The following is a 253040-nucleotide window of genomic DNA, read 5'->3' on the forward strand; positions in this document are numbered from 1 at the left end:
TGAATAAAATAGACCATATTCATAACTAATTATCTCCTTCCATTTCTCTTAGTCTGTTTGCGAAACTCCAAGACTACTACTACAAAAAGACACTGCTTTCATGCTTAATTCCACCAACACTGTTCTGTCGATTGTAGCCTTTTATATATGAAATATTGCATATTTACTGTAGGTCAAGCAGCACAGCCAAGTTCACAACAAGGTGTAATATTTAAGTGTAATATTTATTATAAACAATATATGGCTATAACATCACAATGAACAAACTTGTTTTACCATAGATTTGATATACTCAAAACATTTCATACACTGTCAGATTTTAACATTGATATTTTAAGACATAATCCATGATTTGTACAATCAATAGTGCAAAATCTGTTTTTAGCATTAGTTAAATGGAGGGAAAGAGTGACAAATCACTTCTTAATACAGTTTGGTTGTGTTAAGTCAATGTACAATTGGAGAAAATGTATGTTATTTAAAATGTATTCAATACATATTAAAGGTATTTTCAGTTGATTGTATGTTTGCTTGTTTAGTACCTATAGGAGCTATAAAATTCACATGTGAATCCAGAAACATGAATTATTTATAATGAAGTACAGTGCGTACTTTTCAGGTACAGCATAAACCTGTGGGATAAGTTCAATGCACAGAGCATAACAACCTATCACATGTAAACTTTAGCTAAAACCAAACATGTTATGATTAAATCTCTTCAGTAAACCTTCATTCCTAATTCCACACAAATATTGATTAATGGTTATTATAGAATTAGATCTATCTCTTTACATGGAGACTATGGACATATTCTCAGATCATTTACTCAGTAGTTATAATCATTATCGAGTTATAATATGGCAGACATTAAAAGTGCATACTGTTGATAGATGTAATCTCATTTACAGTTCATTCGTAAGGTATTCAGACCCCTTCCCCTTTTTGCCATTTTGTTACATTACAGCCTTATTCTAAAATTGAATGAATACATTTTTTTCTTCAATCTACACACAATACCCCATAATGACAAGGCGAAAACAGGTTTTTAGAAATGTGCATCCTGTTTCCATTGATCATCCTTTCTGATGTTTCTACAACTTGATTTGAGTCCACCTGTGATATATTCAACTGATTGGACATGATTTGGAAAGGCACACACCAGTCTATTTAAAAGGTCCCACAGTTAACAGTGCATGACAGAGCAAAAACCAAGCCATGAGGTTGAAGGAATTGTCCGTAGAGCTCCGAGACAGGATTGTGTCGAGAAACATCTGGGAAAGGGTACCAAAAAATGTCTGCAGCATTGAAGGTCCCCAAGAATACAACGGCCTCACACATTCTTAAATGGAAGAAGTTTGGAACCACCGAGACTCTTCTGGCCAAACTGAGCAATCGGGGGAGAAGGGCCTTGGTCAGGGAGGTGACCAAGAACCCAATGGTCACTCTAACAGAGCTCCAGAGTCCCTCTTCGGAGATGGTTATCCTTCTGGAAGTTTCTACCATCTTCGCAGGAATCCACCAATCAGGCCTTAATGGTAGAGTGGCCAGACGGAAGCCACTCCTCAGTAAAAAGCACATGACAGCCCACTTGGGGTTTACCAAAAGGCACCTAAAGGACTCTCAGACAATGAGAAACAAGATTCTCAGGTCTGATGAAACCAAGACTAAACTCTTCAGCCTGACTCCCAAGCATCACATCTGGAGGAAACCTGGCACCATCCCTACGGTGAAGCATGGTGGTGGCAGCATCATGCTGTGGGGATGTTTTTCAGCGGCAGGGACTGGGAGACTGGTCAGGATCAAGGGAAAGATGAGCAGAGAAAAGTACAGAGAGATCACTGATGAAAACCTGCTCCAGAGTGCTCAGGTCCTCAGACTGGGGAAAAGATTCACCTTCCAACAGGACAACGACCCTAAGAACACAGCCAAGACAACGCAACAGTGGTTTTGGGACAAGTTTCTGAATGTTCTTGAGTGGCTCAGCCAGAGTCCGGACTTGAACCCAATCAAACATCTCTGGAGAGACCTGAAAATATCTGTGCAGTGATGCTCCCCATCCAACCTGACAGAGCTTGAAAGGATCTGCAGAGAAGAATGGGAGAAACTCCCCAAATACAGGTGTGCCAAGCTTTTATTTAGTGTCATACCCAAGAAGTCAAAGCTGTAATCGCTGCCAAAGGTGCTTCAAGAAAGTACTGAATAAAGGGTTTGAATACTTATGTAAATGTGATATTTCAGTTTTTGATTTTTGTATACATTTGCCCCAAAAAATCTAAAAACCTGCTCTCTCATTATGGGGTATTGTGTGTAGATTGATGAGGGGGAAAAAACAATTTAATCCATTTTAGAATAAGGCTGTAACGTAACAAAATGTGAAAAAATTCAAGGTTTCTGAATACTTTCCGAATGCACTGTATAACACCAATATTGATATCCTCAGATTCTAACCTCAAAACACTTCCCTTTAGCGTTTGTTTACAATCAAGTTTTGTACAAATGAAACTGCGTTCATGGAATAGTTATGACAAACTTTAACCGATGTGTTGTCATTCTTCATGACACTGCAGATTTATATTTAAATCTAATTGATATAATATTAACATATACTTTAAATAAAATGTATACTTTTTGATCATGCGGGGCATATAAAGAACCGTGATGGGTTCTCTTCCTTGAATACTTCTGAAGATTACAATGTGAATGTCAGACTGACATTCTCAGCACAGGTGAAAAATCATACAGCAAACTGATATTGAACTGTACCATTTTGCAGTCAGATGATAGAAATGTCCAATTCTGTAGAGGGCAAAGTGATTTAATTTCAGTGCTTTCCCACACATATTGACTGCAGTTACCTAACCTGATGATTATCATGTTCACAGGACAACTTTTTGAGGAACAATGGTTCCACAGGAAAACAGACAATGTATTACACTGATCATCTTCCCCTGGAAATTGTCTTTGGAGCAGTGTTGATGCACCGGTAGCTGTTGCCCATTTGTAAACAGATGACGGATTCATCTAACTTGGGCATGGACGGTTGAGGGAAGAGCATGGGCTAAATCCCGCCCGGGATCATATACACATGTCAGTAATGTATGCCCTCCATGTACTCCTGGGGGCATAGTTTAGAGGTGTGCCACAGAGTGTCAGTCAGCCATTGATGGTAGAGGAGAGTGGTAGTCTAGTGGTATACATCACCTTCCCTCTATGGTTTCCTGTTGAAGTATGCTGATGCTCTGTTTTAACCTCTTAGTAAACATGTGGCTGGCTCTTCCACAGTAGGTGTGTTTGGTCTCCTGAAGATTTGCCTCCAGGGGGAGGAGTAGGGACTGGACTAGGTTGTCCCCAAATGTGTACTGTGGAGGAAAAAAAACATATATATGATTACATGTCAGTGCAGGAGTTTGGTCTAGTGGTAGCACCTCTGCGGTCAACTCTGGACGACCACAAATTGCCCCAAAAGATCAGGCTTTCGACCCTTGCTTCTGTTACTCTCATCGCGGTATCTCCACCTCATCTCTCCCTCCGCTCTTAGGACACTGGGATTAAGAAACTGTGCAGCATTATGGAAAACTATGGACAAAGCACTCAAGAGTTGGCGGTTGTTTGGTTTTGTCATGTAAATGCCACAACCCAACACAAATGTCCAAGACTCTCAGTCACTACAGACCCAATCTCTTCAGCCATATCCATGAATAAAGAATAAAGCTTTTTTTACATTCCGTGGGTGAGCCGCACTTTTACAGCAGGCACAGTAAAGAGGAAATTACCTTTTTACGAGGGCTCATTGGAACCCAGTTTGGCTAAGCATTAGGTCACTCAAAGGATGCACACACACTTGCTTTATCATCTATCATAGACAACAGCAGGCCATAAAGCAGCATTAACTGTCTCCTATTGATTTTTATGTGGATGCTGTTGGTTGGTGATGGTGGTCTTCTTGGTGTGTGTGTGTTGTGTTCATTGTCCACAACATCCCATCATTGTGTCTCAACATAGCATCATCAGCACTAACCTTTTTACAACTCTTCTGTGGGCTTGGCTCATATCAGTAATGGTGAGCCCGGGTTTATTGCCAAGTAGCCTCAGTGCAAGCTGGGATAGGTCGTCTAGGGAGAGACACTGACTGAGTTCTTTGTGAGCTGAGAATGAGAGTGTTCTCCAGAAATGCCTGCTACAGTATGGGCTTCAGGCCTGCTGTCCTCAAAGGACTGGGAGGGGAGGGAATGGGGGGAGCAGGGAGAGGGGAAACTGAAAGAGGTGTAAAGGAAGAGAAGAGAATGAAAGACAGAGCAGCAGCAAAGGAAGAACTGGTAAGAGCTTCTTCCAAATGCTCAACAGACGCAACACAAGCTGTTGAAAGGCTGGTTAAATACTAAACACAGCTTCACTGTAAGAAAACGGAGAAATAATTCTCAACCTAAAGAGCACTATTGGCTTAAGTTTTAACACACAGCATGTTTCACTATCGAACCATTTCCTTCTCAGTTGTTTGTGAGTGGACTCTGGGTTAGAATACACCTGGGTATCCCTGCTGTAGGAGTGTGTGTATGCTCTTTTGTGTGTGTATGATTATAATAATACATGAACACAATTAGAAATCACATGGAGCTGATTTGCTGGTGTTTTTAACATTCTTTTATGTCATTTTGTTTTTGCTCAGAAAACTTTGGGGCTAAATAATAAATAAATAAATATATATATAAAATAAAAATAAAAATCACCCATGGGCCGCCAGTTAGGGAACCCTGCTCTAAAGATTCCAGTAATAGGAGTGATCGGTGGGTGGATGCAGGTCTGGGCAGTAGGTAGGTAGGGATTAGCCTGGCTTTGGGAGACCTGAGGCAGAATTACAGAGAAGTTAACGGGACTATCAATTTAGCATTTTCATCTGGATGGATGGAAGTCCACCAAATAAAAAGCAATAGCCTGGAGTGCCCTGATGATGGAATTGAGCAAATGTTAGAGGATGGGTTGTTTTATTAAAAGGTCCAATGCAGCAGTTTTTAATCTCAATATGAAATCATTTTTGGGTAACAATTAAAGTACCTTGCTGGGATTCTTATTTTTGACCATTTTAATCAAAACAAACAAAAATAGCTTATTAGAAGCGATACCTCAAGTTAGAATTTTGCTAGGACTGTCTGGGAGTGGTTTGAGTGTGGAGGGGAAAACTGAAAACCAGCCAGGCCAAAACTCTATCGCACCAAATCAGGATGAAATTTCAGGCAGTCTTTTCAAACAGCTCTTACACAAAAAAGGCATTATTAACTTTCCCAATTTCACAGTAGTATTTCAACCTCAGTTTGGAAATGTATATAAGACATAGGAAAATCATGTTTGACTGCACTGGGCCTAGAAGACAGAAAGACAGGAGAGGAAATGTTAACTCCCACACTAAGGGTATTTGACAAACAGCCTGACTGATCTTAACTCTGTGCGTTAAAGGGAAGACATCCTCCTCCCTCATGTGGTACCCTTCCAGCAGGCTCATTCTGACATGACCCTCCAGCATGACAATGCCACCAGCCATACTGCTCATTCTGTGAGTGATTTCCTGCAAGACAGGAATGTCAGTGTTCTGCCATGGCCAGCAAAGAGCTCGGATCTCAATCCCATTGAGCACATCTGGGACCTGTTGGATCGGAGGGTGAGGGCTAGGGCCATTCCCACCAGGAATGCCCAGGAACTTGCAGGTGCCTTGGTGGAAGAGTAGGGTAACATCTCACAGCAAGAACTGGCAAATCTGGTGCAGTCCATGAGGAGGAGATGCACTGCAGTACTTAATGCAGCTGGTGGCCACACCAGATACTGACTGTTACTTTGATTTTGACCCCCCCCCCCCCTTTGTTCAGGGACACATTATTCCATTTCTGTTAGTCACATGTCTGTGGAACTTGTTCAGTTTGTGTCAGTCTCAGTTGTTGGATCTTATGTTCATACAAATATTTACACGTTAAGTTTGCTGAAAATAAATGCAGTTGACAGGGAGATTAAGTTTATTTTTTTGCTGAGTTCAGGTAAATGCATCAGGAAGCACATCCTCCCTCAGTTCTGATGTTCGTTACTTCAATATCCCCCCCGTCTGAATTCCCAGGCTACAGGCATAGTTGATGATGTGGTTACCTTCTGGATGGCTTCATAGACGGCCCGGAACGCTGGCTGCTTGTCGTCATGGTAAACGCCTCGGTTTCCGTGGAGAATGAAGACGCCCTCTTGTTCGGCTTCGAGACAGTTGCTGCCGTAGATACAGTGGTCTGGACGGTAGTTCCATTGGCACGGGAACACATACAGGCTCTCTGCACAAGGAAATACAGGAGGGAGAGAGTTAGCTGAGGATTTCTGTTACACCATTATGAGAGTTGTATACTTACAGAAAACAGTTATTCCTCTAGACAAAGAAAATAGTTTCAACAATAAAGCAATGTGTCTGTCTGGATCATGTTCACTTGAATTAAACTAAATAAAAAGATCAGAAACATGGAAGTACTATCTGAACCCGTCCAATAAGAAATGCACGTTTTTGTTTTGGTTGCACAACGGTTTTTGAGGTGGTGGGACCTAATGAAGGTGAGTTTCACCTGGGTTATGATGGAATATGATGTTGAGTAGGTCCTGGTCTCCCCAGGTGATGTTGAGTTTATATTTCTGGAGAAGTGGCATCAGCAGCTCCACCCATTTGAGGGGGACTGACGTCATGTCATTCTGTTACGACAAGTCATAGTAAAGAAAGAAACAAAAAATGTTAAATGACAGTGTGAACCACATTCATTCTTACATGGGTAATGTGACACAATATAAATGGAAAACTAAAACAGCCAAACTCCTGACATCAAACAATTAACAAATTGTTTCATCCTTTGTGTCTAAGGCATGGCGATATGTTTAATACAGTACACCAATATTTCTCTAACTTGGTCCTCAGGACCCCAAGTGGTGCACATTTTGGTTCTTGCCCTAACCCTACAGAGCTCATTCAAAGCTTGACGATTAGCTGATAAGGGTGCCGAAGACAGAGTTTGGGAAACCCTGCAGTACAAAGTTGGTGAGCTACGCAGAAGAATGGCAACAGTGACCTCCTCTGGTCAATACTGGGGGTGCAGAAGACTTACAGAAAATGCCTTAGCCAACGTTACAAATTGAAGAACACAACTATGATAAATGTACAAATGACAGTACCAGTCAAAAGTTTAGACACACCTACTCATTGAAGAGTTTATTTGTACTATTTTCTACGTTGTAGAATAGTAGTGAAGACATCAAAACTATGAAATAACACATATGGAATCAGGTAGTAACCCCCCCAAAAAAGTGTTAAACAAATGTTAGATTCTTCAAAGTAGCCACCCTCTGCCTTGACAGTTTTGCACACTCTTGGCATTCTCTCAACCAGCTTCACCTGGAATCAGTCTTGACGGAGTTCCCACATATGTTGAGCACTTGTAGGATGCTTTTCCTCTGCGGTCCAACTCATCCCAAACCATCTCATTTAGGTTGAGGTCGGGTGATTGTGGAGGCTAGGTCATCTGATGCAGCACTCCATCACTCTCCTCCTTGATCAAATAGCCCTTACACATCCTGGAGGTGTGTTGGGTCATTGTCCTGTTAAAAAACAAATGATAGTCCCACTAAGCGCAAACCAGATGGGATGGCTTATCGCTGCAGAATGCTGAGGTAGCCATGCTGGTTAAATGTGCCTTGAATTCTAAATAAAAGCACTGACAGTGTCACCAGCAAAGTACCCACACACCATCACACTTCCTTTTATGGTGGGAACCACACATGCGGAGATCATCCGTTCACCTACTCTGCGACACAGTGGTTAGAACCAAAAATCTCAAATCAGACCATCCACCGGTCTAATGTCTATTGCTCGTGTTTCTTGGCCCAAGCAAGTCTCTTCTTCTTCTTGGTGTCGTTTAGTAATGGTTTCTTTGCAGCAATTTAACCATGAAGGCCTGATTTGCACAGTCTCCTCTTAACAGTTGATGTTGAGATGTGTCACTTGAACTCTGAAGCATTTATTTTGTCTGCAATTTCTGAGGCTGGTAACTCTAATGAACTTATCCTCTGCAGCAGAGGTAACTCTGGATCTTCCTTTCCTGTGGCTGTCCTCATGAGAGCCAGTTTCATCATAGCGCTTGATGGTTTTTGCGACAGCACTTTTTATTTTGCGATCTGAAATTTTCCAGATTGACTGACCTTCATGTCTTAAAGTAATGATGGATTGTCGTTTCTCTGCTTATTTGAGCTGTTCTTGCCATAATATGGACTTGGTCTTTTACCAAATAAGGCTATCTTCTGTATACCACCCCTACCTTGTCACAACACAAATGATTGGCTCAAACGCATTAAGAAGGAAAGAAATTCCAAAGATTAACTTTGAACAAGGCACACCTGTTAATTGAAATGCATTCCAGGTGACTACCTCATGAAGCTGGTTGAGACAATGCCAAGAGTGTGCAAAGCTGTCATCAAGGCAAAGGGTGGCTACTTTGAAGAATATGATTTGTTTAACACTTTGGTTACTACATGATTCCATGTGTTAATTTCATAGTTTTGATGTCGTCACTCTTATTCTACAACGTAGCAAAAAGTTAAAATAAAGAAATCCATTGAATGAGTAGGTGTGTCCAAACTTTTGGCTGCTACTGTACCTTCAACAGTTTGGGAATTTTCTAGACTCAAAATGCTTTTACAGAACATACCAACAAATATGCTGAGAAAGTTCAAGAGATCCTGACACCTCTTCTCAAGCATATACACCAACACACAAAGATGCTCATTCTCACTGACACAATCACCTTGAAGTATTTCTCCCTTATCCGGGTCATGTTCATGAGCATGACCCCAGAGTTGACCCCGGTCTTTCCATAGTAAGGGTGCCGTGCGAAGCGGTTGTACCAGGCGATGCGTGGCTCCTCATGCTCAGGGGCCATGGCTGCCAGATGGGTGGAGTTGAAGAATGAGAGCAGGGACCAGATCTCCTCTACAGGCTGAAGGAACAAGATATCGGTGTCCACGTACAGCAGAGAGTCTACATCTTTTAGGATCAACTGGAGAGGAGACAAAAAGGTTAGAATGGCCAAGAACATAGTCAAACATTACACACATTACTCTGACAGCACGCCATGTGCCAGATTCCCTGAACCAGATTTCAAATGGAGAATCTTCAATGAAAGTTGTTTAGGTCCAGGAATGGGCTTAATCTGGGTCCAATATCTCATAAACAAACGTGTATTGTTCTCAGCAAACTGAACAGTTTTATTTTATTTTTTATTATGGCCAGTCTCATCAAACCCTGAGGACTCACCGGTAGGAAAAGCCTTTGAGAAGCACAGGGTTTGAAGAGTTTCTTCCACTCCTTGGCGTTCTCACTGGGGAAGGTGATGGGGTACGTGGTGTAGTTAAACCTGGTCTGGAAGACACTGGGCCACAAGTCCAGCTGAAGGAAAATACACATGTAAATGTAAATGAACAGACACAAGTGAACAGGTTTGCTTTGACAGCGACAACCACACACTAGCACAGGTACAGATATCTAGTTCAACAGTTTCTTTCTTCTAGTTCCATCCTCTTAACTGCTAGGGCCATATCACTTAGTACCAATATTCAGCCTGCCACTAATTCCTGTTCTCCATACTTACAGACTCTCCAAAGCTGCCATGCAGATGGTCCTCTGCGAAAATGTGAAAGTGTAGCGGTTTGGCGCTGAAGAGGAGAGCAGACTTTAACATGGTGAGAGTCTCCTCTAATCTGGGACCACAGGCCACCACAGCCAGATGGATCCGCTCATCTCTAGTGGCCTCCTGGATGCTGGCGGAGGCTGGCTTCTCCCTGAGATAGTAAGAGATAAAAAAAGGGAGGAGGGCAGCATCTTAGGGCACGTTGGAAGAAGGGCACCACTTGCACAGTCCCCGTCATGGTTTTAATAGCATTGGATTGGGGTAAGTATTGGATGGTGGGTATTCCCAACATTGTTAAATTGACCCCAAGGCCATTGAATGCATTAAACTTTGGAGCTCTATGAAGTTTATCCAACTTGTTACTGGGCCCACCCATACTCTGGACCTGGGGGCTATCTATTGACATATCCTCTATAGTTGAGGTTGCTTTATCTGATCACCACTGTGTATTTTTTACTACCTTGCGGCACATAGCACAGGTTAATACTGAACGCATTATTAAGAAACACTCTTACCCCTGAAGTTGCTACAGATTTTGAGAGTGTATGAACAATACTCCATCACCTATTGTGCCTTCCTCTTGTGATGATTTAGTTGATAACTTTAATAGCAAATTAAAAGGGCTACCATTGATGCCATATATCCATTAAAGTTGAAAAGGACCTCATCCAAATGGAGAGCCCCTTGGATGAGTGAGGAAACTAATCAATTAAAAAGAGAAATTGCAGAAAGGCAGAGCGGAACTTGAGAAAATCCAAGTTGCAGGTCCTTTATGATATTTCAAGAGAGAAACTTAGCATATTTAACAAGGCAATTAGAAATGCCAGACAAGCTCTTTTTTCTAACTTGGATCACTATTAAATCAGAATAATTTGAGAGTGCTCCTCGACCATTGACGGCCTGATAGGTTTGCCGGGGTACAATTTATGTGGACTTCCCTCATCTAAATGTGATGAGTTTGCAGCATATTTCAGAGATAAGAACCAACATTAGGCTGGGTATCATTCAAGCAAGACCTGATGAGAAGTATGATGATATGTGCCCTAGCCTACCATGCAAAGCCACTATGGATTTATTTTCCCTGGTTGACACAGACATGCTCAGGAAAGTGATATCATAACTTAAGCCTTGTACCTGCCTTCCCGATCCTATCCCCACCACCTTCATCAAAACTGTTTTTAATTGTATATCTGAAGAAGCGCAAGCTATTGTTAAAAATCACTCAAAACTGCTATGGTGAAACCCCTTCTGAAGCAAAGTAATCTAGATTTTTTGGGGTCAACTTCCAACCTTCCATTCCTAAGCAAAATTTTGGAGAAATAATGCAAAATTCTGGAGAAATTGTTGTTCAAACAAAATATTTGTTTAAGTGGCAACATTTTATTTATTTATTTTTTTACATTTGTCCACACCACAGTACAGACAGCCTTAGTTAAGTTTCATTCAACATAGTTGACCATGATGTCCTTCTGGACAGACTGGAGAGGTGGGTTGGCCTCTACGGTCCAGTTCTAAATTAGTTTAGGATGCATTTAACCGGTCGAGAGTTTGTCAAACTTTGGTGAACATAACTTAGAGAAACTACATATTACATGTGGCGTTCCACAAGGTTCGATTTTGGGTCCATCTATCTATATCTATGTATATATAATCTAAATGTAAATGTATATCTATATATAAATAAAACCTCTTGGCAGCGTTATCAGAAAGCACAGCATTGATTTTCACTGCTACGCAGACGATACACAGCTTTACATTTCTGTGTCACCAGAGGATTTTAGCTCCACGGATAAATAAGACTGTATTGGGGATTTAAATACTTGGATGGCTCGCAACTTCCTTCAGCTAAATCAAGACAAGACCGAGGTACTTGTTGTTCGAGCCAAAGCAATGAGAGAGAATCTAGCTGCAAATTTTTATTCACAGGCCATAAAAAGATAAAACACCAGGCAAAACACCTAGGTGTTATTTTAGATTCTGAACAAAATTTTGAATCACACATCAGGAATGTGACCAAAATAGCTTTTTAACCGCCTGAGGAACTTTGCCAAGGTGCGGCCGTTTCTCTCTCAGGCTGATACAGAAACTCATCCATGCGTTTATTACAAACAGGCTTGACTACTGTAATGCTCTCCTGTCTGGCCTACCCAGGAAAGCCGTTGGTCAACTGAAAAACATACAGAATGCTGCAGCACGGGTACTGACCAAGACCAGACGGAGAGAACACATTACACCGGTTTTAAGGTCGCTGCATTGGCCGCCTGTGAGTTTTTGAATTAAGAGGGTCTTCTATTGGTTTTTAAATCAATCCACGATTGTGTACCCCAATACAGGTCAGACATGCTTTTAAGTTATGTACCCAGTGGGTGCCTCAGGTCCTCTGGCACCTGTCTTTTAACTATCCCAAAGCCTAGGACCAAGAGGCATGGAGGCAGCCTTTAGGAATTATGCACCCAGCCTCTGGAATAGCCTGCCAGAGAACCTGAGGGAGGCTGAAACATAATTAAAACGGATCTTAAAACACATTTTTAGCTTTAATTTTCCTGATTTTTTGTTCTCTTTTGTTTATCTTATGTTTGTTGTGTAGTAAATATTTCAGCTTTTATTTTTGTATTTTTATTCGTTTTTATCTGTAAAGCACATTGCGTTGCATTCCATGTCGAAAACGTGCTGTATAAATAAAGCTTGATTTGATTTTTTATGCTATCTTCCAAACTACTAAATGGTCACTGTTTGTCACCCCGTTGACCATAGGAGTTGGCATACTGAGACCAGAGCCCGGTTTCCCAAAAGCATCGTTCATCGTTAGAACCTTTGTAGGAGCATCGTTTAATCTCAACAACTCCGAAGCAATTATCAACAGACAAAAAAATGAATCACTAAAAACAGAGATTACCCAAGAATAAATATTCGATATTGTTAAAACATTTGCACGGAAATAAATACCAGGAATGGATGGCTTTCCCATAGAATTCCATCCAAGAGCAAGTTTCAGTTTAATACAGTATGCAAAAAAAAAAATATATATATATATATATATATATAGATCAATCAATAATGGCTGTTGATGCCGAAAAGCCTTGACCATCCTGAATGTCCTTTTCTACTAAAAACTTTGGAAGCTTTCAACTTTCCAGATGAAATAACACATTTTATAAAAAATATTGTATAAAATGTCCTAAAGCTAAAATGTACACAAACAATATCTGATTAAAATGCTTTACAAAGAGGCAGAAGACTGATGTCCCCTCACCCCCCTCCTGTTTGCACTGGCAATTCTACCGCATGCAGAAAGAATTAGACAGGACCCAAAACGTAACAGGTATCAGTATTGGTTAACATGAATATAAACTTAACTGTTCTGCAGATGATCTCCAGATATACCTGACCAGTATTGAAATCCCAATACCCCCCTTCCTAAAATTATTTTCAGAATACTGAAAAATCTCAGGATATAAAATGAATGTGGGAAAAAAACTAAATAATGGAAATAGGAAAAATAACTCAATCTACAGCAATCCTTTAAGTTGACCACAACAAATATTTAATACTTAGGATTATTAATATCTGACAAACAAATATATAAAGAATGCTTTTTTTGCAGAGTTTAGAATAAAGTTATGTTCCTTTTTCAGGACCCTGTCTTTCAAAGATAATTCGTAAAAGCCAAATAACTTCACATATCTTCATTGTAAAGGGTTTAAACACTGTTTCCCATGCTTGATCAATGAACAATAAACAATGAATGAACATGCACCTGTGGAAAGGTCGTTAAGACACTAACAGCTTACAGACGGTAGGCAATTAAGGTCATAGTTATGAAAACTTAGGACACTAAAGAGGCCTTTCTACTGACTTTGAAAAACATCAAAAGAAAGATGCTCAGGGTCCTTGCTCATCTGTGTGAACGTGCCTTAGGCACGCTGCAAGAAGGCATGAGGACTGCAGATGTGGCAGGGCAATAAATTGCAATGTCCATACTGCGAGACGCCTAAGACAGCGCTACAGGGAGACAGGACGGACAGCTGATCGACCTCACAGTGGCATACCACGTGTAACAACACCTGCATAGGATCGGTACATCCGAACATCACACCTGCGGGACAGGTACGGGATGGCAACAACAACTGCCCGAGTTACACCAGGGACGCACAATCCCTTCATCAGTTCTCAGACTGTCCGCAATAGGCTGAGACAGGCTGGACTGAGGGCTTGTAGGCCTGTTGTAAGGCAGGTCCTCACCAGACATCACCGGCAACAACGTCGCCTATGGGCACAAACCCACCGTCGCTGGACCAGACAGGACTGGCAAAAAGTGCTCATCACTGGCGAGTCGCGGTTTTGTCTCACCAGGGGTGATGGTCGGATTCGCGTTTATCGTTGAAGGAATGAGCGTTACACCGAGGCCTGTACACTGGAGAGGGATCGATTTGGAGGTGGAAGGTCCGTCATGGTCTGGAGCGGTGTGTCACAGCATCATCGGACTGAGCTTGTTGTCATTGCAGGCAATCTCAACGCTGTGCGTTACAGGAAAGACATCCTCCTCCCTCATGTGGTACCCTTCCTGCAGGCTCATCCTGACATGACCCTCCAGCATGACAATGCCACCAGCCATACTGCTCGTTCTATATGTGATTTTCTGCAAGACAGGAATGTCAGTGTTCTGCCATGGCCAGCGAAGAGCCCGGATGTCAATCCCATTGAGCACGTCTGGGACCTGTTGGATCAGAGGGAGAGGGCTAGGGCCATTCCCCCCAGAAATGTCCAGGAACTTGCAGGTGCCTTGGTGGAAGAGTGGGGTAACATCTCACAGCAAGAACTGGCAAATCTGGTGCAGTCCATGAGGAGGAGATGCACTGCAGTACTTAATGCCATACCAGATACTGACTGTTACTTTTGATTTTGACCCCCCCTTGTTCAGGGACACATTATTCAATTTCTGTTAGTCACCTGTCTGTGGAACTTGTTCAGATTATGTCTCAGTTGTTGAATCTTATGTTCATACAAATATTTACACATGTTAAGTTTGTTGAAAATAAACGCAGTTGACAGTGAGAGGAAGTTTATTTTTTTGCGGCATTTATTACTCAACAATATGAAAGCAGATCTAATTAAATTGAATAATCTTCCCATAAATCTTACAGGTAGAAGAATAAACCTCTTTAGAATACCAATTACCCCACCACAGACATTCCAAAAAAATGTTTTACAAAATAAAAAGTATAGCTGGTCATAACAGACAAATAAAAAACGCTGCACATATTCCGAAGTGGTTTCTACACTTGACACTTACAATGCAACTTCTGCTATCAGAATACGAAGATCATATTGAAAACACGGGTCTAGACGCACAAAAATCGCTTCGTGGACTGATTGTGTTTAGATTTGGATGACCAGATTTCTCCTGTCTGAACGCAAATCAGGCTACCTACCGAAAGCACATACAGTGGGTGACGTTGGGAATTATATTATTTTTTTCATCAATTTACACCCATAATGACTTTTGTTTTGTACACTTTGTACAAAATAATAAAACGCAGAACTACAGGATGTTTCTTAACATAACTCTTTATTAACTAGCTACAACTACATGTTAGCCTATCTCCAACCACGATCAACTAACTGCCCATGACCTAACCGTCTGGGTGGTCTTAACCAATCACCGCACAGTATGATACGGCGGTAAAATGCATCCAATTATAATTCAGTATGTATTCACATATGAATATTACAATGACAAAGCGAAAAAAACATAAATACCTTTATTTACATACGTTTTCAGACCCTTTGCTATGACGCTATGAGACTAGAAATGGAGCTCAGGTGCATCCTATTTCCATTGATCATCCTTGAGACGTTTCTACAACTTGTTTGGAGAACACCTGTGATAAATTGAATTAACTAACAAGCTAGAATGTTGGTTAGTAAAGGCCAAAGACAGCTATAAATCGTTTAAGAATTTCTCAAGCATTTAAATGGCTAGACAAATATGGCTAATGTAGCCAGGATAATGTTGCTAACGCAGCCATCTAGTCAGGATAATGTTGCTAACCATGAGCTAGCGATAGATAATAGGAATTTTCCGTTTAAAAACTTGCTCAAGATAGTTAACAGAATTGTCCATTTAAACAACTTTAGCCAATTTATGAATTACTACATGTTTCTAACATTAGACAGTTAATCCAGAGATTCTTACCTTTGCCTCGATTTGGCAGTCTCGTCCAGATCATCATAGCCCTGGTGAGTGACGTGAAGCTTGACACAGGCATTTGTAGTTCTGTATTATAGCCACATTAGCATTTCAATTTTCGGGGTAAATGCAGGCAAATATATTTATTTAAAAAAGTCACATTGTCAGAGAGATTTGCACGGTTTTCAAAACATCACGCCAGGGTAAAACGAAACACAGCCCTTATTTTAAGTGTTTCTAAAATCCACAATGGATCAAATAAATGGTGGACGTTTTTTTTTTATTAACCATTTCTGTGTTTGACCTCTAGGTTTCATGGGTATTATGACTCCTACTGTGGTAGACTACACTACAGGGCCAGGTTTCCCGATAGCAATGGAATTTACAATTGTTTTAATGATAAAACAATACAGCATCGTAATAACAACGGCTGAAAATGACACACCCGTTTCCCAAAATATAGACTAAATAGCTCCGTGTAGCCGTTAAATGACTTATGGCTTTACAATACAGTTTTCCCATCAAGGGAAGAAATGTTCTGTAGCCTATTATGCATTCATGTTTTTGTATTATTATGTTTGCCATGAACCCTATTTTATCCTGCTATTTTGTATGCAATGTTTGATTTAGTAAATTCTGTATTTCTTTAGTGTGCAAACTGAGCAAGAATGAATAAAGCCAAATCCAATCGCTCGTTCCCTCATTGCTATAGAAAATATCAATGTGACCTAAAAATAAAATGATGACAATGGTTTTCGCAATTGCTTAACAAATCACTGTAGTCTAACGGCAGGCAGGAATTGGGCTTCAAGTAGGCCTACAGATATTCTACAATTAAATATTAAAACGTCAAGTACCAAGTCAAGCAGCATTGGCATAGACCTAATATGGTAACCTTTAGGTTATTGGTTAGGCTACAGTGAAATCTGTGAGCTTTTAGATAGTTGTAGTCTATAGGCCTAATAGATATAAATATTGAAGCAGCTCAGATGTAGTCTAATCTCTTAATGCTAGAGTTTAGGGTCACTTGGAAATGTCATTGTTTTTAAAAGAAAAGCAAATTTTTTTGTCCATTAAAATAACAACAAATTGATCAGAAATACAGTGTAGACATAGTTAATGTTGTAAATGACTATTGTAGCTGGAAATGGCACATTTTTAATGGAATATCTACATAGGCGTACAGAGGCCCATTATCAGCAACCATCACTCCTGTTTTTCAATGGCACGTTGTGTTAGCTAATCCAAGTTTATCATTTTAGAAGGCTAATTGATCATTAGAAAACCCTTTCGCAAATATGTTTGAACAGGTGAAAACTGTTGTTCTGATTAAAGAAGCAATAAAACTGACCTTGTATAGACCATTTGAGTATCTGGGAGCATCAACATTTGTGGGTTCGATTACAGGCTCAAAGTGGCCAGAAACAAAGAACTTCTTCTGAACTCCGTCTATTCTTGTTCTGTGAAATGAAGGCTATTCCATGCGACAAACTGCCAAGAAAATGAAGATCTCGTACAACGCTATGTACTACTCCCTTCACAGAACAGTGCAAACTGGCTCTAACCAGAATAGAAAGAGGAGTGGGGTGCACAACTGAGCAAGAGGACAAGTACATTAGAGTGTCTAGTCTGAGAAACAGACGCCTCACAAGTCCTCAACTGGCAGATACGTGAAATAGTACCCACAAAAGACCAGTCTCAACATCAACAGTGCAGAGGCGACTCCGGGATGCTGGCCATCTTGGTAGAGTTCCTCTGTCCAGTGTCTGTGTTCTTTTGCCCATTTCAATATTTTTTTTTGGTCAGTCTGAGATATGGATTTTTCTTTGCAACTCTGCCTAGAAGGCTAGCATCCCGGAGTCGCCTCTTCACTGTTGACGTTGAGACTGGTGTTTTGCGGGTACTATTTAATGAAGCTGCCAGTTGAGGACTTGTGAGGCGTCTGTTTCTCAAACTCGACACTAATGTACTTGTCCTCTTGCTCAGTTGTGCACCGGGGCCTCCCACTCCTCTTTTCTAACGATGCCTTAGCCTTAAGATGCTTTTGGGAAACCGGGTCCAGGTTTCAGTGGGGTGTATTCATGGATGCCAAGGGAAGCCAGGCTTCCCCAAAACATTTACCAAGCAAAAAAGAATAAAACATAATTCATCTTTCAAATGTGTTTCATAACTTTCCTTTAATTCGCAAGAGGCTGAATGTATCTCACCGGAGAAAGCATCAGAGCAAGCGAAACAGTGCCCCTCTGCCTCTGTTTGTGTAGCCCATCTATCTGATGCTGTCTGGTCAAAAAGAGTAGGACATTGTTGCAGCATGTAGGTTTGAATGCAAGGGAAGCCAGCGAACATTTGGCCTCCCTTGATACATTTTTTTAAAAGTATAAAATTATAGTCAATCAGCGTTGAGCTAAACTGTGTGTGCTCAACTGTGAATGGTGTCGAGGGAAGTCAGTTTGGATTTGGCTTCACACCAATCCCATCTAGAGCAAAATGTTATTTACAGAAAAAACTAGAACTGTTGCATCTCGTTGTGTTGTTGTTGTCCTCCGGTGGCTAGCTAGCTAAAATAGGCCCTTTCCTAAACTAGCTGGCTCATTGTTGCCCATGAAAGGAAGTTAGGCTACCTGGATAAAATGCTTGCTCGCTAGCCTATGACAACAAAAACTAAAAGCGTACTGTATGATGAAGTCATATACCGTTTAGTCAACATGAAAGAGGAAGGCATTGGCGTTTCTCATGATTCCCACGAACAACTGCAGCCATTCATGATTTTTGAATTTTTGTAGCCCATCCCTGCTCTACAAGTAGGGCGAGTCAAAATGTTTTTCTACTTGCACAAACACACACAAATCAGAACCATAGACAGCCAAATCATATTTAGCTTACATTGATTGGACTACATTATTTTTGGTACCGGTTTTGTTATGAAACAACATTTATTCTGCCACTGTCTTCTTATTGTCTCGGCCTTAGGCCTATATATCACGGTTGCAAGTAATGTGAACTAAGAGGTTATAGAGCAAACACCACAACTAGGTTGTAACATGGCTTATTTTCCTGGCTTGGCTTCCCCAGTGATTTTACCCACGCACAGCTACTGCCAGATTTTAAAAAAAATAGTAAAGTGGCCACTGTCTGCTTTTCAAGGGGTTGCCCCAGCCAAGCATACATAGGTCCCAATAATCAGTTCATTCCACAAACATCAGGAGGCAGTTTACAATTGGGATTCCAGTTAAGACACTGACAATGCCTTACACAAGACAGAACAACAAGTTGAATGCCTTTTGGTTCCATGGTGATTGAATCCTGATGGGGTAGATTAGAGAGCTACTTTATTATCTAGCCAACTGCTTGAGTTTCTCTAATAATTGTATTAATAGATACCTAACTAGTTAAGTACCCATCTTCTTGAACTAAGCAGGACATCTCTTGATAGGTAACGTTAGCTCACATGGGGGGGAAAAAACAACAAATTGCAATGTGGATAATTGTGAATTAGCAGGTTAATGAATTTCTAGCAGGGAATGATGATCAACATCTTCCCCATGGCATTATGACTTTGGTAACATGGGGGGTTAGTTAACCCACTAGCTCATTGATCTGTGGTTGTACATCGTCATCCTTACGGTACGGGGCAATGTTTTATCTGTAAAGTCAACAGATTAGCTGGTTAGCCAACGTTAGCTAGTAATCCTGCTAGCGAAGAGTTGTGGCTAGTATTTTACAAGTGTGGCTACCTTTAGCGTGTTAGCTAGTGACTTGGCTGACTTCTGTAGCCAACTAACTACCTAGTTAGTTAATCAATTGTTATTTTACCTGGTCCTGTCATGTTCTTGATGGTCAAAAAGGCTTGGCACTCCTCCACCTTTCCTGACTATGTGCCCAGTGTCTTGGGCCCCAAATTGGGTTTGCCTGCCACTGGATTGTTTTGTTCTTCTGTCGGTCCATCCGTCTTCGTATTGCGACTCAAAAGACGAGGCTACCGGTAGTTGATTAAAAACATACAGCACCGAAAAGACAGCAAAGACCATGCACAGTAGAAGTGCATGAAGATAACATCGCATTTTGCGAGAAAAAAAAATGCACTTAACCGCACTACCGTAACATTCTTTCAGATATGGATTTACATTGACTAACTAGCGTTGTGTTTACGTCAACTTTGAGCTCCACCTTCTGTCAAGAAACCAAAGCACAGGGGTGTATTCATTACGTCTCGCAAAGGGAATCGTTTACAGTTTAAGAACCAAACGGAAGCAAACGGGACAAAACGGAGGGACTTACCTGCATTTGTCCAATAGAAACTGTCGTCTTCGTTGTAACGTTTTCTGTTTGGAGTAAACCGTTTCTATTGCAAACGTTTTGCTACAGAATAAGCGTGATGAATACACCCCTAATTACTGTTCCAGATATTATTTCATTTACATTTACGTCATTTAGCAGACGCTCTTATCCAGATCGACTTACAAATTGGTGCATTCACCTTATGATATCCATTTCATACACTACACGGTCAAAAGTATGTGGACACCGTCTCATAGAACATCTCATTCCAAAATCATGGGCATGAATATGGAGTTGGTCCCCCCTTTGCTCCTATAACAGCCTTCACTTTTTTTGGAAGGCTTTCCACTAGATGTTGGAAGATTGCTGTCGGGATGTTCAGCCACAAGAGCATTAGTGAGGTCGGGCATTGATGTTGGGCGATTTGGCCCGACACGCAGTCGGCGTTCCAATTCATCCCAAAGTTGTTGCCACGAAGTTGGAAGCACAGAATCGTCTAGAATGTCATTGTATGCTGTAGCATTTAAGATTTCCCTTCACTGGACCTAAGGAGCCTAGCCCGAACTATGAAAAACAGCCCCAGACCATAATTCCTCCTCCACCAATCTTTATTCTCCTGGCATCCGCCAAACCTAGATTTGTCCATCGTACTGCCAGTTGGCGAAGCATGATTCATCACTCCAGAAAACGTGTTTCTACTGCTCCAGAGTCCAATGGCGGTGAGCTTTACACAACTCCACCCGACACTTGGCATTGAGCATGGTGATCTTAGGCTTGTGTGTGGCTGCTCGGACATGGAAACCCATTTCTTGAAGCTCCTGACATACAGTTCTTGTGCTGACTTTGCTTCCTGGGGCAGTTTGGACTCAGTAGTGAGTGTTGAAACCCAAGGACAGTCAATTTGTACACACTTCAGCACTCAGTGGGCCCGTTCTGTGAGCTTGTGTGGCACACCTCCTTGTGGTGAGCAGTTGTTGCTCCTAGACATTTCCACTTCACAATAGCAGCACTTACAGTTGACCAGGGCAGACATTTAAAAGTCACTGAGCTCTTCAGTACGGGCCATTCTACTGCCAATGTTTGTCTATGGAGATTGCATGGCTGTGTGCTCGACTTTATACACCCGTCAGCAACGGGTGTGGCTGAAATAGCCGAGTCCACTCATTTGAAGGGGTGTCCAAATACACTAAAAAAAAAAGTATGGCCAAAAGTATGTGTATCTGGGTGTCTGGAAAGCACCCATTGGCTTGCAGGACAAGTTGAACTATGATCAATTAGCTTCCTACTAGATACTAGCTAGCTAAATACCTTAGTAATTAGATATGAAGGAAAGAGATTAGGAAATATTAGCCTTACAAACATCTGCAATACAATACCGCCTCATGTATACCAGTGTACACGTTTCTAACATACATGAACTAAAATGTGTATATATATATATATATATATATATATATATATATATATATATATATCTGCTCAAAAAAATAAAGGGAACACTTAAACAACACAATGTATCTCCAAGTCAATCACACTTCTGTGAAATCAAACTGTCCACTTAGGAAGCAACACCGATTGACAATACATTTCACATGCTGTTGTGAAAATGGGATAGACAACAGGTGGAAATTATAGGCAATTAGCAAGACACCCCCAATAAAGGAGTGGTTCTGCAGGTGGAGACCACAGACCACTTCTCAGTTCCTATGCTTCCTGGCTGATGTTTTGGTCACTTTTGAATGCTGGCGGTGCCTTCACTCTAGTGATAGCATGAGATGGAGTCTACAACCCACACAAGTGGCTCAGGTAGTGCAGCTCATCCAGGATGGCACATCAATGCGAGCTGTGGCAAGAAGGTTTGCTGTGTCTGTCAGCGTAGTGTCCAGAGCATGGAGGCGCTACCAGGAGACAGGCCAGTACATCAGGAGACGTGGAGGAGGCCGTAGGAGGGCAACAACCCAGCAGCAGGACCGCTACCTCCGCCTTTGTGCAAGGAGGAGCACTGCCAGAGCCCTGCAAAATGACCTCCAGCAGGCCACAAATGTGCATGTGTTTGCTCAAACGGTCAGAAACAGACTCCATGAGGGTGGTATGAGGGCCCGGCGTCCACAGGTGGGCCCTCGTGCAGGACGTTTGGCATTTGCCAGAGAACACCAAGATTGGCAAATTCGCCACTGGCGCCCTGTGCTCTTCACAGATGAAAGCAGGTTCACGCTGAGCACATGTGACAGACGTGACAGAGTCTGGAGACGCCGTGGAGAACGTTCTGCTGCCTGCAACATCCTCCAGCATGACCGGTTTGGCAGTGGGTCAGTCATGGTGTGGGGTGGCATTTCTTTGGGGGGCCGCACAGCCCTCCATGTGCTCGCCAGAGGTAGCCTGACTGCCATTAGGTACCGAGATGAGATCCTCAGACCCCTTGTGAGACCATATGCTGGTGCGGTTGGCCCTGGGTTCCTCCTAATGCAAGACAATGCTAGACCTCATGTGGCTGGAGTGTGTCAGCAGTTCCTGCAAGAGGAAGGCATTGATGCTATGGACTGGCCCGCCCGTTCCCCAGACCTGAATCCAATTGAGCACATCTGTGACATCATGTCTCGCTCCATCCACCAACGCCACGTTGCACCACAGACTGTGCAGGAGTTGGCGGATGCTTTAGTCCAGGTCTGGGAGGAGATCCCTCAGGAGACCATCCGCCACCTCATCAGGAGCATGCCCAGGCGTTGTAGGGAGGTCAATCAGGCACGTGGAGGCCACACACACACTACTGAGCCTCATTTTGACTTGTTTTAAGGACATTACATCAAAGTTGGATCAGCCTGTAGTGTGGTTTTCCACTTTAATTTTGAGTGTGACTCCAAATCCAGACCTCCATGGGTTGATAAATTGGATTTCCATTGATTATTTGTGTGATTTTGTTGTCAGCACATTCAAGTATGTAAAGAAAAAAGTATTTAATAAGATTATTCCATTCATTCAGATCTAGGATGTGTTATTTTAGTGTTCCCTTTATTTTTTTGAGCAGTATATATATATATATATATATATATACATATATTTTTTTTTTACATTATATTTTACCCCCTTTTTCGATCTTGTCTCATTGCTGCAATTCCAACAGGCTTGGGAGAGGCATACGTCCTCTGAAACATGACCCGCCAAACCGCTCTTCTTAATAACCTGGCCGCTTAACCCGGAAGCATCAATGTGTCAGAGAAAACACTGTTCACCTAACGACGGAGGTCAGCCTGCAGGCACCCAGCCCACCACAAGGAGTCGCTAGAGCGCAATGAGCCAAGTAAAGCCCCCCGGCCAAACCCTCCCCTAACCCAGACAGCGCTGGGCTAATTTTGCGCCACCCTATGGGACTCCCGGTCAAGGCCGGTTGTGACACAGCCTGGGATCAAACCCGGGTCTGTAGTGACGCCTCAAGCACGGTGACGCAGTGAATCAGACCGCTGCGCCACTCAGGAGGCCCAGAAAGACCTATTTCTAACAAAATTCCCAAACATGTCAAGTTATCCAGACTCTAGCAGATACAGTACTTGTAAATAGGTTATAAAAATGAATATCCCAAATACAGTCTCCTGTGTGAGGAGCTTGGGCTGCATTTAAATAGGCAGCCCAATTCAGATGTTTCTTCCACAAATATTTTTTACATCAGATCTTTTTCAGAGCTGATCTGATTGGTCAAAAGACCAATTCATGGGAAAAAAAATATCAGAAATTGGTTACCCATGTAAACGCAGCCATAAAAGTCTATGGTGAAGACCCATCTGCCATCCACTGAGCACAAATGGAGGAAACTCAAGTCTGACTGATGAACCTATCAGTTTAGTTTTATTTCATATTTTCAATATAAACCACTGTTGGATGACAGCATGCTTGACTCTACAAACTTGTGGAAGAGAAGCATACTTCATAACAATATTCTCAATTGTGAATCAAACATTAAATAGTAACGCAATAATTGAGATGCTCATTGATGTACATATGACAACATGGCTGGTTATAACCAGTAACATAAAGCAGTGATATGATTCAGTAACATGTGCAGTAAAATGTTGGCCAAACTGAAATGCTTTATAAAACAATGGGCCTGTTTCCCAGACACAGATTCAGCCTACTGTTGGACTAAGAAAAATGTTCAATGGAGATTCTCCATTCAAAGTGATTAGTCAAGGACTACTCTGTATCTGGGAAACTGGTCCAATATCTTCTCATTAATTAATGCACACCATATGCCAGCAGGTGCAATCTGCTGCTAACAAAATGAATCTTTGTCAATCTACAATCAAGAGATGGACCACTCGCTTCACATTTATTCTCTCATAATTAGGGTTGTTGCAAATTTTGGTAACTTTTCCAAAATTCCCAGGTTTTCCAGTTGGAGGAATCCTGAATTTCCTACTTATTCTCTGAGTCGGGGAATCATCCAGATGATTTCTGGAAAACCTATGGATTTTGGGTAAGTTACCAGAATTTTGCAACCCTACTCATAATGCATATTCGTATTCCTCTGTAGCTAAAGCACTCTTTTACTCTGCAATAGTCCACATCGGTAAGAGACAGAAACCAACCAACCACTAAGTGTGTGATGAGGGATGACACTGAGGTGTTGTAAGTAAATACCATCAGATCCCATGGCATCACTCAGCTAGCTGTGCATGCAAGGCAGGGTTCATTCAACACAGTCAAGACCCAGCTTCAGTTCAGTTCACTCAGGCCATGGTCATTTTCATTAGGGCACACCATAACAAAATGTTTTAAAACGTTGTGCAACAGAAAACAAACATGATCGTTTCTTATTTATTGGATAAGTCCAGGTATTACCTTCCAGTTTGTCAATTTTCTTCTGCTTGCTGCCTAATGAACACGACCCAGATATTGGCTGAAACCAATTCGTTGATGATACACAGCGTCCTCCCAGCACCAGCCTCATAATACATACGTTTTATTTTATTATTATACAATGTGTGCATGTTAATGTTGGGTTGGCGTGTGGGGTGATGGATATGGGGGAGACATAAGGGTGTATGTAGCGTTGGGTGTAATCTTGCATGCCAGACTTGTACGCAATATTCAGAGACACACTTGTCTGGTTCCACAAGACTATGTTAGGTGAGGAGGGAGGAAATGGTAGAGGGAGGGAGATTAGTGACTCTCGCTGTTAACTGAGGACCCCTCCCCCCGCGGCGAGGACGACCGGGACACCCCCCTTTCAGTGTTGTCAGAACTGGTGTTGCCACTCTGGCTGTGCTGGTCTGCCGAGGCGGCACTGGAAGGAGTGGAGGCGGGCTTGGTTTTCTCCTTAAAGTCTGTGATTATGACCGTCAGGTCACCCACCGTTACCTCTAGGTGTTGGGCACTGCTCCGGTCCACGTTTTTTAACCTGGGCCTGGGATGGGGACAGAGAAGTATGGGTGGATATATAGTAGGTATCATAAGTGTTCATCCCCTTGGATTTATTCACATTTTACTGTTTTACAAAGTGGGATTGGAATGTATTTAATTGTAGTTTGTCAAAGATTACACAAAATACTCTCAAAATATTAAAAGACATCTTCCTAATATTGAGTTGCGCGCACGCACCCCTACATGTAAAATCTAAGCTCGGAACAATACTAGTATTTCAATATTGTTTCCATGACAAAAATGAATGCATGAAGCAGACCAAACTTGGGTGGGTCCTTTAAAACCCTGCTGTAAGATACTGAGCTATAGCTTAGAAAATAAATAAATGTGACTCTGGATGACAACATAATGAGGTTTGTTTCCAACGTTAGGGCTGTTTTCTTAAAGAAGTTTGGCCTTAGTAAAATCGGTGCACAAATTACAAAATCAGATGTTAGACACACGCTATTGGTGTGTCTAACACGGAACCCAAACGGGCTGCGCGCGTGCGCCATCGTGCATACATTTATTTTGTCCCCCTACACCAAACGCAGGTTAAAATATCAAAACAAACTCTGAACCAATGACATTAATTTGGGGACAGGTCGAAAAGCATTAAACATGTATGGCAATTTAGCTAGTTACCTTGCACTTGCTTTTGCTAGCTAATTTGTCCTGGGATATAAACGTTGAGTTGCTATTTTACCTGACATGCACAAGGTCCCCTACTCCGACAATTAATCCACAAATAAAATGGCCAACCGAATCATTTCTAGTCATCTCTCCTCCTTCCAGGCTTTTTCATCTTTGAACTTATATGGTGATCGGCATCTACACTTTCATAGTATTACCACGACAACCGGCAAAACAGTTCGTCTTTCAATCACCCACGTGGGTATAACCAATGAGGAGATGGAAGAGGCAGGACTTTCAGCGTGATCTGCGTCAGAAATAAAAAGGAGTTCTATTTTAGCCCTTGGCATCGCAGACGCTCGTTGGCGCACGCGAGCAGTGTGGGTGGGTGCAATAATTGAATAACATGGATTTCTACATTTATTTTGCGACGCTCGCGCACACGACGTGTCCGGTCTGGTCAGCACGTGAGCCCCAAATCTAAGACATTTTCACATTCTTCATGCTCTGCCAAGTTGTTGGTGATCATAGCTAGACAGCAATTTTTAAGTCTTGACATTGATGTTATAGCAGATTTTAAGTCAAAACTGAGCAATCTCCTTCCTGTCCTGCAGCTCAGTTCGATTGTATCTTTGATTTGTCTGGGTGGTTTAATACATCATCCACGCTTAGATTCAGTGTCTGATTTGTTATTGTTACCCATCTACCAATCACTGCCCTTCTTTGAGGCTTTTGAATAGCTCCCTGGTCTTTGTAGTTTAATCTTTGCTTGAAATGCAATACTAGACTGAGGGACCTTACAGATGTACACTACCGTTCAAAAGTTTGGGGTCACTTAGAAATGTATTTTTTTAAAGAAAAGCACGTTTTTGATCCATTAAAATAACATCAAATTGGTCAGAAATACAGTGTAGACATTAGTCATTTACGTTAACATTGTAGCTGAAACTGCTGATTTTTTTATGGAATCTCTACATACGTGTACAAAGGCCCATTATCAGCAACCATCACTCTTGTGTTCCAATGGCATGTTGTTAGCCAATCCAAGGTTATCATTTTAAAAAGGCTAATTGATCATTAGAAAACCCTTTTGCAATTATGTTAGCACAGCTGAAAACTGTTGTTCTGATTAAAGAAGCAAAACTGGCCTTTTTTAGACTAGTTGAGTATCTGGGAGCGTCAACATTTGTGGGTTCGATTACAGGCTCAAAATGGCCAGAAACAAAGAACTTTCTTCTGAACTCATCAGTCTATTCTTGTTCTGAGAAATGAAGGCTATCCCATGCGAGAAATTGCCAAGAAACTAAGGATCTCGTACAGACGCCTCACAAGTCCTCAACTGGCAGCTTCATTAAATAGTACACGCAAAACACCAGTCTCAACGTCAACAGTGAAGAGGTGACTCTGGGATGCTGGCCTTCTAGGCAGAGTCCCTCTGTCTGATGTCTGTGTTCTTTTGCCCATCTTTTTTTATTGGCCAGTCTGAGATATGGCTTTTTCTTTGCAACTCTGCCTAGATCTCAGACTGGCCAATAAAAAGAAAAGATTAAGATGGGCAAAAGAACACAGACACTGGACAGAGGAACTCTGCCTAGGAGGCCAGCATCCCAGAGTCGCCTCTTCACTGTTGAGACTGGTGTTTTGCAGGGTACTATTTAATGAAGCTGCCAGTTGAGGACTTGTGAGGCGTCTGTTTCTCTAACTAGACACTAATGTACTTGTCCTCTTGCTCAGTTGTGCACTGGGGCCTCCCACTACTCTTTCTATTCCGGTTAGAGCCAGTTTGCGCTGTTCTGTGAAGGGAGTAGAACACAGCGTTGTATGAGATCTTCATTTTCTTGGCAATTTCTCGCATGGAATAGCCTTCATTTCTCAGAACAAGAATAGACTGATGAGTTTCAGAAGAAAGTACTTTGTTTCGGGCCATTTTGAGCCTTTAATCAAACCCACTGATGCTGCAGATACTCATCTAGTCTACAGAAGGACAGTTTTATTGCTTCTTTAATCAGAACAACAGTTTTCAGTTGTGCTAACAGAATTGCAAAAGGGTTTTCTAATGATCAATTAGCCTTTTAAAATGATGACCTTGGATTAGCTAACACAACGTGCCATTGGAACACAGAAGTGATGGCTGCGGATAATGGGCCACTGTACGCCTATGAAGATAATCCAAAAAAGAATCTGCCGTTTCCAGCTACAATAGTCATTTACAACATGAACAATGTCTACACTGTATTTCTGATCAATTTCCTGTTATTTTAAATGGACAAAAAAAAAGTTTTTTTTCTTTCAAAAACAAGGACATTTCCAAACTTTTGAACAGTAGTATATGTATCGGGATGTCATTTGTTTAATCCTGATCTAATTTAGGCTTGCCAAAACAAAGAGGGTGAATACTTAAGCAAAGTCTATATTTCTGTTATAAAAATAAAAATTTTGTGAATGTTCTTTTCACTTCAACATTAGTGTATCTTGTGTAGATCAATAAATAAATAAAAAATGTAATCCATTTCAATCACACTTTAACACAAAATGTGAAAAAATACAAAGGGGGTGAATACTGATACCCACTGTATATTGTCATTAATAGCACAGGATGAGAGTCAATAGTATGGCTAGTAGGATACTAGGAGGGGGTCACTTGGAACCTGTAAATGATTTTGATAGAATGTAATAATCATAATAAAATGAGATGATTCAGATGTTCTCCAACCTTCATAGTAACTAAGAATATGTTGTTCCAACAGTTCAATCCTTACCTCATCTTCTTGTGGCTGTTCTTTTTCTGTGTTGGTTCCTTTTCACTCTTCTCTTTCTCCGATTTCTCCTTCTTCTCTTTTTTGGGTTGTGTGGGTGAAGCAAACTGTGCAGTGACTTGCTGGGCAACCATTTGGGAGACAGGGCGAGGCTTCCTAGAAACAGATTAGTGATTATTAATATTAGATATTAGGCCATGAGCAGCAGGTACATACATATATGCACTGCATATTTATGCACACTGAAAATATACAGGGGTCCTGTGACTTGTTTTTCTAGATTTCTAGTGTATGATGAATTGTATGCATGTATGGGGGGGGGGGACTATCATAAGGAAGCACACTGCACATAGATAAATGCTGCATAGCGACAACATATTGAGGGTACAGGAATGCATACACCTGACATTTGTGCTCAGTGGGTTAAGTTCTGTGCACGGCTCCGGACATCTTCAGAAATGTTCATTTAGAAGGGTTCAAACTTGTTGTTTTATCCCTTTATTGATAAAAACAACACATTTGACACAATCTGTCAGACGAACTACACCATATAATCTGTCAAATAATGCCCCCATAATAGAAATGGCTCACTCAAAATAACCACTTGAATTTAGGCTACAATTACAATGATTTATGAATAATCTGCACGATAGGTTTACATCCAAAAGTCAAACTGTCTGGACATCATCACTAGTTACCACAGCCACAAAGTTATAAACCCCGCCTATTTCTGAAATGTATGTTCTAAAATGTGATTTTAAACCTAATCTCAACCACACTGCTAACCTTAAATAACGACCAAAAAGCAAATGTTTATTTTCATAAATTGTTACGATATAGACAATTTAGACTTGTGGCATCTAGTGGAAACCCTTCTTACCGTGTTGACGTTCCCTTTCTGACATCGCACATCATACACTTGAAAGCTTCGGCGGTGTTCCTGAAAGTACATACGCTACAGTCCCAGTAGGCATCATCAGAAGAGGGCTTGGGTTGCCGCTTCGGCCTTCAAACACAACAACAACAAAACACACACACACACACACACACACACACACACACACACACACACACACGATAAGGGGAGCGTCACTGTCAGCATAGCCATTTTAGGTAACAGTCATTGATGTGTATTTGTACAAAAACACAACAATACAAATGACACTTATTTGAGCCGTATGGTCAGATTTACGAGGTAAAACTCTTCTATTTGACACACGGTGGCCCCGGCATAAAAGAGCCAGTCAGCCGCCATGAAGCTACAATGTAGCTAGCGCTACGCATCCATTGGTCGCACCCTGTTTACAAGTGTTCATCACATTTTCTGGCAATTTTTCTAGATAAATATGTAATTTTACCTTGTGGGGCTCTTCTTGTCTCCCATCGTATGAAACCTTTATTTGTTTGAACTCAATATAGATTAATTTGACGGGGAAATTACCAACGCCGCTCTCTGCTGTCGTAGAACGCCAGTGGAAGGATGATGATCACGTGGCAACGCCTACCCAATCACTCTCTTTAGGCACTCAAAGTACCCCTCGCCGCTGCACACTAAACGTCCCGGTCCCGCCCATCACACGTTTTTATTGGTTGAGGTGCATTCGCATTACCCACGCTCGACACAACGTAACATTGTTGCAGCGTTCACGAAAACGGGGAAGTCAGAAATCTCTGATTTCCGAATTCAAATTGTTGAAGACATCTGGGAACTCGGGAAAAAACAGTTGCGACTGCGAAAATTCGTTTTAAATGGTCATCCAACTCGGAATTCCAACTCCGGACCTCGGGCCTCTTTTTCGAGCTCCAACCTGAAAATCACAGAAGTCATAATTTGACCTCGTATTTTTCAAAGTTCCCAGTTATCTTGAACGCGCCATGAGTTATGTACTTAGCTAAATATGCATTTCGAACGTATAATTACAATTCCATATATTTTTAAACACTTTTAAAAGTTTCATAAAATAAGAAAAAAAGTATCAGCTTGACAAAAAAAAAATGCTAGTTTGCCACACTAGCTAGCTAATTAACAGTCTAACATTACATTACAGGTTTACAGAATAACGTATAACAATACAAACTATTGTTTTCTAATCTATTTTGGGGTAAATCATTTTTGTTGACTGTAAAAACGTTTATGCATGCTTTTCACACGTTGAAAATGTTTGTTTACTCCGTTGCCATGGTCACCGGTGATCGTCGTCCTCCGTGTGGAGTTTGCGGTTTGCCTTCAAAATAAAAGTCCCCAATTGAAAGCGTCGCAAACCGACACATGGAGCGTATTCATGCCATATTTGGACTAGAAAATGTTAAACAAGTTTGGAATGTTGTTACATATTTTTTAATAATTAAATACAGTAATGAATTAGTTTGATAATGGGCAGTCTTCTGTCATTGGCTGTTTGGGAACTGACGGCAACATTGTATTGACACTTACAATGAGTCTGAACAAAATGTCGGGAGTTTATTCTTTTAATTTCTTCAAAACAGCAAAACTATTTACTGGGATTGCATAGGATACCATAAATAGCAAGAGACTAAACAAACAAGAAATGTGTGTGTCAGTGAGTGAGTGAGTGAGTGAGTGAGTATGTGAGTGAGTATGTGTGTGACATGACAGTGTTCCTGATGTGGCCTTACTTTAAAAAGCACATGCTGTCCTTTACTTGGTTTTGTGACAGCAACCCTCCAAATGACTCCTGAGTCTTGCGTCTTCTGTAGACACTTTTTAAATTGACTTACTCCTTCATTACGTACATTAAAATGATCAACAACAATATTTGTATTAACTACAACTAAAACATTGTACAACTAAAAGTACAACTAAAACATTCAGCATTCCATTAATCATTTACATTTACATTTTACATTTAAGTCATTTAGCAGACGCTCTTATCCAGAGCGACTTACAAATTGGTGCATTCACCTTATAATATCCAGTGGAACAACCACTTTACAAAAGTGCATCTAAATCTTTTAAGGGGGGGGGGTTAGAAGGATTACTTTATCCTATCCCAGGTATTCCTTAATCAGTTGGTGTGTGCAACTGTGTGTGTGTGTGTGGGGGGGGGATACGAACCCATAGGTGTGCGGATGAGGGTTTGCTTTTTGACGGTACCAAAGCTGTTTATAACTAACCCAAGACAGTTCATCGGTGTCGTTCGCAGTAGGAGCAAATAAAGCATACTGGGCAGAACAAGAGAGGAGGTGGGTAAAGCCAAGCACAAGCTAGCGAGGTCCTATTTGGGCTTTTTAGCATGTATTTGCAACTATAATTGAGAATTTCAATAAGCATTTCTCTATGGCTGGCCATGCTTTCCACCTGGCAACCCCTACCCCGGTCAACTGCCCGGCACCCTCCACAGCAACCCGCCCAAGCCCCCACCATTTCTCCTTCACCCAAATCCAGATAGCTGATGTTCTGAAAGAGCTGCAAATTCTGGACCCCTACAAATCACCCAGGCTAGGCAATCTGGACCCTCTCTTTCTAAAATGATTTGCCGAAATTGTTGCAACCCCTATTACTAGCCTGTTGAACCTCTCTTTCGTATCGTCTGAGAATCCCAAAGATTGGAAAGCTGCCGCGGTCATCCCCCTCTTCAAAGGGGGTGACACTCTAGACCCAAACTGCTACAGACCTAAATCTAGCCTACCCTGTCTTTCTAAGGTCTTGGAAAGCCAAGATAACAAACAGATTACCGACCATTTCGAATCCCACCGTACCTTCTCCGCTATGCAATCTGGTTTCAAAGCTGGTCATGGGTGCACCTCATCCACGCTCAAGGTCCTAAACGACATCATAACCTCCATCGATAAGAGACATTACTGTGCAGCCGTATTCATCGACCTGGCCAAGGCTTTCGACTCTGTCAATCACCACATTCTTATTGGCAGACTCGACAGCATTGGTTTCTCAAATGATTTCCTCGCCTGGTTTACCAACTACTGATAGAGTTCAATGTGTCAAATCGGAGGGCCTGTTGTCCGGACCTCTGGCAGTCTCTATGGGTGTGCCACAGGGTTCAATCCTCGGGCCGACTCTCTTCTCTGTATACATCAATGATGTCACTCTTGATATCATAAGGTGAATGCACCAATTTGTAAGTTGCTCTGGATAAGAGCGTCTGCTAAATGACTTAAATGTAAATTTCAAGCTTATGGGCATGTGGCAGCAGTGAGTAGGAGGAATCTCCTAGGTGTGAGAAGTGTGCAGAAGAGCATGAGACAAAGGAATGTGTAACATTGGGGAAAGTAGTGGTATGTGTTAATTATATGGATACCCATGGGGCTGGGGATCAGAAATGTTCAGGTTCAGGTTTCCAGGGTTAAAGTAGTGCAGAAGTTTTCATATGCTGAGGCAAAAAAGAATGTAGAGGAAGATGGGAGGGATCCTACCAGTACAGATGGATAAACAAACAAGTGCTTTTTTTAACCTTTATTTAACTAGGCAAGTCAGTTAAGAACAAATTCTTATGTACAATGACAGCCTACCAGGGAACATTGGGTTAACTGCCTTGTTCATGGGCGGAACGACAGATTTTTACCTTGTCAGCTCGGGGACTCGATCCAGCAACTTTTTAGTTACTGACCCAAGGCTCTAACCACTAGGCTACCTGCCACCCCAGTATATGTTTCAGTAAGATTGGATTTTTAGCTTTTATAGCAAAGGTTATCAACTGTACTGCAGGGACGGAACGTAAGTCTCTGAAAATTGAGGTGGCGGTGGCAGCTGCAGAGAGGTATTTGGTTGTGCGAGACTTGACATCGGACGGGTGTGTTAAGTGGCGGTATCCCGTCCTTTCAGGCTGTTGGCCCGAAATATGATGTTTATTTATTTATTATAATTTTATTTTTTGTGAGTATAAGTGTTAGATGGTAGGGTATTTGTTTATTTTATTATTATATATATATTTTTATTCAAGCAAGGTAGAAGAGAGTTATACGTTGGATACCAACCGCCGCCGAAGAAAAAAAGGTCGAAGAAGAAGATAGGCGGCGGTAAACTCCGCGTAACATACTGCACGTCTCCAATCAAACACTGACGAGGAAGAGGTTGAATTTTGCTCGTGGTGTTTGTTGTCAAATGTTGCACATGCAGAAAGGTTTGGAACTATATAAAAAAAACTCTACTACTTTATCGCAAAAAGTGCAAGACTACCTTTAATACTAATACACAGAGCACGTTCAACTGGTAAGTTGGTTTTCCTAGCAACAACAGCTTCAGTGTACGCTAGCTAGCATTGGCCAGCATCTCTTTGCAAGCTAGCTAGGCTAACTTCAGTAACTATCCAATTGTTTGTAAATTACTAGCGAGAGACCCTATCATTGCAATTGACTTGGGGTGTTCATATAGAAACATTATTAATCATCGGAGTCGGATTCATTAAACACTGTTGCGAAACGTTTCTTAAACGGAAGCAAACGTAATTAAACTGAGGGCCCTAGCTGCCTGAATTCTGTCGTTAGCAACTGTGTGGTGTAATTCAGGTAGGTTCTTCTGTTTAAGAGATGTAATGAATATGCCCCCGTTGATTTTGTTTACATGTGCAATTTTTCTTTCTGTGTCTTGTATCCTAGTTTTTGAATATCAACCACATTTGTGTCAATACACTCCATAGACAACTCGATAATTCCTAAATATTAATCAATATTTGCAGGTTTTACATTCTCCACGTCCCACACCACATTGAGGAGCCCTTCAGCAACTTGGAGTAAGTTAGCTACAGCTCTACCACACTACAGTAACTGAAAAATCAGTGTGCACAATATGAAGGGACAGTTGTACTGTAACCCTGATGCCTAGCTCAGATACTTTAATAGTTTGATGTGCAATCTCTGTTTGTCAGAGTATAAACGTTACTTAAGTCTCCCTAGTGCACACACTACACTGTGTACTGTCTAATGAGGCATTCATGTGCTTGTGGGAAACTGGGTATTCCAACATGATTGTGTTTAGTTGCTTTTGAAGTCGGACCAATACTTCAACCAATAGCATTTTAGCTAGCTTGATCTCAGCGCAACCTCAGTCTCCTATTTAACAGTTCACAGGCGAAACGTCAAGGATTTAGTTGCCGACCGTAGGATTGCAGCTTCTTGTCACACAAGTAGGGCTGTCGTGGTGACCGTTTTACCGTATTCATGATCAAACGAATGAGTGAATGAATGAATCTCCGAAAGTTTGTTTTTTTGAATAACCCATAAACATGGGAGGCCTACGGTAATAATGAGTGAGAGAGAGATACAAATCTAGTGAGAAGTTTGAACAAACTTGAAAGTTGAGCAAAGCATTAAAACAAATGATACATGCATTCAAATAAAAAATAATAATAATCATCCCCTCCTTGCCATTACAAACCAAACGACTAAAAGCCTAACCCTACTCACTGAAATATCTTAAAAGCATTAAGACAAATTAAAGTTATTTAGAGTATTTTCCAAATTATTCCTATAAGGTGTTTATTGTCCTAAAGTTGCAGCTTTTCTATGGGAATAATTATGAAAGTTGGATTCTGTGCTATACTCATTCACAGATTTATTTTGAATGACAAATACAGTTGAAGTCGGAAGTTTACATACACTTAGGTTGGAGTCATTAAAACTCGTTTTTAAACCACTCCACAAATGTCTTGTTAACAAACTATGATTTTGGCAAGTCGGTTAGGACATCTACTTTGTGCATGACACAAGTCATTTTTCCAACAATTGATTACAGACAAATTATTTCACTTATAATTCACTGTATCGCAATTCTAGTGGGTCAGAAGTTTACATGCACTAAGTTGACTGTGCCTTTAAACAGCTTGGAAAATTCCAGAAAATGATGTAATGGCTTTAGAAGCTTCTGATGGGCTAATTGACATAATTTGAGTCAATTGGAGGTGTACCTGTGGATGTATTTCAAGACCTACCTTAAAACTCAGTGCCTCTTTGCTTGACATCATGGGAAAATCAAAAGATATCAGCCAAGACCTCAGAAACAAATTTGTAGACCTCCACAAGTCTGGTTCATCCTTGGGAGCAATTTCCAAACGCCTGAAGGTACCACGTTCATCTGTACAAACAATAGTACGCAAGTACAAACACCATGGGACCACGCAGCTGTCATACCGCTCAGGAAGGAGACGCGTTCGGTCTAGAGATGAATGTACTTTGGTGCGAAAAGTGCAAATCAATCCCAGAACAGCAAAGGACCCTGTTTAAGATGCTGGAGGAAACGGGTACAAAAGTATCTATTTCCTCAGTAAAACGAGTCCTATATCGACATAACTTGAAAGGAAGAAGCCACTGCTCCAAAACCGCCATTAAAAAAGCCCTACTACGGTTTGCAACTGCACACGGGGACAAAGATTGTACTTTTTGGAGAAATGTCCTCTGGTCTGATGAAACAAAAATAGAACTGTTTGGCCATAACGACCATCATTATGTTTGGAGGAGAAAGGGGGAGGCTTTCAAGCCGAAGAACACCATCCCAACCGCGAAACACGGTGGTGGCAGCATCATAGTGTGTGGGTGCCTTGCTGCAGGAGGGACTGGTGCACTTAAAAAAAATAGATGGCATCATGAGGCAGGAAAAATGATGTGGATATAATGAAGCCACATCTCAAGACGTAAGTCAGGAAGTTAAAGCTTGGTCGCAAATGGGTCTTCCAAATGGACAACTACCCCAAGCATACTTCCAAAGTTGTGACAAAATGGCTTAAGGACAACAAAGTCAAGGTATTGGAGTGGTCATCACAAAGCACTGACCTCAATCCTATAGAACATATGTGGGCAGAACTGAAAAAGTGAGAGAGCAAGGAGGCCTACAAACCTGACTCAATTGCACCAGCTCTGCCAGGAGGAATGGGCCAAAATTCACCCAACTATTGTGGGAAGCTTGTGGAAGGCTACCTAAAACATTTCACACAAGTTAAAACAATTTAAAGGCAATGCTACCAAATACTAATTGAGTGTATAAACTTCTGACCCACTGGGAATGTGATGAAAGAAATAAAAGCTGAAATCAATCATTCTCTACTATTATTCTGACATTTCACATTCTTAAAATAAAGTGGTGATCCTAACCGACCTAAGACAGGGAATTTTTACTAGGATCGAAATGTCAGGAATTGTGAAAAACTGAGTTGAAATGTATTTGTCTAAGGTGTATGTAAACTTCCGACTTCAACTGTATGTTCAGCCACAAGAACTGAAATTGAGCAAACAATACCAAGATGGAATAATTTAATGAGGAGAAGAAAAAGAAAAAACTTAGGCTACAGCTGAGGAAAGCTTGTGAAAGAAATTATGCGTAGTTGGCTTAGGCCTATATCCATATTATTCTAGCAACATGCAACCTACCTACAACACCTATAGTAGCCTAGGCCTAACAAGGGAGGATGAGGCGAAAATGTGAATCAGTTTATAATGATCCAGTTCTGAGGACAGCAGAGTTGCTCTGCAGCCAATGATTTTACAACCCATCGCAAGAGCACAGCCAGTGAGGTGACATCTGCGTCACTCGCTCCATCTGCACCCAAACTTCCTGGATGTTCCCGTGGAGCCCAAATAACTGTTTTGACTAGCAGTCGCCGCCATACGAAGGAGGAATGACAAGTATTTTACTTTTACCTGCTCCGCAAACCGTTTGTTGTCCTCTTTTGGTCAAAAAGTTGAAATGTCAGTGGTGAAACGTCACAACTTGACAACTCTTGTAACAACATTTTCTTTGAGTTTCCCACTTGTAATTATGACTTGGAGGGTTGTTCAAGTGAAACTTCCCAGTTGGAGCTCCGAACTTCCGATTACTCCGACAGCATGTGAACGCCGCATTAGTGTACATACTTGTTTGAGACGTCAGCTACTTGTGGACAATTAACACATTTTAGTTTGCGTCCCTTTGTGTTAATTATTGTCAAGGCTGTGATTGTATGCTTGTCCCTTACTTGCAGTGGCGTACAGGCGAGACCGAAGCCGAATCAGAGAGGCCACTGATGAGCTTATTTCAGAGAGAGCGGTAAGTGACTGGTCATTCTAGCACAATCCACTCTTTGGGCAGACGGTGAAGATTATTTTCGCGTGTATATTATCATTACATGAGTGTTTATTAGGCCATCGACCATCCTTCATGGAGTACTTATTCGTTCATGCATGAAGTATGTTGTCTCGCTGCACTTGTGTTTTTGAAAGAAACTTATCCATGTGGTAATGCTTCTTGTTTAGGGAACATACCAGAGAGTTGTGAATGTTGTCGACAGGAGAACTGCTGTGACAAGACCGGAGCAAGAATATGACAGAGAATTTGAATATGAAACAAAGCGGTATGGTGGCATTCAAAGTTACCATGACGATGACCATAGAGGATACCCTAGCGACAACATTCACACAGGAAGTGATCGTGGACACCATGGTGACATTGTCGGGAGCATCCGAGGGAGGAACTCCCCAACTCCCCGACAGGTTGGTGAAGCTTTATAATGACCTTTGTCATATTGATCTCAGAAAACTAAGATTTAGTTTACTTTCTTTGCAGTTGGACTAATTTAAAACGGACCATTTAAGTGGTAGCCTAGCTGTTGAATGTATGTTGATTATCAGTAGATTGTCTTTTTCGGCAGTCTTGTATTATTCACACACATTTGAACACATGCTCTGTCTTTGTATGCAGGAGGACTACAGGGATCCGTACTACAGAGGATCCAGAGTTGGTTCTCAGATGGGCCGTCAAGGAGAGATGAGGTAAATCAGGCTTGACCACATCTATAAGATTGAGAGACGTTGAAGTTTATGATAATGACCTGTTTAAAATACTGTGGTGGTTCTATACTATGAACCACCAGATGGCAGCAGAGTTCTACTTTTCTGAAGCCACCATAATGATTAGGATCACTTTATTGGTCAATTGCACACAAAGTATATTCAGGTTTTGGATTGGTGCGGGGGGCTGCCACACTGTGCGCCCTGGGAGCTGCTGTTGTAGGGGGTTAAGTGTCTTGCTTAAGGGCACAACGGTAGGCAATGGCATCTAGGATTTGCTGGTTGTTGGCTCGCCTCTCTAACCACGTTTTTGAGCAGCATTTTTCAAATCATGTATGTGTCTTTGTGTAAAGCACAACTTGTAGCATTGATTAAACTCAAATTATTATTATTATTATTATTATTATTATTATTGCAGCTCGGTAGGCATTGAAAATGTTCAACAGGGTTGACCCAATACTTCCCACAGTTGTCAAGTTGGCTGGATGTCCTCTGGGTGGTGGACCGTTCTTGATACACATGGGAATCTGTTGAGCGTGAAAAACCCAGCAGCGTTGTATTTCTTGACACAAACCGGTGCACCTGGCACCTTATACCATACCCTGTTCAAAGCCACTTACATTTTTTGTCTTGCCCATTCACCCTCTGAATAGCACACATACACAATCCATGTCTCAAGACTTAAAAATCCTTCTTTAACTTGTCTCCTCCCCTTCATCTTCACTGGTTTGAAGTGGATTTAACAAGTGACACCAATAAGGGATCCTAGCTTTCACCTGGTCACTCTGTCATGGAAAGAGCACGTGTTATTAATGTTTTGTGTACTCAGTGTAAATCCCCACTCAAGATATTACATTTGAAATATATCGCACAGTCACAGATTTTGAAGAGGGTTTGATAACACACTGAAGCGAATTTGCCAACCTGTCTCTGAGGTATTGGGTGGGGACGACTGAGAGGAGGTTCTTGGCTCTCGTTTCATACCGTATTCCACTTATCAACCACCAGACTCCTTGCCTTGGGGAGCTTGTCAGCTCGACCCCCACGCAGAGCACAGCTAAAGCCAGTGGATCTGCTCTGCCCCTGTGCTGCCAAGACAGCCGTCTAGCAGTGACCCAATACAGAGTGCCAACAGTTCACAGGCCAAGACCCACCCCTCCACATTCACTCCTACCCAAGTGTCATACCAGACTCCAGACAGGGACAAAGGGCACCAGTGTCAACTCATTGAGCCAACAAGGCTAAACCCCCACAGGAAAACCATATGGGCCGCTAACCACTCCCTCTCCAGCCAGACAACCTCTACCGCACTCTCAGCTCTCCTCAGACTCGCTGTACATGCTCTCTATGCTGTCTTCTGTGGGAGAGCAAGCTAACTATGGTCTAGTTTCTCAACTCTTCCTTCATTATTGCAACCAGTCCAATTATTTTTAGGATCCGTAGTATGACACCTCACATATTTATCACCGACATTTGCAATTCTGTCTCCCACGTTGGTTCTGGTTGGTTCACCGTTGTCATTGCCTACAAGTCAAGGGAGCTGCAATGGAGCCTAAAAGAGAGACTCGTGGTGTGGTTCTGACAGGGCAGCAGGGGGGCATCTGGGTCCGTTTTTCCACCATTAGTGTGGTAAGTAGGTTAACTGGAGGCCTCACCCTTGCAGTGTAGCCCACAGGAAGCAGCGGTCAGGAACTCTTTGTTGGGTCTCTCTCCCCTGGCCGAAGGTGTTGAAGACTGAGGTGGCCAGACACCAGATGAACAGCAAGGCCTCTCCAGCACCACGCCCTTATCCCTTTCCCCTCAACACAAGACAGAGTCCTGGGCCTGGGGGCTGCTGTTCATGGGCCTTCACTAGACTCCCACACATACATTTTGAGGGGGTGTGCACACTGCAGGTGTGCCTTTGCAATAGAGGCAGGTGGGCGGTGGCGGGTGGATTGCTCAATCTGCTCCATTGTGGAGCTCTTGACCTCATGCGATGATAGCAGATAATGAGTGAAATGGGAATCCCATTAAGTGCACTCATATTATATTTGTGCACAGGGCTGATTGCAATGATATATTATTGATTACACTATTCAGGAAGATGAGAGGGAGGCATTGGCTGTAATAACCTTATGACTAAAACCAATTACCTAAATTGATATTGGGTTTCATGTTATTTGTTTTCAAAATGAGTTCATGTTTAATTTTTGTGTAACGCTTTCGATGTAATGGATTGGCTTTAACGGCATGACCTTGTAGAGGGAGGCTGAGTACCAAATGGCAACGTATTCCCTGTGTAGATGCTCTGGTCAAAAGTAGTGCACTATAGGGAATAGGGTGCCATTTAGGATGCTGACCTTGTAGAGAGAGACTCTCTCAGAACCTCTTGAATACTTTCTAGCTTCGTCAGGCCAGGGTCTCCTTTTCCCCCTCTAGGTTGCAGTTGTCTTTCTTCCTGGACCTGAAAGAGCTAGTGTTTAGTTTTCCTGTTATTGCAGGTGGGACTATGACACCCAGTTGCTCTGACTTTTTTTGGGTTAAGCTTGCTCTCAGAGCAGCGTGTTTTCTTCTTTGGTTTGTAAGGATATAACCTGCGTTTTAGAGAACCTGTTCCTATACTTGGAAGAACTGATTTGAAGATGCAGCTATAGATCTACTTAATCAACAATTACAACTAGGAATTTTCTTCAAAAGATTACATTTAATGTATAGTGACCACAGAATTCCTTTTTCATAGCTTTCTTATGGAAAGACGTGAGGTGAGTTTTTAATGAGGAATCAATCAAATGTATTTGTTAAGCCCTTTTTGCATCAGCAGAAGTGCTATACAGAAACCCAGCCTAAAACCCCAAACAGCAAGCAATGCAGATGTAGAAGCATTGCAGATGTAGGATCACTCACTGCAACGGTGGTAATTAACTTTATTTGGCAGGCTGAGCCTTGGCTACTTCAAACGTGCCTGGGGGGCGTAAATGCTGGAGGCCTTGTTAGGCCTGATCTTTGTTTGGGACATGGCCCTCGAAGTTCAAGCAGGGGTCATGAAAACCAGGTGCCGCTGTTTGGTTCATTTATACAGTTGCGGCCAAATATATTGACATCTTTGCACTTTTCTTAAAGGTAGCCTATTACCTATTTCTTAATTCCAGAAACGCATATAATAGTAACTTGGAGCACCCCAAGAAAACATTCCTAAATGACTTACTCTTAAATCAACAAAACGTATGACGTCCTAAACCTGTGTTTACCACAGACCTTATTTTCGCCGTTCATCTTAAACCCCTACAAAACCTCCCTTCTCTCATAGGCTTTGTCCACCGAACCATGGCAGAGTTACAAAAAAGACACCATAACTATTGCTCTCTGTGTCTTTGATGTGAATATTGTGGAAAAATCCTCACAGCCGTTTCCATACTAAAAAGTGAAGTGCCTTTTTTGGTGCGCACCTGCTTACCATGTACAGTAGGCTACAGGCAGTATGATCCTCCACCTTGTGAATCATAGAAATTACTATCTTTGTGGTTTTTATATGCGGGGAGCATAAATTGTACAATTGTAAATTAACAGACTTTTCCAAGTTAGAACCAAATAAGGTCCATTATCTGCTACCTGGACATTATATAATTCCCCATTTCTTGAAAAATAAGTTGACATTGAGAAACTTTTGTTCTCCACACCTTTTAGATTTTCAACATTGCAGAACCAAATGTATTTTAGTACATTTTTAAGTTTACAATTTATTATTTAGAAAATAAAGACAAACATCATGGGCAGAATTATTGGTGTCCCCAAGCTAGTATTTGGTTGCACAGGTTTTGGCCAAGATAACTACAGACAAACGGTTCTCGTACCCATCAATGTGCTTACTGCACCTTTTTATTGGCAATTTGGCCTACTTTTCAGCAGCAAACTGCTCTAATTCTTCAACGTTTGAGGAATGCTCTCCGCCAACTGCTGTTTTCAGCTCTCGCCATAGTGTTTGGATGTGATTCAGATTTGGAATCTTCGCTGGCCACTAGTTACTAACGTTATTTTATGCTCCGGGCATTTTTTTCCAATCCCACAAAAATCACAATAACAAGCCTTTGCAAAGCTTTCACTCTGTCACTCAAACTTATTCCAGCGTCTGCCTGCCAGCTGGAAATCTTTGCCAGTGGGTGTGTGTGTGTTTAGTCTACCTACTCCTCCCCTCTGAAGCATAGGTTAACTATAGCCTACTGACAACGTTACAAGTGTCATTCAGAAATTAGGGAGAGATGTTTTAATAAGAAGAATGAATTGACTTTTTCAGTGCTTGGTAGGGATACTATAGGTATCACGTTTCACATTGGATTTATTAACTACAAAAAGGTAAGATGTGTTTTTAATTATAGTGCTGCTCTGCACACACAAGCTTGTTAGCTTGCTCTGGTCTAACGTTAAACCAACTCGGAAGTTCAAAGACACAAAACAATTCCACCATAGAAGCCGTTCCTCCGTAGGTATGATTCTGTGGCCTAATTCAGATAATGCATGTCATGCAGTGCCTTCAGAAAGTATTCACACCCCTTTTTTCCACTTTTTTGTTGTGCTACGACCTGAATTTAAAATTGATTGTATTGAGATGTTTTGGTCAGTGGCCTACATACGATACCCCATATTATCAAAGTGGAATTATGTTTTTCGTAATTTACAAATTCATTAAAAATGAAAAGCTGAAATGTCTTGGGTGAATAAGTATTCAACCCCTTTGTTATGGCAAGCCTAAATAAGCAGGAGTAAAAATGTGCTTAACAAGTGCAGTAGTAGTGTTTTACATGATTGTTGAATGACTACCTCATCTCTGTAACCAAAACATACAATTATTTCTAAGGTTGAGCACTGAGTTCAGATTCAACCACAAAGACCAGGGAGGTTGTCCAATGCCTCGCAAAGAAGAGCACCTATTGGGTAAAAAAAAAAAGACATACAGTACAAGTCAAAAGTTTGGACACAAATACTCATTCAACAGTTTTTCTTTATTTGTACTATTTTCTACATTGTAGAATAATAGTGAAGACATTAATTCTGAAGTATCACATATGGAATAATGTTGTAACCAAAAAAAGTGTTAAACAAATCAAAATACATTTTAGATTCTTCAAAGTAGCCACCCTTTGCCTTGATGACAGCTTTGCAACACTCTTGGCAATCGCTCAACCAGCGTCATGAAGAATGCTTTTCCAATGGTCTTGAAGGATTTCTGACATGCTGAGCACTTGTTGGCTGCCTTTCCTTCACTTTGCGGTCCAACTCATCCCAAACCATCTCAGTCGGGTAGAGGTCGGGTGATTGTGGAGGCCAGGTCATCTGATGCAGCACTCCATCACTCTCCTTGGTCAAATAGCCATTAGCTGACCAGGTAGAAATCTGTCGTTCTGCCCCTGAGCAAGGCAGTTAAACCAATGTTCCCCGGACGCCGAAGACGTGGATGTTGATTATGGCAGCACCCCGCACCTCTCTGATTCAGAGGGGTTGGGTTAAATGCCAAATACACATTTCAGTTGAATGCATTGTTGTACAGCTGACTAGGTATCCCCCTCTCCATTATACAGCCTGGAGGTGTGTTTGGTCATTCTCCTGTTGAAAAACATGATAGTCCCACTAAGCGCAAACCAGATGGGATGGCGTATCGCTGAAGAATGCTGTGGTAGTCATGCTGGTTAAGTGTGCCTTGAATTCTAAATAAATCACAGACAGTGTCAACAGCAAAGCACGCACACACATCACACCACCTCCATGCTTCACGGTGGGAACCACACATGTGGAGATCATCCGTTTACCTACTCTGCGTCTCACAAAGACACAGTGGTTGGAACCAAAACGCCTGATTCATGCAGTCTCCTCTGAACAGTTGTTGAGATGAACCGTCAGAGTGCCATAAATACGGGAAGTGTGTACCACAAGGAGAAAGAAGAGACAATCTTGCACCGCAAACGGTTAACCATGACCTCTGTAGTTGGTCCCTGTATGGTGACAGAGTGTCTGCTGAACCAAGTGTGTACACTGGGAAAGAAGAAACACACACTTGCGCCGCAAACGGTCTGCCTCCATCTGGTCCCTGTACTGCTTCTGGGATCGTCCATAGTGCCTGTATGGTCATGGACAAAAAGACAGAGGAAGGATATATAGCCTTCCTCTGCGTTGAGAGGAAAGTGAACACCCTCAAACCTAATGACAAGGACACTGGTATTAAGATCGTCAAACCTATCGACCAGGACATGATCATTGAGTTCACCAAGGCCTCAGAGAAAGCGATGATAGGCTCCCCGTTGATAGCTGAGGACCTGGGATGTGCCATGGGAGCAACAGTGGCAGCAGAGCGCCACCTTTGGCTCGCTGATTGAGCTGCCAAACTAGGAGCGGTTGGGTCTTCTGGATGCCCCGGTCAGCCTTAAGGGACTGTTTGGAGAAGATCCACCCAGATCCTGATCAACAAGTTCTAGCCTGCAGAGGAAGAGGTCGAGGAGCTGGAGGAAGAGGTCATGGAGGAGCCCATAGCCTGGACGACCATGGTTCCCCGCAGGCATAGACGTTCTAGGCAGAAGAATACTACAGACCGCTCACTTACACACACACACACACACACGTGCGTGGTTTGGAATACGTTTTTGAAGGTGTTTGTCCCTGCAATTGAGTGCGGATGTTATTAGTTTTACAACTGCATAAGTCCTTTTTGTAGGGTAGTTTTATTAGGGATGGTTGAGTCTGACTCATTAGAGAGGGGCAATAAATCATCTAGGCTAGTCTTTGGATTAGAACTATTTGGTTATAAAGGTTGGACAGTATTTTATTCAGATATACGGTGTAGAGGTTGACCGATTAATCGGCATGGCCGGTTAATTAGTGCCGATTCAAGGTTTCATAACAATCGGTAATCGGCCTTTTTGGACGCCGATTACATTGCAATCCACAAGGAGACTGTGTGGCAGGCTGACCACCTGTTACGCGAGTGTAGCATCAAAAGGACCTTGTGGCTGCATGGAGCCACGATAAGTTGCTAGCTAGCATTAAACTTAGTTTTTTATAAGATATCAATCTTAATCACTTGTTAACCTAATAATTTCATCAACCATGTGTAGTTAACTAGCTTGTTCTGCGTTGCATATAATCAATGCGGTGCCTGTTAATTTATCATCGAATCACAGCCTACTTCAACTTCGCCAAACAGGTGATGATTTAACAAAACCGCATTTGCGGAAAAAGCACAATCGTTGCACAAATGTACCTAACCATGAACATCAATGCCTTTCTTAAAATCAATAAACAAGTATATTCTTTTAAACCTGCTTAATGTAGTTAAAAGAAATTCATGTTAGCAGGCAATATTAACTAGGGAAATTTGTCACTTCTCTTGCATTGAGTGCAAGCAGGGTCAGGGTATATGCAGCAGTTTGGGCTGCCTGGCTCGTTGCGAACTGTGTGAAGACCATTTCTTCCTAACAAAGACCGCAATTAATTTACCAGAATTTTACATAATTATGACCTTGAAGGTTGTGCAATGTAACAGCAATATTTAGACTTAGGGTTGCCACCCGTTCGATTAAAAAAATGAACGGTTCCATATTTCACTGAAAATAAACGTTTTGTTTTTGAAATGATAGTTTCCGGATTTGACCATATTAATGACCAAAGGCTCGTATTTCTGTGTGTTTATTATAATTAAGTATATGATTTGATATTTGACAGAGCAGTCTGACTGAGCGGTGGTAGGCAGCAGCAGGCTCGTAAGCATTCATTCAAACAGCACTTTACTGCGTTTGCCAGCAGCTCTTAGCAATGCTTGAAGCACAGCACTATTTATGACTTCAAACCTATCAACTCCCGAGAATAGGCTGGCAAGAACATCCAATAGTCATAGGTATATGAAATACAAATGGTATAGAGAGAAATAGTCCTATAATTCCTATAACTACAACCTAAAACTTAACTGGGAATATTGAAGACTCATGTTCAAAGGAACCACCAGCTTTCATATGTTCTCATGTTCTGAGCAAGGAACTTAAATGTTAGCTTTTTTACATGGCACATATTACACTTTTTCTTTTTTCTGCAACACTGTGTATTTGCATTACTTAAACCAAATTGAACATGTTTCATTATTTATTTGAGACTAAATTCATTTTATTGATGTGTTAAATTAAGTGTTCATTGTTCATTCAGTATTGTTGTAATTGTCATGATTACAAGTGTATGTATGTGTATATATATATATAAGTGCTGTACCTAAGTCTATGTAAACTTCCGACTTCAACTGTGTGTGTGTGTGTGTGTGTGTGTGTACAGTGCCTTCGGGAAATATTCAGTATTCAATTCCCTTGATTTATCCCACATTTTGTTATGTTGTTTGTTATGTTATGTTACTCTTCCTAGAGCTCGCCGCCCAGCCCAACTGAGTAATCGGGTACACACACACAGTTGAAGTCGGAAGTTTACATACACCTAGGTTGGAGTCATTAAAAATAGTTTTTCAACCACCAACAACTCCCCAAATTTCTTGTTAACAAACTATAGTTTTGGCAAGTCGGTTAGGACATCTACTTTGTGCATGACAAGTAATTGTTTACAGACAGATTATTTCACTTATAATTCACTGTATCACAATTCCAGTCGGTCGGAAGTGTACATACACTAAGTTGATTGTGCCTTAAACAGCTTAGAAAATTCCAGAAAATGATGTCATGGCTTTAGAAGCTTCTGATAGGCTAATTGACATCATTTGAGTCAATTGGAGGTGTACCTGTGGATGTATTTCAAGGCCTACCTTCAAACTCAGTGCCTCTTTGCTTGACATCATGGGAAAATCAAAAGAAATCAGCTAAAACCTCAGAAACAAAATGTGGACCTCAAGTCTGGTTCATCCTTGGGAGCAATTTCCAAACGCCTGAAGGTACCACGTTCATCTGTACAAACAATAGTACGCAAGTATAAACACCATGGGACCACGCAGCTGTCATACCGCTCAGGAAGGAGACGCGTTCTGTCTCCTAGAGATAACGTACTTTGGTGCGAAAAGTGAAAATCAATCCCAGAACAACAGCAAAGGACCTTGTGAAGATGCCACTCAGCAAGGAAGAAGCCACTGCACATGGGGACAAAGATTGTACTTTTTGGAGAAATGTCCTCTGGTCTGATGAAACAAAAATAGAACTGTTTGACCAAAATGACCATCGTTATGTTTGGAGGAAAAAGGGGGATGCTTGCAAGCCAAAGAACATCATCCCAATCGTGAAGCACGGGGGTGGCAGCATCATGTTGTGGGGGTGCTTTGCTGCAGGAGGGACTGGTGCTCTTCACAAAATAGATGGCATCATGAGGCAGGAAAATTATGTGGATATATTGAAGCAACATCTCAAGACATCATTCAGGAAGTTAAAGCTTGGTCGCAAATGGGTCTTCCAAATGGACAATGACCCCAAGCATACTTCCAAATTTAAGGACAACAAAGTCCAGGTATTGGAGTGGCCATCACAAAGCCTTGACCTCAATCCTATAGAACATTTGTGGACGGAACTGAAAAAGTGTGTGTGAGCAAGGAGGCCTACAAACCTGACTCAGTTACACCAGCTCTGTCAGGAGGAATGGGCCAAAATTGACCCAACTTATTGTGGAAGGCTACCTGAAACATTTGACCCAAGTTAAAACAATTTAAAAACAATGCTACCAAATACTAATTGAGTGTATGTAAACTTTTGACCCACTGGGAATGTGATGAAATAAATAATAGCTGAATTTTTACTTGCATTAAATGTCAGAAATTGTGAAAAACTGAGTTTAAATGTATTTGGCTAAGGTGTATGTAAACTTCCGATTTCAACTGTGTGTTTGTGTGTGTAAAATTGGCCGAATTTTTATTTTTTAATTTATTTATTTTAATTTATTTTTTATCGTTATCGGCTTTTTTTGGTCCTCCAATTATCGGTATCGGTGTTGAAAAATCATAATTGGTCGACCTCTAAGACAGTGCATTTGGAAAGTATTCAGAACCCTTGGCTTTTTCAAATTTTCGATCACAGCTGACATGAATGTCCTTGATTTAAAAAAAATATATACATACATTTGGCAAGATTAGCAAACTTAGGCATGACATGCCATCAACAAACGCTGACACGACACATCCAACTATATCTGACCAAATTATGAAAGACAATTGTAATTTTGAATTCTGTAAATTGAGTGTGGAAGAAGTGAAAAACGTATTATCTTTTAACAATGATAAGCCACCGGGGTCTGACAATTTGGATGAAAAATTACTGAGGATAATAGCGGACAATATATCCACTCCTGTTTGCCATATCTTCAATATAAGCCTACTAGAAAGTGTGTGCCCTCAGGCCCGGAGAGAAGCAAAAGTCATTCTGCTACCTAAGAATAGTAAAGCCCCCTTTACTGGCTGAAATAGCTGACCAATCAGCTATTTGTGTTTGACCAGATACAATGCTATTTTATAGTAAACAAATTGACAACAGACTTTCAGCACGCTTATAGGGAAGGACACTCAACAAGAACAGCACTTACACAAATGACTGATTGGCTGAGCCACACTGTTAGACTTCAGTGTGGCTTTTGACATTATTGATCATAGTCTGCTGCTGGAAAAACTTGTTATGGCTTTACACTCCCTGCTATAATGTGGATAAAGATTTACCCGTCTAACAGAACACAGGTTGTTCTTTATTTGAAGCATCTCCACCATAATCCAGGTAGAATCAGGAATTCCCCAGGGCAGCTGTCTAGACCCCATGAAAAAAGTAAATCTTTACTAACAACATGCCTTGGTGGCAAGGAATGAGTTAGTCCTAAATATTTCAAAAACTAAAACCATTGTATTTGGGACAAATCATTCAATAAACCCTAAACCTCAACTAAATATGTTAATAAATAATGTGGAAATTGAACAAGTTCAGGTGACTAAATTGCTTGGAGTAACCCTGGATTGTAAACTGTCATAACATATTGATACAACAGTGGGGAGAAGTCTGTCCATAATAATGCGCTGCTCTACCTTCTGAACTGCACTATCAACAAGGCAGGACCTACAGGCTCTAGTTTTGTCACACCTGTAATACTGTTCAGTCGTGTGGTTAGGTGCCACAAAGAGGAACTTAGGAAAATTGCAATTGGCTCAGAACAGGGCAGCACGGCTGGCCCTTGGATGTACACAGAGAGCTAATATTAATAATATCCATGTCAATCTCTCCTGGCCCAAAGTAGAGGAGAGATTGACTTCATCACTACTTGTATTTGTGAGAGGTATTGACATGTTGAAAGCACCGAGTTGTCTGTTTTAAACGACTAGCACACAGATTAGACACTCACTCATACCCCACAAGACATGCCACCAGAGGTCTCTTCACAGTCCCCAAGTTCAGAACAGATTTTTATAGGTGCACACTATTACATAGAACCATGACTACACGGAACTGTATTCCACTTCAGGTAACTGATGCAAGCAGTAGAATCAGATAAAAAAACGGATAAAAATACACCTTATGGAACAGCGGGGACTGTGAAGCAACACAAACATAGGCACAGACACATGCATACACACACATGATAACATACACACTATACACTCACGTACACATGGATTTTGTTGTAAATATGTGGTAGTGGAGTGTGGCCCAGAATCAAATCAAATTTCTTTATATAGCCCTTCGTACATCAGCTGATATCGCAAAGTGCTGTACAGAAACCCAGCCTAAAACCCCAAACAGCAAGCAATGCATGTGAAAGAAGCACGGTGGCTAGGAAAAACTCCCTAGGAAAAACTCCCTAGAAAGGCCAAAAACCTAGGAAGAAACCTAGAGAGGAACCAGGCTATGAGGGGTGGCCAGTCCTCTTCTGGCTGTGCAGGGTGGATATTATAACAGAACATGGTCAAGATGTTAAAATGTTCATAAATGACCAGCATGGTCAAATAATAATAATCATAGTAGTTGTCGAGGGTGCAACAAGCACCTCCGGTGAACAGGTCAGGGTTCCATAGCCGCAGGCAGAGCAGTTGAAACTGGAGCAGCAGCACGGCCAGGTGGACTGGGGACAGCAAGGAGTCATCATACCAGGTAGTCCTGAGGCATGGTCCTAGGGCTCAGGTCCTCCGAGAGAAAGACAGAAAGAGAGAATTAGAGAGAGCATATTTAAATTCACACAGGACACTGGATAAGACAAGAGAAATACTCCAGATGTAACAGACTGACCCTAGCCCCCCGACACATAAACTACTGCAGCATAAATACTGGAGGCTGAGACAGGAGGGATCAGAAGACACTGTGGCCCCATCCGATGATACCCCCGGACAGGGCCAAACAGGCAGGATATAACCCCACCCACTTTGCCAAAGCACAGCCCCCACACCACTAGAGGGATGTCTCCAACCACCAACTTAACGTCCTAAGACAAGGCAGAGTATAGCCCACAACGATCTCCGCCAAGGCACACACTTTGTGTGTTGTGAATTCTGTAATGAGTGTATTGTAATGTTTTTGAAATTGTATAACTACCTTCATTTTGCCGAACCCCAGGAAGAGTAGCTGAATGGGGAACCATAATAAATACAAATAACTTGTCATAATATGGTCATAACACTGTCATGATCAGTATATTTACAGCTGTTACATATGTATTTTTTTATGGCTGATGATGACACCTACATAAGTGTCAAAACCCACATTTATTCAAATGTATTTTTTCCCTGCCATTAAGTTTCCTTTTGTTTTGAAAGTTTGTTTCTTAAGTCCGTTGTTGTTGTAATGAATTCTTTTGTCATGTTTTTTCATCATATTTTAATTAACTTGTAGAAAATATACTTTATTACACTGTCATGAAGCATTATGACGATTCTTTCACTCTACTTGGACTAAGAAAATACACTTTATGACACTGTCAAGCATTATGACCATCCTATGTCACTTTATGTGGACTACGAAAATACGCTTTGACACTGTCATGAAGCAATATGACAGATTTCGTCAAATAAGCCAGATATGCCTATCACATACATGCCCTTATGTCAGTCATCAATCAAAAAGAGGGTGTCTTGTCCTGTACCTGAAATCTGCTCCTGCGTTCAACACTTATCAGCAACAGAGCATTGGATTGGGGGCATGTCTGACCTAACCCAATGCGCAATTACAATGATGATTTAATATATAAGACGGAGCTGCTCTTCCTCCCGGGGAAGGACTGCCCGTTCCATGATCTCGCCATCACGGTTGACAACTCCCTTGTGTCCTCCCCCAGAGTGCTAAGAACCTTGGCGTGATCCTGGACAACACCCTGTCATTCTCCACTAACATCAAGGCGGTGACCCGATCCTGTAGGTTCATGCTCTACAACATTCGCAGAGTACGACCCTGCCTCACACAGGAAGCGGCGCAGGTCCTAATCCAGGCACTTGTCATCTCCCGTCTGGATTACTGCAACTCGCTGTTGGCTGGGCTCCCTGCCTGTGCCATTAAACCCCTACAACTCATCCAGAACGCCGCAGCCCGTCTGGTGTTCAACCTTCCCAAGTTCTCTCACGTCACCCCGCTCCTCCACTTTCTCCACTGGCTTCCAGTTGAAGCTCGCATCCGCTACAAGACCATGGTGATTGCCTACGGAGCTGTGAAGGGAACGGCACCTCCATACCTTCAGGCTCTGATCAGGCCCTACACCCAAACAAGGGCACTGCGTTCATCCACCTCTGGCCTGCTGGCCCCCCTACCTCTGATGAAGCACAGTTCCCGCTCAGCCCAGTCAAAACTGTTCGCTGCTCTGGCACCCCAATGGTGGAACAAGCTCCCTCACGACGCCAGGACAGCGGAGTCAATCACCACCTTCCGGAGACACCTGAAACCCCACCTCTTTAAGGAATACCTAGGATAGGATAAAGTAATCCTTCTAACCCCCCCTTAAAAGATTTAGATGCACTATTGTAAAGTGGTTGTTCCACTGGATATCATAAGGTGAATGCACCAATTTGTAAGTCGCTCTGGATAAGAGCGTCTGCTAAATGACTTAAATGTAAAAATGTAAATGTAATATGGTCCATTTAAGAAAACGTTATTTAACAAACATACTGTTGACAAGTAGGCTATCGTGTAATGAAATGTTTTGCCTGGTGTGGTTTTGTGGGTTTTGACACTCTTATGTAGGTGTCTTAACCAGCCATAAAATAATGCAATCAATGTCACAACCGGTCTAAATGTGTTATCAAATTGTATTGGTTACATACATGTGTTTAGCAGATTATTGCGGATGTAGAAGTGGAATGACACGGCAACTTCAGTTGTATACCGTTTTTCAAGATAAAAGGCATTACTTATTTTCTTCCAAGTCCAGCAATGACAGGTTATGTCAGCTGTTGACATATTATGACATGGTTATGATGCAGGGTGTCAAGTAAAGTGTTACAAAAGTCTATTTTATTTTAGAAATTTTAGGAACAGCAGCAGAGTGGGCTCCCACCCCAGCAGCAGAGTTCAAGTGATAGCTCCTCTCTCGAGGACCGTGTCTCCAGCCTACCCCAACCTGAGGTAGGCCCTCATGTACTTTGGCCGAGGGTTGGCCCATTCTTTCTAGTGCACTTAGTTAATAGACCAAGTGCCAAGCACCAATGGACTGACCCGGTGACTTCAGTTGTTGTATACTGTTTTTCAAGATCCAAGGCACTACTTATTTTGTTCTAAGTCCAGCAACTTCATTTTTTCATATCAAGTGGTTTTCTTCTTTCACTCTACACTTAGAGGTAATTAGAATCCAGGCGCTCATCATGTGTAGAGCCGTGGCTTTAGTTCTGTCATTGAGTGGACCTGAATGAATGGGCCCTTGAATCCCCTTCTCTCGCTCTCTCTGTTTTCTCAGGGAGAACCCTGAGGGTATCAGGCGGAGGGTCCTGGGCCCCTACCCTGCAAGTCCTGCCGGGGGCACCTACACTAGATTACGGGACCGCTCTCCCATTAGAAGGGATACTCCACCAATAACAGGCTCCATTCTCATGCGCTCCGGGTCCAACACCAGCAGAAGGAGCTACTCCCCAGACAGGGACCAGAAGGGCATCCCCTACCATCAGAAGAGTAATTTTGCAACCCAAATGGCACCATATTCCCTATATAGTGCACTTATTTTGACCAGGTCACATAGGGAAGCATCCTAAGTTTCTTTTGGTTTCTCTACTGAGGCATTTAGTTCAGCTGTCAATGATTTAATAATATCACATTTAATCAATCACTTTAGAGTCTGGCTCTGTTCCAGTGTCCATTCTAGCATATCACTTGGAATGAAGCAATGTAAAGGACGTGCATCCACTAGTGTGGATACTGTAACCTTGGTGTTTGTATCTGCTGTCAGTGATTTTGGTGACCTTTTTCTTTCTCGCCCCTCTCCAGGGTATAAAGAAGAGCCTCACAGCCAGGGCAGAGAGCCTGGTAAGTCTACACTTCATATTCCTAAAAGAAAATTGGCACGTTTTGAAGTGATGCTAAAACTAATATGTAGAGGCCCGGCCACTCTGAGAGGAGCATCTGTTTTCAGTGGAGGTGTGTATTAAATGGAGGTGCTGGAACATTTTTAATTACACACACACACACGCAGGTTCTCTAAGGCTGGGAAAAGAATAGCCTTGTTTTGAGGTGATTTGGCTTTTGATTCAAGGTCTAACCTTTGCTTGGCTTGCGCACTGAGCTAGCAGATGTCTTCGAGATCAAACCAGCACTCACTCCCTGTCCCATTACCTTCCCCTTTGAGTGGAGCATGCATACCGTTATGTTGTAGCCTAACTTTCTTTATGAGCTTCAAAAGGATTCAGTCAGGTCTTGCCAGGTCTCCCTTGTCATAGAGGTCTTCTGACCTCAATGGACAGCCTGGGTATGTAAAAAGACACCTATTACCTTTTCTCTGTGTGGATTAACCGGGAATCTGCGTAGGTTAAGTTAGGCCTACCTTCAATTGAAGTGGGAAGATTGAGATTAAGAATATTGGGATAGTATGAGAATAAAGGAAAGTAACAGGGAGTGTCCTTAAATATCCCCATGTCTAATGCAGCCATTTCACACTTTGTTTTTTGACTGAAGAAGTCCTTTCTCATAATCACTGCAGAGGGGTTTTAAAAGCCCTTATTTTCCTCCATTATGCTACTGTGTAAAGAGAGCACAGAGGAAGCCTTCAGTTTAGTGTGAAGAACCCCCCCTCCACCCCTGTATTTGGGCTGCATATTCTATCCCCTTTTGAAGATGCAGTAAAACACGTAGAAAACAGTTGTCCCTCCACCCCTGTCTGGAACACTAATTTGGCTAGGCCAACACATCAAAGTGCACAGAAAGAAACCGTTTGGGAGGGACGATAAGGAATGCACACCACACAGTGTGAGGTGAGAATCCTGTACGATGTCTCTGAGTGAGTACAATGGCTTAGCGAAAGCCTGCTGCCTATAGGTTATGGTTCAGGTTTTTACTTCCCAAATAGTATTTTTCAAGTACCTCTTGAAGAAGACTATTCTACACTATATATACAAAAGTATGTGGACAAATTAGTGGATTCAGCTATTTCAGCCACACCCGTTGCTGACAGGTGTATAAAATCGAGCACACAGCCATGCAATCTCCAAAGACGGACATTGGCAGTGGAATGGCCTTTCTGAAGAGCTCAGTGACTGTCAATGTGGCACCGTCATAGGATGCCACCTTTCCAACAAGTCAGTTCGGCAAACTTATGCCCTGCTTGAGCTGCCCTGGTCAACTGTAAGTGCTGTTATTGTGAAGTGGAAACGTCTAGGAGCAACAACGGATCAGCCATGAAGTGGTAGGCCACACAAGCTCACAGAACAAGACCGCCAAGTGCTGAAGCATGTAAAAATCAACACTCACTACCAAGTTCCAAACTGCTTCTGGAAGCGACTTCAACACAAGACCCAGCATCACTAATGCTCTTGTGACTGAATGGAAGGAAGTCCTCGCAGCAGTGTTCCAACATCTAGTGGAAAGGGAAAGCCTTTCAAGAAGAGTGGAGGGTGTTATAGCAGCAAAGTGGGGACCAACTCCATATTAATGCCCTTGATTTTGGAATGAGATGTTTGAAGAGCAGATGTCCACAATCTTTTGGTGAAGTATAGTCTAGCTTTCGTGATTAGTAGTGGGGTGGATAAACTGAATATGTTTACGATATTATTTTGGTCAAATATTATATTGATACTTTGACTCAAGTATCGATTTGTAAAATAAAAAATGTTTGTGTATGCTGAACCTGTGCAACACCTCTAGTATCTAACATCCTATAGCTTGTTCTCCATCTTCTTATGAAATAGTGAGCCGACATGTTTTTAGCTCTTTTTTTTTTTTTTACTTCCATTACTGATTTTAAAACTAATTTTCTCTCACGTTCTCTTGTCTCTCTGCAGCAGACATACTATATAGTAAGCAATATATTTGGAACATCAAATCGCAATGAAATTGCAGTCTCGAATTGCAATACATATAGAATCGTGAGTATCATGATAATACCGTATTGTGACGTGCCTGGCAATTCCCGGCCCTAATGATTAGACTATACAATATATCCTAACTTTTCTTTGTTTTGGATTGATAACACACAAAAAACAATTAGCCAATTTAAGCTGGCAGAAATACCCTGCTCTAATACATTGACTGTTGATATGGATTAGTCTTCTTATCCGCAGTCTTGCAGGGTTCTGTTTCTGACTTTCATTCATTCATTACCCGTTAGTGAGGTTTGATGTTTAATCTGCTTAGATTCCTTTGCTGCTGTTTAACTAATGTCATTACGTTTCTCTTTGATGGAACACACACAATCTTCTGGATGCTCCTCTTCTGGATTTGCAATTCATGAGCATCTGTCACTAATCATTTAAGTTAAACAGCAGCCTAGTTTCTTCTCCACAGATTCAGTGTGTCTGGCGAGTGAGTGTCATTCCAAGTTACCAGGTTTTCCTCAAAATGCAAAGGCCTGGTCTGTCATAGACAGAGAGTTCTATGTCTGTGCTACTCTGTTCTTTTAACACGGCAAATATCAATTTTATTATAAATTCAGCCTACAAACATTTTTGCCTAAGTAAACATCTCTCATTCAAAGAATCATCTGTTAATAGTATCATAGGAAATCCAGCACTCAATCAATTTCAAATTTTGCTGCATTTTGAACCAACAAACAACTTTTTCATGGGTTACTTGGAATTGTTTTCATAAAACTTCCTGGAAGAAGTGTGTTTTTAATTTCACCTTGGCTCAGTCTCATCGCCATGGGAATAAAAACAAACATTTCCACCCAGCCATATTTGTTTTTTTATAGACATATTGGAGCCGGCGGAGCACAATATTTCAATTTAGTCACAGCTGAACTTGTCGACCGCTATTGTGCAAGCTATTCCAACAAGTTCGTAAAATTAACAGCGATTTGTCTGGGCTCTGCTTGTCGTCAGTCCCGTAGCAACTTGTCCTATCCATTGTTCACTGTACGAGTGCAATGAGTGATTGCACGGTGGATGACTATATAGAATAAGTGGTGGTAGTTCCCCAGTGTGTTTTTTAATACTGAGAGGATTTAAATGGAATTGTACTGCGCCTGGTGGCCCTGATTTTTATTTTGAGTGCCCTCCTTTTTCTTAAATGTTTCCTTTTTTGTTTTACAATGCTTCTTAGTTTACTGTGTATGCATGAGTTGTGAGGGTTTCTGTTTGACTGTTTTCTATATTTTTCGTCTCCTTTTTCTTTCTCCTTCTGTCCCCCTGTCTCTTTCTTCATTCCTCTTCTCCTTCACTCCACAGATAAGCCCAGGTTGCTAGGCCACACAAAGAGTGCCTCCCTAGACGGTTCTCCACACAGCGCTGTCTCAATCAAGGTACGACTGCGTAACTGTCAGACGTAGCTCACTGCTCCTGATTCGGCTCAGCCTCTCAGTTGATAGGATCATTCATTCATTAGGCCTATATTAAAACGATAGGCTACCTGTCATAGTAGTAGCATACCCTTTTACTAGTGTTATACTAGTCCTAAAAGGTAGAAGAATCTCTTAAGACCTGCACAACTGTTTTACGTCACTTGGTTGGATTATGGAATTCCATGAGACTCAATACATAGTTGAAGTCCGATTCGTTACTATACAGGCTATTTTTCTTTTGTGTCATCGTTTCAACATTGACCATCACATTTCACATGCCTTCCTATGGATACATAATTTATCAACACAATTCATTGCCCTGTCATGGTGTATGGAATCTGTTGCAAATCCCTGTTCATGTCATTCATTCTAGAACCCACATCGCAGAGGAACAGTTGATGTACCTTAAGTGGCCTGTCTCTTTTTGTGGTCTGATGAGGTCACGATAGATGAAGACTGCGTTCACCATGCATGACCCATTTCCTTGCCATGGATGAAAGCTTTCTGGATTCTGTAAACTAAAAGTAATGGGCGTTTCAAAAGTTGTTTGTTTTCAATGCTAACGCGGTCACAAAAGGCCTCCTCTTGTTCAAATTGACACTCGGAGATGTTATGTTTTGTGTCTCATTTCCCTTTTAACACTAAATGATGCAGTATGATGCGCTGACGTCGGTGGGCGTGGGCCTTCATCTTCAGCTGTCGACGGTCTTTGATCAAAGATGTTGAAGGAAAAACATTCTAGATCACTGTTGAGATGCTGCATGCATATTAAAGCGTTTTGATGTGCTGAAAAACAAAATGACAGCAACAACCTCGTTGACTCTAATCAGTGTTGCCCTCACATGCTTTGAATTTGAAACCTGAATCAGTTAAGCCATTTGAACTGCTGTGTCCTGCCTGGCACTCTAACCCATTAGCTTTAACCTTTACCCTCCCAGGAGGAACTTGACCCCACCCCAGCCCTGCTAGCGGAGCCGGAGAACACAGTGCCGGCCAAGGATGAGACCGACCAGACACAGAAGGCCAACTTCAAGACACGGCGCTCTCAAGCCATCGCAGCTAAAGCCCTGGAAATTGAGAAGGTAATAAGAGGTCCCACTATCCAACAACACTCAACTGCTAGCTAGTCATTCTCTGCTGGCTGTGTGGTAGAGTCCTGCATCGGGTTGGATACCAACGCTTCCCAGCGGTTGACCGGCAAAAAAATCACCTGGTTTGGAAGGATTTTTGTGTCATTGTGGACAAGGACAAAAAGCCGGTAGATGGATATACAGCCAGTAAAAAGTGCAAGCAGGTATTTGTTTACGATAGGTAAATTCAGTTTAATATTAGTTAATTGTTAGGTTAATTCAGGCTTTCGTTCATTTAGACCATATGCAGGCCATATGTCTAAAAACGGTACGCTGGTAAAGGTTTGACTAGCCTTTTTATCCAAATGTTGAATAGACATGTAGACAAATTAATTCATGCAGAAAGGGGAATAATAGCCTACTACTCTGGAATCATAAAAACAATTAATGAAATTTGTTATTTGGCGGGTCACTGATCGGCTCTCGGAACAATTCTATGCAGGTGGGTCAGGTTGCGTAGAAAAATCTGTCCTGATTTAGGGATGCTAACTGTTAATCGGTTAGCTGCTGAAAATACATTTGACCGGTCATCCTTATCAGTCTATAGGATCATTTGCATAATTTTGTGGAATTCAATTGGCACGTTTGTATTTTCGTTACAGGCCATGCATCTAATTTATCACACACACCACACACACACACACACACACACACACACAGCATACAGAGCCTAGTTTGAGGAGTGGAATAGCCTACCACCTGTCAGACAGTGTGAGAGTAGCTCCTCAAAGTCTGTTGGCTACTGGAGTGAAACCTGCTTTTGCATGCTCAGTCATTGCGCAACAAATAACAATTCTGAATGCAATCGCGTGTTAACTTTGGTGGCCACGATTTTAAAAGGAGCTATTTTTATTTCTCAATTTCAACTCGTAATTAAAGCGCGCCTCCCATTCGGGTGTGTAGGCTATAGCCTGCCTAGCATTGACTACCAGCGCGTCACCCACCACTTTGCAATGTGTGCTTGAGGCAGTAGAATTGTTTGAAACCTGAACGATTTACTTTACTTCAAATAATGAGGCATGTCTTACCTTGCTTCAAAGTAGCCTTGCGAAAAATCCATCTGTAGAAACATGGAGGCAATTATTTTATAAAGACTTCCTCATGCCATTTAACCAGCATTTCTCTCCTGTTCTATTGATTTTCATATCAACTTCATTTTGTTGTCCAGAAGCCAAAGCTACAATCCTAGTCATATTAGCAACCTATCATTGCAACAACCATTAGATTTCCCCTCTTTCTACATGTCTAACAGAGATTTTTATCTCTGTCACAACTGTTCGCATTAGGTTAAGAGCGGTGTTTTCCGCAAATTGCATTTTGGCAAATGTTTGAAAATGTTTTATTAGCTGCTTCATCACAGAGGTTGCATGTTCAACAATGGACTATAGCCTTTTGAACTGTTAGACGATAGGCTTGCTATTGTTGCATGTTCCCAGTAAGCTCTTAATGAAAAATGTCTGGTCCGTGTATGCATGCATAGTATCAGAGAGGAAGAGGCAAAGTGAGAGGTTTTTCTTTCGCTAAAATCTGTCCAAAATAAGCCCAATACGTTTCTATGGGCTTGTTTTGGGCCTAAGCTTGTCGCCTGCCTTCCCGCCTAGAGCCGACTTTCATTGTTAGCGCGGAAACATAAGCATCGCGTCATTATATACAGATCTCAAATAGTACTTTTCTGTTGGTCACGTCATTTTACTATTTTGAAAAAATGTAACCGTTTGTTGACCGGCAGCAAAATTTAGTCGGCAGCAAAATGTACAAATTTGCAGCCCAAGTCCTGATGTCGGATATAAGGTGGGGCTTGGAATTGATGTGGCCGGCGTGGGACGGGTGTGACTCCAAAGAACTGACCCGTGCAAGAATGCTATCTCTAGTCCGACTCCTAGGCCTGAACCTTTCCCTCCATCTGGATTAGTGGCTCTCTGAAGCCCTATTGCCTGCATATGGTGGCTTGGGAAATGTCATTTTGATTTGGGGGAGAGAGAGAGAGCACAGGGAGGGAGGATGAGTTGGCAGGAAGGACTTAAGCGTCTCAGGTTGTGATGCTCAGGTTGTGATGCTCTACACAGGGCCTGCTATTTGAGTCTGCCTGCCCTGCCCAGCCCTTCCCTACATACACACACATGCACACACACACACACACACACACACACACACACACACACACTGCACTACACTACCACTTATCTGTTCCCGTTAAACCAGGGCAGGAATTGCCCTGCAGGGTTCTGGCGGGCCACCCACAGTGTGGGTACTTCTTTTGGCATTACAAACATGCTTACGCACACATAGCACACATGCTTACCCTGCCATTTCCTAACCAGGTTACAGCAGCAGTTGTGTGGAGAGGCACTGGCTTGTAACATCTATATTGACCTTAGCCAAATGCAGTCTGATCCCCATCCCTGTACAGTGGAGGACCAAGCCAAACTCACCAGACCAAATGGAAACCAAGATGCATGGGGATGGAGCTGGGTTTGCATGGGGATGTGGCCGGGGTACAGGGCTGGGGATGGGAATAGAGATGTGGCTAACACTAGGGATGTGGTTGGGGCAGAAAGTCTGCAGCTGGGCATGGGGATAGTGTTTGGGATAGAGCTGGCGCTGGGTGGCTGGTGCTTTGACTGAGGATGGAGCTGGGCGCTGGCACGAGGTTCATACCTCCATTGAGGCTGATTTAGTTTGATGGCTCCTGTCCATAGCTGTTTATTCAACTCCACATGGCGGGACGAGACTGTCCTTTACCACCCTTGCGCCATGAGCACTCACTCCTGTATCTGATACTGATCTTCAGAGGAGGCTGTTTTTGAATGAGCACGTTTGCAGTAACGCTGAAGGATGAGGACTAGAAATATACACAACTCTCCATATGATTTGGATACTCAGTGGGGTCAGTCGTGTCGGGAGATGTTTATGTCTGGTTCATGTTCTAAAAATATCTCACTGTAGAGCTACCGTACCTACGTAATATGCGGCCGATTACGGGCTAGGAAAGCAAATGAGAATGCCAAGACATTTATTAATGCTATGTTCCAGTAACTTCCTCTTGAAAGGCTCCTGTGTTACATTAGAGGAATTACTCTTGAAAACGACAATCAAATTCAGCAGAAAACAAGCTAGCAGCAACCCTTGAACTTGTAAGCCTGTATCCCATCTTCTCCAATTTGGTTGATGGTACTACACTGTAAAGCATTAGCCTACATGTTTTCCTCCGATTTTTGGAGGATGGATGTACGACTATTTACATTTTGGTTAGAAACCTAGATTAAGTATCAGAGAAACTATTTAATGTAATGGGAGTATTGAGAAGTTGCTGGCAGTGAAGTTCAGTGTAAACTAAACTTATCCATTTTTTCCCTTTTAGTCCATCAGATGAAGTCTGCTTCCCAAATGGCACCTTATTCCCTTTACAGTGCCCTACTTTTGACCAGAGTAGTACACTATAAAGGGAATAGTGTGCCATTTGGAACGTAGACTAAGCGGTCCAGTCCGGTCTGCATCCAGTCCAGGCTGAGTGATTAAATGGCTGTTTTAATGATATCCTCTGTGTACCAGGCCCTCCAGTCATTACATCCACTCATTACTCCACTTCCCTTATTAACTCAGGACCCCTGCCTCTCTGCCTACATCAGGGCTCATTTGAGCAGAGCTCCAGTATAGAATCACAGCTTTGTATGTATAATCTCCTAAAGACGAAACCCCCAACTCTGTATCTGTTACGCTTACACGCAAGCGAACACACACACACCCACTGTACCCCTCTAATTCAGACCTCCATGTCCGCTCCAAACGCCCCCTCATCCCTTCTTCCCTTTTCTCAGCCATGGCTTCTTAACCCGTCCTGTGTGGCCCTACCTCTCTCCAGTATCAGGTCTGGAGATCAGTCCCTGGCTCCCTCCGTTGGGAGATGGGGAGGGAACCCAGGAAAAAAACACACACACACACAGAGCAGGTTCAGGTCAAGCCACCCTTCCTGTTTGGTTAAGTAACCAGGGACCGGTTCTGTCTGAGAGTTCACAGTACAGTTTGAGGAAACACTACTCCCTAAATACTCTCTATTGTTACAAATACAGCGTGACACTTCCTCACACATGCAGTGAAACGCTCACTCCAAGTGTGTGTGCGTCCTTAATAAGAAACAGTATTTTTGAAGCTCCAGTGATGTCGAGGGAAATTATTTCATTTTGAGGCCCTTTTTTCACCCATTCCCACTTCTTTCCTCAAAGCTTCAAAGCATGTAGAAGAAGTGAGTGTGTGTGCATCCTTAAGAAACAGTATTTTTGAAGCTCCAGTGATGTCGAGGGAAATTATTTTATTTTGAGGCCCTTTTTTCACCCATTCCCACTTCTTCCTCAAAACTTCAAAGCATGTAGAAGAAGTCTGTGTGTGCGTGCGTATATAGGAAGTACATTTGTAAAAATGTAATCAGTGTCAACACACTGTAGAAAAGTTTAGGGAAGGTTTTCTTTTGAAAGATGGCAAACATAACTCTAAGTGAATGGTGAGTAGGGCTGTTACGGTGACTGTATTACCGCCACACAAGCGGTCACGAGTCATGACCGCAGTCAAATTCCACGTGACCGTTTAGTCACGGTAACTAGGGTTCTCCAAGCTCTGATCCTGGTGATGGTCATTAGTAGCCTACCAAACCCGCTAACTGCCTGCTACTCAGCTCTCTATTGTCCCTTTAATCACTCTGACATCAATGCAAATGTGATGAAAAATCCAATCAAACACTTCATGAGAGTCCATGAATTCATGTTGCACAACATTTCTATATGCTATGCAATAGCGTAAGAAATGTTTTGATGCCCTTTATTAAAAAGAGGATCCCATCAGCTGTCTATAGGCTAGGCCTACTATATTTATTTCTCAACTTTCCTAATATTAAGCACTTTGCTTTGTTTTACAACAGGACTATAGCCTACCTGGCTGGCATGAAAATGCACTATGGAACGTGTCCTCCATTTGCTATTTAAGTGCATAGATGACATGTATTTTTTTCCCCCTGCCACCGTTCTGAGACAGGTGCTTGATAGTGGTCCATTCTAAATCAAAACAAATTTGATATATTATTTAGTGTATGTAAAGTCAAGATTAAATTAAGAATAGTTAGTCTGATGGGTGACATTAGCCTATCACTTGTGAATGTATTATCACTTGTGAATGATGCCCAGAGTGTGCAGTAAGGCAAGAAACAGTGCATGCATTTTTGTTGTGCTACTTTTTCAAATCATAGTTGCACATCACATGTAACCTAGCCCATAGGCCACTAAAGTGGTCAAATAACTTCTTAAAATTAAGTACATTAGTACGCTTTACGGTGTAGAGCCTAACTGACATACATAGGCGGTGTGTGAGCCAAGTTTAGAGAAGATCATTTTCACCATAAAAATGCACCTTTAATTATAAAGTATTACATGCATAATCACATTTGCGGTCACTTTTGAGAACGGTGTTTTACCGCTATTTGATTGCATTTTGGAACATTCACCCGTATAGCCTACAGCTGTATGCGCATTGCTGCGCTTATAATGTTAAGAAATAGCTTAATAGTTTATCAAACCTTTAAGATAAATGTTCTGATCTGTTGCGTCAGCCTCATTGATTTAAAAAAAAATGGCTGTATTAATTTGGTATCTATCGCATCCCATAACTGTCCCAGAGTATGTTTGGAATATTTATTTCTCGCACAGAATAGAATAGGTCAACTTTTTTACTATGGGGGATAGTAGATTGACATAGGCTAGTGCTTTTGCTGTTTGTTAGGCCTGCTCATGTTTGCTGACGAAAAGTAAATGTGGATAGGTCTTCTAACATCTTAAATATTCACCTCGGAATTTGATAAGAAGGACACGTGCAGTTGCGTCCCCGACGTGTCAGTCTTCACTTGTAGCCTACTTCGGTGCTGAGATGCCTGTGAGAACGACCCAATCAAGTGACTGCATTTGTGGCTAATAAGAATTGAGATATCTGAGAGAGCCATGTGAGTGAGAGGTGCGTCGGCACACGGCAATTAGCCTCTTACATCTAGACGTTTCGCTAGCGGAACACCTGTTCCAATATCCAATGATTGGCGTGTCACGAAATACAAATTCCTCAAATCCGAAAACTTCCATTTTTCAAACATCTATTTTACACCATTTTAAAGACAAGACTCTCCTTTATCTAACCACACTGTCCGATTTCAAAAAGGCTTTACAGCGAAAGCAAAACATTAGATTATGTCAGCAGAGTACCCAGACAGAAATAATCAGACACCCATTTTTCAAGCTAGCATATAATGTCACAAAAAACAAAACCACAGCTAAATGCAGCACTAACCTTTGATGATCTTCATCAGATGACACTCCTAGGACATTATGTTATACAATACATGCATGTTTTGTTCAATCAAGTTCATATTTATATCAAAAACCAGCTTTTTACATTAGCATGTGACGTTCAGAACTAGCATTCCCACCGAACACTTCCGGTGAATTTACTAAATTACTCACGATAAACGTTCACAAAAAACATAATTATTTTAAGAGTTATAGATACAGAACTCCTTATGCAATCGCGGTGTCCGATTTTAAAATAGCTTTTCGGTGAAAGCACATTTTGCAATATTCTGAGTAGATAGCTCGCCATCACGGGCTGGCTATTTTGACACCCACCAAGTTTGGTACTCACCAAACGCAGATTTACTATAAGAGAAATTGGATTACCTTTGCTGTTCTTCGTCAGAATGCACTCCCAGGACTTCTACTTCAATAACAAATGTTGGTTTGGTTCCAAATAATCCATAGTTATATCCAAATAGCGGCGTTTTGTTGTGCGTTCAAGACACTATCCGAAGGGTGACGCGCCCGGCGCGTTTCGTGACAAAACATTTCAAAATATTCCATTACCGTACTTCGAACCATGTCAAACGCTGTTTAAAATCAATTTTTATGCGATTTTTCTCGTAAAAAAGCGATAATATTCCGACCGGGAGTCGTTGTTTTCGTTCAAAGACTGGAAATGAAAACATGGAGTTGTCTCGTGCACGCGCGCACCAGTCTCATTGTTCTCAGATCGACCACTTACCAAATGCGCTACTGTTTTTCAGCCATGGCCTGCAAAGTCATCATTCAACGTTCTGGCGCCTTCTGAGAGCCTATGGGAGCGTTAGAAAATGTCACGTTACAGCAGAGATCCCCTGTTTTGGATAGAGATGATCAAGAAGGCCAAGAAATCGTCAGAGGGCGCTTCCTGTTTGGAATCTTCTCAGGTTTTGGCCTGCCAAATGAGTTCTGTTATACTCACAGACACCATTCAAACAGTTTTAGAAACTTTGGAGTGTTTTCTATCCAAAGCTAATAATTATATGCATATTCTAGTTTCTGGGCAGGAGTAATAATCAGATTAAATCGGGTACGTTTTTTATCCGGCCGTGAAAATACTGCCCCCTATCCATAACAAGTTAGCAGCCGGGAGAAGGGAATTATAATTATTATTTTCAGCCCTATATATTTATTTATATATATATATGTGTATTTATTTATTTATTTATTTATTGGTACATTACCGCCCCAAAAGGGGGATGCCGTCGTAAAATTTCAAGTCCCGATGAGACGAAGTGCTAGTCAAATTTTGAATGAGTGACTGATGATGTGTGTGCAGCCTGTACAAGAAATAAAGCAGAGCTCATGCCTTTCTTGTGACTTTTTTTCAAATCCTTATGAGTCGCATCATGCAGCCTTAGAATGTATTAAAATTCCAAACATATAGCCTAATGTTTGTATAACACCTAAAGTTGAATAAATAACTCTAAATTAAGCATACAGGAGGACCTGTTTCTTTGTTAAACACTCAACACAGAATAGCCGCATGTGCGCAGTCACTCGGAAATCGTTTGGAGATGATATCCTTTCTAATTCATTTAGCAATGTTAAATTGTATTCTTCATACTATAAAGGAGTGTCATTGCATTCTAAGCAAATATTGTCTAAATTAACTAGTGTAGCCATCAGCCATATGGCATAGCCAGATCAGGGCCTAACATAAGGACAACTCAAGTTATGGTATTCTGTTCTTCTGAAATGGACTACATTTTCTTCATGTCATATTTCTTTAGACCTGTCTTGAAGCAAGTGGGGACAGCAGACTGGGATAGGGAGAGATGGAATATGTCCGTAAACACTCCAGCCAGCTGGTCTACGCATGCTCTGAGGACGCAGCTAGGGATGCCGTCTGGGCCGGCAGCCTTGCGAGGGTTAACACGTTTAAATGTCTTACCCACGTTGGCCACGGAGAACGAGAGCCCACAGTCCTTGGGAGTGGGCCGCATCGGTGGCACTGTGTTATCCTTAAAGTGGGCAAAGACTGTGTTTAGCTTGTCCGGGAGCAAGACATTGGTGTTCCCGACGTGGCTGGTTTTCCCTTTTGTAATCTATAATTGTCTGTAGACACTGCCACATACGTCTCGTATCTGAGCCGTTGAATTGCGACTCCAGTTTGTCTCTGTACTGACATTTTGCCTGTTTTCCATACGGAGGGAATAACTACACTGTTTGTATTTGACCATGGTCCTAGTCACCTTGCCATGGTTAAATGCGGTGGTTCGCGCTTTGTTTTGTGTGACTGCTGCCATCTATCCACGGTTTCTGGTTTGGGTAGGTTTTAATAGTCACAGTGGGAACAACATCCGCTGTACTCTTCCTGATGAACTCAGTCACCGTATCAGTGTATACGTTGATGTTATTCTCGGAGGCTACCTGGAAATATTTTATTTTTTATTTTATTTTTACCTTTATTTATACAGGTTTTTCTCATTGAGAGAACATCTCTTTTCCAAGAGAGACCTGGTCCAATAGCAACATATCCCAGTCCCCGTGATCAAAACAATCTTGAAGCATGGATTCCGATTGGTCAGGCCAGTGTTGAATAGACCTTAGTATAGGTACTTCCTGTCTGAGATTCTACTTATAGAAAGGATGAGTAAAATGGTTCTACAGTCAATTTGTTGATAGAACTTTGGTAGCGTTTTCCTTAAATTTGCTTTGTTAAAATCCCTGAACAACAATAAAAGCTGTCTCCAGGATATGTGGTTTCCAGTTTGCACAATGTCCAGTGTGGTATTGGTTTGAGGGGGAATATAGATGGCTGTGACTATAACCAAAGATAATTCTCTTGGGAGGTAATAAAGTCAGGATTGGATTGTGAGGTATTCTAGGTCGGGTGAACAAAATTACTTGAGTTTCTGTACATTACCACAATCACACCATTTTTTTTTTAAATTATCAAAAAATCACCTTTATTTAACCAGGTAGGCCAGTTGAGAATATGTTCTCATTTACAACTGCAACCTGGCCAAGATAAAGCAAAGCAGTACAACAAAACAACAGTTACACATAAACAAATAACAATATGGGAATGAGGTAGTCGGGTGTGCTGTTTACAGAAAGGCTGTGTGCAGGTACAGTGATCGGTAAGCTGCTCTGACAGCTGATGCTTAAAGTTAGAGAGGGAGATAAAAGATTCCACCTTCAGTGATTTTTGCAATTCGTTCCAGTCATTGTCAGCAGAGAGCTGGAAGGAAAGGCGGCCAAAGTAGGTGTGGCTTTGGGGATGACAAGTGAAATATACCTGCTGGAGCGCATGCTACAGGTGGGTGTTGCTATAGTGACCAGTGAGCTGAGATAAGGCGGAGCTTTACTTAGCAAAGACTTATAGATGACCTGAAGCGACGAATATGTAGTGAGGGCCAGCCAATGAGAGCATACAGGTCGCAAGTGGTGGGTAGTATATGGGGCTTTGGTGACAAAACGGATGGCACTGTGATAGACTACAACACTCTACTCAGCAAACTGGATGGAGGCTATTTTGTAAATGACATCGCCGAAGTCAAGGATCCTTAGGATAGTCAGTTTTATAAGGGTATGTTTGGCAGCATGAGTGAAGGAGGCTTTGTTGCGAAATAGGAAGCCGATTCTACATTTCATTTTGGATTGGAGATGCTTAATGTGAGTCTGGAAGGAGAGTTTACAGTCTAACCAGACACCTAGGTATTTGTAGTTGTCCACATATTCTAAGTCAGAACCGTCCAGAGTAGTGATGCTAGTCGGGCGGGCGGGTGCGGGCAGCAATCTGTTGAAGAGCATGCATTTAGTTTTACTAGCATTTAAAAGCAGTTGGAGGCCACGGAAGGAGTGTTGTATGGCGTTGAAGCTTGTTTGGAAGTTTGTTAAGTGTCCAAAGAAGGGCCAGATGTATACAGAATGGTGCCGTCTGCATAAAGGTTGATCAGAGTCACTAGCAGCAAGAGCGACATCATTGATATATACAGAGAAAAGAGTCGGCCCGAGAATTGAACCCTGTGGCACCCCCATAGACTGCCAGAGGTCCGGACAACAGGCCCTCCGATTTGGCACACTGAACTCTATCTGAGAAGTAGTTGGTGAACCAGGCGAGGCAGTCATTTGAGAAGCCAAGGCTATTGAGTCTGCCGATAAGAATGCGGTGATTGACAGAGTCGCAAGCCTTGGCCAGGTTGATGAAGACAGCAGCACAGTACTGTCTTTTATCGATGGCAAGTTGCTGCAGGGGGTGCTGAGCTGTTGGCCGGGGTAGGGGTAGCCAGGTGGAAAGCATGGCCAGCCGTAGAAAAATGCTTATTGAAATGATCCATTATCGTAGATTTATTGGTGGTGACAGTGTTACCTAGCCTCAGTGCAGTGGGTAGCTGGGAGGAGGTGCTTCTATTCTCCATGGACCTTAGTGTCCCAAAACTTTTTGGAATTAGTGCTACAGGATGCAAATTTCTGTTAGGAAAGCTACAGTTAGCTTTTCAAACTGACTGAGTATATTGGTTCCTGACTTCCCTGAAAAGTTGCATATCGCGGGGGCGATTTGGTTGTACCTGGTAGGGTCCTTGATCATCTGTGTGAGATTGAGGGCATCTATCTTAGATTGCAGGACGGCTGGGGTGTTAACCTCTCTGGGGTATGTGGGACGCTAGCGTCCCACCTGCGGGACACACTCGCCAACAGCCAGTGAAATAGCAGGGCGCCAAATTCAAAACAACAAAAATTTCATAATTCAAATTTCTCAAACATACAACTATTATTTCCCATTTTAAAGATACACTTCTCGTTAATCCAACCACAGTGTCCGATTTCAAAAAGTCTTTACGGCGAAAGCATAACATTAGATTATGTTAGGACAGTGCCTGGACAAGATAAACCACACAGCCATTTTCCAAGCAAGTAGAGGGGTCACAAAAACCAGAAATACAGCTAAAATGAATCACTAACCTTTGATGATCTTCATCAGATGGCACTCATAGGACTTCATGTTACACAATACATGTATGTTTTGCTCGATAAAGTTAATATTTATATCCAAAAACCCCATTTTACATTGGCGTGTAATGTTCAGAAATGTTTTGCCTCCCAAAACTTCTGGTGAATGAGCACATCAATTTACAGAAATACTCATCATAAACGTTGATAAAATATACAACTGTTATTCAAAGAATTATAGATGCGCTTCTCCTTAATGCAACCGCTGTGTCAGATTTAAAAAAAAGCTTTATGGCGAAAGCAAACTTTGCAATAATCTGAGTACAGCACTCAGACATCAAAACAAGCCATACAGATACCCGCCATTTTGGAGTTAACAGAAGTCACAAATAACATTATAAATATTCACTTACCTTTGATCTTCATCGGAATGCACTCCCAGGAATCCCAGTTCCAGAATAAATGTTTGTTTTGTTCGATGAAGTTCATCTTTATGTCCAAATACCTCCATTTTGTTTGCGCGTTCAGTCGAGTAATCCAAATGCACTGTTCTCGCGCAGTAAGTTCAGACAAAGTCCAAAAAGTTATATTACAGTTCGTAGAAACGTGTCAAACGATGTATAGAATCAATCTTTAGGATGCTTTTATCATAACTATTCCAACCGGACGATTCCTTTGTCTTTAGAAATGAAAAGGAACACACCTAATTCTCAAGGGGGTGCGTGCGCGCGATTGAGCTCATGTCATTTTCTCAGTCATCTGACTCCATATGCTCTTATTCTCTCCCCATTCACAGTAGAAGCATGAAACAACGTTCTAAAGACTGTTGACATCTAGTGGAAGCCTTAGGAAGTGCAAAATGAACCCTAAGTCACTGTGTGTTAGATAGGCAATGACTTGAAAAGACTACAAGCATCAGATTTCCCACTTCCTGGTTGGATTTCTTTCTCAGGTTTTTGCCTGCCATATGAGTTCTGTTATACTCACAGACATCATTCAAACAGTTTTAGAAACTTCAGAGAGTTAAAATCCAAACTAATAATATGCATATCCTACCTTCTGGGCCTGAGTAGCAGGCAGTTGACTACAGGCACGCTTTTCATCCGGACGCCAAAATACTGCCCCCTACCCAAGAGAGGTTAAACAAAGAAAGCTTTCAATATTAGGAAGGTGTTCCTAATGCTTTGTACATTGCGCATATTCCATGTTTTGGTAAAACTCTTCCAAATGAAGTAGAAACGATTTATCCCGCTTTGACTTGTAGGCGAAAGTTGTTTAAAGAGGAACTTGACCCTGGGCTTACATGGCCACACAAGTGTATTCCTGGTCTCTCACTTCTGTGGTAATTGCCTGTCCAACACTGTCATTATGTGGCCCAGTGGCTACGGTTGACATGATGGGCTACAGACATTAAAGCATCGGTCTCTCAGGCCAACATATGCCACATTTTGTCCGTTTTTTGTTGGTACTTTGTGCGCAGGTTTTACTCGACAATCGTGTCGAATTTTCTCTCTAGAATTGAACCCGGTTATTTGTTCTAGAATCTTGTCTACATCAGCAAACACCTCTGCAGGTCATAGCAGTTCGACTCCAGTTCGAAGAGCAGTCTAGAGGGAGGAGAATGTGGGTTAGAGATGCGGGAATGAGCAGATAGCAGTGTCTGTGTTAACTACCTCAACATGCTGCAGCTAGTTGAGCTGAGCTGGGGGTATTTTCAGGGTGGAGGAGAGACTCAGACAGAGAGAGAATGATGATAGAGGGAGAGAGAAGACTGGAGACCTTGAGACGTTTGTAGTCATTGATTCTTTTTTCATTTAGTTAATTGGCAGGTAGAGCAGAGAAGAGAGACCCCCTCATTTAGTCTCTGGAGAGTATGGTGGAGTGTATATCATTTCACCTAACTGTCTTCATCTAGTTTGCCCCACTTTGCGCTCCCCTACCCTAAAGAATCCCTCTGGTGGTAGTTGTGCTTGGTGACAGTTCATGAACAGGAATCTTCAGTAGCATATGGCTCAAGATGTGCTTAAACCACAATGTAGGCCAAATGGTCAGTTAACGAGTAGCATGACTTCTGTGCTTTTGTAGTTACTCTATCTGGAATTTGCTTGTTGTTATGCGTTCTATTGTGTAGAACAATGTTATACAACAGAGGGTTTTTTCCCATGCATCTAGCTTGGTTTATTGTCATATACCGTAAATTCCGGACTATAAGCCGCAACTTTTTTCCCACGCTTTGAACCCCGCGGCTTAAACAATGACGCGGCTAATATATGGATTTTTCCCGCTTTCAATTTATTTTATTTTTTTTAACACATTCTGTGACGTGCTCAGTTTTTTGGCGGCATGAAGCTTTCATTAGACCAATGAAATTGCCGAACGGGTTAAGGTCAAACAACTTTTTTGTTTACTGTTTAGATTAAATCAAGCGCTCTCAAACTTCCCATCATTCTGATTACGGTAGTCATTTTGTCACCCTCATCATGGCAAAGACACGGAGAAATGCATATGATGCAACTTTCAAGTTGAAGGCGATTGATCTGGCTGTTGGAAAAGGAAATAGAGCTGCTGCACGGGAGCTTGGTCTTAATGAGTCGATGATAAGACGTTGGAAACAGCAGCGTGAGGAATTGACTCAGTGCAAAAAGACAACTGAAGCTTACTGCTAATTTGTTATTTTTTGTTACAAGCCGTGTTTCGTTAAAGCCTATTTATTTTTGTTACAAGCCGTGTTTCATTAAAGCCTGTGTAAAGTTCATTTGTTTCAATGTACCGGTAGGCACCTGCGGCTTATAGACATGTGCGGCTTATTTATGTTCAAAAGAAAAAATTCAGTGGGTGCGGCTTATATTCAGGTGCGCTTAATAGTCTGGAAATTACGGTACTTATTGTTTCAGGGTTCTATTATTCCCCTGACCTTTGAAAGTACTGTATGGCGTTGCTTGGCCCACCCAGCTGAAGTCTCTGTGTCAGAGTTTGGCCTTCTGAGAACCATGTGGTTGTTTGCTACTGACCATGGGGCAGTTCATGTTTCATCCAGGATGCAGTATGACAGGCTCTGTCCTGTGCTGAACCTGTGAGTTACAGCATCTTAAACATCACATCCTCCTCTTTATCTGTACCGCATTGTCAGTCTCGCCTCCCACACACACACACACACACACACTTTTTTGCTCCTAGCTGAAAGCGTCCTGCAACAAGGCCTGTTTTTATTTATTTTTTTGTATGGTCAAGTCCATCTGTCCTTAGACCACTCAACAACTCCTCTTTATGCCGCAAACGCACTAATATATTTAGTCTGCACAGTCAGAAGATAACAAATCTGCTTAAGCTGTTCTAAAGTAGAAAAAAAGACTACTGAAGCCCAGATTCCCAAAATGGCTACAGGGTCTTAACATGACACACTTTTACCTCTTAAGGAAGCTTCCTGGGACTTCTTGATTAGATCACTACTGTAAAGAAATGGGTCACAAGAATCTCTTGCTGTTTTGTGAAATTGATGTGGAGAATGGCACTGTCTGATGACAAAGTAATTGAAGTCTGTTATTCCTATAATGAAACAGCTTTTACCACTGGAAAAAAAAGTTTGCCACAGACTAAAAATAGTTGGAGACTATTGCAGCTCAAAGTATTTTGTAGTCACTATCTCCATAATGTTTAATGAAGCTAGCATACAGTTATTGTGATTATTTTAGAGGGACTAAATCGCCAAGACTTGAATTCAAAGCACATTACACACACGGTACAAAGCGTTTATTGGTGGTAAAAGGAACCGTAAAGCTCAACTTAGCACCAGCCAGCTCTAGTGAACTTTCATCAAGCGTTTTTGCTATGCTGTGAAGACTGGTGAGGACTGTGGAAACTTGGCAGGATTAGATTAGCTGAACCCTTGAGTGCCCTGTGCCCTCTTTGGAAGAGCACTCCATAGGGCACTTTCATAGTGCACTTCAGAGGAGATTTGTTAGAATCCATTGAACCCTACAGCTGAACCCTTGTCCCAGACTTCCCCCTGCTCCCTGTGCCCTCCCTTTAGTAAGGGCACTTTATAGGGCACTTCAGAGAAAGATTGGCAGTGTTCGTTCAACCCTGGAGCTGAACCCTTGTCCCAGGCTGCTCCCTTTCTAAGGGCACTTCATAAGGCACTTTGGTGTGAAAGCCAGGGCCAGACCTACTGAGTGCTGACCTCCAGGAAGGATCAAATAAGGGTATATACACACGCGCGCGCGTGCGCACACACACACACACACACACACACACACACACACACACACACACACACACACACACACACAGTGGGTCTGTTCACGTCAACCCCAGGTGTTAAAGACCTAGTGCCCAATGGGCGAGCACCTGGCTGGGACCCCAGCCCTGCTTTAAGAGGTTAACAGCCCTTTCTAGTGTGGTAGTAAAACCAGAGCTGCCTCCTGGACCTGAGGGCCTGTTTTGTTACCATGTGGTGTGAAAGAACTGAGCAGCTAACGCTAACAGACTGTTAATATAACACCTTCACTCCCTTCTGTTCCAATGGATGGTTGGACACACACAGGCTCGCTCGCACACCTGTTTTGTTGAATACACCTACTTGCCAGAAATGTGGGTTCATGAAGTTCACAGTGAAGTGTTGGAGCAAGGACTAAGTCTGAACCCATAACTGTGTTAGAGCTATTAAATACACTTTGAAGCAAAGGTGTCACTGCACAACTTCGTGTTCAATTCTATTTGTGTATGACGCTGGCTTCTCCTGCTTCGAATAGTGCATGTGTTGATTTGTTTTATTCATAGTTCAATGTGTTTATCATTTATTGTTGTCTGTCTTTGTACTTCTTATTGTCGATTCTGTGGTGGTGATCAATCAATTTCCTTTCTTGATATTAATGGAGTTATTTTACTAATACTATGTTTCAGAACAGTGTTCACTTCATGGTTTGAACACATTTCTAATGTAATGACTTGTTGCCGTGTGTGTATCTATAGCTATACAAGCAGGACTGCGAGACGTTTGGCACGGTTGTCAAGATGCTGGTGGTCAAGGAGCCCAGTCTGGAGAAGCTGCTCCAGAACCCTCTGAAGGACAACCTGATTGAGATCAGGGAGCTTTGCCTTGACGACCTCCGACACTTTATCATAGAGCTGGACCAGGTCATGAAGCCAGAACCGTCAGCATGAGGGGGAACCACAAAGCCCTTATTACGTGCAGGTACTGATGGACCAGAGGTGGAGTTTGTGTGGTGGCATAGAAGACTGTGAGGAGGCAACCTAGTGTGGCATCCTCTCCACACTGTGATTAAGAAGAAATTACATTCATATTATTATTTTTTGCCCTTTTTTTCTCCCCAATTTTGTGATATTCAATTGATAGTTAGTCTTGTCGCCATGGCTGCAACTCCCGTACGGACTTGGGAGAGGCAAAGGTCGAGAGCCATGCATCCTCTGAAACATGACCCTGCCAAGATATTCAAGTACATTTTCAAGAAAAAACACTAACAATTGTTCACTAAAATATTTTATTATTGGAAACATGCTTATTTGAGAATAAATATTTTCTAGAATTTGAGGTCACTTTAGGGAGTTAATATTTTAAAGAATGTTTTTTTCCCCCATGCTGTTTATATAGATTTCAGGTGTCGTTCCTTTAAACCTAATGTCCAGCTGTAATTTCTTCACTCCTTAGTTAGACACATTGCAGAACTCCAATTCTGACCAACTGTTAAACAACCAAATCACACAGATAAAAAAAAAAAAGTACATTATGTGTATGTATACACAGAAGGAATGGAAAGAATACGCTTTTTGGACTTCAGTCATCAACATTTATCAGTGTACCGTAATGAAGAGTTTTGTGGTTTCAATACCGTTTAGTTCTCTCCAGAAAACTTGTCCGAAAACAAATGTTTTGCATATCTTTTTTGGTGTTTACTGTCATACAGTCCCAGTCAAAAGTTTGGACACCTACTCATTCAAGGGTTTCTTTATTTTTACTACTTTCTACATTGTAGAATAATAGTGAAGACAAACTATGGAATCATGTAGTAACCAAGGAAGTGTTAAACAGATTCTTTAAAGTAGCCACCCTTTGCATTGACAGTTTTGCACACTCTTGGCATTCTCTCAACCAGCTTCACCTGGAATGCTTTTCCAACAGTCTTGAAGGAGTTCCCTCGGTCATTGTCATGTTGAAAAACAACTGGTACTGTATATGTTCTTTGTTACTTTTTCTATTAGGTAATAAAAGTTATTTAACAAACTTTCCGGAGTTTCTGTTCCTCTACACTATATTCATTCTTCATACACATACTCGTTCTGTACAAACTTTTGGGGGACATTGCTCTCCTTTTGGAATAAAAAAAAAACCTGACATGTTATAATATATTTTTTTATTACAATTATCATCAATCTTAGCCTTTATATTCCAGTTTTTACATTTATACAGATGACTGATCTGTTTACAATATAATATGACCCATAAATAAAATAGTCAACCCAACCAGGCCCTTTATAGTACATATGCTATCCCCACTTGTCAGGGCTGCAAATGCATACTGGTAAGCCTAAATACAAAAGAAGCACATACATGGAATTAGGTGATGTCATCATACTGTATTCTATAATTCCTTTGCTGGCAGAAACTATCATTTTTAAAACCCTGGTTAGCAAAATAGTAGATCCTTTAATAACTGGGGCCCCCGAGTGGTGCAGCGGTCCAAGGCACTGTATCTCAGTGCTAAAGGCGTCACTACAGACCTTGGTTCGATTCCAGGCTGTATCACAACCGGACGTGATTGGGAGTCCCATAGTGCGGTGCACAATTGGCCCAGCGTTTTTAGGGTCTGGTCAGGATAGGCTGTCATTGTAAATGAGAATTTGTTCTTAACTGACTTGCCTACTTTAAATAAAGGTTAAAAAAAAGAATATGCAATCTGTTTAGTCTTTCAATGCCATTCCACTACAAACATGTCTGTTTTTTGTAATCCATCTCGAGAAGACGTAGTACAACCAGTTGGCAAGAGAATTTGGCATTTGTAGCAAGCAGGCAGGCCATTTCCATATTCTGAACAGTGGCAACAAGAGATCTAGAGGGGGGTTGCAATGCAGACAGAGTATAATTTAAAAGGGTACTCCACAAAAAAGTTATGAAATTATACAGTTTTTCCCCTTGTGCCCCTTCTTTTTTTTGGACTTAGTCCGTGGGACTCCCCCGTAAGGTGGTGAGGGCAGGCCTGCCACGTGGCTAGGGCTGGGCAGGTTATCATAGTAGTGTCTGTGTGGCTGGGGGATGGGCTGCCCCAGGAAAAAGCCTTCCTCCTCAGACTCAGACTCTGAGGAGGAAGACGAGCAGGTGGAGCACCAGTCATCCTCGCCCCTGTCCCCACACAGCCCCAGGAACCTCTCCATGGCTGGGCCCTGCTGGAGCCTGTAATCTGAGGTGACTTGGTGGGGATGGGGGTGACCAGGTTGGCCCTGGCCATACCTCTGCTGGTTGGGCAGGAAGGTCTGCTGCTGGGGACCCTTGTGGCCGTGGCTCCTATGGCCTCTATGGTCCTCTCTGAAGTACATGCGGTTGGCCCTCTCCTTGGGCACCAGGTGGAGAGCGTTGTCGGAGCGGGACTTGCGGCTGCGGCGCCTCCTGTGGTGATGGTGGTGGTTGTGATGGCGGCCGGAGCTTGAGCCAAGAAGTTCCGGGTCCTGCTCTTCAAAGTGGTAGGCACGCCGCCGCGTCCGCTCGCTCATGGGGGGCTGGCGCACTGGCAGGTCACCATAGCGACCGTTGTCAATGACGTCTGGGGAGAACTTGACCTGTTGGGGTCGGGACTGGGAGCGAGTCCTCCTCAACTCCGGGACGTGAGGTGGCTTTGGGGGAGAGGGAAGAGGAGCCGCCTCTTCCTCTGGTACATTCTCCTCCACCTGCTCCAGCTCGGATGTAAGGCTCTTCAGGGAATTGGCACTGCGGTGTAACGTGGAGGAATTGAGAGTTCCCATGTTGCTTGTGTTCTCACAGTTCTCTGCCTCAAGCTCCTGGAAGTTTTGCAAGGAGTAGACCAGAGGGCGCTCTTTACTGTCTCCATTTACTGATGTCGCTGGAAGAAGAAGAAAAGGAGAGATAATGAGAATATATGTTTGTATAAGATGTCTACTCACCACAATGCTGTTTCAAATAGCAATCTGCCTTCACAGAACATTGAAAGGTAGTATGCTACACGGATCAAAAGCTGGTTAAGCCTAGTCCTGGACTAAAAGGCTATTCCAATGGAGATGTAACATGTCTTACCGGTGATGTTGGACAGTGCCAGTGAGTCCATCGAGTCCCTGACGCTCTGATCCGTCTGTTTCAGCCCATCTGTGATACACTCCAGAGAGTCATCATACCACTGTTTTTCCTCCCTCTGGAAGCCTTTATCCCCGATGCTACCAGCCCTGTGCTCCATCTCCAGCTCCTGGAGCTTTCTGCTGCTAGCAGGGCCTGGGTGGCTACCGTAGGCTGAATCCCCTAACCCATCCTGGGACTGAGCCCAGTACATATCTGCCTGGTACTTCTTACTGGCCAGGCTTTGGCTGCCTGACACTCCTCCTCCTCCTCCTCTCCCAGCCCTTGAGCCCTGAGGCTCACACTGTTTCATCTTGACCTCTGCCTCAGTCACCCACAGATCTGTTGGGGGTCTGGAGTCGACTGCCTCACCCTGCTGGAAGACACCTTGCTCCCCAAACTTGAGCAGCAGCTGTGTCATGTAGTCCTCGTGCTCGGCCCACTCCTCTTCCTCCCGATCTTCGGGGGCCTCAGTGCCCTCCCTCCCCTTCCAAAATTGCTCCTCGTTGGCTAAACCCAGGTGGGCCAGCTTGTTGGTGAGGGTGTCTGTGTTGCCGGAATCACCGGTGAACCCAGGGAACTTATAGTTGATGGAGGGCGAGAAGAGGAGCGACTGGCGGCACTGGTCAGCCGAGCGGCTGCTCTTGCCCATGCGGACGCTGCGGCGGGATTCGCGGGAGCGTGCAGACTGGAAGGCAGAGTCGGAGGAGTCAGAGGTGTGGACATCCTCTCCCAGACTGCAGGCCTTGGAGCAGTAAATACGGCCCTGCTTGGGCAGGAAGGGACAGCCCAGTAGAGAGCTCTTACACTGGGCACAGCAGAAACAACCCTCGGTGGCGTGCCAGTGGAGACCGTCATACGTCATCTGGGGATTGTCCACCCCTAGTGGAGAGAAATTTGTTTGTGTATTTTGTTAAACACTTTTGTGGTGCGATTCCCTGAATCATTGTCAAGTTCCTCCTAGGTATATGTCATATAACATGTTTATACTGGCTGAGAATAATGACATGTTACCTTATTTGGATCTTTTGCATTGGATGACTAACACTCTCTCACTGCCTAAAAAACATTGTCTAACACTTTACTATTTCAGTTTATTGTAGTTTCTGGCATTTCTTTTACAATGGCAGAAGCAGTGGTCTGTCTGCAGTGGTCAGGGCTTACCGATGTGTTCTCTGCAGGCCTCGCAGTACTCAGCGAAGAGCGAGCCGAAGCAGCCGCAGCAATATGGCCGCCCATCCTTCATGATATAACGCTGTCCCCCCAGCACCGTCTCACACTCGAAACAGGAGAAGTGCTTCATGTGCCAATGACGCCCCTCCGCCTCTGTGCACTCATCAGAAAAGATAACCTGAAGACAGACACATAAACAAATAGTTTGAGAAGTGCGTGGCTTGGTTTGGTCTAGCGGTTATTGCTGTTTCCTTCAGAGAACATATGCCAGTGTTGGTGTGAGTTCAATTCCGACCCAGCGTGGTTTTAGGAACAATGCTTGGTGTGTGCCACAATGGCTCTTCACACCCACACACAAACGTCTCACCTCGTCGCAGGCTGAGCATCGGGGTTTGAGCAGTTCAGCATGGTGTCGGCCACAGTGGATCTTTCCGTCCTGGTAGAAGTAGATGAGGTCCACCAGCAGTTCGCTACACATGGAGCACGCAAAGCATGCTGGGTGCCAGACCAACCCAGGACCCGCTCTGGAGGCAAACACCGCCATCTCTCCACCGTTGACGCTCTCCCCACACTGTAATGAAAACAACAACACGGACGGGAACAGAGTTTCACTCTCAAACTAGAGATTGTATACTGTAGTATTTTACTAAGCTCATAATATTTATACATTCATTTTAGTTTAGAATTAATCGGTATACAGTACCAGTCAAACGTTTGGACACACCTACTCATTCAAGGGTTTTTCTTAATTTGTACTATTTGTTACATTGTAGAATAATAGTGATGAAATAACACGTATGGACTCATGTAGTAACCAAAAAAGTGTTAAACAAATCAAAATATAGTTTGTATTTGAGATTCTTCAAAGTAGCCACCCTTTGTCTTGATGACAGCTTTCCACACTCTTGGCATTCTCTGAACCAGCTTTATGAGGTAGTCACCTGGAATGCATTTCAATTAACAGGTGTGCCTTTTTAAAAGTAAATTTGTGGAATTTCTTTCCTTCTTAATGCGTTTGAGCCAATCAGTTGTGTTATGACAAGGTAGGGGTGGTATTCAGAAGATAGCCCTATTTGGTAAAAGACCAAGTCCATATGACAAGAACAGTTTAAATAAGCAAAGAGAAACAACAGTCCATCATTACTTTAAGACATTCTGGAAAATGTCAAGAACTTTGAAAGTTTCTTTAAGTACAGTTGCAAAAACCATCAAGCCCTATGATGAAACTGGCTCTCATGAGGGCCGCCACAGGAAAGGAAGACCCAGAGTTACCTCTGCTGCAGAGGATAAGTTCATTAGAGTTACCAGCCTCAGAAATTGCAGCCCAAATAAATGCTTCACAGAGTTCAAGTAACAGACACATCTCAACATCAACTCTTCAGAGGAGACTGTGTGAATCAGGTCTTCATGGTCAAATTGCTGCAAAGAAACCACTAAAGGACAACAATAATAAGAAGAGACTTGTTTGGGCCAAGAAACACAAGCAATGGACATTAGACCGGTGGAAATCTGTCCTTTGGTCGGATCAGTCCAAATTTGAGATTTTTGGTTCCAACCGCTGTGTCTTTGTGAGATGCAGAGTAGGTGAACGGATGATCTCCGCATGTGTGGTTCCCACCATGAAGCATGGAGAAGGTGGTGTGATGGTGCTTTGCTGGTGTCACTGTCTGTGATTTATTTAGAATTCAAGGCACACTTAACCAGCATGGCTACCACAGCATTCTGCAGCGATACACCATCCCATCTGGTGTGGGCTTCGTGGGACTATCATTTGTTTTTCAACAGGACAATGACCCAACACACCTCCAGGATGTGTAAGGGCTATTTGACCAAGAAGAGTGATGGAGTGCTGCATCAGATGACCTGGTCTCCACAATCACCCAACCTCAACCCAATTGAGATGGTTTGGGTTAAGTCGGACCGCAGAGTGAAGGAAAAGCAGCCAACAAGTGCTCAGCATATGTGGGAACTCATTCAAGACTGTTGGAAAAGCATTCCAGGTGAAGCTGGTTGAGAGAATGCCAAGAGTGGGCAAAGCTGTCATCAAGGCAAAGGGTGGCTACTTCTGAACAATCTCAATAATATTAAATTTGTTTTACACTTTTTTTGTGACTACACAATTCCATATGTGTTACTTCCTAGTTTTGATGTCTTCACTATTATTGTTCAATGTAGAAAATAGTCAAAATAAAGAAAACCCCTTGAATGAGTAGGTGTGTCCAAACGTTTGACTGGTACTGTACATTTAATTAAAATGACCATTCAAGACCAGTAAAATGTGCATATTGTATTTTTAAATGTCAAAGTACTGACATTTTGAAAACATGAATTCCATTACTAGTTCAATGTGTGGTTGACTGCCACATGTCCTCATTTATGGCTAAATGGCCTGCTTATGTAACCTCCAGTCTGGAGTGTGTACCTGTGGCCTATCCTTTCTATCCTATCCTACAGCATTGCCTCTACCCTGGATGCTAACTAGGGTGCAGTGTTGGGGAGTAGTGAACTACATTTAGTTCAACTAGTCATTTCATTTATATTTTGCAGTAGCTTGGTGGTAGTGTTTTCAGTAGTCAATTCCTTTTTTTTGTTGCCATGTAGCAGTGTAGCTAACTACTGGAACTACAGACTACTTATTTTACAAAAAGGAAATATGGTTGAAGGCAAGAAATGTCTTTCTTTTCCAGCATCATATCTGCATAATTCTATTTTTTTTTGTGTTTAATAGGCTAAATTACACATTCTATTAACATTTAACTCTAGAGTGATCTGTTCTTGCAATTTGAAGTCTATGATATTTCTGATTTAGATATGATCATTTATCACAAAGTAGTTGTGGATGTACCTTTTCAAAGTAACTTTAAGTAAAATATATTTTTCTTAAGGCTTAGCTTTAGTGTAGCTTAACCAATTCCAGTGTGAAGAAATTGGTAGCTTGCTAAACTATACAGTATTTTCAGAGTAGCTTCACTAAGTCCCCATGCCCTACTGGGGAGAAAGGGGGGGTTGAGAGACGTGGCCAATTCCCTTCCATCTGTGTTGAGACCCCGTCAGTACAGAACATGGCATCTGGTGTTATTATGGGAATTATGACCGTGAGGCTAACTGTGGTCCACTCTGGTCCCACTGCGGTCAGGTTGTCAGGCTCTTGTTTGTTTGTCTCTGTATGCCATGTGGGGACACACAGGCCTTGCTTTTAACATACACACACTCTCTCTCTTTCTCGCTCTCACACACACAGTACTCACACATCGCATAAGCTAAAGCAGGCAGTGAGCAAGCATCAGCGCTGATGAGAAAACAGCCTTTATCTTGGAGTGGAGTGAGTGATGTTGACTGGAGGGAGAGCCACCAGAGAGCTGTGTTTTGACAAGAGGGCTCCCGAGTGGCACAGCGGTCTAAGGCACTGCATCTCAGTGCAAGAGGCATCACTACAGTCCCTGGTTCAAATCCAGGCTGTATCACATCCGGCTCTGATTGGGAGTCCCATAGGGTGGCGCACAATTGGCCCAGCGTCGGCCGGGGTAGGCCGTCATTGTAAATAAGAATTTGTTCTTCACTGACTTGCCTAGTTAAATAAAAGTTACATTTAAAGAAATTAAATAAAAATGATGGTCAACCCCAGGCTGCTCAGGACCCATTGTAAATTCACTAAATAAAACACTGAATGTGGTGCGAGCACAGCAGAGTGCAGTACAGTCTGCCAACCTTCTAACGACTCTCCAAACCACTGAGAGGCTTTTTAGATTGTAGACTGCATGGCTGAAAATCCAGCATATGTTTAGGGATCTCTGGCATGGCATGGTTAACATGGAGCTTCTTGTCTGTGTTTTAGCCTTATATTCACAATGGGATAAACAAAAAGGCGACATCTCTCTGTAGTCTGTTTCTCAATAGTATACATAAGTTACTTGAGTAATGCGGATCAGTGTGTCCTGTTAGGGACTGAGGTAAGGTGAGAGAGGCAGAGCGGGGACGTACATGTTCGCAGACGCTGTGTAGCAGGGCCCGGGGCAGCAGTTTGAGGGAGCCCCTCCCCAGCGCCTCCTTCTTCCTCTGGACACTGAACATGTGGAGCTCCTTCTTCTCCTCCTCACTGAGAGACTGGCAGTAGCGCACCTGGCGGGAGGGAGGGAGAGAGATAGAAGGAACAGTCAAACACAGGATAAGTGGACTTTTATTGTACAACACAAACAGAACAAAGAGTGACAACCAACATGAGGGAGTGGAGTCGACGTCAAACTAGGAGGAAATAGGTATTTTAGTGTTTTACTAAAACACACACAGATCAGTCCTTCAATCATCATAAGACGGAGAGCGAGTTGAGCTGCATAGCAGGGCATGTTCAACAAAGCCATCTCTTTCCCTCCTCTTGCCCTTCCACCTCCGTCATCCCCACTCCAAAACCTCCACCCTAAACCTAAGCCTGGCTTAGCTCTGACTGAGAACTATTTTATTTTTTAACACTCCCTTTTTGATGTCTCCCTCCTAAACCGCTAACAAGGGAAAGCAGACATTAACAGTTTACACAAACAAGGGTTGTGTTTAGAGTGAAATCACGAGAGGGCGAGCAACAAAGAGACACAGGGTAGGCAGCTCAGGCAGTGATGCCACTGTTAGTGGTGGTGGCATAAAGAAAGACTCTTTCTCTTTCAGCAGCGTCCCCCGTCCCACAGTTCTGTCCCCATAATGCCTCGCTGTCCCACAGTTCTGTCCCCATAAAGACCACAGCTATGACAGGGATCCTGCTAGTGGGGGCTCCCAGCAAACATCATCAAATCTTTATGTCAAAAGACGTATTGTGCCCACGCCATTTCAGTCTGTGACCCAGCGTGGGACCAAGGGACTAAAAACTCTGACGCTGGCAACGTGAATGTCTTGTCCTCCCACGCATGACCAGAATGGCGTGGAGCTATAGGTGACAGGGATGGAGTGAATTCCATTTCAACTCAGTCAACTGGAAGTCAAATAAAATGTTGTTGATGCTTGGAGAATTGGACTTGAAGTTTATTTCTAGTCTGAATTTAAATGGAATTGCCACCAACCGTGGTAGGTAGTAAGGTGGTCTTAAACAGAGGTTAACTAAAAGGCAGTGAAGGACAAGGGTCGGACACAGCTCTTCAAACAACATTGAGTCCAAAAAAGGGGATGGGAGGGATGGATTTGGGGGAAATGGGTGCTGTCCTTCTGTGAGACCTGCCCTGTTACGATGCCTTTAATGAGAGGTCTCACTGGGATGCATTTTATGACGCATACATAAACACACACAGAGTATAGACACACACAGTTTATGAACTACACACACCCATGCATGCACATACACACACAAACTCTTTGGGGTCTATCTCTTACCTCATTGTCATGTGGAGGCAGTTGATACAGGAGTTGTTTGATTCTGAACTTCTCTCCGGGACTGTTAACATAAGGGACCTTGTCCTCAGGCAGACAGGAGAAATACAGCTGGACCTGGACCATAGACATCAAAAGAGAGATGTTTAGAGACAGGAACAAATTCATTTTTCTTTTAGTATGTGTATTTGATCCAAGCGAGAATTGAACCTTGGCGTTGGTAGCGCCATGCTTCCACCTACCACACAAACAAATTAGCCCGGAGGGTTACCTATACTGTGAAGTAACATGAAAGTCAAATGTTCTTGGTTAAGAACATGAAAACAGTCCTGACCTTTTTCTAGTTCCCTGTTGAAAGAAGAGCACCTTCACAAATTTCTCTTAACCTATTTCACTGACCCAGATAGATATTATTCAGTACATTAGGAATAATAATATACCTACCCAGACTGTCCCTGGATAATGGGCTGCGTGCATGTATGTGCGTGCGTTTGTGTATCCCTACTCTAAAAGTTAGCACATCGCGGGCTCCTTTCTTGTGAGACAGACAGACTTGTCAAGCACCACCCCAAAGCCACTTAGAGACAGGATGTGTATATTTTTATTTACACACTCGGGCATGGAAAAGTCTGCTAGTGATTAGTAGAGATCTGGCAGATCAGATGCTGGAGAAGGCCTTTAGTCGTGGACCAGGCCCCCATTGCTCACCCCGTCCTGCTGGTTGCTGGCAACACCAGGCTCAGCTTGGAGCGGGCATCGCCACGGCTGCCTTTTACAGGCCTGTCACAAACAGAGTCCACTTGTGTTATGTGGCACTCTCCCAAGTACCGGGGAGGCCTCCTTCCCTTCCTTCTCTCATCTGTCTCTCTCACTCTCTCCCTCCCTTCCCTTACTCCCCTCACTCTATCCCCCTCTCCCTCCCTTTAAAAAGCACACGTGGAAGCAATGAAGGGTGATCGGGGGAGAGAAAGGGGAGAGAAGGGACCGAATCAACAGGGAGACCCTGCCTCTAAAGCCTCCCCTTTGTGTGTAAATGCATGGGTTAACTGTAATGCCTTTACAGCAGCTATTCTGTGGAACGGCCCTGTAGTGCACATTATGGGGTGATCACTACAGTGGAGAAACACACAGCCCTGGAAGAAGGGCGTCTTGTCAGTGTACTGTTCTGAAACCCCTGGCCTGGGGAGGTGGATATAGGGGGCAATAGAGCAGCAGGAAGCCCCCTCTAAACAGGAGACAAGAACATCCCACCTTTTTATCTGTTGTCTGTAATGACCCTTCCTCGTAAAGTAGCCTTCAGTGGTGGTCAACGGCCCCGAGGGGCAAAGTAGTAACCAGCCCAGTGGCCCCAAGGGTCAAAGTGCCACGGTGACAGTTAAACAGTTAAAGACAGGCAGCTTTGTCCTGCTTCAGGTTGACAAGCCCTCCCGCTGCACTGCCCACCACCCCAAAAACCTGAGGAGGCCTGGTAATTTACCTAATGGAGTTATGACAAGGAGAATAATGACAGAGAAAGCTACTGTGGTATTTTTCAGCTCCTTTCTAAACAAGCGAATCTGCTTCTGGGCCTTTTGTGCAGGTAGCCTAGTGGTTAGAGCGTTGGACTAGTAACCGAAAGGTTGCAAGATCGAATCCCCGAGCTGACAAGGTACAAATCTGTCGTTCTGCCCCTGAACAAGGCAGTTAACCCACTGTTCCCTGGTAGGCCGTCATTGAAAATAAGAATTTGTTCTTAACTGACTTGCCTAGTTAAATAAAGGTCAAATAAAATTTTAATAAAAAGTTGGTAAGAGCATGACATTAGAAACGGCAAGGTCGTGGGTTCAATTCCCACAAGTAATCATCACATACTGCCTTGTGTCATTTTGTGGAACAGGGGAACAGCGGTTGTATTGCATATGTGACATATTAGTGGCATATAGTGTTGAATTTAAGGGGCATGCATTAGAAATGGGGGTGCTGTGTAGATTTTGGCGCGTCTCACCTGTTCTGGTCTGAGGCCGGGCGGTACCCAGGCGTACTCCTCCAGGGCACATCCGGAGTCGTCGTCTGACGTGGAGCTCCTCTGGAAGCCATAGTTCAGTCGACTTTTGACCTTCTGCTCCATCACAGCCCGTGGGCCCCGAACCCCAACCTGGTAACCACACGCACTCTCCAGGTTCATCACACACCACGCCTTCTACTGCAGAGAGAAAGAAGGAGAGAGGAAGAGAGAGGGATGTGTTACTTCAGGGGCGAAAGTATAAGCTTTTCACACTACTGAGTCCAACCGAGCCGAGCCAAACCAAGCTGTACTGATATGGACTGGTGACCCATCCACTATAGTGACCCCCCCCCTATCGTTCCAGGAATCTCAGTCTCAGCAGTCACTGAGTCACTATACCACCACTTTCATGTGGGATGTATTCCCCGAAAGGCGCTGAGGGGATCTGGGTAACACTTAAGTTCTTCTGGTGACGATTTGCCTTTACGATTCCCAATCACAATGGTACTCTTTTTGCCATTGTGGCAGTGTTTCATCATGATGGATCCCCCTCATGTGGCTTGGGTCGAAAACCATTATAAAACTCCCCCAGTTTGCAAGTTCATTTTATGAGGTGATGTCTTGACTTGTTGTGAGACCTTTACAGACTGCTTGTATTACAGTACCTGAATTCTACATCGACTTCAACAATGGACTGCACATTCCACCTTCATACTGCAATTACTTTTCCTTTCAGCACAGACGTCAGAGCAAAACCAGGCCGAGCAGACTCACACTTTAAAATCTCACCTTATCACCTTATCTGTACAGCACATACTTCAGAGACAGATGAGTTATACACTGAGTGTAAAAAACATTAAGAACCCCTGCTCTTTCCGTGACATAGTCTGACCAGGTGAATCGATGTGAAAGCTATGATCCCTTATTGATGGCACTTGTTAAATCCACTTCAATCAGTGTAGATGAAGGGGAAGTGACCGGTTAAAGAATGATTTTAAAGCCTTGAGACAATTGAGACATGGATTGTGTATGTGTGCCACTCAGAGGGTGAACAGGCAAGACCACAGATATACAGTCATGGCCAAAAGTTTTGAGAATGACACAAATATTAATTTCCACAAGGTTTGCTGCTTCAGTGTCTTTAGATATTTTTTGTCAGATGTTACTATGTAATACTGAAGTATAATTACAAGCATTCTATAAGTGTCAAAGGCTTTTATTGACAATTACATGAAGTTGATGCAAAGAGTCAATATTTGCAGTGTTGACCCTTCTTTTTCAAGACCTCTGCAATCCGCCCTGGCATGCTGTCAATTAACTTCTGGGCCACATCCTGACTGATGGCAGCCCATTCTTGCATAATCAAAGCTTGGAGTTTGTCAGAATTTGTGGGGTTTTTGTTTGTCCACCCGCCTCTTGAGGATTGGCCACAAGTTCTCAATGGGATTAAGGTCTGGGGAGTTTCCTGGCCATGGACCCAAAATATTGATGTTTTGTTCCCCGAGCCACTTAGTTATCACTTTTGCCTTATGGCAAGGTGCTCCATCATGCTGGAAAAGGCATTGTTCGTCACCAAACTGTTCCTGGATGGTTGGGAAAAGTTGCTCTCGGAGGATGTGTTGGTACCATTCTTTATTCATGGCTGTGTTCTTAGGCAAAATTGTGAGTGAGCCCACTCCCCTGGCTGAGAAGCAACCCCACACATGAATGGTCTCAGGATGCTTTACTGTTGGCATGACACAGGACTGATGGTAGCGCTCACCTTGTCTTCTGCGAACAAGCTTTTTTTCCCGGATGCCCCAAACAATCCGAAAGGGGATTCATCAGAGAAAATGACTTTACCCCAGTCCTCAGCTGTCCAATCCCTGTACCTATTGTAGAATATCAGTCTGTCCCTGATGTTTTTCCTGGAGAGAAGTGGCTTCTTTGCTGCCCTTCTTGCACCAGGCCATCCTCCAAAAGTCTTCGCCTCACTGTGCGTGCAGATGCACTCACACCAGCCTGCTGCCATTCCTGAGCAAGCTCTGTCCTTTAAGTGCCTTTTGGCAAACTCCAAGCGGGCTGTCATGTGTCTTTTACTGAGGAGTGGCTTCTGTCTGGCCACTCTACCATAACGGCCTGATTTGTGGAGTGCTGGAAGATTCTCCCATCTCCACAGAGGAACTCTGGAGCAATGTCAAAGTGACCATCGGGTTCTTGGTCACCTCCCTGACCAAGGCCCTTCTCCCCTTATTGCTTAGTTTGGCCGGGCGGCTAGCTCTAGGAAGAGTCTTGGTGTTTCTAATCTTCTTCCATTTAAGCATGATGGAGGCCACTGTGTTCTTGGGGATCTTCAATGCTGCAGAAAGTTTTGGTACCCTACACCCGATCTGTGCCTCGACCAAATCCTGTCTCGGAGCTCTACGGACCATTCCTTCAAGCTCATGGCTTGGTTTTTGCTCTGACTTGCACTGTCATCTGTGGGACCCTATATAGACAGGTGTGTGCCTTTCCAAATCATGTCCAATCAATTGAATTTACCACAGGTGGGCTGCAATCAAGTTGTAGAAACATCTGGATGATGATCAATGGAAACAGGACGCACCTGAGCTCAATTTCGAGTCTCATTGCAAAGGGTCTGAATATTTATGTAAATAAGGTATTTCTTTTTTTTTATTAGCAAACATTTCTAAAAACTTGTTTTCGCATTGTCATTATGGGGTATTGTGTGAAGATTGATGATGGTCATTTTTTTTTTAAATTTAATCAGTTTTAGAATAATAACGTAACAAAATGTGGAAAAAGTCAAGGGGCCTGAATACTTTCGGAATGTACTGTAAGTGCCTTCCACCACCCAAAGGACAGGGAAGCATTGGAGTCAACATGGGCCAGCATCCCTGTGGAATGCTTTTGACACCTTGTAGAGTCCATACCATGACGAATTGAGGATGTTCTGAGGGCAAAAAAAAGGAAGGATGCAACTCAATATTAGGAAGGCGTTCTTAATGTTTTGTACACTCAGTGTAGCTCATTATGACGCTGTCTCTATATGATTGAGGGTAACATATATAAGGCTAAAGCAATGGTTGCATCCCAAATGGCACCCTACAGTATATAGTGTAGTACTTTTAACCAGAGCTCTATGTTTAAAAGTAGTGCACTATATGGGGAATATTCTCTACAGCTGAAGAATGGCGCTGGAGGGAATAGTGGCAGTTTTACGGGCTCCTGACCAATTGTTCTATTTTGTGTATTTTTTCATGCTGATCTCAACTTTTTTGTACGTAATGTTTCCGCCAACGTTTCCTATGACCGAAAGAGCTTCTGGAGTCTCGAGGTTCATCTTGTGGACCATGTTATTTACCAAAATACTTACCATTTTTATTTTTACCACCACAAACCGATGCTAAGACCGCACTCAACAAGCTGTATAGGGCCAAAAGCAAACAAGAAAATGCTCACCTAGAGGCAGTGCTCCTAGTGGCCAGTGACTTTAATGCAGGAAAACTAAAATCAGTTTTACCCAATTTCTATCAGCATGTCTCCTCCTTATTCCTGCTTACAAGCAATAACTCAAACAGGATGTACCAGTACCAAATGACTGAAGCGGTCAGATGAAGCAGATGCTAAGCTACAGGACTGTTTCGCTAGCACCGACTGGAATATGTTTCCGGGATTCATCCGATGGCATTAAGGCACATCAGTCACCGGCTTCATTAATAAGTGCATTGCATCCCCGCTTGGTATGGCAACTTCTTGGCATTCGACCGCAAGGCGTTACAGAGGGTAGTGCGTAAAGCCAAGTACATCACTGGGGCCGAGCTCACTGCCATCCAGGACCTCTATACCAGGCGGTGTCAGAGGAAGGCCCTAAAAACGCTTCATTCTGCTACCGCACGGCAAGCGGTACCGATGCACCACGTCTGGAACCAACAGGACCCTCAACAGCTTCAACCCCCAAGCCATAAGACTACTAAATAGTTTGTCCGGGTAGCTATTGGTTAACTATTTAACAATCTGCATTGACACTTTTTTGCACTAACTCTTTTAACTCATCACATACGCTGCTGCTACTGTCTATTATCTATCCTGTTGCCTAGTCACTTTATCCCTACCTATATGTAAATATCTACCTCGATTACCTCGTACCACTGCACAATGACTCTACTGGTAACCTGTGTATATGGCCAAGTTATCGTTCCTCATTGTGTATTTACTCCTTGTGTTATTGTTTTTCTATTATTTCTCAGTTTTTCCTCTCTGCATTGTTGGGAAGGGCCCGTAAGTAAGCATTTCACTGGTAGCCTCACCGGTTGTTTACAAAGCATGTGACAAATCAAATGTGATCTCTCTATATGAGGCTAATATATTGGATGTAAGATCTCAAGATAAAGGGTTCCTCACTGTAGCTCTGTATAAACAACAGTACCCTGGCCTTAGTATGCACAAATCCCTGTGGATCCCAGAGCCATATGGGGAATGTCCAAATTCCCCTGCTCTTTGCCCCTCTCTCTCCTTTTTCTTTCCTTCCCTCGCTTCTTCTTCTCCTCGGCTGTTTGTTTTTCAACCTGCCACAGCGAGAGAGGGAAGAGGGTGTCTGTCTGTCTCTCTGATCATCCTTTATTCTTTGGAATGGATATAGGGAAGAGACAGAGGGGACTCGGGGGAGGCCAGGGCGAGGAAGAGAGGGATGGATGGATGGAAAGATGGGGACGACAGAAGAGTGGACCCTGACACGGAGAGATAGAAATAGGGCAGATGGATCAAAGAATGACTCGCCGCAACGCTGACCCACCACACGCACGCAAGCGTGCACACGCATGCACAAACACACCCACACCCACCCACACAGCTGACCGGCCACACAGGAGAGCAGTGTGTGTCTAGGGAGATAAATTGAGAAGTGGAAAAGCAAGGGGACTACTCTGTCTTGTCACTGAAATCACTGAGCTGAGGCAGCTGAAGGTTTCAGGGCCTCCTCAGTTTTTTGCGTGTAGCCTACTGTTGTGTCTTTGACTACATTTCAAGAGAGCAATGACAAAACAGCTTTGACATACAAGACAGTTTTGCTCTGTAAGGATGGAAGGAAAACACATTCATTAGGCATACAACATTCAAGTAGCAGTAGTACAGTTCTACCAATACTACTACTGCTGCAGCGGCGGCGACTACAACTACTACATACTATACAAATGCTACTCTGAGCTGTACAAGTCATGCTGAAAGGCCTTGTATGACATACAGGCATGGAGTAAATTAATAGGCAGTTGTGGCCATTTCTCAAAGGAAGGGCCACAGCTCTACAGCTCTGACTGAGACTCCACAGCCCTCCCCAGCCAGTGGTCAGCACACCCCACTTGTACCCCTGCTTCCACCCCCCACAGCTAGGCAGGCACACAGGGTTGGGGAGGACTGTGGGGACACAGCTGAGAAAACCAGCCACACTTGACTGGTGCCTTTGAAGAAGTCAGGCGTGACAGTAGTGGGCCAGAATTCACTCTCTCAATTAAATTAAATTAAATTCAAGGGCTTTAATGGCAAGGGCTTTAATGGCAATGTTAACATATGTTTCATATGTTAACATTGCCAAAGCAAGTGAAGTAGATAATAAATAAAAGTGAAATAAACAAAAAGGAACCGTAAACATTACACTCACAGAAGTTCCAAAAGAATAAAGACATTTCAAATGTCATATTATGTCTATATACAGTCTCTCTCTCTCTCCCCGTTTTTCTATTTCTCTCTCTCTCTCTCTCTCTCTCTCCCCCCCGTTTTTCTATTTCTCTCTCTCTCCCTCTCTCTCTCTCTCTCTCTCCCCCCGTTTTTCTATTTCTCTCTCTCTCCCTCTCTCTCTCTCTCCGTTTTTCTATTTCTCTCTCTCCATTTTCTATTTCTCTCTGTCTCTCTCTCCGTTTTTCTATTTCTCTCTCTCTCTCCGTTTTTCTATCTCTCTCTCTGTTTTTCTATTTCTCTCCGTTTTTCTATTTCTCTCTCTCCTCGTTTTTCTATTTCTCTCTCTCTGTTTTTCTATTTCTCTCTCTGTCTCTCCGTTTTTCTATTTCTCTCTCTCTCCGTTTTTCTATTTCTCTCTCTCCGTTTTTCTATTTCTCTCTCTCTCCCTTTTTCTATTGCTCTCCCCGTTTTTCTATTTCTCTCTCTCTCCATTTTCTATTTCTCTCTGTCTCTCTATGTTTTCTATTTCTCTCTCTCGCTCCGTTTTTCTATTTCTCTCTCTCCATTTTTCTATTTCTCTCTCTCTCCATTTTTCTATTTCTCTCTCTCTCCATTTTTCTATTTCTCTCTCTCCCCATTTTTCTATTTCTCTCTCTCCCCATTTTTCTATTTCTCTCTCTCCCCGTTTTTCTATTTCTCTCTCTTTCTCTCCATTTTTCTATTTCTCTCTCTCCCCGTTTTTCTATTTCTCTCTCTCTCTCCGTTTTTCTATTTCTCTCTCTCTCTCTCTTCGTTTTTCTATTTCTCTCTCTCTCTCCATTTTTCTATTTCTCTCTCTCCCCGTTTTTCTATTTCTCTCTCTCCCCGTTTTTCTATTTCCCTCTCTCCCCGTTTTTCTATTTCTCTCTCCCCCCGTTTTTCTATTTCTCTCTCCCCGTTTTTCTATCTCTCTCTCTCCCCCCGTTTTTCTATTTCTCTCTCTCTCTCTCTCTCTCTCCGTTTTTCTATTTCTCTCTCTCTCCATTTTCTATTTCTCTCTGTCTCTCTCTATGTTTTCTATTTCTCTCTCTCGCTCCGTTTTTCTATTTCTCTCTCTCTCCATTTTTCTATTTCTCTCTCTCTCCATTTTTCTATTTCTCTCTCTCTCCATTTTTCTATTTCTCTCTCTCCCCATTTTTCTATTTCTCTCTCTCCCCATTTTTCTATTTCTCTCTCTCCCCGTTTTTCTATTTCTCTCTCTTTCTCTCCGTTTTTCTATTTCTCTCTCTCTCTCTCTTCGTTTTTCTATTTCTCTCTCTCTCTCCGTTTTTCTATTTCTCTCTCTCTCTCCATTTTTCTATTTCTCTCTCTCTCTCCATTTTTCTATTTCTCTCTCTCCCCGTTTTTCTATTTCTCTCTCTTTCTCTCCGTTTTTCTATTTCTCTCTCTCTCTCTCTTCGTTTTTCTATTTCTCTCTCTCTCTCCGTTTTTCTATTTCTCTCTCTCTCTCCATTTTTCTATTTCTCTCTCTCTCTCCATTTTTCTATTTCTCTCTCTCCCCGTTTTTCTATTTCTCTCTCTCCCCGTTTTTCTATTTCCCTCTCTCCCCGTTTTTCTATTTCTCTCTCCCCCCGTTTTTCTATTTCTCTCTCCCCGTTTTTCTATTTCTCTCTCTCTCTCTCTTTCTCCGTTTTTCTATTTCTTTCTCTATCTATCTCTCTCTCTGTTTTTCAATTCAATTCAATTCAATTTGCTTTATTGGCATGACGTAACAATATACATATTGCCAAAGCTTATTTTGGATATTTACAATATAAAAAATAAATAAAAAATGAGAATAAAAAATTGTCAACGGGACAACAGTAACAACAATAACCAAGGGTCAAAATAACCATACATTCAACAATAACAATAATCATACAGTAGAGGACATGTGCAGGTTTATTGGTCTGTCAGACACTGTCCCTCAACTTATGGCATGCAGCAATGTAGTGCGCTGCCAACACACAGCTCTCTGCGTCCTCCCCCAACAGGACGGGTAGCCTATCCTCATCAGAGAGGTCTTTGAAACCTTGAATAAGGGTTTCAAATTTGGGGAAATGACACTCTCTAATTGTTTTATATTTTTGACATTTTTGTCAGGAAATGCAGCTCCGTCTCAGGTTCTGCTGTGGTGCAGTGGTTGCACAGCCATTTCTCAACTGGGAGCCAGGTTTTCCTGTGTCTAGCCTTCTCAATGGCAAGGCTGTGCTCACTGAGCCTGTACTTTGTCAAGGTTTTTCTAAGGTTTTGATCAGTAACCATGGTCAAATATTTAGCCATAGTGTACTGTCGATTTAGGGCCAGATAGCACTGCATTTTGCTTTGTGTTTGTGCTTGTGTTTCCCAATAAGCAATGTAGTTTTGTTTTGACTGTGTTGTAATTTGGTTTATTCTGATTGATTGGATGTTCTGGTCCTGAGGCTTCAGTGTGTTAGTAGAACAGGTTTGTGAACTCAGCCCCAGGACCAGCTGGATGAGGGGACTCTTTTCTTTGCTCAGCTCTTGGCATTGCAGGGCTTGGTAATGATATGAGAGGGGGTCACTGTATTTTAGATGTTTCCAAAACTGAATTGCTCTTTTTTGAGTTTTTATTATTAGTGGATAATGGCCTAATTCTGCCCTGCATGCATTGTTTGTAGTTTTCCTCTGGACACGTAGGAGAATCTTACAGAACTCTGCATGTAGGGTTTCAATGGGGTGTTTGTCCCATTTGATGAAATCTTGTTTTGCAAGTGGACCCCACACCTCGCTGCCATAAAGTGCAATTGGTTCAATGACATATTCAATTAGTTTTAGCCAAATTTTAATAGGTATTTCAATTTGAATTTGCTTTTTAATGGCGTAGAATGCCCTGCGTGCTTTCTCTCTCAGTTCATTCACTGCCTCATTAAGGTGTCCAGTTGAGCTTATTTTTAAACCTAAGTAATTGTAGTGTGTACAGTACTCTATATATATTGTACCAATTGAGAACTTTGGTCTAATTCCCTGAGATCTGGATCTTCTCTGGAAAATCATTATTTTAGTCTTTTTGGGGTTTACTGCCAGGGCCCAGGTCTGGCAGTACTGCTCTAGCAGGTCCAGGCTCTGCTGTAGGCCAGGTGCTGTGGGTGACAGCAGGCATAGGTCATCTGCGAAGAGTAGGCATTTAACTTCTGAATTGTGGAGACTAACACCAGGGGCTGAGGATTTTTCTAGAATAGTGGCCAATTCGTTAATGTAAATATTGAAGAGTGCAGGGCTCAGATTGCAACCCTGACGAAGGCCCCGCCCCTGGTTAAAGAAATCTGTTCTTTTCTTACCAATTTTAATGCTGCACGTATTGCCAGTATACATTGATTTAATTATGTCATATGTTTTACCCCCTACACCACTTTCAATAACATTGTAGAACAGTCCTGTATGCCAAATAGAATCAAATGCTTTTTGGAAGTCGATAAAGCAAGCGTATATTTTGGTATTATCTTGGTGGACATGTTTATCTATCAGGGTGTGTAAGGTGTAAATATGATCAGTTGTGCGATGTTTTGGTATACATTTTTCTATTTCTCTCTCTCTCTCTCTCTGTTTTTCTATTTCTTTCTCTATCTCTCTCTGTTTTTCTATTTCTCTCTCTCTCTCTCCGTTTTTCTATTTCTCTCTCTCTCTCTCCATTTTTCTATTTCTCTCTCTCTCTCTCCATTTTTCTATTTCTCTCTCTCTCTCCATTTTTCTATTTCTCTCTCTCTCTCTCTCTCTCTCTCTCTCCGTTTTTCTATTTCTCTCTCTCTCTCTCAGAATGGCATATATGCATGGATGCCTGAGTGTGGTTCTCACTCACACACGCACACAAAGACAAATATGCAAGCAGCCAGGCAAGCGGTCACACACACCCCTCCACTGACAAGAGGCCAAACTGTTTAAGTGTCAGCTGTATGCCCTGCGTCCTGTTTCTCGTTTAGTTACGACTCTCTTTGAGATAGCAGCAGCAGAACACACACACACACACACACACACACACACACACACACACACACACACACACACACACACACACACACACACACACAGAGAGCAGCACAGTCCGCATGCCTAGTGCCTGGACCTCCTGAGGAATGAGTGATTAACTGCCCAGCACAGGGCAGGCAGGCAGACAGCCAGACAGGCAGCTACCAAACAGCTATTCATACCCACAGAACAGCACTCCACTTAAGGACAGCCTGCCTGCCTGAACACCCTTCCTCCCAATAACCCATATCTCACTCATGCCAACACCTGGCATGCCTGCCCTCCACAAGGCTGCTCACACACAACAAGACACACAGTGCATCCACTCAGACACGAGCATGATGGATTACGCCTGTAGAAGTGGATGCTTCAGCGTTGTACCATGATGCATGTCTGCATTGTGCTAGGAGGTGTCAAGTCAGGCAGATGGGGTTGGTACGATAGACACCTCCCACTTAAAACACCTTGCGGAGCAGCTTCAGCATTCAACAATAGAGCCTTTCATAGTGAATCAACTGTGGTAGGCATGTTCCATCAAGAGCCTGGTTATCTCTACTGTCTCTCTTTCTGTGTCTCTCTCTCTCTCTCTCTCTCCCCCCCCCCTTCTCTCCTGAAGATGATCTCTGTTATCTCTGCTGCATTCACAGTGGTTGGCGTCTTTCAAACCAAGATAACTTGTCTTCAGTCAGAGGTGCGAAATAAGACACTTCTCGTTCTATTCACATCTATTGACTTGCAAATGAGACTGAAATAACTTTAAAACATGTGGCCTTGTTTGAGGACCCAGAGTGTAGTGGGTTGGGGAGATAGAGGCTAACTATAGAGAAAGGTCAGCCAGAGCGTAGAGCAGAGTAGAGAGCGAACATGACTGTAGCAGCATGGGCTTTGCTTTATGGGGGGGGGGGGACGACATATGACTTTCATTAGAGAAAAAGAGAGGGAGAGAGAGATGTTTGCTTTCACATGTCAGAGACGAAGCCTCTCTTCACTGATCTCTCAGAGCAGGACCTCCCTCAGAAGAATGTCAAGTCTGAGATATAGCCAGATCCAGATAGGTGAAACATGAATACAGGATACTGAGACAATACCTCATGTGTTTAGCAACGCCATTCCTTGAACCACATCGGCATGTATGCTAATTCTCACCTCAGATGTCAGCCAACTTTGTTTCAAATCTACTGACTGACTGTATAAGCCATCGTACACACACCGAATTCTGACAAACTCTCAAACCTTTACAGGCAGAGTTAAAAAGATAGCTCCCACAAGGGACTTGTGGTTAGTTCCTGTGGCCCCCTCTCGCCCACCGCCCACCCAGTCCCTCCCGGCTGGGGGCTACAAGGTCTCTGTTTTGGCAAATCAGTCAGATATGCATCCGAGGCTCCCAAAGTAAAGCCATGTTATTAACAAGCATCTTTACAAAGGCTGTTAAACATTCAAGACTGCAGGGGTCTGGGTAGCATGGGAGGAGGGGGGATTGGCAGGTTAGAGGTAGACCATGCTGGGGTAACCAGTGACTATTGACTCCTATGGAAATGCTAAATGCGCTATGGATTACAATGAAGAGTAAACTTCAGTCATGGTATGAGGAAAATGACAGGGGCTGTGCTACTGCCATACAGCCAGCATAGAGAGGCGATACCACAAGTGTCCTGACATATGCTTCATGTTCACTGCAGATTTAATGAAAGTGACAGTCCCGCAAGATCATTTAAACCACGAGTCATGATTGGCAGCCACTCAGTTCAATGGCATCCCCTGTCTAAACTCATCGATTGAAAAGGTGTCCTCCAAATATAGATACTATTGTGTAGACATACACACAAAAATAATCTACTACATTAGACAAACCACCCTTTGTGAGAGGAAGAGGGGAGACAACCAGCTGCTGGTCTGAATTACTGTCATAATTCCTCAAAGAGACGCGTGACGGACAAGCCCACAACCCAACAAGCACACGGATCACACGCGACTCTGTCAGCGGGTCTGGGCTGTACATGTCTGATTCGGCGCGGGCTCACCCGCGGGCTCACCCGCAGACTTACCCGCAGACTTACCCGCAGACTCATTCTGGATAGGGTCTACATGTGCGTCACTGAATATGAACTGGAGAACCTGAGACTTTTGAACTGAATATATTGTTTTCTCTGCAAGTAGACCTAGGGTCCATCCTTAAATGACACCATATTCCCTATATAGTGCACTACTTTTGACCGGGGCCCATAAAAGTAGCGCACTAAAAGTAGTGCGCGCTGGTGTCATTAAGGATGGACCCTAGGTCTACTTGCAGAGAAAACAATATATTCAGTTCAAAAGTCTCAGGTTCTCCAGTTCATATTCAGACAAGTCTTTTTTCTCTCCGTCTGTCGAACAAGATGTTTCTCTAGTCACGATGTGCAGAACAGATGATCTCAAATCAAATGAACACGTGTACTCAGATTACGACTTGTCACCTGTTGGCACTTGATAAAACAGGCCCCTTGTACGATACCTGGCACTTAAATAAAGAAACACTAGCCTACATATAAACCATTTGGAAAAGGTACAAGTATTTCAGATTTGAAATAATCGGATCTTTGTGAATCAACTCCGCAATCTTTTCACATGAATTAAATAAAAACGTGTCATCCAATACATATATTATCCAACTATCCAATGTACGGAAAACATGAGCAGAAAGAACTGTCCAAATTATTTTACAAAGAGTAATCTGTAAAATACCAGGAGAATACGATTGACATCATCTTTAAAATAGGAGTTTCTCACAACCCTGTCTGTCCCATATCAAAGAGTTGCTGGCAGGCTACAGTTTGGCTGACCTCTGTGCCTCCCGCCATCGCAGGGGGGGGGGGGGGTGTTATTCCAAGATCAAATGGGTGTGAGAGAGGGAACTCCTAACCCTCAGAACTTCTAACCCTGCCTGCCATGGACTGAGAGAAGGACCACCTGCACGCGACAGCCTGCCTGGCCTGTACCCGGTTCTCAACACACATGCAGCTGTCACACGGCTAGCTCAACATCAACCACCCTACTGATCAAATTCATATAGCATTACAGGACCCAAAATCTCAGACTCAGTAAGCCTAAATTCTGATCACCAATGTCCATACTAGCACACCACTTAGAATGCATGCATATTCAATCATTTGTTCCCCTAAAAGGAAGGGACTGAGTACAAAAAATAAAATAAAAAATGTGACCATCTTACCAATAAAACAGTTAAAATCACAATTTAAATCCATTTTGCACCTAGAAGTCACCGCTAAGTGTGAGACATTAAAAAATGACAAAGTATCCCATTTTAAATGTCAAATGTATTTTTTATGCCATACCGGTACAACTAGGATACATGCCATTGAAAATCAGCTTTTTTTTTTATCCACTACTGTAAAGTTCCTTTGGCGGAGCCCTTAGTGGTCTTACCTCTGTGCAGAAAGCTCTCCTGAGCAGGCTCTTATCACTACTAAATCCTGTCCGTTATTCTCCACTGGCTCTGGGCTACATGGCTCTCGGCTCAGCCTCTCCTCTTTCAATCTCCCTCTACGGTAGCTCAAAGATCCAGGACAGCAACCTCTCCTCTTTCAGCTTCTGCTGGCTCAACCTCCCCTCCAGTCTCCCTCTACTGTAACTCACAATCCAAGACAGGAGCCTCCTCTCCTCTCTCCAGTTTCCCTCTACTGTAGCTCTACTAAATCCAGGACAGTAACAGGCTCACAGCAGCCTAGACCCCCCCTCCTTTGCCTTCTCTCCCTCTTCCAGAGCTGTCAGCACAGCCACATTCCATATCAAAGTAGGGAAAGACTGTAAAACCAGAGGTGTGTGTTCTCTGTCTGTAAACGGACTGTTTGAGGGTGTGTGTGGAGGGCTGTTCAACCAGATGATCATCCCACTACTCCCACACTCTCCCACCTCCGTAAATCCCCTCTTCCCACCCCTAACCCCTAACCCAGCCACTCAGAGGCAGGGCCAGGCTCAGGGTGTCTCCGCCCTTTGGTGACCCTCCTCTTACACTTCAAACACACATCAAATGAGAACCACCAGTGAGCCTTCCCCACAGGAATTCTTTCACCGACGAGTGCATCACATCACATCGCATCAGCGACAAATGCCACAGCTTGGGTTACCACCAGACTGATGGTGGTCAACCCCACAGCGACAATGGCTCTCACATGACATTCCTATATCTCCTTCCCTAATTAAAACGGTTGCAGGAACTGTGGGAAGTGTTCAGTGTTGTTTCCAGGTTTTGTTTATCTTCTTTTATTAGAACCTCACGTCTTGTATTTTCTGATGTGACACAGTGTGACCTATGCTTCTTTAAGGAGGGTAGTGTTGTAAGATGCATGCAGTCTCAGTCTGAGTGTGCCAAGAAAACATTTCCCATCACATGACCATTGACCACTTCTCCCTGTCCCCTACGACACTGAACGACTGCCTGCTGAAAGTCCTCCCTTACTTTCCTAGTCAACAATGACGTGAGCAAGACCCCATCACAGAGAAAGAATAATGCAACTCTGGATTCAATCCACAGGGGTGCTTTACATAAGAATAACAGAAGTAGTCTCTATGGTCTCAATACAAATGAACCACTTCCACAAGGAAGCTCTATTATCAGCTAGTCTCAGGGGGTAGGAGGTCAGACATTTTAGACAGAGAGAGGATAATAAACTTTTCTAAGTGTCACAAGCTTACAATTTCAGCTCCGAAATCTGTGTAGGGTTGAAAGGTTACATTGGCACCAGTTCACTGACAAACGTGCTGGAACCATTGTACCGAATGTATGATGTGTTGAGTGTTGTGTATTGCCTCTGTTCAGTGGCCTTTGACTAAGGAACAACTGACAGAAAGTCCCCCAGATATGAGCAAGCAGGACAGCGGGTCTGGAGTCAATTCCATTTTAATTCAGTCAATTCAGGAAGTAAAATGAAATTCCAAACTCCCTGAGTTTGGCTGAATTGAAATGAAATTGAACCCAACTTCACAGGACTGTTGACCTCTCCCTCTCTGTCTCCTTCCTGTCCTGAGGAAAGGAATGTGTAAAAGGTGAAGAAGTTCTTCCTGTTGTCTATTGCCTCAGGCTGAGGCTGAGGTTGTGGAGACTGTCACCCTGGGCTTCCTCTGTGGTGGCTGGAGGTCTGTCCATGTCTAAACAAAGTTCCTAGCTACATCTTTATGGGGGACACCGCAGGCCTAGCCACCTCAGAGTTAGGGAAATATCAGGCTTTATCCTAATATGGATGCTTGTTGATTTCACTGAAAAGAATAGTGTGTGTATGCTTTTGTTTGAGTGTGTGTACTGTGTGTGTGTGTGTGTGTGTGTGTCTGTGGACAAAGCCATTGTTGCAGCCAAGGCCGGGGTGCCCCACTGACACCACACAGCAGGTCCCAGCGCAGGCCACAACCCTTTGTACCGACCCAAATGACCTTCTGCCCCTGCCTCATTAGCAAGTCATAGAGGGAGGGACAACTCTGCATCCTGCCTGCAGGTTATTCAGGACAAGACAAGGTTGAGTTGGAAAAACATCAGTTACAGGAATTCTATAGAATAGTGATAAGAAACAGATAGAAATTGTTAAGTGGTTAACAGAAAGTCACTAAACGGGATGTAATATCTACAAACTATGGAAATCTGACTGTAGATTTCTACGTTGGCTATGTGGCGATATTGAAATTGTCAGACTTCCTTCTCATCTTGATTGGAAGAAAGTTGACTAACTGGTTCAAAGGGCCAATGCACATGGAAGAGTGTTGCAGTGGCACTCGTGGATTGCAAGTCACTTTAATGCGGCTCTGAAATTCTTATTTACAATGACGGCCTACCCCGGCCAAACCTGGACGACGCTGGGAAAATTGTGCGACGCCCTATGGGAATTCCAATCACGGCCAGTTGTGATACAGCCTGGAATCGAACCAGGGTCTGTAGTGACGCCTCTAGCAATGAGATGCAGTGCCTTAGACCGCTGTGCCACTCGCGAGCTCAATCTTTCATCAATTATACAACTCTTAAGTTTCATGACTGAATCTATCAATACATAATTTCAAGTCAATGTCAAAAGACGTAAACCATTTCGGCCATGTGTTTCATGTAAATGTTTCTTATTCCACTCTACCAGACACAGTACATAAAAAAAGAAAAACATTTTCTTCCATTCTGAAGCTGGCTGCGGAACAACTCTATTGTTAGAAAGGGGTCTCTGACAATTTCACAGTTCAAGGTTTGACCACAAGACAAGCCCAGCATCCCTCACTTGTGTATGTGTTCCACACACCCCTGACCTGTGACCCTTAGGGGTCATCCATAAATGTCTACCACCGGGGGCTTTACAGCTCCAGACACACACACACACACACACACACACACACACACACACACACACACACACACACACACCCTGACCAAGCTGCACCTCACACCTGGTCTCTGGTCTGTATCACCTTCTAATGCAGTTAAACGACACCCCACAAGCTCACCTCGCTGTCGTTGCCCTCCAGTTAGAGTCTAGCTATAGCATGCCTCGACAATGACAGGACAGAACTAACGTCAAGAGTCAGGAGGCAGGACCAACACCAAACAATAATAAAACAACACACAACATTCTTCAGTGGTCAGACTGGCCTCGCCCTTGAACACGGACTCGTAAAACCAAAAAGTCTGGGGTAGCAAGCACAATCCCACGGGGTTGTAAGATGCCCAGTCAAATATTTCACAACTGTGCAGTCGTATGAGTTCATGACCTACGTATCGCAATTCACGTCATCACACTAGTGGTCATGTGCGGCTCAGTTGGTAAAGTTGTGGGTTCAATTCCCGCAGGGATCACATACTAACAACGTGCACTGCTTTTCTTGCAGGCTTCTTTTGACAGAAACGTCTGCTAAGTGGCATATAGCCTATCGTATATCCTCAACTCTACCCCATCACAGAGGCTATAAAGCAGAAACAGTGTAGGGGCAACGAGAAGGTCATGACAATCTCGGCTATGGGACTCCTCTCCCCCGCAGTGCCCAGCACAGTGTAGTATACCCTGGCAGTTTAGGGTTAGGGTTAGTTTACAGTTTACTGTCGTCGTTCAGGGCCCATTGTTGAGAATAGCACCCAGTGATGTGTGAGTTACCTTATCATAAAAGCTAGAAGCCTGACTGTCTCATTCTGGAGGCTTTTAATGACCTGCCAATGCACCTAGGGTATCACCAGGAGAGGAGCCTGACACAAAGCCCCAGAGTCATAAAGATAAATGAACCCCATAAACCCCTATCACTCTACTGTAATAACAATCCATTTTACGCACTGAAAGAGGAGGGAGAAAAAGGTCAACTGGTAGTGGTGGTGGAGCTACAGTAGCAGAACAGTCATTGGTGGAACAGGCAGCGTTGATGTTCGACTTAGCTAGATGGGTGCTGACGAACCCAAGTCAGACAGACGGTGGTGGGATGGGGCTTAGAGGCTTGTTAGCCTTATAACCCTCAGATAACCCATTTTAACAGTTTTCACACAGCTGGGCAGGCACATCGCCGGTGCATTTGAATACAGAGCATTGAGAACAGTGAGAACACATCGCTGCCTGGCTATTTTAATGTCAAAATACATTGGTATTAAATGTCATGTTGGGATTGGGCATTTGGTTAAGTAATCGTTATAAATGTGTTATACACTTAACCTTTCTGAAAGGGATTATTGTGTGATTCATCCCTCCAGCAAGCGTCATTAATCATAATGAAAAATATTAGAAAATCATTTTTTATTTCTATTTTGCAATAGCTGCATCTGAACCTTTAAACCTTGACTGCGAATGGATTACGGTCCATAATGGTATTAAGTTATACAAGCAAAATAAGGTTTCTAGTATATGATGTCAGACAGTGTGAGGGAATATGTAACAAATGAATTTGCAAGTTTGTAAAGGAATGCAATGTACTATATTCTATTCCATTATATTTAGATGTAACTGGAGTACCAGGATATTGTTCCAATCATGGAACTCCTCCATGCATTGCATTGAATTGCATTGAATGGCATTGAATTGCATTGCAAAACAATGCCTACATAACACATCTCTGAGTGGCCTGTCAAAACATCTCGGGGCAATATACATAGTCAAGATGTGCCGCCACTTTATAACGCCAACACTCCTGTCTAACTGCATCACCAACACTGTTACAGTACAATCTAGGTCTACATCCCAAATGGCACACTATTCCCTATATAGTGCACAAATGTTTGGGCCCTGGTCAAAAACAGTGCACTAAATAGGGAATAGGGTGCCATTTGGGATGTATCCTATGATAGTCAGGGATAGGTCGGTCATCGTATTTCACCCTCAATTTGACACCCTCTCACCCAGTTGTAAAGTGGGGAGCTCATTGGATACAATGGGAAGTATAGAGCGACAGAGCTCCTCGGGGCTGTTAAAGGGAGGAACAACCTTTATTTGAGGACACTATCACTGAACAAAGGACCATGGCAGTCTACACACAGCAGAGACTAGGGCTGAAAGAAAATGTCTTATACTACACACAGCAGAGACTAAAGCTAAATGGGAAGTATACTACACACTTACTAGCATAAAAGCTGCTGCCATAGCAACAGAGCAAAAGGAAGAAGCCCGTCATGTGTGGTCCTGCTCTTGTTGACTTTAAAATGACAGTTCAACAGTTCGGTTAAGGTTAAGCTGAGATCTCTGGTGAGTTTGTGAGAACTCTGGTGAGTAAACATGTATACAGTATACGATATACGATGTATTCTTTTGAAGAAGGCTATTTCTTTCCTTATCTGAGAGACAACTTTTAGTTTTCCTGCTTCTGTTCCTGTTGGAGCAGCACTCAGTGGGTCAACATCCAGGTTCAGGATGTGACTCCTGCTCTCTGAGAATGACTAACCTCTGACCAGACTTCTACCTCAGCGTCAGAAGGACACACAACCCACAAAAAGACAAACAACTGCAACTAAACATATCACACATCTGGGACTTACTTTTCTTCCAGCTCTCCTCCGAGTTAAACACTTTATCCACTTGCATGGTGAGGGACACACACACACACACACACACACACACACACACACACACACACACACACACACACACACACACACACACACCACACACCAAGGAGGAGGGAAACCATTTCCTGTTCGTTTCTAGCCCAAAGCTAAACTGGCACATTTTCTGAACCGCCTGGTTGAACCCGCCAGGGTGTGAGCGCTCCGAGGCTAGTCGTTGTAACGAAGGAGGCCATAAAATAAAAAAATTATCCATTCCCTTCCTTCCCACACATGGAAGCGTTTTCCCGACAACCCACAAGGCCTTCAAAAGGCAAACTATGGCATTCAACAATACTCTGAGTGAAACAGTTAAACACTTCTTCTCTCAGCACAGTCAGGGATCCCATCAAACGCACAAATAAAATACAATAAAATTGCATTTGTCACATGCCGAATATAACAGGTGTAGTAGACCTTACAGTGAAATGTATTAAAATGTATTAAAAAAAAGTAAGTAAAAAAAAATTTGCTAAATAAACTAAAATAAAAATAGTAACACAATAAAATAACAATAACGAGGCTATATACAAGTACCGGTACCGAGTCAATGGGAAGGGGTACGGGTTAGTCGAGGGAATATCTACAGTACCAGTCAAAAGTTTGGACACACCTACTCATTCCAGGGTTTCTTTATTTTTACTATTTTCTACATTGTAGAATAATAGTGAAGACATCAAAACTATGAAATAACACATATGGAACATGTAGTAACCAAAAAAGTGTTAAACAAATCAAAATATATTTTATATTTGAAAATCTTCAAAGTAGCCACCCTTTGTCTTGATGACAGCTTTGCACACTCTTGGCATTATCTCGGCAGCTCTAGTCTTTAGCTCAGTGTGGATGTTTCCCGAAATCTATGGCTTCTGGTTGGGATATGTACGTACGGTGGGTACGATGTCGTCGAAGAAATTATTAATGAAACCGGTGACTGATGTGGTTTTACTCCTCAATGCCATGGAATGATTCCCGGAACATATTCCATTCTGTGCTAGCGAAACAGTCCTGTAGCTTAGCATCCACTTCATCTGACCACTTCCGTATAGAGCGCAGCACTGGTACTTCCTGTTTAAGTTTTGCTTGAAAGTAGTAATCAGGAGGATAGAGTTATGGTCAGATTTGCCAAATGGAGGGCGAGGTAGAGCGTTCTACATGTTTCTGTGTGTGGAGTAAAGGTAATCTAGATTTTTTTTTTTCTAGTTGCACATGTAACATGCTGGTAGAAGTGACGTAAAATGGATTTCAGTTTTCCTGCAGGATCGCCGCCTCTGGTTGAGCATTTTCTTGTTTTCTTATGGCCTTATACAGCTCATTGAGTGTAGTCAGCATCGATTTGTGGTGGTAAATAGACAGCTGCGAAGAATATAGATGAAAACTCTCTTGGTAAATAGTGTGGTCTACAGCTTATCATGAGGTACTTTACCTCAGGCGAGCAAAACCTTGAGGCTTCCTTAATATTAGAGATTGCACACCAGCTGTTCTTGACAATGAGACACACACCACCCCCGGAGGCTGCTGTACTGTCTTGCTGATGCACAGAAAACCCCGCTAACTGTATATTATCCATGTCCTTGTTCAGCCACGACTCTGTGAAACATAGGATATTACTGTTTTTTTATGTCCCATTGATTGGATAGTCTCGAACGGAGCTCATCCAGTTTATTTTCCAGTCATTACATGTTCGCCAGTAGAATGGAGGGTAAAGGCGGATTATCCACTCGTCAATGCAGTCTCACCAGGCATCCGGCTCTTTGACTTCTGTAACAGCATCTCCTCTTCATATGAATGTCAGGGATATGGGCCTGGTTTGGGAAGAGCAGTATGGCCTCCGCGCCCAACTCATTAAAGAAAAATCATTGTCCAGTTCGAGGTGAGTAATCGCTGTTCTGACGTCCAGAAGCTCCTTTCGGTTATATGAAACGATGGCGGACAAATTATGTTAAAAAAACAACAACAAAAAACACACAAAATAGCACAGTTGGTCAGGAGCCCATAAAATGGCGGCCATCCCCTCCGGTGCTATTTGGTTTTTTTTAACAGTATATTTATTGTCATTTTTTACAATTCAACAATCATCAGCAAAATATGACACAGATAATGCTCCGTTACACAGCATGCTACATGGGAGCACATTGTGCAAAACCCTTCCCTCCCCAACACATGCATACCCCTCTCCCTCCCCTCTACCGGTATTAACTTCAATGATTAATAACAAGAAAAAACGAGACAGAATGAACTTCACATCCAATGCTAGAAAATAAATCATTCAACTCAAAAACAAATAATAATAATAATACATTAATGAAGAAAATAATGAGGCAGCTAAGGTGACAACTCTAGAAACTGCTGAAAGTCCCCCCCAGACATCAGTAAATTCAAAGGGTTTATTACGTAAATTGTATGTTATTTTTTCAGATGGAATATAGGAATTTAGTTATTTTCGCCACATCTGCTTGCTTGGCGGAGTGTCACTCTTCCATATAATAGCTCCGGCGCCATTCTTAACACAATCATTAACATTCCTGGAGGAACACTGGCTCTGTTAGCTACAGTATTTTATAACAGGCTAATTTAACATGCTCCAGTACCACTGCACAGAGGGACCTCTGACACAGTCAGTAGGGATGCTTCATTCTCATTAAGGTGGTAGTAAAAAACAGAACAGAAAGAAGAAGAGAAAGGAAAAGAGGCTGAATTATACCCCTCCTTCCATAGCCCCCATGGCCTTCCTCCCCTGGCTCTGATGTTGACCTCTTCACCTCTAAATGTGGATGGCTAGCTAGCGGTCACAGGTAGCCTAGAGAGGGGGCTAGGGTTAAGCTTCAGGGGACATAGAAGTCCCAGACCCCATTATTAGACTTCTGTCCAGGGGCCAGGGGTGAAGTATGAGACGTCCATCGTCACCAGCCAGTTTGCGCCGGTTGAGTAGACAGCTATGTTTGACCATGGCCCTGGGCTGGGCTCGGGGGACCAGTGTCCAGGCCTGTCTATAGCTGGGGGTCGCAATGTGGACAACAGAAGAGGTCAGAGGCCGCCACAGAGGGGTAATTCATGAAACACACCAAGAATCTCACTGCCGATAGACTGCTGATGGGTACTTATCACAGGGGGAGGCCGTTCCTTCTCTTACTATAACAAAAGCGGTACCTGCTGTGTACCGACCCGGTAGCGATGAATCTACTGATTCTACTTGTAGAATCGCAATGCTCATTAGTGGCCAACAACTTGACTTTGAGCCAATCAGAGAGCACGAACCCCCACATGGGGGAGCAATTACGTACATTTTCTACGTATACATCCACAGTGTAAGCTCCTCCTCAGAGGAAGGGGAAGACCATCCTCAGTGAATTTCATCAAAATAAAAATAGTATAACATAAAAAAGTTATCTTTTTTATTCTACATTCGTGGCCAAAAGTTTTGAGAATGACACAAATATTAATTTCCACAAAGTTTGCTGCTTCAGTGTCTTTGCTGCTTCAGTGTTTTTGTCAGATGTTACTATGGAATACTGAAGTATAATTACAAGCATTTCATAAGTGTCAAAGGCTTTTGTTGACAATTACATGAAGTTGATCTAAAGAGTCAATATTTGCAGTGTTGACCCTTCTTTTTCAAGACTTCTGCAATCCGCCCTGGCATGCTGTCAATTAACTTCTGGGCCACATCCTGACTGATGGAAGCCCATTCTTGCATAATCAATGCTTGGAGTTTGTCAGAATTTGTGGGGTTTTGTTTGTCCACCTGCCTCTTGAGGATTGACCACAAGTTCTCAATGGGATTAAGGTCTGGGGAGTTTCCTGGACATGGACCCAAAATATCGATGTTTTGTTCCCCGAGCCACTTAGTTATCAATTCTGCCTTATGGCAAGGTGCTCCATCATGCTGGAAAAGGCATTGTTCGTCACCAAACTGTTCCTGGATGGTTGGGAGAAGTTGCTCTTGGAGGATGTGTTGGTACCATTCTTTATTAATGGCTGTGTTCTTAGGCAAAATTGTGAGTGAGCCCACTCCTTTGGCTGAGAAGCAACCCCACACATGAATGGTCTCAGGATGCTTTACAGTTGGCATGACACAGGACTGATGGTAGCGCTCACCTTGTCTTCTCTGGACAATCTTTTTTCCAGATGCCTCAAACAATCGGAAAGGGGATTCATCAGAGAAAATGACTTTACCCCAGTCCTCAGCAGTCCAATCCCTGTACCTTTTGCAGAATATCAGTCTGTCCCTGATGTTTTTCCTGGAGAGAAGTGGCTTCTTTGCTGACCTTTTTGACACCAGGCCATCCTCCAAAAGTCTTCGCCTCACTGTGCGTGCAGATGCACTCACACCTGCCTGCTGCCATTCCTGAGCAAGCTCTGTACTGGTGGTGCCCCGATCCCGCAGCTGAATCAACTTTAGGAGATGGTCCTGGCGCTTGCTGGACTTTCTTGGGCGCCCTGAAGCCTTCTTCACAACAATTGAACCGCTCTCCTTGAAGTTCTTGATGATCCGATAAATGGTTTATTTAGATGCAATCTTACTGGCAGCAATATCCTTGCCTGTGAAGCCCTTTTTGTGCAAAGCAATGATGATGGCACATGTTTCCTTGCAGGTAACCATGGTTGACAGAAGAATAATAATAATTCTAACCTCCTTTTGAACCTCCTTTTGAAGCTTCCAGTTTGTTATTCAAACTCAATCAGCATGACAGAGTGATCTCCAGCCTTGTCCTCGTCAACACTCACACCTGTGTTAACGAGAGAATCACTGACATGATGTCAGCTGGTCCTATTGTGGCAGGGCTGAAATGCAGTGGAAATGTTTTTTGGGGGATTCAGTTCATTTGCATGGCAAAGAGGGACTTTGCAATTAATTGCAATTCATCTGATCACTCTTCATAACATTCTGGAGTATATGCAAATTACCATCATACAAACTGAGGCAGCAGACTTTGTGAAAATTAATATTTGTGTCATTCTCAAAACATTTGGCCACGATTGTAAATATATTCACGTAACCAAATAACAGATTTAAAAAACACTATTTTGCAATGAAGGTCTACCATAGCCTCAGCAGCACTCTTTAGGGTAGCACCATGGTGTAGCCGGAGGACAGCTAGCTTCTGTCCTCCTCTGGGTACATTGACTTAGGAGGCTCATGGTTCTCACCAAACCCAGATTACTTCGTCAGACTGCCAGATGGTGAAGCGTGACTCGTCACTCCAGAGAACGCGTTTCCACTGCTCCAGAGTCCAATGGCGGCAACCTTTACACCACTCCAGCTGACGCTTGGCATTGTGAATGGTGATCTTAGGCTTGTGTGCGGCTGCTCGGCCATGTAAACCCAAGCTCCTGACGAACAGTTATTGTGCTGACGTTGCTTCTAGAGGCAGTTTGGAAATCGGTAGTGAGTGTTGCAACCAAGTACAGACGATACACGCTATGCGCTTCAGCACTCGGCGATCCAGTTCTGTGAGCTTGTGTGGCCTACCACTTTGCGGCTGAGCCATTGTTGCTCCTAGACGGTTCCATTTCACAATAACAACACTTAGTTAACCAGGGCAGCTCTAGCAGGGCAGAAATTTGACGAACTAACTTATTGGAAAGGTCACTGAGCTCTTCAGTAAGACCATTGTACTGTCAATGTTTGTCTGTGGAGATTGCATGGTTGTGTGCTCGACCTGTCAGCAACGGGTGTGGCTGAAATAGCCGAATCCATTCATTTGAAGGGCTGTCCACATACTTTTGTACTGTCGGCAGGCAAACGTTGGACAATCCTACCGGTGTGTCTGAGCTTTAAGAGAGATCCATTCAGAGAGCCATTCTGAAGTCTGCTGAGAGACCACAGAACCCTGAGTCAGAAGAACATTATGGACTGTTAAAATAAATATTATGCTGACTCAAAGTGTGTAGCTAGCTAGTTAGTGCACACAATATTTTGGTTCTGGGAGATTACAGAGGAACAGACATAGCCGACGGAGGCCAAGCTATAGCCATTATAGCGCCCTGGGCCCGGGAGGTTAAGCTGAACGCACAGCTTCAACAGTGTGCAGGCTAGGCTATGTGAGGAATGGAAAACAGGACACCAGCTCCTGTCTTATCACCTCACAGATTACGTATGTCATTTCCATGGCACAGGGCTTATTCTTAGAACCCAGAACACTATGCCTGCATCCCAAATGGCACCCTATTCCCCTTTAGAGTGAACTACGTAGGGAATAGGGTGCCATTTGGGACACCGGCTATGTGTTTTCTTCTGTCAGCGTCTCTGTGTTATTGTTAGAACTGTTACTTCTAAGGTCACTAATGACATCTAAACGTTTCAATCAACTTTAAGGAATGACACGGTCTACCATGTGGGAATGTGCTTTGTGGACTCATGCTGAAGAATTTCGCAACATTTTAATGGCAATTCGATTAAAAACAAATTGTTATTCATTTGCCTTCAAGAAATGTTATTATGTTGATTGCTTTGTTGAGTGATCTTTTGAGCTGACTGTACTGTGGTTGTGCTAGTGTGGTTGTGCAAACGAACGCGTGTGCATACACACACATACACACACACACACACACACCCCCCATGCATTACATCTACATCTGGGGCTGGTGCTGCTGCCACCACCCTAACAGTCAGAACAGGAAGACAGTGTGAGCGCACCAAACAAAGCCTCAGCTCTTTGAACTCCTCTCTCGCTCTTCTACACTCTAGGAGCTGCCATGGAGGTCGTAGCAGGGCAAACAAACCTCTCTTTGTCATCTGGCTGGGGCTATTGTGGCCCTGGGGTTTACTCTGCTAGGTATGTCATCCTCAGTTAGTCTAGCGTCAATATTGACCCACCTCTAGGTTAGCCTCCAGCCCACCTTCAACTGTGGCTTATAGTCACTTCCACCAGATGACAAAAGATAAGTCTATTCACAACATGGGGGTAAACACTAGCTAGCACACAAAGGAAAATACATGGGGAGCATGAAGTCTACTGCAATGAGATGATTCATGTCCTGCATAAATGATCAACTGGAAGGCAAGATGTTTGCTCCACAACAAGTGTTAGGGAGCCCTGAATGGGCTGCTATTGATAATTCAGAGAGAGAGAGAGAGAGAGAGATATCTTACACAGGCCTTCCGTTGTTCTATCTCACTGTCAACTAATTTGAAGGGGAAGGCAGGGAGGGGATGGACTATGCCATCGCTCTCTCCTGGATCAGCTGACACCCTCAACGGTGTCATAATCTTTGATTCAGGAGGAAATTACCCGTAACAGAAAGAAAGTGAGAGAGCAAACTACTTCATCTATGTGCAGTGAGAGAGAACTCACTTGCTTATGTCAGGAGGAGGATATGGGACCATGCAAGACATTGAGGAAGGAAGTAAGGGACAGTTTGCTGCCTTTGTAGCATTCCTTTTCTCCTCCCGTGCAGGGCCTGTGAGAACCTCTCCTCAGTCACTACTGTTCTATGTTTGTTTATCCACGCAACACGAATCAGTGAACCACACTTCTGGACTGTAATCTAATTCAGAGTTTCACATGGAGAATGGTGAATGAGGTCAAGTGGCTATATAAGCATGCGATGGCCTTCTGGCGCTGGAGGCTAGACACACACACTGGAGGCTATCGGCAGGCGTGTGCTGGAAGATCACACTACAGAATTATCTCTGGACCAGGAGATAGAGATGATCTCACATGAGTAGCAGTATAAGACATCGGAGGAATGCATGAGAAGTGGCCGCTTTAAATCTTGAAGAAGAAGTCTGCTCATTTTAGGGCTTTAATCTAATGATTCTTTTTCAGAACCATTTAGAATGGCTGAATATCATTCCATTCTATGCCTTGTCATTTTTGGCTAAATAATGACAATGTGACCAGACCACTATGTATGTTACCAGCCACTGAAGACACCTCATCAACACTTACTTTAGGCCTATAGGCAAAATGAACGTCTCACATAAGTTCTATTAACACCCAAATTCTAGATACATTTCTTGCATTGTCTACTAGGGCTCGCAACCTAGTAAATCCCAGAAAATACCTTCACTGCAGCATGTATAAACCCCCTCACCCAGTTGAATCCATTAAATACCTGACCTTTTCCATATCATCAATTCTCCCTGACATGACCTCTCCTGACTGACAACAGACCGGGGGCTGGACTACAGGCCGGCGGGTCTGGAATGAGAAACACAGGAAGAACCAGGGGAGGGGAAGAGTGTTTTGCATACTTCCAGCCAGGGGTCCGGCAGGGACAGAAGGCGCTAGATTACTTTCCTGTTGGGGTTCAGGTAAATAAGCTGTGTTCTTTAATGACTGTCTCAGGGTGATGTTTTCTTTTCTCCTCTCCTATCCTTGTGATGCTACTGTGATTACTAGTAGGAACCCCATAACCTCTGAAGCCCAGGCTTCTCACGTACCGAGACAAGATTTGGAAGGATGGCCACGTAAGACTTGGAACCCCATAGATGAGGAGAAGGGAAAAACAGGCCCTCCTATGGGGCTAGTACACTCTTAGAAAAAAAGGGTTCCAAAAAGGTTCTTCGGCTGTCCCCATAGGAGAACCCTTTTGGGTTCCATGTAGAACCCTGTGTAGAAAAAGCTCTACATTGAACCATAAATGGGTTACACCTAGAACCAAAAGGGTTCTTTGTAGGGTTCCCCTATGGGGACAGCCAAAGGACCATTTAATGTTCTCGATAGCACCGTTTTGTCTAAGTGTGTAGTGTGTGTCTGGATCAGGTTGGGCAGGACCAACTTTCCATCTAAGTTTATGCGCAAATGCCCCATTGCAATCAACACGTGATTTATGTTATCATCAACTTAAGTGTGCGCATATCAGGTTAACCTTTTCACATGTGAATACCAAATATCTCATACCGTTGCCCCAACGTGAGTTTTTTTCATGCGCGTGATGGCAGAATGTGCTCACTGTTCCAAAATGTGATTGTTACGCAACAGGACAGTTACCAGCCCTGCCCTTAAACCAAGCCAAGCTGCCTGCTAATTATCTATAGGCTGTGTTTTAACTTGTCAATTTCAAATGACTTTCGAACAAGTTTTATTTTCTAACAACAGTTTGAATTGAGGTGTGTTCCGCCTCCTCGTTAATTCACATAAGAAGCCCATTTCACTGTTGCTTACAATTTATGTTTGAGGCTTTACTGAGCAGGACAAACTTCTCTCTTCAACGAGGGCCCAAGCACTTCCCTAGTGTTTCCCCAGATCAAGTATGAAGACATTGCGCATGTCTAGTGAGAACAGAATAACGTTTTCCCCCAGCACCATTTTCATGGTTGTTTTTTCTTACAAATTGTGTGCGTTCCTATCAAAGTAAGCGACTTATTTTCTGTATATCGTGTTGTCGTTTCTGCTGTAGCACACCATATGTATGTATGGATCATAATGTATTTACTGTTTTATGTACATGTTTTTAAATGACAAATCATGCATTCCGATTCTTGAATAGATTTTAATGGACACATATGTGATGTGTGTAAAATACTTTTTTGAAGGGCCTCCCGACTAGCGCAGTGGTCATCACAGTGCTTGCTGTGGCAACTGGAGATCCTGGATCGAGTCCAGGTTCTGTCGCAGCTGGCCGCGACCCGGGAGACCCATGGGGTGGTGCACAATTGGCCCAGCGGCGTCCGGGATAGGGGAGGGTTTGGCCGGCAGGGATGTTGTCCCATCGCGCACTAGCGACTCTTGTTGTGGGCCGGGTTGTCACATAAGCTTCTGTCAGACCAAAGATGTTATAACAAGGGTTGGTTCACTCTAATGACTTATGGTGCTTTCAAGACAACTATGAACTTGGTAAAATGTATTTTATTTATTTTTATTTCACCTTTATTTAACCAGGTAGGCAAGTTGAGAACAAGTTCTCATTTACAACTGCAACCTGGCCAAGATAAAGCAAAGCAGTTCGACACATACAATAACACAGAGTTACACATGGAGTAAAACAAACATACAGTCAGTAATACAGTAGAAAAATACGTCTATATACAATGTGAGCAAATGAGGTGAGATAAGGGAGGTAGGTAAAGGCAAAAAAGGCCATGGTGGCAAAGTAAATACAGTATAGCAAGTAAAACACTGGAATGGTAGACTTGTAGTGGAAGAAAGTGCAAAGTAGAAATAATGGGGTGCAAAGGAGTTAAATAAATACAGTAGGGGAAGAGGTAGTTGTTTAGGCTAAATTATAGATGGGCTATGTACAGGTGCAGTGATCTGTGAGCTGCTCTGACAGCTGGTACTTAAAGCTAGTGAGGGAGATAAGTGTTTCCAGTTTCAGTAGTTCGTTCCAGTCATTGGCAGCAGAGAACTGGAAGGAGAGACGGCCAAAGGAGGAATTGGCTTTGGGGGTGACTAGAGAGATATACCTGCTGGAGCGTGTGCTACAGGTGGGTGCTGCTACGGTGACCAGTGAGCTGAGATAAGGGGGGACTTTACCTAGCAGGATCTTGTAGATGACCTGGAGCCAGTGGGTTTGGCGACGAGTATGAAGCGAGGGCCAGCCAACGAGAGCGTACAGGTCGCAGTGGTGGGTAGTATATGGGGCTTTGGTGACAAAACGGATGGCACTGTGATAGACTACATCCAGTTTATTGAGTAGGGTATCAAAAAAATCATGACATCAATGATCTTCAGGTAGGAAAGTCAGAGCTCTAGAAAGAGGCCAGAGTTCCCGTGTTGGAATCCGAGTTGGATGACCGTTTTTTCCAGTTGCCAGTTGTCTTGAACGCACTGAAGTCGGAAGTCTGAGATGTCCCAGTTCCCAGTTGTTTTGAAAGCGGCATCAGATTGTAACTTTGGTACCTCAGGGTTGCTAGCTCAGACCCCCCTTTCCAGGGGTTTTATTTTTATTTAGCATATAAACTTCTCTTGTGTTTGCCCTCCATTTATTGATAAATCCCCCATCATAGTAATATTTCCTGCATCATATCCCCCTACGATTCCTTCCCCCATTTCTACCCCCTATGGACTTGAAAAACGCCACAAATGAAGTGAACCCCCCCACAAACCCCCCTAAAATGTTTTCATCCCTGTTTAGCTTTCGCACTACGGTTAGGCTAGGCGGTAGGCTTGTATTTGGTGTGATGATCTGCGAGGTGAAAAAATGTATTTGCTTTGTTATTTGTTCAAAAACGGTAAACGACTTGTCAAGTCATGTGCTCCGGTTCTTGTATACCCTGTAACAAGTACATTGACGCTTTGTAATAAGCTGAAAAGTGGCAAAACTAAGTTCATATTTTCAGGCAATGAGCGCAGCCATCTTTGACTTTGTTTATTTGCGTTTTATAGTCAATCGCATTCTGGGACTAGGGAGTTTTCTCCAAGTCAAACATAAACAAACATGGTTGCCATCATGAAGAATTTAGCTGCTGTTAGCTTAGCTGACACGCATTTATTTTCTAAACAACATTACATTAGTCTCTTGTGCTCACCAGAGATGTGGTACATTGGAAACTAGTCTAGCTGTTAGGTCGCTAACCTATGTTTTGTTATTTAGACTGGTTTTTGGAATGAGTTTGGCTGTGGGTGTGTTCCGTGTGACGCTTGGATGATGTTCGCTTTTATCTTTTACAATAAAAAGGTCAAATTGAGGAATAAAGTTAAGACCTTTATTTTCCATCTGTATACAAAAAAAAATATAAAAATGCTGTTCAGACAACAATGGTGTTTAGATGTGTTTGTTGCGCCATACGTTCCGTTGCTACCGCTCCAATCACATATTTGAGATCGTACGCTGCAGGGGCCACTCAACAATGATCACAAATACATGATTGTATGCGTCAAAGGGTTTTAAGATTCCACCCTCAGAGCTGGGCATCTTGAGTATGTATGAGGAAATAATGAAATGTGTGTGTGTGAGCTGGAGTATGACTTTCATCATTGTGGTGGTCTGATGTTTATACCCACAATTACGCTGTGTGTGTGGTTCTAGCAGCAACAGATGATCTGGTAGGGCATTCAACTTTTGTGTGTTTGTTTGTGTGTGTGTGTGCATGTGTGGTTATAGCACCACAGATCTGGTATGGCATAAAACTCCAATGTGTGTGCCAAGTCTATCCCCCCCCCCCCACATCATCCTGCAACTCCTAATAAACAGAGTTGTGTCTGGAAGTGCTAAATCACTAACTACCTTTAATCACTTTACAAAAATGCTAAGCATGTTAATTCAATGTGGGGCACAGCTTAGGCAGGCAGATCTCACATGGCCTTAGCTTTAGCAGGTTGGGAGATGGAAGTTTGAGAAAGAAACGCAAGGAAAACATACATTTATGATAAAACTCCTATAGACGACCTTGTGCTAGTGTAACTGTTTCAGTTCAAAGGTAAAGTAGAACATCTTCAACACAAAGCTAACATGAGGCAAACCTGTGATTAAACTACTACAGAAGATCGGTGATAATAGTGCATCTTAATCGCCTCTCTTTGAACGAGCACACTCCAGCTGCACTGCCCTAAAAATGATAACTCAAGCAGCAAAGCACAGCAGTTTACATGAAGTGAGTTTGTGAGTGACCGTGTGTGTGTAGGGACCACCAGCGTTTAAACAAGTCACAATTCATTCAGCTCCCCGCCATCCTACCACAAACTGTTTATGGCCGAGGCCACCAACGGGCTCTGCAGTCACTCTGCAGTATTGACTTCCACCTCTCCCTCGTCTGGCCATGAAATACTAGGTTATTCCCCACAGCTCACAGCCTCTCTCTCTCAGGGCCGTAGCTACATATGAGGACACCGAGGTCCGGACCTCTGCATTTTTTTTCACATTTGACAAGGTTTTGCGCCGTTTTTTAAATGAATAATATTAAGACTAAAATAAATTCATTACGGGTCAACATCTAAATATTTCTGCTCTGTCTAGTACCTCCTTTCTCTTCCCTGTTGATGGTCCCTCTTTCCAAAATAAGAGATTACATTAACTGGAGAGAGAGAGAGAAGGGACAGGGAGAGAAAGAGGGAGGGGTTGTCCAGACTGTTTTCACACTCTTGCTTTGACCACCATGCAACAGAAAGAGAAAGAAAACCATTATGATTTGGCAACAGAATGATGCATTTTTTATCATTTAATAAATCCTAAGCCAAATTGTTATCAGTAAAAACACTATAACTAATTGGTAGGTCTCCCTTTACTTGTTACTTCTGTGAACTTGCATTATCCTTTCTCTTCATGAGGGAGAGACATTCGGAATATATCTTAAACATGTGTGTGTTTTTGGTAACAGAATGAAAAGACACTAGTCAATATTTATTCAACTTATAGACGGCAAATAATTTCTCCCAAGCTAAATGTAAATGTTGATATTAGCTGGCAAGAGTCTTTACTTCAACATTATTGTGTTTATGTATTTCTACCTTTTAAGACGTTTTCTGCTAGATGTTTTCGAAGACCAATTTTCCATATGTTTTACCAGAAATCAAAGCCATTGCGTATTACACATTTTCTGGATGGAAAATGGTTGAACAACTTACTATCTCAAAAATATTGACTCTCAGGCTTTCATTTGACACCAAATGTGATGAACCTATGAACTTCACATGTTAGTGCTCAAGGGGATTTTTACATGGAAATACCCTACTGCTTTTAGCCCATTCGACAGGCATGCAGAGAGCTGGCCTAGCCCACAGACACAGACACACACACTCTGTCTGGGGATAAAAGCCTGCCAGCCCAGTGCCAGAGTGTTTGGCTTGAGAGCGATTTACATGGACGTGAGGGTGATTCATTCAGTCCTGCACAAACACAGCTCTGTGTACATTTCACTGCTATGGGTATTAAATCAACAGAGGAAACGTATACACATACAGGCACCGGGGCTTACATTTCTGCACATTCACACACACACACACACACACACACACACACACACACACACACACACACACACACACACACACACACACACACACACACACACACACACACACACACACACACACGTGAGTAGCACACTCGCTCCCACACACACACACACACACACACACACATACACACCCACACACACACACACTTTTCTGTGGGTCTGTCACACACACACGTGTGCGCACACACACACACACGCCGACGTGTCTGACTTTATGTCTAAGATTGGATTCATGTCTGTGATCAGTCCTCAGTTCTCCACACCTCTAGCTGATGACACACTAATGCACTGGCACACCACAGCACTAATGTGATGGAACCGGTCACTTTCACAGGATGAAAGGTCTACTTGAGTTGAGTAGTCTGGTCCCAGATCTGTTTGTGCTGTATAGCCAACTCCTACTGGCATTGACAACGACATTAAGAATTGGTTATACTGTGCCAACAGATATGGGACCAGGCGATTAGTAAAGATCATAGGAGTTGGCTATATAGGCCAATAATGTACAAAAAGATCTGGGACCAGCCTAATTTACTGTAATTTGGGGTATTTGTATGAGAATAAGCAGGCAGGGTTATAAACTACACAATCCTGATCCTGTGAGGACTGAACAATACACTGCTGCAAATAAAAAACTAATGAAGAACTATCTATTCTACAAACTTATGATTTATTGAGCTGGCACTCAGTTGGCCATGGTGCAGCTACAATGTTTCCAAGACCATGTCCAAGAGAATTTATAACAAACCCAAACTTTTATTTTCCTTCTTGGATTATATTCCGATTCATATTAGATGGAAAAAATAAATACATTCATGGTATTCAGATAAATCTTCCAAAATGAGACATCCAAACATTACTAGACGTTTGGGGCTGGTCCAGAAACCCTTTCCTGTGCCTTTTCTCAGTTAATCTTTTCTCCATAAATAACGGCATATTCATAAGACAGGATTTGCACCCTCTGCAAACCATTGTAAGCAAGCCTGGTTTCTACAGATTTCATTTCTCCTCCTAGATGATCTAAACAGCGAAATGAACTCTGCTGTTCAGTCTAGGCCAAAAGAGATGTGCTTGTGAGGAAATGTATATAATAGTTCATATATAAGCAACTTTGAATATTATATCACAGGAAATCACAATGACATTCGTTGGTGTATGGTGTACAGTTGAAGTCGGAAGTTACATACATTTAGGTTGGAGTTAAAACTCGTTTTTCAACCACTCCACAAATTTCTTGTTAACAAACTATAGTTTTGGCAAGTCGGTTAGGATATCTACTTTGACACAAGTCATTTTTCCAACAATTGTTTACGGACAGATTATTTCACTTATAATTCACTGTATCACAATTCCAGTGGGTCAGAAGTTTACATACACTAAGTTGACTGTGCCTTTAAACAACTTGGAAAATTCCATAATGCCCATCGTTATGTTTGGAGGAAAAAGGTGGAGGCTTGCAAGCCGAAGAACTTCATCCCAACTGTGAAGCACGGGGGTGGCAGCATCATGTTGTGGGGGTGCTTTGCTGCAGGAGGGACTGGTGCACTTCACAAAATAGATGGCATCATGAGGGAGGAAAATGATGTGGATATATTACAGCAACATCTCAAGACAACAGTCAGGAAGTTAAAGCTTGGTCGCAAATGGGTCTTCCAAATGGACAGTGACCCCAAGCATACTTCCAAAGTTGTGGCAAAATGGCTTAAGGACAACAAAGTTAAGGTATTGGAGTGGCCATCACAAAGCCCTGACCTCAATCCTATAGAAAATCTGTGGGCAGAACTGAAAAAGCGTGTGCGAGCAAGGAGGCCTACAAACCTGACTCAGTTACACCAGCTCTGCCAGGAGGAATGGGCCAAAATTCACCCAACTTATTGTGGGAAACTTGTGGAAGGCTACCCGAAACGTTTGACCCAAGTTAAAACCATTTAAAGGCAATGCTACCAAATACTAATTGAGTGTATGTAAACGTCTGACCCACTGGGAATGTGATGAAAGAAATAAAAGCTGAAATAAATCATTCTCTCTACTATTATTCTGACATTTCACATTCTTAAAATAAATTGGTGATCCTAACTGACCTAAGACATATTTTTGTTCAGTGTAGTTATGTCATAGTTAAATGCCATTGATGAGCTGACCAAAAAGCTGCCAACCAAAGCAGTGAGTGGCTCTTCTGGCCACTAGGTGACACCCCTACCTTGATTTCTGCTCTGAGCCCCCCTTGCCCTATTTTACCCAAGCAACACACACACACACACACACACACACACACACACACACACACACACACACGTTTCTGCTCTCGGATTTACTAATAACTTTCACATGGACAGAGATCACCCTAACTCAACCCCAAATGGATTGTACCCCATCACTGACTAACCAATAACACCGTGAGACACCAATCTGAAGTGTGAGAACTGGTCCGTCTTTTCTCACCTCTCTGAGCCGACAGGGTTTAAACAGGGCTGTGCTGGGATCAGCAGATGCATCGAGAGAGCGAGAGACTACATAGCCATAATATGACATTTGAAATGCCTCTATTATTTTGAAACTTATGTGAATGTAATGTTTAGTGTTCATTTCTGATTGTTCATGTTGCTTTTGTTTTACCTATTTCACTTTTTTTTGGCAATGTAAACACACGTTTCCCATGCCGATAAAGCTATCAGTGTTTTTCTTTCCCCCATGCAGCCTACCAGCTGTGGTCACAATGACAGATTTCAAGCCAGTCTGCCTGGGTCCGTTCATGTCAGCGTGCTTGCCCACACGTGCGTGCGTGCGTCGTCCTGCTCTCCCTCGGACAGAAACTGAACCCAGGGAATACCACAGAGCCACACTAGGCTACATACACTGCAAGCCTCCGGAGAGAGCATGCATACAGGCTTAGTGGCTTGTGTTGATGTTGACTGTCCCCTGTTGGGAGCAAATATTATTTAAGGAAAGCTTTTGTAAATGAAATATAACATAAACTTCCATGTGTTTGGTGCCTTTTTTGGCACTCATAACATATTGTGATGAGTGTTCCCTCATTGAGAGAGTCTAGTTAACAGCATATCCATCCACCAAGAATGTCAAACACACGAAACGACAGAAAAGGACTGAAAAGTGACACTGTGAACAGAGAGTAAACACGTTCTCCCTTCACTAGTTGAGCAGAGCGCACGGCGGCTCGCTTCGAGTCGATGGAACTGCGCCGGGAGAGACTGACTGACAGACAGCGCAGCAGCAGCGGCCACAGTCACAGTGCCTGGCCGACCAGTTGTCACGAAAGTGACAGGCAACAGCTGAGTCCATACATCTGGAACCCAGGGGGCCTCCACACCTCGAAGTTCGACACACACACCCACTATATTTTAGACCACATTACCACAAGTACATACAGGAAGGGTTTGTTCCTAAGACCACCACTGAGAAGGAAAATATTTGTTATCTTATTTAGACGGTTAGGCTGTGTTAATTACCCATTAGGCTAGGCTATTTCATTTCTAGAAAGCATTCATAATGATTAACAGACCATGGGGATTCTGAAAACATTATGAATAACATATCTGATATGTAACATAGGATATAGAAAGCCCTCTCTCGGACCCTTGCTAAAAAAATGACGACAAGCTTTCATAGTCAACAGCAGTGCATTTAAAAATGATAGAGCATCTGATAGAAAATGCACTTCTCTAGATGAAAAATAGCCCAATGGTTCTTGTGAATAGTAGCCTAATAAAGTGAGGCTACTCGTGATAAAGAATTAAAGAAACACATTTCACCGGGGAGCTCAATTCAGCCTCTTAAAAGTTAAACGAAATTCCAATATAAAACAGTTGGTATTATGCCATCTATAGGCTATCACTTGATATTTGAAATACACTGATACAAGGACGCAACATAAATGGTACCCTTACCCCCAAAGAGTTCAGAACCAATATTCCTTGAATTGTAGAAACGATTCGCGTTACGTCGCATTGGCATAGGATGAAATGTCCAGAAAGCGCACCGCTGTCCCGTAGACTTGTCCCGAACCGAGCGGTTAGATTCGTCCAAATGTTGGCGACTGCATGTTGTAGGCAAAACGAGTGAAGGGTCTACTTTGTAAAGTTCACCTACGAATGTCACCGCATCTCCGGTTAAATTCACTAGCGCCCCGTTCGTAAGGATCTCAACTCACGACCAACACCGATGTGACATTAGCATCGCTCTCTGCCAATTGGCTTAAACAAGCAACCCCCACCAATCCTAGAGAGAGAGAGAGAGAGAGAGACGGATGAAATTCTTGGTAGTCTGGAAAACATTGAAGATTTAACCGCGAGTTTCACTCCTGTTTCCATTTACTGGGACTCTTCCAGAGTGTTTGTTATTGTATATCATAGACGGTTAGTCATTCGAAATGTAGGCTATTTATTTGATTAATTCGTTTATTTTATGAATTGGCCTGCGATTAAGTTCAAAATAATCTTCCACTCTCTCTCTTTCTCTCCCTCTCCCTCTATTATGAAACCTGCAGGACTGTTCTTTCTTGGTAAGTGAACTCACTCCCACTACTGCGTATCCTTTTCCAGCATTCTCCACCCCATTGACTAGCATCTGCAAAAGCACTGCATAAGTGCAATATGTTATAATTGATTGTTATCACTTAGCATACACCAAAACGACTGGAGCTAGGCTGACTCTAAAACAAACCCCCAAAAGGTCAAACGTTAGGTCAGTATTAAGGTCTTTGGGACCACATCGCTTTTCCAAAATGGGACATCAAAGCTAAACGCTAGATGTGTATTATACGTGTGACAAATGGATGATTCTGATTGGAGGACCTTTGACCCTAACATTGGAATAAGGAGCTCCGTCATTGTTTGACCCAGGTCATGACCCACTTGACCGTCACGTCTCGGCCCGTGTGAAAGCATCATAAGTGAGACCAGGTTCTGCAAGCCAAAACCTGTCAATCAATCTCGACCAGTGTGCACACAGTTTGCAGAGTTCAATGGCGGGATGGCGTGAGTGCATCGCTCTGACAGATTTCATCTGGACCAGACGGATGTGTAGCCAATTTCTCCATGGCGTTGCACTTCAATTAAATATATTTTCTCTGTGTGTTTCTTTTTCCCCATTTCTCTTCCTCAGAAAAACAAGATATATACTAAAGAGCTCCACCCAACCATGTTCAAAGTATTTTAGTGTGGACTGTGAGGTAAAAAACAAAACAGTGGAACAAGTACCACATAACTACTATTTCTACAGTATCTTGAAGTTAAGAAACTGTTGAGTTCGACCAGTGAATGTTGTAAATGAGTCACACAGATCCTCTTAATGTTCTGTGTTGGTTGGCCATGCATGCTGTCTCCAGAAAGGTCACTGAAGAAGATACCATATGATTTACTACTGCCCTAATGCTCTTCGACGGGTTCGATCACAATGTCAAACTCTACGACGGGTTCGATCACAATGTCAAACTCTGCGACGGGTTCGATCACAATGTCAAACTCTGCGACGGGTTCGATCACAATGTCAAACTCTACGACGGGTTTCGACCAGAATGTCAAACTCTACGACGGGTTCGATCACAATGTCAAACTCTGCGATGGGTTTTGACCAGAATGTCAAACTCTACGAACACTTATCTTGTCTGTCTCATAATGCTTATTTTTGGCTTATCTAATGTGATATTTATGTTGTAAAAAGGCTCTCGCGACGCAGCATCACTGGGCTGTCAACCATTAGGATGGCTTACATCGTTTGCAGTGTTTCACTGTGTTTGAATGTGGCGAGACTTCTTCACTGCTACATACAGGGTTTCACATAAACAAATTAAGCCTTGGACTAAAATGCTCCATTGGAATAGCTTCTACAGCCCAAATAATTTCAATGGGGCTACTTTGACAAGTTAAGAAATCACTCATATCCAAGCTAAGCAGTTCCAATATATACGGCTGGTTTTGAAATGACTTGATCAGTGAGTGAACAGCGCTATGGAGAGGCATAGTTTGATTTGAGGAAAAAACACTTCCCATTGCAGCTGTGTATTGTGTTTGTTGGGTTTTGTGACAGGACAGAAGTGAACGCTTTTATTGGGCTAAATCTTTAATCCTTTTAACAAGATTGAGAGCTTTGGGCAGCCCCTGCAGAGATTATTCTCCCGCTCTCTTTCCAGCAAACCTGGTCTAATTAGAAGGAAGATACCGTTTTCCTCAGGAACATTTCCTATTGGAGCTCTGAGCCTCAGACACAAGCCCTCAATAAGAACTTTGTGACTATGCTACTCTCTCCCTCTCTCTATGTCACTGGGCAGGCTTTGCCCTTCAAGCAAAGAGCTCTCCATCGCTCTCTCTCTTTCCATTATTCATTGAGAAAAAGTTTCCGGTGTGAGTCTAGCTACGACAATAGCTGAGCTTCATCATGCCTTAAAGTCAAGCCTGCAACAATGGATTCATTCTGGACCCAGATACAGTGGTGGTGGGAATGGAGCATTCACCAACACTGAATCTCCCCTCTGCATATTTTATAGATATGATGTACAACTATATTATATATTGCCTTAACAATAAACAGATGAGAACATCAAGCTGTTACTGTGCACTGAGATAGTGGTTGTTTTGACCTGGTTTAGAAGCTTCATTTGATTATTCTAATCTGACAGTTACGGTAGATAAGCACACTTGGTTATTAACTTGATTGTGGTTATGCCTCTGGTTGCCGGGTTAGGCAGGGTATTTGCTGTGGTGTTAGTATGGTCTTTAACAAGTGGCTTCTCTCCATTTGCTCTCCTTTTTATTTGTGGCTGTATGTTGACTCAGTCTCTGTACAGGAAGGGTGAGCACGGACCGGTGTTGCCCAGCTCATTTAATCAAGATGGTCTGCTTCAATAATTGTATTTTGTTGGCATCGTTTTGCTTCCACTCGCACGCCATTTTGTGAGATTGATACACAAAATTGTTAAATGCAGAATATATAGTATTCTATCATAGCTTATCTGATGAAATGTCTTGAAATAATTAGAAATGTAGCTAACCTTGAGCTGACATTATGACATTACGTTCTCTGAAGGGGTGTCTGATCCGAGACATTACAGTCAGTAAGTTGTGTTTTGTTCTGGTACAGTGCTCACTGAGAAAATGGAGAGAGAGAACAAGATATATACTGTACATGCAGATAGAGAGAGAGAGACTCCAAGTAAGAAAGAAAATACATTTGTATTACGATTCTCCATCCGAACATAATTGAGAGGCTTCTAGTTGCTGCGTGAGTTTACACAGGAAATCTCTAGTACAAACAAAGGCAGGAAGACAAACAAATGACCATGGCAGCCTGAGCCAAGCAGCTGGATGTCACCAGTCTCTCCAGTCCACCAGTCACCTGGCTTTTCTCCACAGCTCAAACACTGGTCTGACCAATTAGAACACACTGCCCCGAGCCAAAGCCCCAAAAGGCCTGCAGGGCTTTCAGCTTTCAGCCAGTTGACTGACTTGGTTTGTTGTCGGGCCGGAGTGCTTGTCACACAGAATGACAAATGGGATCGCATTACTGAAACAAACAAGGTTAATGCTGTGTTGGAGGAGATGCAATGGGGGAAAGGGCTTGATTGGTTTTCACTCAATTATCTCAAATAAAACCCATGAAAACAGCCGAGTAATAGATTCTTGTGTTTCTGGATGAAGTACAATAACAATAGGCAAATTTGGCCCCTTTTGATCCAACATGTAACATGATGCCAGGCAATTAATTGATATGTTACACTTTGGCCTTTGTGGTCTATAATTGGATTTTGGTTTCAGCTTGTTGAAGTAGCCATAGACTGCTACTGAAACACGACAGCTACAATATGCAGCATATTTGTGCCTGGATTGCTGCTAGTTGTGGTTCTCCCAATTCATACAGAGTAGGTCTGTCGGAGGAACTCTGGTTCTCCTCTCCTTTGCCAGTTTTGCAGGCTCAAAGGAGAACCTTTCAACAGTCACTCTAAATTAATGGGTTTTCCTGGAATCCTCACTCCTGTCTGCAATCAGTCTTCAACATGCTCCCCCCGAACAGACATTTATGCTGTGCTGCACCATTGAAAGTGAGTTAACATATTTTCAAATGGAATGAGTGCTCCCCTTTGATTTTTCAGTGTAACTTGGAGGGAGTATACATATTCAGTTACTATCCACTTCCCTGAAGGCCATATCGGATCATGGAGAGTCTTTGCCAGAGCAATGTAGTCAAATATATGACAGGATTATAAAAATAACGTTGAAGAAATATGTATGTGGTGCTGGAAAGGAATGGTTGGAGAGTTTGCCATTGACAGCACCGCACTTTCCCAATATGAAGAAAATACAGTATCTTCTTCTATTCTTTGCACATTGATATATTCCACAGTTCCCCATATTATCAGGCACTTTCACAGACAACAGTCAAACACACAGTGTTAAATGGTCTAAGGTGCTGCTCCAACCTCCAACATTAGCATATTTCCCCTTTGATCTTCATCCAGCTTTGGGGCTTTCAGCCTGGTAATATCTAGCGCTCTACGTGCTGTGGTAGACAACCTGGGACCAGGGGATCATGCCGTGCTAGTCCTCCCTCCTCCTCTCCTCCTTTCCGAACCTGGTGACACACAATGCTTCCCCTATCCCAGAAGACCCAGGCCAGGTCGGAAGGCCCCCCAGTCAGAATGGCCCCCAGCCAGGCGAAAGGAGCGGGGGGAGACTGGGATGTTGGGGATCTGGGGAAAGACAAATATGCTTTTTTTTACTCTCACATAGAAATGTGTAGTCAGCACTGTGTATGTCTACTGTATGTCTGCTACCACCAAACTCGACCAATACTTTTATCACAAAAAACTGTTGCGTTAAATAGCAAAATGTTCCTACTCTGGTCTAGGCACGTGCACTCTAGCCAACAGCTCGCAGATACAGTGCGGGTAGGCAAGTCTATATGATGACATTACTACGGATATGAGCGTGAATATTTGTATTATGTCGAACAACAGTTTAAGCGTCGATCATCATGTCACCAGAATAAGACCTTTGATTTTTATTTGAAAGGAGCATCAAGATCACGGTGCACTTTCACCACACTGTGAAAGTTCATCTTAACTCATTTAATCTGTAGCCTAGTAGCCTGCATGGTTTTCCCGAGTCATAGTGGGATGACCGCACACCATTTCATCATGTGACTCCAAGTTTACTTCAACATGAGGTTTATTATATCAGTATTTGCACATAAATGCATTTCCACCACCATTTCTCGCATAATTAAGAAAATAAAGAAAATAAAGAAAGTAAAGAAAATCAGGACAGAAGAAAAAGGATATCAAAGTGAAACAGTTCTCTAAAGACACAGGAGACAATAATACAAGAAACAACACTTCTGTAGCTTGTCAACTATGTGTCTGTCTATCCCTGTTCTCTCCTCTCTGCACAGGCCATACAAACGCTTCACACCGCGTGGCCGCTGCCACTCTAACCTGGTGGTCCCAGCGCGCACGACCCACGTGGAGTTCCAGGTCTCCGGCAGCCTCTGGAACTGCCGGTCTGCAGCCAACAAGGCTGAGTTCATCTCAGCCTATGCTACCCTCCAGTCCCTAGACTTCCTGGCGCTGACGGAAACATGGATTACCACAGATAACACTGCTACTCCTACTGCTCTCTCTTCGTCTGCCCACGTGTTCTCGCATACCCCTAGAGCATCGAGCCAGCGGGGTGGTGGCACTGGAATCCTCATCTCTCCCAAGTGGACATTCTCTCTTTCTCCCCTGACCCATCTGTCTATCTCCTCATTTGAATTCCATGCTGTCACAGTTACCAGCCCTTTCAAGCTTAACATCCTTATCATTTATCGCCCTCCAGGTTCCCTTGGAGAGTTCATCAATGAGCTTGACGCCTTGATAAGTTCCTTTCCTGAGGATGGCTCACCTCTCACAGTTCTGGGTGACTTTAACCTCCCCACGTCTACCTTTGACTCATTCCTCTCTGCCTCCTTCTTTCCACTCCTCTCCTCTTTTGACCTCACCCTCTCACCTTCCCCCCCTACTCACAAGGCAGGCAATACGCTTGACCTCATCTTTACTAGATGCTGTTCTTCCACTAATCTCATTGCAACTCCCCTCCAAATCTCCGACCACTACCTTGTATCCTTTTCCTTCTTGCTCTCATCCAACACTTCTCACTCTGCCCCTACTCGGATGGTATTTCGCCGTCCCAACCTTCGCTCTCTCTCTCCCGCTACTCTCTCCTCTTCCATCCTATCATCTCTTCCCTCTGCTCAAACCTTCTCCAACCTATCTCCTGATTCTGCCTCCTCAACCCTCCTCTCCTCCCTTTCTGCATCCTTTGATTTTCTCTGTCCCCTATCCTCCAGGCCGGCTCGGTCCTCCCCTCCTGCTCCGTGGCTCGACGACTCACTACGAGGTCACAGAACAAGGCTCCGGGCAGCCGAGCGGAAATGGAGGAAAACTCGCCTCCCCTGCGGACCTGGCATCCTTTCACTCACTCCTCTCTACATTCTCCTCTTCTGTCTCTGCTGCTAAAGCCACTTTCTACCACTCTAAATTCCAAGCATCTGCCTCTAACCCTAGGGAAGCTCTTTGCTACCTTCTCCTCCCTCCTGAATCCTCCTCCCCCTCCCCCCTCCTCCCTCTCTGCGGATGACTTCGTCAACCATTTTGAAAAGAAGGTTGACGATATCCGATCCTCGTTTGCTAAGTCAAACGACACCGCTGGTCCTGCTCACACTGCCCTACCCTGTGCTTTGACCTCTTTCTCCCCTCTCTCTCCAGATGAAATCTCGCGTCTTGTGCCGGCCGGCCGCCCAACAACCTGCCCACTTGACCCTATCCCCTCCTCTCTTCTCCAGACCATTTCCGGAGACCTTCTCCCCTACCTCACCTCGCTCATCAACTCATCCTTGACCGCTGGCTACGTCCCTTCCGTCTTCAAGAGAGCGAGAGTTGCACCCCTTCTGAAAAAAACCTACACTCGATCCCTCCGATGTCAACAACTACAGACCAGTATCCCTTCTTTCTTTTCTCTCCAAAACTCTTGAACGTGCCGTCCTTGGCCAGCTCTCCTGCTATCTCTCTCAGAATGACCTTCTTGATCCTAATCAGTCAGGTTTCAAGACTGGGCATTCAACTGAGACTGCTCTTCTCTGTGTCACGGAGGCTCTCCGCACTGCTAAAGCTAACTCTCTCTCCTCTGCTCTCATCCTTCTAGACCTATCTGCTGCCTTTGATACTGTGAACCATCACATCCTCCTCTCCACCCTCTCCGAGTTGGGCATCTCCGGCGCGGCCCACGCTTGGATTGCGTCCTACCTGACAGGTCGCTCCTACCAGGTGGCGTGGCGAGAATCTGTCTCCGCACTATGCGCTCTCACCACTGGTGTCCCCCAGGGCTCTGTTCTAGGCCCTCTCCTATTCTCGCTATACACCAAGTCACTTGGCTCTGTCATATCCTCACATGGTCTCTCCTATCATTGCTATGCAGACGACACACAATTAATCTTCTCCTTTCCCCCTTCTGATAACCAGGCGGCGAATCGCATCTCTGCATGTCTGTCAGACATATCAGTGTGGATGACGGATCACCAGCTCAAGCTGAACCTCGGCAAGACGGAGCTGCTCTTCCTCCCGGGGAAGGACTGCCCGTTCCATGATCTCGCCATCACGGTTGACAACTCCCTTGTGTCCTCCTCCCAGAGTGCTAAGAACCTTGGCGTGATCCTGGACAACACCCTGTCGTTCTCCACTAACATCAAGGCGGTGACCCGATCCTGTAGGTTCATGCTCTACAACATTCGCAGAGTACGACCCTGCCTCACACAGGAAGCGGCGCAGGTCCTAATCCAGGCACTTGTCATCTCCCGTCTGGATTACTGCAACTCGCTGTTGGCTGGGCTCCCTGCCTGTGCCATTAAACCCCTACAACTCATCCAGAACGCCGCAGCCCGTCTGGTGTTCAACCTTCCCAAGTTCTCTCACGTCACCCCGCTCCTCCGCTCTCTCCACTGGCTTCCAGTTGAAGCTCGCATCCGCTACAAGACCATGGTGATTGCCTACGGAGCTGTGAAGGGAACGGCACCTCCATACCTTCAGGCTCTGATCAGGCCCTACACCCAAACAAGGGCACTGCGTTCATCCACCACTGGCCTGCTGGCCCCCCTACCTCTGAGGAAGCACAGTTCCCGCTCAGCCCAGTCAAAACTGTTCGCTGCTCTGGCACCCCAATGGTGGAACAAGCTCCCTCACGACGCCAGGACAGCGGAGTCAATCACCACCTTCCGGAGACACCTGAAACCCCACCTCTTTAAGAAATACCTAGGATAGGATAAAGTAATCCTTCTAACCCCCCCCCTTAAAAGATTTAGATGCACTATTGTAAAGTGGTTGTTCCACTGGATATCATAAGGTGAATGCACCATTTTGTAAGTCGCTCTGGATAAGAGCGTCTGCTAAATGACTTAAATGTAATGTAAATGTAATAATTGATTTTACCAACACAAAAAGATCCCATCATGTGGAACAAACAAATTATCTGTCTGTATTTATACAATTGTTACAAACTATCTATCTAGTAATCATGTCCGAATACCTTCCGGGCACGCAGGGCACGTGCCCAGGGCCCTGACCTCCAGAACCAAACAATTATGTCCTGCAGTTAGACATTCCAACCTGTCTGTTGCAGTCATTGAGCTTATTAAAAAATATATATATTTTTTAAATTTAACTAGGCAAGTCAGTTAAGAACAAATTCTTATTTACAATGACGGCCTACACCGGCCAAACCCGGGTGACGCTGAGCCGATTGTGCCCTGCCCTATGGGACTCCCAATCACGGCCGGTTGTGATACAGCCTGGATTTGAACCAGGGTGTCTGTAGTGACGCCTCTAGCGCTGAGATGCAGTGCCTTAGAGTGATGTGCCACTCAGGAAAATATATAAATCATAAGGATGTGATACTGGTGATGTTAACACTTCTCCAATCGTTAAGATCTGATATTCGGCACAGCGCAAGACGAGAAGTAGGCCAATGTCATAGGCCTATCATCAACCAATCACATTTCTCAAATCCCTCCGGGCGAAATAAAATTCCAGCTAAACTTGGAGAGGACAGTCAGAATACTGCGTAGTCTTTGGCAAAGAATCTGTGTAAACTTGGACGCGCGAGGTTCGACTTCAAACAAGGAAGCGAAATAGAATCCATCGTTCTATATTGTGGTAGGCGGTTTTAGCAACAGCTGTGCTGTACTGTGGTTGACATGGATGATAGTTCTGATGGTATGGATGGGATGATGAAAGTCATGGACCTGGATGGTCTGTGGTGAAAAGGAAAAGGAAAAAGAATGGCCCTGCTATAAGCACTGTTGACAGCAGTGGCACTTCTTGTGTTGAGGACATGAAGAGGGTGAAGGCAGTGAAAAACAAAAGTAATGATGTGTCGGAGTGGAACGTTGTAATCCTGTTTGATGCGACCACGGGACCTCATCTACACCCTGTTTGATTAACCAATGCAGTTAAGAAAGAGAGAGGGGAAATCACACTAGCCCGGTTCATTGGTAATGGTAGACTGTTAATATTCTGTGCTGACCATGTTCAGCAAGGGCAGATTCTGAAAATGAAACCTCTCAATAGGATTTCCCTGGAGCTTCGGCTAGGCTGAGGGGGATCATTTCTGGGGTTCCACTATCTATGTCCATATATTATATAAAATAAAATGTAGAGGGGGGGGCATAGTGGTTGAAGCCAAAAGGCTGTTCAGTAAGAAATAGGGGCAGAGAAGTGTAAGCCTGTCAGTATTATTCATGTTTGAGAAGGTTGTACCTAAGAAAGTACAGATGGGCTCCCTGGCTTACACTGTTAGAGAGTTTGTCCCACCTCCATTAAGGTGTTTTAAATGCCAAAGAATGGGACACGTAGCAGCTATCTACAAAGAAAAAAATATGTGCCAAATGTGGAGAGGAACGTGATTACGGTGAATGTGGGAACAATGTCAACGTTAAATGTTGTAATTGTGGGAGAGGGGGGCACAGAGCAGCATTTGGTGGATGCCAGGTGCAGAAAACGGCTAGAGAGGCCCAAAGATATACAATCATTCATAATATCTCTAATGCAGAGGCTGCAAGGCAGATTGGTGGAACTATTAGGCAGAATGATGGAGACAATAGGGACAATCCTAGAATAAGTCAACCTACTGTAGGAAATGTTGCTTATGTTGGTCCAGACACAGATACGAGACCTGTTCACAAATCTTGCTCTCACAAATGTGTTGTTTCAAAAGACACTTTAATAGTTAATCAGACTGACTGTATAGCCTTCAATGGAAAGGTTATCAACCTGACTGCGTTTGTGGAAAGAAGAAATGCCAAGTTTATTTTTTAATTTCACCTTTATTTAACCAGGTAAGCTAGTTGAGAACAAGTTCTCATTTACAACTGCGACCTGGCCGAGATAAAGCAAAGCAGTGCGGCAGAAACAACAACGCAGAGTTAAACATGAAATAAATAAGCGTAGTCAATAACACAATAGAAAAAAAGAAAGTCTATATACATGTGTGCAAATGGCGTGAGGAGGTAAGGCAATAAATACACCATAGTAGCAAAGTAATTACAATTTAGCAGATTAACACTGGAGGGACAGATGAGCAGATGATGGTGTGTAAGCAGTGATACTGGTGTGCAAAAGAGCAGCAAAGTAAATAAAAACAATATGGGGGATGAGGTAGGTACGTTAGTTGACGATCATTGTGAAAGCAGCAACAGAGTTTTTAGGAGAAACAGATGCTACTGTCGCCATGATTGTTGATATGTTGACTCCTAATAATACTAATGATGGAATGCCTCAGTATGATGATAATTAGAGTTCTGCTTTTTTGTCATCCTTCAGTGGAACGCCAGAAGCCTTATAGCTAACGGTCAGGAGTTTATGAAATATGTGTTAGATTTAGAGATCAATTCTGATGTGATATGTGTTCAAGAAACATGGCTTAGACCACATCTTGATTGTATGATTCCTGGTTATTGTTCAATCAGATGTGATAGATCAACTGTGGCTCAGTTGGTAGAGCATGGTGTTTGCAACGCCAGGGTTGTGGGTTCGATTCCCACGGGGGACCAGTACGAAAAAATAAAAATAAAATAATTTAAAAAAATATATATAAAAATGTATGAAATGTATGCATTCACTACTGTAAGTCGCTCTGGATAAAAGCGTCTGCTAAAATGACAAAAAAAAAGTACAAAATAAACTGGACAGGGTGATGGTTGTGCTACGCTCATAACAGATGGTCTTGTATATTGTAAGAAGATCTAAATGCATATTACGTCTTTTTCATGTAGGCTACATGAATATCCTGCAAAGTCATCCTGTTGTCCCCCATTTTGGGTATTTTAAATGTAGTCCACTCCAATTAGCTAGTAGGAATGTTGTTAACAAAATGTTATACAATCTGAGACCACTACAGTTTAGATGTCACGGTTCTCGTCAGTAGAAATGGAGGACCAAGGCGCAGCGAGACTGTGAATACTCATACTTTAATAGACTCAAGTAAGGCATCCACAGGAAAACAATAACACGACAGCAACAGTTTGCAGGCTAACAAACGCAGTGCAAAACAACCACCCACAAACCCCAGTGACAAACAACTCCTACATATATGACTCCCAATCAGGAACAACGATTCCCAGCTGTTCCTGATCAGGAGTCACAAGACACACACAAGACTGCCACGTCCTGACCCCCAAACTACTACACCAGCTCCATCTGCTGGTCAGGACATGACAGTACCCCCCCCCTCAAGGTGCAGACCCCGGAATGCACCTAACCACAACAACAAAACCCCACCAACAAACAAAATCCCCAACAAAACCCATAAATAGTAACCCTAAACAATAAGGGAGGGGTGGCTGCCGTCAACGACGGCACTGTGCTACACCCTCCCTCCCCAACCCACCTATCCTGGAGGCGGCTCAGGCTCTGGCCGTTCCAGGCAGTCGGGCCACTCTGGCGGGGCGGTCCGGCAGCTCGGGGCACTCCGGCAGCTCGGGGCACTCCGGCAGCTCGGGGCACTCCGGCAGCTCGGGGCACTCCGGCAGCTCGGGGCACTCCGGCAGCTCCGGCAGCTCGGGGCAGTCTGGCCACTCCGGCAGCTCGGGGCAGTCTGGCCACTCCGGGGCAGTCTGGCCACTCCGGGGCAGTCTGGCCACTCCGGCAGTTCGGGGCAGTCTGGCCACTCCGGCAGTTCGGGGCAGTCTGGCCACTCCGGCAGTTCGGGGCAGTCAACAGCAAACATTCGCTCACACCAAAAAACTAAAAGAATTGATAACAAGCAGTCAAAACTTGTACAAAGTGACATCAAATTGCCTTCTCTTGCCCCACACAGTTCAGGGCAGTCTGGCCACTCCGGCAGTTCAGCGCAGTCTGACCTCTCTGGCGACTGTTGACTGGCGGGCAGCTCTGACGACTGTTGACTGGCGGGCAGCTCTGACGACTGTTGACTGGCGGGCAGCTCTGACGACTGTTGACTGGCGGGCAGCTCTGACGACTGTTGACTGGCGGGCAGCTCTGACGACTGTTGACTGGCGGGCAGCTCCTGTCCCGTCAAACAGCCCTTGTGCCCCCCCTAAAAGAATTATTGGGGGTGCCTCTCGGTCTCCCTTACCCGTCGTGTCTCCCAGTCCTCGCCAGCCTTCTTCCGCTGCTTGGTCCATAGTTGGTGGGTGGTTCTGTCACGGTTCTCGTCAGTAGAAATGGAGGACCAAGGCACAGCGAGACTGTGAATACTCATACTTTAATAGACTCAAGTAAGGCATCCACAGGAAACCAATAACACGACAGCAACAGTTTGCAGGCTAACAAACGCAGTGCAAAACAACCACCCACAAACCCCAGTGACAAACAACTCCTACATATATGACTCCCAATCAGGAACTACGATTCCCAGCTGTTCCTGATCAGGAGTCACAAGACACACACAAGACTGCCACGTCCTGACCCCCAAACTACTACACCAGCTCCATCTGCTGGTCAGGACGTGACATTAGATGTGCTGCCGCTGCTACAAGGCTTCTATGGAATGGGGTGCTCATCTGGTTAAAGTCAAAAATGGCTACAAAAAATGTGTTTCTATGTAATGTCACATGTAAACTTATGGAAGGCATTTCCCCAATAAAATGTATAAAATTCCACCCAAAGTCTACGATCCAGTTACGTTTTAGTCATTCCACAAGCACAGGGCTGTAATTCGATGTGTCCGTGGAATTCAGCGCTGGGTCACATTGCTTTCGAAATACCATCAACGGCTTTGTTACGTCGCAGAAATAGTTTAAACTTCCAATGAGGTCACCCACCGCCATGTACTGAAGCTTCTAGTTCAAAACACTTTATGTATCACACGTTACATTTTACAGACTCGTAAGGAGGGTTGAAAACACCAAATAACTGGATTTATGGTTCTGTGTTCACCTCGTTTGGCGTATCAGAACTTGCAGGACACATTTCCTACATTTCCCCTTACACACACTAACACACACCTGCACGCTCGTACATGTGCACAAACACACACACACACACACACACACACACACACGACTGTCTATTATGCATTTCTACATTGCCCCTCGTTCCACTTAAAGTGGCGGCAGTGTGGTTGTTGGAATTTGTATAGTGATGAAATGTGTTTTTCCATGCAGGGTCTTTTGCTCATTCTTGTAGATCAAGATCATCACCCCGGACATATGCCAGGAAGGTTCTGTCTGCACGTCTACAGGGCGGTGTGTGTTGTCATCACAAGGGATGGAAGGAGGGGGGAGAGGGGTAGGGAAAGGTAGTCAGGAGTTAACAGCCCCTCTGAGGAATCTGCCCCATTCCCAACATTCCAGACCAGGCGGCCTTCTAGTGGGCCTTCCAGATCTGAGCAGAGTGTTTTCCATGGAGGACCATGGTCACTCCCCAGCACAGCGGGGCTCCCCCATAGCTCAGCTCAGCAGCTTTGGAAAAAATGATTTGAAATCAATTAAATGCTTTGGAGCATTTGCTTTAGCCTGCCTGGGTCTTTAATGGGAGGGGTTTTGCAGTGTGCAACTTTTCGATTTGGTTCCATTGCAACAGGCAAGCACAGATAAAGTATTTAAAATAATTTAAAATTGTGTTTGAACACAGCTCTAACTGGGCCCCTGCCCCTGCTACCCCAGCTTCTCTCATTACTCAGAAAGCTATGGCATTAACAGATATTTATCAATCATCCGGTCCCTGTAGAGACTCGCCACTCAGCCACTCTCCTTTTGTTTTATTTCAGCAACCAAAGAGCCGAGGCCAAAGTAGGATTTACATAGGGCTAACACAGCAATGCACGCAGTATTAATTTGAGACCTGTGACGTTGCTACAATATGTAAAAGATGCCACTTAGCAAACATATTTATCCTCGGTATCTTACAGCACAGAGTGCATACATTTTGTTATCCCTGTATGTGTTCACTTCGGGGAACCCCTGACTTTGGCATTGCTCCATGCCTTTACATATGTTTCTGAGTGATAGTGATAGTGCGGTCCAATTGATTGAATGTGGTCATGGTACAGAGCAAAAGCATCATGTTGTGGTCGAGAACCACATTAATACTTATGCCCGTAGAGGAGAAAGTAAACAGGGAAAATATCAAAACAGCTTTCGAAGAGAAAGGGAGAGCGGAAGAGCGAGATGGACAGAGAGAGTGAGAGAGAGAGAGAGAGAGAGAGAGAAAAGAGAGTGAGAGGACCACGGAGAGAGTAGAATAGTTTGCCCTCAGAGGATCGTTCTGGCCCTGCCCTTCTGTTCCTGATGTGGGAGAGAGCGAGAAAGACAGGCAGGGAAAGAGAGAGCGGAAGACGGAGAGAAAATAAGAGACAGATTTAGAAAGAAAGAAGCGGAGTGAGATGGAAAGTGAAAGAGAGAGTTCGAGAGAGAGAGACAGAGACACAGAAGGAGAGAGCGAGAGTGAGAAAGAACAGAACAGTTCGTCCTCAGAGGATCACTCTGGCCCTGCCCTGCTCTAACTGTTTCTGATGCTGCAGCAGCTACGGCAGCCAGTGTGCTGAATGGAAAGTATGTCAGAGATATATAAAACTATGGGTGGAAGCTGGGAGGTGTGGGGTTTCACACAAGGTTGGGGACAGACAGGCAGTAATGTAATGAGGTTGGATGAGTCTCTGGAGAGGTCTGATACAGCAATACCACTCAGCTTTGATTAGACTGCAACGCCACATTAGTACCATACAATATCGTACAGGCCAGGGCCAGGCTAGCTAGGCCCTCCCAAGGTGAGCAGCACGCCTCTGGGAGTGTAGCTGCCGCCGGACTAATTCAGCTCACTCAACTGACCGCCCTGCCACGGCCTGTGGCACGAAGCAGAGTATAGAGCTGTGATTTATCTTTCCCCTTTTCTCTGAGTTGCTCATACAGTATGTGAGGCTGAACGCAGTGTTCTGGATGCCGTGTACGTACGTCTCCAACTGAGCGCTAATGACCAGATGTGTCAAATGGTACAGGGAGCAGAGTGAGTGAACCCTGGATAGAGGCAGGTGGCACACACTGGTGCTCTCCTCGCTCCCATGACACCTCTCTCTTTGGGAGTCTCCGTCTGCCTCTCTCTCTTTCTCTCTGGGGTCGGCTCTGTCTATCTCCTCTCTCTGTCTATCCCCCTCTCTCTCTGCCACATGCAGCCTGAATGGGGGGGGGGGGACTGTCGTCATCTAAATCGGTCTCTTTCTCACTCCTCACTTCCGTAGTCCATTGTGCCTCAACACTCAATGGACCTGGTGCCGCCTGGAAGTCTTCGCTTTTAAAAACGCTCATGCTTCTCTCTCATTTTGCATGGTTTGAATGAGTGACAGAGGGACAATACAAACATACGGGCGGTGTGTTTACTAAACTAAGAGAGCAGTTAATATTGCGATATCGCATACCACCTTTGTGCGATTGACCTTTTACTCTCATTAAAGGTTCTCCTTTGTAAATCTTCGCTACGAGAATCAGATACTGTTCCAGGTCTCCTCGGTGTCTTTGAGGATCTCTCTAATTCGCCACAGAGAAGACTGACTCTCCCCGGGGATCAAACCCACCCAAAACATTGCTTAAACCCAACCAGGAATTCAACCAACCAACACCTGCGCCAATTAAGGAATAACTGAAATCTAATACGCCAACTAACAAGCATATCCCTTAATCTGGGTTTTGTCTGGTGTATAACACTGTTACTCACTGATGACAGGGAGCCAGATGAGTGTGTGTATGTACCAGGTCCCTAGGAGCATGTTCTGTATTAAGTAAATACGGAACATGCAAATCGAGATTATAGAGGGACTTGTACAGCTCCGGCTGACTAGTCTCATTGTCCAGATCATACGCAGCATGGTATGCACACACATGCATGGATGCACACACACACAGTCACACACACACACACACACACACACACACATGCACGCACACATGGGCGTCACACACACACACACAGCAGGGTCACGGTGTAGCCCCATTACCCACCAGTCTCCTGTGACGTCTAGAGCCAAACATTATTATCATATTTATGAGTCATTCACAAAACCCTGGCACATGGAGTAAACCAGATGAATGTTTTGGAGGAAACAGACGTGGGTGTTCTGATGGAGGAAACGCTGATGGATAGTATCCACTGATGAAATGCATTGCTCAAAGTGGATTTTTAAATGGAATGCATACTTATAATACTTAAAGAGTTTGGGTCCTAAATGACACCCTATTCACCATACAGTGCACTACTTTTGACAAAAGGGAATACAGATGTAGAATCTTAATTTGAACCAGTTTTCTACAGCAGGAAAATAACCCTGCCCCAACAGGAAATGTTAATTATTATGTGGATTATAATTCATGGACCATTTTGTAGGGGGTGATACATTTTACAAACTTTAGAATCCTTTTTAAACTCAAATACACTACATGTTTGCATTTCCTGTTGTGCAGGAAAATTACAACAACAAAAGAGTGATTGAATTAAGATCCTACATCTGTAGGGTGCCATTTGGGACACAGCCTTGGAATGGATTTGTAAATGGAACACATACTATGATATACTTATTTATATCCTCTCTGTTCCTACTGGCTCATAAAGGCAGACACAAGACCTCTCCACTTCTGACGATCCAAAGCTTGTTTGGCAGTCTGGCTCTGGTTATGACATCGTGGCAGCCTGAAGCTGTGGGGTGGATGCCATACATCAAAAGTCAGTGTTGGATTCAATGTTATAAACTATTATTCACCAGTAACTATTAACAAAGAACCATCCTTGGTTGAGCCTTTCAGTTTGCCTCACAATGGTGTCAGAGAGCATTTTGAGATCAGTTATGAGGAGCTCTGAAACCCTGTAAGTGGAACAATACAGATGTAGGATCTTAATTTGAGCCAGTTTGCTACAACAAGAAAATAACCCCGCAGCAAAAGGAAATGTGTTATTATGTGGATTATAGTGAATGGACATTTTTGTAGGGGTTGATACATTTTTCGTCAGGGCAAATCAAGTCTTGCATTTTAAAGTGAACGTCTTTTTAAACCTCGAATCTACTGCAAGTTAGCGGTTCCTATTTCCTGTGCAGGAAAATTCTCAGCAACAAGAGAGTGATCAAATTAAGATCCTACGTCTGTAGGTGTTGCCGCTCATGTGGTGTAGCATAACGGCTGTGTATAGATTCCTGCCAACTGATTTGTTTCTCCTCCTGTCTTCTTTCTTTCTCTTCTCCAAGTGTCCATCCATCAAGCTAACAAAACACACCCTGTGCTCTCTCATACATTTCAGGACCGTGTGGAGTGATCCTCCTGAGCTCAGCAATAATGCACAGCCATGATGTGGATGTGGATGTGTTTGTGTTTGTGTGTGTGTGTCTGTGTGTGTGTGTGTGTGTGTGTGTGTGTGTGTGTGTGTGTGTGTGTGTGTGTGTGTGTGTATATTTGGGACTACGTTAACCTCTTGTGTGCCCCTCCAGGGACAAGCACTTGAGACTCTCAGCTGTGCATGACTTCTTTTACACATCCACACACAGATGCACGCGCACCACACACACCAAAAGCAATACAGCAATTGGGGGCTGTTACAACTGCGTTCGTCACCCGGGATACAGCCTGTCAACATCATAATGGGATGGGATTTACAACTATGCTTGGAAGAAAAAACCCACCAAGCAACAAAACCCCCAAAGGAGAAGACTTGTGTAAGCAAATCCTACTGTTCACATTCTCTGCTGCTCTGCTCTTTCATGCACACAGTTATTCTCTCAACATGTGCGCGCACACACACACACACACACACACACACACACACACACACACTATTTAAAACCTCGGCACAGAAATAGAGGTGGACAATAGGCCTAATGAGCCTTGTCACTGGAGATATAAATGTAGGGTGGACCAGCGGCCTGGAAAAGTAATTCAATGTCAAATCGTACGCATTGATCTGGGCTATGTTTGGACACGGTCGTTTTAGTTTAGTGTGTTCAGTTTCACAATAAGAGATTAAACCCTACAGAGAACCACAGATAAAGTCTTTGACTGATCCACTTCCCTGTTCAAACTGTTCCAGACAGAAGGTCTCCTCACAGGAGGGGGGCTAGATAGCACTTATTAGAGTTATTATTATTATTATTTTTTTAAATCAGGTCAAGAAATGTTCTACAGACTCTTTAACCTGCGTTGAATAGAGAGAGATATATAGTTTGTGCATCCCAAATGGAACCCTATTCCCTGTGTAGATCACAACTTTTGACAAACGTTTGAAAAAAGTAGTGCACTATAGAGGGAATAGGGTGCCATTTGGGTGATGGCTGGGCTTGTAGTTGTAGTGTGACCTACATAAAAGAATGAACCAATATACTACAGCCAGTGTTGAGACAAATTCTTATGACTATTACTCACTGTACATGCAATGGTAAACATGGTTAATAAACATTACATTACAGTACTGTATTTTGAAGTACTAGATGTTATACCGTTAGCAATATCTTAAGAACAGCAGTACTGCCTTCATGTGAAATGGTAAACATGGTTAAGATACTGTTCTGTGCATTGTGGTCATTTAGCAGACACTTTTCTAAAGCGACTTACAGAACTGTCAGCGTTAAAAGCGTCTCATATTTGGCTTACGTACATTGACTTGCATTACATTATAGTATGTAGTACAGTATATTCTATCACAACAATATATTTGCAACACAACAGTAATTCAGGTAAACAGTATGATATGAAACATGACCTTCGAACTTCAGTCTGAATTTTTATGAATAGAAGACAAAGCAGGCGTGTGTACCATTCTGTAGGCTGTCATGGAGCTGTGCAATACAATGCCAGGGCTTATGTCATTCTGAATGAGACTTGATATGAAAAGTAGAGCAAAGCAGTGATTAGACAGATCAGAAAAGACAGAGAAGACGTGAGTCACACTAACCGTGGACTGTGACTCCCGACTGCTCCTCTTCAGTCTCCTCTGACTCAAGGTTTAGCCAGCAGGGCTGTGGAGAAGTTGAGCTTTTCAGTGCCTAGTCTTCACACCAATTGGACAGTCTTCACATTTTGCTGCCTTAAAATTATATCTAAAAGGGATTACATTTTATTTGTTTCCTTCTGATCTACACAACCTGCTCCACATTTTCAAAGTGAAAGAAAGATAGAACGTTTTGAAAATGAATGCAAATAAAAAAATAAGCGCCATTATAGCTGTGAATCATTTTGAATAAGATTCTACCAACTTTGCACAACTTTTAGGGCAACATATCCATTGTTTTTGTCAAAATTGCTCAAGCTCTGTACATTTGGTTGGGAATCATTGATGGACAGCCATATTCAAACCTTGTCTCAGACTTTTAAGCAGATTCAAGTCAGGACTGAGACTGGACCACTCAGCAACACTCAACACGTCTTAGAAAGCCATTCTGGTGTGTCTTTGGCATTAACATTTGTACAGCTGAAAAATAAAACTCTATCCCAGGGTTAGATATTCAGAAGACTGAGGGAGATTTTCCTCTAACTTTTTCTCTGTGGTAGCAGAGAGAACAGTCTATGACTAGGGTGGCTGGGGTCTTTGACAATGTTTAGGGCCTTCCTCTGACACCGCCTGGTATAGAGGTCCTGGATGGCTGGAAGCTTGGCCCCAGTGATGCCCTGGCCGTTTGCACTACCCTCTGTAGTGCCTTGCGGTCGGAGGCCGAGCAGTTGCCATACCAGGCAGTGACGCAACCAGTCAGGATGCTCTCGATGGTGCAGCTGTAGAACCTTTTGAGGATCTGAGGACCCATGCCAAATCAAACCCCTACCTACATGTACATAATATCTCAATTAGCTCGACTAACCTGTACCCACGCACATTGACTCTGTACCGGTACCCCCTGTATATAGCGTCGCTATTGTTATTTTACTGTTGCTCTTTTCTTTTGTACTTTAGTTTATTTAGTCAATATTTTTTCTTCACTTTTTTCTTAACTGCATTGTTGGTAAAGGGCTTGTAAGTAAGCATTTCACGGTAAGGTCTACACCTGTAGTATTCGCCACATGTGACAAATACAATTTGATTTGATTTAACCCTAAACTCAACAATTTGGAATTAATGCCTAAACTTAAATGTTAGTTTAACTTTTACGGGGTTTGACTGACAGCTAAGATAGTGCACCGCATGGCGTAATTAAAATGTCAAGCAATGGAGTAATTCTGTGACAGCTAAGATGGTGTAATTAAATGACGCAATGACGTAATTCCGTTGCTGCATTTTATTTGGAGATTGGGTTTGGATTTCTGATCCTGGAGAAAGTTTCACGAGGCAGAGGTGTGTGTGTGTGTGTGTGTGTGTGCGTGTGAGTGAGTGAGTTAATTAATTAATTTAGTTTCGTGTCAAATTTCCAGTCGTCCCTTACGAGATTAATTGACACAAACAAACATTACAATGATTTACAGTGAACCCAGTCTGGCACAAAGAGAAGATTCAAGTGTGAGACAGGCCTACACATAGTCTATAAACAGTGCCTTCAGAATGTATTCACAGCCCTTGACTTTTTCCACATTGCGTTGTGTTACAGCCTGAATTTAAAATGGATTGTATCACTGGCCTAGACACAATAATGTCAAAGTGGAATTATATTTTTTGAAATGTTGCTAATAAATGATAAATGAAAAGCTGAAATGTCTTGAGTTAACCCTCCTGCTGCGTTACGGTCGAATTGGACCAATTTACATGTTCTCTCTGAAAAATGTAGTTCATTTAATCTGATTGTCATCAGGTTCCATGACTTTGTCCACACAGGGCATCTGAACACACAAAATACATTTTGAGGATTTTCATTACATTTAGTTTTATTTAACTTTTGTTCACCTGTGGTGTTCCCAGTCAAAAATGACCGGTCATTAGAAATGAATGGGTGATACTACTATTAGTGTATAAAAGTGAGTTCAGGCATATGCCCATTCATCAGATGGACACACTTACTCTCCCAGACCCCCACATGCATGTGTGTTTGAGCACACACACAAACACACACCTCACTCCCCTTCTTGGCTTCCATGGCAACCCCCACTGGAACCTTTCCCAAATAGAATGTTTCCCCCACGGGAACCACACCTGTTGGCATTCTCACAAACAATCGCAACATTGTTTCATTAATATATAGAACTTTTCTCACAGCTCTGGTATATAAAGCTTTTTTGAGGCCTTGCTCACATTTCATTCTGTGGTAGCACAATGACCAAACGATATACTGTATGTGAGGCTCTTGATCATATCTTTGATCATGACACTGGTGAGGAGGAGAGAGTCCTTGTTAAACTTTGACACAAAGTAGTCTGTGATAAATAGCACAATATGTTTCATCTGAGTATTTGTTATAGTCAAAATAATCCATACATTATGTTTTTATTTACTCAAAAAACGAGTTGTATGAGCTCAGGTCAATGAGGCCTACAGGCCATAAATATCAAATAGAAGTTCAAAACTTGTAATGTTCACAAAACTTAAGTTTTTAAAAAGATCTAACGCAACATTAGGTGATAATATATGTATTATTATGGATTTATAATCAGCTGTAATGGGGTGGTCATTTTGAATCGGGAACACAGAATTAATTAACATGAAATGAACACAACAGGAGGGTTAATAAATGTTCAACCCCTTTGTTATTGCAAGCCTAAATAAGTTTAGGAGTAAAAATGTGCTTAACAAGTCACGTAATAAGTTGCATGGACTCACTCTGTGTACAATAATAGTGTTTGACTACCTCATCTCTGTACCCCACATATACAATTATCTGTAAGGTCCCTCAGTCGAGCAGTGAATTTCAAACACAGATTCAACCACAAAGACACCTATTGGTAGATTGTGAAGTTATTAATTACACTTTGGATTCACCTTTCAGCAGGGCAATAAACTAAAGCACCAAGATGACATTGAATGTTCCTAGTGGTTTAGTCACAGATTTGACTTAAAATCGGCTTAAAAATATATCGCAAGACTTGAAAATGGCTGTCTAGCAATGATCAACAACCAACTTGACAGAGCTTGAAGAATTTTTAAAAGAATAATGTGCAAATATTGTACAATCCAGGTGTGCAAAGCTCTCAGAGACTTACCCAGAAAGACGCAGCTGTAACCACTGCCAAAGGTGATTCAAACATGTATTAACTCAGGGGTGTGAATACTTATATAAATGAGATATTTCTGTATTTCATTTTCAATACATTTGCAAACATATCTAACGGAAATACACAATGGACAAAAAAAACATTTGTTTCTCCTCCTCGCTCAGCTACATAATTCCAGGGTATATCTTGGGCTTTCTGGAATAAGGGGAAGTGAATATTGTGGTTGAAAGGGCAAGAGAGGAGAAAATGAATTGAATTCTCGATCTGTCCTGTGTGTGTTTGTGGATGATGAGGATGGGTTCACAAACAGTGTGTGTTGATGCATTCTAAAGTGCTGTACATAAAATGTAATGATTGAAGCGAATAGTTAAATGAATAGCAGTAAAACAATACTACGCTGGCTGTTAAAAAAAAAAGACAAAAAAAACGATTCAGTATAGGCTGTATTTCAAAGTGACATGACATCAATAATCAATAGGATGCAGGCTGTTACAAGTCATTGTTCTTTGAACTGCCTCGATGCAGTTTACCATTTCAAATGGTCCCATTGCTCATTTCATCAATTAGGCCTAATCAGCTGTTCATTCATTGTGTAAGTGGTAACCTACCCCTTCCGAATTGTTTTCCATTTTTCATTTAGAAATAACTGTTATTATGAGAGGTATAGCCTAATGGGAAACCCTTTAGGGTACAAGGCATGCTCAGATGTCTGGGTTTATGACAGGATCGTGTATTCTGGATTTATGCATGTTTATGAACATAAAACACTGCTGAAATAACTTTCCTCGACTCTCTAAACCCCTCAAGCAATCAGTGACTAATTTCTGAACTCTTGTATAGTAATAAGTGACATGAATTACGGCCAGCCTTTTTATTGCATTACTGAGAATGTGTTGGAATTTGGAAATAAAGGCCATTACATTTTATGTTTTAGGATGGCCTGGGGATAGAGCTGAGGCTGGAGCTGGAATTGGGGGTTTGAGGTTGGGGCTGGGGAGTAGGACAATAGTTAGGTTTGGGGCTGGGGATAGTGGGCTGTGGTTAGGGCTGGGGAAGAAGCGAATGCGGGCAACCGGGACTGGAGTTAGGGACTTGAGCCTGGGGAGTAGGGCAGTAGATAGCTTTGGTGCTGGGGCTGGGTATAGTGGAGCTGGGACTGAGGCTGCAGCTGGGAGGAGAGCGGTCAGCTGGGGTATAGCCCACAGAGCCCTCTCCTCTCCACGCTACTCTAATCTCTGCCGTTGCCATGTGCAGGTCCATGACCCGTCCGTTTTCCCTCTCACAAGTAAGGCCCTCTGATGCAGGCATGGAGGCAGGCAGAGAGGCAGAGACTGACTGAAAAGACTAGTGAGGGTTAGTCCCTGGTCCCGGCTTTGTAGTGTGGCTGTGGTGTGGATCCCTGGATTGACCAGCTGATTTGGTGTCTCACACTCAACTGTATTAGTCAGTTTTTCATAGTTCTTGTTTTTGAGCAATAAATGTAAAGTTGATTTGTGTCTACCATTGTTATTGGACACTATAACTTTATTGTTCCGTTTATACAGTTTTATAATGTAAAAAAAAGGGTTTTGTCATTTAGCAGACATTCTTATCCAGAGTGACATACATTAGTGAGTGCATATATTTTCATACTGGTCCCCCGTGGGAATCAAACCCACAACCCTGGCATTGCAAACGTCATGCTCTACCAACTGAGCCACATCAATGTGATTTTGATATTATGTCAGAAACGTAAAGACGGAGAGAGCGAGATTGCGAGGGAGATGTAGAGGGACGAGAGACAGAGAGAAAATTAAATACAAAAGCACACGGAAAAAGGCATAGCATAACATAGAGATGTTCCTGTGTCAGAATGGTGTACTCCCAAGGGCCCTCTGGTAGCATCTGGTTTGGTCTGGATCCAGACATCCAGACATTAATAGATGAGTCAGAATGACTATGACAAATTGAATATCACCAATGAATAATGACAGGGAGGATCTGTTGAAAAGGAGACCAATGGAAACAATTGTCTCAGAGAGCATTGATGCATGGGTGCTCTAAATTGGTAAAGAAATTACACAAAAATACTCTAAATGCAAAACACTCAATTTCTTCAGTTTTACAACTCTAGTGACTCTACAGTATCTTTCTTACTCAGTAGAGAATGGTTGACTGACTGCTCTGATTCTGTATGTTTAGTAGAGTTCTACAGCTGACAACAAGTTAACCATGCTTTTATGTAGATTAGTTCATTAAAATATAAATGATATGTAGTATGTTGGCAACGTTGAATAATGTTAATGTAAGTCTCAGTCAGTGGTCTTAATAAGATACACATCTGGCTAACATAATGATGAGAGTTGGGACTGAGAGTTAGGACCGGCATAGCTTTTCTTCTAGACAGAGATATGATACGCAAATACCTGAGGGGTATCGTCAGACGTTTTGCCCCGCATCCCAAATGGCACCCTATTCCCTATATAGTGCACTAGTTTTGACCAGGGGCCCTGTAGGGGTCAAAAGTAGTACACTATTGTAGGGAATAGAGTGCCATTTGGGACGCATATTTTGAGTTCGCAAGGGACATTGTAGTACTCCTAACTCCCTCGGTCATGCCATAGCTGAACCTACATGGTAGCTTCACATTGCTGTGTCTTTTGACAGCAATCTGTCAACGAACAAATGCCAGTATGTAAATGGAGCAGCCAGAAGGGTGATGGTGAAACGTGGAGGGATGTAATCTCTGCTCTCTTTGTGGTTGAGGAACATCACATTAATAACCACAGAGAGAGAGGCTATCTAAGCTCTTGCAAAATGTGAGAAGATCATTGTAGACTTGCGGTCTATAATAGTTTCAACATCATAACAGACCTCTAACACAGCATGTGGTGTCGGGGGTTGGGAAAAGTAATAAGACTGCAAAAAGACACTACCGTTTCACAATGGACAAGTAAAGTTGTATTGTATTCTATTATTATTGTAGTTAAGTGAATGGTAGACTCGATGCTGAGACTTGAGACTCCCTAACCATCAATGGTATGTTACAGCAGAAGACATATAGCAGGGAGAATGAACATACAGCGCCTTCGGAAAGTATTCCTTGACTTTTTCCACATTTTGTTACATTACAGCCTTATTCTAAAATGCATTAAAAAAAACAAGAATCCTCAGCAATCTAAACACAAGACCCTATAATGACAAAGTGAAAACAGTTTTTTAGACATTTTTGCAAATTGCTCATGTGCATCCTGTTTCCATTGATCATCCTTGAGATGTAAAAACAACTTGATTGGAGTCCACCTGTGGTAAAATTGATTGATTGGACATGATTTGGAAAGGCACACACCTGTCGAAATAAGGTCCCACAATTGACAGTGCATGTCAGGGCAAAAACCAAGCCGTCAAAGGAATTGTCTGTAGAGTTCTGAGAAAGGATTGTGTCGAGGCCCAGATCTGGGGAAGGGTACCAAGACATTTCTGCAGCATTGAAAGTCCCCAAGAACACAGTAGCCTCCATCATTCTTTAATGGAAGAAATTTGGAACCACCAAGACTCTTTCTAGAGCTGGCCACCCGGCAAAACTAGGCAATCGGGGGAGAAGGACCTTGGTCAGGGAGGTGATCAAAAACCTGATGGTCACTCTGACAGAGCTCTAGAGTTCTTCTGTGGAGATGGGAGAACCTTCCAGAAGGACAACTATCTATGCACCACCCCACCAATCAGGCCTTTATGGTAGAGTGGCCAGACTGAAGACACTCCTTATTAGAAGGCACATGACAGCCCACTTGGAGTTTTCCAAAAGGCACCTAAAGACTCTCAGACCATGAAAAACAAAATGTTCTGGTCTGACGAAACCAAGAACTCTTTGGCCTGAATGCCAAGCGTCACGTCTGGAGGAAACATGGCACTATCCCTACGGTGAAGCATAGTGGTGGAAGCATCATGCTGTGGGGAGGTTTTTCAGTAGCAGGGACTGGGAGACTAGTCAGGATTGAGGCCAAGATGAATGGAGCAAAGTACAGAGAGATCCTTGATGAACACCTGCTCCACAGCGCTCAGGACCTCAGACTGGGGACAACAACCCTAAGCACACAGCCAAGACAAGCTTGAGAGGATCTGTAGAGAAGAATGCAAGAAACTCCCCAAATACAGGTGTGCCAAGCTTGTAGCATCATACCCAAGAGGCTGCCAAAGGTGCTTCAACAAAGTACTGAGTAAAGGGTCTGAATACTTATGTACATTTCTACAATCCTGTTTTTGCTTTGTCATTATGGGGTATTGTGTGTAGATTGATGAGGAAAAAAAGCTATTTAATACATTTTAGAATAAGGCTGTAACCTAACAAAATGTGGAAAAAGTCTAGAGGTCTGAATACTTTCCGAAGGCACTGTATATGGTTTCACTTTAAGAATAATATAGTGATTCTGCAAGAAACCAGGACAAAAGAACAAGGACCGTGATTTTTATGAGATTTAATCCATAGAATGGTCTTTTGGAGGAAGGATTGTTGACATCAAATCAAAGTTCATTGGTCACATACACAGTTTAGCAGGTGGTATAGCGGTGCCGCAAAATAATTTTGTTTCTAGCACCCAACAATGCAGTCAAATGTCAAACAACTAAAGTGTAAAGAAAAATACATTAAAAAGGCAAGAAATCAAGAACAATGGGACAAATCTATTTAACGATCCAAATAGCACTGTACCAGTAACAAAATGCAATTTACATAAGATAAACTAAGAATGATAATGTACAGCAGTAGGTATACTCTTACAAAAATAAATTTGTTGCTGAGCAAGTTTGTGGGAAATTTGCTGTAAACTAAATAGTGTGCCACAAAATGTTGCCAGAAGTTTGCAAACGTTTGCCATTTGCGGTGAATCTGCATCAAACCTTTGGCAACAATAATTTTATTGCCACTAGTTGCAAACAGTTTACCAGAAGCTGTTTCTGGTGAACATATGAGTTCCAAGACCAGTAACCGTTGATGACCAATCAGGGGTTTAGAAAGATCTGTTGGAAAATGGAAACCAAGCTACCTAGCTCGCTACAGTACCTAACAGTTGTCTAGTGAGTGTCTTACTTATTAACTAATCTTCAACATTTATTAGCTAAATGATGCATAGTTAGCAATGTAATTTTTTTATGGGATAGAGTGAAAGACATTTTGTTATTTTGTTGATACCAGTTTCATTCTGTCAGCGCCACTAACTGACTGGCTAGCGCTTGGCTAGCTAACATTAGCTATCATATTTTTGCCCAATTCATGTAATAGGTAGCTAGCTAACTAATGATTTGCTTAAACACATATTTTTAGGTGAATACGTTGCTGTATTTTAATATCAATATGCATGTCAATATGCTAGTGTCACTGTTCAGTAGCATGTTAGCTAGCACAACTGCTAAGTTAGCTAGCTAGCAACAATATCAGTTGATTTTTTTAATTAATTTTTATTTCACCTTTATTTAACCAGGTAGGCAAGTTGAGAACAAGTTCTCATTTACAATTGTGACCTGGCCAAGATAAAGCAAAGCAGTTCGACACATACAACAACACAGAGTTACACATGGAGTAAAAACAAACATACAGTCAATAATACAGTAGAAAAATAAGTCTATATACAATGTGAGCAAATGAGGTGAGATAAGGGAGGTAAAGGCAAAAAAGGCCATGGTGGCAAAGTAAATACAATATAGCAAGTAAAGCACTGGAATGGTAGATTTGTAGTGGAAGAAAGTGCAAAGTAGAAATAGAAATAATAGGGTGCAAAAAAGCAAAATAAATAAATAAATACAGTAGGGGAAGAGGTAGTTGTTTAGGGTAAATTATAGATGGGCTATGTACAGGTGCAGTGATCTATGAGCTGCTCTGACAGCTGGTGCTTAAAGCTAGTGAGGGAGATAAGTGTTTCCACTTTCAGAGATTTTGTAGTTCGTTCCAGTCACTGGCAGCAGAGAACTGGAAGGAGAGACGGCCAAAGGAGGAATTGGCTTTGGGGGTGACCAGAGAGATATACCTGCTGGAGCGCGTGCTACAGGTGGGTGCTGCTATGGTGACCAGTGAGCTGAGATAAGGGGAGACTTTACCTAGCAGGATCTTGTAGATGACTTGGAGTCAGTGGGTTTGGCGACGAGTATGAAGCGAGGGTCAGCCAACGAGAGCGTACAGGTTGCAGTGGTGGGTAGTATATGGGGCTTTGGTGACAAAACGGATGGCACTGTGATAGACTGCATCCAGTTTATTGAATAGGGTATTGGAGGCTATTTTGTAAATGACATCGCCGAAGTTGAGGATCGGTAGGATGGTCAGTTTCACGAGGGTATGTTTGGCAGCAAGAGTGAAGGATGCTTTGTTGCGAAATAGGAAGCCAATTCTAGATTTAACTTTGGATTGAAGATGTTTGATGTGAGTCTGGAAGGAGAGTTTACAGTCTAACCAGACACCTAGGTATTTGTAGTTGTCCACATATTCTAAGTCAGAACCGTCCAGAGTAGTGATGCTGGACGGGCGGGCAGGTGCGGGCAGCGATCGGTTGAAGAGCATGAATTTAGTTTTACTTGTATTTAAGAGCAGTTGGAGGCCACGAAAGGAGAGTTGTATGGCATTGAAGCTCGTCTGGAGGGTTGTTAACACAGTGTCCAAAGAAGGGCCAGAAGTATACAGAATGGTATTGTCTGCGTAGAGGTGGATCAGAGACTCACCAGCAGCAAGAGCAACATCGTTGATGTATACAGAGAAAAGAGTTGGATTTGACATCAGACCAAAACGTAACTTTTGCAGATGGACCCACCCTCCCTATCCGTAGTGTGGGAAGAGGCTGTATTGGGAGGAAGCTGTATCAACACCCTGGAAATATGTTTGTGATGAGTGTATCTTCTTCAAGACTGATAAGGTCAGTAAATGCATGTATTATTCTCATAAATGTAGCCCATACATTCATTATTTGTATCAATTAGATCCTTCATCGCTTTAAACTAGTGGCTAGATCATCTTGATCATGTGTTTTTCCTTCTCTCTTTCTAGAAGCAATCAGTTAGTTACAAGGGAAAAATACAGATTGAGGCCTTCAATCAAACTGAGGCTGTTGAGTGGTGGTTTGTATGATCCAATTACTGGGTTGCAGGCATTGGGTCAATAGCTGGGTTGTTTTCTGTAAATACAGCAAGGTTGGGTTGTTGGTGCTGGGTTTTTAAGGTTAGGCTATGGATATTTGACCAAGCCAGTGGGTTCATTTTCCCGGTACCAGCTGTTGAACTCCATCAGAATACTTGCAAGTATTCTAGTACAATTGAGTGACTGACGAGTGGACGAGATGTGCAGTTGAGAACGTTTCCACGAAAACTGACTGGTGGAAGAGACGTAAATGCCGACTGTGTTTGAATCTGAAAGTGCAGCAAGTAAGTGATAATGATTGGAAAATAGTGAAATCAAAGAATGGAACCTAACTAGCAAAGTTGTAGTAGAAGACAAGGACCGGTCCAATAATTAATTTCTTATTGGACTGCGTTTTTTGGACAAGGAGATTCATTTGGGAAATCCATTTGTAATATCTCGGACTGTGAAGAAAGCAGTGGGAAAGGTGGATTCAATCAAGGGGGCTAGAAGTGGTCATGTTTTGGTTATTGTCGCTAGGAATTCTCCCGACCTCACAGGAATCTTCTGAGCCTGTGTAGGGAGTTGATTAGATCTATTATTCTTTTTACAGAAAAGCAGGTTGATTTTGTTTAATTTATTTTTTTGATAGTCTGTATGATATATACAGTACCAGTCAGAAGTTTGGACACACCTACTCATTCACATATGGAATCATGTAGTAACCAACAAAAAAAAGTGTTAAACAAATCAAAATATAGTTTATATTTGAGATTCTTCAAAGTAGCCACCCTTTGCAAACTCTTGGCATTCTCTCAACGAGCTTCATGAGGTAGCCACCTGGAATGCATTTCAATTCAATGTAGAAAATAGTAAAAATAATGAAAAACCTTTGACTGGTACTATATATAATTTTTTTACCCACATTATTTACTTTTTGGGATCCTTATTATACACCCGCACAGTAAGTGGTGGAATAAATATCCAATTGTTGCGAAAGCCCTTATACCATAGAAGAAAAAGAGGACTGACGAGTGGAAAATGGCTAAAGTTATTTTGACAGACTAAGGTTGACTGAAAATGGTAACAAACTTTACGAATTATGAATTTGATGGTCGTTCAAGTTAAATGGGTTTTCCTATCATATTTAGGTAGCTAGCTAACGTTAACTTGAGAAATAGCTAGTTAAGCGTTAGCTAGCTAGCCATTTTCTGTGCTAATATCTCTGGCTGTGGTAACGTTACAGTAGCAAGCTAATGTTAGCCTCATGACCATACTGTTTTGTTGTCGCGGAATATAACTCAAATGTATGGATGTTGTCGACTTTTGGCTAGCTAACTATGTCATTGTCTGTAACGGTAGCTAGCTAAGTCGGACGCTTCTTCTGGAATGTCCTCGACACTGTTTCACTTGTTAGCTAAGTGAGCTGGCTAGTGACACCTTTAGACGGACTTGTGAAGTTGAGGGGGATGGATGCGAATTATGTTACCTAGCTAACATTAGAGTTTAAGTTAAATTTGATGTAGCCAATTTAGTTTAGCTAGCTAGTTATGTTTTCTAACATTTCTTTATTTCTGTACTTAAATGCAGATGTCAAGGCCAATAAAGTGACAGCTTTGTAAAAATACGCTGAATGAGTGGAACCTGGCCTCTTTGATTCCAAAGTTTGAGGGTAAGTGAAACTGAGAAATTCCTTTTTGAGAGTGGGGACAGAGCTTTGGGGGGAGAAAACATTGATTTTCATTGACCCTGTGTAAAACAGCATTGATAACCAATAGTACAACCTTAATGGGAAGTTGAAAGACTTAACTTCACCAGAGCCTCTTAGAACCATGCAGCCACGTTGGGACTAGATACATTACATGCACGGCTGCCATAGATAATCTGGCGTTCCTTTTACCATAGTTGCTATTTTGGACATTTGCACAGATATTCTGTCAGTGACACACAACACACACATCACAGGCTGGGAGCAGCTCATGGGCACTTAGGGATAAAGTGCCTTGTTCAAGGGCACCACAGCAGTAGGTAGTATACAGATATAGTGTAGCTGGTAACCCTCTGACTGACGGATCACTCCCTGCAGATTTCCCCGCAGCAGCTTGGGCGTTTGAATATCGGTCTGCCTTTCTAACCTTTAAGCAACTGCCGCCCCTATTCATTTAGCTCTTTCTTCACTCCCTTGCCTTTGTTAAACCATTTGACCTGGCTTGTCAACCTTTCCCTCAACGTATTTAATACTAAATGTGGGTGAAACTGTCCCTTAAAAGTGGTTAAGGCCGTTGGGTTCGAAACGCTGGTTCGAATCCCAGAGCCAGCAAGGTGGAAAAATCTGCCCTTCTGCCCCTGAGGAAGGCAGTTAACCTCCAACAACTGCTCCCTGGGTGCCGAAGATGTGGATGTCAATTAAGGCAGCTCTCCGCACCTCTGATTCAGAAGGCTTGGGTTAAATGTGGAAGACGCATATCGGTTTAATGCCTTCAGTTGTGCAAGTGATTATTTACACCCTTTCCCTTTTACCCTGTCTTTTGCAGCTGAAGAGATGTACCAGGAAACTCTCTTGCTTATGGACACACCAAGCGACTTACCAAGCTTGAGCAGTAGCCAGGTCTTGCCAGGTACATGTTGAAAGATTTTGTTGTGTATTTTGAAAACTGATTGTTGAAAGGAATTTATAATTAATTTAATACTTTATGCTCCAAACAGAGTCAAATGTGTGAGGGCAGCTCAGACGACCAAGTGGCTGAACATCTGTCTGGGAGACCAGGTTGCAGGCTGCATGAAGGAGACCGCGATACAGAGGGCTCATTGGACCAGCCAGAATAGTCTCTGACGATCTAGGCCCCATCTGCGAATGCTAGATATTCCATGCATGGTGGGTTACATTTTTTACAAAAACATTAGACATGAATTTGATTCTATTTACTGTGATTAACTAGCCTGGCTGACGTGACTCACAGTGCAGGGAGAGCTATGACCACACTGGTCTGGAAAGGAAGTTGTTTGTTAACACCTGAAAATTTAAGCCGTGGAAAGGGGGTATTCAGACCCCTTGACTTTTTCCACATGTTGTTACGTTACAGTCTTATTATAAAATGGATTAAATCATTTTTTTTTCTCAACAATCTACACACAATACCCCAGAATGACAAAGTAAAAACGGGTTTGTTAGAAATGTTTACAAATGTATAAATGATTTTGAAAAGTAAATATATCACGTGTACATGCTGTAACTGTTTAGACCCTTTACTCAGCACTTTGTTGAAGCACCTTTTGTACATCCTCGAGTCTTCTTGGGTATGACGCTACAAGTTTGGCACACCTGTATTTGGGGAGTTTCTCCCATTCTTCTCTGCAGATCCTCAAGCTCTGTCAGGTTGGATGGGGAGCATCGTTGAACAGCTGTTTTCAGGTCTCTCAAGACATGTTCGATTGGGTTCAAGTCCGGGCTCTGTCTGGGCCCCTCAAGGACATTCAGAGATTTGTCCCGAAGCCACTCTTACGCTGTCTTGCTGTGTGCTTAGGGTCGTTGTCCTGTTGGAAGGTGAACCTTCACCCCAGTCTGAGGTCCTGAGCGCTCTGGAGCAGGACTCAACTGCACCTGAACTCAATTTCGAGTCTCATATCAAAGGGTCTGAACACTTCTGTAAATAAGGTATTTCTGTTTTTTATTTGCAAAAATGTATTAAAACCTGTTTTCCCTTTATCATTATGGGTTATTGTGTGTAAATGGATTAAATATGGTATTTTTTTTGCTAGTGGGAACGTTGCTGTCTTTTTCTGTGGCTAAATCAACTAGGCTTGTAATTTAACAAATGTATTCATATTTACAGATGTCATGCAAGTTTATTATTAAGGCACATGAAAGCTCACATATTCCAGAAGGCATTTCTGCCGGAAAAATACATTTTGAATTAGACACACCTGTGAAGTAGTCACCCGCGACATAAGCTTAGTTTCCTGAAGCTACTCTTAATTCAGGTCCTCAGTGATGTGCACGCAGACAAACTTGAAGGTGTTGACCCAATCGACTGCGGCCCCGTCGATGAGGATGTATATATTTGACATTTGTACTTAAAAAGTATAATTGAGAAGTAATTCATGAAAGATGGCATATACTCCTTTAAGACTCCATGATGTTTAATCTGTAGTTGCTAAAAAGTGCAATGAACTGCAAAGGAATTGAGAAGGGGGAGTCTGCTTACATTTACGACTGTTAAAACCCCCTCTGTGTGTGAACAAGTAAAGTAACCACACAGGATAACCAACTGATATGTGGTCCAGAAATAAATACTTCAGATTGTACTGACATTTCAAATCAACACTGTAGGAAACGTGAAAATCTCTATTTCAAAATATGAAAGACGTGTAAAAATGTGGATCTAGCTAAATCATGATTTCCTACCAGCTAACATGGCAGAAAATGGCAGCATAAAAGCAGTGCAAACATAGTGTACTGTATGTTCCTGCCTGTTGATCTACATGCAGGATTAAGAGTTTATAAGTCACTTTGCTTAAGGGAGGCATCTCTTCCAGAGCAGAGTGTATGTGTAAGTAATGTATGGAGATGGCGAGAGGATGTGTGGTACATTAGTTAGAGTTAGAGACAGAATTGCTGTTGTATAAAGAGGATGGTTTATGGCTTTCTAGTCCTGACCACTGTACGCCACACACACACACACACACACACACACACACACACACACACACACACACACACACACACACACACACACACACCACAGGTTGTAGCTTATTCCCGACAGCCAGACTGGTTTTGTCACAAAGAGACAGCCTGTCCCAGTCCAGGACCGGTGAGACCAGTGGTCGGTCTCATTCAAAGAATGGCTGGTTTGGGAGACACAGAAGGCCTTGGAACTTACTTTCAGACCACATGTTGACTCACTTTGAGTTTTAACAGTAGTGTCTGTCTGCTTTGGGTTCCTCTTCCTCCTCTTCTGTCCTCTACCTTAGACAGAGGGAGTGAGACAGAGAGGGGCTGGAGGAGAGTTAGATGAAGGGATGGGAGCACTGGAACTAGTATATACAACTAGTGTATGGATGTAGATACTGTACTGGAAAGGACAATGTGAAAAATACCTGAGCCAGTTCACATTGTCCTTTCCAGCACCATTCTAGCAGCTGTGGTGGATAGGTAACCAGGCCAGCACAGTGCATCTTGTCTCTGCTGAGTAGTGTGAAAAGGGAACTAGTGGCATGCTCTCCATAGAGCCCACATTTACTGTAAATCAGAGCTAGAGGTCTTCACGGTTCCAACTCACAGATCCGAATACCCAAGTCCCATAACTAATGTCACGGGTCTGGGTCGGATCTAATATGATTGTCACAGGTCTCGGGTATATGTGTAATTTAAACTGACATGTACGGAAGGACCCGTGCACGACTGCTGCAGTAGAGAGAGCGAGATCATTTGTTTTAATCATTTATGCTGCTGCTCTTGCTTTTCACGAGAATAGCAGGTGACAAGGTGACCCCGACAGAGAGGGCTGCCTCGCTTCTAGTCCTTAGGAAACTTTGCAGTATATATTTTTTTTTATGTGTTATTTCTTACATTGTTAGCCCAGAAAATTGTAAGTGTTTTTACATACAGCCGGGAAGAACTATTGGATATCAGAGCGACATCAACTTACCAGCACTACGACCAGGAATACAACTTTCCTGAAGCGGATCATTTGTCCAAACCACCCAGGGCATTTGAGCTGATTCCAGAGGCTGACCCAAAACAATGCCGCCGGAGAAGAGGAAGACGGAAGGGTCTTCTGGTCAGACTTCGGAGGCGGGCACACCACCCACCGCTTCCGAGTATATTACTCGCTAATGTCCAGTCTCTAGAGAACAAGGTTGACAAAATCAGGGCAAGGGTTGCATTCCAGAGAGACATCAGGGATTGTAACATAATGTTTCACGGAAACATGGCTCTCTCGGGATATGCTGTCGGAGTTGGTACAGCCACCTGGATTCTTTGTGCGTCGCGCTGACAGTAATAAACCTCTCCCCGGGAAGAAGAAGGGCGGGGGTGTATGTTTCATGATTAACGACTCATAGTGTAATTGTAACAACATACAGGAACTCAAGTCCTTTTGTTCACCTGACCTAGAATTCCTCACAATCAAATGCTGACTGTATTATCTCCCAAGAGAATTCTCTTCATTTATTGTCACAGCCGTGTATATCACCCCTCAAGCCGATACCACAACGGCCCTCAATGAACTTCACTATACTTTATGCGAACTGGAAACCATATATCCTGAGACTGCATTTATTGTAGCTGGGGATTTTAACAAAGCAAATTTGAAAACAAGGCTATCTAAATTCTGTCAGCATATTGACTGTAGCACTCGCGCTGGAAAATCACTGGATCACTGCTACTCTTATCTTCAGCGATGCATACAAGGCCCTCCCCCGCCCTTCTTTCGGTAAATCTGACCACGACTCCATTTTGCTCCTTCCTTCCTATAGGCAGAAACTCAAACAGGAAGTACCCGTGCTAAGGACTATTCAACTCTGGTCTGACCAATCGGAATCCAAGCTTCAAGATTGTTTGGATCACGCGGACTGGGATATGTCCCGGGTAGCCTCAGAGAATAATATCGACGTATACGCGGATTCGGTGAGTGAGTTTATAAGGAAGTGTATAGGAGGTGTTGTACCCACTGTGACTATTAAAACCTACCCTAACCAGAAACCGTGGATAGCGCGAACCACTGCATTTAACCATGGAAAGGTGACTGGGAATATGGCAACATACAAACAGTGTAGTTATTCCCTCTGTAAGGAAATCGAACAATCAAAATGTCAGTATAGAGACAAAGTGGAGTCTCAATTCAACGGCTCAGACACGAGACGTATGTGGCAGGGTCTATAGACAATCATGGACTACAAAGGGAAAACCAGCCACGTCACGGACACCGACGTCTTGCTTCCAGACAAACTAAACACCTTCTTTACCCGCTTTGAGGATAATGCAATGCCACCGACACGGCCCGCTGCCAAGGACTGTGGGCTCCCCTTCTCCGTGGCCAATGTGAGTAAGACATTTAAACATGTTAACCCTCGCAAGGCTGCCTGCCCAGACAGCATCCTTAGCCTCGTCCTCAGAGCATGCGCAGACCAGCTGGCTGGTGTGTTTAAGGACATATTCAATCTCTCCCTATCCCAGTCTGCTGTCCCCACATGCTTGAAGATGGCCACCATTGTTCCTGTACCCAAGAATGCAAAGGTAACTGAACTAAATGACAATCTGTCATCATAAAGTGCTTTGAGACATTTGTCAAGGATCATATCACCTCCACCTTACCTGTCACCCTAGACCCACTTCAATTTGCTTACCGCCCCAATAGGTCCACAGACGATGCAATCGCCATCACACTGCACAATCCCATCTGGACAAGAGGAATACCTATGTAAGAACGCTGTTCATTGACTACAGCTCAGCATTCAACACCGTAGTACCCACAAAGCTCATTATTAAACTTGAGGCCCCGGGTCTCAACCCTGTCCTGTGCAAATGGGTCCTGGACTTCCTGACGGGCCACCCCCAGGTGGTGAAGGTAGGAAACAACACCTCCACTTTGCTGATCCTCAACACTGGGGCCCCACAAGGGTGCGTGCTCAGCCCCCTCCTGTGCTCCCTGTTCACCCATGACTGCGTGGCCATGCATGACTCAAACTCAATCATCAAGTTTGCAGACGACACAACAGTAGGAGGCTTGATTACCAACAACAACGAGACAGCCTACAGGGAGGAGGTGAGGGCACTCGGAGTGTGGTGTCAGGAAAACAACCTCTCAACGTCAACAAAACAAAGAATATGATTGTGGACTTCAGGAAACAGCAGAGGGCGCAACACCCCATCCACATCGATGGGACAGCAGTGGAGAAGGTGGGAAGTTTTAAGTTCCTCGGCATACACATCACGGACAAACTGAAATGGTCCACCCACACAGACAGTGTGGTGAAGAAACCTCAGGAGGCTGAAGAAATGTGGCTTGTCACCTAAAACCCTCAAACTTTTACAGATGCACAATTGAGAGCATCCTGTCGGGCTGTATCACCGCCTGGTACGGCAACTGCACCACCCACAACCGCAGGGCTCTCCAGAGGGTGGTGCGGTCTGCCCAACATATCACCGGGAGCAAATTTCTTGCTCTCCAGGATACCTACAGCACCCGATGTTACAGGAAGGCCAAAAAGATCATCAATAACAACAACCACCCGAGCCACTGCCTGTTCACCCCGCTACCATCCAGAAGGCGAGGTCAGTACAGGTGCATCAAAGCTAGGACTGCAAAAATCTCTGAAGCTGGAGACTCATATCTCCCTCACTAGCTTTAAGCACCAGCTGTCTGAGCAGCTCACAGATCACTGCACCTGTACATAGCCCATCTGTAAACAGCCCATCTATCTACCTACCTCATCCCCATACTGTATTTATTTATTTATTTATTTATCTTGCTCCTTTGCACCCCAGTATCTCTACTTGCACATGCATCTTCTGCACATCTACCATTCCAGTGTTTAATTGCTATATTGTAATTACTTCGCCACCATGGCCTATTTATTGCCTTAACTTACCTCATTTGCACTCACTGTATATAGACTTTTTGTTTTCTTTTGTTCTACTGTATTATTGACTATGTTTTGTTTATTCCATGTGTAACTCTGTGTTGTTGTATGTGTCGAATTGCTATGCTTCATCTTGGCCAATGTCGCAGTTGCAAATGAGAACTTGTTCTCAACTAGCCTACCTGGTCAAATAAAGGTAAAAAATAAAAAAAGGACCGAGAAGCTGTTTTTCAGTTTCCATCTCAAGGCCAGCAGACTGTTAAACAGCCATCATTAACACAGAGAGGCTGCTGCCTACATACAGATTTGAAATCATTGGCAACTTTAATAAATGGATCACTAGTCACTTTAATAATGCCACTTTAATAATGTTTCCATATCTTGCATTACTCATCTCATATGTAGTGTATATACTGTTTTTATACCATCTATTGCATCTTGCCTATGCCCCTCTGTCATTGCTCATCCATATATTTATACATTCTTATTCGATTCCTTTACTTAGATGTGTGTGTATTACAGACGGTAGTTGTTGTGGAATTGTTAGATTACTTGTTAGATATTTCTGCACTGTCGGAACTAGTAGCGTAAGCATTTCGCTACACTCGCAATAACATCTGCTAACCATGTGTATGTGACCAATACAATTTGATTTGATTTGAAGCTTGTTGTTGGCCAATCATAAGTCATCAAAGCGCCAATAGGCTACAGTCATAAAGCCCTGTGTGTGGCAAAAGTTAGGAGATATCTAATCAATGGAAGATGGAATTAACTATGAAATAACATAAATGGAATTATGTAGTAACCAAAAAAGTGTTAAACATATTCTTCAAAGTAGCCACCCTTTGAATTGATGACAGCTTTGCACACTCTTGGAATTCTCTCAACCAGCTTCATGAGGAATGCTTTTCCAACAGTCTTGAAGGAGTTCCCATATATGCTGAGCACTTGTTGGCTGCTTTTCCTTCACTCTGCGGTCCAAAACATCCCAAACCATCTCAATTGGGTTGAGGTCGGGTGATTGTGGAGGCCATGTCATCTGATGCAGCACTCCATCACTTTCCTTCTTGGTCAAGTAACCCTTACACAGCCTGGAGGTGTGTTGGGTCATTGTCCTGTTGAAAAACAAATGACAATGCCAATAAGAGCAAACCAGATGGGATGGCGTATTGCTGCAGAATGCTGTGGTAGCCATGCTGGTTAAGTGCTCCTTGAATTCTAAATGAATCACAGACAGTGTAACCAGCAAAGCACCCCCACACCATCACACCTCCTCCTCTATGCTCACACACATGCAGAGATCATCCATTCACCTACTCCGCATCTCACAAAGACACGGCGGTTGCAACCAAAAATCTAATTTGGACAGATTTCCACCGGTCTAATGTCCATTGCTTGTGTTTCTTGGCCCAAGCAAGTCTCTTCTTCTTATTGGTGTCCTTTTTTAGTGACTTCTTTTCAGCAATTCGACCATGAAGGCCTAATTCACACAGTCTCCTCTGAACAGTTGATGTTGAGATGTGTCTGTTACTTGAACTCTGAAGCATTTATTTGGGCTGAAATTTCTGAGGCTGGTAACTCTAATTTATTCTCTGTAGCAGAGGTAACTCTGGGCCTTCCTTTCCTGTGGCGGTCCTCATGAGAGCTAGTTTCATCATAGTGCTTGATGGTTTTTGCTACTGTACAAAAATCTTTCAATTTTCCACATTGACTAACCTTCATGTCGTTTCTCTTTGCTTATTTGAGCTGTTCTTGCCATAATATGGACTTAGTGTTTTACCAAATAGGGCTATCTTCTGTATACCACCCCTACCTGCCACAACACAACTGATTGGCTCAAACGCATTAAGAAGGATAGAAATTCCACAAATTAACTTTTAACAAGGCACACCTTTTAATTGAAATGCATTCCAGGTACCTCAAGAAGCTGGTTGAGAGAATACCAAGAGTGTGCAAAGTTGTCATCAATTCAAAGGGTAGCTACTTTGAAGAATCTCAAATATAAAATATATTTGTTTAACACTTTTGGTTACCACATAATTCCAGAAATGTTATTTCATAGTTTTGATGTCTTCGCTATTATTCTACAATGTAGAAAATAGTAAAAAATTAAGAAAAACCCTTAAATAAGTAGGTGTGTCTAAACTTTTGACTGGTACTGTATAAAGAAAATTATGCATATCGGGTCCGGATGGAAAGGCCCAGGTCAATTTCGGAATGGGTACAACATTTTTGACCCATGAAGGCCTCTAATCAGAGCTGGCTGGTTTCTGACTCGTCTCTCTCTCTGAGACCCTGCATTCATACCAAGTTGTTTTCATTCCCCCACCTTCGCTTCACAGCTACCTAGCTGCACAAAAAATGGTGTTGTTTTCTCAATCCACAGCATTCCTGAAAAAAAGTGTTTGCTTATACACACCTGGATCACGGCCGTTCATTCGATACTCTGCATTTTTCAATTATACAGCAGCAGCACGTTGCCAAAAAATATGCTCTCTCTCACTCAATGCAATATGAAGTGTAAAGCGATTTGGCACAGATCTGAGCAAAGAGACAGAGGGGGGAAACTGTATTAAACTCATGCTTCCTAATCCTTCACTTAGTATAAAAATGTAAGTTTATCTTTGACACACACACACACACACACACGCACACACACACACACACACACACACACACACACACACACACACACACACACACACACACACACACACACACACACACACACACACACACACACACACACACACACACACACACTGGTGAAACTTTACTACAGTACTGTAAGTTAGTTAGATAACTGTCCCAACAAGGTTTTTAAACACACTGGGGGGGGCACTTTCTGTTAGTGCTGTAAACGAGCCAAGGATATATCACAGCCCTTTAATTAAAGGTAAGTACAGACGGCAAGGAAGTGAACCAGCATTCCTGATCACAGCAAGGTGCTGTACAGGCAATGGTGCAGGGGATTTTCTACACATGTTAAGGGACATTTACAGTCTAATTGATCTAATCCCAATTTCAACTATGCTGTTCAGACTTTGGGCTGGTTTCCCAGACACAGAATAAGCCTAGTCCTAGACTAAAAATAATGTTTAATGGAATTTCGCTTCTTCATTGCAAGTGCTTTTTAGACCTGGACAATCATTTCATTTCAGCTTCTTGGTCTTATTAAGGAATTTGTCTGGCATCTATCACGTCATTGCTTTGTCTTGACTTACTCCCTTTTTCCATGAATCATACGAATGATCCCTCAGATGTTCTTAACCGTTGATCATCGCTATACCGGCGATGACATTCAATGATCTGAGGGACTTACAGGGTGTTCATGGAAACAGTTTGCATGCTGTTGCACGTCCGTCCATCTATCCTGCCTGTGTTTGGCCTGCAGTTATATCTCCAGATGGTTGAGCTGAATGTACTGCAGCCTCATGTGTCATCACCATCACAGCACTTACAGGAACTAATGATGGCTTGGCTGAGTGTCCCACGCCACAGGGCAAACTAACTCTGCCATCATGGTCACATAGAAATAGAATTAGAATGGATAAAGCCCATCATCACAGAACATTGACTTGAATGGGATTGTCCATTCTAGTAATTCTACTTCTATGCGCTGGACTGCCTTTCTCTGTACATTTGTCCCAGTGCATACCTACAGTCAACTCAGGTCAGACGAATGCCAGGTAAAAGTACTGAATGTCCCATTCTAACTTGATTCTTAGAGGGAACAGGAGTTCCGCAAAGCTTGAAGCCATGCATTGATGACATCAGCCATTGCAGTCAATTGAGGTGATGTTGCATGCATGTAAAAGCAATCAGAGAATAAAGGGCGGTAAAGTGAATGTAGGTTTTTGCCCTTATCTCACTCAAACAAGTTGATTTTATAGTGACAAAATTGTATTTGTGAACAAGTAGAATAAATGAAATAAACAAACAAACAAGAAGTACTTCTTAAAACCCCATAATTGTCTTCTCGTCAGAACAGTGAGGACATCCATTGATCAAGCTTACAAAATACCATAATGACATTTCAACTATCAATGTGCATCCACTGTCCCACAGCCCAGCCAGGCATTCATAAACTTAATCTCCCCGTGTAAAAAAGTCTAGACATTATTTCCCCATGGTTCTTGCCTAACATTTGGTTTGGTACAGCAGGGGTAATATAAGCCTCGCTGTCTGTCTATCTGACCTGTGCAACATGTAGCATTTCTTTGCGATCCAGGCAAATTCATTTATCAGGATCATTATAATGCTATATCCAAGGAATTGGCAATAGAAACCAAGGTAAAACAAACAAAAATGAACATAGTCATTTCAGCTGCTTGATGTGATTGTGTCTTAGCTTAAATTGGCTAACTAGCTAGCAAAGGAGCAGTAACGTTAGCCTAGCTATCCTCCATAACTACTGTATCATATTGACTCGACAATCAGTTGGTTGTTGCCTATTTATAAATGATTTGTTAAATCATTATTTGCTGAAGTTCTTGTTTTCCATTTATTGAAATTCTTGTCTCTCGTCATCGTTAAAACTCTGCTAGCTACATGCCAATGATTTGTTTAGCATGGCAACGTGGAATAAATGGAATAAACGACTAGGTGAAAACATGAGAATAGAATTTACGACCAGCCGGTATGGTTAGCAACTTCAGAACCAACAACTGGCTTTTGCCCGTACTATATCGTCTGGTGGAATGACGAAATGAAACTAATTTACTCATTAAAATTATGTTTCAATGAAAACATGTCATTACATTTTTGTTGTTGTTGTTATGTTGGCAACCGTTTCATAAAATCAATAAGGCACTCGAACCTGGGAATTATCGTGTGATAACTCCCTCCTAAGGGCTGTTTCCCAGCCCTTTGCTTCGCCTCGGGTCTAAGAACAGCTCTTAATTGGGAGTTATCGCACAATAATCTCCGGGTTCTCATGCCTTATTGCTTAATTAATGTGGTCATTTGTTTGTATTTCACCACTAGCATGTAGTGATGACATTTACAGTATCACTGTCAGCAGACAGGGTAGTCTCTTCTCCCTATCTCTATGCTCTCACTGTGAGCATGGATATCTGTGTTGGTGTCTAACATGGCCTAGGAACACCCCTATGTGGACATGCATGCCGGTATCGACCATGCTCCTGGGCCTGGGGTAGCCCCTATGGGAGCAGGGATCACAGTATACATCTCCATGCCAGAGAGATGTGCTGTACGCCTGTTACTGACCCTGACGTGGGCCAGGTTTCAAAACAACTCTCCCTCTTCCGTTGGCACTTTTTTCTCTAGATGGTCTCGATGATTCTCATGCAGCAGAAGTGAAATAAATACTTCTCTGTTGTTCTCTCAGCGGTTTACCGGCGGCCACTGTTTGAGTCTAGCAGTCTTACAGTAACAACGTGTACTGTAGCTACTAGCCTAAGTCTCTACATGGCAGGCATATATTTTTTCCTAGATGGTCTGATTCATAAAGTATGTAGAGAGAAATATTTTATATACTCTTTAAGTTGTTAAATCTGCAGGTTACCGGAGTCCGCTATTCATGCATTCTTACAGTAACACTGTATACTGTAGCCATATCTCTCTATGGCAGACATACTACACAGCTCTGTTTTTCATTCTCCCTCCCGCTCCCTCTTTCTCTGTGACTTCAGCAATCGTGCTTACCCATCCACAGAACATTGGAAAAGCTAGATGTGGAATGTCTGAAATCCATTTCATTACATTCCCCTCTCGCAGGATCTTGATATGATTCACAGCTCCATTACCAGTGGATGTCTGGCTCTAGCTCAGTAAAGCTCCCAGAGTCTTGGCCTGGAATCGAAGGGGGACCCTCCCATGGTGCTTCACTTTGTTGTGGTGGGAAGCAGCGCTGCTATCCCACCAGGGATCTCTGGAGCATGGCATGCGTAACCAAATTGCATCCTATTCCCTACTAGTGGCCCTATTGGCCCTGGCCAAAAGTAGTGCCTGAAATTAGTAATATAGGGTGCAATTTGGGACACAGACATTGAAAGTGCCCACAATTAAAGACTGTTAGAAAGCTGTTGCTGAAATTTTAAAGAGGGGTCTTCTCTTCTGTTCATCCAAAACAATGTTTAAACCTGTGGAGTTTCTGGAGGGTGTGCTTAGGCTGAGACTAAGCAGACGCAAAAGCCAATTTGGAGTGAGTGGAGAGAAAAAAAGATTACAACCACAGACTTTGGTTTGGACGCTGCAAGTTGTTTACTGCCAAGAACAGCAACTTGGTGCAGGAAACAAGATCATTCTAACACTACAAATAGGTCCAAAGCTCATGTAGAAACATTACATTCATTGCCTACATTTGATTAAATACAAATAGCTTTTTAATTCTAAAAGTCTTTAACCTCACATAATTTGCCTGCATGTGATATTGCATAGAACATCAATCAAGACAGGAGAGACGTTTTCAGAGTTATAGCCAAACCCCAGAGGACTTTCTCCCCTTACATTTAACATGTCAGGTAAAACGGCCGTTGGTTTTGTCAGTTGGAATCTACTGGAGGTAGTATAAATCTGAAACTCTGACAGGAGCTCAGGGGCCCAGGAGTGAGGGAAAGGGCTGGAAGAAGAAGAAGAAGAGAGTTGATGTGTTTCCCTATTCTGCATGTCAGAGAGGCATGTGTGTTCTACATTATATATGGCCTATTTCTATTATCACTCACACAGAGACTCAACAAAACAAAAGTTAAACCACTATTAAATGACTGTGTTAACCACATGGCTCAACAGTCTCCCTGATGGCAAGGCTAGGCCTTGTGGTTTCTGCATTGAGAGCTGTGAACCCAATTTTGGTTTTGTTGTGGCGGGTAGTTTGTCTCCAACATGCCCTAGGGGTGTCTGGGTAGTTCACAGGCAGCCAGGAAGGGAGGCCAGGAAGGCGTGCCCTCATTTATGAGACCCACGGTTCACCACAGACTGAACTCAGAGCCTGGGGGTCATCAGGGGTCAGAGGTCAGCAGCCCCAGCCCACTGGGCACACACTGGTTGAAATACGTAGAATATACATTGAATGAATGTCTGTGCCCAGTGGGAGGGCATGGTGGGAAATAACACAACAAACAACAACATCAACAGTTAAGGTAGACAAGGTAGACAACTATTTTATTTTATTAGGATCCCCATTAGCTGACGCCATGACGAGAGCTAGTTTTCCTGCGGTCATAACATTCACAACCCGAATTCTAATGTTAATTCATGAGCAGGATCCTCATCTTCAGTGTATGACCAGGATGTTGATCAGTTGATCCTGGTCTTATACCTAATTTACAGCATATTGTTATTCCATGACTAGAATGCAGCTGAGATGTGTTGAATGCTAGATGAGAACCATAGCTCAGGACTTTCAGTCAATAATCCTGATGGTTCTAATAAAGACCTTGAGGGCCAAAACATTCCACTACTAATCTACAAAGAATAACACAATTGTCAGCTTTAATTGTGAGTGGGAGTCTTGCATTTTTTTCTATGACTTGTAAGAGTCAAATCGGTGAGTCTGACAGACATCTGGGATTGTTTTCATCATGTTTGAAGCATTTCTAGGACAGTGAGATGTGTTTCACACATAATTGCCCACGAGGAAGGCAGGTCAGGGCTTCACAGGTTGAATGATATACCCTATGACAGCTTCCGGTGTGTTGTTTCTCATGGTCTGAGAGTCCTTTACGTGCCTTTTGGCAAACTCCAAGTGGGAGTTTACTGAGGAATGGCTTCCGCCTGGCCACTTTACCATAAATTCCTGCTTGGTGGAGTGCTGCAGAGATGATTGTCCTTCTGGAAGGTTGTCCAATCTCCATAGAGGAACTCTTGAGCTCTGTCAGAGTGACCATCGGGTTCTTGGTCACCTTGACCAAGGCCCTTCTCCCCCGATTGCTCAGTTTGACTGGGTGGCCAGCTTTAGGAAGATTCTTGGTGGTTCCAAACTTCTTCCATTTAAAAATGATGGAGGCCACTGTGTTCTTGGGGACCTTCAATGCTGCATAAATGTTTTAGTTCCCTTCCCCAGATCTGTGCCTCGACACAATCCTGTCTCGGAGCTCTACGGACAATTCCTTCGACATCATGGCTTGGTTTTTGCCCTAACATGCACTGTAAACTGTGGGACCTTATAGAGACAGGTGTGTGCCTTTCCAAATCATGTCCAATCAATTGAATTTACCACAGGTGGACACCAATCAAGTCGTAGAAACATCTCAAGGATGATCAATGGAAACAGGATGCACCTGAGCTCAATCTTTAGTGTAATAGCAAAGGGTCTGTATATTTATGTAAATAAGGTATTTCTGTTTTTAATACATTTGCAAACATTTCTAAACCTGTTTTCGCTTTGTCATTATGGGGTGTTGTGTGTAGATTTTTTTATTTTTTATTTTTTATTCATGTTAGAATAAGGCTGTAACGTAACAAAATGTGGAAAAAGTGAAGGGTTCTGATTACTTTCAGAATGCACTTTACATTATGACATTCAATCATACATGTTTCAACTGGAATATAGCAAAGAGGATTCGAAACAAAGAGCTCAGATACAGCTGGTGCCAGCACCGAGAGGACAGTTGAGAAATAGGGCACCTAGCTAAGTTATTTTTCCTGCAAGCCACCTAGCTAGCTAACTTTAGTTTATCTACTGAAACACTATTGTGTATTGCTGGCCAACATACTTCTGTGTTACAGTGGGGGGAAATTAAGTTATTTTTCTGTTTGCTAACATAGCCGGCTATGTAGCTAGCTAACTAGCTAAGTTAGCCAGCTAAACAACTACCGGTAGCCATATCGATGACTAAAAATAGACGTTTTACAATCGGATTACTTTTGTATCTTAATTGTAAAACCTCTTGTCTTTTTAGTCATATATTTGGCTAGCTACTGAACAGCAAGCTACAACATTACAACCAGCCAACTAAACCAGGTTTACCAGCAAACGTTGGCACATGACTGGAGTTGGCTAGCTAGTTAGCCTGGCGCCTGCTAACTTCTTATGCGCCACACCTCCCATTAGTAACTTGTTAGCAAACGTGTAACATCAGCAACTGTAAATCATTTTACTAGCTAGCAATGTAACATCATTGACGAGGGTTGACATTGGTTATCATTATGACCTTGGATGAAATAGACAGGAAGCTGGTTTGACTATCAAAATATTTGCCTAAAGCATGCCTGATAGACATGGCTGTCGGTAGATACTGTCTGCCTACCTACCTAGGCTCATTTGTACGGTCTGGTCACTGTGCAAAGGTTAAGGGTTATGCCATATTTATTTCTATTAGGCTAGATACTGTTACAAATGTAATATCTGTGCCTGTACACATATTTGCATGTTCAACTAGTCTACCCTAATATTGATGTTATGCTGGCACGGATCAACTGTCGTTCAAACTGTACAATAGAGTATAATACCGTGTGCTGCCTGGGCTTCTTGCTGGAGGGGATTCTAGATACAGAATTCCTTTGCATGTGTGTGTCATTGTAGCAGAACTGCATCTCGTGAACTAATCCCTCGAGGTATTACACATTTTGCTGAATTTTAAGCAGATGACTCATGAGGAGCTGAATGGCAGTTTGATCAGGACAACACTCCTCCCACAGCTTTACAAGTATTCCCTGAACTTGCTGTATGTTTATTTGATAAGGCAATTTCATCATGACCACCTCTCCCATCATCTGCTCATTACCAGTTCTCTTAGCGACAGATTGTTACACTAGATAATGTGATTTAACCAAAGAGTTTTGGTAACCATTACTAGGAATTACAGGATAGGTACTGTATGTTGCAGCACAGAGAATTTTCTACCAACCTTAGCAATGGTGTCTTCGTCCTCAATTCGGGGAAGCAGGGGGTCAGTTTGAATTTAGAAAATGCTTTGTTTTTAAAATAAATACTTTTTTTGCTCCATAAAGTAATCAAAAAATATGTGCAATGCCCTCGTGTCTATATCAAGTCTTCTCACTTATTGATTGAGAAAGGTCTGTCATGACTTGCAGCACTTTGGGGTGGACACCCACCTCTCTCGATCAATGAGAGAAGACTTGAAATAGACAAGATGTTAGCAAAAATATTTGGGTAAATCACATTATCTGGTACTACAGTTCTCTGCACTTGTGTGTCTCTACACCTGAGACACACTGAACTGTATCACACTGTTCATACAATTATTTTTTTGTATGTTACTTTACCATATATTGTTGAATACCTAGTTGTCTTTAGTTAGCATTAAATGGTGTACCCTCTCCTGTATTTTAGATTTGAGATCTGAATCTGAAGCATCTGTTTGATGCTACAGAGCCTTGTACAGTTTATATACTGCTCAAAAAAATAAAGGGAACACTTAAACAACACATCCTAGATCTGAATGAAAGAAAGAAATAATCTTATTAAATCCTTTTTTCTTTACATAGTTGAATATGCTGACAACAAAATCACACAAAAATAATCAATGGAAATCCAATTTATCAACCCATGGAGGTCTGGATTTGGAGTCACACTCAAAATTAAGGTGGAAAACCACACTACAGGCTGATCCAACTTTGATGTAATGTCTTTAAAACAAGTCAAAATTAGGCTCAGTAGTGTGTGTGTGTGGCCTCCACGTGCCTGTAAGACCTCCCTACAACGCCTGGGCATGCTCCTGATGAGGTGGCGGATGGTCTCCTGAGGGATCTCCTCCCAGACCTGGACTAAAGCATCCGCCAACTCCTGGACAGTCTGTGGTGCAACGCGGCGTTGGTGGATGGAGCGAGACATGATGTCCCAGATGTGCTCAATTGGATTCAGGTCTGGGGAACAGGCGGGCCAGTCCATAGCATCAATGCCTTCCTCTTGCAGGAACTGCTGACACACTCCAGCCACATGAGGTCTAGCATTCTCTTGCATTAGGTTGAACCCAGGGCCAACCGCACCAGCATATGGTCTCACAAGGGGTCTGAGGATCTCATCTCGGTACCTAATGGCAGTCAGGCTACCTCTGGCGAGCACATGGAGGGCTGTGCGGCCCCCCCAAAAAATGCCACCCCACACCATGACTGACCCACCGCCAAACCGGTCATGCTGAGGAGGTTGCAGGCAGCATAACGTTCTCCACTGTGTCTTCAGACACTGTCACGTCTGTCACGTGCTCAGTGTGAACCTGCTTTCATCTGTGAAGAGCACAGGGCGCCAGTGGCGAATTTGCCAATCTTGGTGTTCTCTGGCAAATGCCAAACGTCCTGCACGGTGTTGGGCTGTAAGCACAACCCCCACCTGTGGACGTCGAGCCCTCATACCACCCTCATGGAGTCTGTTTCTGACCGTTTCAGCAGACACATTTGTGGCCTGCTGGAGGTTATTTTGCAGGGCTCTGGCAGTGCTCCTTCTGCTCCTCCTTGCACAAAGGCGGAGGTAGCGGTCCTGCTGCTGGGTTGTTGCCCTCCTACGGCCTCCTCCACGTCTCCTGATGTACTGACCTGTCTCCTGGTAGCGCCTCCATGCTCTGGACACTACGCTGACAGGCACAGCAAACCTTCTTGCCACAGCTCGCATTGATGTGCCATCCTGGATGAGCTGCACTACCTGAGCCACTTGTGTGGGTTGTAGACTCCGTCTCATGCTACCACTAGAGTGAAAGCACCGCCAGCATTCAAAAGTGACCAAAACATCAGCCAGGAAGCATAGGAACTGAGAACTGGTCTGTGGTCACCACCTGCAGAACCACTCCTTTATTGGGGTTGTCTTGCTAATTGCCTATATTTTCCACCTGTTGTCTATTCCATTTGCACAACAGCATGTGACATTTATTGTCAATCAGTGTTGCTTCCTAAGTGGACAGTTTGATTTCACAGAAGTGTGATTGACTTGGAGTTACATTGTGTTGTTTAAGTGTTCCCTTTATTTTTTTGAGCAGTGTATAAATATCTTCTGTGAATTCATGTGGGCAAACAAATTTAGAAGATTAGAAAATATCCATATTATTTTGTTGGTTCTACATCAGGCCTCTCCAACCCTGTTCCTGGAGAGCTATCGTCCTGTAGGTTTTCAATTCAACCCTAATCTACCACACCTGATTCTAATAATTAGCTAGTTGATAAGATGAGCTAGGTTAGTTACAACTGGGGTTGGAGTGAAAACCTACTGGAGGGTAGCTATCCAGAAACAGGGTTGGAGACCCCTGTTCTACATCGTCTCATGCTGAGCCACACTGGCTGTGTTTACACAAGCAGCCCAATTTTGGTCTATTTTACACTAATTGGTCTTAATCATATCAGATATTTTTCAGAACTGATCCGATTGATCAAAAGACCAATTAGTGAAAAAAGATTTGGTGATACTGCACGTCTCCTGGAAAGTCATGGTTGTGGTCTTAACATTTTACTCTCTTTGTGGAAGGGACGTAGGGCAACATGCTTTTGTTGGCAAAGGGATCAACCGAATGGGACTGGCAAGCGTATTGTTTAGGGACAATTAGGGGACATTGGGAGCTGCTTTTGAGAGGAAAGATCGGTCAACTACATTAAGTGAAGAGCTAAAGAAGGTGTGAAAAGTCTTAGGAAGGCAGTTCTTACACAGTATGAATTGTTGTGTATGGGAGATTGAGGAGAAATGGCACCTCTCGTTCTCATACACAACAATTAATTTACTAAGCACAACCCTGCACAACAAAAAAGTACTGTCTGTGGTCCTGTGTGGCTCAGTTGGTAGAGCATGGTGTTTGCAACGCCAGGGTTGTGGGTTTGATTCCCACTTGGGACCAGTATGGGAAAAAAAATGTATGAAATGTATGCATTCACTACTGTAAGTCGCTCTGGATAAGAGCGTCTGCTAAATGACTAAAATGTAAATGTAAACCGCCCATTGACGTTGACAGATCATTATTGTCAACAGTAGCCCTTTGCAGGGGAATTTTGTAGACATTTCTTTGTATTGTGTTTTGAGAATTTGCAGAGAGAATACTGAGATGGTTGTGTCATTACTGTTGTAGTCTTGTTTTTATATCTTTCAGTGTCCCTTGCTGATTTCTGTCCCAAAATCTTGTTGTGCTCCATAACCGCATGTCCACTCCCTCATGCTTGTGTACCCAAAATGCCCCCGCATTGGGGTATTTTTCAGTAGGGCACTGTGGAATGACTCCATATAACCTGAGTTTTACAAAAATAAAAAGGTAAAAAGAGAAGAGGGGCAGATTGATTACATGGTCTGGAAGGTACTCTATGGTCCTCAGGCTACCTCTAACTACTTGTAACCCCATAACACAAACCGAAACCATGCAAACACCGCCCAATTCATATTTATACCATGCTTACAATAAATTGAGGTACCTTAGCCATCAGCTTGATATATTTTGGCCAAATTACCTAAACCTTGTGCAGAGCTAGGAGTTGGAAGCGCATGTTGGTGGAATCAGATTCTGTACCATCTACAACAAAATACACAATTTAACCACCCCACTAATTGTATTGATCTCTATTAGACTGACTAGCTAAGCATTTCAATATTGTCAGCTTGCTGTTAGCTAACTAGCATCACTACATTGGCAGCAAGATTGCTAGCCAGCTGAGAATGGCTGAGAACCAATCATACATGATTTATACACATTCATCATTGCTATCAACACACAATTCTATTTTTGGTAACAGAGTGTTTTCCAGACAAGGGTGGAATAGATGGCTACCAAATTGAGAGACTCTTTATTTGGGAGCATTAGCTAGCTTATGTTAGCTTACGTCAGTTAAAGGTAGACCGAACAAACAAACATTTTTACTCTGCTGAAGGTAGCTAGCTACCAGTTTAGCATTGACTACCAGCTGATGGCTTTCAGAGTTCAATGCAGGACTGTAACGTTAGCTAGCTAACTTACCCAGCTAGGCTAGCAAGCTAGAAAATGTTTGGTTACCTCTAATAGAGAATCTTCTGTTTTGTTGTGAAGGGGAAAAAAAATTATGGTATCGCATCACTTCTCAGCTGTCGTCAAAATGGATTTGCGGTTAATCTGTGGTAGGTAGAATGGTGAACGATAACTAATTTACACACTTGTTTGTAATTAGCACAGCCAGGCATTCGCTATGAATGCTGGACTTTGTGGTTCACTATGAGCAGACGAATACACAGGGTGTCGAAACTTCCCGATTCCAGCAGTGAAATTAAAATGTGCTTGTGCTAGCTTATGGTTTAGATAATTGTGATGTTTATACTAAAACTTGAATGTTGTTAATATAGTAATGACTGTATGCCGTGGCAGAGCCCGGGTGAAATTCCCCTTTAACATGACACCCTCTCTTAGATTACTCAGTGGCAATGATAGACTCTACAAGCTATATAAACATGGACATGTACTGAAGGCATTAAATGGGAATACGGTGAAAGGCTAATTAGCTTTTAAAGCAGGATAACAAAAACAAAGTGGGCCCCACTGCAAATCTTCAGGAGCTTTTGGAGAGTGCCCAGCTAGCAACAAACGTTCCCACAACTTTAGAGAACATTCATTTAATAGTCTCAGGTCATTAACTAACGTTTTCATAGGAATGTTCCCGTGATGTGCAAGGAATGTTTTCAAGAGACTATCCCTTTAATGTCAAATAGAACTTACACAGAACATGGTTGCCATGTTCTCAGAACATAATATATTATTGTTCTTGACATGTTTCATGGGAATGTTGCAAGAACATGAATATGTCCAGTTTCTGTGGGTTGGGAGAATATTGTTCCATCAATGTCACACTAAACATATACAGAACATGGTGGCCATTTTCTCAGAATATAAAATATTAATGCTCTAGACACATTTCATGTTCTCAAGAAACGTATCTGAGAACATGGCAACCATGTTCTGTGTATTTTATTTAACCTTTATTTAACTAGGCAAAGCGTATGTTGGTGGGATGTTGATGGAATATTCTCCTAACCCACAGAAAACTGGACACATGAATGTTCTTGCAACATCCCATGAAACGTGTCTAGAACATTAATATTGCATATTCTAAGAACATGGTGACCACGTTCTGGGTATGTTTTGTTTGACAGTAAGGGAATGTTCTCCTTAATCTTATGCCAAAACATGCTAAAAAGGTTCTCAGAAGAACTAACAGAAATGTGTTAGCTGGGTGGTGCTCATCACGCTAGTGTGTGCACACATGATGCTGGTGACCCCAGGGTAGTGTAAACATTCTATTTGCCCTTTATGACTCGCCAGCAATTACCAAGACACCCCCAGGGCGCCCACCCTGCTGTATGCATTTAACTCGCTTGCCTAGACCGACTGCCCGACCACCACTCTGCACAAAGAAACAAGCTCTCATTTTCTCTCTCTCCAGTCCACCTTCCACCCCAACCACCCAATCAAAGAACATCAGCATGGGGCTCGTGAATCCAGCTTCGTAAAAATGGATGAGAGGTATTTTCCTTTGCCTAATGGAGATCTGTCTTTGAATTCACTTTTGTTATTCACATGAAATTACCTTAGGTGTTGTTGTAGCTTATGAAAATGGGAAAAGCCATAATCTCGATTGCATTAGTAAATAGCCTACAGTCCAATCTGATTGTGATAAACAAAAGGCCCATCTGTGAAATCAGACTAATATTGAATCAGTATCATATTTATCACAATACAATGACAGATCCCTGTAATATCAAATAACACATTGAGAATGGTCCGGAGAAACTGAACCCCAGGCCAGACAAAGCAGGGGATATACTTTTGCATAGTCTGAGATGCATCATCTATAGTCACCATGGCTCTGTCTAGATTTGTCAAAATGTGTTGACTTTGTAAAGGTCTGTTCTGCTAATTGGTGCTTTGGCCCTCACTGTCTGTCTGGCAGCAATGATCCTCCACTGACACATGCCACTGATGACGTTATTGTCTGTCTGAAGCCCTGTCTCACACACGTGTAGGCTCGGCCTGAATGAATGTGCTCTTTGTCACCTGGAGCTGCATGGAAAATGGTCCAATTGGATAATGCCCAAGGACTAGTCAGCCCTTCCCCTCTGAAGGGCAAAAATGTATGTCTCTGTGACAGTATCCAGAGCACTGACTATTGTGATAGAACAATGCTATATGATCTATGTTTGGTATCTATGTGAAACTTGTTCACTGAGGATAACTCTGATGGTATCTATATGGATGTATGACCTCTGTGGTTACATGTATCTGTACAGGGTGAACTCTGAATTACCCTATGCAGAGAGATTTTATTGTCTTCTCAGGAATTCTGTCTTATTTACATTGGTCTCATCCCCCACACAAGCTTTTAGATGCAGGTTACACTGGTATCATTTGATTGGTCAATGGTGGTAGGTTATGGGTTGAAAGGTTACACCTTCAGATGTTATAACTAGAATTAAATGCCTTTGCTCTCTCTCTTATCTTCTGTTCAGTTTATGGAGGAAGGTTGCATGATCAATTTTCATTTCCTATGCTTCTAGGGCTCTGGCCTAATAGGCATCTCTTTGTTAATGCTTTGTCTTCTAAGTTAACCTTCGGATCTTTGTAAGTTAAGCTTCATGCCTTGTATGTGAATACATTCATTGTACAATGTTAATTAAATATCTGCCTATGATTTAGACAGTTCTCAGACCAATTTTTGCTAGTCAATGTCAACTCATTGACTAATGCTTCCTTGTATATCTTAATTATCTTTATGGAGCCAGAAAAACATTTTAATAGGCTAATTGCTTAGTCTTATTACGAGTCGTGTGAAGTGTGTATATACAGTGCATTTGGAAACTATTCAGACCCCTTGACTTTTACAGTACCAGTCAAGTTTGGACACACCTACTCATTCAAAGGTTTTTCTTAAGGTTTTATATTTTCTACATTCTAGAATAATAGTGAAGACATCAAAACTATGAAATAACACATATGGAATCGTGTAGTAATGAAAATATATTTTAGATTCTTCAAAGTAGCCACCCTATGCCTTGACAGCTTTGCACACTTTTGGCATTCTCTCAACCTGCTTCATGAGGAATGCTTTTCCAACAGTCTTGAAGCAGTTCCCACATATGCTGAGCACTTTTTGACTGCTTTTCCTTCACTCTGCGGCCCAACTCATCCCAAATCATCTCAATTGGGTTGAGGTTTGGTGATTGTGGAGGCCAGGTCATCTGATGCAGCACTCCATCACTCTCCTTCTTGTTCAAATAGCCCTTACACAGCCTGGAGGTGTGTTTTGGGTCAATTTCCTGTTGAAAAAAAAAAGATAGTCCCACTAAGCGCAAACAAGATGGGATGGCGTATCACCTCAGAATGCTGTGGTAGCCATGCTGGTTAAGTGTGCATTGAATTCTAAATAAATCACCGACAGTATCACCAGCAAAGCACCATCACACCTTATCCTCCATTCGTCACGGTGGGAACCACACACGCGGAGAACATCCGTTCACCTATTTGGTTGGAACTAAAAATCTAAAATTTGGAAAATGGACTTGGGTCTTTTACCAAATAGAGGATATCTTCTGTATACCACCCCTACCTTGTCATAACACAACTGATTGGCTCAAACGCATTAAGAAGGAAAGAAATTCCACAAATGAACTTTTTAACAAGGCACACCTGTTAATTGAAATGCATTCCAGGTGACTTCCTCATGAAGCTGTGTGAGAGAATGCCAAGAGTGTGCAAAGCTGTCATCAAGGCAAAGGGTGGCTACTTTGAACAATCTCAAATATACAATATCTTTAGATTTTTTTGGTTACGAGATGATTCCATACTTGTTATTTCATAGTTTGTGCACACTCACTGGCAAATACAGTTCAAAGATAAGAGAGCTGTGCATTCTCCTTAATAGAGTTATGTTAGGCTGTGATGCACTTCACTTTATTGCTGATTGTCATACCAGTGGCAAAGCTGTTAAACAGACTTTTTGAAGTCATGGTAGGACAATATGTGGCTGATGTTAAAACATAAAATAGTTTGAAAAGTTTTCATTCCAAAACAAAATATACCACTTATCTTTCCCTTTCAAGATGATCCGATACGTATCTAGATACAGTTGAAGTCGGAAGTTTACATACACCTTAGTCAAATACATTTCAACTCAGTTTTTCACAATTCCTGACATTTTAATCCTAGTAAAAATTCCCTGTCTTTGGTCAGTTAGGATCACCACTTTATTTTATGAATGTAAAATGTCAAAATAATAATAGAGAGAATTATTTATTTCAGCTTTTATTTATTTCATCACATTCCCAGTGGGTCAGACGTTTACATACACTCAATTAGTATTTGGTAGCCTTGCCTTTAAATTGTTTTAACTTGTGTGAAATGTTTTAGGTAGCCTTCCACAAGCTTCCCACAATAAGTTGGGTGAATTTTGTCCCATTCCTCCTGACAGAGCTGGTGTAACTGAGTCAGGTTTCTAGGCCTCCTTGCTCGCACACACTTTTTCAGTTCTGCCCACACATTTTCTATAGGATTGAGGTCAGTGCTTTGTGATGACCACTCCAATACCTTGACTTTGTTGTCCTTAGGCCATTTTGCCTCAACTTTGGAAGTATTCTTGGGGTCATTGTCCATTTGGAAGACCCATTTGCGACCAAGCTTTAACTTTCTGACTGATGTCTTGAGATGTTGCTTCAATATATCCACATAATTTTCCAACCTCATGATGCCATCTATTTTGTGAAATGCACCAGTCCCTCCTGCAGCAAAGTACCCCCACAACATGACATGATGACATTTCTCCAAAAAGTACGATCTTTGTCCCTATGTGCAGCTTGAAACCGTAGTCTGGATTTTTTATGGCGGTTTTGGAGCTGTGGCTTCTTCCTTGCTGAGCGGCCTTTCAAGTTATGTTGATATAGGATTCGTTTTACTGTGGATATAGATACTTTTGTACCCGTTTCCTCCAGCATCTTCACAAGGTCCTTTGCTGTTGTTCTGAGATTGGTGCGAAAAGTGCAAATCAAGGTACATTAATCTCTAGGAGACAGAACGCGTCTCCTTCCTGAGCCGTATGACAGCTACGTGGTCCCATGGTGTTTATACTTGCGTACTATTGTTTGTACAGATGAACGTGGTACCTTCAGGCGTTTGGAAATTGCTCCCAAGAATGAACCAGACTTGTGGAGGTCTACAGTTTTTTTTCTTAGGTCTTGGCTGATTTTTAAAAATTTTCCCATGATGTCAAGCAAAGAGGCACTGAGTTTGAAGGTAGTCCTTGAAATACATCCACAGGTACACCTCCAATTGACTCAAATGATGTCAATTAGCCTAGCAAAAGCTTCTAAAGCCATGACATTTTCTGGAGTTTTCCAAGCTGTTTAAAGGCACAGTCAACTTAGTGTATGTAAACTTTTGACCCACAGGAATTGTGATACAGTGAATTATAAGTGAAATAATCTGTCCGTAAACAATTCTTTGAAAAATTAGTTGTGTCATGCACAAAGTAGATGTCCTACCCGACTTGCCAAAACTATAGTTGGTTAACAAGACATGTTTTGTGGTTGAAAAACGAGTTAAGGACTCCATCCTGTGTATGTAAACTGTACGATACCAGGACAATACGTGTTTGTATGAGGGAAAAATGATTAGATTCGTTATAGTCTATTTGACTGACAAGCGCTTAATTTTGCCGTTATGCTTGTTTGATTATGGGCGGGGGGGACTAAGCTTTTTATTGGGTTTTATAAACATCCTTAAACTGCTCTAGAGAGAACCTGTCAGGCTCCGAGAGGTTTGTATAGCCATCCTTCTGTATGTCTAATTGATATAATGCAGAGCATAGTCATTATTTGATGCAGTATATTGCATTCTGATTATGGGCCTATTTATGGCTGTTTTAACTTTAACTGTTTACATCAGACATGTATGTTGTTCTGTATGTCATTCACTGTCAATACACTGTGTTGTTACCAGATGGAAATAACTGCTCCCTGACTTTTGCGGCCCATGCATTGGGGAAGGCCTGTGTTCAGGGACACAGTGCCAAACTAGGCTGCATTCAGCATAATGTGTTCCTCCTGTACTGATGATTGTCAACTGCAACACTTTTCCATTGTGTCATCTCAAGAGTTACTATATTGTGTGTCTCTTTCTGCAGGTTTGGTTTTTGAAGTGCTGGCCCCTCGCTTCTCCTCCTGCACACGCTCAGACATGGTGTGGCAGAGGGTGTGCTGAAAGCTGCTGGAGAACGTCCCGGAGTGCTGGCTGGAAAGAGTGCTCACTGGGCTAGTGCAGGCTGTCAACAGGTAAGGGATGGGGAGATAGCTAGACGTTATCAAAAGGTGTCAAAAACAGTCTGTCTTTGTCCCATCTCTTTCTCTTGTAAAGTAAGTCTTCTTTTTCCTCCGGGCCTGACAGAGCTCAAGGATCATGGGGAACCTGGTGTTGAAGAAAAAAAAAGGCCCAGTTTGTCATCATCCATAAACTGCTGCTGCTCCAATATAAGTATGAGGTGAGACAGTGAACTGATGGTGAACTGGGCAGTCAATCATTCATTCTGTACTATGATTGTAGTCAGTCTATCATTGTTTGAATTGAAAAAGCCTCTGTTATAGCTGAAGTCTTCAACTTCATTCCCAGACTTGTGTTTGGAGGATTCTTCTAGGCTACCTGGCTCAGGGCAGGGAGAGGCCACTACTGATACAGGTCAGTGTTGTGATGATGTGTATTTATTACAATGTTGTTGACTGTGTGTGTGCGTGTGGGCCAACCCCCTCTGGAGCAGCAACTCTATGTGAACCAGGCTCTGATGCTGTACATGGGGCTACTGAGTAATGCAAAGCTACAGTACAGGAGCTACGCATAAGTAACACCCAACACTACGGCACAGTATTATGTCACACGATCAGAGACCTGTCCACCTCTGGGTTTTGTTCATTTGAGAAATGGGAAAAAAAAACAACAATGAGCGTTTTGTTATGGGACGTGTCCATATAGTCCTGCCTTGTTGAAGTCAGTTTTCTTCTGTTTGGTGCCTAATGATCACAACCCTGATGTCCTTCCCCCTGTCAGAGCTACTGCAATGCATGCCGAGAGGATTGCATAGCCACCATGCGTGTGAGGCGCATGGGCATGGTGGTGGGGGAGTGTCTCAATATGTCGATGCCAGTGATTAAAGGAGTAAGAATAAGATACAATGCCCAACCCAAAATATAAGCTTGTACAAATCAATTCTCTGTTGGTTGCTTAAATAATAATGATTACTAAATGTTACATGAAATGTTCATATCAACATGCAATCCCCTTTCTTAATATGTATTGGCAATAATTCAATTAATGGTGAGGCATGTAGTAATAAAAAAACGTATCTTTGCCATACAGATTGCAAAATAGTTGGGAAGAGATTTTTGATGTACTGATTCCATGGTACAGGGTGTATGAGTTGATATATAAAACAACACAAGATTTAAGACTTCGTGCTTTTCAGCTAAAGTTATTATATAGAATTCTTGCCACTAACAAAATGTTGAATATTTGGGGCATAAAATCATCGAAGCTCTGCAGATTTTGTTGTGAGGATACAGAATCAATAGACCATTTATTTTGGTATTGCCCTCAGGTAGCCTGTTTCTGGTCTCAGGTTCAGGAATGGCTGAAAATGCATAGCATTGATCTAAAATTGACGCTAGAAATAGTACTGTTAGGAGATCTGGAGAGACCGGGTCAGTCAATTACTAATGCTCTTAGTAAAAGTATTTATCTTCAACTCGCAATCTGTGGATTCTATTCGATAGATTGAAATAGTACGTTAAACATCACAGCATAGTTGAAAGATATGTTTTGCTTAGAGACCTGAAGTGGGTGGCCAGCAGAGATAGATGGGATGGGCTGAGGGAAGCTGAGGGTTGGTATGTGGAATTGGAGACAAGTGGGAGTGGAGTTGCTGTGTGTGAGAGAGAGAATGATGGTCAAAGATAAAAGTAAAAAAAAAGAGAAAAAAGTACAAATAAAACATAATAAAAGTACATTTCAATGACACTAAGTGGCAGTGTTTTTACAATCAATGCCGGTTTGCCTGAGGCTGATGCCGTGCAGGTGTTTGTACACATGCATATACACACACACACTCTCATTCAAATAAACACATACAAGAACACACACATACATGCAATAGTGCCAGACATGCACACAAACATATACAGTTGGCATTGCTGTTATGATTTTAGTTGTCTTTGATGTCCTTTGTTTTAAATGTATTATTTTTAAAAATATTTTTTTTGCATTGTTCTTTGTTGTTTTCTTCTGTCTTTTCCTCTTTAGTTCATTATCTTGGTTGTTGGTTTATTGGGGGGGTGGTTCACGTTTTTTGGCCTGGTGGTAGATCGGTCAACATGCCATTGACCCTGGATGCTTCTGTGTGTCGCCCTGAATGGGAATCTGTTGGATGACTGGTATGATGTAGTTATAGAGCGGCTTCACTGCAAGTATATTGTATGTTTCGAATATTCAATAAATAAAATAAATGTATCTTTTGTCATGCTGGATGTCCAAAACATTAATAGGTAGGATGATTTGATTCATGCTTCTTCAGTAGTGGAATAAAGAGAATTAGCACTTGGATGTTGTAAAGAAATACTGTATGTAAATACTGGACTGATACTGTATATGATTGTTAAATGGCTTCCCAGACTATTTGCAAATTGTCAAAGACTCCAGCCACCCTAGTCATAGACTGTTCTCTCTTCTACCACACGGCAAGCGGTACCGGAATGCCAAGTCTAGGTTCAAGAGGCTTCTAAACAGCTTCTAACCCCCAAGCCATAAGACTCCTGAACACCTAATCAAATGGCTACTCATAATATTTGCATTGACCCCCCCTTCTTTTACACCGCTGCTACTCTGTGTTGTTATCGTCTATGCATAGTCACTTTAACTCTACCTACATGTACATATTACCTCAACTAACCGGTGCCTCCGCACATTGACTCTGTACCGATACCCCCCCCGTATATAGTCTCGCTATTGTTATTTTACTGCTGCTCTTTAACTACTTGTTACTTTCAGTTCTTATTCTTACTCTTATTTTTTAAACTGCATTGTTGGTTAGGGGCTCGTAAGTAAGCATTTCACTGTAAGGTCTACCTACACCTGTTATATTCGGCGTGTGACTAATAAAATATGATTTGATTAATAAACATTTTCACAGACCAATTTTTTTATACTGGATCCATGTGTATTGGCTGCAAGTACATTGAAAATAAGTTGTTTTGAAGTCTTTGGAAAATAGGCATTTTCAACTTTCACGTTCAAACAAAACCGAATATGTCTTTGTAAAGTCGTCTTTTCAACGACATGAATAATGCGTGTTTTAAACTTTCACTTTCAACCAAAACCGAACATAGATTGGACTTCAGGCATAGTCATCTTTTCAACGTCGTTTCATCAACATTTTGCTAGGTTGGAAGGCCTTACCATAATACAGAATACTCATTCCATTTACACTAGTCCTTCAGTCTAAAGTTGTTCTTAGCAGCATTCAGTGTCAACCAATCTGATTACTCAGTGAGTCCTGTAGTGTTTTGTCAAGAGCCTAAATGGACAGGGTTGTTAGTTTGATAGATGTGAGTTTCCTGCGACCACACACACACACACACACACACACACACACACACACACACACACACACACACACACACACACACACACACACACACACACACACACACTCCTGAGAGCACTAATTTCTACAGAAAACCATACATAATGTTTAATTGACCCAGGCTAGACTGGTCTGGGAACTGTGAGTGATAATTAAAACCCCTAAAAGCCTCTGAAATGAGCTGCTACTGAAAAACAAAGGTAACAGGATTGTGGTTCTAAGTTCCCATTAGTGTTGCACTTATAAAGTAAGCCTTTAATCATGTTATATTGTCTCTGGGAGACTTAGAAAAATGGCTAAGTGTACTTTGTGCTAGCTAGCATGAATAGCATGTCCAGAAACACAATGTGTGATTCAATACATATTATTGAATCAAATAATGGATTATTATATCCTCCTGAGACCTGAAAAAAAAAAGTTTGGGATTTTGTATTTGTTTTTATATAACGTAAGTGTTTGGGGTGAACAAAATAAGTTACCAAGATTGTTTAAAAAAAATATATTGTTATTTATCTTTTATTAAAAGTGCACCATTTTCCTCTGTAGTGGTCATTAGGACGAAAATGTGAAAGAAAAAAAATACATTAGTCAATGGGTACAGTAAGTGAAAAAAATTGTTACGGCATCCGGGTGTCCACTACAGAGGACATTTCTTGATAGTTATTATTTAATGTGAAAACATTATTACACAGTCTTGACGACTTAACTATTCCTGAGACATTCACTTACTAGAAAACATTTGAATATCACACTCAGAAAAATGATCATTCATAATTACACACACTTCTTCACTGCTAATTTTGACAGCAGCCATTTTATAAAGAACCAGGAATCAAATCAAATGTATTTATATAGCCCTTCTTACATCAGCTGATATCTCAAAGTGCTGTACAGAAACCCAGCCTAAAACCCCAAACAGAAAGCAATGCAGGTGTAGAAGCACGGTGGCTAGGAAAAACTCCCTAGAAAGGCCAAAACCTAGGAAGAAACCTAGAGAGGAACCAGGCTATGAGGGGTGGCCAGTCCTCTTCTGGCTGTGCCGGGTGGAGATTATAACAGAACATGGCCAAGATGTTCAAATGTTCATAAATGACCAGCATGGTCAAATAATAATAATCACAGTAGTTGTCGAGGGTGCAACAAGTCAGCACCTCAAGAGTAAATGTCAGTTGGCTTTTCATAGCCGATCATTCAGAGTATCTCTACCGCTACTTCTGTCTTTAGAGAGTTGAAAACAGCAGGTCTGGGACAGGTAGCACGTCCGGTGAACAGGTCCGGGTTACATAGCCGCAGGCAGAACAATTGAAACTGGAGCAGCAGCACGGCCAGGTGGACTGGGGACAGCAAGGAGTCATCATGCCAGGTAGTCCTGAGGCATGGTCCTAGGGCTCAGGTCCTCAGAGAGAGAGAAAGAAAGAGAGAATTAGAGAGAGCATACTTAAATTCACACAGGACACCAGATAAGATAGGAGAAATACTCCAGATATAACAGACTGACCCTAGCCCCCCGACACAAACTACTGCAGCATAAATTCTGGAGGCTGAGACAGGAGGGGTCAGTAGACACTGTGGCCCCATCCGATGATACCCCCGGACAGGGCCAAACAGGAAGGATATAACCCCACCCACTTTGCCAAAGCACAGCCCCCACACCACTAGAGGGATATCTTCAACCACCAACTTACCATCCTGAGACAAGGCCGAGTATAGCCCACAAAGATCTCCGCCACGGCACAACCCAAGGGGGGGCGCCAACCCAGACAGGAAGACCACGTTAGTGACTCAACCCACTCAAGTGACGCACCACTCCTAGGGACGGCATGGAAGAGCACCAATAAGCCAGTGACTCAGCCCCTGTAATAGGGTTAGAGGCAGAGAATCCCAGTGGAGAAAGGAAGAAAAAGTTGTCAAGGTCATACCCCCCACACGTGATACTGTATCATTGAAAAGCCCAGAATGTCCTCTCAAAGGGACAACAAGACTTAATACAGTGGATGGTATGGCCTCAGTGATATTGACCAAGAATTGATGTTCACTAGAGAGGACAAAAATGAATTGCTGGGTCTCAGGAAGATATGGAACCTTGTTCATGAATACACAATGAGCAAAGTGATATAGAAAACTCAAGACACAGAGCAAAATATGTAGGTAGGATCAAAGGACATGTTCTGTTGAGTTGTAGAGATACATTTAAAGGGATGACTAGGCTAGGGTAGACTGCAGAGTCTGCTGCCCTAGTGTTGCTGCTGGTCTGAATAAGGGTTCTGTTACAACCGCTCCTCTAAATATATGTTTACTCAAGTGGTCACATGGCCAAATCTGAAGAGAAAATCCCTCAGGACCAGGAGTACGGTGTCCATATTAGGACTCCTACTTCAAGCGTTAATGACACCAAGTCCAAACTGCCAGCGACTCTGACCCAACTTCCATGGATGTGTGACTGTCTTATTATGGACACTGTATAGAAAATTATTATTTCACATATACAGATACAAAACAAAAAACAGACAAAACTGAACAAATCAGCTGCTATTGTCACGATCTTCATAAAGGACAGACCAAGGCGCAGCATGAGTTGAGTTCCACATCTTTATTTAAAGGGAAACTTAAACAAAAACAATAAACAAACAACGAAACGTGAACTACGTGGTGCTGAATGCACTCACACAAAACAATATCCCACAAACACAGGTGGGAAAAAGGGCTACCTAAATATGATCCCCAATTAGAGGTAACGATAAACAGCTGCCTCTAATTGGGAACCAAACAAACCACCAACATACAAATATGAATACTAGATAACCCCCCCCTAGTCACACCCTGACCTTAACCACCATAGAGAATTCAGAGGGCTCTCTATGGTCAGGGCGTGACACCTATGTATACTATGTGAGATTGCCTACGATGCTAGAAAGAGAAGCATGGCTTTATGGGAATTATAGTTTGATAAAACAGTTCCATTAAACAATGACAGTTCTAAAAACACATTTCTCACAATACCACCCAGGTTAGGAGAAAAAAATATAAAACGGGGCAAATCATAGCTCATATTTGACTGCTGCTGCTACTGTTGCTGCTGTCTGACTTCAGTTAGTCTCAGCACAGATGACATGATAAATCAAGATGGCTGTCTGTGAGACAGTAGAGACAGTCAAAGTAACTCGACATTATAGTATATCCCTGGAGCATATATCAAGCAGCAACTCTGATAGCCAGGGTAGATTTTCCACAGTGGTGCCCGCCACACACACAAACAGACACACACACAGTCATGCATGCACACACACACACGTAAATAAAAAAGGGACAGGGTTAGTAGGGCTTGGTTATACAAGCTCTGCTGCTCGAGCCCATATAAGGAAGACTAGTGATGTCCCAAATGGAACACACAGACACAGGGCTGTGCTGGCAGGGGGCTGAGATACTTTATGAGCACCTTATTGAAGTTGAATAGATGCAGGTTGAAGCAATTCATTTAAATGTGTTATTTTCTAGAATGTCATGTAGCCTACACTCATTAATGCATTAGGCATATTGATCGTCTTTCTGTGGTGTATGATCATTTTAACAATAGATAGAAATCACACCGCCATTTCCCGGTTGCTAAACTTTTATCACGTTTTCCTAATTTCGGTTTATGTGACAAAACAAGCAAAAAGGGAGAGCAAAGGTAGAGCGGAGGTTTTCAAAGTGTGAGGCAGGCCTTCTAGTGGTCAGCTGTTTGTTCATCCGCAGCCGCCCACAATTATTAATAACCCTGCCGCAACCGCTCGACTATACGTGATAAAGTAAAAATCTGAGGCCTGTACTCAAACCTAATACGCAAATATAGAAAATACGCGCTACAGTCGGGTCCCAAATTATTGACACCCTTGATAAAGACCAACAATGACTGTATAAAATAAATAATTCCAATACTGAGCTCCAGAATATTGTATGCAAAAAAGTGGGAAATTATATTATTTTACACTAATACAATTGCTCAGAGAAAAGATTTTGGTTGAACAAAAAATTAAAAATACATTTCAAAAAGGTAGGGGTCAAAATGAATGACACCCCTAAAGATTCTTATAAATAAAGTAGTCAAGTTTAGTATTTGGTTCCATATTCCTAGCACACAATGACTACATCGAGCCTGTGACTCTACAAACTTGTTGAATGCATTTGCAGTTAGTTTTGGTTGTGTTTCAGATCATTTTGTGCCCAATAGAAATTAATGGTAAATAATGTATTATGTCATTTTGAGTCACTTTAATTATAAATAAGAATAGCATATGTTTCTAAACACTTCCACATTAATGTGGATGCTACCATGATTACGGATAATCCAGAATTAATTATGAATAATGATGAGTGACAAAGATAGAGGGTGAAAATTATACCCCCAAAACATGCTAACCTCCACTACTATTGGTAGTGGTGAGAGGTTAGCATGTCTTAGGCCTACATTTCTGCTTATGTTTCCGACATTTTGGCAGGCTATTTGTTAGTCAACATCTCTATAATTAGATAAAGTACCAGTCAAAAGTTTGGATATGTCTACTCATTCAAGGGTTTTTCTTTATTTGTACTATTTTCTACATTGTAGAATAATAGTGAAGACATCAAACTATGAAATAACACAGATGGAATCATGTAGTAACCAAAAAAGTGTAAAACAAATCAAAATATGCTTTGTATTTGAGATTCGTAAAAGTAGCCACCCTTTGCCTTGATGACAACTTTGCATACACTTGGCATTCTCTCAACCAGCCCAATGCGGTAGTCACCTGGAATGCATTTCAATTAACATGTGTGCCTTGTTAAAAGTTAATTTGTGGAATTTCTTTCCTTCTTAATGTGTTTGAGCCAATCAGTTGTGTTGTGACAAGGTAGGGGTGGTATACAGAAGATAGCCCTATTTGGTAAAAGACCAAGTCCATATTATGGCAAGAAAATCTCAAATAAGCAAAGAGAAATGACAGTCCATCATTACTTTAAGACATGAAGGTCAGTCAATGCATAAAATGCAGTCACAAAAACCATCAAGCGCTATGATCAAGCTGGCTCTCATGAGGACTGCCACAGGAAAGGAAGACCCAGAGTTACCTCGGCTGCAGAGGATATGTTCATTAGAGTTACCAGCCTGAGAAATTGCAGCCCAAATAAATGCTTCACAGAGTTCAAGTAACAGACACATCTCAACATCAACTGTTCAGAGGAGACTGCGTGAATCATGGTCGAATTTCTGCAAAGAAACCACTACTACAGGACACCAATAAGAAGAAGAGACTTGCTTGGGCCAAGAAACACAAGCAATGGACATTAGATCGGTGGAAATCTGTCATTTGGTCTGATGAGTCCAAATTTTAGATTTTTGGTTCCAACCGCCGTGTCTTTGTGAGATGCAGAGTAGGTGAACGGATGATCTCCGCATATGTGGTTCCCATTGTGAAGCACAGAGGAGGACGTGTGAAGGTGTGGGATCTTTGCTGGTGACACTGTCTGTGATTTATTTAGAATTCAAGGCATACTTAACCAGCATGGCTACCACAGCATTCTGCAGCGATACGCCATCCCATCTAGTTTGCGCTTAGTGGGACTATCGTTTGTTTTTCATCAGGACAATGACCCAAAACACACCTCCAGCCTGTGTAAGGGCTATCTGACCAACAAGGAGAGTGATGGAGTGCTGCATCAGATTACCTGGCCTCCACAATCACCTGGCCTCAACTCAATTGAGATGGTATGGGACGAGTTGCACCGCAGAGTGAAGGTGAAGCAGCCAGCAAGTGCTCAGCATATGTGCGAACTCCTTCAAGACTATTGGAAAAACATTCCAGGTGAAGCTGGTTGAGAGAATGCCAAGGGTGTGCAAAGCATGGCTACTTTGAAGAAATAAAAAATACATTTAGATTTGTTTATCACTTTTTTGGTTACTGCATGATTCCATATGTGTTATTTCATAGTTGATGTCTTCACTATTATTCTACAATGTAGAAAATATAAAAAGTTAAGAATAACACTTGAATGAGTAGGTGTGTCCACACTTTTGACTGGTGCTGTACATGCATCTGCCTACTTGTTTCCCTAATAAATAAAGTAAATAAACTCTTGCTCACCAGAATGTCATAAATCAATACAATGAATGCTTCAATCTAGTTGACATCGATAAAGGTCTCTCTTTCATCTCTGCTTCTCTTGGTTAGCAAAGACATTTGGGGACTGCGGAGAAAATGCTATAAAAATGCTAAAATGTCCTAACGACATCAGTTTAACCTGTGGTAAGGAAATTAAAAGCTGTGAAAACTACCCAACATATTTTCAATAAGATTTCAGTTTGGCTTAGATGCATATATTATGTGGATGAAATAGGCTACTGTCAGCTCTTATGATGCTGATAAAGAAAGCACCGTTACAGACAGTCAATAACCGCATTCATTCTCTCAAGATGCTGAAAGAAAGAAATCATATATATAAGAAATTATTATATTACATTTTACTGCAAGAAATGCTTAATGCTGCAGGAGTTAATATTATATTAGCCAGCTATGTGAAAGGTTATAGACCTACAGTCAGTGTCCAGATTCCATTAACCCATCTGAACAGATGCCTACATTTCCCTCAATGTGCCATTTTGATGTCCCCATCTTGTGACTGTGGAATTTGTATAGCACCTTACAATCATCACACATAACATAGCCGGCACCGCTATTATCCTCTTTTACCACTTCAACACATCTTTCCCGAACATTAGGCTACTGTTCTGTAAAGTTCCCATTTTAGGATTTATTCTACCGCCGGCCACCCACCCACCCGCCCTTCACCCACACAATATTTCATGACCCTAAACTCGCCCGCCCCGCAGATATAATCGTGGGGACTGTGGGTTAAGAGTCAACCTGCCTGTCACTAACGCCTTCCCAGGGGGCCCCCCAGAGAGTTTCAAGGGAGGCATGAAAGGAATGCCAAGTCAAACTCTATTCTGTACTCTAATAGTTCATAAATGAAAGGCCTGTGTTTTGCTACAATCACGTGGACATTTATAAAGAGGGGTATTCCACATTTGTTTCTCAACTCCTAAAATTGCCTCCATGGCATCCTTTTTTAAATGCAACTATAATTGGATTTTCTAGCATGGTTTAGCCTCAGTGCTCAATAGAGCTGATAAAAGGGCAGTTGCATTTTAAAAAAGGGCAAAGATATACTTTGTAATAGAAACAAATATTTTATAAGTCACTTGAATGTTTAAGTTGTGTTTATGCCCAAATGTGGAGCATGATAATAATGCCTTAAAAAATTATTTTACAAACTAAATGGAATATATTCATCTTTAAAAAGGTCCAATGCACACATTTTCTCTCAACATCAAATCATTTCCAGGTAACAATTAAGTACCTTACAGTGATTATTTTCTCCAATTAAAATTGTAACAAATAAGCATAAATAGCTTCTTAGAAAAAGCCATTTCTCAAGCAATCATTTTGCTAGGAATGTCTGGGAGTGGTCTGAGTGAGGGACATAATTGGAGGAGCCTAATGGGAGGGACATGTAATCTGAAAACTAGCTGTTATTGGCAGAGAGGTTTGAAACTATTTGTTATTGGTCTATTCATTTTGGTTACCAGGCAGACCAAAACTCCACCCATGCTAAATGAGCTGAAATTTCAGGTCTTTTCAAACATCTCTTCCGCTAAAATGGTATTATGCAAATTTTCACAATTTCGAATATTATTCCAACCTCATATTGTGAAAACAACTCAGGAAATCACATTTTTGACTACACTGACCCTTTAAATATACAGTGGCTTGCGAAAGTATTCACCCCCATTGGCATTTTTCCTATTTTGTTGCCTTACAACCTGGAATTAAAATATACTTTTTGGGGGTTTGTATCATTTGATTTACACAACATGCCTACCGTTTTGTAGATGCAAAATATTTGAAAATTTGAGCGTGCGTAACTATTCATCACCCCAAAGTCAGTACTTTAAAGAGCCACCTTTTGCAGCAATTACAGCTGCAAATCTCTTGGGGTATGGCTCTATAAGCTTGGCACATCTAGCCACTGGGATTTCTGCCCATTCTTCAAGGCAAAACTGCTCATGCTCCTTCAAGTTTGATAGGTTCCGCTGGTGTACAGCAATCTTTAAGTCATACCACAGGATGCGCAATTGGATTGAGGTCTGGGTTTGACTAGGCCATTCCAAGATGTTTAAATGTTTTGCCTTAAACCACTCAAGTGTTGCTTTAGCAGTATGTTTAGGGTCATTGTCCTGCTGAAAGGTGAACCTCCGTCCCAGTCTCAAATCTCTGGAAGACAAACAGGTTTCCCTCAAGAATTTCCCAGTATTTAGCGCCATCCATCATTCCTTCAATTCTGACCAGTTTCCCAGTCCCTGTCGATAAAAAACATCCCCACAGCATGATGCTGCACCACCATGCTGCACTGTGGGGATGGTGTTCTCGGGGTGATGAGAGGTGATACTCCAATCTCCGCTCCGGAGCTTTGCAGCTCCTTCAGGGTTATGTTTGGTCTCTTTGTTGCCTCTCTGATTAATGCCCTCCTTGCCTGGTCCATGAGTTTTTGTTGGTGGCCCTCTCTTGGCAGGTTTATTGTGGTGCCATGTTCTTTACATTTTTTAATAATGGATTTAAATGGTGCTCCGTGGGATGTTCAAAGTTTCGGATATTTGTTTATAACCCAACCCTGATCTGTACTTCTCCACAACTTTGTCCCTGACCTGTTTGGAGAGCTCCTTGGTCTTCATGGTGTTACTTGCTTGTGTATATATACTGAGATCATGTGACAGATCATGTGACAGATCATGTGACACTTAAATAAAGTCCACCTGTGTGCAATCTAACTAATAATGTGACTTCTAAAGGTAATTGGTTGCACCAGATCTTATTCAAGGGCTTCATAGCAAAGGGGGTGAATACATATGCACTCACCACTTTTCCATTGAATTTTTTTTCCCATTTCACTTCACCAATTTTGACTATGAATCCTTTTGCAAGGCACTGTATTCCATTCAGCATGGCTGTCTTTAGGTTTTCTGAAGGGAGGCCCTATGTCTCAGACTTTGAAAACACTTAGTGTAGAGAATCATTGTACAATCTTAACAGCTGTGAAATACAGTATATTTTTATTGATAAAATTATAGTATTTCCAGCTGTTTGAAACTGGTTTACAAAACCGAAAGTAAAAAGATGCAAAAGCTAATCATAACGTGAAGTATAGAAATAGTGCACATAGAACTGATCTACCGCTTATCAGACTTGCTTTCAATGAGAATGACAGATCGATAACTCACATTTTGATGTGAATTTGGTTGAATAGCCCACAAAATTGCCTACTGGACCTTTAACAGTTCCTTGGACCTGTTTTTTTTAAACGTTTTTTAAAATTTCCATCAGATGTGTCCAGCATTCCTGAATTTGTCATAACCCATCATCAATTGAAAGGCACAATAGCCATTGAAGTAGCATGATAAGTTCAATGTGTCCCATGACCAACCATTGCTCATTGACTAAGAGTTGATTGTAAAGTGGGTGGAGAGGTGGAAATGCTCTCCCAGTCTTTCCTGACCTCTGAGTCATCATCCCAGGATGAAAGGGTAGGATCCGGCCACTCACAAAAGCTGCTGACAGTATAACTCACTTCCAGGTAGGGAGGGGTGTGGACAACATCCACTGGGACACAGGGCTTATACCAAGACAGACCTTTATGGTGACCACAGTCGGGAAAACAGGTGGCCATGGACACCTTCCTCCAACCCCTAACCACTAGAGTTGAGTCAACCACATCATGACATCCACCACACATTTCTAACACGTTAGTTCAGCCTACTATGATGAAATGTAACATCTACATTTAGATTTTGCCCCCTTAAGCGTCTGTTTGACAGAGGCAGTCACATATGTGGAATTAGTTCCACATCTGAAAAAAGGATCTCTATCGCCATCAATCAGCTCCAACATTAGCCTTATCAGCAATGTGTTTTGATCGCCCGCTTTAGCCTAACTCCACAAGGCTATGGCATACGGCTGACATTACCTGCCAGGGGCCAAACCGCACAAATACCTTTCATGCAGTGATACTGTTAAAGCATGGGTGTTAAACGATGTCAGACCCAGCTCTAAATATCAGCCCTGCTATTGTGCTGCAGCTGCTCTGCTCAGCACAGCGTGGTGAAGGCCCGGTTATCCACATTCAAGCAGGTGTGTGTGGGGAAAGGGACCACCTACAGAACAGTCCTCTACAGCTGTGAGAAGAACGAGCTCTGTGAAGAGGCTCTGTTGTTGCCGTCCCCTCTCAGTCTCTCATAACAAAGTACAGGTGTAGTGAGTCTAAACGAGATAGCTAGCGGTGGCCCCCAGCCAGCACCTCTCTCACTCTCCTTGTCTCTCTCTCTCTCCCCATCTTTGGAGGGCTGCCAAAAGGTACATGAATAATGAACATATTATGTTCTCCATATATTCTCCTGGGACTAAACACCTCCCTCTGCAACTGGATCCTGAATTTCCTGACGGGCCACCCCCAGGTGGTACAGGTAGGCAACAACACATCTGCCACGCTGATCCTCAACACGGGGGTCCCTCAAGGGTGCGTGCTCAGTCCCCTCCTGTACTCTCTGTTCTCCAACGACTGCGTGGCCAAGCACGACTCCAACACCATCATTAATTAAGTTTGCTAACAACATAACGGTGGTAGGCCTGATCACCGACAACGATGAGACAGACTATAAAGAGGAGATCAGAGACTTGACAGTGTGGTGCTAGGAAAACAACCTCTCCCTCAATGTGAGCAAGACAAAGGAGATGGTTGGGGACTACAGAAAAAGCAGGGCCCCATTCACATCGACGGGGCTGTAGTGGAGCGGGTTGAGAGTTCCAAGTTCCTTGGTGTCCACATCACCAACAAACTATCATGGTCCAAACACACCAATAAAGTCGTCAAGAGTACACAACAACATATTTTCCCCCTCATGAGACTGAAAAGATTTGGCCTTGGTACAGATCATCAAAAAGTTCTACAGCTGCACCATCGAGAGCATCCTGACCGGTTGCATCACTGCCTGGTATGGCAACTGCACGGCATCCGACCGAAAGGTGCTACAGAGGGTAGTGCTTACAGCCCAGTACATCACTGGGGACAAGCTTCCCGCTGTTTATTATCTATGCATAGTCACTTTACTCCTACTTACATGTATAAATTACCTTGACTTCTGTACCCCCGCACATTGACTCGGTACCGGTACCCCCTGTATATAGCCTCATTATTATTATTGTGATACTTTATTTCTATATGTTTTACTTTTGTTCATTTAGTAAATATTTTCTTAACTCTATTTTCTTAAAACTGCGTTGTTGGTTATGGGCTTGTAAGTAAGCATTTCACGGTAAGGTCTACAACTGTTGTATTTGGCCCATGTGACAAATGCAATTTGATTTGATATACATATTCTCTTCTTGTAATTCAAAAAGTAGATTATGCTGTCCGATAGAATAGTTAGAGGTCAGATTCTCAGATTCTTCTGTTATGAATTAGCTATCTCACAGAGGTTTTCATGATAGTGTCAGTGGTATTCCATTTGCTGATACACAGCACATTTATATCAGTCTAGTTATTACAACACATATCTTCTTCACAGGGACTGACTTAGAGGATTTTGCTCTATTCTGAAATCCACACTAGCAAACCACGTGGTGTGAAGTGGTGTGAAGTGACATGCCAGTATGGATATTGGAACGTAGCCAATATCTACACAATTAATTTGATTTGTTCAAGTCAGTTGGTTCTATACAGATCCATGCCCGTAGCTCTACTGACCTCGCCTGACCTGCCTATGGAAAACATGGCTCTTTCACACTTTCACAAAAGAGCTGTTAGTGTTCAGATCTCTTCTGCTTGGCTAGTCTGTTATTGTTCCACCCTGGCGTTGTTGCACTGCATTAACACCCATTGGTATTGAACCTGTAATCGATGGGACCAAGATCACTTAGCGAAGCATGACGCAATAGTTATACACGTTATACACGTTGACATGCACTTGCTTACTAATGTTTGTCAATGGCCCATGCTTAGTCATGTTTGTCAATGGGCCATGCTCAGTCATGTTTGTCAATGGGCCATGCTCAGTCATGTTTGTCAATGGGCCATGCTTAGTCATGTTTGTCAATGGGCCATGCTTAGTCATGTTTGTCAATGGGCCATGCTTAGTCATGTTTGTCAATGGGCCATGCTTAGTCATGTTTGTCAATGGGCCATGCTTAGTCATGTTTGTCAATGGGCCATGCTTAGTCATGTTTGTCAATGGGCCATGCTTAGTCATGTTTGTCAATGGCCCATGCTTAGTCATGTTTGTCAATGGGCCATGCTTAGTAATGTTTGTCAATGGCCCATGCTTAGTCATGTTTGTTAATGGGCCATGCTTAGTCATGTCAATGCCTGAGTTTCCCTGTCTTATATCTTATCTACATTTTTTAACAAAGTCAGTCATGGCTGTAAGATAACAAACCTGAATCAAGACTAATTGCATCTCATTTAGAGGTGATAAAGCCATTTGATCCCCCTTAGATCCCCAATTTAGATCCCCCTTATTGCCCTGAAGTCATTTGAGTTCCACAGTGAGGGGTCCATCTCTTTAAAACACACCGGGAGGTGACAGACAGGCACAGATGGATGCACCCTTCAATGGTTTCTTTTCCTCCTTCATCCTCCTGAGGACAATGACAGCTGGCCTTCGTGATGGGGACAATGAAGAAGAGGGGATCCCCAACAGAGAGAGAGAGAGAGGGCAAGGCTGTTCCCGTTCTTCCCCAATCCAACATTGGGTTTCTTTAGAAAGGGACTGTCCTCAGGGAGGCTAGGGTTAAACTCTTCAGTGAGGGACCATGGGTTAATCCCTCTCCTCCATTCTCTACGGCATTGGGATTAACTAGCCTAGCATCCACACACCACAGTCACACCTTTGGTTGGAGTTAGAGTAGAGCTCCCATTACTGCTGCCACGCACAGCCAGGCAGCGATCTGTTGACACGGCATACGGCCCTTTCAGCAGTCCATGTTCCCTCACTGAAGATTTTGAAAATGGTTTTTAAGGCCTTTTATTTCTGACCCAACAGACTGATCTCTTGGAATGGTCTCTTGCTGCATTTTGTTCCCTTTCGGTTTGGCCATTATTGAACAAACAAAAAAACCAATTGATCCATTTTCAAACCAATATCGTAACAGATATACAAACAAATGCATCAATAGAGCTTGTGCTTCAGGGCTCACCACTGAGTGCAGCGTTCAGTCTGATTTAACCAGGAGAGCAGTATCACTAGAGTGCAACATTCAGACTGGTTAAACTAGACTACCAGTATCACCATTGATAGGGCATTCAGTGTGGTGGTTTAACCAGGCTAGCAGTGCTAACCCTATCTCATATAATGGGGTTTTGTTTGCCACCGCTGAGCAGAGCGTCAGTCTAGTATATAAATATTTAATTTCCTCAGCCGCCAATAATCCTCACGCTCCTCCCTGCCAACACACACACACACACACACACACACACACACACACACACACACACACACACACACACGCTCTTCCCTGCCAACACAGAACCCACTGTGGGCAGCTGGATAGTACATCAGAAGAAATATAGTGGGTGGTTGTCTGCCTTTTGTTTCAGCTGTGATGATGGTCGTGACAGGGGGCTCGTGAGTTAGGCCTAAACCCCAGCCACAACCCCAGACTTGGGAAGGGTACATTGGGGAGCCAATGTTCTAGTCAGGTGGGGATGAAAGCAACGTGTCACTCATAAGAGGAACTATGAACATTCAGGGTGTAGGCCTAGTTGCGTTTCAGGCAAGCTAGTCGTGTTCACAGCACCAGCGACACAACTTCACGTGTTTGTCATTGGCTTGGCTAATTGTTTGGGTCGTGCCCTGATACAGTTGCCTGGTTTCAGATCTTGCTCTTAAAATGGAAACTGAAATCAAAAAGAGTTGCTGGAAACAGTAATGGCAAGTCTCATCTTTATGATCTAGAGATGTCTGAATGTTAGCGTTCATCTTTATTGATGTAGGCGATTATACTTAGAGAAATATGAGAAAAGAGGGCAAAGTAAGGAATTCCTTGATACATTTTCCTAAAACAGTGGTATGAATGGTATTCCTTAGTGCAGTCAGATAGGACGTCATATGAATATTTGTAAGCATATGCAGGCCTTTTAACTGTTGCTCATCAAAGAGAACCCAAATAGAAGTTTGTTGTTGTGAAAGACTACACATTTTCACTTTCTAAAATCACTCAACACAGAGTGGAAAATTATTAACATTCTTGAACTTTGGAGGGAAAATTGTGAGCTGATTGCTTATACATTTACACTACAATATTTCAAACAGAATACGAGTGTTTATTGGCTTAAGTAAGTAAGATTCTGGTATGTAGTGTAAGTGGAAACAGGTGTGTGTTCAGTGCTCTTGTGGTGGGTTACAGTACAGTATAGACACACTACTACAGTATCTGTTTGTCTGTAGATACACCCACTATATATCTTCCAGGATGTGTGTGCAAGGGGTTGGTTATTTCCTGCAAGTAAATCATGTTCTCTGTGACACAATGTCATACAATGAACATATTGAAGATGTTCCACAACAGGGATCAGCAACTAGATTCAGATGCGGGTTTATCTTTTTTTTGGTGCTCAGAAAACATGGGGGGCCAAATAAAACCACCCGCGGGCCGCCAGTTGGGGAACCATGTTCTACAATATCGCAGTTCGCTGAACTGAGCAGGGGAAATGGATAGAAAGAGAAAAAGGAACATGTTTTTCACTATCACTAGGAAGATTGAGTTTTGTGCACGTGTTGGGTGGACTGTTAAGACCACATATGCCAGACAGAGACACAGTGGTGACACAGAATGTGTGGGCATATTTGTGTGACACAGAGTCATAAATTGACTCACACCACCGTCTATCATAATGGAGGCCTCTGTGCGTGTGTGGAGGCCTCTGTGCGTTTGCGTGCACGCACATACACATGCTCAATTTATTTCAAACTAAATTATTCCTATTAGCTGTATATATAGCAGCTTTTTAAAATTTGTTTCACAAATACAGGCAACACTTCATGAAAACTTTCAATCGCAAGAAGCAGCTTGGTGTTCAGCTGAATCAATGAGGGGCTCCCGAGTGGCGTGGTGATCTAAGGCACTGCATCGCAGTGCTAGAGGCGTCACTTCAGAACCGGGTTCGATCCTGGGCTGGATCACAACCGGCCGTGATCGGTTGTCCCATCGGCGGGGCACAATTGGTCCAGCATCGTCCGGGTTAGGGAAGGGTTTGGTCGGTGGGGCTTTACTTGGCTCATTGCTCTTTAGGGACTCCTTGTGGCGGCCCAGGCCAGGCGCCTGCATTCTGACCTCGGTCGTCAGTTGAACAGTGTTTCCTCCGACACATTGGTGCGGCTGGCTTTCTGGTTAAATGGGCAGGTGTTAAGAAGCGTGGTTTGGCGGGTCATGTTTCGGAGGACGCATGACTCGACCTTCGCCTCCCGGGCCCGTTGGGGAGTTTCAGAGATGAGACAAGATCGAAATTGGGGAGAAAAAGGCATTGTGTGCAATGACAGTTGGACAACCTAATAAAATGTTTGATTTTAAAATGCCATCCAATATTAGCCTATTTAAAGTTCACATCAAAGCACCTTACTTCCTATTATTACCACATTACACAATGTGGCTGTATGTTTCGACCTACTTTGTGTAGTTCTGTTGGTTCAGATAGCCTTCAGCTATAGCAGAGCTGGAGGGCTGTTGCTCATCAGAGCTTGTGGACAGAAAAAGCCTTTCTGTGAAAGATGGAATTTGTGTCTCGTCTTTGAAAAGCAGACAAGTGTAAACAAAGCTCACAAATAAACAGTTAGTTCTATATCATCTGTCCATGACTGTACTACAGGTTTTCCCAAACTCGGTCCTGGGGCCCCCCCTGGGTGGATGTTTTTTTTGCCCTAGCACTACACAGCTGTTGCAAATAATCAAAGCTTAATTATGAGTTGGTTATTTGAATCAGCTGTGTAGTGCTCGGGCAAAAAACTAAACGTGGACTGAGGACCGAGTTTGGGAAACCCTGCTGTACTAAAGCAACCTAATGTAAAGTGTTGCCAGGAACCTCAATGAAGGCCAGTTTTTCGCTTCAAATACCTTTCTTTCTACATCACCTTGACATGCCTCTTGGTATCTAGCAGTGGAATTTTTGGGATGGCTGGGGCAGCTTGTGCATTTTATTCTCTCCAGATTGTCTTAGATCTTCCTCTAATCCCACAAAGATAAGATGTGTCTTCTAATCTTCTAATAAATGGAACAGCTCAATCCTCCCCAAAGGAACAACTGTATTGTATAATGTGTTAGTGCTGCAGTGAACATCAGTCATCAGAGATCATCGCTAAGTCTGCATGACAGCCAACATCTGCACAGACACAGAGCCAGGTCTCTCAGCCTAGGCTGAGGTAAACCTAAATGCCCGTGTTATGTCCATCTTAAAAGAGCAAGATATATATATATATATACACACACACACACACACACACACACACACACACAAAGACCTTCTGAAACCAGAGCCTTGTTTATTAGCTAGCGGATTAAGATATTGCTGGGTTAAGAACAACTTTGATCATGACTCCTGCCTCTTGGAACACCACAAAGGGCTTGAGTCTAAGGCTGTAAGCCAAGGCAACAATTACCAGCCAGGTGAGAGCAAGGAAGGAGTGTCATTAGCCTGAGAGGTGCTGCCCACTGCCCTCGTTCCAGACTCCCCTGTCGGGACGGGCCAGCCGATAACATCTCCCCTCCAACAGTGTAGTCACACTAGGCCAAGGGCATAGTGGCAGCTCACTCCTGCCTCATCCCAGGCCAGGTCACACACCTGCCCCCCACATTCTCCTCAGTTCTCCCTAGCCTGGTCCCAGATCTATTTCTGCAGTCTTGCCAATTCCTATGTTCACTGTCACAGAAGACAGCACAAACAGATCTCGGATTTGTCTTATTTTCATCCCGGGCCAGCAACATGTTACGGGAGATCAGCCATCCACAGGAAGTGGCCAGGGTGGGCCTTGCTAAGTGGGCGGCTTTAGACCTTTAAACCTCTGGGTGGCTGCTTGGCCCAGAGAGAAAGAACATTTAGATCTGCCCTGGTAAATGTGGAGATGTGATTGTATCTCAAAGGGTTTGGCATGCTCCACTCTGCTCCCCTCTGTTCTGCTCTCAAAGGGCTATTTTCAGCTTTTTACCCTAGGCACATTCTTGTCAACTAACAGATAGGTTGAATTGTGGATTAAAATATGGAGCTTTTAAGCATTTAAATGCAGGGCTTAAGGTTGTAAGGACATCACCTAACCAATTGATCATAATTGGGATACATTGAATTCTTGTCAAACTGATTTGTTGAATTAAAATGACATAATTAGCCAGCTGGGTTAAGAACAACTTTGATCATCATTGCTCTGTCTTGGACTACCACAAAATGATTTGCTGACTTTAAGCAAATCCACTTGATAACAGAAATATACTGTAGGACAGAAAGTTCACGGAAAGACATCAACATAATCTTGCAACTCTTGATTTAGAATAAGTAGGAGGATGAAAATGGAGTTTGGGCTGGGTGTTCATATTAACCAAACAATATTTCAAATAATGGCTTACTATGAATTATATGGAATGTGATAATAACTGTATGATGATGATTTTTCCAGGGACTGTTCTTTTAAATCTCTCTGAAATGTAGTCTGTCTGAAGCATAGGCTAATTATACTGCCATCCTCCTCCTACCTTCATTCCTGGATGGTGTACCCACATGTAGTTTATCATACATGTAGGTGCTGTTAGATTACTTGGCATCTCCCTTAGGTAAGCCCCACACCCTGGGCCTAGAGTTGTAGTCTCCACACCCTCACACATCTTCTGGAAGATCTGCGTCGAGGATCATACATCACCATGATTTGAAATAAACTCCGCTAATGTTGGCCTAAAGGTTAAGAAGCATTTTGCATCTGAAACTGATACCATAAAGTTAAAAAAAAAACGACTAACCCTACAGTGCCTTGCAAATGTATTCACCCCCTTGGCGTTTTTCCTATTTTGTTGCATTACAACCTGTAATTTAAATTGATTTTTATTTGGATTTCAGGGCATTAATCAAAGAGGCAACAAAGAGACCAAAGACAACCCTGAAGGAGCTGCAAAGCTCCACAGCGGAGATGGGAGTATCTCTCCATAGGACCACTTTAAGCCGTACACTCCACAGAGCTGGGCTTTACGGAAGAGTTGCCAGAAAAAAGCCATTGCTTTAAGAAAAAAATAACGAAACACGTTTGGTGTTCGCCAAAAGGCATGTGGGAGACTCCCCAAACATATGGAAGAAGGTACTCTGGTCAGATGATACTAAAATTGAGCTTTTTGGCCATCAAGATAAACGCTATGTCTGGCGCAAACCCAACACCGCTCATCACCCCGAGAACACCGGTGAAGCATGGTGGTGGCAGCATCATGCTTTAGGGATGTTTTGCCATCGGCAGGGACTGGGAAACTGGTCAGAATTGAAGGATGGCGCTAAATACTGGGAAATTCTTGAGGGAAACCTGAAATTTGTGACTGGGACGGAGGTTCACCTTCCAGCAGGACAATGACCCTAGGCATACTGCTAAAGCAACACTCGAGTGGTTTAATGGGACACATATGCTAAAATGACAAAAACTTTTTTTTTAAATGTCTTGGAATGGCCTAGTCAAAGCCCAGACCTCAGTCCAATTGAGAATCTGCAGTATGACTTAAATATTGCTGTACACCAGCAGAACCCATCCAACTTGAAGGATACTAGAGCAGTTTTGCCTTGAAGAATGGGCAAAAATCCCAGTGGCTATATGTGCCAAGCTTATAGAGACATACCCCGAGACTTGCAGCTGTAATTGCTGCAAAAGGTGGCTCTACAAAGTATTGACTTTGAGGGGTGAATAGTTATGTTTTTTGTGTTATTTCTTGTTTGTTTCACAATAAAAAATATTTTGCATCTTCAAAGTGGTAGGCATGTTGTGTAAATCAACTGATACAACCCTCCCCCCCAAAAAAACTATGTTAATTCCAGGTTGTAAGACAATAAAATAGGAAAAATGCCAAGGGGGGTGAATACTTTCACAAGCCACGGTAACCCTAACACTAATCCGAATCCTTATCCAAACTCTAAAGTTAATAACGTGTGACCTAAGAAAAGAAAGCAAGAACTGAAACCCCAAGTCAACTGAACTGAAACATTGTTTGTAGAGTTTTTTGAATAGTTGCGGTGATGAAATATGGTATGTTCAATGAACTACCAACCTCTCTCAAATGGAACCGATTACATAATTACTTTGCATGCTGTAATTACATACAATGACAACTTGAGTCATGAACTATACATACCTTGAGATTTGTACAAACCATGTTAGGAAAAACCTGGCAAAGTCAGCATCGTTCTAGGTTGACTTACTTGGGTTGACTCAGAGTTCTCCATCTCCAGTGGTAATCTAGAGCATGACAGTCCAAATTAAAGCATGAAATCTGTCAGGCTTGACCTCTGAGCCTGACCAATCCTTGATGCACCCTTAACCCTGGTCCTTGACTTAGCTAGGCTTACAGACCTGGCTCCTGTTCATAAGGGCACACAATGGAAAACATTTTTAAACATTTCGCAACAGAAAACTAAAATGTGCGTTTCTTATTGGACATGTTGGGTAATAGTCCCTCCCTGTTTTTGGGTAATTTTCTTCTGTTTGGTGCCTAGTGAACACTATCCGATATCTGCTAGGTCAGGGCTAGGTAAATGCACTTGTTAACAGGAAAGTAGAGTGGATTGCAGGGCGAAGGTTTTGTCCATAGTGAGATAACATTTGGAACTGATTAGAGAGAAGGTCAGGTGATGTCAATGTATTACAGTTCATCTTGTTCACCAACCTCAGTTTGAACCCATACACATATTTAACAGATTATATTGCGGGTGTAGCGAAATGCTTGTGTTCCTAGCTCCAACAGTGCAGTAGTATTCACAACAATACACAAATCTAAAAGAATGGAATTAAGAAATATATAAATATTAGAATGAGCAATGTCGGCGTGGCATTGACTAGAATACAGTATATATACATATGATGAGTAAAGGAGTATATAAACATTATTAAAGTGACTAGTGTTCCATTATTAAAGTGGCCAGTGATTCCACGTCTATGTATGTAGGACAGCAGCCTCTAAGGTGCAGGGTTGAGTAACCGGGTGGTAGCCGGCTAGAGATGGCTATTTAACGGTCTAATGGCCTTGAGATAGAAACTGTTTTTCAGTCTCTCAGTCCAAGCGTTGATGCACCTGTACTGACCTTGCCTTCTGGATGATAGCGGGGTGAACAGGCCGTGGCTCGGGTGGTTGATGTCCTTGATGATGTTTTGGACTTCCTGTGACATTGGGTGCTGCAGGTGTCCTGGAGGGCAGGCAGTGTGCCCCCGGTGATGCATTGGGCCGAAAAGTACAGTGGGAGTGAAAATGTTCAAGTCAGAGAATTCTTACTGTTCGTAATTACCTTTCTACAAATAGACTGCCCTGGTCCCAGATCTGTTTGTGCTATAGGCTATAGCCAACTCGTATGGCCGTTGTCATGTCAAACATGAGATTTGAGAGATTTGGGACCAAGCTGGTTTGGTTTTATGAAAAGAGGAGTGGATTTGATCACACATCTGGATAAGTTTTATCAAGCTCGTCACACTCTGGGATCTCTGTGAAAATCTGAGATTTTTCCAATGATTTGCCTATCAACTTGTGTTCAGAAAAGTATACTTGTTAGGTGCTGGATGTACTGAAGACTAGGGGTGTTTGTGGCAGCTTCTAGGTGTAGTGCCCTCAAACAGAACTCTGGACCTCGAAGCCAGTTCCACTGCTTTTTTTCAGTGTTCCCCCCTAATCACGGACCAATTTAGACCTGGGACACCAGACACCAGGTGAGTGCAGTTAAGTATCAACAAGAAAAGAAAACAAGCAGGCTCCAGACCTCGTAGGATAAGAGTTGAATACCCCTGGTGCAGCAACATTCAACTGAAATGCACTGAACAAACGCACTGAAATGCACTGATACCGATCCAACATCACCCTCCAGTTATAGATCTGTCCTGTCAGATCATATAAATCATTGCTTCGCCCAATAGAAATGACACTTTTTGTCAAGACAATAAACACCAGAAACATAATCAACAACATCCCTTTGTCCCCGCTCTGCTAAAACACCACATAGTTACTCACTACTTGATATGTTTTCCACTCCATTTGCTTTACAATACCATGTCCAGCTGCCCTATAAGATATATTCAGGATCCTACGTATGGCAGACTTCTCCTGTGTTATAAAACAAATATGTCACATTGAATGACATATAGCTACTATGGTTAAATGTCAACATACTGACATATTTCTAACGAGATGGGCTTATGTCTATGTATGGATATTTATTCAGCTCATCAACAACAGGAAGCATTTCTACTACACAACAGAACTACTGTACCGTGGTCTCAGTAGTCTGTATACTCAAAGTTAGTTCACACAGCAAGAAAAAGTGAGATGAGAGGGATAGGAAATATGCACAAAAAAATCTGTTCTATTTTTGCCATACTTTCCCAAAGAGATTCACCACAGAAGCTGACAGATTCTGATAAAATTGAAAGTAAATAAAGACAGTCCTCATTGACAATCGGATCATCGCAGCCCATAATGCTGCTGTAAACAGCTTGCAGGAGTTAAGAGTTGCCGGGGACCGGGGAGCATTGGAATTTGTGCTGGAGATATCTAAACATGAGAAATGACACATTGTGTCTCTACAGAATAGCACACAAAGAAGACAGACTAAATCAAATCTGTCAAGACAGTTCCTCAGGCTGGGGTATCAGCTCATACTGTATCCAAGTGTGGCAAACCTCTTCAAGGTTAGGAGCGTTTGTCACAAATTAAGTGGGAAACTGTCACCAAAATCTCCCCAGAATGAGAGTTCTTTCGAACAGGACAGTACCTGTGTGTTTGTTTCTCCGTCCTGGTCCACCCAGGCCACAGGCAAGGTCAAGGATAGCTGGGTTTGGTACACGAATCGGGTTCTCGGTAGGTCCAGGTCCAAACGCCAACAGGTAAGTCCAAAACAGTCCAGCTCATACACTGTAAATCCAGTCAATATACACTGCTCAAAAAAATAAAGGGAACACTTAAACAACACAATGTAACTCCCAGTCAATCACACTTCTGTGAAATCAAACTGTCCACTTAGGAAGCAACACTGATTGACAATAAATTTCACATGCTGTTGTGCAAATGGAATAGACAACAGGTGGAAATTATAGGCAATTAGCAAGACACCCCCAATAAAGGAGTGGGTCTGCAGGTGGGGACCACAGACCAATTCTCAGTTCCTATGCTTCCTGGCTGATGTTTTGGTCACTTTTGAATGCTGGCGGTGCTTTCACTCTAGTGGTAGCATGAGACAGAGTCTACAACCCACACAAGTGGCTCAGGTAGTGCAGCTCATCCAGGATGGCACATCAATGCGAGCTGTGGCAAGAAGGTTTGCTGTGTCTGTCAGCGTAGTGTCCAGAGCATGGAGGCGCTACCAGTAGACAGGCCAGTACACCAGGAGATGTGGAGGAGGCCGTAGGAGGGCAACAACCCAGCAGCAGGACCGCTACCTCCGCCTTTGTGCAAGGAGGAGCAGGAGAAGCATTGACAGAGCCCTGCAAAATGACCTCCAGCAGGCCACAAATGTGCATGTGTCTGCTCAAACGGTCAGAAACAGACTCCATGAGGGTGGTATGAGGGCCCGACATCCACAGGTGGGGGTTGTGCTTGCAGCCCAACACCGTGCAGGACGTTTGGCATTTGTCAGAGAACACCAAGATTGGCAAATTCGCCACTGGCGCCCTGTGCTCTTCACAGATGAAGCAGGTTCACACTGAGCACGTGACAGACGTGACAGAGTCTGGAGACGCCGTGGAGAACGTTCTGCTGCCTGCAACATCCTCCAGCATGACCGGTTTGGCGGTGGGTCAGTCATGGTGTGGGGTGGCATTTCTTTGGGGGGCCGCACAGCACTCCATGTGCTCGCCAGAGGTAGCCTGACTGCCATTAGGTACCGAGATGAGATCCTCAGACCCCTTGTGAGACCATATGCTGGTGCGGTTAGCCCTGGGTTCCTCCTAATGCAAGACAATCCTAGACCTTATGTGGCTGGAGTGTGTCAGCAGTTCCTGCAAGAGGAAGGCATTGATGCTATGGACTGGCCCGCCCGTTCCCCAGACCTGAATCCAATTGAGCACATCTGGGACATCATGTCTCGCTCCATCCACCAACGCCACGTTGCACCACAGACTGTCCAGGAGACTGTCATCAGGAGCATGCCCAGGCGTTGTAGAGAGGTCATACAGGCACGTGGAGGCCACACATACTACTGAGCCTCATTTTGACTTGTTTTAAGGACATTACATCAAAGTTGGATCAGCCTGTAGTGTGGTTTTCCACTTTAATTTTGAGTGTGACTCCAAATCCAGACCTCCATGGGTTGATAAATTGGATTTCCATTGATTATTTTTGTGTGATTTTGTTGTCAGCACATTCAACTATGTAAAGAAAAAAGTATTTAATAACATTATTTCTTTCATTCAGATCTAGGATGTGTTGTTTAAGTGTTCCCTTTATTTTTTTAGCAGTATATATTGTCTCTTTCCCTATGGTTCATAGATCCTTCCAGCCCTCTCTCTCTCTCTTCCTGGTTTGTCTTGATCCTTTATTTGTGGGTAGGCTCCACCTTCTGAAGGGTTCCCCTTGCTTCTGGGAATTGTAGTTTCTGCAGTCGGCCATTTTGTAATCTGTAGTTCTGACCGGGGTGGCCATTTTAGTGAGCCCGTTTATTAGTTCTGATCTCACATATCTGCCATTTATCACTCGACCCCCTTCGTTGCCACACCAAGATATGGAACAGAAAGTACCTTCTCCACAATGCAATCTGGTTTCCACGCTGGTCATGGGTGCACCTCAGCCACGCTCAAGGTCCTAAACGATATCATAACCACCATCGATAAAAGACAATACTGTGCAGCCGTATTCATCGACCTGGCCAAGGCTTTTGACTCTGTCAATCACCACATTCTTATTGGCAGACTCAACAGCCTTGGTTTTTCAAATGACTGCCTCGCCTGGTTCACCAACTACTTCTCAGACAGAGTTCAGTGTGTCAAATCGGAGGGCCGGTTGTTCAGTGTGTCAAATCGGAGGGCCTCTGGCAGTCTATCTGGGGGTGCCACAGGGTTCAATTCTCGGGCCGACTCTTTTCTCTGTATACGTCAATGATGTCGCTCTTGCTGCTGGTGATTCTCTGATCCACCTCTACGCAGACGATACCATTCTGTATACTTCTGGCCCTTCTTTGGACACTGTGTTAACTAACCTCCAGACGAGCTTCAATGCCATACAACTCTCCTTCTGTGGCCTCCAACTGCTCTTAAATGCAAGTAAAACTAAATGCATGCTCTTCAACCGATCACTGCCCGCACCTGCCCGCCCGTCCAGCATCACTACTCTGGACGGTTATTACTTGGGATATGTGGACAATTACAAATACCTAGGTGTCTGGATAGACTGTAAACTTTCCTTCCAGACTCACATTAAGCATCTCCAATCCAAAATTAAATCTAGAATCGGCTTCCTATTTCGCAACAAAGCATCCTTCACTCATGCTGCCAAACAAACCCTCGTAAAACTGACTGTCCTACCTATCCTTGACTTCGGCGATGTCATTTATAAAATAGCCTCCAACACTCTACTCAGCTAATTGGATGCAGTTTATCTCAGTGCCATCCATTTTGTCACCAAGCCCCATATACTACCCACCACTGCGACCTGTATGCTCTCTTTGGCTGGCCCATGCTTCATATTCGTTGCCAAACCCACTGGCTCCAGGTCATCTATAAGTCTTTGCTAGGTAAAGGTGGGGGCCTTATCTCAGCTCACTGGTCACCATAGCAGCACTCACTCGTAGCACGCACTCCAGCAGGTATATTTCACTGGTCAACCCCAAAGCCTACTCCTCCTTTGGATGCCTTTCCTTACAGTTCTCTGCTGCCAATGAGACTCATATCTCCCTCACTAACTTTAAGCATCAGCTGTCAAAGCAGCTCACAGGTCACTGCACCTGTACATAGCTCATCTGTAAATTGCCCATCCAACCACCTCATCCCCATACTGTTATTTATTATTTTATTTTTGCTCCAGTAGCTCTACTTGCACATTCATATTCTGCACATCTATCACTCCAGTGTTTAATTGCTAAATTGTAATTACTTTGCCACTACCACCTATTTATTGCCTTACCTCTCTAATCTTACCTCATTTGCACACACTGTATATATATTTTTTTCTATAGTATGTTTGTTTATTCCATGTGTAACTCTTTGTTGTTGTTTGTGTCGCACTGCTTTGCTTAATCTTGGCCAGGTTGCAGTTGTAAATGAGAACTTGTTCTCAACTGGCCTACCTGGTTAAATAAAGGTGAAAAAAGATATGTTTTTACCGTAGTGGGTGGATGCTGCACAATTGGAGCAAACTTGCATTATTTTTGGAGAAACCTGTAACGCTTGGGCGTAGTGGGTGCAGAGTCAGGAGCAGGAAGCAGAGAATGCAGGGTAGTGTTATTTATTAAACACACAATGGCAAAACACAAGCCGCTCCGACAGCGAACTAGAGCGCACACAAAAACCAAAGTGCCCAAACATATGGGACAGAACAGGTCGGCGCAAAATACGCACTCGCACCTCAAAATACAATGAGCGTGCATTCACAAGCTATACAACGATCAAATAATCCCACACACAGAGCAGGCGGGCCTCCTGGCTAAAATAGCCCGGCTAATCAGCCCAAACCAAAAACAGGTGCACACAATAAACGAAAAGGGGGAAAAGGGAATCAGTGGCAGCTAGGAGACCGGTGACGACGACCGCCGAGCGCCACCCGAACAGGAGAGGGAGCTACCTACGGTAGGAGTCGTGACAAAACCAAGATAAATGGTTCGAAGACAAAACATCCGAATCACACATGTCCAAAGATTTGAAGCAAAATGTTTATGCTGTTAGCAATCATAACATATGTTTAAACTGTTCAGTAACAGAAATCATAACATGAAAAAACAATTTCATATTTAGAATGGGGCAAGCTGAAGCTAAATAGTCCTACCATTAACGGCAATTCCATTCAGACACTGTGACATTTGATTGAATTGCTTCTCAGACAGTGACTTTTGGAGGGAGTTCAAGCAAACTTGTACTGCGGGCAGATAATTTAAGTGACAGGAGTTTATTCATGCGGAAACGATGAAGAAGAGAAAAGGAAGCCAGGTAGGAAGGGAAACAGAAGCAGCAATTGAGTCAATAACGTCACCTGAGGGCTAGGAGTGTCTCAAAAGAGGGAATGCATGAAGTTTGTAGAGTCGTCATACTGTACGTAGACGTAACATTGTCTGAAAGTGATCTCACACTCACGTGGACATACAGATTTGTGTACACGCACGCACACACACTTTCTCTTTCAATAGGCCAGACAGACGCGTAAAAAAAAACCAGCCCCACCAAATCACTGCTCTGCACTGCATGACGTCCTGTTTTGGAAGCCTATGTGATATTTAGCAAGGGATTTAGGGAATGTTTTCATAAACACAGCCGGCGGTGGGTGGATTTGCACACACAGGGAGTGTGTAAGGCCCTGGCTATCCCTGGATAATCCCTGACCTCTAGTTTACCTGCCTGCCTGACAGGACAGGGGGTGTCTGGGGTTGTGTGTGTGTTTGTGTGCGTGTGCACGTGTGCGTGTGTGCGTTTGTGTGTGTGTGGATGAGTGTGTAGAGGAAAAGGCCATATGTCAAACATTGCTGACCTATATGCCATTATTATGGCAGATTAAAGAGGCATTTGACATTTTCCCCTAATTTATTTGATTTTGCTATAAATGGTCCTTGTCAAAACTAGCCATCTAGCATCACTTTGGCTAGGGCCTACTCACATTGAATACTAGCAATACAGATTGAACCACACGCTTATCCGCACCAGCTGTGGATTCCAACTGAGGGCTTTTATTCAATTTAATTGAGGAATTTGGAAAAATAGCTGCATTAGAGTTTTGCTGCCATTCTATAAAATAACACTCTATTTTTAAGTCTGTTAGTGCAGTCAAACATTATTTTACCCAAGCACATAATGTCCATATAAAAATGGCATATGCACTGAAGGGGATTTCTAAAATGTTTCTCTCATTTTTCACTTTCTTTTCCATCTCTCTGTCTTTTGGTAGACAGAGAGTGCAAACTGCAGAGTCCCTCTGCCAACCCATGTTCAGGCTTCACTCACAGAGACCTCACTATAGTGTGTGTATGAGACCTCCCTCTACTGTTATCTGTGACGACAGCACATTTCACATGTGGGCAAACGGAGACACATTCACCAGCTTTCTCAGTAGAATCACTAATGCCCTGTATTATCTCCATGACTTCTAGATACACACCTGACTTTGAAATTCCCCCAACTTTTTCCCATGTGTTTCTTTTAGGCGTCATAGAAAACTGAAATATAGCCTAGATGTGAAACACAGGAAGATAAGCATTGCATCATGTTCATGACTGCCTATAAGGGATCTGATGATGCATTAGCCTTCATATTTTATCATTATTATTTAATAAAAAATATTACCTTTATTTAACTAGGCAAGTCAGTTAAGAACAAATACTTACAATGACAGCCTACCCCGGCCAAATTCGGACAACACTGGGCCGATTGTGCTCTGCCCTATGGGACTCCCAATCACAGCCGGATGTGATTCAGCCTGGATTCAAACCAGGGATTGTGGTGACGCCTCTTGCACTGAGATGCAGTGCCTTAGACCGCTGCGCCACTAGGGAGCCCCTTCATAAAAGGGGCCTAAAGTCAAGTGTTACCTTGTTCACTATGGATCTCACAGTGTTCCTCTACCACTGGATGTTAATACTCTATCCATCTGTATGTCTGGGTTTATTGGGCTCTGAAAAGTTGGGCCTCTCCCAGAGCTGTGTTCTGTTAGCCAGCTAGCTATGGGCTTCCACCACTGTTGATCTTCTGACACCATAGTACTGTAGAGGTCTGCGCCGGACTGATTTCTTCATACCGCAGCCGCCAGCTCCCGCTGGCTTTCTGGCCGTCTCCCTTCAGCTCCCGCCGTAACTGGTCCCAAACCCAATCACAGTCCCGCAATGTTATTTTAGGCGTATGTGACGCAGCTGACTTGCCAGCCATGGAATCACTGAAATACTACTAGATGAAGGATCATGAACATGTCCCTTCATCTACTCTCCTAGATACGGGTCTCAAACTTGTAAAACGTAATAAAAAAATAAAATAGACGTTCAGAGGCTGAGCATCACTGATTTGAAGTTGAACTAAAACTGTGTTTTGACAAATTATGATTTACAACGTTGGATCACTGACGATCTGATGGATTTATTACTTTTTACATATGAACGGTTGGGGCTATCAACCCAGGGAAAAGAGCATCTGAAAGAGGACATTCTCAGAAACATTTAGAAAACTGGACTTATTTTGCTTGTTGCTTTCTGTGTTTACTATACTTACTGTACCAGCTCAAATTGATCCGGAACATAACTCCTGTATAGCCGAATCGAACATAAAGTATGGGATAAGCAATATCAAAATGTGCAAAAATAACTTAAGAAATAGGTTAAATTACCAGAGATTCACATGGACCATTATATTAGACTATCAGTATTACGTTTCATGGCCTAACTTTTAGGAGTGGGACGATCTTCTGAAGGAGACAAATAAATGGGTAATCAATATTTATTCATTGATGATAAAAACATTTTTATTGCACCTTAACTCATGTTGGTTGAGCGCCCTTCTTTCCATTATCAATATCAGTTCTGATTTTAGCATGTAAATATTGGTGGGGCAAAAACAAATGCCAGCAAAGCCACTACACAACACATCACTAATCAATACATTAATTGCACTATAACGGTGACAAACGGTGCCCACAAACTGTTAGGGCCTACATAAAGCTGTCCCAACAGCAGAGTCCTAACAGCAGTCCCAACACCTTTCCACTGCTACACCTGGCTATCAGCGGAGACTGGTCTGGCAGCAAAACAGTTCATTCAGCCTCATTTACTGCCTTTACAAAAAACATAGCTGATATGGCTGACTTACTTAAACAAATGTGGTTTCTACTGACAATTGAGATTTGTACAAACTATGGCATAAGGGGACGACAAGCGGATAAGAGGCAATAAGTACTTTCGATTAAGACATTACTGAGCGTGCTAGGAAGGACGTGGTTAATATAACTATTTGTTCAGCACTTTTGAAATGTACAGCAACAGAATTCAGAACATGGGCCGTTCTTACAGGGTTCTCCCTGTACAAGTCAGAACCATAGGATAAATAAAGGGGGCATATAAGCAGACAATAAAAGCTCTTATAATATCAAGTCAGAACAGTAGGCAAAATAAAGAGGGGAAAATAGACCAAATTATTAGGGTGAGACACATGGGTTACTAACAGCTTGCTACACAACATACGCATAGTATTACTTTCTTAGCTACAGTATACATATCTCCCTGGCATATTACATCATTTATGCAGCAGCATAAAATACATTTTTTGACTCAACTTGTTGTGCTGTGCTCACTTGAACAGGAAAGTGGCTTGGCGGTCCTTCGTGGTCAAATTTTGTCATCACATTTTGTCATGAAAGTCTGGCATTCTCTGGATTTATGGTGCTTTCAAGACAACTGGGAACTCTGAAAAAAACAAGGTTGAATCATGATGACGTCAGTGATCTTCAGGTTGTAGCTCTAGTAAGAGGCCTGAGTTCCTGACTTACAATTCCGAGTTGAATGACCCAGCTGTCTTGAACTTTCTGAAATCAAATTTCCCAGTTCCAAGTTAACAGTTGTTTTCAGCATGGCAGAAGTCATGCTGGATTGACAGCATAGCCAATGTTAAATGTTTATAATTTTAAGCTTGTAAAATGGAACCTTAAACCCAGACATGGGACCACACACCCACTCCACTGAATAGCAGGCTAGGGATTGCTTTGCAATGCTTGCAGTTAGCCACTGATTCCTTCCAAACCACTCATTGTTGAATTTGCGATTTCCAACTAATGTTTATGTCCAATGGCCGATGAGCACGGATACGTTTTGTCTGTAATTTCTCTTAATTATTTCTCTTCATATGACAAGGATTAAAAAGGATTTTCCAGTAGATTGTCGACTTGATTCATGATGATGACTGCTAGCCTGTTATGGCTAGGGGGCAGTATTTTCACGGCTACCCAGTAACTAGAATATGCATATACTTATTACATATGGATAGAAAACACTCCAAAGTTTCTAAAACTGTTTGAATGGTGTCTGTGAGTATAACAGAACTCATTTGGCAGGCAAAAACCTGACAAGGTTTCAGGCAGGAAGTGGCCTGTCTGACAAGGTGTCGTTCTTCTTGTCTCTGTTTATTGAAGAGTGAGGATCTTAGCTGTCCCGTGACACTTCCTACGGCTGCCATAGGGTCTCAGAAGGCGGTAAAAAGCTGAATCGTGGCTTTGCAGGCTCTGGCTGAAAAAAAGTAGCGCGTTTGGGTAGTGGCTGGTTACAGTACTGTGAGACTCAGGCTCGTGCCCGTGTCGACCGAAAGCTTTGTTTACTTTCCTCTGTTTAGCTAAAAGGAGATTCCTGGTCGGAATATTATCGCTTTTTTACGAGAAAAATGGCATAAAAATGGATTTTAAACAGCGGTTGACATGCTTCGAAGTACGGTAATGGAATATTTAGATTTTTTTTGTCACGAATTGCGCCATGCGTGCGACCCTGATTTACCATTTCAGATAGTGTCTGGAACGCATCGAACAAAACGCCGCTATTCGGATATAACGATGGATTATTTTGGACCAAACCAACATTTGTTATTGAAGTAGCAGTCCTGGGAGTGCATTCTGACGAAGACAACAAAAGGTAATGAAACTTTTATAATAGTAAAGCTGATATTGGTGAGTGCTAAACTTGCCGGGTGTCTAAATAGCTAGCCCGTGATGCCTGGGCTATGTACTTAGAATATTGCAAAATGTGCTTTCACCAAAAAGCTATTTTAAAATCGGACATATCGAGTGCATAGAGGAGGTCTGTATCTATAATTCTTAAAATAATTGTTATGCTTTTTGTGAACGTTTATCGTGAGTAATTTAGTAAAATGTTAGCGAATTCCCCGGAAGTTTGCGGGGGGTATGCTAGTTCTGAACGTCACATGCTAATGTAAAAAGCTGTTTTTTGATATAAATATGAACTTGATTGAACAAAACATGCATGTATTGTATAACATAATGTCCTAGGGTTGTCATCTGATGAAGATCATCAAAGGTTAGTGTTGCATTTAGCTGTCTTCTAGGTTTTTGTGACATTATATGCTAGCTTGAAAAATGGGTGTCTGATTATTTCTGGCTTGGTACTCTGCTGACATAATCTAATGTTTTGCTTTCGTTGTAAAGCCTTTTTGAAATCGGACAGTGTGGTTAGATAAAGGAGAGTCTTATCTTTAAAATGCTGTGAAATAGTCATATGTTTGAAAAATTGAAGTTTTTGTATTTTAGAGGAGTTTGTATTTCGCGCCACGCCCATCATTGGATAATGGAGCAGGTGTTCCGCTAGCGGAACGTCTAGATGTAAGAGGCTAGCTAAGATTTGAAAGTTGGATGTTGACAGTCCAATCAAAGCTACTGTAGATATAATGTGATTTAACATCCTTTTATCTGTGGCCAAAGGCCTTGAGCCTTCTTGCATTGGCACTTCCAATGTAACTCTATGGCAAAACCCAAGGGTTTTCTAACTCTACCTTTAGATTTGGCAGGACGTAGTGTCCCCATGAATGACAGAACACTGAGCCAATCACGGCGCAACTAGAGAACATTACCACTTATTTTCCGCTGGCTGCCCCACCACCACAGAAAGCACTGAGCTAGGCTGAAACACCTACATTTTGGAGCTGCCTTTCTAGAGAAAGCAAAAAAGAAAGTCAATGATTTTTGTTTTTTGTTTACATTGTTTGCAAACTGATATGCCAAAATAACATGTAAAACAGGCAACCCAACATCATTATGTTGTCATCCAGAGTCCAATCTATAGCACACAATATTTTACGAACGACAAGTTTGCTTCGTGTTTTCATTTTTGGCATGGCAAAAATATTGCGATTCTGATATAGTCACAGTCTAAGTTTTGAGTGAGGTGACTATGTAGAATGTGCTCTTTATACGTTTATATGCTTTTGGGCTGTCTTTCAGGGTTTCTCAAACTTGGTCCTGGGGCCCACCCTGGGTGCACATTTAGTTTTTGTTGCCCTAGCAGTACACAGCTGATTCAAATAATCGAAGCTGGATGATAAATTGGTTATTTGAATCAGCTCTGTACTGCTCGGCCGAAAAACAAAATGTGCACCCAGGGGGGCAATTTCATCTGTGTCAATTTCAACCAGCCTAACCAACTAAAAAATTGTCCAGCCCTTCTAGCATTTGCCAGAACTCCCAGATGGACAATCTGCCCCTGCAGCCCTCTCCACCATAGCATCAGTCTGTGTGGGTGTGGGTGCTGGGTGCTTATATTTGTCCTATTTTGGATATGTGTTTTTGCATATCCCAACTGCCCTTGAGATACCCTCGGAGAGTGGGGTCATGGCCAGGGTCAGCCATTATCAACGGCGGAGAGTATGTGTGTGCGTGTGTATGTGTTTGTGTGTGTACGCGTGTGCGTGTGCGAGTGCATGTGCTCGTGCAGTTACCGGGGGGAAACTTCATATCGCAGACGTTTTTCACAAGATGGCTTGGCATTGAGAAGGTTTTTTTCTAACAAAGCAATGGATGCCAAACACTCGATGATGGCCTTTTTATTAAAGCCATATTCATATCGCCTCGTAAATGTCTGTTTTGTCCGGAGAGGAACTGTGGATGTCTTCATTAGTTCTGGTCCCATGCTCTCTCCATCCGAGAGGTCCCTGTTCCATCCTCTCTATGAAAGACATGGGAGGATTTGACAGATTTATACGATTTTCACTGTAAGTCACTTTATCCCTAAAGGAACGATGACATACCGTACTATATATTATATTCTCCTATAGCGGATGTATCCAGAATAAGAAATGGTTGAAAAAACTATGAGGAAAGGCTCATGTATCCAATTATAAGAGATGCCCAGTTCCAAAGCAGTGGATGATGTCACTGTTTATTGTCTTCAGTTTCTCAGCATAACATTGCTCTCTTTATTGCCTTATCTAGGTCATCTGATCAGCAGCTTGCTTTGCTTTGTGTTTCACAGACAATATCTGCCATGACTCAGGCTGTTTTGATTTCAACAGAGAAGCACGGATATAGTGGCATCCATGTCCGGAGGAAAGAGACCAATCTACATGTATTTATTAATGACATTATATTACCCTCTTTGCCTGCTCTCACTCTTTTCTATTTCTGGGTTGCCGGACAACATCCATCTAGTGTCGGATTCGTTCCATTTTCTGACTTCCACCACTCTGATGTATAACGTTCTCTGATTGCTGTAAGATGCAGACTGACGCCTTCTTGGAATTTGCACCGACTTAGAAGGATTTGCCTCAGTCAGTAGTCCACAGCATGTGAATTGTTTGTTTATTAAGTGGAATTAGGATCTAAGTAGTGTTAATTGTTCACAGCGTTACAGCTATTTAGCTCAATTCCTCTTTGATTTGTAACATTTTAAGATCTGGTTCCCTTTCCCCACTAACTTACAAAAGCCAAGTGTCTGAAACATCACCCCGGACAACTGTACAATGAATAAGACTGTATGCCAGACTGCATGCCAGGAATGTGAGACAAGGGGGACGACTCTTCAGAGACCAATTAGATTTACAGCCCCACGAGCAACATGATTATTAGGCCAACAGAAACCAGAGAGCATGGCCTTCGGTCAGCATTGAGCCCCCCCATTCCTCAGACCCTTTGTGTCTCCACTGCCCTGAGACAGAGCTGACCCATGACCCACTGCTGCCAAGGGGCAGGGCACAATCTCCACAGGGCTTGCTTAGCCACAGCTCCATCATAGGGCACCATACACAACGTGCACGGTACTCTCCACAGGGCTGAGACAGGGCTGATCCACCATGGCTACGAAGGGCCACAGGGCACCGCCACGCCATACACAACGTGCACGGTACTCTCCACAGGGCTGAGACAGGGCTGATCCACCATGGCTACGAAGGGCCACAGGGCACCGCCACACCATACACAACGTGCACGGTACTCTCCACAGGGCTGATCCACCATGGCTACGAAGGGCCACAGGGCACCGCCTCACCATACACAACGTGTGCTGTAGCCTGCTGTCGGTAAGCTGTTTAACTCCCAGCTAAAAGTACTCAGACGGAGTGAGGGAGGATGAGAGGATGACCTCTATCCATGCCGGTCATCACATCCCCCTTTCTTTAGATCCTTTGGAAATCATTTTTAGCTTAGCCTCTATATTAGCTGAACCTCTGCACAGACAAGATAAGATTTCCTTCATAGGAGGTGTCCAGTCATTCCAGGGCCATTCTCCTTATGGGCACGTAGATAATAAGATGAAAGCACTTTGAGGTGTTATTCTTTTTTTTATATATATATAGCAAGGTCTTTATGAATATTCATGTAAGGCACAGACACATGTTCTTGGATCTGAATCTTGGATCATTTTCTTGGACATTCTGGACATTCTGGCAGCACTATGGCCAAACAAATAGATTTTCTTTTGGCATTGAACATTGGACGGAATCAACTCCAGTGCTCTACCAATGTCCCGTAATCGGTACTGGGGCAGATTTCAGAGTCAGTTTCCAACCTTCATGCAGGCACTGCATCGCTTCTTGTTTTTATAAGAAAAATGAATGTGTTGGAAATTCCAAATTGATTGCATTGTCAACTTACACACAGCACTGACACACACAGTTACCCCACCAGACATGCCACCTGGGGTCTTTTCACAGTCCCCAGGTCCAGAACAGATTCAAGGAAATGTGCAGTATTATACAGAGCCATGATTACATGGAACTCTCTTCCATCTCATAAACAGAAAACCTGTTTTTCAAAAAAACGAACAAAGCAACACCCCTCGCACAACGCCTCTCCCTTATGTGACCTACTTTTTGTTTGTATATACTGACATGTACTGCATGTGTAACTTGATAGATACACACACACACACACACACACACACACACACTACATGTTAATGTTTTTAATTGTACGTGCTGTAAATTGTAAAGTATTTCGTCTTTAATTTCTCTTTCTAGTGTCGGACCTCAGTAACACTAGCTGTCGCCATTGGCATCGGCTAATGGGGATCCTAATAAAATCTAAACATCTGAAATCAATCACTCATGAAAGAAAAGACAGTTTTAAGGTTTTCTTTCAGCTCTTAGAATAACAGTTACTGTGGAGGCCAAAGCAATAATGAGCTTTGTAGTCAATTCAAGATAATAAAGGTAGTTAATGGAACCTTATTTATAGTCAGAAAAATAACCCTGCAAATGATCTGAAATGAATTCTAATCACACATTCGGGTTAAAAAATGCTGAGAAACAAACCTAATGACTAACATTTGATCACTTGGTCTCCTTTTGAGATTTGAATGTATTTCAAAGAAATGGAAGAAATAGACATGGCAGGCAGACAACATGGCATCCTCTATTCCTGTGAGCTAATCAAACACAGGGAGAAGAAGAGAAATGTCTGTGTTACAGATAGAGTCTTGCAGTATTTTCCTTGCCTCGCCAACAGTCCCCAGCTTACTAATCAGCTGCACCCACAACAACACCCGGCTATAGGACCAGCTGTACACACTTGGCAAAGGGGATAATGTAATGGTTTCCTTTTAATATTGAAACAGTTCCTTAACACAAAATCAACAACAGTATTTTCAGGACACTAAAAGTGTCTGGTACTGATTTGATGAAGGGAAAGTTAGAGAGGTGTTACAAGCAGAAGGGAATGAGGATACGGTCCATAAAATGGATTTAAAAAAAACGATTTCTCATCAATCTACACACAATACCCCATAATGACAAAGCAAAAACAAGTTTTTAGAAATGTTAGTAAATGTATTACAAATAAAAAACAGAAATAAGTATTCAGAAACGTTGCTATGAGACTCAAAATTGAGCTCAGGTGCATCCTGGTTTCATTGATCATCCTTGAGATATTTCTACGGCTTGATTGGAGTCCACCTGTGGTAAATACAATTGATTGGACATGATTTGGAAAGGCACAAACCTGTCTATACAAGGTCCCACAGTTGACTGTGCATGTCAGAGCAAAAACCACGCCATGAGATCGAAGGAATTGGCTATAGAGCTCCGAGACAGGATTGTGTCGAGGCACAGATCTGCGGAAAGGTACCAAACACTGTATTTAGCGTTGAATGACCAAGGAACACAGTGGCCTCCATCATTCTTAAATGGAAGAAGTTTGGAACCACCAAGAATCTTCCTAGAGCTGGCCGCCAGGCCAAACAGGAAGCCACTCCTCAGTAAAAGGCACATGACAGCCCACTTGGAGTTTGCCAAAAGGCACCCAAAGGACTCTCAGACCATGAGAAACAAGATTCTCTGGTCTGATGAATACCGGATTGAACTCTTTGGCCTGAATGCCAAGCGTCACATCTGGAGGAAACCTGGCACCATCCCTACGGTGAAGCATGGGTGGCAGCATCATGCTGTGGGGATGTTTTTAAGTGGCAGGGAATGGGAGACTAGTCAGGGTTGAGGGGAAGATGAATGGAGCAAAGTACAGAGAGATCCTTGATGAAAACCTGCTCCAGAGCGCTCAGGACCTCAGACTGGGTCAAAGGTTCACCTTCCAACAAGACAACAACCCTAAGCACACAGCCAAGACAACGCAGGAGTGGCTTCAGGACAAGTCTCTGAATGTCCTTGAGTGGCTCAGCTAGAGCCCGGACTTGAACCCGATCGAACATCTCTGTGGAGACCTGAAAATAGCTGTGCAGCAACGCTCCCCATCCAGCCTGACATAGCTTGAGAGGATCTGCAGAGAAGAATGGGAGAAACTCCCCAAATACAGATGTGCCAAGCTTGTAGCGTCATACCCAAGAAGACTCAAGGCTGTAATCACTGCCAAAGGTGCTTCAACAAAGTACTGAGTAAAGGGTGTGAATACTTATGTAAATGTCATATTTCTGTTTTTATTTTAATACATTTGCAGAAATGTCTAAAAAACAGTTTTTGCTTTGTCATTATGGGGTATTGTGTGAGGATTGATGAGGGGGGAAAAAATGATTTCATCAATTTTAGAATAAGGATGTAACGTAACAAAATGTGGAAAAGTCAAGGGGTCTGAGTACTTTCCGAAGGAACTGTATGTCAGTGATGAGAGTTGGAATGAAGGAATATGTTTTAGTCTGCTAGAGTATTATAAACTGTTATAAACTTTACTTCTGCCTAAATCACATTGACTTTAAATGACATTTTCATTTGCAAGAAAACGCATGTAGTATAAACAATGCCGCTAAACATAGCACATTATATATGAACTGTGTTTCACATTATGCTCCTGGGTATATACACACTATAAACTGTAGCTGGATCTGGTAGAATCATTAAATGAAAAGGTTTAGAAGTCAGGGAATGTTGAGAAGTCTAGTCAGCGTTATAAAACCCTCACATGCAGCCGAGCAGAACTAACAGAAATAGTGAATGATTTTGACAAGGTTTCTTTCACCTGTCGTCATGGTCAAGTTTTCCATTCATCATTGTCTACCATGTTTCTCTGACACATACAGTACAAGTCAAAATGGTTTTTCTTTATTTGTACTATGTTCTACATTCTAGAATAACAGTGAAGACATCAAAACTACGAAATAACACATATGGAATCATGTAGACAGTCCATCATTGCTTTAAGACATGAAGGTCAGTCAAATCAGAAAAATGTCAAGAACTTTGAAAGTTTCTTCAAGTGCAGTCGCAAAAACCATCAACTTTGATGTCTTCACTATTATTCTACAATGTAGAAAATAGTGAAAATAAAGAAAAACCCTGGAATGAGTATGTGTCCAAAATTTTGACCGGTACTGTAGGTCTGCTTCTCACCTACAACTGTGATGATATATGACCTTCTAGTCTGTCTGTTTTGAGCAAGTCTGTCATATACTGTTTGTAGTCTGTCATAGACTGTTTGTAGTCTGTATTATAGACTGTTTGTAGTCTGTCATAGACTGTTTGTAGTCTGTCATAGACTGTTTGTAGTCTGTATTATAGACTGTTTGTAGTCTGTCATAGACTGTTTGTAGTCTGTCATAGACTGTTTGTAGTCTGTATTATAGACTGTGTGTAGTCTGTCATATACTGTGCGTAGTCTGTCATATACTGTTTGTAGTCTGTCATAGACTGTTTGTAGTCTGTCATAGACTGTTTGTAGTCTGTATTATAGACTGTGTGTAGTCTGTCATATACTGTGCGTAGTCTGTCATATACTGTGCGTAGTCTGTCATATAGACTGTGTGTAGTCTGTCATATAGACTGTGTGGAGTCTGTCATATAGACTGTGTGGAGTCTGTCATGGACTGTTTGTAGTTTGTCATATAGACTGTGTGTAGTCTGTAATAGACTGTGTGTAGTCTGTCATATAGACTGTGGAGTCTGTTATAAACTGTGTGTAGTCTGTCATATACTGTGTGTAGTCTGTCATAGATTGTATGTAGTCTGTCATAGATTGTATGTAGTCTGTCATAGACTGTGTGTAGTCTGTCATAGACTGTGTGTAGTCTGTCATATAGACTGTATTTAGTCTATCATAGACTGTGTGTAGTCTGTCATATAGACTGTATTTAGTCTATCATAGACTGTGTGTAGTCTGTCATATAGACTGTATTTAGTCTATCATAGACTGTGTGTAGTCTGTCATATAGACTGTGTGGAGTCTGTCATGGACTGTTTGTAGTTTGTCATATAGACTGTGTGTAGTTTGTCATATAGACTGTGTGTAGTCTGTAATAGACTGTGTGTAGTCTGTTATAAACTGTGTGTAGTCTGTCATATACTGTGTGTAGTCTGTCATAGATTGTATGTAGTCTGTCATAGACTGTGTGTAGTCTGTCATAGACTGTGTGTAGTCTGTCATATAGACTGTATTTAGTCTATCATAGACTGTGTGTAGTCTGTCATATAGACTGTATTTAGTCTATCATAGACTGTGTGTAGTCTGTCATATAGACTGTATTTAGTCTATCATAGACTGTGTGTAGTCTGTCATAGACTGTATATAGTCTTTCATAGACTGTGTTTAGTCTGTCTGTTTTGACCCATCTTAAGTCAGTTTGACCAGTCTGTCACAGACCGAGTGTATTGAGCCACTTCACGGTACGCACAAGTGTTACATCTCAGACACTCCCCACCTCCCCAGGACCAGCTCCTCCTCTAATTCCTCTAGGCCAGGGAAAAAACTCCCTCCCGACCCTGTTCCAGAGAACAAAATCATATAATGAAGAAAATGATCTGGGATGGATTAAACTTTATGAGTTCATGATGATCCCTGCTCTCAAATCCTCATGAATGCCAGAGAAGACAAATGAAGTGAACCGACGAGCATTAGACAAAAAAGTATGATGGTGGAGGGAGGAAAGGAGGGAAAAAATGAAATGAGGGTCTGAAACAAAAGCCACAGTCATTCCAATAGAATAATAGTCTTTATTGTTAAATGAAAGCTTGGCAGCATTGTTAGCGCAATAGAAAAGAGGGGGAAATCCTGGAACGAGTTGAGCGGTTCATCTGTGGAAGATTAAGTGTACATTAGTCATAAAAGGCAGAGCGGAGGGAGACCACGGAATAACCTTCAGGCAGGGAACCATGACATAATAATTTGTGATGCCTGAGAAACAAGTGTTTGCTCATTCTCTCCAAACCTTCGCCATGACAGACCTCTCAAAGCTTGTTTCGCTTTGATTGTTGATGATCTCAAACTCTTGTTTTGAAAGAAGCATTGGAAATAATCGTTATGGCATTTCAATGAATCATTATGAGGATTCTTTGGTATTTAACCGTTCTTGTAACTGGGGATACTTCGGGTCTCTGACTGCTCTTTAGGCGAATGAAGATCCAATCGGTCACAACAGGCAGTAACTCACTCGAGAGCCATTGTTCGATTACTAGGATGAATGGAAAACATCTTCTTTAGCTTTGGAGAGAAAACATCTTCATTGGCTTTTATTAGTCAAAACTGAGTCAAGAGGAATCAAGACAGATGGTCTGCTGTGCTGTGTCCAAAGAAAAGCCCAATCCTTCCCATTTGTTTAAACTTGAACTCAAACAGGCTAATTCGGGGTCACTGGTGCCAGAGTGATTCCCCTTGACGCTACACCTCTTTGCAGCCTCTCTGCGCTCTTCACATCAAAGGCGATCAGCATCAGCAGATAGCTGGATAACCCGGAGAGCCGAAACAGCTGGGCCGGAGGAAAACAGAGATGATATAAGCAGCTTCCTCTCTCAGACCTGGCTTCAAATAGTATATATATATTTTTTTAAATACTTTAGCTTCCCTTGATTGAGCTTGCCTGGTGCAATGGAACCAAAGGAATAGTCCCAGAAGATCAAAATCCATCCCGTTTGGCATTCCAGGCAGGCTCAATCAAACACTTAAAGTATATGAAAGAAAACAAACACTTTTTGAACCTGATCTGTTCCTCAGCGGTGGCGGCACCAGAGCAGCAGTCTGTGATAAGACCCGCTCCTGAACTACAACTTCCCAAAACATCAACTATTTAGAACCCATGTATCGTAGAGGAAACATGGACTGTGATCTCTGAAACTGGAAAACAATGGCCTGGAGTTTGTCTTCTTTACTACCTTTCTGGAAAGCAGCAGAGTGACTTTGGGTGAGTCCCAAATAGCACCGTGTTACCTATATAGTGCACTACTTGTGACCAGGGCCCAGAGCTCTGGTCACAAGTAGTCCACTACATAAGGAATAGGGTACCATTTGGGACACATACATTGACTTCTGTTGACTCACTGGGAAGGGTTTGAAAAACACCAAACACGCTTGTTTTGCCAGTGAAGAAAAATGGAGGAAGTACAATGGAAGTGAAGGGGATACGATCAGACATCAAAAGTCCTATTCAGGGAGCTGGAAGTGTGAAATATCGTTTCCTCTTCTTGCAGCCTGCTGAAAGTGTTGGAGAAGGTCCATTGAGGGATGAAGTGAAATCAGTTATATTGAGTCGACAGCCCCCCACGGTGTCTTAGAGAGTGTGCAGTAAGATACTGCGGTAATCCACCGCCACAATCACACACTTCCACCTCTCCCTGTGACAACAACGTGGACACACACACACACACACACACACACACACACACACACACACACACACACACACACACACACACACACACACACACACACACACACACTGTCATACACTCAGACATAATTCGAATACACCAATCTTTCCTACACTCTTTGGCATATTTCAATATACAGTAGGACAGGCTGATGCTGAATTCATTATTATGTTATGGCAGTAATGAATATAAACCACTGGGCTGTATGTTGTTCTGAGACACAATAGAAACTAAACCTGCTTGATGATGACTCATTACTCTATAAAGTAGGGCAGATACAAATTATACAGTATTCTCGCTAATGCTAACCTTTGAAAAGAGGGATGAGGACAGCAACACCCAAAGATGGACAGTAATTGCCTTTAATTAACCAGGAAAGTAAGTGAGAATGCATTCTCTTTTACAATAACTACCAGACCAAGAGGGAGCAGTGAGTCAGAACCATAATTATGAATACATAGTGCTCTTTTATACAAAAAGTTCACATGTTTCGACAGTAGTCTTTGTCTAAGTTTTTCCCTAGTTTAATCGCAGACCTGCTATATGGGTGCAAAATGCAGACACAGAAATGTTTCTTGTCCCGACTGTATTTTCCTGGCTGTTGCCCAAGGTAGAGAGGTACTGTAGATATTTGGGAGGATGGGGGTTGGATGCTCAATTTCCCCTCAGCTTTAGCTGACAGTGCTCCCAGCCTGAATGTCACAGCCTATAAACCGGACTACTCTCTCTCCACCTCAATTCACTCTACCTCCTGTTTCTGCATTTTCAGAAAGGACTTTTTAGAACAATAATTTGAGAAGAGAATCTAAACCGATGGTGGTTTTTCTTCTGAGGAAAACTCTTGTGAAAGACTAAAGGCGCCAAAGTTAGTTAAATATCATAAAGTAGCTATTTAGTAGTCGATCGTCTACAGCGTTTACATCTTCTGAGGGAAAAGGTCTATAGAGGCTAGCAACACCAGCGTCCCCGACGTGGTATAAGGTTATCAAGATAGAGCAATACTGTGAGGGATTACAAATTATTATGTAAATAAATGGGCAAATGTGATTATAACAGTGTGTGTATAGTGTTAGTATACTGTAGACTGGTGGATTACTACGGTGTGTATATGAATGTTAGAAATATTTACATAATAATCAAAAACATTTTGTATTAGAATACGTGCTTGTTTTCACATTTATAATTGACTTTGACCTGTATCTGGACCCTTGGCCTTGTATCAAAAGACCTCAAGCGACCCCATTTTCTCTCCAATTAGCCATGCTTTCTCTGGAGACTCGCACCATGTAGCCTATTAGATACACAGAACCCACCCAAATGACCAATTTATTCAGTATTCAGTTAATAAAATAACAATGTTGTGAATGAGAGAGATCCTTCCTTTCCCTTTGAAAACATCCTACCCCCCACCCCACCCCCCCCACACACACACACACACACGCGCGCACACTTTTGGAGAACAACAGAGGTCCTTCTGTGGTGATAATGTCCCAGCTAGGCCCTAGATAAAGGGAGGACAGGAGGCAGCAGCCGGTAGGCCGGATCAGCTGGTCGGAACAGAGGACCAAGGCCAGACAGCGGAGGTCCGTGGGGAGGTGTTGACTCTGTTGCTGGGCCACTGGGCCAGGGGCATTAACTGGGCTTCCGTCCCCCCGGCCACTCAGCCAAGGTACCCAGGCCTGGGCCTGGCTAGAGTGGGTGACATCATCATGGTCCCCAACGCAAACTAAAGGGAGCTTGTGTGTGTGTGTGTGTGTGTGTGTGTGTGTGTGTGTGTGTGTGTGTGTGTGTGTGTGTGTGTGTGTGTGTGTGTGTGTGTGTGTGTGTGTGTGTGTGTGTGTGTGTGTGTGTGTGTGTGTGTGTGTGCGTGCCCGGCGTGCCTGCATGTGTGTGTGTGGCTTAGTCCCTGCTGGCCCCAGGGCTAGTAGACTCAGACACACAGGCATGGTCTGGTGGCAGTGTGTGTGTGCGTGTGGGTGCTTCAGGGATTACGTCCTCTCACAGCCGGCCTGAAACCCCCTCCATCTGGGGTCCTGAATAAATAAATAATTTAACATCAGGCAAGCATAAGGGTACCCTGCCAAGACCTTTAGGCTACCTGGGATTGTAGGCAATTAACCCTATCCCTGCTTCAGTCAGACCTTGCCTTGGGCCCAATTAAGATTCGGTATTAGAAAAGGGGATCAAAAGATAATAAGGGGATTGGGGTCTGATGGCTCGATGAAGTTGGGTTTGAATCATACTATAGCCTTGGGATTGGAGTTGCAGTCATTGTAGTCATTGTACCTTCGTACATGCAGACCTTAATTTATGTCCAATTAAGAGACTGTATTGGCTAAAGGATTAAACAGAGATTATAATGAGGGTTGGGTCCGATGTAGGGACATTATGTATGGGTTGAACCAGTACAGTCAACACAGTAACATTTGTCACTGAAATCCAGGCAGTCCTATAGGACGAGGATGAGGGTTTGTAGTGAATCCTGGCCTTGAGACGAGTGGGAAAAGATTGTAATCATTATCAATGGCATTTAAAGGTAAACCAATGAAGAGAGGTCACTCTGGATAATTACAGCATGGAAATGAAATTGCTTCGTTCTCCTTGAAATGTTATTTTCTATAGAGCTTCCAAGAATGAATGCAAAAAAAAGAAATGGCTAGCAAAAATGTTTGCTTCTAAGATTGTGATTAACAAAAGGCATACTTTTTGTGCTCTATTTTTCATTCATGGCCATGGAACTGGAAACAATTGGAAAAATTCTCAGAGCAGATGAGACGTTTGAGACGAGTGGCCCTGAAGAAGACCATAGACACTCCTCCAATGGCTGAGCTACTTTGAATACACAGAATTGTTCAATTATCTATTGATGTGAGTTAAAATAGGTAGCGCAACAAGAAACCTTCATTCACAAAAGGATTGTGAGTAATGAAAAGTGTGCAGCCTTTATATTTCATAGTTTATTTTCCATTGAACTGTACCACACCAACATTTGATGGTGTGTGTATCCTCAGATATCACCAGATACTACCTAAATATTGAAGCACAATTCGTTTAAACACACCTTAACCAGTTCTTCTGAGAAATCCCATTCGTTTAAACACACCTTAACCAGTTCTTCTGAGAAATCCCATTCGTTTAAACACACCTTAACCAGTTCTTCTGAGAAATCCCATTCGTTTAAACACACCTTGACCAGTTCTTCTGAGAAATCCCATTCGTTTAAACACACCTTAACCAGTTCTTCTGAGAAATCCCATTCGTTTAAACACACCTTGACCAGTTCTTCTGAGAAATCCCATTCTGTGACACTAATGTCATCCTCTGGCTACAGCTATAGGGAAGGAGGACTAGGTTGCCGTGATGGTGAGAAGTGATAGTGAGAAGTGAGACTAAATAAAATCAAATCAAATCAAACATTCAAAGAAGTGTAGACCTTACTGTGAAATGCTTACTTACAAGCCCTTAACCAACATTGCAGCTCAAGAAGAGCACAGGGCCTTTCAATCTCACACGTTCCACATGAGCCCAAATGAGAGAACAAACTGTGTGCGCATGTACTTTTTTGTCTCTCATTGAACACTTTTCCCCTAATGGGCAGTAACTCATCAGCACAATGATTGTTTGTGGGAGGCAGGCTAGTCTAGGGCAATCCATCTACAAAGCCATGAATTAATCGCACCCAGATGGATCATTATTTCATTATATAATGGCATTAACTGAAAGGAAATTGTGAACCGTGACCATGTTTTTGTTGTTGAACTTGTGACAACTGCTGATGTAAAAAACGGCTTTATAAAATAAATTTGAATTTGATTAAAGGGTTTCTGTAGCTGGTGGGAGTTGCTGACTGGACTGAAGTGGATATCAAGAGTTATAACAATGAATGTAAAAAGCTTGGCCATGGAACTCTGTCAACTTGCAGATTTCCATTGGTTTGGACTTCACAGGGTACATTTTAGGAAATCCCTGTAGTAATTTATTGACATGTATAGTACTGTAGATAGAGAATGTGATGTGAGATGAAAGATATAGAGCACTGGGAGCAAGAAACTCATCTGGCACAGTCTGTCAAGTATAAAACAAGAACATGCATCTGATTGTCAGCTGCAGTCCCCAATGAACCTGGCACTACATGCTCGGCAATGAAACTCCTTAAAATACAGACCCATGCACACACGCTCGCACACACACAAACACAAACGCATGCACACACACACACATGTGCGCGCGTGCACACACAGAAATTATTTGTTCTAGAAGAGCAACCCTACAGATATAGGGTTCTATCTTCAGCTGGCGTTAAGCCAGCGCAATTGGCAAACACACGCTCGTTTGACAACTGTTGGACTGTTGGAAAAGTATTCCAGGTGAAGCTGGTTGAGAGAATGCCAAGAGTGTGCAAAGCTGTCATCAAGGCAAAGGGTGGCTACTTTGAAGAATATCAAATATAAAATATATTTTGATTTGTTTAAAACCTCTACAGGATCGGTGGGTCCCCCGCGGGATGGTTGAGCTAACGTAGGCTAATGTGATTAGCATGAGGTTGTAAGTAACAAGAACATTTCCCAGGACATAGACATATCTGATATTGGCAGAAAGCTTAAATTCTTGTTAATCTAACTGCACTGTCCAATTTACAGTAGCTATTACAGTGTAATAATACCATGCTATTGTTTGAGAAGAGTGCAGAGTTATGAACTTGAAAATATATGAATAAACCAATTAGATACATTTGGACAGCCTTGATGGAAAACTTTGCACATACACTGCTGCCATCTAGTGGACAGAATCAAAATTGCGCATGTGCTGGAATAATACATTATGGCATTTCTCTTGCATTTCGAAATTGATGATTGTACAAAAAATGAAAACGTCATCTTTTACCATATCTAATGTGTTATGTTCTCTAACATTAATTTCACATTTCCACAAACTTCAAAGTGTTTCCTTTCAAATGGTATCAAGAATATGCATATCCTTGCTTCAGGTCCTGAGCTACTTTCATTGTTATGTGTACTTACTTTTCTATTATTTCCCTATTTTCTTTCTTTCTGCATTGTTGGAGAGGGCATGTAAGCAAGCATTTCAGTCTACACCTGTTGTTTTACGAAACACATGACGAATAAAATATTATTTGATTTGAAAATAAAATTACATAAAGATAATTTTTTCTCCTCTGAATGTACATAACGCTAGCCAATATTGTTAGCTAACTAGCTAGCTTACCAAGGTTAGCAAACCATCTAACTTTAGCAAGCTAGCTAGCTAATTAACTCAACTACTGTAGGAAGAACACAATCAAATAGCAAATAGCCAACTTAACAGGATTTTCCATCATTTATCTTGCTAGCAATGGCCAAGTTCATGTTTCTAGCTAGCAAAAGTTAACAAGCCATCCAAAATTAGCAAGCTAGCCAAGTAACTTTAACTAGCTAGGCTTGCTAGCTAGCTTGCTTTATTGTTCTCGTTGACTTTAACATTACACAAGCAAAACTACACACAAATGAAGGAAAGCAGTAACACTACTTATTTGAGCAATCAAACTGCATTCCAATCTGGTACATGAACTAATTTCATATGTATATACTGTATTCACTGTATATTCTGTATTCTACTGCATTCTAGTCAATGCCACTCCGACGTTGCTCGTCCTAATATCTATATATTTCTTAATTCCATTCTTTTACTTTTAGATGTATGTGTATTGTTGTGAATTGTTAGATACTACTGCACTGTTGGAGCTAGGAACACAAGCATTTTGACCAATGCAATTTGATTTTATTTCCCAGATGTGCTGAGGGTGCTACAACACCCCTTGATAAATAAAAAAATAGATACAAAAAATTCATATAAAAACTGAATCTTAAAAATAACAAAATCCACCAAATTAATGCACTAGGCCTTTATTACTCCTGTACAATCAGAGAAAACTGCTTGTCAGCAGAGCAGAGAAAAATACTCCTCAGCACCCCACCACCACCTCTGCAGCCACCCTCCACCTTACAGCACCCCTGACAGCATGCACCCCCACTCCAAACAATCTTTCTGCAGCAATGACACCATCAGATAGAATTCATAGCTAGCAGTGCACTGGAATGACATTCACCCTCATGGGATGGGTGGCCCAAAAAAATCCCTGACTGAAAGCCACGCCCCCAAAATGCCACAACTATGACGGCATTGAGGCATGTGTCACTCTGCTTCTATGGCTATACTCTCCATGCCACTACCTACTTCATTTGTTCATTTAGCAAACAGCTCATAATCCAGTTTCTTTATCACAGTAAACATACATATATTTGAGCTTTAATTAGCTTTAAAAATGCTAAATTTTCTCAGCCTCTTGGCAAAATGTGTAGAATAGAATGAGATTAGCTTTAAATAAGCAACATTTTCTCTCAGCCTCATGGCAAAATGTGTAGAAGAGCATAAGATTAGCAATAAAACTGCACATCATTCTCTGCCCACACTTTCTTGAGCTGGGGGGGCAACCTTTCTGCTGGCCTACCCACCAACAAATTTCTGGCTACGCTACTGGTAAAGGCCTGTATTCATTGAAGTCAATTAAAACAATGTTGACTGTCAATGCTCCAAACATATTGATAAAACACTGGATTTTTTTTTTACTGTTGCTATTACTCACTAGTGTAGCCTATGCTATTTAATAAACTGGAGAATAAATCCACAATGGACTAGGAAGAGCCGAATTGGAGTTGATGACAAATATAAAGCCATGGAATGCCTTGATTGGCCAGTGAGTGGCCAAGCCCTCGTCACACCTACAACTTGTTTTTTCATCAAAACCCAGCCCTTTCGCACTACAGCCAGTTATTGCGCTCATAATAACGGCTGTGAAAATAGCTAAAATATTTCTGGCACACCCCCGGACCTATAGTGCTACTGCCAGCGATTACATTTACCATTGCGTTAGGTTTGTTAAAAAAGATCCCATCTTTACAACATTTTGAAACTAGGAAATCATTGCATACAGCTGTCACAAACGCCCCTTTAGAATAGCTAAGATTCTACATCAACACTCCCCCTCGGGGCAAACAAGACTATAATGATGGTGAAACCAAGGGAAACAGGTGTTCCCATCTCCTCTCTGTGGGCTGCGTCCCGTGTTTTTGAAGGTCCTGGAGGATATGGAAAGATTGTGGATCGCTGCTAATTGCATGAAATTATACTTCAGAGGCGCAACATGAACTAAATTCAAAAAAGCATTGCACAAGGAAATCATAGGCATAAGTGCACTGTTGGGAGCTGTTGAAATCATAAGCAATGACAAGGGTATTTTTAATGTTAGGTTTACATACCAATGAGACAATAGCTCTCATTTTACTGGAATTGCCTCTTGAGGTGTAGCAAAAGTTCACTCTCTGTTTTGATGATAAAAATGATTGAGTAAAATTGTAGGCAATTGTACGCCAAATCATTCATTCATTCATTTTTTCAATTAACATAATTAAGATGAAATATGGCATGAAAAGCCGTCCACCAAATCAAAATGTTCCCTTGAACATTGAAATACCTCTGGAAGATTTACTTCCTCTACTAATAAAGTAGCCGGCGCCATTATACTGTATGTTTACAGAGATTTCAGGATACTAGCTTCAGCAAAAATCTCTGAAGCTGGAGTCTTTTATCTCCCTCTCTAACTTTAAGCATCAGCTGTCAGAGCATCTTACTGATCACTGTACCTGTACACAGCCAATCTGTAAATAGCACACCCGACTACCTCATCCCCATATTATTACTTACCCCCTTGCTCTTTTGCACCCCAGTATCTCTACTTGCACATCATCATCTGCACATATATCACTCCAGTATTAATGCTAAGTTGCAATTATTTTCGCCTCTATGGCCTATTTATTGCCTTACCTCCCTTCTCTTCTACATTTGCACACACTGTACACAGATTCTTTCTATTTTTCTTTTCTTTTGTGTTATTGACTGTACGTTTGTTTACGTGTAACTCTGTGTTGTTGTTTTTGTCGCACTGCTATGCTTAATCTTGGCCAGGTTGCAGTTGTAAATGAGAACTTGTTCTCAACTGGCCTACCTGGTTAAATAAAGGTTAAATATTTGTTTATTTTTTTTTAAGTGTGTTACATGAAGATCCGTGTTAAAACCCTGAGCATTAAAAATAGTCTGTGAATATGTGCCATCCCTGTGCGCTTCTGTCAGAGCTATAATGCCGCGCTGAAAACTGTGCTTGTTTGGCAATAAGAATAAGAATAAGAGTCCTGAATCTTGACCTAAACTACACGTCACAGTTCTTGGATGGAAACTGCTGACAAGTTCAGATTCTAGCCATATAGACTGTATGAACAGAAAGCAGTGTAAATACAACCCCCCCCCAAAAAAAGCTAGTAAAACATTATCTAAAATCAGTCACATTTTCATTGAGTCAGGCTGTTTCAAGAGAAGAGGAGAGAAGCAAAGGTATAAAACAAATGTACGTTCTGTAACTATTCTACTTCATTCATTTGGTTCAAACTGCCTAACCTGTTGTTGGTGAAACTGAAGTATGATGGACAGCTAAGAAGCTTCGCAGACAATCAAAACCCCTCTAAGAAATGGAGGGAGGACAGTTTCAGAGAAATAATACAGCTTATGTTCCACTCCCTTGGATTTGTGACGTTCAATAAAGAAGACTATTTGATGTGACGCTTTAAGGCCTTTCCTTAGTGTCTGACGCTGTCTCCACATGCGGTTACATAGGGAGTGGATGGATGGAAACACACAGTGAGAGAGGGAGGAGGAGGGAGGAGGAGGGACGAGCACAGGGAGGAAACGGTTGCTTAGAGGAAGTGGTGGCTGTGCTTTTCATTTAGTTGGCATTACAGGACTACATGCACACACACACATATGCGCATGCATGCACACACACACACACACACACACACACACACACACACACACACACACACACACACACACACACACACACACACACACACACACACACACACACAGAAGAGCCCATAGTTAAAGTGGAGGCTTAGCTACTTACCTTTATCTCAAGACATTCACAATCATATTTACACAGTACTCCCTCTGCATTATCTCCATAATACCTGTCTTGTCTTGTCTGGCTGACTGGCCACTGTTCTATATCTTTGTCATGATACTGTAATATGACTGCATCATGCAGATATGTACTCAGCACACTTATGAAGGAGTCATCTAAGTAAATCTCTTCTGATTTACTGTAACGCATCAAGGCATTTTCAGTGAATAACTTCAGTGAAATCCCTGTTGCTCGTAATCCTTTAAAGGGATATACTGTACCTCAGAAAGACATGGAATTCTCAGAGACAGACATGATACTGTAGTCCCACTAAGCCTTCTGCTCCTCCCACCTGATTGTGTCAGCATGATACTGTCATGTAATGTGATTCCCCCCTGGTCGACCTATTCATTTATGGTATGGTATTTTATTAAGAGACTAAAAGTCAATGAAGTCACTGAGTAGCCAGAGAAAGTTAAGTTGCCAAATGTTTTCATCAAGGGAGAAAGTCTAAAAGAAAAAAAAAGAAACGTGAGGTGTAGCCATCTCCAAATCTCCATTCATGGTAGTATTTGGGTTATATTAGGATCTGGAAATAGCCCTCCACTGATTCTCCCCAAAGGAGTTCTAGTCCAGTTCACAGGCCTACTGCTTATACACAGTTTATACAGTGTTTAAACACTACAATCCATGCATGGGATGTATAAAAATGTCTTAATTGTAGTCAAATACACCACTTTCTTTTTATCTATATGCATGCGTTTTGCCCTGAAATATATTAAACCAAACAAGATGTCAAAAACGAAATAATCACATTGAAATTCATATTTGATATATCAATATATGGAAAAATAAAATAAGCTGCTTATCTTTGTCAAACAGAGCAAACCCTTTGTCCCCCAACACATTAGATGTCAGCATTCTTGCTCTTATTAAATTGTGCCTTGCTTGCAAGAAGTTATTAAAGGGGTTGAAAAAAAATCAATAGGGGGAATGGATTTGCGAAAGCAAATATCTATTATCTGGCAATGGGTGAACGTTAATCCACACATGAAAGTGTTTGGTGTCTCGCCTAACGCTGTGTGACTGCCGCATAATAGAATCCCCCTGAGCGTGATTGCCTAAAACATACAAGCCAATGTCATCTATTGTGAAGCCGTGCTCTGCTCCTGCTCTCTTTACATGGCTGAAATTTCAGTCTGGGCCGGTGGGGATTTGGAAAGAGCTAAAGCTGGTATCTGCTTTTGGAACAATGCCATATCCACAGTTTTCTCTTCTTGTAAGACTGAGACTCATCTGGCTACACGCCACATCACTTCCAACAGAACCCGTCTGTCTCCTCACAAACACTTACCGTATACTGTAGTCTATACACATGCGCATGTACTGTACATGCGCCACGCACATAGCACTCACGCACACACACTCCACGGTGCAGCTTAATGAAACACATCTTGTTGGCTCTGGCCGGATTTGCCCAGGAAATAAAAAGAAAATACTTCTGAAATGTGTTTAATCACTGGGTTTAGGAGTCTAGAGGATACAGCCTTTTGATCTGGTAGTGTGTGTGGGTGTGTGCGTGTGTGCGTGCGTGAACGTGCATCCAGGTAAGAAAGAGGTCAATTACGCATGGAAACTATTTATACTCGAGCAGGATAAACTCCCATTCTAGTTATCGTCCCCAGTAACTGTCAAGTCTCAGAAAAGTGTAGCAAATCAGAGAATCAGAAAGCTCGGCCAGCAATAAGCAACGTGGCCTTTTCCATCTGATTGGTTCAACTTCTGAAGTCTCTGAGAAGTGATGATGAACTATTGGCATGCTTTAGCCCACTTATGCACTCTCTGACCCCTTGGTCTGTTATCCAACACTCTATTCATAATCCATAGCCTAGCCATTTTAACCCACTTGAAGACTTTAAGGTTGAAATAATCAGTTGTCAAGTCATTGAAAAACCATTGAGGCTACTTTATATCAGGTCCAGCAAGACATCCAGCAACTAATCAACCTTGATCATAACGTTGTAATTGTGTGGTCGCTATTACAGCACATTCACCATCTGTATAGGACCCATCTAGTAATGTCAGCAAAGAACCTGAACTTGATTGTCATAAGTAGGCAATGAAGTGAGCTGTTAGTGGAGCTGTTTACAGAGTGCATACCGTTGTGATTGGAACACCTAACCTTATTAAAGTGCAGTTGATGTATGGTAGACATAAAGAACAGCCAGCCTAATGGAAAGAAAACAGGCATTAGGTTTCAGCAATGTGTATTTATTTTCTCTCCCTACACCTCACGCTTTGTTATACCACACAATACCTGCTTAACCTAATTTGTACACCGGCTCTGCAGTGTCTGCGGTTGGCTGCGACAACGCGCCAAATCAATTTCACCAACTTTCTGAGTAATCATACAGATTTTCTTTTTTATGGAGGAAAAAAATTACTTTCCAGACCTCATCAAGAATTAGCACCCCTGTCTGAAATGAGGGAAAAGCTGTTATGGTGTACATTTTAGGACATTCCTACTCCCTATGGAATAAGTCCTTTGCTCCCTATACCACATATGACATGTACCTACTGTCTTAAAATGTACACCATACATGCTCTCAGTGGGAGGCTCGTACTGTGTTGTGAAAGTAAAGGCTGGAAAGTTACCAAATCATCAGTTTCATACTTATGTAATGTACTGGGTCAAGTATCTCGAAAACAGTCTATCTATCCCGCCATGCCTGTTTTTTTAGATGGAGCATGCGCGGTAAGCTAGTGCAGAAAAGCCTCCAAAACAGAATACTGCTAAAAGAAGGTTGGAGGAGAAATGTGTGCAAAAAGCTTCCATAATGCAATTCCCAGGTAATGCTGGACTGTGTGTGTGTATGTGTGTGTCTCTGTCATGGTAACTTGGGGTTGGATTGTTAAATCCCTGTTTATAACAAGATTATCTCTCTCTGTTTCGCCTGTTCTCTACTCCACAGCCACAGTTTCTCCTTCAATTCCTCCCCCAGGAGTAGCATGGAGACCTGCTAAGCCTTTCTGTCTCTCCGTCTGGTTCCACACACACACACACACACACACACACACACACACACACACACACACACACACACATACACACGAAGCCCTCCGTCTCTACCTGGTTTGACACGGTAGAGGAGACCCCTGCTGTGGCTGAGGCTCCATGAGTATCCATGACAAACATGCTTCTTCTTCCTCTCTGATCTGGAGGCTAGCAGTGTTTGTTTTTGTCATGGATGTCTTGAAGCAGAAAGGTGGCGATGCATAGATCCTTTTGAGACAGAATAAGAGAGCATGAAATAAACACTACTACTGTATATTTACTTTTGAAAAGTGTTCAAGATTTTGAAAGTCTGTAACTTTGTTATGCTCCCCAGTGATTTCCTAAGACACACATACAGTACCAGTCAAACATTTGGACACACCTACTCATTCAAGGGTTTTTCCTTATTTTATTAACTATTTTATAGATTGTAGGTTAATAGTGAAGACATCAAACTATGAAATAACACATGGAATCATGTAGTAATCAAAAAAGCGTTTTCTTTCACTCTGTGGTCCAACTCATCCCAAACCATCTCAATTGAGGTGAAACTTTCAAAGTTCTTACATTTTTCCAGATTGACTGACCTTCATGTCTTAAAGTAATGATGGGACTGTTGTTTCTCTTTGCTTATTTGAGCTGTTCTTGCCATAATATGGACTTGGTGTTTTATCAAATAGCGCTTTCTTCTGTATACTACCCCTACCTTGTCACAACACAACTGATTGGCTCAAACACATTAAGAAGGAAAGAAATTCCACATATTAACTTTTAACAAGGCACACCTGTTAATTGAAATGCATTCTAGGTGGCTACCTCATGAAGCTGGTTGAGAGAATGCCAAGAGTGTGCAAAGCTGTCATCAAGGCAAAGAGTGGCTACTTTTACGAATCTCAAATCTCAAATATGTTTTTATTTGTTTAACACTTTTTTGGTTACTACATGACTCCATATGTGTTATTTCATAGTTTTGATGTCTTAACTATTATTTTGCAATGTAGAAAATAGTACAAATAAATAAAAACCCTTGAATGAGTAGGTGTATCCAAACTTTTGACTGGTACTGTATATTAGACAGGGTTTCTATCCTACTTGGATATCTGTCAAGTTTGTGTATTTTTACTCTTTCGACCTTTTGCAAAGGGTTGAAATAAAGTTTGTCCATAGAGTTTTGTCCATAGAGTTCCGAGACAGGATTGTGTCGAGGCACAGATCTGGGGAAAGGTACCAAACACTGTATTTGGTGTTGAATGACCCAGGAACACAGTGGCCTCCATCATTCTTAAATTGAACAGTTTGGAAGCACCAAGACTCTTCCTAGAGCTGGCCGCCAGGTCAAACTGAGCAATCGGGGTAGAAGGGTCTTGGTCAGGGAGGTGACCAAGAACCCGAAGGTAGAACCTTCCAGAAGGACAACCATCTCTGCAGCACTCCACCAATCAAACCTTTATGGTAGAGTGACCAGACAGAAGTCACTCCTCAGTAAAAGGCACATGACAGCCCGCTTGGAGATTGCCAAAAGGCACCTAAAGACTCTCAGACCATGAGAAAACAGATTCTCTGGTCTGAAGAAACCAAGATTGAACTCTTTGGCCTGAATGCCAAGTGTCACATCTGGAGGAAACCAGGCACCATCCCTACGGTGAAGCATGGTGGTGGCAGCATCATGCTGTGCGGGTGTTTTTCAGCAGCAGGGACTGGGAGACTAGTCAGGATCAAGGCAAAGATGAATGGAGCAAAGTACAGAACTATCCTGGTTCCAGAGCGCTCAGGACCTCAGACTGGGGCGAAGGTTCACCTTCCAACAGGAAAATTACCCTAAGCACACAGCCAAGACAATGCAGGAGTGGCATCGGGACAAGTCTCGGAATATCCTTGAGTGGCCCAGCCAGAGCCCGGACTTGAACCCGATCGAACATCTCTGGAGAAACCTGAAAATAGCTGTGCAGCAACGCTCCCCATCTAACCTGACAGAGCTTGAGCTGATCTGCAGAGATGAATGGGAGAAACTCTCCAAATACAGGTGGCCAAGCTTGTAGCGTCATACCCAAAAAGACTCAAGGCTGTAATCACTGCCAAAGGTGCTTCAACAAAGTAAAGTAAAGGGTCTGAATATTTATGTAAATGTTATATTTCAATTATCTAAAAAACTGTTTTTGCTTTGTCATTATGGGGTATTGTGTACAATTGATCAATTTTAGAATGAGGCTTTAACCTAAAAAAATATGAAAAAAGAATACTTTCCGATTCAGATAGTATTTATACCCCTTGACATATTCCACATTTTGTTGTGTTACAGCCTGAACTAAACATGGATAAACTCGATTTTTTTCACTCATCTACACACAATAGCCCATTATGACAAAGCGAAAACATATTTTTTGAAATGTTTGCAAATTTATTGAAAATAAATACAGAAATATCTTATTTACATAAGTATTCACACCTCCGAGTCAATACTTGTAGAAGCCCCTCTGGCAGTGATTACAGCTGAAAGTCTTTTCGGGTCTTTAAGTCTCTAAGAGCTTTGCACACTTGGATTCTACAATATTTGCCCATAAAATTCTTCTTCAAGCTATGTCAAGTTGGCTGTTGATTTTGCCTTGTTTTAGGTTATTAACCTGCTGAAAGGTGAATTTGTTTCCCAGTGTCTGTTGGAAAGCAGACTGAACCAGGTTTTCCTCTAGGATTTTGTCTATGCCTATAGCTGTATTCCTTTTCATTAAAAAAATGATGACAAGCATACCCATAACATGATGCAGCCACCAACTTGCTCCAAAATATGAAGAGTGGTACTCGGTGATGAGTTGTGTTTGATTTGCCCCAAACATAATGCTTTGTATTCAGGATAAAAAGTTAATTTCTTTGCCACGTTTTTTGCAGTATTACTTAAATGCCTTGTTACAAACAGGACACATGTTTTGGAATATTTTTTATTCTGGTCAGGTTTCCTTCTGTTCACTGTTATTTAGGTTAGTAATGTGGAGTAACTAGAATGTTGTTGATACATCCTCAGTTTTCTCATATCTTAACCACTCAACTCTGTAACTGTTTTATTAAACACATTTTTACTCCTGAACGCATTTAGGCTTGCCATAATAAAGGTGTTGAATACTTATGACTCAAGACATTTCAGATTTAAATTTTACATGAATAAAAAAATATTATACTAACAAAATTCTGCTTTGACATTATTGGGTATTGTGTGTAGATCAGTGACACAAAATCTCAATTTAATAATATTTTTATTCAGGCTGTAACACAACAAAATGTGGAAAAAGTAAAGGGGTGTGAATACTTTCTCAAGGCACTGTATAACCTACACTCCAGGGGTGGGTTCCACATTTGGCAAGTGTAGTGGTCAGGAATTTATGAATCATGCACTTTGATACCGTATCATATGTCCAGGAAATGAGAATCAGAGGTTATACAGGAAAGACGGGATGGACAGAATCAATGTCCAGACCATATCGATACATAACAAATATTCCCATCATTTAATTCTAATACCACAGAAACTGCTTGCTCTGAGCCAGGCTTGGCCTGTGAAAAGAGAAAAGGTCTGAGAAAACAGTTCTTTGTCAAAGACAGACAGATGTAAGAGCTCTGTGATTTGTATCCAGTGAAAAAATCTGACAGCACCAAGATCTGGACATAGGAAATAGACACTAACACTCATATTCAGAGGTACAGTCTGGCATCAACAGCTCAATGGCAGCTCAATGCCTTTATCCACCAAAATGTATCCAGGTAGGCCAGTTGAAAACAAGTTGTCATTTACAACTGCGACCTGGCCAAGATAAATCAAAGCAGTGCAAGAAAAACAACAACAGAGTTACACATAAACAAACATACAGTCAATAACACAATAGAAAAATCTATGTACAGTGTGTGCAAATGTACACGAGGAGGGAGGTAAGGCAATAAATAGGCCATGGAGGCGAAATAATTCCAATTTAGCATTAACACTGGAGTGATAGATGTGCAGATGATGATGTGCACGTAGAGATACTGGGGTGCAAAAGAGCAAGAGGATAAGTAACAATATGGGGACGAGGTAGTTGGGTATGCTATTTATAGTTGGGCTGTGTACAGGTACAGTGATCGGTAAGCTGCTCTGACAGCTGATGCTTAAAGTTAGAGAGGGAGATAAAAGATTCCAGCTTCAGTGATTTTTGCAGTTCATTCCAGTCATTGGCAGCAGAAAACTGGAAGGAAAGGCGAGAGATGTTGGGGTGCAGAGATGTTGGCCGGGTTAGGGGTAGCCAGGTGGAAAGCATGGCCAGCCATAGAAAAATGCTTATTGAAATGAATGATTTTCGTAGATTTATCGGTGGTGACAATGTTTCCTATCCTCAGTGCAGTGGGCAGCTGGGAAGAGGTGCTCTTATTCTCCATAGAATTTATAGTGTCCCAAAACATTTTGGAATTAGTGCTACAGGTTGCAAATTTCTGTTTGAAAAAGCTAGCCTTAGCTTTCCTAACTGACTGAGTATATCGATTCCTGACTTCCCTGAAAAGTTGCATATCGCATATCGCTATTCAATGCTAATGCAGAACACCATAGGATGTTTTTGTGCTGGTCAAGGGCAGTCAAGTCTGGGGTGAACCAAGGGCTATATCTGTTCTTAGTTCTACATTTTTTGAATGGGGCATGCGTATTTAAGATGGTGAGGAAAGCACTTTTAAAGACTAACCAGGCATCCTCTACTGACAGAATGAGGTCAATATCCTTCCAGGATACCCGGGCCAGGTCGATTAGAAAGGCCTGCTCGCTGAAGTGTTTTAGGGAGCATTTGACAGTGATGAGGGGTGATTGTTTGACCGCTGACCCATTACACACGCAGGCAATGAGGCAATCATCGTTGAGATCCTGGTTGAAGACAGCATAGGTGTATTTAGAGGGCAAGTTGGTCAGGATGATATCTAAGAGGTTGCCCATGGCTACGGATATAGGGTTGTACCTGGTAGGTTCCTTTATAATTTGTGTGAGATTGAGGGCATCTAGCTTAGATTGTAGGATGGCCGGGGTGTTAAGCATGTCCCAGTTTAGGTCACCTAATAGTATGAACTCTGAAGATAGATGAGGGGCAATCAATTCACATATGGTGTCCAGGGCGCAGCAGGGGCCTGACGGGGGTCTATAACAAGTGGCAACAGTGAGAGACTTGTTTCTGGAAAGGTGGATTTTTAAAAGTAGAAGTTCGAATTGTTTGGGCACAGACCTGGATAGTATGACAGAACTCTGCAGGCTCTCTCTGCAGTAGATTGCAACTCCTCCCCCTTTGGCAGTTTTATCTTGTCGGAAAATGTTATAGTTAGGGATGGAAATTTCATGATTTTTGGTGGGCATCCTAATCCAGGTTTCAGACATGGCTAGAACATTGGCGGAGTGTGCTAAAGCAGTGAATAAAACAAACTTAGGAAGGAGGCTTCTAATGTTAACATGCATGAATCCAAGGCTTTAATTGTTACAGAAGTCAACAAATGAGAGCGCCTGGGGAATGGGAGTGGAGCTAGGGGCTGGGTTAGCCTCTAGGAACAGAGGAGGAGTAGGATAAGGGTTCGGCTAAAGGCTAAAAGATCTGGTCGTCTAGTGCGTTCGGAACAGAGAGTGAAAGGAGCAGATTTCTGGGCGCGGTACAACAGATTTAAGGCATAACGTACAGACAAGGGTATGGTAGGATGCGAATACAGTGGAGGTAAACCTAGGCATTGAGTGATGATGAGGGAGGTTTTGTCTCTAGAGGCACCATTTAAACCAGGTGCGGTCACCGCATGTGTGGGGGGTGGAACGAAAGGGCTAGCTAAGGCATATTGAGCAGGGCTGGAGGCTCTACAGTGAAATAAGACAATATAAACTAACCAAAACAGCAATAGACAAGGCATATTGACATTAGAGAGAGGCATGTGTAGCCAAGGGATCATAGGGTCCAGTGAGTAGGTAGGTGAGCTGGAAACACGGTGATTCGGACAGCTAGAGGGCTGGGGCTTGCAGGCTAGCAGATGGACCTTCGGGGGACGTCGCAACGGGAGAGCCTGTTGGAACCCCCTCGGACGGTTATGTCGGCAGGTCAGTCGTGATGGATCGGCGGGGCTCTGTGTCGGCAGTAAAAGGGTCCAGGCCAATTGGCAAAATAGGCAACGTAGCCCAAAAATTGGCTCAGCTAGCCGGTAGATGGGCCTAGCTTGAGGCTAGCTCCAGGCTAACTGGTGCTTGCTTCGGGACAGAGACGTTAGCCAGGAGTAGCCACTCGGAATAGCAGCTAGCTATCTGCGATGATTCGGTGTAAAGGTTCAGAGCTTGCGGTTGGAATCCGGAGATGTGGTAGAGATGTGGTAGAGAAAAAGCAGTCCGATATTCTCTGGGTTGAAATCGCGCTGTGCCGACTGGCAGGAATTGACCAGGCTGAGGCTGGCTGGTGTCCGAGTTAACAGTGATGACCGCTAGCAGTGGCTAACTGACTACTGGCTAGTAGCTAGTTAGCACTCTTCCTTCTGATGGGGGTTCCAGTTCTAAAGTGTAATAAGATCCGTACCACATTGGGTGAGGCCGGTTGCAGGAGAGTATTTTCCATCCGTAGATGGAAATCGATATAAAAAAAGATTTAAAAAATGTATATGTAATATATACGAAGAAAAATATATATACACGGGACAAGACAAACAAACAAGACGTCCGACTGCTAAGCCATCTTGGAATGTACCTGTCTATCCTTAAACAGTACCACAGGCTACAAAATCATACTATGGAATGTTGAAATATAGCTAAATGACTTTAAATCTTAGATGACTTAAGAAGAACAAATACCAGAAGAACAAGAAGATGAACCAGCAGAAGAAGACGAACCATCAGAAGAAGATAAACGACAAGAAGCAGAAGAAATAGAACAACAATAAGAAGACAAACCAGCAGAAGAAGACGAACCAGCAGAAGAAGATAAACGACAAGAAGCAGAAGAAATAGAACAACAATAAGAAGACAAACCAGCAGAAGAAGACGAACCAGCAGAAGAAGATAAACGACAAGAAGCAGAAGAAATAGAACAACAATAAGAAGACAAACCAGCAGAAGAAGACGAACCAGCAGAAAAAGACGAACCAAAAGAACAACAAGAATAACAAGAAAAAAATGACAAACCAGCAGAAGACAAACCAAAAGAAGAACAATAATAACAACAAGAAGAAGAAGACAAAGCAGCAGAAGAAGATGAACCAAAAGAAGAAGATGAAGAAGAATCAGAATACTGTACTTTGCATACTGTTAAAGTTTCAGATGTCCCATAGTCTCTGCATGTAGAATGAGAACAGTAGAGTTATGCTTCTATGAGAACATTCTGCTTGGCTCTGTGACCCTCGGATTACCCCCAACTAGTCCAGGTGCATCTCTGTGTGTGTTTTGATTTGTGTTCCTCCTTCCCGCTCCAAAGTCCAGGTGAAAAATTCCGGGTGAATCTCCCATCCTGTGGATCATGAGCCTAAACAAACATTCTATGGAATCATCTCTCGAAAAATGGGCAAACTCCAGTAAACAAATAAGCAGGTCTGCCATTTGTGCTAACACCAGAGCTTGCTCTGTAATAATAAAATGCCTCCATCATCAGTGAAACTACCTACAGTACCTGTCTATCCATGATCTTCTTGCACGCTGACGTAAATCAGATAGTGAGAAATTCTACCTTGCGCAGTAATAAGTATCCTCTCCACTCATAACTCCACATTATGCAAAAGATCAAACATTTAGTCCCACATTCTTTGTGCCATACACCACATGCCGTGCCAACTCAAAATTACACACAGACCCAAAATATACACCCTGTATTATCGCCTTGCCTATGATGTGATTCTGTTTCATAGAATGGAGACTTTGCATTTGCTTTGACATTGAGGGAAAAGCGCATTTAAGAGCTATAATATCTATTATAGCTTTTTGAGGAACACCCAGTTAGCAGCTAGAGATAATTTGGATAGTTGTGAAGCGTCTGGCAGGTTACTATGGGCCTATCTCCTCTGAGAGAAAAAGATCCCAACCGTCATTGTCCGTGTCGATTCATGCAGGAAGAACAGCATGTCAAAGAGTCAATGTCTGTGTGTGTAACAATGGTGGAATATGAGACAGGTGTCAAGGTGGGACAGTGGAGGAATAACAGAGCATATTGCTATGGCTATGGCCACACTTATCTGGCAAAGCATCAACAGCTCTATGAGTTCTCAATTTCCTCATTCTTCTTCTTTCAATGGCACTCATTCTAAGTCTTCATAATGTGCTCTTATTGGAAAATAAAACAATCCTGGAGAAAACAATATGTCAGTGACATTATGTCACAAAAACAAAGATAAGGTCATTTTTAAGTGTATGTTTTGTACTGTTTTTACTGTCATGGAAACGGTATGGGTTGAAGTTCTTGTCATAGGCTTTGTATAAAATGAAGTTAACCCACAAACAAACATTCCTTCTAGTATCTTTATATACTGTATTCTATTGGTACTGTATATAAAGTAAAAATCAATGTCCGTGTCCGAATAACCATGCTAGCGTACTAAATAGTATGTGAAAAAATTATGTTTGAAAGTATGTGACATTTCGAAAATAGTTCCCCCGAATGCGTCTATTGCGCAATTGTCTTGACTCCCGTCATTCGTTCATTTTGGTACAGCTCGTCAATTTATCTGATTATCAGCTGTTGTCAAACACGTGAGTCCGAAAAGACAAGTGAGTTCTACTAGATGAGTACACCGTTTTGAGTACACAGTTTAAGTATGTAGTATGCAAGTATGGGTATTCAAACTCATCCAGTATCCCAGCTTTTCAAAAGTGCATTGACACCAATGACTCAGAATGTATCCAAAAGCATCTACTGTAATGTTATTGTGTCAGGCATATTCCAGTATGCTGACATCTTAGTTTTTCTTTCATCTTTTATATTCACTAATTCCCTTTTGATCAGAGAGAGAAACACAGGATGTAAATAGAAATACTGTACATCCCCATAAAGAAACAAACCTATGATTTTGCAGAATTCTTATGACTGTATGGACCAACAGAGGACAAAGTGTGACTCACGCTCACACAGTAGTCTTCCTGGGATATATTTTTAGACCCTGTGTCTGACAGCATTGTACACCTGAGTAGCAGTCAGGGAGGACAAACACACTGCAGTGGCTAGGCAAAATTGTGAAACGCTATTTCCTATAAGCCATAAATTGTACAGTAATACATAGCCACAGATTGACTATTATAGCCGGTAACACTTTACCTTTACCCTTTTATGTATGTAGCTACACAGTAATAACTGTAGTTACAAAGCATCAGAGCTGTTTGAAAATCTAGTACACGTCAGTAATTAGAGTAGGTTACATCCAGTGTCTTGCAAGTCAAACACACCAATTAAATCCAGTCACATTTTGTCCTTATGGCGACTATATGACAGACAGTCAGGTCAACGCGGTCAGCAATTCTGAGCTCAGTGCCAATTTGGTTGTCACAGGCAACTGGGGTGTATGTGCCATGTTGAATTGTGGTGACATATGGGGTGCAAAAATGAAATGAAATTCAGATGGTTATAAAGATGTGAAAACCCTATAAATCTCTCCACTGTACAGCAAAATATAACTATCATACATCACACGAAATGGAACAAATGGGTGTTGTCTGTGTTTCTGTCATGAGGCTTGCTTGAGTTTAAGGCTCCTTTGAAAACAAAGGCCCTTCAGCTGGTACAGGGTGGGGACTACACAGGAGGATCAAAACCCAAGATTGTATATCCACTTAAAACTGTCAGCACAAGGATTGATATGCGGTGTCTAACAATGAGAGTTAGAATGGAAGACAGTTCTGTCACATAATAGCAAGGTCCTTAAGCAATAAATGGCAGCACTACTGTACATTATATAGTGAACTACTTCAGACCAGCACTTATAGTGCTCTGGTCAAGTGTAGGACACTATAAAGGGAACAGGGTGCCATTTCGAATGCAGGCTGTGTCGGTCATCGTTCAGCCCCCTCAAACAGCGTTGATATGGGACAGACAGGACAGACAGACATGAGGGGGAGATGGGTAAGTGTTATGATTTGACCGAGTACCTTTTTCGACGAGGTACAGAACAAATAATGTCAAGTTTGTGGTGAAAAAAAAATGGTTGGGATTTGGTGAGTGTGTGGAGGTTGTTTTAAGAGGGGGAGATTTGTACATTAAGTGATTAAAATGGGTGTATTATTTTGGGGAACGGTATGGCAGGTATGTATGTAGATGTATTGCCTTTAACCTTTTACTGCACTGGGCTAAATCACACAGAATGTTTCTTGGTAATCTTAAACAAATCTACTTTGAAACCAAAGTATACATCTCTTGCACATGATTAAGCTCTTACAAAAATAAGACACCTGTACCATGTCAGATGTAGAGTTAAAATGTTGAGTTTGCATCCCAATATTACACTTAATATACATCACAGAAGACTGAAAAATAACAAAACCGTTTGACATAGAAACAACAGATTTTCTTTGTTTAAAATGTTTGTATTAATTCTGAAAAATATTCATAACATTTCAGCCGTGAGGCCACTAGACGGCGATTTGGTCATTTGACTGCAGGAAAGGGTTGTAACACAGAGCTTTCATTTGTCTGTGTTTCATTTTGATTAAGAGGTATTTCTGGACCCAGACATAGTACATGATGTTGCACTTTCCTCTATGGTGTATCTGCATTGTGGTATTAATCCATTGCAATTTGCTGTATACTAAACCGTATTCAGCTATCAGATTACGTGACATCCAGCAAAGATACATCTGGTTACTAAACAAACAAATATGTGTATCCGTAACCTTCCTAGATTGATCCTTGGGGACCACACCTATATGACCTAGATGACATGTTGAACTTTATTGACCTGGTTTCTCAGTTGGAACAAGAAACACAGACAGTGGAACAAGATGTAAAACTTGAATTCATGTTCGGCTAGCTAAAGATATTTTCTTCCTCTTCTTCTACTTGTTTCTTCAAATTTTTTTCTGCAATTTGTCCAGAGTTTTTATCTAGGCTTGACAGACAGGGACGAGCAGTGTCAATCTCTGTGCCTCCTTGTCCTCAACAAACAAAACCTATTGTTTGGTCAAAGCGGGGAGGAGAAAGGAGGCCCCGTTCAGACTAGTGATTGATCTAAGTTAACCTTGTCAGGGTGAGGGTTATGGATCAGCGCTAGAGGGACATAAAATCATTTCCAAATACTCTTTATGTAACCATCTTAGATGGAACTGATATACCGTAAGTAGTTGTGGTTTTTCCTTTTGTCGTTTCTGTTATTTCTGTGCATAATATATCTTCATTAAGACTCCACTCCAAAGTAGCCTTTGAAAAGCTATGTATGAGAAAGAAATGCACGCAGCAAATCCTGTTATATACTTACTGAGGACAACAGTGCCATCCTTTGCTCGTATGAAGCAAGGGCAACATAACCATTACATGGCCCTGTTCTACTACACTGTCTGGCAAACTGGTTGAAGACTATGACACAACTGGTTTAGCACAGGTTATTTCATTGTTGACAGTAATCCCCCTGTGTGACAGCTAACATTATCTTTAGAACAATTTTTGCAAAGAACAAATGTTTACTGCAAATACGGCAGACATAGTAATGTTGCTTTGTCTTCCATCCCGACATTTGACCAAAGAACCACATGGTGAGGAACAGAGTCATAGAGAGAAAGGTTATTTTGTTCGTCGCCATGACTCGTGTTCAGTTGCTTGTTTGTCCCGGTTTCTGTGTCATCCCCAGGGCTGTGGGTGTGTGATTGACTGGCTTGGAGAGTCCACAGACTCCACACCACAGGCCTCTTGTTAGTTTCACTGCAGCAGAAACAAAGACATCATTCTGTTTAGGGCCTTAATATGCCCCAATGACGTGGGCTACAACAGTGTTGTGTGTTAAAGTGTCCAGATAGCTAAACCATTCCATTGGAGTGTTAAACCATTAAAAATAATGAGCTTCTTTCCTCTCCTCCAACTGGAACCACTTCCATTATGATGAAACGTCTCTCACGTGTGCGTGTGTGTGTTTGTGCGCGTGTGTGTGTGTGTGTGTGTGTGTGTGTGTGTGTGTGTGTGTGTTACTCTTGGGTGAAACAATGGTTTGGTCACAGGTCTGTCAGTGTTGAATTTGACCAGTTTAACTACATGCACCAGGTCATGTTTTTCCAGACGTCTTAATTGCCTCGTATTTTACTATCCGCAAATAAAGTACAATTGTAAATGGTTGTCAATCAGTACTTTATCTTTTTGTGTATTTTTTTTTATTGATACCAGTCATAAGAAACAGCGGTAGAATATACAATGGAACAGTTTGGTTAATTGTTTAAGATTACAAACGGTACAATTTCGACATGGTAATGTGTGAAAGGGATGTGCAAGACCATAAGAACCCCTTTCCCTTCCTCCTCCCACAATCCCAGGTCCCCATACAGCTGACCCTCCCAACCCATCCCAACCCCCCCAACCAGCTCCCAACGGCCAGGAAGATAGTGAGACCTCTCCTAGCTATCACACCAGTCTCAACCCCCCTATTGGTCTGACACCAAAAAAGAAAGGAAATTCAAGATCACCACAATGGCTATTCCACCCATGCTCTACCAAGGTTTTCCAGCGCACAGCTTTGACCTACTACAGTAGCTATGTTGGTATGGTACTTCAGACTATGTGTAGGCAGGTTGCTTAGGATTCAAACCTTCTCAAACAGCCTAATTCATACTCTTAGAGGAGGTGCTTCCACAATAATGGGATTTGTACCGCATACAAGGTCAAGTATTGGATTCTTCACACACCACAGTAAGATATTATTCCATTACGCTACCTTTTAATGCTTTTTTAAATTAAATGAAAGCTAGCTTTGCTTTTATACTTACAAGACCATCAGGCTTGATTGAGCTGTTTTTTCTTGTAGTAATGTGGTGCATGCCTGTACTTCCTTAAACCTTAATTTTATAAAAACATGCCATTGAAATGTTTTTATCATAATAACATCCTTTTTTGGTCAGTAGGTACCCAACATAACAACAGGTGATGGTCTGTTGGACAAAATAGCTCAGATAGATAGAGCTTGCCTGCATTCCTGATTTCTATAACTGTTAGCTGACCTGTGTAATATTGACATAAGCTCAGAACCACTTGTATGGTCACTCTGACAGAGCTCTAGAGTTCCTCTGTGGAGTTGGGAGAATCTTCCAGAAGGACAATCATCTCTCCAACACTCCACCAAATCAAATCAAATTCAAATCAAATTGTATTGGTCACATACACATGATTAGCAGATGTTATTGCGACTGGAGCGAAATGCTTATGCTTCTAGATCCAATCAGGCCTATATGGTAGAGTGGCCAGATGGATGCCACTCCTCAGTAAAAGGCACATGACAGCCCGCTTGGAGTTTGCCAAAAGGCACTCTCAGACCATTAGAAGCAAGATTCTCTTGTCTGATGAAACCAAGATTGAACTCTTTGGCCTGAATGCCAAGCGTCATGTCTGGAGGAAACCTGGCACCATCCCTACGGTGAATCATGCTGGTGTCAGCATCATGCTGTGGGGATGTTTTTGAGCGATGGGGACTGGGAGACGAGTCAGGATCGAGGCAAAGATGAACAGAACAAATTACAGAGAGATCCTTGATGAAAATCTGCTTCAGAGAGCTCAGGACTTCAGACTGGGGCGAAGGTTCCTTCAACAAGACAACGACCCTAAGCACACAGTGCAGGAGTGGCTTCGGGACAAGTCTCTGAATGTCCTTGAGTGGCCCAGCCAGAGCCTGGACTAGAACCCGATCGAACATCTCTGGAGAGACCTGAAAATAGCTGTACAACAACACTCCCCATCCAACTTGACAGAGCTAGAGAGGATCTGCAGAGAAGAATGGCTAAAACTCCCCAAATACAGGTGTGCCAAGCTTGTAGCGTCATACCCAAGAAGACTCGATGCTATAATCGCTGCCAAAGGTGCTTCAACAAAGTACTGAGTAAATGGTCTGAATACTTATGTAAATGTAACGTTTACATTTTTTTTTTACATTTGCAAATATATATAAAAAAAACAGTTTTTGCTTTTTCATTATGGGGTACCACACCTCCTCGGGCTTTATTGATTAAATATAAAATGTACAACCAAATGTACATGCCGCCCTTGCTGTCTCTGCCTGGCCGGTTCCCCTCTCTCCACTGGGATTCTCTGCCTCTAACCCTATTACAGGGGCTGAGTCACTGGCTTACTGGTGCTCTTCCATGCCATCCTTGGGAGGGGTGCGTCACTTGAGTGGGTTGAGTCACTGACGTGATCTTCCTGTCTGGATTGGCACCCCCCCTTGGGTTGTGCAGTGGCGGAGATCTTTGTGGGCTATACTCCGCCTTGTCTCAGGATGGTAAGTTGGTGGTTGAAGATATCCCTCTGGTGGTGCGGGGGCTGT

General features: G+C 42.6%; 4 protein-coding genes and 1 long non-coding RNA gene across 11 annotated transcripts; 1 reads left to right on the forward strand and 4 right to left on the reverse strand.

Annotated features, from left to right (window-relative positions):
• Window positions 1–2187: 2187 nt before the first annotated feature.
• Window positions 2188–20058, reverse strand: LOC106573088 (glucoside xylosyltransferase 1). 3 transcript variants are annotated; one of them, XR_001321262.2, is made up of 9 exons: window positions 19693–20058; window positions 15886–15966; window positions 9651–9840; window positions 9317–9448; window positions 8808–9059; window positions 6585–6708; window positions 6130–6302; window positions 4019–4254; window positions 3272–3359 (listed from the first exon to the last, which is right to left on the reverse strand). XR_001321262.2 is itself a non-coding variant. In XM_014147781.2 (8 exons), the coding sequence occupies exons 1-8, from the start codon at window positions 19938–19940 to the stop codon at window positions 3198–3200; spliced, it is 1362 nt and encodes a 453-aa protein (XP_014003256.1). In that variant the 5' UTR covers window positions 19941–20058; the 3' UTR covers window positions 2188–3197. The 3 variants fall into 3 exon arrangements, 2 of the variants coding, with proteins under 2 accessions (XP_014003256.1, XP_014003257.1); XM_014147781.2 differs by lacking the exon at window positions 4019–4254 and having other exon boundaries at window positions 2188–3359; XM_014147782.2 differs by lacking the exons at window positions 4019–4254; window positions 15886–15966 and having other exon boundaries at window positions 2192–3359.
• Window positions 20059–23971: 3913 nt separating this feature from the next.
• On the reverse strand, window positions 23972–30472 carry LOC106573089 (YY1-associated factor 2). Its single transcript, XM_014147783.2, has 4 exons — window positions 30299–30472; window positions 29821–29946; window positions 28944–29096; window positions 23972–25555 (listed from the first exon to the last, which is right to left on the reverse strand). Exons 1-4 carry the CDS (start codon window positions 30322–30324, stop codon window positions 25312–25314), a joined length of 549 nt encoding a protein of 182 aa, XP_014003258.1. The 5' UTR covers window positions 30325–30472; the 3' UTR covers window positions 23972–25311.
• A 3382-nt stretch (window positions 30473–33854) lies between these two features.
• LOC106573092 (periphilin-1) lies at window positions 33855–76181 on the forward strand. 3 transcript variants are annotated; one of them, XM_014147786.2, is made up of 11 exons: window positions 33855–34128; window positions 34595–34648; window positions 37868–37932; window positions 38139–38375; window positions 38584–38654; window positions 53090–53191; window positions 53520–53731; window positions 54044–54082; window positions 57433–57506; window positions 58484–58627; window positions 74911–76181. In XM_014147786.2, coding segments are annotated over exons 2-11 (1137 nt in total). In that variant the 5' UTR covers window positions 33855–34128; window positions 34595–34647; the 3' UTR covers window positions 75103–76181. The 3 variants fall into 3 exon arrangements, with proteins under 3 accessions (XP_014003261.1, XP_014003264.1, XP_014003263.1); XM_014147788.2 differs by lacking the exon at window positions 33855–34128 and adding an exon at window positions 34185–34424; XM_014147789.2 differs by lacking the exon at window positions 53090–53191.
• Window positions 76182–76293: 112 nt separating this feature from the next.
• Window positions 76294–123793, reverse strand: LOC106573091 (prickle-like protein 1). Of its 2 annotated transcripts, none has more exons than XM_014147784.2 (8): window positions 123190–123793; window positions 86745–86942; window positions 84764–84877; window positions 83393–83530; window positions 79779–79982; window positions 79403–79589; window positions 78203–79120; window positions 76294–78011 (listed from the first exon to the last, which is right to left on the reverse strand). In XM_014147784.2, the coding sequence occupies exons 2-8, from the start codon at window positions 86922–86924 to the stop codon at window positions 77065–77067; spliced, it is 2688 nt and encodes an 895-aa protein (XP_014003259.1). In that variant the 5' UTR covers window positions 86925–86942; window positions 123190–123793; the 3' UTR covers window positions 76294–77064. The 2 variants fall into 2 exon arrangements, with proteins under 2 accessions (XP_014003259.1, XP_014003260.1); XM_014147785.2 differs by lacking the exon at window positions 123190–123793 and adding an exon at window positions 99825–100671.
• Window positions 123794–186391: 62598 nt separating this feature from the next.
• LOC123727779 (uncharacterized) lies at window positions 186392–205055 on the reverse strand. 2 transcript variants are annotated; one of them, XR_006759658.1, is made up of 3 exons: window positions 204500–205055; window positions 202874–203014; window positions 186392–186468 (listed from the first exon to the last, which is right to left on the reverse strand). It is a non-coding gene; the product is annotated as an uncharacterized lncRNA (long non-coding RNA). The 2 variants fall into 2 exon arrangements; XR_006759657.1 differs by having other exon boundaries at window positions 186408–186468; window positions 204567–205049.
• Window positions 205056–253040: the final 47985 nt, after the last annotated feature.

The sequence above is a fragment of the Salmo salar genome, chromosome ssa16, assembly GCF_905237065.1.
Source record: "Salmo salar chromosome ssa16, Ssal_v3.1, whole genome shotgun sequence".
Classification (NCBI taxonomy): domain Eukaryota; kingdom Metazoa; phylum Chordata; class Actinopteri; order Salmoniformes; family Salmonidae; genus Salmo; species Salmo salar.

Bases quoted from the DNA above. Each gene is read 5' to 3' on its own strand.
- LOC106573092 (XM_014147786.2), top strand. The intron at 37,933-38,138 runs GTAAGTGACTGG...CTTCTTGTTTAG, and splicing joins AGCTTATTTCAGAGAGAGCG to GGAACATACCAGAGAGTTGT. The intron at 53,732-54,043 runs GTAATTTTGCAA...GCCCCTCTCCAG, and splicing joins CATCCCCTACCATCAGAAGA to GGTATAAAGAAGAGCCTCAC.
- LOC106573088 (XM_014147781.2), bottom strand. From the start codon at position 19,940: ATGCGATGTTATCTTCATGCACTTCTACTGTGCATGGTCTTTGCTGTC. The intron at 15,967-19,692 runs GTAAAATAACAA...GCTATAATACAG, and splicing joins CAAGAACATGACAGGACCAG to AACTACAAATGCCTGTGTCA. The intron at 6,709-8,807 runs GTGATTGTGTCA...TTGTCGTAACAG, and splicing joins TAAGGGAGAAATACTTCAAG to AATGACATGACGTCAGTCCC.
- LOC106573091 (XM_014147784.2), bottom strand. From the start codon at position 86,924: ATGAACCTGGAGAGTGCGTGTGGTTACCAGGTTGGGGTTCGGGGCCCA. The intron at 84,878-86,744 runs GTGAGACGCGCC...TCTATGGTCCAG, and splicing joins CCGGCCTCAGACCAGAACAG to GTCCAGCTGTATTTCTCCTG. The intron at 79,983-83,392 runs GTACGTCCCCGC...TTTTCATTACAG, and splicing joins TACACAGCGTCTGCGAACAT to TGTGGGGAGAGCGTCAACGG.
- LOC106573089 (XM_014147783.2), bottom strand. From the start codon at position 30,324: ATGGGAGACAAGAAGAGCCCCACAAG. The intron at 29,947-30,298 runs GTAAAATTACAT...TTGTGTTTGAAG, and splicing joins GACAAGAAGAGCCCCACAAG to GCCGAAGCGGCAACCCAAGC. The intron at 29,097-29,820 runs GTAAGAAGGGTT...ATCTGTTTCTAG, and splicing joins AGAAAGGGAACGTCAACACG to GAAGCCTCGCCCTGTCTCCC.